The sequence below is a fragment of the Bombus affinis genome, chromosome 1 (assembly GCF_024516045.1).
Source record: "Bombus affinis isolate iyBomAffi1 chromosome 1, iyBomAffi1.2, whole genome shotgun sequence".
In the NCBI taxonomy this organism is placed as follows: domain Eukaryota; kingdom Metazoa; phylum Arthropoda; class Insecta; order Hymenoptera; family Apidae; genus Bombus; species Bombus affinis.
The window spans coordinates 4,723,508-4,927,452 of NC_066344.1; the positions used below are offsets into that span (position 1 = coordinate 4,723,508).

Consider the following 203,945-nt stretch of genomic DNA (forward strand, 5'->3'; position numbering starts at 1 on the left):
ATTGAATAATTAACTGAATTATGTTTTATAGCGTATCGAAGATAAGAGTTACAGTATATCGTATGTAATTTTATTTAAAGTTATCGCTCTATAATATCATTAATTACAGTTTATAACGCTAATCATTTGCGATAATGGATAGATAGGTACCAGGGATACAGTTCATTTAAAGAATCATTTGAAATACAAGAAGTTAAAGACTAAAGAAACGAGAAAATTAAATTTTGATTGATACTTTCATAAAACGCCGGATATCACATGTTTTGATTAAACCTGGAATTTTCTAATGAAAGAATAAATATTAAATAAAATATATTTTTTAATGTTTTACTATTTCTTATTTCAGATTAAACATTACTATAATACAAGTTTAAAGTGATAAAAAAGTTATTTATTTCAATAATACAATAATTCAAATATCATAAATCTATACATATGAAGTTACAAACCAGTCGTATGAAATAATAAAAGAAAAATGTTCTACGACTATTCCTCTATTTTTTAAAGTACCAATAGAATAGATAACTGTTATTACTATAGCAAAAAAATTTTTAGTCTAAACATCTTCAACTTTCTATACTATTAATTCTATTAATATAGATTAAAACGGGGCGTCATCATTATACCTAGAACTTTCAAATTAATTAATCCTAAAGTATAAACAAACCCCTATTGAAAAGAAAATACTTTTCCCACTCATGAAAAATTTGATTAATATCAATATCTATTACGAATTGAGGCCATCATTCCCATGACAATTCCTTCATCGGTAGTCGATAGCGATTAAATTTCAGAAATACCATAGTCCGGTGTACGTCGCGTTCGGGGGGATGATAGCTATTCGGCTGTTCCCGTGATCGCTCGGTTACGCTCGGCTTTAGCTACACCGCCCGGACCCGTCAGTCTCGCGCATGATTTCGTAGTGAGAGGAAGCGTTCCTTCGTTTCGTTGCTCATTCTTCGACGCGGAAAAAATCAATCATATTTTCATAAACGATCAACGCTAAAACGATTAGTTTACTATATTAAAAAAGACGTAAAAGGACCATCGGGTGATAAACAAATAGTGTGTCAAGACGATCGGTCAGTGATAAACGATTAGTGTTGAGTCGCTCGTGATCGATCCTTGTGTGTATCCTGTCAAGGTGTTTTCTACCGTTCTCTGGTCAGGATATTATGCTACCGATCGCGTGTGCTGTAAGATCGTTTTGACTCGAGGGGCAGTCGACTACAGATCACTGGCAAAATGTTACCACAGACCCCTGACATTATTCCTACGACTTTGAATCAGGTAAGCGAAAACGATTCGAATATTACTCTTGGTTTATTTTACTCGTTCCGCGTAGTGACCTTCAACCTGAAAGTCTCTGCCTGTTTCGATACGGTCAGTGTGTTTTTACTGACGATGGCGAAACGCGAACGTTCTGTTTCCGTGACACGCGAGACGTTGTATTTAAGCCTGTTCCAGGAAATTTCTTACGCGTGAAATACATTCGAATTTTTGCTCTACTACCTTTTTTCTGTCTCTTTCGTTTCGTAACGTAAACTTGTTTCGTCAGCAGGGAGAAATTTGTGAAACGCCTTTGACGTGACTCGTCAGTTTTTATCGAAAATTTCGCGTAGATGTGCATTAATATACCACAAACACGATACATAACCAATGTTCGATTATATCGATTTGCTAACATGCGAAGTCGAAAGTAGTGGCAACCGCCAAATACCGATTGCGAGATTCTGTGTTGAATAACCTTATGTATTCTTCGTTACGTGAAGACAGAAATATAATAATTATTAAGACTCGACGATTGGTCGAAATATTTGGGATATCGATTAAGCGAATGCAAACTGTCAGAAATGATCGATATTAATAGTGCTTATTTTAACGAATTCAAGTTCACAGTATAATTTCCACGATTATTCAAAATATAAAAATTTTCTTTCGGAAATCCATTGATCTATCGAAAATTGTTAGAAATTACCAATATCAATATACTGTTTGAGATAAAATTATACGATTACAGTACAATATTTTGCAATTATTTTAAGTATATGTATCTTTTTTGTAATATCGATTATTCGAAATACGTATATCAGTTTACATATCGATTAATCAAATGAAAATTATCGATATTAGTAGTGTTCAGTCTAACATTCATATTCACAATACAAATTATCCAAATTATTCCAATTCCCTTGACAATATCGATTAATCGAATGGAAAATGTTTGAAATGATCGGTAGTATTGGTGCTTATTATAACAGTACTATATCACAGGTTGGGGTAACGCGCCATTCCTGTCAAGATGGCGTGGAAAAGACAAATATTTGCGGTTCGTAGTTGCCGGTTCAAGAACATCGTCTTGTGAGAACAAAAAGTTCCTTATATCGCACATCACGTTGTGTCAATATTACACGTTCACGTCTATGGTCCTTCCCAATGTAATAAACGTCAGTGGTAATTAGCGCTGGACGACAGGTTAGTTCATCGATAATGTCTCGGGAACCGATTAATTGAATTCCATTGGATTATTTTAAACGTGCGAACCCGCTGTGTGTCGCTTATACGTAACTGGCGTATCGTAAACGGGTTTCAAGTTCCTTGCCTCGCGAGCCATCGTATTTATTTCATAGAATGTACTTAGAATTCCGTTTCTTGCAACTGGTTGCAATTTAAGCTAAGGTTAAGTTAAGCGGCATGTGATATTTAATTAAAATGGTTATTGACCTTGAAAGCTGCCAGCAGGTACATATAACGTTTCTTCATTTTCGTAGGAAGCTACGTATGTATAGTATGTAATAATAGCTGTATCTAGAAAATTATATTTCAGGTTTTATGCTCTTTGATATTTACGTTCAAGTTTTATATGTTATATACAGTTGAGGTTAGATTTTATCAACGATCTATATTCTATATCGATTTTAATTTCTAGTTTAATGAAAATTAGATCTTTCCTGATCTTTTTTTCTAAATAGAAATTATTATCTAATTTATAACATCAGAAAGTTTGATATATTATACATATTTGAGGTTATATACATATATACTCTACTGACATTCCGTATTTAATATATAACTTGACTCTACTCTTATTCCATTAAAAATTAGAGCTGTCTGGTCTTCTTTTAGAATAAAAATGAATATTTAATAATTCCATGATTTTAAATAATTTTTAACTAAGCAGTATGTTTTTAAATAGTAGTAAAAATATATATGTAGAAATCATGATAGCGAATTTATATGGCGGAGAATATGACTTAAATAAACGATTGGAATGATACTGCAAATTGGATAGCTTAAAAAAGCGAGTAGTACTAGTAGTTTTTAGTAGTACTTGTTCACAATGGTTATAAAAGCAAACGAGCGTTTTCAGGCGAATAGGTACAAGTAATATTTTGTAATCATAGGAAAAAGATAGAAAGATAAAGAATGACATTGACCATACAATAGCTTTGCCTGTGTAACGCTTTTTATTACTAATACACAGCAAAGAAACTCTCGGTTAAAGAATATTAAACAGAGGAAAGAGGAAGTTATCTCACCTTCCAGCCAACAAAATTATTTAAGGCGTCATTCTAGATAACAGATGTTTATTTGATTAAATAGTCTTTTTTTTTGTAGAAATCATTTATTTTTTATCATTTCGTGATGACCATGATGAGCGTGGCAAATTTTATTATTATATAAAAAGTTTTGATTATCTTCAGTAATTTCAATTTTGTTGATGATCTTTTTTTCCACGTATTAGTAATATTAACTCTTCTTTGGTAAACTGCGGTACTATACACTTATTTTTTTCTAAATTTTTATCTATATTTTATAAAGTTTCAAGTGATTAGTTATGCCGATAATGTACTGTTATACATATCTGTATACAATGTAGTAAACACATTGATGTGCAGTTCATTTGTAAGTTTAGAAAAATAAGAAGAATAGACTTAAACATAAACGATCCATGATTTGCCTATGGAGGGAGGGTTAATATTGTACTATTAATTTTATTTCGTATTTTTTTGTAATATTTTGATCCACTATTCTGTTACCTGCTTATTGGATATTATGTTTGTTATTTCAAACAATTGAGCTTCAGTCTATTAGCATAACAACCGTATAAGTGAACATTACAATTGTAACAATTATCGATGTTACCAGCACAATTAACATTAGGATCAATATAAGCTACGTGTGTTTCTCTTTTTCATCAAACACAAGATAAACACATAATGGCTAGGTCTATAATACATAATGGAAACATACATACGTATTGCGTTTGAAAATAACCATTTACATTTTTCGATTACATTAATCATTCGTAAAAAATGTTACAATTTCAAAGATTCTGCTGTGCTGGATAGTTAATATTAGCTACATCTGTTTGTCTCTCTTATCAAAATAATAGAATATTCTCAATTAATGGAAAATAATTCAGGTGTATTCCGGTCTAGCCGCAACCACGCTTACGTTACCATAAATTCCATCAACAGCATCATCGCATTCATAGCAAACGCCCCTCTTCGCGCGATTCCGCTCCAATTAGAAAAGCGTAATCACTGCAAACCGCGATCATTGGCTTTATTGGCATCGATTGCCCACATGGATCCACTTATTGGCGGTTCTAAATAGCTCGAAATAATAAAAACAGTTTTGTGATCCTCTGGTCAAAGTGGCAAACCAATTATAAAATATTACATTTTCCAATTTTCTTTTCGTAAGATAGACGAACCCAGAACAGAAATATTTTGTTTGGAATCATTGATGCATTTGATATATTGGTTCAATCTTTCGACTAAAATTATTAATTTCCTGGAAAGATGAAAGGATATAGAAAGAAATAATATACTAAATTCGTCGACTAATTTGAAATATTGATTAATCTAGAATATCCGCCCTTTTAGATTTTAGGCTTCGTGAAATCCTTCATTGCCTCGTTAATTAAAATCTTTATCGGCCTGAAATATCGACTTTTTGATTAATATCATTCAGTTTCACGTCGCGTAGAAGAATACAGGACAAAGTAATTCGTCAAAATTTCTGATCATCTTGAATATCAGAATATATTGGGTTGTCCGAAATGTTTCTTTCGTTTTATAAGCAAATAATAGATGCACAATGTTTTTTGTTTTATATTAGTTTATCGAATTATGCACGTATATAATAATAGAAATAGAACGAAATGGATCACGCCTAATTCAATAAAATAATATAAAACAGAAATTGTTGTTCATTTATTATCACCTTATGAAACGAAATAAACTTTTCGGACAACCTAATATATAATAAAGATAAAGTATAGGGCAAAATAATTGTAACAAACCTAGAGTATCAGTTATTTAACAAAAATATCCGTCAATTTAGAATACAAACATTCTAATTACAATTTTCGACTGGTATATTGTCAACTTAGAATGTAAATATTATGACTAAGATTCCCACGCATTGGAAATATAAATCCTGTGACAAAAATTTTCAGAATTCTATATTTGACTCATTGATTTTAATCTCGTCGGATTTCTGTAGCGGAGCGGAAGTGGTTCCGTTTGCCGATGTCATCCTATTTTCCGGGTACTCTGGATGACTGAAAACACGCCCACTACTGTCTCTCTCCTCGACAGGTTTCACTGTCGCGGATTTCGTCGAACTTGAACGGCACGCTCGTTTCAGGTTTATCGTTCGTGGAAAGGTGCGTGACGTACGTGGCCAGAGAATTCTTGAGGCAGACTCTTATCGATTGTTTCGAAAGTCGACACCGCGTTGCTCGCTCTGCATGGCTACGAACAGAATTCGTACTTTTCGAAATAAAATCGATAATACGATTTTATAAATTTGATCTCGTATAGTCGCATTAGTATTTCACATTTGTACTATGAAAGCGAGATTTTTGTTTTGTAGCTACGTCTCTGAAGAGTTAAACAGGTGTTGTTTTAATTATTTAACTTGTTTGGTACTTGTTACTGACGTTTTCTATGTAGAAAATTTGTTTGAGACAGAGGAGTTCCATTTTATAGCGTTTCAAATATTTTTGTTGAAGTAATTAGTACGCTGATAAGCTGACTTTAATTAAAAAATAAATTACATCTATATGTTTAAAAATTATATATTTATAATTATTATAACGGATGCGAATTTATTCTATGAATAAATTCTATTTAATTTTATTAAAAATAAGCTTAAATAGTGCAAACGAATACAGAATACATGAACAAAAGTTAGATACAGATGAATTTCATATCTTCTTTACTCGTTCTTTTATTCTAGGGATAAATCTTATCTACTTCTATTTTATCCTTATCTTAAATTTAAAAGATAGTTATTAATAACTTTTTATTTGTTAACTTCGAAGAAACTGGAGGGTACTTAGGATACACTAAAGAGCCATAAAAGTGTTTTAAACTGTTTATCATTCGGTCGTAAAAATGCTAATGATTCAGCCGTTTCGAAAAAATGAAACATAATTTTTGCCGTGTCATACTCGCCCATTGAAATCGTCTAAACGCGTCTGCCTTGTAGTCTTTATCTGCTAGAAAAATATTAAAAGATGACCTGTTTCCGATGAACACGCATAAGAAGGATATTTGAATGACATTGCAGTCCCTGTAAAACACGATCGTGATTTTCATAACAGATATTCTCGCAGAGTAATGTTTCGAATTAATGTTGTAATCACGGTATATATCGATCTATACTATCGATTTTGTAACTTTCAATTATTAGCAGTTTGACATGCTTCAGCAATTCCAACTACGAAATTACAAATTTCATAGTACAGTAGTATAGACTTTATTTGCATTTGTGAATATAAATGTGAATTTTTTACCCTATACTTTGTTAGGCTAATTTTCTGTTGAGAAATTCTTCAGAAAATTCTCGAGATAGCAAAATAAAATTACGAACTTGAAAAATGTTTATTTATATACTGTATATTTAAATAATTATAATTAAAATGCTATGACGAAGAGAAATAGCTATATTATAATTATGTTTTAATATTAATAAGAACTAAAATTAAATTTGCTAAAAGGACCTGGATATGTACTTCTCATGATTATAAAAATATAATAAATCTGAAAATCATATTGACAAGTTTGATAGTTCTGCTGTTAAGGATCCATTAAAACCTTGTTATTGATCACCAAAATTTTTGAAATTCCATATAATAAAACTAAGTCCAATAAAATACTTTTATCCGAACCTTTGGCACCGGAGACGACGACAAACTCGCGAGCACCAGCGGTGCCATTGAAACTTTCTCACGAAACTTGTTAGGAGACCTTTCCACTCTTTTCGGAGAACTGGTCGCGTAAATATAAGAATATTTTTACTAAATTACTTTATTAACTTTTGTTTTCGCATCTTCTAGATTGTATCTCGAAAGCATCAAAAGAACATTATTGAAAAGACTTTGTCTAGATAGCATTTTGTACTTACAAAAAAGTTTCATCGAGCGCAAGAATTAATATTTAAATAACCAGCCTGAATTTTGTATTAACCGGTGATGGCTTCGAAGGACGATAAGTTCAATCTTGTTATTAATGCAAACCGCGCCGAGTAGTTGAGGAATTATTTATCGAGATGTCTTCATTGTCAGAGTGAACCTTGAACTTCGAAATTCCATTCAGTAAAACTATTATTACATCGAGTACCAAACTCTCTACTCTCATCCTTGATATTTAAATAACTGTTTTAAATCTTCTTCTTACTTCCCATCAGCCGCAGAGAACAATGAGAAAGAGATCTTTTCACTGAATCAGCCTCCAGTTTTAGACCAACGTCTGGAGTCTGAAAGGAACTGGCTCTTAACTCAGCAACAAACTATTGCTGTTCTATTTGCGGCCTTGATATTAATTGCTATTTAAGATAACGGCGAAAGCGTACGTAGGAAAGATACATTGGCACACATTCGTTGCCATTTACGGAAACGTACGAGTATGTATAATGTATACGATTGGTTGCTCAATGATCCAGAGTATAATAAATACGTTGAAGTGATTCGCAGAAATTTCTTAATCATTCATATGTTTATTTGCGTATCGATTAAGCGTGCTTACACAACTACATATAGCGTCCGATATGATTATATATGTGTATGGCTATATTATTGCTAATTGATGGTTTTGTGTGGGTGGATACCGATATGCACGTACGTGGAAGGTTAATTATTATTATACGGAAACATCGAGTTAAACAAAATGGTAATGAAAACGTTACCTGGTATGAGATGCTTGGTCAGTATCTTTTGTTATGAGTCTAATGCGATGATAAATCCAACCGTACGCATAACCATAAAGAATAATTAGATAATTAAATAAACAATGACTAATTTTATAGGATGAAAAGATAACTATAAATTTCCGTTAGATATTTTTAAATCTAATACAAACATGAAATCTCTGTTTCTTTCCAAACCAAACCAAAAGTTTCTTTCTTTTTATACGGAATTAGTAAGTGCACAGCATGTTTTGTTTTATATTATTTTATTGAATTGTGATCCATTTTGAAGTAATTTTAAGTGGGTCATATACAATTCGATAAAATAATATAAAAGGAAAAATACCGTGCATCTATCATTTCTTGTAAAATGAGAACGATACGTTCGAACGGCAATGACACACAAAGAAAATTAAAAGAATTATAAATAAAAAAGAAATCTTTATATTCAATTATATAGGTGAAGAAATATGTACGTTATAACACGTAAAGTCAGTCGCGTTCGTGCCAATAGTTTAAGAGTTAAGATTATTTCTAAGGATTGATTAATTAATTTTTAATAAGATTATTTAAAGATTGTTTCTACTGTAAATTTCAAAAATTATTTCGTATGATTCTATTTCTTAGAAAAATATAATTTATATATGCGGAAGTTTAGTACTAGGTAATAATGTGATAAACAAATCTGATAAATAATGTGGCAAATAAAATCGCATATTATCGAATTATAGTTTGGTTACTACTATTGTTTTATCACGCTTGTTTCATGCAAATATCACGCAAAACGATCACAGCAGATTTCGCAAGAGTGGAAATGACGTGATCGCGGTGTAAAAAGGGAAGATTAAGATGGAACGTCGATAGTATGATAAATGAAGGAAAGTATTCGCAACGTTAAGACGTTAATGTCGCATGTCTGAGGCACGTTAAAGGGCCATGAGATCGCATTAAAAGGAGAATGGGGTCAGTTTGGTAATTTTGAGGAAGCTCGAATACAATCGGTCGATAATGGAATATATACGTATGTATATCTGACAAAATTTTTGAACTAAGTAAAATTAGTTTGATATTAAGAATAACTGCGTTATGAAAGATGAAGCGCAGCTTTGTTTCGAACACTAGATAATAATAATTTATAATAAATCTTTACCAATAATATAGATATTTAGTATAAGATTTCTCGATTAATCGTTTAATCAATCTTTTTAAATATAAAGCATAAACTTTGGTTTTAGCTATTAGTAGCTTTCATCTTTATTTTAAATAGAAATCGATATTAGATCTTATGAATTCGTTTTAATTTTAGACAACGTAACAAATAGAATAGCGTAAAATTTACGTAAGATTTAAGCGTGTATTTGTTTCAAATAAAACGTAATCGGCCGTGAAAATATTTTTCGCAGGTATTATTTCGATATTGAAAAATGTTATCCTTTCGTTGCAATTGAACAAACAAACTTTTCAATTCCACGATATTGACACAAAAGGAGCTGCACTTGTCGCTTTCAACGAGCGCAGATTTTTCAAAAAACAAGAAAGGGAAAATGTTGTTTTAGTATTTCATTTTTCTCGTATACTTCGATTTGTTCCAAAAATAAGAACGTCCCTCAGATGTGTCACAACACTAACTTGACTTACACCAACATGATTCACATATCAACGTATAGCTATTTGAATTTAGATCAAGTTTAGATTCTCCACGGTATTCGTTTAAATTTTAAATCTCAATCAAATATAATGTTCTCCAAAATACTATATGCTTCATCGATAGTTGTCTCAGCTGTGACTTCATCGAAACGAGCAAATCCGCGTTCCACGTTACGAAGAATTATAGAAATATAAAATTTAATAACGAATCATCTCGAAGAGCAGTTCTACGCAAAAGAAATGAACGCGATTATTTCTACGATGGAAAAGAACAGAGGACTTTAATGATGTAGATTTACTATTCTTCGAGCGCTTGCTTTGTGTTAACGATCACGTTATGTGTTAACGACGCCGCTCTCGACCTCCTCGTCACGAACACTGTGACTTCTGTGGCATCGAGCTTTGTGTGCCGGCTTTTGCGTTCTTTGACGACGAAAACGTATTACTAGCCGCTGCTCGACAGCTGAATATATGTACACTGTGATTTAAATTCCTCGTTCCTGCGCGTTTGTCCTAACAGAAATGCCTCTAATTGTTGGCGTATCAACCAGAGGAGAGGAATTATGGAATTCGAGATACTTCATTCGATTTGTGTTGAAACGATACTCAAACGTATAGTGGCTCGCGAAAGTACTCGTCAATTTACTATAAAAGACTTTCATACGTATATTGTGCGTATATCGTATAAAATTATATAAAATATGACATGACACAGTTTGAAATTTCGGTAACACTGTAATGAGACGCAAAATTGCTATGACTACGTATATTGACAAAATTTAAAATCAATCGGAAAATATAGTAGAAGTTACAAGATATTTGTTACAAGCTTATATTTAGTAAGAAAATTAGTATACGGTATGAATAGCCACCTTAAGTTTGTAATAATATCGAATGGTATCAAACGGAGTATGTATTGGGTTGGCAACTAAGCGATTGCGGGCTTTGTCAATACCATCTAATGACAAAATCCGCAATCACTTAGTTGCCTACCGAACAGTATTTTGGAACATATCATTTATTAGACTTCTTGGAGCATATATTTGATTAAGATTTAAATTTTAAACAAATATTGTAGAAACTGATGTTGTATGTATTACATGTACAGTGAGTTGTGATTCATGATTGTGTAAGTCAATTCACTGTTAATTTTTATAACATACTGTTATGTATTTATTATTATAAATGATTCAATATATTTCTAAAAACTGTAAGAACATGTTTTAATATAAATAGGACGTGCTTTTATCTGATCAAACTTGAATGGTCAAAGTGTTGATATTAATATTCAGCTCACGGTCAAATGTCTGTCTGATATTCTTTTCGTAATCTGTACTATTGGCGCCATAAACGCATTTTTCTCAAGATAAGATAAATAATAATTACTATGGATTTATCATCGACTTATGAAATAGACGGGAGAAACATAAAAAAGTGTCTAAGAAAGAGCTGGGTCAAAAACCTGACTCGAAACACGCACTTTTACAAATCTAAGTATATTAACCTCTTCCCGGTCTAATCTTTCACAAAAACTTGATATTTCCAATATGTAATTTCAAGAGAGTATTTTACAATAAAAATTAAGGTTGAATAAATACACAAAGAAATTATACAATTTTGAAAATTTCTCCTTTTATGATAAAATAAATTGGAAAGAATACTCATTAAGATTAATTCACGATATATAAAACTCGCATAATAAATACACGCAGCGATTAATTGTACATTTTTTACAAGTTTTAATAGAGTAAGTGTTATTGGTCGATTATGTTTGAAACGATGTTATGAACGAAAATACGGTTTTACGAATCGTAAAATTTCTCCAATTAATTTTGATAGATTCGACGTGTATGTTCGTGAATAAGCACCGGTGCTCGACCCACTTTCGGGTCAGTATTAATATTTCGTTCATTCGTCCCGCTTGTCCGAGTAATTTTGTGAAGAAGCCGATACTCGGGCTCTTTTACGGTGTAATCCGAAAAAATTGGAAATCCTCACGCGCTTCACGGATTCCTCATCGACTTTTTCCCCGTCTCGTTGTGGGAAGAAATTATAAACGACGTTCTTACGGGAAAATATAAGAAATAATCCATGGAGTCAGTTATCGCTCACGTTTACCTTTTGCTCTATACCTTTGTTCGTAAATTGTTTCTGCACAATGGGTTCGTTGGATTGGCTAGAATAATTAAGGAATTCCAATTGTATGCATTTGATTAATTATAAGTTACGTGCTAATTAACTGCAGCCTTTTGATCATCGCAATGAAGAAATCGGTCCTAACGAAGTGCTGGAAATAGAAGGTTTCATTTCTTATCAGATAATGTATATACATAGATCCTCTACTTTAAATGAAGATAGATCATTGGTAGATTAAAAGTCTGTTAATTATTGCTAGGATTATCTAATTAACTTAAAAGGATTATTCGATATAAAATTGAAAGACGCACGATAGAATGTAGTAATTTTCAATTTTTAATTAAGATCTTTATTAGAAAATTTTTTTAATTGCGTAATAGTGATGGATTTTTATGGTAGGTGAAAGTAATAGGGAATGAATTAAATATACGGTGGGTCACTCTATCATTATGTCAGCATAATATATTCGCCTTAGAATTAGAACGTCTAACTACTAATAGTTGATCGAATGATTAATAGTAATCCAGGTTGACATTGAAGAGTTGATTATAATCTAGGAAGATCTTCCCATACATTTTAAAGTACTTTAACGAACGATAATTATTTCGAGAGAAGAACTTGGTTGATCGATACAATGTTAGAATCTGACGTTTCGTTAAATTATTAAGTTGATGGGAAATCGGGCTTTATAAAAATATGTTTCTTTGATATGTTACTTTACTAACTTTTTTCTGCAATATTCTCGTTTTTACAAGTTTAAATTAATTTATGTAGATTTAAGGCTAACATGTACTCATTTCGAGACGCAGAATGGATTAATTCGTTAATTATTATATTATTTATTGCACAATTCCCTGTGTCTTATGTTTACACTAATATAGCATCGTAATAATTGTCCTCAATTCCAATATCGTTCAATTGAAACACTTTTTAGAAAAAATATTAAAAGTTACGTAATTCCAAAAATATCATTTTTTCAGTCAAGTTTCTAGCAATTTATGTTTCATTGTTTATTTGTATCGAATATACTATTCTATTTAACGTAGCTTCAAAAATAACTACCATTTACACAAAATTTTCGACAGGAAGAATTGCCTGAACCTTATGCCAGAAAATTATATAATCTCCACGGCCGTAAAATATATTGCAGACTTAATTTCTCATAGCTTCAAAGCGCAAAATCTGCCGGAGAAGTAATTTGCATACGCGACAGGGACGGAAAATTACGTTTCACGTAAGAAGTATTTCTTTTCGTCGAGTGTTCTCTTTCCTCGCGTTTATATGACATTTTTACTTTGCTCAACGACTATGTACCGGTGCTATAGTACCTTTACTCTTTCAACAACCACTTTTTAGTGACCTATATACCGTTCAACTCGTAAATGCTTCTTCCTTAACGTCCTCTACCATCTACTTTATCTTAACGTCGCACTATCGCCTTTATCACACCCGGTACGTAATATTTTATCGTTACCAGGTAAATCTTTTTTCTTAAAACTTAAATGGTTATCATTATCCAGTCGTTTCATCGAAAGAATTCCATTACGTTCTCATTAAGAGAGAGTATCGCGTTACAGTGAGACGGTCTAACGTTGCGAACACGACCGACCGATCTAGCTTCTAAAAGGCAAGGTCCACTTCCTAATGAGATTTCGCCAACGATAGCGTAATTAGGGGTGGTCGTGGCGTGCGATGGTTTTCAGCTCTAAACGCACCCTCGCCTTCTCTTCAGCCCCCGCTGAGTGTCTTAATCGCGTTGTCGTAATGTGTTTTAATTCACCGTTAGCTGCACTCCTGATTATCCACCGGCTACTCGTCCAGAGAATGGCCATTGCGAAATGCAAGGGGAACGAACTGCCCTTTCCTCGTTTTATGGACACACTACCGGTCACATGGAAGCATATGGCACGAAAACGTGGTTTCCGGGGCTTGGTGTGGCTTTCGATCCTGATAGGAGGATGTTCCATTAGATGTACGAGATTGCGGATGTTTTATGTAGATTTATATCTTTGTGAATATCAGTTAAAAAATGGAATATAAGCGGAGAATTGTTTTGCCTGCTAAATGTCGTGACGAGTGTTATACTTTCGATATTTTGTATGTTTCTTCATATTACGCGTTATCTATGCATTTTTTCATGAAAATCATCGAATTTTTCATAAAAATCCACAGTCCAGTTACCAGTGTTTTGGTAGTGTGATTTGAGGAATTGAGGATAAACGATTTAGGAAACAATTGTTTCTTTGTTCTTAAGAATTTCTGTATTTTTTATATTAAATGTTATAGGTATATACTTTCAGCTTTTTCTAGGAAACAAATACTAACAATCGCATTACGTATGATGACGTTTAGGATCTGAAATTTATGATAATTTTATTTAGATGGACGTTCGAGTTTCTCATAGTGTACTTTGTTCGAGGTTGTAACAGGAAATGAATTGCACTATTATAGAGTTTCTTTTCAGATATGCATAGTATTCAAATGTTATTAAGACGGAAGAACTATATTAGAAACTCATTCGTGTTGTGGAGTTAATCACGAAACACTGATGAAATTTTGTCGATACGATTAAAGTAGATATACTAATATAAAAAATGTTAATTCGAAATACGTTTTTAATTTAAAGATTCTAAAGAAAAACTTTAATATCTAAGGAACATTTGTAATATAAGCTTAATATAAGCCGTAACATAAGCTTTGGTATTTGGCGAATTGCATGAATCCTGTAGTAGTATAATTTGATTCGAGAACATTTCCATAGCACATGTTCACGAAATTATACGGTCAATTGGTATGATTATGGACCTTGATGCAAATCGCATAAATCATCAATTTAGAGTTGGAAAGTCTTGAATCGATTGAACGTCCGTCCTAGTTCTCGAAAGAATTGATCGAGGTAATTTGAATTTGTTGCGATTCAATTTAAGGCAGCTTCTATGTTTTCTCAGTAGAATTATTGGTCATCAGTTTGCAGAAATTAGATTGGTAACAATTTTCTCGAAACGTAAGTAGGATTTGTATAAATTTCGCTTATGTCGCAAACTTTAAAATGCTTTCTTATCTATTTCTTCTTCAATTCCAAGATCGAGAAAACTTCGTATAACTTTGTTTATCTCCAGGACAGTTCTTTCTTATTGACACCCGGTGTCTATTTTATTATTTGTTGTAACTTTCGTGTAAGTAGTATTTGTTAAAACCCAATACATAAAAAATTGTAGCATTACTGTTATTATTATTATTTTTCATATTTGAAATTCTTTAATAACGATATTATAATAAATTTAATATTATTATATATTAATAAAATTATAGTAAATTTTTATTGCCTAAACGTATTTCTTCGGACATTAGAAATAATATTAATAAAAATAAAATAAAATTTAAATAAATTTCTTAGTTTTAAGAGTCAGAGAATTATAAATTAGTCGAGTCAAATTTTATTTAAAAAATTTTAAAGCAATATTTAAATTGATAATAATATATTTCTATGTTTTAAGTAATTCTTGACATCTTGTAGTTTCATTGAAAAGAAAATTGGTGGCAAAAGGTACTTGATGGTGTATGAATGAAATGTATTTCGAAAGATTCTTGCAGAATAGCGTAACCTCGCTATTGGAGCAAAAGCGCGGGTGGATTTCTAATCTAACGTGACATTGACCAGGGTAGAAAGGACCCCCCAGGTTGGGGTGGCTGGAGAAGCCCGGAATCGATCGGTCTCCAGGCAGGCAACCCCTATATGCCACCACCGTAGACATCTTTCAAACGCACCCTTCGTTCTCCCCCTTTTTTAATTTCCAATCATGTTTCATACTTTCTGGGAAACATACTGAACCGGCAAATATTTACGCGTTGGTGCATAAAAACGCATAGGGCTGTATTCAGTTTAAACGAAAACAAAAATTTGTCTAAACACGAATATTTGTTATTTACGGTGTTCAATATTTTTACAAAATTTTTCGTACGATGTTACGTAAATGTAGTTATTTTTTAAACAGTACTGTGTTAAAAACCATAGTATTTGTTTTGAGCGGTAATTTTGAATCATTCAATGTGAATTACGAGACAAATTGTTGTCAGTATCAGATCTTTAAAACTCGAACACTGGATTTTTAGTGCATTAACCCTTCATAGATAAATATAGCTTTTGATACTTCGTAAGCACATTGAGTAGCTCGTATCGAAGTCTAATCCCTTTATTGTCCTACGCTTTCAAGAATTCTATGATACTTATCAACGTTTCTGCATCGTACAAAAGTTCATTGAATTGCTCATCTGAAACATTCTTCGATAGACATACAAATTCTTCCGAAAGAAAAAATGCAGGATTGAAAATTCTCTGTACAAAATGTAACAACCTAAAGAAGAGTAATTTCATGTGACTTGGAATGGAACTTCATTCTACATCACCTTACATCCTCAACTACATAATTACGATTCTATCAAGAATAATAAAACACTCTTCTCAACGTGTTTCCAATTACGTTCGAACTACCTTAAATTCTCTTGCCTACAAAATACAAGCTACGAAGAATTCGATAAAGCAAGGAGAGAGCAAAGAGGAAAAGACAATAATTCTTGCAATAAATTCTTGCGTGTGAAAACGCCGTAGCAAGACCGTGGCAGCAGTGGTTACCACCAAGACGGTGTCATTTCCCAAAGTCCGCAATTAATTCTTCTCCAGGGGGACACCGAAAGCTTCGGCTGCAATTAGAATCGCGTTGCTCCCCCGGCAGAAGTACAGACCGCTTTAAGCTCTTTTTATTTATCACCGGCATGCATTACCGTGTCACGGCGATAAGAGAACAAAGGTAACGTCGGTATCGCGGCGTATACGAGCTCTAGAACATAGGAAGGCTTGTTGCGCCATTGCTCCGCGAGAAATCTTTATGGCAGCGCGATTGTTTTCGCTCTCTCGGTCGAGCGTTTAGTTAGCAACAAGTAGTCACAGACCTACGTGCTCTGCTCCGTTTCAAGTATACACACGTAGCACACGGAACGACGAGACAGAAAGGCTGTGGCGAAAGCGAAACCGAGCACGCGAGATCGATGCATTGCTCGAAATTGCCGAATCTCGTGGCGTTCTCCGTGATGATTCTTCTCGATGCTCGTTCCTCTTCCCCATTACTTCCGGTCCAGGTACACCTATACGCGTGAAACTTGTTTTCGCCAACCGTGCCGCGGATGCATGAAAAAGTTTTAATAGAATTCCTCGTTCGCGAATCTTTCCCGGCGGAAGGAAGTTTCTTCGATTTAAAGGCGGACTCAAGAACCGCGTTTATCCAAACTTCGCGTGCAATCTAGCGAACTTTCGGTTGCTGTTAGTTTAATAGTTTGTTCGCCATCGTGGGTGTTAAATGCAAGATATGGCAGGTATATGCTGGATCAAGGGATGATCAGAGTTAGGTTGGCAGTCGCTTAAGCGATTGGAACTTCGTGAGATGTTTAACCACCTGCATCGCACTGATGTCGCGTTAGAAACGCTGTTATATACGACGATATATCGTGACTCATGTAGACTTCGAGTGCTTATCATAGAAGATGTTTAGAAATATACGTGCATAGTATGTATTGTACGTAATCTTTTGGAATTTTAATTGATACCGTACTGACGTACGTTTATCGAGATTATGTCACTAAAATTTTCTTTTCTAAATGGAGCCTTTTCTGCCATTGTACTACGTGTTAGAATAGATACGAAATCATACTAATCGTGAAAAATGTTATTATCAATTTTGCGTTATGCCTCAACCTTGTAACAACTGTCCTTGTTTCGACAATCGAACACTTTCGACACAGACTTGTGACGTACAAAGTGTGAAATATATTAATTACAACTAAACGAACTGTTTCTTCCCCTCTCAAATAAATCATAATACTTTAGAAAAATCATAGCTGCAGAATTATGTTTTAAATTTAGGTTTTATATTGTATCGGATTATGTATTGAATTTAGTTTTATTATGTTTCTATGTGAGTTATATTTCATAGAAGAGTTCTGTCTCTATTTCTCTTTCTGTCCCTTAAAAAGCTTGTGTAGACAAATAACCGGTTTATTCATCGTGAAAATGTACTATAGAAATCGATATGTACTTTTACGACGATTTAATATTTTATTTGTTTAACAACCCAGACACTTGGCACTCGCAGAAATTGATACTTTAGTGGTAGGTGTAACACGCAAGAGAGAGTTTAGAAAGTATATTGGATATATGCTTAATCTGTACCGATCATTACTATACGTATAACTACTGAAATTAATTTCTCGTTAATATGGAGTGGGTTTATAGGGGTTAGCAGGAAATTCGAGATGCTCGATAATTATCAATGCGATTCTGCGGGCACCCACTTGAAATTGACATATAAGAGCGGCACGTGATACGACTAAATCACGTTTAACTTTTTTCTTAGGATTTTATTTTAATTTATAAGTTCCTCTACTGACTGCCTTTCAATCTTAATTATTTTTCACTTCTACAACGTTTAGTAAGATTTATTAGGAAATTTTTCCTTGATAGAAGATTAAGAATAGATTTAATCTACTTAAGGAAAAGGATATATATAAAAAAAAGGAATATATTTCTTTCTTTTATACGTATGTGCTTACCTATATTAGGTGTATTTTCCATTGCTTACTATAATTGTTCGTTATCTCTCTACTAAGTTTCCCATTCTTCTTTTGTAAAACCTCTCTCATAATTAATTTCAGTATTTTAGATACTCAAAGTCGAGGAAAGCCGCATTACTCTTAAAGTTTAATATTCAATTAAATTAAATTGATTTAATATTAAATTACATTTAAATTGGCTATTGTAACATAGCTAAAGAATTTCTTTAAAACCTTGAACTTACATCGTTCGAACAATTTATTATTTTCCAAGCATGTATACTTTTTAAGTATACCAATACTGTAAATAATAGATGGAATTCCATGATCGTTGTGTACTAGATAAATGGAAAAGTACCGTAATTTCACGGCGCATAACTGAAATTGCTTCGAGTCTCATGGCTAAGCACAATTTTGCCTTACGAAGTGTAACACGAGTAACGATATTGTAAAGAACGATTGATGGATCTGGTAACTTTATACTTCACCAGGTAGTAATACTGTCCCTGGACAGATCGTATTATCCTGCCGCTTGAAAGCGGCAAAGCGTAATCGTAATTGATCGATCTTGAGTAACAAGATCATTTGAATGCCTCTGCTCGAAAAGAAATCGTGATACAGTTCGCTTCACGTCCAGAAAAGATTGCGTTACCTTTCATTGTTCTGACAACGAAGAATAGCCTGTCTAAATGAGCAATTTGTACAGCGAACAAGTCTACTTAGAATTGAATGGATTTAGCCAATAATCTTATACCTGCAATTTTATATTGATAGTAATTGAAAACAAGTTAGGATTTTCTAGATAAATTTATACGAGCTGCTAATTTAGAAATTTACAGTTCTTTACTATGTTATATAGATGCGTGTGATCTGTTCTTCAGAAACATTGATCCTTAGCTATGGAAATGTTGTTTCTCAAAGAATTTTATTTTATTGCAATCTAGTAGAGAATTTTAAAAGCCTCAGTGTTTGATTGTCTTTAATTGTGAAAATATTAGATTAATTCTTACAACATTCTAACAAATAAAATATATCAATTAATCTGAAGGATCATGCTTGTAATTTATAATATATCTGTAGTCCATAGTAACAATAAAAATACATCATGTTTCTTATATAATATTTTCCTACTTTTATATCTTTCGTTAAATATTATGGAATCGTCATTTTTCACATATTCTTCTATAATTTTGCTTTTTGAATCTGCTCTACACTTGCTTCAATTCAACCGAAGATCTTGCACAATTTGCTTTACGCTTGTTCTTACCGCTATCACTGAAGAAATTGAGAAGAGCTTCGCGTGTAGAAATATTCGACGTATCGTCACAATTGATTTCGGCATCTAGAAAGACAAACGCTATCAAGAAGAATAGAACGTAAAGTTTAGTCTGATTGCCTCGTGACGGCTCGCTTTATTTATTGACACTTAACCTCTGCGACAATTTCCTGCGTGCTTCCAGCGTTACGATCTATACCTATACAAGCTTGTCTTCTTCATGCGAACATTGGCGTAGTTGAGTCGTAAACGTCAGGAAGCTGTATTTTCCAGGAGGATTTAGCCATTAATTTTCCAACCGGAACATTACGATGATCATATAAGGCCGGCAAATTGAAAAATTTGTAATCTCGCGACTTCCTGCTTGACAGGTCGTAAATTTTATCGTTCAACTTTCGAATTGACACGAGATTTTTTGCTTGAAAAAATTAATGTTTTAAAAAACTCTAAGCGATGTGAATAAAAACCAAATGAAACGAACGGGAGCAATATGTTATTTGTCTAAATTAAAGTCATATAGAATAACAAATGTGACGCGCTTTTTGAATAATGAAATTTTAATACTTCGAAAGGATCTTTTCCGATAAAATTGGATATCGAGTAGAAAAATATTCTGATAAGATAGAAAGTAAAAATCGGCGTATGAATATCGTTTAGAGCAAATTATTAGTCATTTGTCAATTGATCGGAAGATTAGTTGAACGATAAAAAATGTAGTATTATGCAAGGAAAATTTTATGATTTTATTCCTGGGAAATTTTCTTAATTTCCCTCTTCTAGGCTTATTTTTTACAAATATTTCAATACTCTTCTCAGACTTCGGTTTCACCTAGATATACAGGAAGGTTAAAAAATGTGAATTCCGCTCCGATTATAGAACGCACGTTTACATTTAATGTAAGTAATCTGTTGCGAAAGCAAAAGTCATTCGTGGAATGAAATTTCAAGCAGCGCATAGCGAAGCATCGAGATGCGCTACTTGCACATACGTACGACATGACGTAAGTGCATCATCGTGTAGCATGGTCGATATTGAACATGTCGAAACGAAATGAAATTAAAAATGAATAAACAGCTCATTTTCCAATTGAAGTGGAAATTTATGATTTTTTATTTATTTATAATTGCTAATTATCTATGTAGCTTCTCTGGAATGGAAATTACGAAAGAAATTCTTCGAATAAAAACTGCAGTTAGACGGAGGAATAGAGTCGAGAAAATTTATCAAAACGTAAATATTTGTTTAATGCGCTCATTTTATATTGCGCGGTTCATAAATTTAGTGATAATTCGTTGATATTTTTTGCGACATATTCTTATCGGGATATATTAATATATCGTGCGCAATTATACAGGAAAAAAGAATACAACTTTTTGTAAGGTTTTTACCTTATTCGTATTTATAATTCATTACAGTTACATGACTTCGTGGATCATGATTTATGTTAGTAAAATAATCGCGTTAGGAAATGTTTGTACGTGTACCGAGCGCTTTAAATATGACCTACGAACACGAAAGGAAAGATTCGCGTATATAAAATCGCGCGGTACACTGCTAAAACGAAGAAATGCCAGATTAATATCGTGAGATTATTGTAAAACAGTTTTAGTAATCCGTCATTCGTTTTACTTCTAACTAACAAATATACAGATATTTTATTTCGAATAATTCAAATTTTGAAATAATCATACGTACAAATTGTTACAATTCTATGTAATTTTATTGTACTAAGTAGAACCATGATAGTCAAAATTAGAGACTGCCATTCCTCTTTACACCGTAACCATCTGCGTTTTTCTTTCATCCTCTTTCAATTAATTCCAATACGATACGAATTTCACTACTTAAATGGTCTGAAAGCTTCTTAACAGAAACGTGTTACTTCGATCATATCGTAATCTATAACATTTTTCCAACCACATTCAATACGACTCGTGGATAAAAACTAATTAATCATATAATCATGACAAGATAGTACACCTATAAAAACAGAAATATACTTTAATTCTTATCTTCCGTTAGTTTCCAAGAAATCCCATTTAGAGTTACTCATTGTACAATTGACAAATACGATAATTATTCTCCAAGAGATTTGTCTATTGTCTTTAATGCCATGAACGCGATATCATCTTATTTCCCGGAGAATCTCATCTATTCTTACGTGAAATCACGTTTCATGGTTCATGCGCTAGACTCGTGCAAGTCTCGATTGCGGCTAGATTGCAAAATAAAAATATCGCGATAACAAGCAAGTGACTGGTAAAAGTTATTAGCCCCGTGTGTACTGTCATTATCGTTGCCCTTCGTTTTGTCATTCATCGAGCGCAATACCGTGCTCGCAGCTAGTGTGGGTGAAGAAATGAATGATGCATGAAGGGGCACCGTGTGGGCACAAAGAAGCAAGACGAAAAGCAGATAAAGTGGTGCCGCGGAATTTAACATGTGATTATTATTATGAATGAGAGTCGAATGGAGTCACGCATACATCACGATTCTGATAATTCGTTTCGTTTCCTGTTATTACAGGTGTAATATTCCACGCACGCAGATGCGTGGACGTACGCTGTAAACATTTCTTGTACTCCAAAACGCGGAATACTTGGCGAGCCATCGCACGTTCGGATCAATTTGCCATATCTTGCGATTTAAGTTTCAGACGAATGGTAACTTTTCACAATTGCTTTTCAATTTGTTCAGAAATAATAAAGTAACGATCGAATAGCTTTGTACTGTAGGAAGAAATAGAAATTGATAATTGGTATAGATTATTCAATAAGAGGGCAATTTGCCACATTTTGCCACATTCTGCAATTTGGTCTTATTACAAAAAGTTATTTTAACGAGACTTTCTACGACTGAATCCTACAATTAAGTTGTTTACGACTAAAGGAACATCGATCATTCATGGTATTAGACAATTGGTATAAACTGTTCGATGACGGGATTAATAATAAATAAAATAATCAATAAATGCCTCAAATGTGCGATATCTTTATAGGGATTATCATTATAATGATAAGTAGCGATTAATGATTGGTACAGATAAATAGATTACTCGACAGTAGAACAATAGTGATATACTTGATGACCACAAGAGTATACGTAGCAATTAATTGGTTTTCGAGTTGTGTGGCATTTTTTTTTTGCATGTTTTTACTTATTGTAACGTTTGAAACATTGAAGCTGTCAGAAGTTATATGTCATTGTTAGAGTATACGATGCTTCGAAATTTGCATACCATGTTCTACAATGAATAATATTGCCAGTTTCCACACAAATCACCGTGTCTAAAGGGAATATAAAGAACGAATTTAAATTTCAAAGGGCCACGTAGGAAGCAGCTTTTCATTATTTCAGTCACATTCTATTACATCAACCGAGACGCAATCCTCGAAACGCTCGTATCGCAAAATTGCGGAACGAAAGGAAAACCACGAGTGTTATCAAATCACGAATGTGCTAGAACTAATATTAAATAATAACTTAGAGTGATTCGAGGAAAGGTTCGAAGGGGAGGACTGTATTGACACGGTGATTTAACTGTTAGCAGTAGAAATACCGATGTTTCTTTCCTCGAAGGAGGATATCGAGCAAGGTATACAAAAAATGTAGAACAGGAGGAAGGTGGAGGTAGGGCTTCTATCAATTTTATTGCGACATTAGCGATAAGCTGTGTGTTCGTTTGTGTTCGGTGAACACTCTAAGCCGCGCCGTATCAAACGCGTGAAACGAACGATTACTGGCATTGGAAGATATATTATCTGTCATCGTCGAGAGATATATCGATCGCAGTACGCGTATTTGACAGATACGCGACTTGCAACGTAGTTAGAAAATTTTTATACGTTTTTTTCCGGGCTCGTTTATGGCCGCGTAAACGCAGCTTGGATATCCGGATAGCAAACCCTTGCGTTGCGTCGTGAGCGATGAGATGAGTTGCTCGCTGTGCTTTTAAATCTTGCTACCTTGACGTGAGACTATATCCCGTGAAATTGATGCCTTTCCTGCTAACATATATATTTTTAGGAATTCGGAAGCGAGATTCGATTGTCGAAATAGAAACTTTGTATTAAGCTTGATATTATTTGAATATATTCAAATATATTGTAATAAAAACAATAATAAATTTATGATTCTTAATTGATACGTTTAAAAAGAACGAATCAGTTTCAATGAATTTGTCTAATGCAATAAACAGGTTGTAATCATAGTTTGCATAATTCTATACCTTGATAGTAATTGATGAATGTATAAACACGAGTATACATGCGCCTAGTTAACTATACATAAACTTTAGTGCCTCAATATGTGTTTCTTTTTTATACCAATCCATTTATCAAAATATTCATTAACCTAGGATACCAATTAAATTCTAACCGATAATAATTTCTTTATTTATGCATCCTATATTTGTTAATGTAATATTTCACCTCGATCGAAGTTGGATATCACATTTATATTTGAAAGAACCAAAATCGAGTTTGAAATTGATTTGTCTCTTCAAATCTTTAATCTTACGATTATAGAAATTTACACTTGTAGAATGATTCGGATGACAAGTTATATAACTAAACGTCACGAAATACCCTCGTTATTTATCATCGTCTATAAAACCACAGAGACGACAAAGATTCCTCTTCCAAAGTAAGCATATTTCCTCAAATCCCCAAACATCGATATAGATACTATACCTGTACGAAATACACCCACCTTATCGAGTGTTACACGCTTGAATCGTTGGTTCCCAGGCATTTGAAGCGGTGACATATAGAAATAGGTGCGATTCAGTAAAGAAAGTTACCCGTGAATCTTCGTCCCTTTCTCGGTTGACAAAAGCAGCTTCCTTTCTTTGTGGCAAGATCCTACACGACAGAATCTTCTTAAAGCGAGGCCACTGACCTGTCCATTGTGCCACCCCCTTGGCACCCCCGTATAAAATATTTGGACAGGACTTCCGGCCCGAGACACACCGCTGCCAAGAAGCAGTCGCTCCTTTTCCTGTCTCTTTCCTTTCCTATTTCTCCGTTTCGATCTCGATTACTCGAGCTTGCTCTCCTGCCCTTCTTCACCCATGCTCTTGTATCTTCTTTCCAAGTTTTTCGACGACGCGACGAACGAAGTTTCTTGGTCTCTCGACAGTTGCCAATCGATGCTTGTAACGGGCTTTACGGAAAGGTTGGAACAGTATGACGGGAACAAGTGTATTTTCTACGACATCGTCTATAAGCTGAATGTAAATAGACGAATTTCTCGAACGACTACGTTGGTAATTTTTAGGGAAATTCGAATTGTTGCGGGGAATACCACGAAAGAAAATTCAGATGATTTTGCATGTAAATTGTTGGTTCGCTTGCCAGGAATTTTAGGGTAGATACTTTGTGCGAAAGTTTTAAGAAGTTTGGTTGGTTGGCTTTCGGCGTGTCTTATAACAAAAGTTGGAATATTTTTCACATTGTGTAACAGATTTGTAGTAAGGGATTTATGCGTAGGAAATTTGTTTAGAAGAAAAATATACAAAATTTCATACAAGTATCTACCGCTATTTATTTCCGATTTTTATTACAGTCACATCTCTTATTTATTTAATTAGTCCGTATTTACATAAATGATAACAAAATTCTAGACCTCCATATTACGATATTAATTTCAAATATACGTAGAAAAATAAAGTTGAATAAAACTTTGATACGAATAGAGTTCGTTACACTCATCTAAGAAACCAAACGGTTGCAAATATTCAATTTCGATCGAATTCAATTGAAGCTCGAATTATGCTAGCTGAATTCAATAATTGAGATGCTTATATCGATATAAAGTCTTATACTTTCAAAATTAAGAGAATCTTCTAATTTAGACAAAATGTAAGTCGCCTTGAAACGATTAACTGTCTCAGAAAGCTCACAGAAATCATCTTGCACAGTGCAAGAACAATTATCAAGATCATTTAAGATCTTTGTTTCCATTTAAAGTCGTTTTCGCTGGCGGTAGGGCCGAGGGATAGATAGAGAACGTTGTAATTTAGAAGATCGAGGACATAGGATACGACGTAATCTTCGACGATGTTCCCACGGTCTTCAAGATTCTTCGTACACGCGAGTGTTCCTCTTCTCCACCTTCGGCTGACACGCTACGATTTCAAGGTGTTCAGGACTTGTCAGAGGATATACAGGGTGCGTCAGCCTGATACTTAAAAAGCATCTCGAGAGATGAATCTCGCTGAATCTGAATATTTCCTTTCTAAATTTTCCATTCTAAATATATTTTTCCAATTTTTCATCTTGAATCTCTGTTTTATTTTTCAATTTTTCATCCAGAATATTTTTGCGGAGAATCTTTCATTTCGAACGTTCCTTCTCGTTTACGCGATTCTCGGTCTCGTACGTTTCTTTTTTACAGTTTTCGATGAGAAATATCTTTCTTTTTCGCAATTATCCTTTTCATCCGAACGTTCATCGCTTTCAACGATTCGAATCGAAATTCGATGCTGGTTTTTTTTATTATAAATATTTTCCGCGATATGTAAATGTCGCTGGATGTTGGCAGCAGACGGTTCCCGTTGAATACACAGGCTTACAGTAAATTTAAATTACGATAAAATATTCCAAGAGGCACAAACACCGCTCTGATAAAAGCTGACAGCTGTCGGTACAGCTCGTGCACAATAGGATTATTCGACAAGTACCGTCGACGTACTGTGAAAAAGACATTTTGCGACGAGTATATCTGTGTGTCCAATTAAACATCAAATTAAAAATCGACCGGGTGCCGGGCTCGAATGCCGCGTGATATTCAGCTTCACAGAATGCTTCCTCTATTTTCGTTGATTTTATTTTATTCCCTGGTTCTCTTTCCAGCTGTAGTATTTTTACCATGATAGAGCTATTCGACAAACATATTTTGTTTGCAGAATGTTCTTTTCAAACGATACATTTTTATCCGTGGAAAATGTAGAATGTTTTTAAATACTTGAGAGATTACTATAGTATACTTGCTGTTGAGTTGGCAACTAAGTGATTGCAAATTTTGTCATTACCACCTAATGACAGAACTTAGTTGCCAACCAAATACATAATTTATATAGTAAATCATTATATATAAAATATAGAATACCAAATGTTAAGATAGATAGGTACATTATCAAAGCAGTACGTTGTTAAATAATTAAATAATTTTTTTCTATTTCCCCCTATTCTCCTTAGATGTTCATATATCATTACAGAAAATTATTATACACCAGTGGATGAATCATTGTAACGTTAATTATTAAGACACAAGATATATCGATCGTAAAAACACTTGTTCCTAGGTTTAGTCGCGAGAGGTATATCAAACGTCGCAGTTTCTCCGTCCACGCTCGGATTCCTTCAAATATTTAAACAGGATGCATCGTATCGTACGTGTAATCACGCAAGATGTAACCGATACGAAATCTGAACGCGTTGATTAATAAACTTCTTTATTCCGGTCTAGGGACTCAATGATTTTGCGTGTTACCATCCGCTACATGTAATCTGTTTCGCGTGATCAGCTCGAAAGTCGAGATTTCATCTCGAAGCTGACGCACCCTGCGTATATGGAGCAGGTGCACGGTTACCTGCCGTAGGCGGTCCTACTTTTTCATTCTTCTTCACTTTGCTGCCTCCAACGTCCTCCACCATCATCCCGCTGCCCTTTTCTTTCGTTTTCTGCCGCCGCTCTCGCTCTCTCTGCTTTCCTCTCTTTCTCACGTTTCCTTCTCCATATTCTCGATTCGTTCGACGCGAATTAGCGGCGCATATAAATAGAACGTTTACACGCGATGTCGTGAAGTCTCGTGATTACGATACGAGTTTTAGCTGCAGGCTGAAACAAGACAACCTTTTTCTCCATATCTCGGGTGTATCAGCTGGCACGATCATTGAATTCCGAAGATCTTTTCTAAATCGATGTACAGTGATCTTGTGAAAGTATTTAAAAACTCGTAGAAATCTTCCGTAAATATATATTACGTGTATAATGCGAAACATTATGACGTTTCATAGGCGCTGCAACCATCCACGACAGTCGTTGTTATGTTAGTAAATTCCGAACGAATCTGAAAATGTATTTAGAAGTTAGAAGATGTTTCTTGCGAGAGACATACATCTGGCAAATGTTATCAAAATATTTGAATACTTGTAGACAATTTGTATAAACGTATCAGGCGTACAACACGAAACACGTCGAAATTTTATTTGTAAGACAATCTCAGTTATTATATTCGTAGGATTTGAACGAGTCTGAAAACGTATCTAGACGCTGGAAAATATTTATTGGAAATGTACAAATGAAAGTATTTGATCGCAGTCAATTATTCGTTATATTAATAAGCTACGATATTTAGTAATATCATGTGTTGCATTAATTGTTTGCTATTTACGCTGAATACTAATCTTTCATTAATGTGTAGTTGCAATAAATGACGTCTACGTATGTTTCATTATAGCAACTGAATTTTCAAGAAGTTTCGTACAATGCATTTAATGTATGTATAAACAATTTCTTGTGATAATTTGTTCAGACACCTTTGTGAGCCACTGTGAACGTATCGCAAGACGTTGGCGTCTTCCACGACCAGTTTAGTTGGAGATTCTTTTACTTGTGTTATTATCTGTTTTATTGGCGAAACGTTGCGGTATTTCTTTTGTGAAAACACGATAAGCCGTGTGTGGGCATGGGCCGTGGTGAGAATGTTACGAACAGAACTGTTTGACAATCTAAAGATATTAAACAATAAAGGTAGTGCTTGAATATTTTGCCAGCAGTATATAGACGGTGTGTTATCGCATCCTGGTTCCATATATCGTTATCTCAATTTGGTATTAAAATAAAATACCCTTTCATTGAAATCAGTTTTCGTTTAAATCGAGATACGTGAAATTTCGGCGAAATTAATCGCAGGAAACGAAAATATTTTTAAACATTTGCGTTCGACTCGTACAAAGGTTGCCGATTAACGATTCCTTTGAAGAAATTATCAAATTAATGAGTTTTTCTTTATCTATTTTTATTTATAGTATAAGTAATGCAATAAAATAATATACATAATTATAATATACGTGGAAATAATTGAAATATTTATCTGAAGTGCGGGTCAGAATATAACGAAGTTGTAAATTAAATTATTGAGTTGATTAGGACTGATCATTATAATAATCATTAGGACTGATGTTTCGAACGAGGCTGCAGGCCCACTTGGGACTCACGTTCCATGCATTCCGTTGCGAAATCTCCTTGATGCAAAAAAGAATGACGACTTGTGACTAATACGTAAATTTTTAGAACATTGAAAAAAGGTAAATACGAATTTTTATTTCAGTACATTTACGTATTAGACACCGTACTAAGAATTTCTTCGTTCAGATTAATCGATATTAAATAAACATTAGGTTTCTAAAAAGTCGAGTATCAGAGAGTATACCTGTAATTCTGGCAGTAGAATTGAGAAATTTGTAAAAAGTGGGTCCGTGATAAATAGAGTCGTGAAACAAAGGCGGACAATAGTAGTTGACCCATTCTCGAACAGAAAGCAACACTTCCACGCACGAATAAAAATTATCTGGTGAAAATCTTAGCGGAGGTCACTGCACTTGAACTCGAGAAAAATGAGTTTCGCGTTTTCGATGTCTTTGAACTTGTTGAAAGCAGCGGAGCTAACGGCCTCTCCGCGCTTCCAGATAAAACAGTACCGCATTTGAGAATCCGAATTTATCCTCGATTCCGGGCCACCAATAGCGTGTCTGCCTCGAAAAAGGATTCTAACAGGAACATCTTTCTTGTTGAACATGCGCAGTCGGAAGAAATAAATCATGGACGGTTCGTACGCGTAACTCATATCTGTCTTAACCGAGGGTAGTCTCTGTTATTCTTAGGTCAATGATCCTGTCCCTGAAAAACTGATTCAATTTTTCTTGTCAAGCCTCACGCGTTTCTATCCTGCTCGACTCGGCGAATGTATAATTTATGTTAATGAGTTTTGATTCGATCGTAATGGGAAAAATTTGCGCTCGTCGCTTTAAAGCGGAGATAGTACAGGCTAATAGAATTAGTAGAATAAAAGGAGAAATTGAGGATAATTGGGAATAATTGAGAATTTTATTTACTTATGACCGGTAAATGGAATTTGTCTGGTGTTTCATGTTAAGCAATTAAGTTTTAATCGCTCTTGAACCATGCCATTTCTACGTGTTTTATCGTGTAGATACGATAAACGTGAACAATTCTTGACATTGTTGCATCCGAGTTTTCATATTAATAATTAAATATTGAATAATGGCTTGAAATATTGATCAGCGATAACTGTTATTCAGATCTACGATCAACTATAGAAGGATTGAAGATGAAAGAGATTTAGAAGAATGAAAATAATAAACATATACGAAACGCATGAAAAAGGTGTAGATAAGCTATCAAACACGTTGAAAGTAGTTATGAAAAAGTAAAGAAGTACAATTTTACATAAAACGCTCGATAAATTTTAAAATAACCTTGCTTCTATTTATTGAAGCTCCAATTTCCATGAAATACTATCTCCCGCCATTATCTCTCAGCAACTTGCCAATCAATTTTTCATTCGCAATTTCCTCGCCAGAAAATATGATTTTTAATCAGGTCTATCGTATCGAACGGTCGGGACTCACCCCACGGGCAACGTTTCAAAATGTTGGACTAATTGAACTCGAGAGAGCTTCCCTGACAAGCGCTTTCAATAACATGGCGCGCGGCCGATCGTAAGATAAATCTGCAAGCTACGGTATCGCTCGATGGCTTTTGGAGACCTTCGAGCGACACTCGCGGCCATGAACTTTGAAATGACCATAAACCAGTTTAATCGATTGAAGGACGATCGCTATGTGGAAGCTCGAATTCGAAAAAAGTCACGAAAGATATACGTGAATGGCAAGTGATCGTTAATGAGAGTCAAGTTTCTCTTTGTAGCAAATCTTCAACAGTCAAATCCTTTTTATTTTTTTTTTCTCTTTCGTGCTTCTTTTCTTTTTCTTTCTTTTGTAGAAGATCGGCGAGTTTCAGTCGCGGTCCTATCTCGAGGACATTTCAATTTCTCATCCTTTTACGTTGGCCCGCCATTCGATATGCTGTCCAAGCAGGTCAGGCAACTGGCCAGCACCTGCCTTTGTTCCTTTTTCCTACCACTTCGCGAGAGCATTGGGCCGAAAATACGACGTGGAAATTCGCCCCGCGTTTTATTAATTCCTTTTCTGTGTGCTCTGGGTGCTTTGAAATGATCACAAAGTCGGATACGATTCAGAGAATTTCGAACTCGCGAGTAGCTCTAAATTTTGCGTTTAGGGGAACGTTCTTCTACGTTAGGTTCTTAATTATACCGTGGTAAATCCACATTAGCATCGGAGCTTACTTTCTGTCTTTGATCATCAGTGGCGGAATCTTTTAATCTTGAACGCAGTGTTTTTCTCTTTAAATTCCTGCCTTTTAGTGAGATTCAATTGCCGCGATAAAGTTCTGCCTCGAGCACTGATTTTTATGTTATATATCGCTTAGAATTTAACAGTTTATCCGACTTTCGATAATGCGAATACATAAAAGCATAGTAGAGGCTCATGATAATGAGATGAATACATGAAAGCATAAACATGGTAATGAGAAATATAAAGGCCGAGGTATGAACCAATTTTTGACAATTTTTCGCGAATTATTTATAAACTGTCTTTTTAATTCTTTTCTTAATTAACCTTCATAGGTAAATTGATCTCGATTCTTTCTGGTTATAACAAAAATTCTTCTTTATCCATTATTAATAATAAAAATATATATATATAAACATACGGTTTTATAAAAAGAACATAATGCGCTAGAATTTGAGGCCAGTTTTATTGAGAATAGATAGCTTTATCGCGTTGAATAGTTAATCGCTTCCTATGCAACGTTCAGCATAAAAGGATTAACGATGTTCAAATAAATTTTTCTTCTTGGAAATTTACTTTCTTTTAGAAAATACAAAGAAAAGTAGTGATATCGTTTCATCTTTTTATCTCTTCCGTACGATGTATCTCAATTAAACAGTGCCATCCATTGTTATCGTACACTGGCCGTAACTATTTCAATAACATTAGTCGAAAAAAGTAAAAAATCCGGAACATTTATTTTCTAAATCATATAACGGGTTAACGTTGTAGATCCAGAAGATTGTTACAATAAACTCGATATGATACGCAAGCATCAACGATAAGATTAGATAAACGAACAAGAAACATTTATTCAGTTTCCAATCGATACTACGAAAACTTTGTAAGCTCGATACGAAATCGAGCCGATCATATTCAATCCATATTGCACATCGGTCATTATACAAAAGTTAGAAATTAATACACGGATTGTCCTATCAAATTTGTCCATCTACAATATATTATTTTTATATTATAACTTTTATTATATAATTTTTTTATTATATAATAAAATTTTATATTATAATTGCTATTTCAAGCAATACCTAAATAAAAATGTTACATATAAAATTTGTAGGATAGAAAGAAATGATACAATACTTTCTCTAGGCTTTTCTTTCTTTAAATATAATACTCGATTATTTACGCAGGATTACGATAGAATAGGGAATTCCGAGTATAAAAGTACCGAGGTAAATTTATCCTGAAACTTACCTTACATTCCTGAGAGATTTGACTTTGTTCGTGCTGTTACTATTTTATATAATATATCCAGCATACAAAAGATTTTATCGAACATCGTTCAATCTTTTGTCAACCTGTATATTAGGAGATCCTTTCGATTCTAAATATCACTCGAGTACTTTTTCGAGCAGAAAATCCTCACGTCCATGTTTCCTCGTGCGAGAAAGCGGCAGAAGAAAGACAGGTTAAATTCGCCCCATTTTTTCGTCCGATAGTTCAATTCCTCGTTTCCCAGATTAGCTCGTTCTCAAGCATGACAAACGTGTCTCACGGTCGTCGACCGAGAGCCAACGAGCTTCAGAGAAAAGAAGAAGCAGGAATAGATAAAAGAGAGAGAGAGAGAGGGTGGACAATCGTTTCACCAGCATCCCTGGAACCATTAACCCCTACGATGCTTCGCATTTAACCCGCACTGTTTCCTCCCATTTTTCCATCCCTTTTCTTCCTCTCTTCTCGTCCGTTTGATGTCCTCTCTACACGCTCCGATTCTCCTCTCTCTCATCAGCCGCTCTTTTCGACCTGCGCATATATACAGAGGGTGGAGAGAAAAAAGATGAAAAGAAGCAGGCATATGACAGAAGAGAAAACGAAACAAGGACATGATAACGCAACACGTATCAGCGAAAGCTTGCTGGACCTGAAGTACACGATATTTTTTTTCTCATTCTTTCATTATCATATTAACTCTTCCGGTGCTGAATCGTACGACGTTCAGCCTGTGCTGTGGACTGTAGATTTCTCACGACAGAGAATATACCGCATTGAATAAATTTGAAACTTTTACTCGAATATACTTTACTTGAATGTAGTCCAGAGTTTGGGTCTTTTTAGTATATTACATTTAAGTAAAAGTACGTATCAAAAGGGCATAGACGATAAGGTGAACCTATGAAGCGAAACTATATGTAAGCGAATTTATGCTATCTTTAAGAACTGTAATATCGGTCTTGGCACTTGACCGTCGTTAAAACTATGGTCTAACGGCTATCTCCGAACTGATTCGGTTCCTGCGTCCTCTCGGTATCCTTAAGCCAGCGCAATAAAGTGCAGGTGATCGAAGCGAGGGTCCTCCGCCCTCGCGTACCAAAAATACCGTGGCGAAAATGTTAAAGCTGAAAATTCAAATAATAATTATCGGATATTAAAATAGATCGTATCGAATGGTTTTGCGAGGACATACATATGCGTTCGTAGCTCATGATAAATGATTTTGTGAACACGACATATGTAGGTTAATAGCATTGAAAAAGTTGCTATCCTTTTATATACATCAGCGTATTCCAACGAAAATAATCGCGCGCGTGGAAAAATCGTGGAAAAATCGTGGAAAGGAGATGGCACAGCGATACTGGTCTTCTTTATACGTAATAAACTAGCTTCCTCGACGGTCCTCGAAAGTGTAACAGCAGGGCAAAACCGTGCAGCGAATTAAAGAGAAAAAAGTGTCCAGGTGAACGTGGAAGCAGAAAGAAAAAGACGAGGGGATCTAGGAGAAAGAAAGACCGAGATGAAAAGGAACGAGGTCGTCGCGAACATTCGCTGCAAGCACGTCACTCCAAGTGTGCTCCTCTCTGCGAAGTGCAGTTAGCCTCGATGGACTTGCCGGATCGCTGGAACACGCGGACCACCTTCGGCCAAGAGCGGAGCAACGACAGTACCACGGTTGAAAACGTTCCTAGTGCCCTCGTTTTTTAAATTAGCTGCACTGCCACGGTCAACGGGCCAGGAAAGAAAATTAACCTAGTACCGGTCGACGGGAGAATGGATGGAGCGGAGCCGCTCGACTTTGTCTAATTTACATTTGCTAATTTGGCTACCTCTATTGGACTTGGCACACGCGATGATTACATTTGCTAAGCGCATGAAAAATGTGGTATTGAGAGAAAAGGCAGAGAGAAAGACAGTGTAAAAGTACTCCATGTAAATCTGACATTTTCCAACATTTTTTTAATACGAATGCCTCGTTCTCGTATCTCGTTACGAGAAATTTTGTTTTATCATATAATATTTGCCTCACAGAGATTATAATGAATTTTGTTTTTGTATCTCGTGTTGCATATTAATTTTTATTACGTATATGGAATTCTCTGAGAATTTTTCCAATTTTAATCGAAGGTACGCGCATGAGTCGAGTATTCCAGTTGGTCAAATATTACGTCGTTCGCGAAAGTTTATAGCAAAATTTATGAAAAATTTAAAGCCGATGTGTTTTCATACAATTGGCATCTTATTGAGTTACGTATGTACCTTTTGTCATCCGCCGAATAGCTTCGCGAATCCTTTTCTGAAAAACTTTTGCTCTTCTCAGCAATAAGTTTTTTCGTGCAGATTTTTCAAGGTCCTGAACTATTCAATTTTTCATATAAATAATAGAATACGCAAATGAACGAAATTGACCTTTCTAGCAAGTAAAATCCGACAGTTTTTGCTTCTTTTCATTCACAAATAAGGGTCGCATTATTGAATTTGAATTTGAATTAGAATTTTGAATTTTAAAAGAATTAAACCCAAAAATAGTCGCGAGACAGAAAGTACTATGTTTTAATCTGTAGGGTAGAATCTACTGCGCAGAATTTTCTAGCGCCTTAACAATAAACGAGTTTAGAACTTTCCTGCTAGTAGCTTGCATGAAATTGAATTCCACTGTATCACGTCTGAGAAGCAGGAAGCATGCACACGCTGCGCATAAAATTTTAACGTAATCCCATACGAGGAAACTGAGGTTACTTCTCGCTAACGTACATCAGGGGAGATTTTGAGCTGTTTCGGTAGCGTGGCCGAGTATATCGGCTCAATTTTGTTACTGTAAGATTCCCGAGGAATTTTTGAATAATTCCATACGCATGTTTACGTAGAAGAAAGAGAAAACTCACGTCGCAATGCGGACAGGGATAAGCTGGTTCGAAATTCAAATTTGTATCTTCTTAAAGCGGAAGTTACCGCAAGCTTGTTGCTCAAAGCAACGCATTTATTTATCCGTATAGTCCGACTATTTTCTTAGGCACGCTGAAAGATTTCCTACTGTCTTCGCTATTCATTCACGCCTGCCTCGTTAATTCTTCAGCCGTGTGAGAAATAAAAACACACACTCCCTCCTTACGTGTTTCGATTTGGTGTCCCAGTCGGAACTGCTTAACGGTGTTTCCACCTGAATAATCCCGAAAAATTTACGATTTTCCCTGTCCGGATTTGGGGTAATTCCAGAAGAGATGAATCTCGTTTCTAAGGTTCTTCCAAGCTTCAACGTTTTAAGAATACGGGATATTCTATTTACCAGTCTGTGCAGGTGCTATCTTATTTAACATACACACACCTGTATATATATATATTGTAAGGCAAAATATTTTTATAAATAAGCGAAGCAAGGGAATAACATTTTGGTTTGTTTTTAACATACTGAGAAAGTATTGAACGTAGGATCAGACCAAGAAACGACGTACGTACACCTGTAACTGACTCTTTCCAACTTGATTCCTTCAACTGATTCTTTCTAACTTGAGGAATTCTTCGACGATGAAGAAACACGATTGTATCTGTCATTTTTCTTTTTTTAAATGGCCCAAAGAGTTTGGTAAGTTTAAATTCTTGGAAATCGTAGCTACCACGCGAGATTCGACAGGAAGAGCAGTCAAATAAACTGACGTTGTTTGCACGCCAGTTCCTCGAGTCTCTGCTTTCCCTTTTACGAAGTTTAAAAGTCTATATAAGAGGGTCGGGAGACATCCACCGCCCCTTGGCGTGACTGTCCTCCCTTCTCTGTGAAAGATTAGATTCTCTCAAGGGTGAGGTGCACGCAGTTCACCGATGGGTTCCATGTTGGTCTCTTCTGCTGGCATACGAACCGAGAAATATTGCCTTACTCCGCGCTACCCCATTTGACTCTAAGGAAAAATATCATTTCCCTTTGCTGCAATCTCGCGAACTTTCGAAACATTCGACACGCTCTATCGTCGTTTGGGTATCGTCTGTGAGCTGGCGAAATTGTTGGAGTCATCACGAGGTAATATTTAGGGGAGGATACGGCGCCAACCCTTAAACAGCGGTTAGAAACAGCGGTTAGGAACATCTGGTGTTTCTTGCGTCATTTTCTCGGCGTGATTATTTACTTTATTATAAGAAAGAGAAAATGAAAAGCGAAAAGAAATGTTTTTTCAAAGGATTAGTACACTGTCGATATTCATGCGAATTTAAATTTATAAAAACGTAATTAAAGAGGAGAAAGCTGAGTAGAGATTTGTTTCATCGCATAAATACTATAACGAGTATTTTACTGCGGCTGTTTTGCATATTTTTGCACGTTAACTATTATATTTTGAATATTTTTGAATAGTTAAATTTTAAGCAAAATACGTATGCATAAGCAGCTTAGCTTAGGAAATATGTAACTAACATTTTAATTTCTGATTATTTTAAAAAGGGAGGGGGTAATTAGAAGCTTCGAAGGTGCGGATATTGACGCATTTGTACGAATGAGTATTGTTTATCTAAACTTTCTACTTTCTCACGAATTTTTTAAATTACGGGTTTTGGGTAGAGAAACGAAGGCAGGGCAAGAAGAGAAACATAAAATCTTTGTCTTAGGATGATAATGAATGTTAACACAAAAGGTGTTAATATAACGTTCTTCCGAGTAAGTGTTTCCTACCTATATTTCTCTAGAAATCTGTATTTTCCTGAGAGTCGAGGTATTCGTTCTGTACGTACATTCGATATGTATACAATTATCTGCGATTTGTTAAATAAACAAATTAAAATTTGTATTACTCCGTTCAATGAGACGTAAAAGGTTCAAATTATTACTTACACAAGATAAAGTACGAAGAATTATCAAAATTGTAAATGATTCCTAGGATCAATTTAAACACTCGAAACATGGATGTAACAAAATTGATATTTTCTAAGAAAATGATCACGAGTTATAATAAGAAACAATATTATGAGCAAAAATTCGTGCTTTACATGCAAAAATAATTTCAATAATAAATATAAATCGTAAGATAAATCGTAAGATTTATGCTTTGAAGTTGATTACTTAATCGGTGAGTTAATTAACTGCTTTCTACGTCCAATCACTTCATCAAACAGCTGAAACGAATGAATCGTTCGAAGAAAACAGGAATTTCATGGGATTTTCATGGAGATCAGTTTCTCGACAAGGGTTAAGATGCATTGATCTTTCGTGATAGCTGACGAAGGTCAGATTCGTCTCACCCACATTTCCCAACGAATATTTCGGTATCGGACTTTACGACCTATCGTTCTTACGAAGCTTCACAGCCGTGGGATGATAACTAATTAAGAAATTTCATTCACTACTGTCAGGGATCGTCTAATTCTTCTCGTTTCGTTAACTCTGACAGATTTAATAAGAGAGAACCGTGTAAGTTGGTCACGTAGATGCGCTGCGTTAAATGTAATTAAGAATTCGTGATATTCGTATGAAGCATAGCAAAGAATTTTAACGCATATTTGTACGTAAAAATATTTTCAGGTTTGTTTTTGAATATTCTAGAATATCAAAATTATAAACGAGTAAATATCTTTTAAGAAAAGTTTAATTTTTATTATACGTAAGGTATAATCGAAGATATAAATGAAATATAAATCTCTAGAATTCTAAATTCCATTGCAATTGCCTGGTGTTTTTAAGTTACTAAATTTATTAATAAATGAAACAATAAATAAAGTTAGATTAATTAATTAAATTTAAATTTAAGCTACTGTCATTTCATTTGATCAAGCACAGCTGAATTTCAGGCTTATGAAATATTCTAGTATTTTTTGTATTTATCTTTCGGTTTCCTCGACTAAATTTTAAAGGTCGTTCTTGAAATCTGTATTCTATCTAAAATCTAGAAATTATAATCTAAGCGATACGAATCTCCTCTTATCGTAGCATGACGTACAAAATATATCATTCCTATTATGACATTACGGTATTACCAATATTAAAAAAGACTAATCGAATCGATTAGCCCAAATTGGTAAAAATAGTCGTCGTCGCTAATAAATATAATTACTTGTAATTCCTCGACTTTAAAGGACTACGAACATCTATGTAAAGTCTAAAACTGATGTACTAGGTACAGTATAAAAAGAAGTCCTCACACAGAAGAACCCGCTTCTCTCCCTCGAAAAAAAAGATTCTACCAAATATACTTTCAATATCAAAACTGCGAAATATATCAAATTGTTTCTCGAGATACAATTATAACGCTACATGATATCAAATTAAAATTCGAATCGAAACAACAAGTAGTTGAGATTGGAACCAGAGTCCGGAGCTGGTACCTCAAGAAGGAACATACACCGCTTTAATCAATTTTTATCTAATCCTGGCTGCATCACTTGCTACAGGGAGCTACGGAACCGATAAAATCACCGTGTCAACTTTAACATATACCCGCGGGATCGAAGAATCACGTCGATCATAAGGAATTTTGCTCTTGGGTCTCTTTTAAGAGAACGAGATAAAAAATACCGCCCTTCCCCCTCTTAGAAGTATTTAGAACTTCAAATTCAAAACAACAAATAAAAGCGACAAATTTTCCAATTGAATGAACATGTTTCGCCGACGTTATTCAACCGAACGTGAACGTTTTTCCATTCATTCTCGCCATTCGTCGCCAGCAATTCGTTTAATTGAACGGGTTTCGGGGTTACGCGAAACACGAACCGTGCGTGTAACAGTTGGCGAGTCGCGTTTGCAGTTCTATTTCGCGAAAGCACATAATTCCGAGAATGCTCGTCAGCAATGGGATGCAATTCAATTTGAGACGAGCAGCGAGCGCGCACTTATCGCTTGTCATTAGGTCGACTGGTATGGGTAGTCTCGACCTTTGGTTTTAGCTGGACGTCATTGCTCGTCCAATTAAGCCACGACAGGAAAGGAGAATAAATTACGAATGGTATTCCTGGGAATTGCTGCAGGATACCGATAGATAATTCACCTTATTGAAGCTTGAATGACGTTCAATTAAACGCAATTTAAATACATGAAGCACGTGGGCAGCGCGTACCATCTTTCTATTGGTTATTTGTCAGCATTCGTTTATTTCGCGTATCCCTTGTTCCAATCGTTTCGATTATTATCTATGTAATATTTTCTGTTTTCGGTAACGAGTTTCGCGAGATTAATCCATGACACGTGTACACGAGGCGTTGAGATTTTTCGTCCGTATATTTCCTGTCACATGGTTATCGAAACGTATTATATGTAGGTATGTTGTATTTATCAAGGGATTATAACTGATATGTAAAATTTAATACAGGGCTGAACATGAATTTGCTTTTGTTCTTATAATAAATCCGGAGTTTCAATAAATTTGAAAAAATATTGGACATTTTTGGTTGGATAAATGAACAAGATATTTTGGTGCACGGTAAATCTGACAGGTTTGAAATATTTTAATGGAACTTCGGGATGGTGGACATTCGCAAGTAATATCGACAGTAGAAGATAGAAACAAACCATTAGGAAGAATTTAATTTAGTTGCCGGTAGTTTGTATTATACAAGGTGCAGTTAAAAGTATTGTACAAACGAACAAGAAGATGACTTTAGTTTCCGAGAAAGTCGATTCTAAAAATTCACTGCATATATATGTACTTATACAGCTCACAATTAAATAAAATAAAATATTGTCGATAAAATTGTTCTTTGTGCTTCCTTGATTTCGATAATTTTTAAAAGTTGCGTAAGAATTATGTACAAAGGAAATGGATGTTATCTCGACGAATCGTAACTTAGTTACATACGCAGCAAATTTTCAAAGACTATTTTATGGAGAACTAGATCTCGACTGGAGATATTTTATTCTGCTCCCTTGATTTATATTATTTTTTGCCCCACTATGTATATATCATTCTTAACTTTGTCTCTATTTAAAAAAGGTTCCAATTTCTTGATCAAACGATTTTAAAGCCGTTACAATTTGTAAAAAATTTAATTAACTCCAATGATATAGGTCACTGTGTAAACAATAGAATTTAAATTACGAGAGCTGGATCTCATCACCAGTTGTCTCGAAAACAAAAAGGTTTCTCTCATAAACTTCTCGTGATACCGTTGTCGTCGATTAACGGCGCAATTACCATCATGCTGTAACTACAAATCGAAACGTCGAGCCGTGACAGAACAAATATCGAAGAAAGCATTTGTTCCATGTTCGCCAATCATGTTCGATCAGCTCGATCGGTAGGCAAGCGTTCGTTTCAAGCTATCGCCGATCGGGGCGAACGGTAAAATGGATGGGAATAATTCTGTTGGCTTGAACAATGAACCGCGCGTTCATGAAAAAAAGGGTGGAACACTCGAGGAAGCAGAAAACAGGACAATGAAGAGGGACAAGATATTGGGTTTAATAAGCGAATATTTGTGTTTTTACGGGTAAAACAAAAACACAAGATTTGTCTGCTGGTATACATTTGATTTATTTTATATTTTTATTAAATACAGGTGGAATCTCCTCTCCAAGTCCTGTTCGTTCTGCGATCATTTCTTTGAAATGTACGAAAATTTACTTGTGTAGGTGATATTTCACTATTTCGAGTAAATAGTTTGGTCACTTCAGCTAATTTTGCATCAAGAGTACTATCTAAACTGTAAGAGTTTGTTAGTATCAAATTTGTAGAAGAAAATGAGATACTTGTAGAAGAAATTTCATATTTACAACCACGTGTATCATTGAATAATTTATTCGAACGTTTAATTAGAAACATTTATGTTATACCTATCATACTTTCTAGAATTTGTAGAAATTACATTTTCTTAGAAACTAAACATTTAAATAACCCTATGACCAATCACTAAGTAAGTCATCCATGATCCATTCTAGTTACTGACTCGAAGTAACTAATTTAAAAACAATGTTTGTTATTAATACTATACAAAATTACAAAATTGGTACAAGTATCTTATCCTCCCATTTACCAAGTCAATAAAACTCGTTGTACGAAAATAGAGTTGAGAAGAAACTGAAACGATCGATAAGTAAATACGGGGAAGTAAAAAATTGTCAAAAAAGTTAAACGAGTGGAAAAAGAATGGCAGAAAAGTGAAAGGCAGAGTAACTGGAAAAATGAAGAAAGTAGAAAACCGAAGGGGTGGATTAAGCCACGCGTGTACGCACATATACAAGTCCGTGCCCGTTCGTTTCTGTTGATTCAGCCTGGCTTACCAGAGTGGTCGTTTCACGACGTGGAACAGCGAACACGAAACGACGTCGATATCGATTTTACGACTGACGGATTAGTTCTTTCGCTCTACCTCCCTTACCTCTCTTCTTTCCTTCTTTTTTTTTTCGAGACTTTGTCATTAGCTTGTTCCATTGTGGTCGCGGCTAAAGAGGCAACGACAAGAAGCGTTTCGTTCCTGAGCAGAGATTAAGAAAGACGAGGAGATGATGAAGCTGTGAAGGGAAGGGCTGAAGGGCTGTTTTAAACGTCGTTGGTAGGAACAAACTTATCGATCCTTGTGTCTGAGCCTCCGGTACGCGTTGCTACTTCGCTTTCGAAAGTTTTCCGCGCTTCAAGCCAGCAACATCTTTGATACTTGTGTCTAAGTTTTCGTGCGAAAGGAGAAGTTGGATCGATAAGGGATGAGGGAGAAGGTATTGGAAGCTAAACGATGTTCAGCGAGGTTATTTTTAAGAATTATGAGGAAGATATTTCGATAATGGAGGAAGGGATCCACCGTTGATTTTTATGTATCACTTGCAGAGGAAAAATTATTATTTTTAAGATTAATTAAAAAGATGGAACGCATTTTTAAATTTCTTTCAGCTACAAGGTACTGTAATACCAAATACCACGTTCTAAAAATTCATCATGTGAATTTTTGCACCTTTGAATTTCGATTCCATAAGTAATTGCATAAACATTCGCAGTTTAAATATGAAGAACTGTGTTCTCGGTTCTTGTAAAATCACTAGACTTCATACCATTTGTTAAACTCTTGGCAATGAGAATCTTTGGTAGAAGAACGTTATGGAATGACAGTTAATGCGGATACTCTGTCGTCTTGTGGAATTTCTCATTCATAGAAATTAATATTACGGAGACGAGGTAAAATGGAAACAAAATTTTCCTGAATACTTCGATAAGATAATACTTGAATACCTTAGAACGATAATTGAACATCTTAAAGCGTAGAAACTTGCAATTATGATAATTCTTTGATACTGATAATTCATGATTCAATTACGTAATATAACAAACTTACGTTGCAGCGAGTCTTCCTTTTATATTTCTTCTATCTCTATCAATCTTAATTTTATCCTCGTTCGTTCATCCTTAAAATACCTTCTATGCATCGTTAGTTTAGGTGACAGAAGTGCTGAGTTGTTCGTTGATCGTTTGTAGAACCAGTGAGATAAACGCGAAAATCCAATAAGTTGAATAACTCGAAGACGAAAAGATGCGACGTTTCCTGAGTTTCCAGAGAATCGAACTTACTGTTCGGAAGTTTCACGTAAATCTCTTACAATGGTTACGCTTGATGCCGGCAAGGAAGCGCGATATCCAGGAATGCACTTAACTCTGACGCTCCTCTAAACTTTGACTGTCGCTTTATAACTCCGATTTTACGTCCTCCGCGATGCAGTCGCACGAATTCGAACGATAAGATTGCCAAGACATTTTGTCTCGGACTAAACTTGCAACTGATCTTTTAAATCGCTCACAGTTTCGAATATTATAGCGCGTGCTTTTGATAACATTCATATCGTTAATGATATTAATAATTCTCTGATGTATTTCTAAAAGATGATCAAGATGTATAACTATATAACAAACTAACAATAATAAATAACACTTTCGACGATATTAATATCGTCAATATTAATGGTATCTATTTAATGTGTTCTCCAAAGCTAATCACGATGTATTAGGTTGTCCGGAAAGTGTCTTTCTTTCGCAAACATGTTTTTTACAACAACGAACCTTCGTACAAACGTGAAACCAAGTCTGTGAAATGTCGCGGAACAAAATGGATCGTACGTAATTCGACAAAATAATATAAAACAGAAATCGTTATGCGTCTATTATTTCCTCATAAAACGAAAGAAACTTTTCGGACAACCTAATATAATTCTATTTTTGCGATAATTAAATTGAATCAAATATTTAGAGTATCTTTCCAAAAGATACTCATTTCCAGTTATATCGCGTAATCGTAAATATTAAAGCTGTCGAAAATATTAAAGCAACGTTTATTTCGTTATGAATTAAATATCAGAATAAAATATGTTACATCGTGGATACATGCTAATGCTAGTGGCATCTGAAAATTGTAATAAAATTCGAACTCTGTCAAGATTATTGATATTCTGTTACTTAGAATTATTATTATTAACGTCTGATTAATTTATCTATTATAGAATTTGATACAATGCATATATTAGGTCATCCCATAAGTTGGTGCCGTTTTTCGAGCGGTTATATATGTTAAGATTGTTACATACCTTTCAGTTTCATGAAAAAATGTAATCCCCCTCTCGTTGCACAACTTCTTCGCATTTTTCATTATTCTGTCTCGATAAAAGTTCTCTTGTTTTTCTTTAAAATATGAAATGTATACACAAAGGTCGGCACGAACTTATGGGATGACCCAATATAATATAATTAAATAACATAATATTCTCCAATGATCTACAACAAAATAATATCCTTTTGAAAACTCCTACAATATACGTAGAAAACGTCCAAACGTTTTTCACGAGACGCGCAAGCCCCTTTCTGTTTCGCTCGAGAGAACTACATTATGCAAGGAAAGGCAACACTTGGTTTTTAAAGTTCACATGGCTGCCATACGATCCCCTAGACTTAATGATATTCGTCGAAGGCATTCCTCGTTTAGGTTAGGTCCAGTAGGCACCGCGATGTCGCGTTTCCAGCATAATTCCAGTGGGAAGATTACGTGGTCGATTTCACAGTGTCGCGTTCCTTTGCTTATCGATACAGATCTCATTGATATTCGATGGGGCTGCCGAAGGAGAAGAATTCGATCGATTGGATCGCGCGCGCGAGAACGCCGCGAGTGAGATGAATATTAATAAGCGGCCAGCGGGAGGGAAGGTTGTCTAGACGGGATAGGATTTTTGCGGAATTGATTTTTCTTTTTTTCTTTTTTTTTTGCACGCGAATAAAAACCTATCGCGAATGGAGCAGGCGTGATCGTCAGATTTATTTTTAGCTGTGATTATTTTAGACGAGAACATTATGCAATGAAGAAAAACCGGTGAATTAAGATTCTCGGATGTGTGTATGCTCCGGGATCGTGACTCATTCGATCGTACGTCTGGTATCGGTTTCTCTTTAGGGAAGAAAGTTGCGAAACAAATATTTGCTGTTTAATGAACTCATAAATTTCCGACTCTTTGGCGGTCTTGGGATTTCATATCGGGATTCGATTAATTAAAACCGACATTTTTTTCTTAACTTCTTAAGAAAGTTTTCGATGTTTAATTTCAGAAATTTTCTACGTTGATGTAGAGTAGAAAGTCGTACGGAAAGATATAGATTTCGGGTATTTTATAATTAGCGCGCATCCAGTTTTTTGAAATCGTTAAATAAATTTCGAGAAAGCTGGTAGTTTTATGTTTGTGTCCTTTTTAACTGGAACATTGTCGTCGATGAAATTAACTGTTCGATAATGAAAGTTATAGCGCAAATTACGTTCGTGCGAATCTAAACAAGATTTAGTTATCGTGTGAAACGGTAACATGAAAAACACAGTTTCACCTTAATTTACTTTCATTTGATTACATCGAATTTAATTCGAGTTAGCTGCCACTTAGCAAGAGATAAGTATTCTGCAGACAATCTCGTTTTACAGAGAGCAGTAGGACAGTTGCAATTAATTATTCTAACCTCTGCGAGCTCACTATTATCATCCTGGCTTCTTAACAAAATTAACATTTGACAGATATGATCGCTGAACGCGTATTTTATTTTAGATATTACTAATACGTATGGCTGCTTAACAGTTGTAGTAATTCAGCAATTGATCTTTATCAACTCAAACTACGATATTCTAATTGTAGTTGTTGTATTCAATTAATTGTCAATTAAAATGTATATATGATACGTACCTTATGAAAAACACATCATATTCGTTGTTTTTTTGTAACATAAAAAGATCTAATTATCTACAAATAGTGCCTCGAAGTTCACGTAAAAACAATATACTACATTGTATATGCGTTTGTTTATAGAGAAATTAATATATATACAATACTAGCTAATATAACATATAAAATATTAGCCACTGGAAATATTAATTACACGTTAGTATTCTATGTATCTAGGTACGTACATTTCTTATCCCGGCAACCAAAATTGTGATTATTCAACAAGTAACTAAAAATTGTTACATGAAATAAGTTTCAATATTCAAAATTTGTCCATATGCTTTGACGTAAAAATATCCAAGAAAGAAACTGGTGATCTGTAAGAAATAGCGAAATTGAGAAATTTCTTAGAAACCGAAATGCCCACGTTAAGGATATATGTATCTACAAATATATTATTTTATAGATGTACACGCGTGTATACATAGAAACCACGTAAACTTTATGCGCTTTCTAACTTAAACCTTCTCAAACATCAAGTAAAACATCATACTTCAAAAGTACAGACGTACAAAGAAAAATTAAATCAACGTACTTTCACACGACCCCGATGGGACAATGTTGGCGTAGATCCGAGTTTACACGTGTTCCCGTATCGATTCTAATTTCGAGTCGACTCAGGAACAAGCCTTTACACGATAGACGAAAGAAATTACGAGCTTGACTATGGTAATCGCCGCGGCGCACACACGCGTGCGGCTTGGAAGTTCGCGCGCGGCCAGCTCCGAACAAGTCGTAAAATCTTAACTCTTTCACCGACTTACAAGCTGGTCTCAGCCGACCAGCCGCCGCCGGACGTTTACCAGACCGCAATCTCTTTCCCTCTGCCGAAGCTCGAAAGAATTTATTGCCTCGCGCATAAGCAACGCGCGCTTGCTACTTTTCAAGGTGTAACCTGGATACTGGATCTTGCTCTCACTCGCGAACCGGCTGGTTGCTCTTATTTATGGACCCGCGAACGAAATCTGTGGGAACGCGGAATTCTTCTTTACGACGAATGTCGTTGCTGCTCAATGAATCTTGTTGTCGTTCTTGTTGATGTTGTTTAGATACCGTTTTCTTCGTGTTTCTGTCTGTTGGGTTAAACACAGAAAAGTAATGAGCTTTCTCGTAAGATTTGTTCTTTATGCTTGGCAATTATAATATGGTTTTAATGGTAGAATGGTTGAATTATAACGTGGCAATATTATGATTGGCTTTATGGCTGGCGGCAATTTCATCCAATTCTCGATGAAATTGTTATAGCTATGATATCGTGGATAGTAATTTGCACGGGCGTTTCACGAAGTATTATTTTTATTACACCTACGTGGTAACCGTAAAACTGTTCGAAATATTTTTTAACTGGTTAAAGATAGAGATGGATAGGTTTTTAAGCTTGCGTAGTTTCATAGTGTTCGTGGCATCGAATGATTCATCGGAACTATTAGCCATATATATGTTGCAAAAATCTTGAAATGGTAGAAGGGTGTGTTCGCACAGGAGGATAAAAGTCAAGTTGTCGATTATTCTCGCTTTCGAGGGGAACGGATTCTATCGAATTACCCGCTAGTACCCTTCGATTTCACGAGTCATCGGTCTCCTCGCCGGAAGCTAGAGGGCTCGGTTAACCGGAAGTCCTATCGAGGGAGATCCGGTTCGTCACACGGTGGATACCTGTTTCTGCGTTACCAGAAATGCCTGTGGTTCGCTTAATTCTGGCCTCGATAGCACCGTGAAATTCGCAATAATGATATTAATTTCGATGCGACCGCAATTGAAAATCACCGAACGTTTTACATGAGAACCTTGTTTAAAGTTTATTACAGGCCACGGAACACTATTAATGCGATGGCGTTAACTTTCGCCTCTGATAAATTACACGATATATTATATCGCAGAGGGCAAACAACTGGATCAGTAAATGTTTGTTTTATACTTCGTTATAAATGCAAAAAAAGAATTAGAATGTCTAGTATATCTCAAGTGTTTAATATGCAATACTTGCAGATCTTTAAATTTGAAAATTGCAGATGTAAAAGTTTGAAAGTTTAAAATATGAAAACTTGAAATTCCAATTATCATTAATATTATAAACATACTAAGTACAAATGACAATTAACAGATATCAAAAAGATTAACTAATATATGAAATAAAAATCAAAATATAATTATCTTACGTTCCAAACTAATTAGAGAAATCTGTCGCCATCTGAAATAATCTAAATCGACCCACAACCCACCGACATTGACGTATTAGCCCAATTAATGTCAACCTGTTTGCTATATGCGCACGTATAAAAAAAATCACGCAGCGTCTCAGTTTCGTTGTTCGGTCATTCGTGACCCCGCTTTTTTTAAGGGAAGAAACAGTGGTGCAACCCTCTACTTCGATTCCCATGAACACTTGTCCGCCAAGAAAAAAAAAAGAAAATGGGGGGAGAGAGTCACGGCAAGTGCATGAATGAAACCCAGTAGTACAGCCCCTTGTGTTTACACACGATTACGGCGCTGTTCCAAAATCAGAAAAACAACAACGAGTAAAACTCTCGCGTTGCTTTCGCTTTGAAATCGGAGATGTCTAGGCTTAGAAACACATTAGCTCGATTTAATGACGTTGAAGACCATGGTGTTTCGTTTTACGACGCCTGGAACCCCGATGGAGACCTGTAACAGAAATCTGGACAAACTGTTCATTTGTTTTTAGTTTCGAGGGTTTAAGGGAAAAGATCTTTCGTCGAACAAGACCATTAGACGTTTTCATCCATTAGTGTTAACAATATTCGAATTTAACCAGAGTGTACAAATTAACGACGCATTAATAATTATAAGCAGTACTTAATAGCTTGTCATCGAATCAACGGGCTGAACATTTAAATTATGTAATTATCAGAATATACAGGAATTATATCTGTAATAATCTACATATGTGTATTTTGCAATATTTATTGTATTATTATTGTATATGGTTTGAATATTTTAACATCGTAAATTTCTCTACTCGTTTTGTTCTTAGTCTGATTTGTAATTCAGAAATGAAAGAGATTAGAAGTTTATCAAATATCAGAATAGTTCTACTGGGTTTAGCTTTTAACGACCAATTCGGTCAATAATATTCCATTATACGTAACCTACGATTTTTATAAAGGCTAAAATCGTTACAGTTAGTTATCATAATTTTGTAATTAAAGCGCAGATTGTCCGCAAAAGCAAGTCCGCTTTACTCGTATTTATGAACGGTAGTATGAGAGGAGTTGTAGGACTTGCGTTTGTTTCTTGGAAAGTTTCAAGGGCTCGCTTCTCGGTAGCAGTTCCTTCTTTCTTTGTATATTTGGAATATACGTCTTTATTAGGCACATTTGCGTTTGATGCAAGGTAAATAAATATCTCAAGAGCTACGTAAGTTTGTGGCAGACCCATGTTTTGTCGTCGAGTAACGGGAATTAGTTACAACAGAGACAAGATTAATCACGTTAATCCTTCGAATAGCTAATATTTTAGGATTGCCAGTGTGGTTGTGACTAATTTTAAGTTATGAGTATTCAATGGTGAATTTATAGTTGAGCAGCGTTGAGTAAATGAAGTCGCTTTCACGAAGCTGCTTGGCAAGCCTCTTTTACTTTGAACCACTTAATCATTTCCATTCCTTACTCTTACTTTCCTCTGATAAGATGCTACGTTTGTAATATGATTAACGGAATGAAATTTAAGGTTTTGCTCCGATTAAAGACGGATGGAATATACGTTTCAATAATTGGTCTTGGTAACTCGACTTCCACAATTAGTTTAGGATTAGTAATCAGACTGAAAATTAAAAGGGAAGCATTTTCATAAAGCGAGTTACTTCAAAACGAGTAACTTATGTAAAATTCTAGTATATTATTTAATTTTCTCAAATTTTGTAAATTTTCTTAGCTTCAAAAGGCTTATGCACTTAGTGTTAGGTTGTCCGAAAAATTTCTTTCTTTCGCAATGTACCTTCGTACAAACGTGAAACCAAAAAACGTTTATTATATCCTCATAAAACGAAAGAAACTTTCCGGACAAACCTATTGGTATTTTCGCTTCGCTATTTAATAAATTTTCAAGTTAATTAAATATTGTTGTTAAAGGTTGAAATATTTTAAAACCATTCAAAAGAGAAATTTCGCTTCCGCTCACATAGATCCAAAATTATTTCGGAAGATTAAATTACTTTTACTAAATACATATCCTAAATCGTCGTATCAGCTGTTTAATAGAAACTCCATATACTTTTTTTCTCTATAAATTTATTTCCGCCTTCTCGTGCCTATTCTCTTCTGTTATATTTTTGTAACATTATACCTAACGCATCTTCCATTCTAAAAGAAATATAACAGTTAACAAATCCTATAGGAAACGAATGTTTCGTCAATATGTCGAAATACGTAGATACAATTCTAAAACCATGAAAATCGAAACGCTTGTTATCAATAGCATCGTGTAATTGTCCGAAAATCAAACGTATTTCAATTTTCAACATGCTTGAGCACATAATAAACGTGGTTCCATTAAAAAAATATTGTCCGGCTGACAGAAAGGTACACGATAGTTAGCAGTCAGCCGTCAAACCAAAAGAAGGGTAACGATTACATCGATACCATGCGTCGCGATAGAACCATTCGAACGTACATGCGTATACAGCAATGTTGCATCGCGAAGTATTGATTCCGAGTGGTTACCATCGACTTTTTATCATCGCGTGCATCTTCTCCCCTTTCATCGCTGTTTTTCTCTTATTCCTTTCCGGTGCATTCCTCCTTGTAACGTAATACTTTGCTACGCGCATCATGTACGCTGTCAGAATGCAACCCTTTTAACGCTGCGTAAGTGCCTGACGGATCCTTTAAAAACAGGAAAACGCCAATAAATATGTACGTAAATATAGCTTGTTTGTCTTTGTTCAAACATCTTTGCTCGTGCACCTGTTTTTATATCGATAATATCGCCTTTTCTTTTTGTGAATCATTTTATGCCTTTTGACGTGCTATTCCTTTGGTTTTCATTTAATATCAATTAAATTTGTTTTTGAATTGATTTATACAGTTTGAAAGCCTTGTGCATGAGACGTTTCGTAAGGGAAGCTTTTTCCCTCATATCTTTTTTTAGACAAATCCGATCGCTTATATATCCAGGTTTGATCTTTTGGCTATTTTGGGATTTCAAAAACTTTCGAGAAATTCTAAAAATTTATCTATACGTAGATATCATTTTTACTATATTATGCGATGGTTGGCAATGTCGAACTTTTTTCAAGAAAAATAGAAACACCGAGAAAGGATATTCAAGGATGAAAGTTTACTTGAGTTCTCAATGATCCAATGTTCTTATTGTGTTTCTATATGGATTTTTTCTTGTTTAAAATTTTTTGTAGTATTATTGCGTAGTTTCTCATCAGCCTAAATTTGGCAATACTTGAAATGATTGGTATTTATTTTGTACATCGTACACATTTGTGTAGATTACGTGTACGAAGGATGTCGTTGTAAACTTCGGTGTAAAAGCATGTCTTAAACCTTAATAAAAATCATTACCTTAATAAAATTAAAGTCGCTTTAAGTACTTAAAGTACAGGACAGCTATCCCTTGTCAGATAACCATTGCTGTATCCTCGTTAATTTCTTAAAGTGTTTTCACGGCTATCAAAAATATTTATTTTAACAGACTGTATACCGATATTATAACCTTGATATCTTATGCTTGAATTTCATATTTGATAATATGCTTACGTATTATCCTTTCGTAATAGTTACGAAAATATTCCAAGAAATACATTTTAAACGTCAACTTTAAGGTTTTGTTTCCGTCTTTCGATGTAAACGATTGTTGATAAAAAGATATATTTCTGGAACTATACATGTTCCATATCTTTTCTATACTTCTATGGTAAAATGTATTGGGTTGGCAACTAAGTGATTGCGGATTTTGTCATTAGGTGGTATTGACAAAATCCGCAATCACTTAGTTGCCAACCTAATATAATGACGTGCTCGAACGTTTCCAAGTAAGATCATTGATTTTACAAAAATATGGTAATTTATAACGAGATTATTTCTTTCGCGAAACAACAGAGCGCAGAAAATTCGAACATGAAACGAAACTGTATTTATTTGAAAAACTTTTACTTCGATCGTAATATACGCGAAGGGATTACGCAACAAAAAAATGAAAGAAAATACAAGCCACGCAATAAATTAAAATTCATTGGGTCTTGGCGTAACGAGTAAAAGATGGTACACAAAATATCCCTTTTCATGCATTGCCTCGATCTTCTTCTCATCTTCTTCTCGTCTCTTCTCGCTCTCTTTCCACATGAAAATCCATTTATCATCAGCCAGCTAATTAACGATCTCTTAAAAACTTCGTAGCCAAACAACTAGCCGAAACAAGTGATTTCATTCAATCGCTTGCCTTATCATCCGAACCACTTCAAATCTACTTCACCGTGGAATAAAAACCGCGGACAAAAAGCACACGCCTCTGAAACATTAAACCGAGCCTTTCTACCGCTGACGATATATATCGCTGCCGATCTTTTTCTGGAATCGACACGGTCGCTTTTATTTCTGTTGCGCCAACCGCGAATTAACAATCGAACAGCCACGAAAAGGCGTGGAAGAATGTAACCTGTATCTCTCTGGCGACCAGCAAATAAAGGGTTTTAAATTCTCTGCCGTGATTAGACGGTCTATAAATCGACGTGTCCAGGATTGATCACACGCCTCTACTGTAACGCGTTACAAATTGATATTATTGAAACGGCGCGGCCCAGAACCGACGGTGATACCCGATAATGGTGTGTGATTTTCGCGGTGAAATGACGGCGTGTAGTCGCGGCTTGGCCATTGTCACGATCTGTTACGGGGCTCGACGTTCCACCTATGCATTACGGGCCTCGCCAAGGATTCATATGCATTTTAACGACTGACGTAATGTTTATGCAGACGAATGTTTGCCCCGGTAATTTGAGAGAGCGACGAGCAGGAGCAAATAAAACATGAAACGCGTCTACCTACAGGGTGATACACCAGGGATGATTAAAAATTTATTAGTTGATTCGGCGTACGGTTATTATTATCAGCAATGCCGTGTAAACTCGCTGCTGAAATTTTAAATCGCGTAATGACAGATGATCATTTTTTGCCAATTTAGCGTACGTCGAGTGTGCGCGTGTATCGTGGGCGCTGTGTAATTTCGTTCAGGAAGATCTGGGTCTTTCGAGTAAATCTTTGCAGGTATAGGCAGCTGCCTTCATTATGCGGATGTTACAGATAAATCGATTTTCTGGATATGGCGTTTTCTGTTTGTTAAAATTCTTCCGTCACGTCGTTCAGAGAATGGAAATGAATTACGTTGCACGAAGGGCTGGTTTAGATCTACGCGTATCAATCTTTTTCGGACTGTTCATTGGGAAATGAACGTTGCAATAAATCGCTTTACACGTCTATTAAAATGATGGATCGGGGTTTATCCGAATTTTTAATTTTGTTCTTTCTATGCTGTAGAAAAGTTTGCCCTTTCATAAGAGGATCGTCTGACAGGTAAACCTTGTAATATGTGTAATTCTATAAATATCGATATGGTTGATCAAAATACGTGAAATATTTCATTAACAATCTCTCGCTAACTGTTTGGTTTTATAAAAATAAAAAAAATATCCTCAGAGTTATCGGCAGAGGAAAATTCTTGAAGATTTCTTAAGGCTATAAACTGCAAGTGATAAAAATCACGCTTGATTCTATTTTACGAGTATTTTTATTCTTGTCTGATGAATTTGATAAATAAAATTTTACCTCATTGCATTCGATAGCAGTTCCTTGTATTTTTTTAACGACCAGAATGTTTGTAAGTTACGTGATTTTCAACGCAACAGGGGGATATTTATATAATTTATATATTATTTATTTTCTTCTCACAATCATTTTAAACGACGAATTAAATTTTTATTCGCTCGTAAAGTAGCCTGCATCGTCCCTGAAATCTCGATTACCCGCGAACTTTTATCGACGAAGAAAAACCACGTGTCGATAACTCAGCAAGGGCTTGGCATTTTCCAGAAATATTTTCAAACTTTAGCGCGCTATCGAGACGTTGACGAGGAAGAAAGCATCGCTCTCGTCGTATATTTAGTACCGCGATAAAACGAATGGGAGATTTCTAGCAGGATCGAAGTAAAACCGGAAGAAAATGTTGGCTGGTGAAATCCTCGATTCGCTCTTCGACTATCGGTCCAATGCTTCATGGTTCGTATTTATGTGTGACTTACGGCCGTTCTTTATCGACAGATTTCCTCTTGAAGAATTCATCGTATGAATTTTTTAATCGCGTGTAATACACAGCTATTTACCGTGTTAGTTTCGTGTTTGAAAATAGTATTCGACATGACGTTGTGAATTATTTGATTTTTGAATATCACGATTCTTAGTTGAAAGGAGAAAGTAAATTTTGAATTTAACAGGTGCCTCTTATCCAGGGAAATATCGTACAAATTTTTCTTTATTATTTAATTTGTATTTTACAATTTGTCCAACTGGACGTTTGATAGATTTTTCTAGCTAAAATTGAAATTACGATATAAGCTTCACCTGATAATTCCTAGATTTAATCATTAGATTCAACTACATACATACAAACATACGATAATCATTTATTATTCACGTTATAGCACCACGCCAGAATAATTTACTTATAATTCTCAATGAGAATTCATTGTAAACTACTATCAAATAAAAAAAGAAAACCTGATAATCCCTAAAAGAACGGCAACACATCCAAACCAGCTGACTGCTGAAGCGAGCAAAACTCTCGTAGAAAAAAGACTAAAAAGAAAACACAGCACTGACCTCGCTAAAGAAATAAAATAGTCAAACTCAAAGATGGTATCCCGCTGGGAGTAGTCATTCACACGTTGTTTAGCAATTATTTACAAGTACTTTACAATCAATTCTCGCATTAAGAATTTTGAGTAAGTTTCTCTGACGTGGCGCAGTGACATGACTAATTATTTATAATAAGTCTATTTCTAGCTGAATCTAGTGCTTAGATATAAAGGATAATGTTTTCCTAGCCTGCGGATCTGGTCCGACGTATTAAGTAATTGAGTAACTAGGGGGTTTCGATGGTTGTTAACACTTATGATGTATCTATTACTACATTTTGTTATTTCTTCTTTGACTGTGGGTATCTTGAGGTCGCGATGTATTGTTCCGTTGGTAACATACCAGGGTGCATCGATTAGGTATCTTAGGGTTTTCGATTGAAAGCGTTAAAGCGTTTCAATGTTGGAATTACTATTTAGCAATTAAGTTAAAAAAATTTACCAAATGTCCAGCTGGACGAATTGTAAAGCATAAATTAAATAAGAAGAAAAAAGAAAAATATTCGTGACTTCTTGGAGTTGACGAAAAAGCGTTCAGTTTCACGGCGTGACTAAAGGGCGAGGTCTTGAAGAAATTCGCAGGCGTATTGTCCTTGGTCTTCGCAGGTATTGCGTCCCAACATTCTTTTTCTTTCTGGTCCGACCGAGTCACACGGCCGGCATAGACCAGGATAGGCCACAGAACCGTCGTCCTACGCCACAATACACGTAACACGATACGCGCGTAGGTGGTCTTCTGTCGCAGTGTTCTACAGAAGTCCTTAAAGGCGGTCCCTTAAACGCTCGGAGACCTTCCACGAAGAATAATGACGAATCGTACGCAATTACTGGGAAGTTGCTTCCCACGAGAGGTTTTAACTTGTTAAGCCCTTTCCTTCGTCCACCGACTGCTTGTTGCGTGGTCAAGGGCTCTTTTCTGGAGAGAGAGAGAGAGAGAGCGAGAGAGCTAGAGAGAGAAAGAGAGAGAGAGAGAGACAGGGTGCTTTCGTGAACTGGACCGCGTATTTTCACTTGATTTCAAAGAACGAACAAAATTACTGAAGTTGAAGGGTTGGTTAAAAGATTGTTCCTCCTTTTTTCTTAATTTTTCTGCTTCTACAGTTTGAGATTTGTGTGGAGATAAGGAGCAACTGTATAGTTTGTTTAGAGTTGTTAGAAGTTAATCGGGAAGTTAAATAATGGAAGAAATGAGTTGATTGGAAAAATGTCTATACAGAGGACTTTTGTATAATAATTTGTCAAGTATAGGAACTGTACGGACACAAGTGTCAAGTTGTAAGTTATAGACTTCCGTCGTGCAAATAACTGTACATCGAACAAGACAAAGATTAGTAATTTGTATAACGAACGATGACTACAATGCGTCGGAGTTTTAATTTACGTGAACGTTCAACCACTCGTTCCGAACGAAATTCATCGTTTTACGATACGATGTTTATAAATAGGATTACGTATATTTTCTATCCGTATCGTAAGAAGAAACACTATTTCTTGCGAATTAAAACCTAACATTCATTCACACTTTTCGAAACATTCACTGAAAAATATTTGTTAACTCTTCGACTTTCGATCGTCTTCTTATTGGCCTGGAATATTTACGAAACGTCGAAACACAGCACGACGCAGTACTGAAAACACGACCGAAACTCTAAGAATCGCAAACATGTCATCCAGCTATCCTGAAAGTTTAAAATCCGAAGTTCGCTAAACCAGTCACTAAAACTATGATAACTTTCACGTTTCTGCCAAATGTCCAGCTGGACAAATTGTAAAATACGAATTAAATAAAAAAAAATTTTTTTATTTGGTAGAATGTTTACAATCAATTCTCATTGAGAATTATAAGTAAATTAAAAAAAAATATAAAGAAATAAAAAAGATCTTTCACGTTGGTTTCCAAGCTGTAATATCAGTCGTACAGGCATATTGCTCGGTAACATTTCTTTTTTTTTTTTTTTTATTTGGAAGTATTTTAGAATCAATTCTCATTGAGAATTATAAGTAAATTATTCTGGCGTGGTACTATAACGTGAATAATAAGTGATTATCGTATGTTTGATTCTAGCTGAATCTAATGGCTCGGTAACATAAAATCATATATAGCGTCTGGTGCTCTTAATATCTTTCTAAGCACAGAGACGGAAACATTAGAAGGTAAAGCCTGAACACAACATTTGTGCTGCACGTGGTATCGGTTGCAAAAACTTTGAAGAACTTGGGTCCATTCAAGCCGGCTACTTATATACGCGCTATACTGGGTGCATTAAGTGTTCCGAGAACGGTTTTCTCTGCATTATTCTTCGTCCACCTTGTCGAAATTCACTCTGCAACACGTGCTGACCGTCCTAGAATTTCCCTGCGGCACGTATTTTCTTTTTTCCGGTTGTGGCTTCGATAGAATTAGGGATAACATCTGGAATCGATTTGGAGAAAGACTGGTTGTAACAGAGATGTGAGGATGAGTACCAAGCGAGACCAGGATGACGTCACGATCCGACCATTCTCAGAGTTGTTTTTCAACTGTGTGGGTGTTTGAGAAGGATCAGTCGAAGAACATTTGTTGACTGGAAAGCTTCGAGATTTATATTGAACGTTTCTGATACAAAGACAGCAATTGGGAAAAATCAATGGACTATTTCTGAAAGTGTACGTTTAATTTATATATTTAAATTTACCAAATGACCAGCTGGACAAATTGTAAAGTGCAAATTAAATAATAAAAAGAAAAAAGGAAATTTAATTTATTGCGAATTTTAGCGATTTTATTAATTACCGGTACAAATTGTTTCATTCCTCTGCTCGTTCATTATGGCAATATTTGTTAATGCATCAAATTCGAAGACAGTCTTTCGAAGTTTTGTCTTGTCGATTGATGTTGTTGATAATTTACGTATTTAGCGATTCTAGTATAGCTAATATTAGGTAGTTTGTCGTTCAATATCTTGCTATAAAAAGATGGAACAACAATTCTGAAAATCATTCTATTTATAAAAAATACGGTTTTTAAAGTTACAAAAAAAGTCATATCCAAAGATTTCTCACATATCCAGAATTCCATGCGTATGTAGGTAATTCTCATTCCGACCGCACAAAGACGCAAAAGGTAGAGCTCCGATTCAATGCTAATCACCCAAATTTTTTCTTCGTTCAGCAATTAGTACACGCTCACCTGTAAGCGATACGCATTTAAATATACCGAAAATAAGCTTACCTAACAGGAACAAAAAGTAAAAAAAAATAGCAAAATTGTTGGCAGAATAATAAAACGATAGTAAGACAATATATCGCGAATATCTATGCAAATTCGTATTTTCCCGAACGTAAGAAATATACGATAAGAAGATAAGAATGTAAATGAAGAATTATTTCACTAAATGTAACAATGTGTATTTTACATTTATTTTTATATATTACTTGTATTCGGTACTTTGTGCAATTGGAAAGAAGAACATCGATAGTACAATACAGGAAAAAAACATATCTTACATGAACGTCCACCGATCCATAGATGATCTAACAATTTGTAGATTTTTTTTATTATTATTATTTAATTTGTACTTTGCAATTTGTCCAGCTGGACATTTGGTAAATTCATTTGTAGACGTGGTCATTTCGACGAGTAACGAAAATACACGTGCCATATAGTGAAATAAAGTTAGAAAAATTTACCAAATGTCCATCTGGACAAATTGTAAAGCACAAATTAGACAAAAAAGACTAATATTTTTAAAATTGTCTCACAAAAGGTAATCTCACTACACTGTCGTTCCATCCATCCATTAGGCAATTTTCCAATCGCGAACGGTGTATTTTGACACTGCTAAACATCCTAAAGTAAATGCATCAACACACATAAACGGTCTAATGAAACTTGTCTTTTAAGAAAATCTTCGATCGTAAAAACAGGAATTAAGTAATCGTACGTTGGACGGAAAAGGAAAGCCAGGCAACGGATGAAAATAATTTATTAGGAGTGTCATTTATTGGTATTTATCGTGCGTGTATCTTTCACTGTATCGGTGGTTCGCGATCGGTCGTTCGGGAAAAGAAGCGACACACGTGGCTTCTGCAAATTGATTCGGGCCGCAGAAACTGGTCTGGTAAACTGGAGCCGCCGTTTCAGCGACCGGATGTTCTTAATGATCGGCAATTTCAACGCCGCGTTACGCGACAGAGCGAGTTTCGTACGTCGACGCGTGTGCATCTTCTTCCTTTTCTCTTCCTCCTTACATCCACCTTCTTCCGTTGCACTTCCTCTCGCGTCGACGTCTGAAAAACCTCAAAACCGTTGGACTGACGCTGGATATATCTTTTCCTCAATTAAATCCCTCGAATTTGTATGGTAATTACGAGCCACGGCTCGTAACTAAGAGGAATAATTAATGGCGCGCTGGATTGAACGAGAGGGGACCGAAAACGTCACGGTTGACTTTAATTAATAATGTTGCCGAGAACTTTTAACGGCTACATAAGTAGGAACGTCATTTTTCGCGTGATTCTAAAAATTCACGTAATTAGCCACTTTCTCTTGTATATATATAGTTCGTTTTTCTCCTCTCGTGTTTCCTTGCTCCGTGTGTTTCGACGAGAGACGTTTTTAACGTCCGGCATAACTTACGTTACCGTTTGAAAGATTCGGTTCGCTTTTCATATTCGCGCTTCTCAGACGAATTCCATGTACTTTGTAATATTTTGTTTTTCGTAAGCGGATTAGAAGATTTTCTTATTGCCTTGTCACATTTGATGTTTCTTCTCGCACATCGCGTCTCGAATGATTTCACAAATTTTGAGATTTTGTCTTGATATCTAAGGATACACGTGTATATGCGCTATAATTTGTATAATGCGCTTCATAGAATAATTAATTTTTCATAGTGTTCGTTTAATTATGCGTTTAATGAAACACCTTGATTATCATATTATACACAGTCGATGATCGTATCGATATCAAATATAATAACTAGACTTCTGTTGTTAAAGAAAATTTGGAAATAAAATAGACAAACTCGAAGATGGTATCCCTGGAGTAGCCATCCACATGTTATTTACCAATAACATTAGAAGAATTTATCAAACGTCCTGCTGGACAAATTGTAAAGTACAAATTAAATAAATAAAAAAAAAAAGGAATTTTGGAGATGGAACAATACTTAATGCATAGATACGATAAAAACGAATATAGAAAATGTCCAAAGTAAGGTACTCGTTAAAATATTTTTTTTTTTATTATTTAATTTGTACTTTACAATTTGTCCAGCTGGACGTTTGGTAAATTTTTCTAGCTAAAAATATTTACTGAGAAAATAAGTCCCTATTTAGGACCCATCTCTTTAGCCAAATATATTCGCTAAAAATGTGACATTACGTAAAGATCCGCAGTCTAGTAATACGTGTAATGGTAAACTGATAATTGTATATCATTCGTTACGTACTAATAAATTAAAATATTTATGTAAAAGCTTCACTTGTACGTAAAACCTCGCACAAAAATTCATTCGTACTTTCGTATCTTTAAAAAGATCCAAGATTCCTATCTTCGAGACAAATATCTCAATTGGAAACTTTTCAACGATAGCGTATACGTATGTACGTACACGAAATCATTACTGGAGGAACGTTTTCGTGACGAATCACGAAAATGTACGTATTTGCGTGCTATTGAAGCTGTTAAATATTTCATTAGGAGAGATCACTGTTTCTTCTCTCTCTCTCTCTTCTTTCATATTCGACGGTGGGGTACGCCCTCGTTTAAAAAGTGGGCACGAAAAGGTACTCTTAACAGGGAGGACCTCGGTCTTTTATTACTCGGCAGCGAGGGGATAGCACGCGGGAAGACTCCCGATTATCCATTCGTCCTGAAAGCCTTCACGTCCTCGACAACCCCTTTCCTGTTTCACAAGGGTCCTTAGTCCTTACAAGATGCGCATGCGAGCCTGCAGCACAATCCATCTTTATGGAGTATCGTTGGTCAGTTTGACAATCGTAGAAATTTATCGCCGTTTACGAGCGAACGATGCCCTAATTTCTCTGTCGTCACTCGTAATTCGATGATTTAAGGAGTATCAGGTTTTTTTTTTTTATTATTTAATTTGTACTTTACAATTTGTCCAGCTGAACGTTTGATAAATTTGTCTAACTTTATTGGTAAATAACGCGTGGATGGCTACCACCAATGGGATACCATCTTCGAGTTTGACTATTTTATTTCTTTGGTGATGTCAGTGGGGTGTTTTCTCTTTAGTTTTCTTTGTTGTTAGCATGTCAGTAATTCGTGTTTAATCCTTCGGGAACTGGGTAAAATGAATCGTTTATCCTTATGCTTAATTCTTTTACTGGAGGTTGCTTTGTTTATAGAGATTCGAACAATTTTTTACAAAATTCAAAGATATTTAAAATTGTATCGAATAGGGAAAAAAATTTGGAAGAAAAAGATTCAAACGTGTTGGATTGCAAACTCAGGTTGCCTACGAAGGATTACGATTCTTATAGTTATCAATATTCGTCACTGCTACCGATTTATATTGTATTTTATATATTTATGTATGTACCATATTTATCTCGTCAGAATCATTCGACTATTATCCCAATTATTTAGAATCAAACTTCACTGTCTACGTTAAATTAAACGAAAAACGTTTATTGTTAGCTAATTACGAGGATTTAGTAGCATCATAAAACACCAACACCAGCCGTCACTCTATATGCAAATAAGTGACAAATAATATACGTAGTTAAACGGCGATCATCATCATCGTACCTTTATTATGTTTCGGATTTACGACCAAGGGCATAACCGTTTGATATTTCTTTGCTCATTAACATACCCTTCGTATCAATTACGTCGCTGTTACTATGAGTTATATCCAGTTAACCCAACTTTTAAGCTATCGTTGAAATAGTTTCTCTATTATACTCTTGCACTTCGTATTAACGTTCGTTCAACCGATGAACTTAATAAGATATGGTCGCGTTTAATTCACGCTTTACTGTACGCACAATGCGTTTCAAACGAAAGTGGAACGATATTACACGCGCGAAAGAAACCGCCACCTATCTTCGTTGTTAACATATAAATTCTCGTTTATCGTTCAGATAGCGACTAGGCCATAATTGCGGTTAACGACGACACATTAGCGTCCCCGGTACGGGATCGTACGGTGATACTTCGTAAAAATAGAATATCCTAAGTTGAACTACTTGCACAGTCAATCCCGAAACTGGGTTGCGCACTTGTAATGTCAGAGAGCATGAATAAATTGGTCTCTTTCAGGTCGCGTTTATTTCAGAAACTCTTTCGTGGGCAAACTTTTGTTCTGGCTCGATCGCACCGACGACAAAATCCTGGGTGGCTGCTCCACTTTATTTTATTGGCCGAATTTATTTGGTTGACCGGGCATTTGCAATTCTGTTAGCCGATTATCTAACTGTGACAACGATATAGCCTTGAAAATTTTCTTTCACCCAGCGGTATCTTTGTTTCTTACATGGGAAGTCGAAGGAAATCGAAGGTGTATGGATTTCACGGGGACGGAAGTTTTCGTAATTCGAAAGAAACGAAGAGCGTACATTATGCTAAGAACTGAGGATTCTCTTTCTACTTTTGCGAAAATGAATTTTCTCAAATACCAGCAAGAGAAATTTTTTATCGTAATTCCAGGGAGGGAAAAACGAAGAGCGTATATTATGTCAGATGTTGGGAATCTTTTTCCTAGGTTTCTCGAAATTAAGAAATTTGCATGAACTGAGTGTATATTGTGGCAGAGGTTGGCAACTTTCGCTCTATCTTCGTTAAAAATTTAGGATTTCCATAAACTTGGGAAAGACGTATCTTGAAAAGTGAAAAAGATAAAATACGAACGAATTTTACTAAAGTTTGAAATTTGTACAATATTAAGGATTTTGTTATTAATTTCTTCGAGTTAGTAAAATGAATTTTTTTACGTATAATATCCAGAAGTAAAAAGAATAGATATTAACAGCAATATTTTTGCATTCTTTTTCTTTGAAAGGTAAAAAGGTTTCTTTATTAAATATAAAAAAAACCGGTTGAGTCAAAAAGTGCTTCTGTGATTTATTTATTGACTGCCTGAAAATTAGCGGATCCTAATTGTAGGTTGCACACAGAGGCAGTGCTATAAACTTATCGCATGACGTTTATAACGTGGCATTACGATAAGTATCTGAATGTAATTTACACATTGCGAGATTTTTTTTAGTCATCTTGATCATATATACGCATCATCTCTTGAAAGAAATATCGCTCGGCAAGATATCGCTTTGATTAAATGATCGTGTTCTCTCGATGTATTAAGTCGAATTGAGCAAAAGTAAGATTGCGAGTTTCTAGATTCCATGTGATATACGATTCCCATTGGATAAGAAACGAATTGTCGCCTCTGGAGATTTCAAGAAGTTGGCGGCTGAAGATTGCGAGTGGAATTACTTAAAGATTCGACTATGCTGCAATGCTTGAACGCTCTCAAGAAAATGAGATTACTTGCTTTTGTTATGAAATTTATCGTTTCCATTAATCATTTCATCGTTACTAGGCGATCACTTTAACAATTTATATTTGCTAAGATGAAAGAAACAGTAGTATGTTTAGTTGTGATATATATGGTAATATAAATAATGTATAATTCTACTATATTTGTCATTTTTAATTATGATATTGCAATGGCAAGTTTTGATATCTGATTAGATCATTTTCCATTATAATATCTCAACATCGATCAAAGTATTTTGGTCTTTGATTATGATGCTTGGATAACAGATTTACGATATTTTTGCTAGTTTTTAATTGCGATGTTTTTGGTACCAGATTTACAATTCTAATTTTCAGTTTCGATGTCTTATAGCATCAAGGACAATATTATAGCGTATAATTACGAAACTTTTATATCACAGATACACATATATATGTACAATTGTAAAATTTCCGTATCGATATCTCAATACATTTTTACGAAAGATACATCTGTTTATTCGTAAGTGCTAACGAGTTTAAGGCCAGGCAAGCCGATTATCAGCGATCGCAAGGAAAAGAGAAATTCTTACGTAACACGAATAATAATAAAAGTAGTAAAAACTTTCCAAATTCTAAACTTTAACTACAGAATCTTGTAGATTTCTTTAATTCGTTACGAATATATTACCATTCTAACGACGAAACACATTAACACTTTGACTGCCACGGTGGTCATTGGTGACTGGAGAGCCTGAACTTCTTACAATTGTAAAAATTGAATGAAAATTAACAGTTAGGGCATTTTGGATATAACCGATAAATAGAAGATGCTTTGAAATAAAAAATGTCCCATTGAACAATTAAACATTTTTATTAGAACGTCAATAAACAAAAAATGAGGACAAATCTCGCATCTAACGGTGCACTGTGTTTGCATTCATATCTTTGGGGGGTAATCTACGAATATTATTATAAACACACCTTAAAAATAATCGTAAATGCTGCTTTATAATCGTATAATTGAAGCTAGAAATGTGAACATACCTTACTATTATATATAGAATGAGCAAATACCGTTTACTAATATCTTCTACACGTTTCAACGATATATTCTGCACGTTTTGCTTACGACGAAATAACGAATGCGAATGGTTTGTTGAAATAAACGAAACCTTGTTATAATATGTCGCTATCAACTGTTAGCAAGGCACCACGATGGTCACCCGTGACCACCAATAAGATAAACGATCCATTGGGAAAGAATGTTGTCTTACATCATCAATTTATTATTATTTTGCCATTATATGCTTTGAATAATAAAAATACTTCCGTGGCGTCCTCAGCGAAACGTGTGATTTCGGCGTGGCAGTCAAAGTGTTAATTGACCTCCTACATGAATTATATTTGTCGTTATTTCTTTATTTAGAGGTAGGATCACAATAGTTATTATTTTATTCTTTGGATAAATCTATCACATCGTTCTGAGCCGAGAAACCTTTATTGCACTTTCTTACATGGACTAGGGATAAAAACGAAAGAATATCTTAAACCTATCGATTAAATCCATCGATTATATCTAGAATTATCTTCTAGCTACTGTTTATCGTAATTAGAGCATCTGCATATGAATGGCGAGCGTGAACTCACCTCGTCATTTTCAACAATATTGCTGTTTGATGAATAATGTTACATAAATGTCGCAGAGATGAAAATCGAAGACTCTTCAGAGTGTCCTTCAATTTTCATACTTATCGTCTCAACAAATTTATTTCAGATACAACAATTTGAAAAAATGGTTTCATTTTCCGAAAGCGTTTCCAGTAACGCAGGTCGTGTACTCGTGAAAAATGCTGTCCTATCAATAAAGTGTTCATATCGAACGTAAAATTCGAACCTTCACTTGCGCCAAACACTTACACATGCTTATCATAAACACAATTTGATCTTTAACCTGTGATTTCCACGAGATATCTAGGAGCATCGGCAACGATTAATTGTTTACCATGGATCAATTTATCACGCGTTTATGCGTTATTGCGCGCGAATGTTTGTCGACGGGAGGATCGGAAAATGACCGCAATTATTCTAGCGTGATGTCGAGAACGAGTCCGTAAAGTCATGCGTCGAAGCCCATTCTGATGCGAGCTTGGTTAACGGTAATAATTTAATGACACGATATGACCGGGGCCGTGTAACGAGCATGATAATTTCAATATCGATGCACCCAAAGCTCTGTAAACTATGTTTAGAAACGTAACGCCTCGATCTAATCACTGCATATTCAATTACCAGGCTGCGCTTGGACCGTTTTCACCGCTTTATGCTGCTTTGACTTGATCAATTTACCCTGAGAAATTGCAAGAGAAAGAGGGATGAATTCACGTGACTTTCTTTGATGTGCACCAATGCAATTAGCCACTGTAGCTAACATAATATTCGTGCCGCTTACTGAAAATCGTAAAAGGCATGAAAAAATTGACTTGGAGCTTTCCTCTTTAGAGAATTCTTATACGTCGATTAATTTGTTTTGATATCTCGAAGTGATTTTGATGAATTAGATTTGTCCATCTAATTATTTCGTACAAGGTAGTAGATATATGTTTGTTGTCGGTAGTTTTAATTAATTAGTCTTGATAGGAAATTTTATTGAATTATGTACGAGCAAGGGAAACGGTGTCTTGCGTTTAATGAACAATTATGTTAATTTATTGTGTTTAATATCAGAAATGGTTATTGCTAGATAAACGTAACTGCGAGTAAGTCGTGTAGATAATAGAAAAAACATAATAGAATAAAAATAATAATACGATAACTAACCCTACTTTGAATATTATTAAATCAGAATTTTTCGTTAGTTAATCAAGAATTGTCAGTTCTTAACTTATCGTTCTAAAATAGAATTATCTCTTACGCATACCGTCGACCTAGATTATAAAAGAAAGGGTGTACACAAAATTCTATTATATTAGGTTGTCCGAAATGTTTCTTTCGTTTTATAAGGATATTTTCTTATAAATAAATTTTCTGTATTATTATAGACGCACAATATTTTTTGTTTTATATTAATTTATTGAATTATGCACGAACGTAATAATAGAAATAGAACGAAATGGATGACACTTAATTCAATAAAATAATATAAAATAGAAATTGTTGTTCATCTATTATCACCTTATGAAACGAAATAAACTTTTTGGACAACCTAATGTACATGAGAATTATTCAATTAATCGATATTTGATTCAGCTACTTCGTTAAATATAATTATCAACGCCTTCTGTTCTTCAAACTTAAGGTTAAAAATCTTGTGTAATCAATTATACGCTTCATTATGGATCATTGATTTGATGTAAGAAGAAAATTAAGCTCGTTTAAAAATAGACGATGATGCATCCACGAGCATAAGGCGTGAAGGCATTATTATGGGATCGCTTGTTCACCCTCGCGATGTCATAAATTCAAATTAAGCGGCGATTTATGCGTGACGCAGTTGGCTATAGGAGTATTGATTCGAACTTCGATGTCTCGTTTCAGCAGACAACTGGCGAAGCTTTAATTATTCTCTGTTAGAGAAATTGTGATTCTCTCTGTTACTGCCAATAATGAATCCATTCTCTCATTATTAGCAAGAATTAATCGAATAATTTTTTATGCATGTTCGTTATAAACATCACATTCCTATACTTTCGATTCTCTAATATAACACGAAGCTACTTTATTTCTTGTAATTAAAATTCTCCCAACTTTCGACGTTTATAAAATTTATTTCCACTTTCTAAAAGATTTTCGTGGAGATAGATAATTTAGTACTTTAAATTTATATTAACGATCAATCAACATTCTACAGTCTTAACTATCTACTATAGATGAATCATAAGTAACCATCATAAATTAAGAAATTACTTAATCTTCTGGTAATACGTTCTATTTCGTATTTTACGTTTAACACGATAAAGGTTGTTAATGGTTTTTAGCATTTAAGTATAACATACAGAATAAAATGAAGCGTGTTAAACTAGACTACTGCAGTCATTCGTAACCCAATTGTTAAGAATTGTTTTATACTAATCGATTTAATATTTCGATTCAAGATTAAGTAGCTTCGAAACTTATCTGTGTAAACCTTATCTATATCAAATCCTATTATAATTAAGGCATTATTTTACATCAATTAATCCAATTCAGAAAGAAGAGATACATTTTTTTTATTGTGTAATTTGCACTTTACAATTTATTCAACTGGACATTTGGTAAATTTTCCTAACTTAATTGCCAAATAACATGTGGATGGCTACCCCCCAGCGAGATACCATGGGAAAAGATACATAATCCTATTTTTAACTCAGAAATCTTATTTCATCGTTCGTGAATCATCAGACGCCATAAAAAAAGAAATTAATCTCAATTTGCATGTAATCGGCGCGATTAGTATCGATGATTTTAAGCCCTAATTGTTGAGCCGGAAATATCAATTAAGATCCTCTACGTCTTTGTTCATTTTACTCATTTCACCCTTGTTGTATGGTCGTCACGACGCCGCTTTTACGACGGCATTCTCAGCGTCCATGATGACTCATCATCGATGCCTTTCTGATTCCTACGCGGCTAGATGCTCGTCTAATTTTCCGATTTACATAAAATTAGGGGACCCTGCACGGAATTAATTTCGAGGGAGGCACGATATTAGAATGCGTACGGCTAGATCGAAGCTGTTTAGATTTCCTATCGATCCAGGACGTTGTTTTCTTCTTTTATGAGAATCGTATGGTAAATGAATGGAAATTCTGGAGAAAATTCTAATATTGAAATTCTATATTGACTTTCAACGCATCACTATAGTTTTAATCTTGGTTAATTGCGATTTCTTGTAATTGATCACATTAAAAGGAGAAGCTAAGTCGTATTTTTCGTTTCCTATATGGTAGTCTTAAAATTCAGTATAATATTAATCAATTTTATATAAAAAAATTTATGTTTATATTTCATAGTGTGATGAAACATGCTAAAATTTGGTTTTTAACGTTAATAATAACTATAACTGTACTGTTGATTCTCCACAAAATTTTATGGGCCTGTCATCTATTATATTCTTATGTCTTTGCATCTGATAAGTCGTTGTTATTAAAATATTCCGTTTTATTCGCCTTAACGTTAAAGTTAAAACGAAAATCAATAAAAACGAATTTATATTCTTCTCGTATAGTCCTCAGTTATGAACAAATATGAAATTGTATAATTTCACATTAGAGTTAAATTATTGTACGATAAGGGAATCATTCAGGAAACATTACGTTCATTCATAGATTAAAGAAATTAGTTTTTATTCATATATATACTTATTACAGTAAGCGATAATAATACAAGATATACACGTATGTGCTGATAAGTTATCGAATAAATCATATATTTCGACCAGTTAGAATAACTGTATCATTAACGTCGTGTATATCTAGCTTAGCCCACGACAGACATGGTCGTTAGGGTTAAAGGGTTAATAATCTCTATTCATACCGGAGGCTACTTAGTTAGTATTGTAGAGGCTATTTTTAGAAAGTGGATTTCCACATAATATTCACATACATATACGTATATCATAAATGAGATCCAAAACTTCATTTGAGTTCATTCAAATCTGTTCGTGCTGCCGAAAATAAGTTCTTGCAATTTGCGTTACGAGAATCGTTATTTCTCTTTTCATAAAATTATAAGGAAGATTTAAAGAGGATATAAAAGGAATTTTACAAAGAGTCGGCAAGAATTTGTTGCCTTGTTAACAAAATTTGGTAGGTTTATGAATCGTGATTAAGTCAGAAATGCAGAAGACACAATCGTAGAATTGTATTTTTAATACACACATTAAATTCATTAGAGTTCATTAATTCATAGCACGATTTAAATCAATATTGGTACGTTTCATAATACTATATATATATATATAATATATTCATAATACCATTTCATTTTGTTCTGCTTCATAAACGTTACAAATATTATTTCACTGCACAATTTACTTTATCCCTGCTTTATAATCTTTGAAAAAATGCATTTTGCAAAATTTCATTCCAGTTCAAAGGACACGAATAAATAACATTCTGTCCTCTATTAGATACGTATTTTTCTAAAATCACCTCTCGCGTAGAAGCAGATATACTACAATTGTCATTAGTATAAATAGTGTTCGTTATCGAGGAAATTTTTGTAAGCGTGAAGGCTAGGAAATATTCCACGCTTAATCTCGACAGTCGTTAACCTTCGTGCACGGTGCTCCAAGAGTGACGAGAAGATGAACGGTACTCGGTGTACAACTCGCCTCAACATGCTTCTTGCGCGTGTGAACGGCTATGTATATCTGTTACGAAGTACCAGAACGAAACTGGAGATGTAAGTACTTTAACCGATGTCACACTCGGATGGCATATAAAGGATAGTACTTTTACTCTGCACGAGGCGGCCGCTATTTTTCTTGTATTTTATACAGCCATTTTAATTCCAGGCTGGGTCTTTCTATCTCATTGTTTCCTCCTTTCTATGTTATTTCCTTCTTTTCTTTTTCTCCCCTTGTTTCTTTTTCTGCCGCTGGACACCTGACTGCGCGTATACCAACCGTGTAACTTTATATTTTTTCCCGCACATTTCATAGAGTTTAATTTTTCTCTACCATTTCCCTCCTTTTGCTTCATCGTTTCGTCATTTCTCTGCGAAATTGTTAGACCATTTTATTTTTCGCTTAAATAAACCGTGTACGAGTGCTTGGACACCAGATAACGCGTGTGTAATGCCGCTGAATTTTCTGCTGGTTATTAATTGGTATCCTACGATCCTTTTCTCTCCTTTTTTCCATTTGGCAATACGAATCGTACAGAAATTAATAGGATATCAGGATCGAAATGTCTTAATAAGCCATGTACGAGTATAATTGAATAAAATATCAGTATCGAAATTTGTAAAACACTTAGCTCGAAACGCGTTTGTTTGAAAGTCCGTATACCGACCGAATGAATTGATCGTATTTTAATTAAACGTTTATCCAGGTATAGTTAATTAATTAATATTTAATCATAATTATAATATAACAAGCTTCTAAAAAAAATATATTTCCTTTTTCTTCTGGACAAAAGGTATTATTTTTTTCATTGAAAATTATTATTACATTTTACAGTTTTGCACGAATTTAATCATTTCAAACGATTTGTGCTTTGACTGACAATAAATTAAACGCATTTCCTACACCCATTTTTTCCCCTTCTGATTAAAGAGCGTCTCTTCGCGTTTCTGGGATAATTTCTCCTTAAGCGATAATATCTACGTTAGATTAGAGTAGGATGGCGACGTAGATATACCATGAAAGTTTGCATTTTATCTTGCGTGAGATATATTACCTACGATATGCTGACAGCTCCCTGTCCGTAATGTTTCCATTCTACATTTATCATACGACAATTGCACGATCCAATTCCTACCTGTTGTTATCTCGCGCGATTATCAATTTTTGGCCGTGTTGATTGTTCCATTTCTGAGCGTGAAAATTTGTGTAGAAATGTCAGGATAACAAATATATTTCGTATTAAATATTTGATAAAAGTAAACGAATGTAGAATTGTAATAAATGAGAAAGTGAAAGGCTCAAGGAAATAAGGATACAAATTTTTGATTTGAGAGAATTGCGGTTGCTAGAGTCTAAACTAGGAAACTACTTCGTATAATTTATTACCAAAGGAGTGTTTTAAAGGAGAACTCGCGAAGCTCACGATGGATAGTAAAATGTCACGACAGAAATGGCACATACATCATTCAATAAAATGCTAATTCTTTGAAAGTATAGATTGCTTTCAAACTTTTCTTGAATTTCGTTACGTACCGACTTTCCGGAAAACCCAATAGGATTTCTATGTAGATCGTAGAATAGGACAATCATTCCTCATTGAAAATCCATGCGATCATAATGAATTTCAAGGTAAGATTTACGTTGTTATTAGAAAAGTATACGAAATTTCGTATCCAGCTTTCAAATTTGAGAGTTCGGTACGTTTCTATTGGACTGGCAACTAAGTGATCGCGAATTTTGTCAATATCATCTAATGGCAAACTCCGCAATCACTTAGTTGCCAACCCAATACATTTCCTGACTAATTTTAATTTTGGAATATTGAACATTTATTTCATTGGTATCCGGTTATTGGCGCTTGTCTCGTGCTGACACCTGTACTCACGTACTTCTAATCTTCTTTCTGTTTTAACTGTCACGCTCTGATTATTTGGCTCGTGGCCACGCGGAGATCGGTAACGCACTGTATTGTATCGTGCACGAAATAAACTCCTTTATTGCACTTTATTACTTATCGTTCAACATGCATGGCATTGTTGGTCGCGCGAAAGGTAAAATTAGAAATAAGAAATTCCTGTCATTTTTATTTATTACATCTTTTATCTCCTGTTGAATAAATTCTTTTGATCGTTGTAGAAATAGCAGAGCAGAAGATACACTTCGTATAGAGATGTGCAAATAGCATAATTCGAAAATGAGTCTCTTATTATGATTAACCCTCGACGAACGTTCCAATCAAGCAATTTGTTGTACCATAATTTCATCCTACTTATCATATAATCGCACAATCGTTTTACCTTGTACCAGCTGGATTAATAAAATAAAATAAAACAATCTCAATCGTAAAAATTGATTATGCCGGTAATAAGAATATTATCAATTGTAAGATAACAAGATTTCAATAAAATGCAAATTAAGAATAAACGAAGAAAACGATATAACGTTGGTAACAAGAAAATTTCTTCTTTATTATTTGTTAGGAAAAAATCACGTAAGAAAAATTTTTATACAAATATTTAACTAGGTGTCTACATCGGATTTACTGGAATTTTTTTCTTTATTTTCATTCTTCAACGTTACAGGAACTATTTTTATAATTTCTTTAAGTTTTTAATGACTCAAGGGCAAAGTTTACAATTTGTTGTAAAGTTCGATGTTTCAGGTAGTGCAGCAGGTTTTGCATCGATTCATTGTTCTATAAATTGTCTCTCAAGGTCGTTCTTATGCTGAATTATCTATTTATCCATCTGTTATCTATTCATGATCTGTCTTCTGCGATCAACGATGATGCTCTCCTTTGTCAGGTGATTTTTCTTTGTTTCTATTATTCTTGAAATTACAACTTGGTCGTCGTGCCTTGATACGAACGACAATCTTCTTCAAAAAATCCTTTGTTATTGTTGTTAGTCGCGATATCGATGACGACTTTCATTTTCTATTTCAATGGAAATTTGATTTCTTCGAAGAAATTATACAACGTGATAGCTTCTAGTAAACAATTTCAGGTTCGTTGAAAATTACGCTGCCATAAGCCTGCACGTTAGTTTAACACGAGAAATCGGCTGGTTCGATAGACGAATAGATACATAATTCTTAGACAGCCACTTTAAGGCGAGCTTCGGCTGAGAAGCTACGCGATAAGATCGTCAATTCGAGCTTCCGTCGGATGGGAATTGAATTATGTAAATTCTAGTGAGCTACGTCCATTCCACCGGCCGAAATTCTCGATGATAGCATCCCTCTATTCCGTATAATCTCGGATTCTCCTCCTTCCGCGAACAGAAGGTGCAACTAGCTTCGAGTCCCGGCTGAATACCGTTTCACGTATTTAAATTATTCTCTGTCTGGTATTATACCAGACACGCCATTGTCCTGTGCCTGGGTTTCGCTACTACCGTCGTCCGGATTATAAGAAAACTTTGAGGAATACATTTCAAACGTAGACATCTCTCTGTGGCCAGTGCTTTCTATTAAAAAAATTTCTGTTTGTGGAATGGCATCTTCTTCCTGTCTCGCGGAACTTACGAATTAATATTAAATTTGTATCGATTATAAAGAACCATTATTTATGGTTTTAAATACAGGAGATGTGTGTTCCGCGTAACAGTTAGTTCTACCTCTGTATTTCTAATTTTACAGCAATTCTCTACGGCAAGTGAAACGTTTAAATCGCCAAATATTGAAATTTACTAATTCGTCTGCCGAGAGTAACAGATATTTCAAACATGCAACTGTACGAGTGAAGGGAAATTGAGCATAAATAGCTACTAGTGAAAGGACTGTCGATTTTGTTCATGAGGTTTTATTCTTTTCGATGGATTTTTGCGATCCTCGTATGCAGAGTTTCTATCGAAGATAATGTGCATAATTACGATTTAAAAATAGATCTGTACCTTTTGTTGTTTTCCCTTCGTATGATTTATAGTTACGCCGAGCTATAAACGTTTCTAATATCTCACGATAGAAATCTGACACGAAATTTACATAAATTACAGTCAAATCGATATTCAGTCAGCAATGTTTATTGCTATGGATACGGCTAATATTTATAGGTATATTGTAATACATACGATATAATTTTATCGAAGATAAACGCACGATACAAATTTTGTACTTGTTGATATTGGACCAATGCAAATTTTCAAAGCTTGGCATAAAAACCTATCGGATTTCATCGAAACATAATTTATTAGAACACCATCATCCATACGTCGCCAAGAAATTATAACATCTCTTTTCTTCGTTTCCTTCAATAGTTCCCATTTTCTTCGTCGATCGTAACAGCACAAAGAATTCACAACAATCTGGAATCCTAGAGATATTAAAACGTTACAAGGCTTATCTGCTTCGTCCAGAACGTCTTTAATTTCTTCCTCGTTATCATCTGAAAAATGAGGGCCGAATATTCACGTACTACGTGATAAAGCCACGGACGAATTTCCTATATTTTATACATTTTATCGACGATAAAAGAATCTGAAATCCATGCGTCATTGCAGAGAGTTTAAAAAATCGCAGCGAGCAGAGGAAGTCTCGTTTAGTCACGCGTGTTCATGAATGACAGGCCACCGTCGATGGATGCCAGTCTCACGATTATTTTCTCCTTGAAAAATGAGCGTGAGAGAGTTAAAAGATAGAAAAAGAGAGAGGAGAGAATACACACGCTCCTCCATTGACAATGAGGCGACGCGTGGGCAGTTTGTATCCCGAGTCGCATAATTGTCGTCGTTCTCTGCACGCACGTCTCTCATTAATCAGTCCTCTCCGATGGCTTGGGCTTTTGTTTCGTCGTGCTGCGACTGAAAAGCACCCCCCATGGTCGCTCGAACGTCCGCCACCCCCCGACCAGGAATTCCAATTCTGCCGCCTCCCTCTCTCTGCTTCTTTCGTTTTCGTTTACTACTTTTTATTTCCAAAGTACGCAGCGTGCGGTCCCGCTCTAATTAATTCTGTCAGAAACGCATCTTTACGTGAAATATAGCTTGCCCCCTGGTGTAGCTACATTTTGACGAACAGCCTTTCGACTTGCTACCTTCCATTCCCCTGTCATGTTCGACGTGCTCTTTCGTAACGTCTGTAATTATCAAAGTGAATCGTTGTTCGATTTCTGTGGAATTGAATTATCGCGTGCGCGCTCGTGAGCCTGTTGGCTGGAATTTATGGGAACGGAGGAGAAACGAGTGTATCAAAGTCTCTCTTTGTATCATTTGCTGCATTGTGTCTTTTAAATTAATGGAGATATTGATACGAAGATTTTAGAACATACGTACAAGGAAGCTCTGTTTATTATTTGTATGTTCTACTATTTACTCTACGTTATTCCGTGCTATTATTTTCCACGCACGTTCATTATACGTTACGCTTGCGCGTTGCAATGTGATTATCTTACATAGGATTTGCAATTGGTGTTAACGTTAATTGAAGAAAAGAAGTGTGAGGAAAGGTACGAGATAAAGGCGTAATGACTAGACGGTGAAAATCAAGTAAGAGGTAAATAGAATTTAGATATTTTTATGAAAAAGGTAGGACCTGAATTCTCTTGTATTTTACCTTTTACGGTTTATGGGAATAATACCACGTGCTATGCATCGTTTATTATTGATATCGAATAACAAGTATTCCAATAATATTTATCGTTTATGAAAATAATAATTCCCGATTTTAATAATCTGCTCGTGATTTTGAATATTTTATGAATTGACAAAGGGCCGGTCGTACATAAATTTACTAAAGAATGACGCGTATAGGAATTTATTTTCAAAATTATGCTTCTGGCCAGCGAATTACTGATATGACGAACGCACTCGTCTTTAACGGAACAATTCGCGCAAAACGTTCGACTGAAAAATACGCCTTTTAATTTCTCTCGCTAAAAACGAAAGGATCTTTGCAAATACAGAATATCTATCTTTATGCAACGATCGAAATGACATATCACGCGAATCAGAATGAAATCTTTTTCTCTAACGATCTGTTTGCTTGTTTTATACATATATCCAGTGTACGCGATTTAGTATAAAACGTGGATCAATTTTGCGGTATTTAAATTAATCGAGCGTACGCGTAATCCAGACGTTCGATTGATTTTCGCTGGATGGTGGATTTTACGGCGCTTGAATCACGAAAAAAATCGGCAAGCACGACAAATCCTCTCCGAACGACTTTACAAGTGATTAGTTCGATCCTATTATTCGTCGCCCCCTCTCCCTCTCTCTCTCTCTCTCTCTCTTTCTCTCTCATCCTATCGATGCGTTAGCTTCAGCGTTACGCGCAAACAGCACTTATACGATTCTCGGACTACACGGAGCAGCTTACGAGCCTGCTTGTAATTGGATTACAGACTTGCAGACACTCGTGTACACTCTTGTGCGAGAGTCCACTTGAAACTATCGCCGTAACGGGACTCGGCTCGAAGACGGATGCGAAGACGGTGAAATAAATTTATATATCTACAGGGTGTCCTTGTAGCTAATCTGTTTCCACAATATGATAGCAGTACTCTGTGAATGAGAATAAGAAACAAATTTCACATAAACGTAAGTTTGTGGTTTATTAGGAGGGGAATTGACGATCTTAACGATTCGTTGGAAAGTTATCGTAACAATGAAGTGAATATAAATTTCAATGGACTGGATGAATTTCTCGTTTGATACAGTGATTCGACTAACAGGAGAAAAGTTGAAAAATCAAATGCCAGAAGACGAATAAAATAGAAATATTAGGTTGTCCGAAAAGTTTCTTTCGTTTTATAAGGAAATAATAGACGCACAATGTTTTCTGTTTGTATATTAGTTTATTGAATTATGCACGAACATAATAGAAATAGAACGAAATGGATCATACCTAATTCAATAAAATAATATAATACAGAAATTGTTCTTCTTCTATTATCACCTTATGAAACGAAAGAAACAAGCTAATACAGAAGTAGGAAAAGGAACGATCAAGAGGAATAGGTAAAAGATAGAAATATATAATATTCTTTTGCTTTCGTTTCATTTATATCGTATGAAATATGGAAGAGTATACCTAGCCAAGAGATGCCTTCAGATATTTTTGTTCTTTTTTGCTTGTGGTAGAATTAATATTAACTTTTATTGGGACAAATGATTTCTACATTATTTATGTTCGTAGTATAGTTTGAATTATAACCGATGTGTTTAATATATTTAAATATACATTACAGGTTGATAGTTATAGCGTTAATATCAATGATACTGAAACAGGTGGGAAAGGCCATTAGATATCGCGCCATTTTATTTTCACTTGTAGAAAATTTTAGCGAAAAATCATCAGGATTTAGCCCCCGTCTGGTATCGTATTTTCAGAAAAACTTGAGACACCTTGTATATCGAACGTGTATCGGCGCCCGAGTAGCGGATGCAAAAGTAATAGTGACATAGTGACACTCGCGAATAGCGTTGTATAAACGTGTTTAAGTGTGTAGGATGAGATGCTAGAAAGTGCTATTTGAAGTGGCATAGTAATGTGCGTTTGCACGGTTCATTGGACACGCAGATTTTGTTCCTTTACGTGGTATTCCATCGAATAGTTTAAAGTTTATCGAAATCTTCGGGTTTATACATGGCGTAATTTATATCTTTGGACGCGATATGCGATTTTCGTTTTCCAAAGAAAGATCGAATATGCTTGCGATATTTCTGTATGATAAGTACAAAGTTCTTATATTTTTACGGTTTTAAGTATATTGTATCAAGGAGTTTCCATTAAAAGTTTCACAAAGAGTTACTTTCACGTAGCTATAAAATCGATATTTCAAACTTCAAGCTACAAGGGATGGAAATTGTGTAATATACGTTGATTAGATTTTACGTTACTCTCAAATATTCTCCTACATTTTTCTTATACGTATACAACACTTAAATAGCGGCAAAATTGAAGAATTAAAACCAAAGAAACAAATAAGATAGATATAAAACGAAAGCAGATAAATAAGAACAACACAGAGTACTTAAAAATAGTTTAATCCTTATCAGAAAAAGCATTCGACTCCACGAATTCGGAAAACCGATATAGCCAGCAAAATTTAACATCGATCTTCTTCTTAATCGTCTCTGGAAACCTTTCACCTCCCCGAACCCTTGGAAAAAGGAAACCAAAGTATATAACGACGAATAAATGCTAAAAAGTTTCCATCGTAAAGCGTCGAAAGTGGCTGGGCCGGGCTCTTATCAAAGAAAGGGGTGGAAAAGCTCTCGGGGCTCAATTTCTAATCAGTCTTCTATCCAAGGCTCTCTCATCGCGGAAGAGCGTAATTAGAGGTTGTCGGGAAGCTGAAGGAGGGATGGGAAAGGGGACGTTAATTACGGGAAGAACCGATCGCTCAGACGACGCACGATGACAACGAAAATGGTCGAACAGCCCGGTGCAGTCGAAGGCGAAAGGGGCTGTGTTTCGCGATGATGTTCTGCCCCGTGAACGGGCACGTGTCGCAAAGCGATTTTAACCCTCCCTGTAGTTAAACACGCCTCGACGAATCTGTATCGGTATGAGGCTACTTATCGCGAGCTGGCTGTGTGGCTTTTGTGGTATTACGATACCGGCGCGGTCTGCTTTGTGCGCAAAGTCTCTCAGGTCTTCGTCATCAGGCCACCTTTGTCGATGTCGATGTCGCTGTGGACCGAAAAGCAGATTAAAAGGGAAGATTTTTACGAGCTCACGCTCGGCTACCAGGAAAACGCGTCCCGTGCCGCTACCCTAGCGAGCACGGGGGTGACTCTGGGATGAGACGTCGTTTAAAGATCCCTCGATTGGCTCCTGGGATTGGCTGCAGCGAAGGGATCTTCTCGTTTTCCTTCTTTCCATATTGATACCGGGTATTCGATGAGATTATGGTGCTGTAACAGCGAGGATTTTTAACGATGTGACTTAGGGGTGGTTTTAGCATGGAATACGCGTATCAAAGTAGTTTGTTAGTTTATTTGTGGGGGCAGGGTAATTGTGTGTAGAAAAATTATTTAAAGTATGGTAAGTTAAAGATTGATTAAAGAATTTCTGGCTGATGTAGATGAAGATTGGTTTTCGACGATGTTAAATCGATTTGTCGGTTTTAATCGGTTGCTGATTTTCGCTTGTAAAGGAAAAGTAGCTGATGAATTTAAAGGAGGTTAAGGAAAATGAAATTTTGTTCAGCTCGTCCATGAATCTAAAAGATATCAAAAATGCAATGATCATATACGTATGTGTTACTCGATATTTCTTAGACGTTCAAAAATACTTTTTAACGTCACGTGTCTCGTTTAATAGCTACAGATATGTTTCAAATAATTACATTTGAAAGATAGAAGAAGAGAAACACGGTAAAAAAATTATCTCTCTCCGATCTCAATAACTTCATCCCTGAAAAAATTTAACTTTCTTTTTTGAATATTTCTATATTACGTATTTGAACGTGTTTAACAAATTTGTACACTTAATAGTCTCTTATAGAAATTGGAAAAACGTCACAACTGTTTATCTATCAACTAGATCAGCTTTACATAAATAAAAATATCAAACCGCAACAAGTATCCGTCATACGATATGAAAGTAAAATTTCCCCGACCCATCACACTCCTGTAAGTATCTCCTGCAAACGTTTTACATTTTAATTTCAAATCAAAGGCGGACCATTTCCAAATTCCACACTTGTCGCGTCTTCAAAGAAACCCACAAGAACCCACTGGGTGCATCAAACTCTCTAGCCCACGAATCGTTGTATTTCTTCCAATTGCTCGTCGAACTTTCCCAATTCTCACCACCCAATTTTTTATCCATCATCCTCACAGACGTTTCTTTAAGCCCGTTCCGTAATCCTAAAATTTTCGCACAGCTGACGAGAGACACGACTAAAACAGTGGCACGAGCGCGTCAATATTTACATGCCACAAATTTATTCAGGCTCCTTGTCGCGAAAACTCTTGCAGCCCCTTATGAAACCGCGCACGTGTATTTTGTACACGGGAAATTGCGCCTATTATAGGGAGGGTGAAATAACGCGTGTTCGTCGAGCTCGTGGACGATTTTGAACGAGTTTCTCGGTCGACACGGGAGCATTGTGCAGCCCCAGATCCGGCACGTGTGCCCTCTCGATCAAATACACTTCGGAAACTGAGTCACGACGAGCCTGCCTGGGCTACGAGCTGCCATGGGTCGAGCAAACGGCTCTAACAGCGGGGGACAACCGGCGTTTTGCATACAAAATCGAGCGGGAAAGCGGCGGTAAAATATTCGTCGCGTAATATCCAGCGTGTAATCCGCGCGCTTATCGCGCGCCGCCCTCGTGCGAACCCGCCTTATCGCCGGTGTGCCGCGCTCGAGAACCGCGCCGACGATGCGCTTTTCGCCGACAGCGTGAAATAATTAGCTTGCACTTGTTACGCTACTCGCGCGCTCGTTTTTCGCATCGTTGCGTTGTTGGTGTTTCTCGAGCATCCGTAAGTTCCTTTCATAAGTAGTTTCACTTGTCGAGGTTATTCGAGTGGACATCTTTGGAATTTATGTGTAACATACTCGAATAATTGCCTTCGTGCGTGGGCATTTCAAAATAAATATTCATGGAACGCTTGTAGAATCGTTTCTCGCAGCTTCTGTCAGCTTTGGTTTTCGAAACGATAGGACATTTTTGTTTGTAATATCGGGAGGTTTATGTGTTTCTTATTTGTGAGATAATTAGATAATTGCTTTAGAGTATTGATATTTCGATGTAGATATTTCTCGATCACCTGTACGATATTTTATTCTGATTTCTCGTTTCTGGAAATGAAGTTGTTGGTACTGTTAGAATTTACTTATTTATTGATTTGCACGATAATTGAATAATTATTCTCGTATATTGATATTTCAATACGAAAATTTACCGAGTCACCGTGAGACTTTTTATACTAGTTTCTGGGTTGTGTAGTATCTTGAAAGAAAATCTTAACGATATTATGTAACGATCTTTTTATTGGTTTCTTTTTTGCGATTGAAGAATAGGAATTCAATCAGGAAATAATTTAAAAATTTTAATCAAATTCTTTCATTCTGCTTTTATACGATGATAGTAACTGGATTGAGAATGTTTGTGCATTTAGGGCGAGTACGATTATGCAGTAACTTACAATAATAAAATATACGTAAGATGTTAAAAGCAAAGTACTTTTTTAAAAATTCGTATCCTTTTACATAAAAACATACTACTACATATACTCGTACGTAATAAAAAGCTGACAACGTAAAATTTGTAAATATGTATGCCAATGGACGATAAACAAATAAACCCGTTTCCCTGATGTTTTCACGGAAGCAAAAATCTTTCGGATAGCTGTACTATATTTCTTGAAATAGAGAGAAAAGATGATCCATAAAACGAGGGACAACGCGCGAAAGTAAAGCCTCGCGTGATTTACCATATAAAGCCAGCCGAACAAATAACAGGGGGCACGGTTGTTTGGTCTAGTTTTAGCTGAGTTTCCGTCTCGTATTTATGGTTCTCTATCCTCGTAAAGTCCCGAGATTTATTTTTCCGCGAGAAGGAAAACACAAAATCTGACGACCGTGCTGTAGGCACATTTGCATATGGAAGACAGTCGCTAAATAATTTCGCTGATAAAATCGAACCAAGATAAAAGTAAGAAAAACAAACGACAAACTCGTTTCTTAACGATATATATGGCATGTCGTGGAAATAACGAGATTTTGTTTCAATTTGTCTAAATAATTGAACCAATTCAATGCACAGAATGACTTGTGTCTAGCGGCAGGTAGATGCAATTGGGTTCCACTTGCGGAATAATTTACGATGATATTGGCAAATTGACAAGATACAAATTGTAGGTAATAGACTTCTCTTGTACAATTTTTCAATTTCATATCGAAGAACCGAATAGTTTTCTATTTATAAAATAACTTCTGAAATTCCATGTTCTTTATCGTCAGGCTTGTTATTCTTGTTCAAAGAAATTTACTATCTCTGATGATTTGTAAAATTTCACTAATAATTTTTCGTGGTTCAATCGTACAAGAGAATCCAGCAGGAGAATGATTCTACATGATGACGAAATAAATTGAAAATGTAGAATAGACATTTTTTGACTTCGACTTTGAATACTTGTTTCGTACTCATACATGTATTTAACTATGCTTAGATTTAAAGTCTATAGATGACTATCTTTGCTTATATTTATTGCATTGGATAAAACAGAATACACTGTAAAATAGCATATTGACAGCATACAGTGAAGTTTGTTAACTTATAAATTGTCGAAAATGTTTCTCATTCTGTTCTTTGTATCGATGACAATTTCTGCAATTTCACACTCTAGCGTATCCTGATAATCAGTTTCATTAAACACTAAATAAATCTTTGTTTTAAACATCATCCGATATTTCCCATTTCTTCGAAAGACGAATAAAAGTCGAACGAAATTAGATCGAACATGGCTGAACAAATTTAAAGCTATTTTGTGCATTTTGTGTAATTTTCTCGGAAAACAAAAGCTCGTAGGAAAAAATTCTTCTCTACGTCCTCAATTTATTTTATCACGTAGAATCATCCCGTTTCCGCTTCATTACTAGTTACAAGATATCCTGACTATACGTTGAGTTGTCATTAACGTGCATCCGTGTATCGACAGTATCGACATTATAACATATATCAAGATCATTGAAATCCATGACATATGTCATCTTCTACATAATATACAGTAGAACTCCATTTATCTGTATTCCATTTAATGGAACGAAATACCAATTAATACTCGATTATTTATCGATGAATTTTTACTGATCGAATTCACTTACCTCAACGAGAACTTCTCTTATACGAACGAAAAATAATAAGTACGTAGTAAGGAAAATCTACAAAGTCCAATTATACGTATAAATTGTTCGTCCCCTAACAAATTTAGTTAAACGAAGTTCTACTATAATTAGTCCAGACTGCGAATTTGTATGCAGATTCGCGTCGTTGAGAACATAACGAAGAAAATAGAACCTCGGTAGAAAATTGTTTTATTTACTACGTATTGGGTTGGCAACTAAGTGATTGCGGATTTTGTCAATACCGCCTAATGACAAAATCCGCAATTAGTTAGTTGCCAACCCAATATTACACAAAGCACTACACTTTATATATTGTATATATTTCTTTTTTTTTGTATCATATGCATTTTGTGTAATTTTACGCTTTCATATTTTATATTATATTTTTTTTCTATCAATACCACCTAATGACAAAATCCACAATCACTTAGTTGCCAACCCAATAGTACACGAAGCACTACACTTTGTATATTTCATATATATTAGTATCATGTGCATTTTGTGTAATTTTACTCTTTCATATCTTCTCATAAAGGCATAAAAATCCTCAGTCCAGTAATTATCCAAAACGTTATTATTCAACTTACTCAGTTAGCACTCCGTTATCCCCTTTTCTCATGTCACGTGTATGTCGTTCGATATATACACTCTACTTATGTTAATGTCATAAACCGCGAGATGACTGAATTCTAGTCAGTGTACAAGCTCTCGAAGAAAAGATGACGGTGGTCCCGTGTCAAAATATTGGCTTAGGATCGACCCACGCTTTAGATTCGAGATATACGAGAGTACGTAACGTTAGGAGCGGACCTAAGAGCCGCCGAAACACCTTTTCCACCAGTAGACGCGTATCGTACGGTCTATATACGTATTCTGGTCGCGTAAATATTTGTTCAGAAAGCGATCGGAATGTAGATCAATTCGAAAATATGGCCGTTCTCATCGATCTGGAATTTCAGTGGCTGCCTCCTCGCGGATATTAAATTCCATCGATGTTGGACGTTTTGCATAGACTTAGTCAGGTGCGTAGTCCATTAAATGGATCGGTTTATTAAACCTTTCGATCCTAATATTTAGTTCGTCAGCCGTGCAACGTTCTATGGACAGCGGTGTACTCTGTGAAACGTTTTCAGTCGCTTTGAATATATTTCCGGCTCGTGCATAGATGATACTTTGGCTCGTGAAATATTTGAACAGTTATTATAGAAAACTTTGATGTGCATATCGTATGCGCTATATGAAACATTTGGACATTTTTTTCACGCTGTAATGAAACTCGATTGTTACGATCATCGTAAAATTTGCAATCAATGTGAAAATCAATCTATGTAGAAATTATAAGATATTCGTTGCGAATATATACGTATTTAATAAAAAGTTAGTATACAGCATATCTTAGGCATATAATAAGCGTTGAATTACGGTCCTGCTATATATTGGAGTTTATTAAAACGTAATGAAGTACGTAATGCAAGAACTATCGATGCGGTACACACGTCTTGTATATTTTATTCTATCAAAAATGTTTGCCTGGATTTTAAGAGCTGTTTATATCCCATATGTCTGTCTGGTTAATTTTACCTTTAAATTATAATTTTGTGTATCTTTTAGTAATTTAGATTTAATATACTCACTAAGTAACAACGATTAAATAAACTTTGAATTAAAAGGGTGCATCGAATGTTTGTTACTAAATACTGAATAAGATCTATTATTAATCACAGCTAAATACACGAACAGTGAAGTAGAACACGAGTAGTCCAAATGTAAATAGGCTGTAATAAAGTACCAAAGTTTAATTATTTGTTCGAATCGTTTGTTGTGAGACTTCCATTCTGTTAATAAAATAGAGCTATTTGAAGAAAACGTCTGGTATCTCTCAGATGACCTCGTTCGTCTAATTTTATAGAGTTCTATAAATCGCTAATGTTGGTTCTTTTGATAAGAACGCGTTAAATTAACACTCAGATACGAGAGTGTCTATTTTCAAAATTTATATTAAAATAGCATAGTTAGAATAGCGAAGGCATCATTGCCTTATTTTTCCAATTAAAAAGAATTCTTTGCAAATATACTCGAGACCTAATAAATCAAAATTCAGGACATGGAGTAAAAAAGAAGACTACCCTTCAAACCCATTTCGCTTAATTCGTTAATATTCATATTTTTAATTCTGCCCATGGAATAATTTATACTGTTCGTCGTAATTTTCAAGAACAGCCTAATATTTCTACAATATTCTGCTTCCATTTATTACAAAAATTGTACTATCGTTTTCTGCCTTTCCTACCCATTTACATTCGTTTCAACGTTTAATTAAATTTCCTCGATTGAATTCCGGTGCAGTTCAACTCGCAACTATAACTCGCAGCTATATCTATAGACTATAGCGAAAATTTTAACGAAAAGTATGAAATAAAATAAGAAGAGAGAGATAATGCATGGATGAATCCAAGTTGATGAAGAGTTCTACTTGTAAATTGACTTTAGAATATTCATTTACGAACTAGAATATCATTTAACGTCCCTTTTAATATATTATCCGAAATTGGTAACATTCTGAAGGCTAGACATATTGAGCTGGCAAGAACTGCAAGGGGTTCAGGAAACATTGATGCAATATGCTGCTGTCAATACAAGTTTCATTATACTCCTACATCATGTACCGTATAACAAGCTTCTTTGACATAGATAAATTAATTTTAATACACGAGAGACACCAATTTAAACTTCGTAACATTGGCAAAACTATTATCTCTGCAATTTAAATTACACATTGTAAAGAGACAAATGATTAACATATCTACCTAAATATTCGCAATTTACTTACTACCGTAAAAAAGAAAACATGGCCTATTTTTGTCTCTGTTCTTTATCTAACAACTTCGTTTAATTTTCCCAGAATCAAACAACTTCATTAAAACTTCATTTATCAAGCGAAATTAGCGAAACGAACGTAAAGAATGACGACTTTCTTGCATACTTAACCCACACGACTCAACGTCTAAAGACACAGAAAATTCCAGCTAGCAGGATTTTTCGAAGCACTGTGTGTTTGCTCACACGACCCTCCGAGGGGTTAAACCATTTTCCTGGACGCATACCAGCCGCCATGGAGCAGCGAATAATTTCATCCTTCGCATGGAGATTGTCCAGGAGCCATCGCACAATGGTCGTTGGGAGGACGTGGCCGTGGTCCCCCTAATGGGAATGTTAGGGAAGACGACCTCGTGTTTGGAATAACACGTTGCAATCTACAACGGTTAGAATAGCGGTTAGCAATAATACAAGCGAACGATACATCGTCATGTGCACGTTCATCCGTATATACCTGTATGCCGATGGTTATAAGCATTAGGATTTTAGGATACCTTTTGGATATTTAGCATAAATCGAATGGTCATTGAATAGCTGTGCGGAACGCAGTGCGAGGCTTTTTGGTAGAAGACGTGTCCAATTGAAATTTCTTCCCGACGTTTCGTTAGCGTCGCAGGTAGCTTCTTCAAGGTCTGAAAAAAAGTTTTCATTGCGTGTTCTTAGACCCCGAAGAAACTAGCTGCAAAACGTGGGAAAGAAATTCCGTTTGGATACAGCTTCTACCTGAAAGCCTTGAACAACCTTGTGACGATTAATATTATTAGGCGTGACAACCCGGCTTGTGGAAGTCTTAAAATATTATCGTTATCGTATAGTATTAAATATTTTGTCTTTTTTATTATTTAATTTGTACTTTACAATTTGTCAGCTGGACACTTGGTAAATTTTTTTAACTTTATTGCTAAATAACGCGTGGATGGCTACCACCAATGGGATACCATTTTCGAGTTTGATTATTTTATTTCTTTAGTGAGGTCAGTGGAGTGTTTTCTCTTTAGTCTTCGTATTAAATGTTATCGTTGATTTTATTTTCCATTGATTATTAGTTTCTTCAATCTCAATACACCGACGTATTAACTACATCAGTTACTTGACTCGGCATGTTATTGCTAATTGGTCAAGTTCATAATCATGATCGTTGACCTTATAATTAGCTAATTCAACAAGATAGCAGACATACCTTTTACTCATTAACTTATTATCAACTCACATACTACATTTTAGTAACGTTTCCCTATTTGTTACTATATAAATTGGTGAAATTATTTTGCTCGATTTTTGATTGATTTGATTTGATCGTAAACATTAGTATGCATAAGAGCATGCGTTTGAAACACAAGAGCACGGACTCAGTCGTGGATGCTATCACGAGGACTCGCGTGAAAATGTTTGCGCAGGTGCATCCGTGTCGGTACAGGTATGCTCGCTAACAAAGGCTGCATTATGAAGATACAATGATGCTGCATAGGGGGCCGCTCGCTGTGGGGCGGATTTTAATCGAATTACATCGTCCGATCGACGTGATTCGCTGGGATTATTTCGGGTTAATGCTCCGTCAACGCCGGAACACGCGCCACGCCGTTAATGGAACTGACGAACTTTCGTCTGTCGCGTCCACTGCCTCTATGTAGTTTGTGCAGAACCTGAAGTTGATTGAAGCTTGCAGTTTCTGATTGTAATTCTTTGTGCGTGTAAAATGGGATGTTGCTGTAGATTCTTGTTTTTTTTTTTTTTTTTTTTTTTTCTTTACGTGTCATCTGAATCGAAGATAACGTATTTATTATAGTCTTTAATTTTTATTGTTAACTAAGTTAAGTTAAGGGATTAGTAAGTTACAGTTATTAAAAATAACGTGTTTATTGTAGGAATATATGTTTTTTAAATCTTGTTTTATTCGTCTGTTCGAAATCAAATTCTGAAATCTTGTGAAATTCATATTTTTATAAACAAATAAAGAAGTGGAGTCTCTGCTAAAGATAAGCAGAGATTTGTCTGGGTCTCTGAATGTTATAACAAAAATTGTACTTTGGAAATTTTATATATTTTTACGTATTTAGTTCTTTTATAAATACATATAGTTGACCAGTCTGTCTGCTACTATTATACTACTGCGTTTCACTGCTATATCATCGTATTGATACGAAGCAATCTGTCCATCGCGATTATTGATTTCTGTATTCCATATCAAAGCGAGGAGTTCCAAAAGTCACAAATAAAATTCCACCTATAGAGCGACAGAACTCGATATTTTTTCTCTTTTCACTTGCTTGTGCGCGTTTCTGCAAGTTTAAAGAATTATTTTAAAAATTGGATTCTTTTGCATGTTACTTGCGTGTACAGCTATTTTCCAATTTTCTCATACGTATGTATTCTCGTTTGTTAGCTTCTCACACGTGCAAAACTTGACCATTGTAAAGTATTTGTAACGCAAAAATATATCCATGCGTTTTAAAATCGTAATTTGTTCTTTTTATTAAAAAAGAACGAACGACACAGAATATATTGAGATTGTTAATTAACCGAATATCACGTTAAATCGTATTAATTGATAAGATACTTTCAAACAATACTTAACAACTTTTTATCACGTGATTCTCTTCATTCCTTTCTCGCAATTCCCAAACGATGTCAATGAACCACCAAAGATGTTGCCAAGATAATATCTTGTTTTTAATTAACGTAAACGTAGCAATCACGGGGGGCCTCGTTGAAAGCATAGCCACAAACTGACCTGGCATAACAAAGGAGAGAAACGTTTTAAGCGTGCACCTTAAATTACACCAATTACACTTATCTCCGTCAAGTTAGAGTCCCACTTACCAAGGGGTTTAACGTGAATCCCCGTAAGGAATATTCCATTGCAATGATGTCATAAGCGCACTATGGTTCACGGCACAAAGATCTCAAATGTAATTACACGAAACCATTAATTTCACGCTACCGCTCGAACAATCAAATAACATTAACAATTCCATCAACTCCATTTCCGTTTCCAACAATGCTAATTTCCAGATGTAACAAATAGCTCGAATGATGTTGCAGTCGACCAACAGTTCATTTTAAAATGTCTTTATATTTTAAAATGTTTTAAAAATGTCTTTATATTTTCGAATAAAAACTGTTCATACAATTATTGGCGAATTTATCTCGAATATTTTATACCCATTTTTGTTTGTTTTTAATCAAAAGAGTAATCATATTATTTGACATTTTGTTTTCTGTACAGGGAAATACAGCTTGAAACGAAAGCCCGTATGATCGAGGGGTTGAAATATCGAAGAATGTGATAAACAGAATCGACAATGAAATTTCAAAACCTATAGAATTTTCACACATAATGGAAAATTTATTCTCCAAACATTTGGAATATCTGGAATAGTATTTACTAGATGGAAAAACGATAAAGGGCTTTCAATTATTTTGAGGATGAAGTATATTTTGCTCGCAAAATTAATAGAAAACTGACGATGGTATATATATAAAGAAAACTTTTCAAAGAAAATTAAACACAAAGAAAATAACGGCGTGCTTAAGTGGAGGAAAAACCTTCAAAAGTATTTAGAAGCGATTCAATTAGAAAGTATTTGTTAATCCCTTTTCCTCAATTATTAACTCGTAACTTGCAAGATTATAAAAATTATTTGTAAAATAGAATTCTAAATTTATTACGCGAAAATACCTCTAATGCATAATTATGCTCGCTCGTCGCATATAATTATTCGTATTGCGGAAATCGCTCGATGACCCGGTTTGTATCGTTTTAACCGTTGAGAACCGAAAGCTGTCAGTTCGAAAGGTCGTAAGTACCTGCGTGTACCTGCCAGACTAGCCTGACATGCGTTGGCATCCCAGCATCCTTTTATGGGACTAAACTGCATTCTTCGACGACTTAACGTCGGGTTCGCCACGGCTCGATCCTCCTTAAAATAGGATCGATGTGTGGATCATACGCCGGCTACAGTGAACTTGAAATATTCGCCAGGATATTAATTAACAGAGAAAGTTTTAGAGTATGTGAGAGTGGAATTTCAATTACTTGCACGTCATATGTCACTTGTTGCGTTGTACATTGATAATGTAGGGGAGAGTTGATGAAATTGAGTCATTGAATCGTTAGCCTGGTTTTAGATGATGTATGTAGGAGAATATTAATATCATTATCGGTTGATGTATGGAAAGTACTTAGTGACTGAGTATATTTGTTTTTCGTAACGCTTAATGATTCTGGGACATTGAAGAAAGATTTAAAGATCAGCTCTTAATGCGATAGCGTAATATATTTGTGCACGATTTGAAATAAAATTTACTTGTCTTTAATTTCATGGATAAATGAAATACACTAGCGAAATTAGTATTTTTTTGACGATGAGATTTACCGAAGCAATTATGTCTCATTTAAAAATTCAAAATTGAGATTTTTTTATTACATACTTCCTTGCTGGCTCCCTTATAGCGAGTTACTAGTGTTTCAGTTTCCTTAAAATATTTAGTAGATTTTAAAACGAGTTTTAAAAAGTGTTAGCAAACTCATAGCTAATCTCTATATTATGTTAGTGTAGATATATCTTCTATCTATAGTAAGATATATCCTCGCCAATGAAATTTATTTCAGCTAAAATAATAATTTCAATTGTATCTAAAGATAAATTTAAAAGAATCACATGTACGTATATAAGGTGTCGAATAATTCAACAAACTCGAGATGATTTTGAAATATAGTTATATCACAATAAAGCAATAAATATGATAGCGACATCCGATATATTAATTTCGGTGTAAATCTTAGAGTTTCGTAATTGAATGTCAAAGTGGCCGATCAAGAGACATTTAAAGCTGAATTAGAAGGGAAATTAATTTCTCTAATTCGAGATTAATTTCCAATCACGTTTGATCACTCGTGCATGGCAGTTACTCACGTAGCGGTTTCTACTAATTACTTCTTGATTAAAACCTTTGGCTACGCTTTCGATCGTCTTCGTGGCTCGCACGATCTACATTGCGGAAATGTCATCGTTTAATTCATGATTAATCGAGGTGACGAAACTGCGGGCTAATTATCGGCATACCTCTAAGAGTACGCTGTAGACTGCAGTAATTAAGAACGGGCAATAATTAATGGATTTTACTTTTACTTCTCTTGTTGAAGATAAAAGGCAGCGTCTTGAAGAATTGGCGAATTACAGTCGAATGATTGCATTGTTGTTTCATAATGAAATTCTCTGAATTAAATTCCTTCGAGCAAATTATTCGTTGGTAAAGAGGAAGAGATAGAAATTTAACTGTAAATAATGGAAAATAGTTTTTATATGTCGTAGCTGCATGCATTTTTATTTCATTTTGTCCCATTTTATTTCTAAAAATTTGATTTACATTATATGGAAATAAATACTCGAATCTTTATTATTTCAATGATGAAAAATTAAAATCTTTTTCTTCAATTCTATATAGTCAGAAAAGCATTGAATTATTTGAACACTAAAATGTCATAGGTTGCTTTCTGAACTTCAACCGAGAATGCTTCAAGGTAATTGAGGATTAAGCTTTGAAAACGTTCCAACGGTTTCCGTTAATTCAGTTGAAAGGGACTTTGATCATTCCGACAAACTGTCATTCAGCTTTCATTATTCAATCGCTGTTTCAAAAGTTGTCAAAGGCAAACGTAGATAATCGTAAAAAGTTGAAGCTTTTAATGCTCATTTTTCCTTATAACATATCGTTATCGTATCATTAATTTATCTGCCACACGATAATATCCAATTACTTTGTAGAAACAGCAAATTGTAGATCCCAGCTTTTACCGTATAATTAGCAGTTTATTAAATTCTCCATTGAATCGTAATAAAGATACGTTATACAATTTTCTGTGATAGCAATTACTCGTTACTCGCATCACTGGCAATAAATTGTTTCTTAATATTTAACCGACTAATTATAATCACTTGGGGTTACCAGTGATTTTTCACGTACGTTGAGCAACAAAACGTAGAATAAATAAAAGCAGAAAATAAAGTAAATGGCAGAAAATGGTCCAAAAAAGGAATTTTTATAATATGTGTATGATCGAAACGTTCACGCTCTATGGAAAATAGAGAATATAATTACATAAGGCAAGAAATTTCATTGCATGTGTAACTGAAGTATTCTCATTTGTTTGAAAGTTTTTTGCACTTTCTCATTCATCTGTATGTAAAAATGTCGATAGATTTGCATATCTGGGACAAAATTTCGTGATATGATCGAGCAACTCTATTCCATTCTAAATTTTGTAATTTTACAAAACCAACTTTTCTACCGATAAAAATAGCGTTCTATATTCGAAGCCAAAAAATTTCGAAATACAGTTGAACAATTTTTACCTGTTTTAACTTGTTCCCGTTTTACAAAATCTATCGTCCAATGGCAAGCGCATAAATAAAGACAAGTTTTTATACGAAAAATACAATTTATTTTAATTTACAGTTACTGTTGGAAGTAAAAATCTGCAGGCTATTCTGAAACTTTTAATTAAAAATCGTTTCGTAATATACGTAGCTGAATCCCACGAACAAATGTTTCCTTATTCCTATTTGCATAAAATTATAAAGCTCTTTACATATCGCGAATGAGCTATACACAATGTGTTGGACGAAGAAGAATAAACATTTGATAGAACACACGGTACGCACAAAACGTATTTTTTTCATTGATGAGGAAACGGGGTCGTTCACGGTTCAACCACATCGATAGTGTGACGCGCTCGTTAATTTAGGCTAAGATCATCAAGGCGCCACGTTTCCTCGGCGACATTCGTCAAAGTCGCCGCATGACATCATTGTTTGCCCTGAAAAATGGATGGCGAGGATCCCGTTGTCATAGCACGGAGGCACTTTAATTGAACTCACTTGAAGCCTCAGTGAAACACGAGGCGACGGTTTTCCTCGTAAGCGAGCCACGTTCATTGTTTGCCTTCGTTTCGTTTGAAACGTTCGTTTTATCTCGTAGCGACATTTTGCTTCCCGAAATAGCCGCTCGAGTTGCAGAAACGGCTAGGATTTTATGGGATTCAATTGATTAGAAGGACGAGCTCGCTTTGTACGTGCCTGCAATCTCTGAGAGGAAACGTGGCTTGTTGGTCGCTAATTCTCTGAATGTTGATAGGCAAGTTTGCGTCGCTTTTATTCTTTCAAAGAAAATCAAATCGATCGTTTTGTCTGAAATTTGTATCAATCAATCTCTAATTTATTATTATATATTTCTGATTATCTTCTATATATTTGGCATATTTCTTTTTTTTGTCACTCTTGAATGTTCCACTGTTGCCATTAATTCTTTCAGCACCGATGATTATTTGAACTCTGTAGAAATTCCTTTTTGATCTGTTATTAACGATAGAAACGTAGTTCTTCTAACGCTTTAGCGAAAAATATGTAGTGCATTAAAATCAGGATTAAAATGAAAACGTTTATTATGTGGAGGATTAGTCGTGAATAGGTATTATGAAATAACGAAAGCGAAATATTGCTGTCGCAGTCCGTCAAGTATATTTGAAATAAATAAATATACGTACAGAGAGTCTTTGATACAATAAAAATCTCGGAGATACTCGTTAATACTCGTTGATACTTCATACGAACTGTTCGATACTGTCTCGCTCGCGATCGTGTCTGCTTATTTATACTGGTCGGGGGAGAGTAGGAAAATTCAAATTCGTCTTCGTTCGATGGTTGCCTGTAGACATTGTTTTGCCCGGAGTTTATTTGTTCTTACATTGCTTATAATCTAACGGTCTTGATACTCCGAGAAAGAACAACAACATGATTCGAAATGTCTTCTGACTCATGTGCCGCTACAATTACTTAATTAGTTGGTAATTTGTTAAAGTACAGTATTGCGTATGTACAACATCGTACGTGAAAGGTTAAGATATTCTTCCAGTGCTTCTATATACAGCCTCATTCGAAGGAACAAGCATTTTTATCGTCAGAGTTCAGCAAAAATCTATACAATTTACGTATCACGTCTTTAAGGGAAGATGCGAAACCTGTCTTCGTTACAAACTTTACATGAAACTCATATAAAATATGCTTTAATGTGGAACAACTAACCGATCAAATGTTCGACAACAAACAATTCCTCTAGTAGAATTACATCATCTTTTTATAGGCCACGATTTGAAGATTCAAATATGCATACATTCCTTGCTCAAAGGTCTCAGAACAACTATGTGTATTTGCTTCAGGACTGAGAAAACTGAAGTTACTTGATTTAACTTAACTTGATGTTCGAAATGAATTAAATCCCAATTTATCAAAATTTATCCTGTTAAATACATAGAATTTCAAGTTCATGATTTACATTAAACCACACTAAAAATAAATTTTAAAAAAATAAATCTCAATACTTTTTAGCGGGAGTGTATATGTTTCAATTATCTGGCGATGAAATTTTTCGATCAACCCGATATAAGTAACATAATAATAATAATAATAATAACTCTCGACTATGAAGATTTACGGTATGAACGGTAGCGCATAAATTTTGTATTTCTGTTGCAGCAAAAATGTGTGAAAGCGCGTGCCCTGTACGACAATATCGCGGAAGCTCCGGACGAGCTTGCTTTTCGAAAGGGCGATGTTCTTACTGTCCTGGAACAAAACACCGCTGGCCTCGAGGGATGGTGGCTGTGCGCTCTGCGAGGTAGACAGGTAATTACCTTCTTTAACGGAACTTTCCATCTTTTTTACTTTTCAACAAGAAGCTGATTATATTTTACTCGGCTACAGTATTTCACGTAAAAATATACGGCGGGACTGGTCTTACAGTCGAGTCTCGTTGCGTAAATAACTTCGTGTTATTAATTAATTAACCGTGTAATTACCTCGTATAACGTGAAATTCCTTAGAGAAATGCAAGTTCATTAAGATTTTGGATAAATGTTTAAATATTATACGTAGACGTTACGGTTCGATTATAGAAGAAGAATTCTTGCGAGGGTGTGTTGGATCTTTGATGGTATTAGGTTGTCCGGAAAGTGTTTTTCTTTCGCAAACGTGTTTTTTATAGCAAATTTTGATAACAAATCTCAACAGAACAAAATGGATCGTACGTAATTTGACAAAATAATGTAAAACAAAAAATGTGCGTCCATTATTTCGTCATAAAACGAAAGAAACTTTTCGGACAGCCTAATACAAACGAAGGTATTTCTAGGTTGGATTAATTATTAGAATATTGAATATTTTGTCTTGTAGAAGCCGTTGTGATCAACTCTGTGAAATTGTAAAGTAGAGAAAAATCGTGTAATAATATTGGAAACATATTTTTTTATTACCTTGCAGTTTATAATTTTTTATATCATCTACAAGTTAGTGCGATAAATAAATTCGAAGAAATTTATTAGTTTTTTGAAAAGATCAATGTATGCAATATGATACAAACAAAACATGCGGTTGATCAGTTTGGTTTTTCAGAGTTCGATACATAGCTGTAGGATATTTTTTGAAGATTTCTTAAATTCTTAGATAAGAAGAAGAAATCACAAAAGATGACTCTCTATAAGTTTCAAGCCATTCTTTTTAATGGTTTTTAACCTTCAATTTAGAACCAAGAACAGAGATGTATCGCGAAATTATCAAAGCTAATTTGAAAGATATAGAAAGAAATTGCAATGTATAAAACAGTCTTTCACACATCGATTTTCAGAATCGAACGTTTCACTCGTAAACAATTCCCACGCGTCTCTTGAAATCTTCAGGTTAATTATCATTTCATCTTTAATTAATCTTCGATTATCATTTTGCCTACGAGCTTCCCAGCAAGCTATTCGGTAAAACAACTCTTTGTCAATCGATCCAGCATCAAAGTTCCACATTTGCCTAGGTCTCTATCTGCATACAATAGCAGCATACATTTTCATATAGCTAAATAGAAAGCTTCAACCATCGTCCATCATCGAAGCTCTCTTTAACCAGCTTCCCACTCTGATCCTTAAAAGATTTCGCAATTGCCCTAGTTGACGATCGAACAGCCACTTACGTAAACGTCCGCGTTCATCGAGATCACATGTGTTCGCTCGTGAAAGCCTCTCGGTGGCTCTATCAATGTCCGACAGACTTTATCAGCTGTTCTAGACAAGAAACACACAAGCCAGCGTATGGGCGCCATCAGAATATTATTTATTCTCTTTGCATTCACCGATGATATATCAGGCGACGCAACGTCATTCACGATACGTTGTGGATACTTAATTTCCAGGCGATATCTAATTTTAAATGTATACACTCCACGATAATAAAATATATATATCGTTTATAAAGGATATGTATAATTTATGAGCTTTGCCAAGTGTCCAGCTGGACAATTTGTAAAGTACAAATTAAATAATAAAAAAAATTGTAAAATCTTTAGAACACTTAACAAAAGTTAGGTGAGTGTTAATAGGGAATAGGTTGTTAGGAAATTATTAGAATCTTTGGGAATTATCGTGCATCTCATTTCGAATGTTTCGCTACAAAGGAATTGTATATTCAATAACAGTGATCTGGTTGATTACGTATATGTAAATTGAATTTCTGTTTTATCTATTTAGTTATTAAATGTTTCAACGAATTGTAAATCTAATACAGATAGTGAACAGACTTCTCGCATTAAGTTTGATATTAAATTTTTCAATTCTGATCAGGATTTTATAGCAACGCGTAATCATCAATTGATTACTTTTCTATAACTTTACAAACAGCTATTACTAATTTTTATCTTGTACTTTAGATCGATATCCCGAATAAACCCAATATACTGGTCCTTTCAATATTTTCTCAGATCTAGATCGATCATGGTGTTTTATAGTTCCAAGGCGCATATATAATTCTTAATAGCAAATAAATCTGTTAAAAGTGTGATATATATTTCATTTAGTATCGTTCACTTCGGCTTGCGGCTTGTATCCTGTCAAAAGCTTTCACACAATCACAGAGTTAAATATCACAGTTTCAGTCCCCACAAACTTGCATATAGTACAATTTATTTTCAAGACGAAAACGATATAGCACGTAAAGAACGGGATATTTCTAAATAAAAACGTCAGTACATTCAAGAGATGGACAATTCAATCGACGAGTCAACTCGTCCTCCCCTTAATAATTGAAGATTAACAGGTTAAACGAGCAGATTAATAACTTGACTACCACGATGGTCATCGGTGACTCACATTTTTCTTAGTAAATTCTCCAAAACGATTAAAATAAGATAAATTAAAAACTGCTCAAGAATGTAAATGACAGATAACATTGGCAGAAGAAGGCGCGCAAATACGATGTAATAATTTAATAGTTAAATACTATGGTGTAACATACTCCAATTTAATGCCCCCCCTCTCTCCATATCAAGACAAAATGCATATAAAATTAGCTTAGCAGTCAATGTATTGACAATGCAAGTGTCGCATAAACGACGTCGCATCTCGAATGAAAGATCTATGCAGCTCGATGCGACTAGACTCGTTTATCTGGACAAAGACGTTGTTCCTTTCTTTCTCTCCTTTTCTCTTAGCACATGACACGGCATTATTATCGCGGAAATAGGACGTTAGGCCGCACCGTTACAGCCTCTGATCTAAGATCTTCATCTACAACTTTAGGAGAAGAGAGAGAAAGAGAGACAGAGAGAGGAGAGCTGTAGGAACGAGCTCGAAAGTGCGATCCAACTAGAATCGTTTCCGCGTTCGACATCTGTTCGAAAAATTTCGAAACGATGCGATGTCTGGCGGTTCCACGACCTACGGCAATCTTCTTGCCATGCTTATCTATGATATTCTGAAACCTATCCCTACATCGTAGCAGCAGTACACGTCATGTCTGTTCGGACAACACGCTGGATGCTCTTGGAATGCGGAGAAACGATGATGGTTAAGCGAGGTCGGTTCTTACCGGTCGTAACTTGTCACAAGATGGATTTATCGGAACATTGTTAGAAGCAAGGAAGTTCGACTGGAATTTTTTGTGCGCCGAGTCAAACCGTATTCTTTTTCGTGAAAGAGTTAGATCAGGTTCGAGGGTGATTTTTTTCGTGGAAGCTTTTCAGGTTAGTTTTTCATGGAAATTCGTTCGGTCACTTTTCAAGGCTTTGCGATTTATTTCGTTCATTAGAATAAGTAGTACAATGTAATTTATCGATAATTTGTGTTATACGAACTTTGTCTTGCGTTATTGTCTCTATGTGTTGGTATATGAACTGTTTTAAATTTGGAGATAAATTCGTTTATTTCGTAAGTAGGTAGAGGTAGATAGATAGATGGATTTACTTATTTTTAGAGACAAATTTATTAATTGTATTATTTTCGAAAAAAGAAAATTGAGTTTCTATGACTGATAATAGGAATGTTTTATTGTAGTAATATTTCTTTTATACAATTTTTCGTAAAAAGTTTCTTCATATAACGTTTCATAAATGAAGCGTAATGTGATTAATACTATAATAACAGCAGCATAACTATGAGTAAAACGATTGATATATTGGTATATCGCAGTACAATTTATGTTCGACTGACAGCTGTGGTGTTTTCAAACATTGACTTTAAAAGCTTGTCGATTCGTTATACTCACATTCTTCGCTTTTAAAACGCATTGGTCATCCTTGGAAGTGCTCTTACGTTTCACTGCACATAAACGCAGGTATAGTAAGTACATTCCTTGCTGACGTTTAGCTTGTTTGACGAAGACGCATTCTTAGGATGGCTTTCTGATTATTGGAATCATATTTGTCTTTGAATAATAACGCTTTATACGTACGATGAGCGTTTTCTGATTTTTCTTTTTATGACACAATATCGCATATTTTATTTTCGGCTAATAGTCCCGCGTGTTATTTAGTCAATAGTCTATATCGACCAAATTGATCAAACATATCTAATTCAAATAAAGGCTTAGTTAGTCGTAAGAATTCATCATCCAAAAATACAGTATAAAGGTTATGAACTTTTGTATTCTACGATTAAATAAAAAAATGAATCGTATATACATTTTACTGTATAAATTTTTAATCGAAAAATTGTATATTTATATATTTTTTTTATTTTCTGGCTGACAGCTGTGGTGTTTTCAAATTTAGAAATTAATTCGTTATACTTCATATTCCGTACTTGTACTTTATTTGTACTTTACAATTTGTCCAGCTGGACGTTTGGTAAATTGTTCGCCAAACGTGTAAAATTTATCTCCCACATTATTTCTAAAATTTATTTCATCTAACTCGATTCACGAAAAACAAGTTTTTCTCCAAAACATATTAGTAGATGGTTTTTGCGAAGATTCATACTTTTGAAAATATAATTAAAAAAGTACAGACACGGTAAAAAATTGTTTTGCATATCAAATACCATACAATATTATACAAAGCTTATACTACACTTTGGATATCTCACATATTTCTCTCATACTGTGTGCATTCTGTGCTATTTTCCACTTTACAAATTAACTCTAAATACATAAAAATTCATAATAGTCTACTTATTAATACGCATCTCCGTATCCAGTTGCATTTCTTCTAGCGGAGATTCTGTTTCGCAGCGTCTTGCTCGTGGAATCTATCATTCGCCATATCAGTCCCTTCAACGTAGACAGAAGGCACGGTATAACGCATATGGTGCTCATTGAAAAGGAACTGTTGGGGGTGGTTCGAATTGGAAATTGGAAAACAGGGGTACGCCGATGTACTACAAGTTTACGAGGAAATTACTCGCGTTCGCGTTACGGGTAACTGCAGCTGCGACCCGATGCACGACTGCCTCATCCTTTATTTACAAGCCACTGCGTTACACGATAAATGCATCAACGTGGAGCAGTTATAAAATTTCAACTTTCACTTGCCTGAATTATCAACTTTCTGCGTAAAGCGTAATTCGTACGTTTAGTTTCGAAGTTGTACGTTAATCTCGTTCGTTGTGTTTTACCCCGTCGCAACTTTTATATTTAACAATAACGAAGCTTTTTTTCTATGATTAACTTTTAAACGATGTTGGAACCAAAAATAGGTTGTTCAATCACGTGAACGCGTTGTTCGATCGATTAAAAGCTTCGACGTATTAAATTGTGAACGATGTTGAAAAGTATCGTTGTCGAAGATACTGATTTTTGTTTACCAATATTTCTTTTGTTTAAACATTGTATACATCTTAAACAATGAGACATGAAATCGTTTTTGGCGTTACTTCTCCTTTTTCTGTTTGAGAATTTTATAAAATGTTGCTGTGGCCTGCAAACTTCGTGTAGTAATTAGCACAGGAAACTGAGAGCCAATTAAGACCGTTGTCTTTAACTTAAAGAACCGAAACTATTAAGTTTAACGATGTCTTAATAAGAGCCGACTAAATAGCGACTAAAGAGCAAAAATAAGGATAAATTACATGGAACTCGTTCAAAAATAAATATAACACTGTAGCAAAGATGATCTGAATTACGCTTCAATCTTCCACAAACTGCATCTTCCGTTGAATTTTCCTGTCAGAAACACAATAATTGCTTCAGCATCTTTTTCGAATTATTTGAAATCTAACAGATAAAATGATTGAAGATATTTTCAAAATATTTACTACAAACAATCACCGTTTTATTTTATGCTTCTTCAATATCAATTGATCATCAGTATTGTTTGAATTACCTTAACATATTATCACCTCAAGCCTCAAAATATACATATGTACAAAATGACAAAATCATCGCAAAGTAGCAAATTATCGTTAAACAATGTATCAGGTTGTCCGGAAAGTTTCTTTCGTTTTATAAGAAAATAATAGACGCACAATGTTGTTTGTTTAATATTAATTTATAGAATTATGCACGAACATAATAATAATTCCTAATTCAATAAAATAATATAAAACAAATTGTTGTTCGTCTATTATCACTTTACGAAACGAAAGAAACTTTCCGGACAACCTAATATTACTTAAATCTCAATATATATCACGTCTGTTAAACTTCAGACCATTGGAACAATTGGATTTATTTGGTTTCCGCTGATATACGATACGATTTACGAGTCCTCGAGTTTCATTTGATGAGACGAAACCAGGCCACGATCATTCGCACCGAAAATTGCCTACAAAAGTGGTTTCGGTTATCTTAACACCGGACACGTCATTGACTTCAAAGTCGATTTGTCTCGCACGTCCGCACGAAAATTAACGGCAGATGCGCCCCTTCGACATAACGGGTGTACGAACAGTTTCTGGCCGGAATAGGCTGTTTTCTATTTTATCCGTTGATAGAGAGTCAATAGAATCCGTAATGGAGCAAGTTTCTGTCCCTGCACATTGTCGTTTTCGGCCTCCTACTCCTATGCCACGGCAAATGAACAGTTTTGTAGAGTTAGGTACACAGACTGACTTGGTGTTTCGAAAATGAATGCGCTGTTGTTCGTCACCGGTACACGCGAACTTGCTGCATATGCGTTCGCTTGCTCCTGTTTGTGCCCTGAACCGTTTAAACCGTTTGTTTGGAACAAGCGAATATTTCACGTATTAGGTCGTGAAATTGGTCAACTCCATTTTGCATGAAATGCTGAATTTCAGTAGTCAGGTATACAATTAATATTCAACGTTTCGGAAAACAAAGGACTTTTCACGATTGTATTTATTACAGGCAGATAGTACGCGTAAACAATGTTTGTGTTTCTCATTTTTCTTCATATTTCCATCTACGGAGTTTCAACCAACGTGATTTCTCAGCGTTTCACATATGAAAAGAGACGCGTGTTTTCTTTAAATGACAAATACTTTAGGGGCGTAATTTTGATGATGTATGTGCCACAAGCGAGGATTTCCAAGAGAAATATCTTTGTTAATATTGATATTTGTATCGTCTATCACTTGAACGATCAGGGTTTTCAGAGTTTAGTATCTTTATAGATTTATTTAGATTTAAAGGAAGAATAAAAGATATAATGAAAAGACTTTTTCATCGTATTCCACACGGAATTTACATCTTCTAAGAAAGTCTTTTCTTAATTTACAATTCTTCGGTCGTTACAATCTCTGTCTATGTCAATCATCTAAGTGAAAAGTTTCTCTGTGCGAGCACATATTTAAACGAATCAAGTCGTATTTATCAAATAGAAGCTTGCAACTTTACAATTAACTATTATGAAAGAGATAAAAGAATCGTAATAAATATCACCTCTGAAAGACGGTAATTACTGTTTCCTTTTTCAAACAAACCTAACCCATTTCCTGTGAACCCACCAGACATCATTCTCAACGAATGAAATCATATTTATACGACTAAAACCTGTTTTACCTGCTCGAATATAGGGCAAGAAAACATAGCCGGCCTAAACGAGCAAATATCCTTATGACAATTAAGCAAATCCACGACTTAACATAGTCACACCGCTAAATGACCAAACCAATCCATTAGCATAAACTTTACCAGTCAACAACATTCATTTACTCAGCTAATCCCCTACTCACTGAACCCGGTATATTTCCATTTTCAGTAAACACCTCCACCCACTTGCGACCATATTTCCCGTTACCCACCAAATCCCCCAACAGCCCTCAGATTTCACGATCCCATTTTCCACTGTCGCCAAGCTACGATTACGTTACGTTTCACCTTTCTCGTATATATTCGAATATGAAACTCTCAGATAGGCAGACATTCGACAGCTGCCGCTGTCACGAGACCTCGAAAACGTGTCGTTTGCTCCACGAGAGAGAAATATCACGGATTCGGGTTGAAGTACGCTAAAGGTACGTTCAGAACAAGCGAACGAATGCTCTTTCCGCGTTTTAGTAGAATTTAGCAAATCGAAAGCGTGAACGAGCATTCGTTGGTCGTTTGGCGATTGCTCGTCGAATTGCAGATCAAACGTCCGAGCGATCTAAAGGTGTTCCAAAAATGCTGCAAAAATCCTCGTCCCGCTCTTCTAGATACTCGATTTAATCTTTACGAACGGTGGCTACAAGTTTTTATGAGAAACGTGAAATTTTTATGAGAAGCAGTTGAGAGATCTGGATGAAAATCTTTGTGACCTCAGTTTAAAATATTTTTCAACAATACAAAGAGATAGATTTCAGTGTTTTAAGGTAACAGAAAGAAGGTTAGTGGAAGATGTATACCATAAAATTAAACCTACTAGATGGAACGAGTCTGCTTACTTTGTATTTCTTTCATTGCATTCTGTTCTCTTTTGCATTTAATTTCTTCATCTGCATGTTCAGAAACATCGATCAACTTCATAAATTGGAAAGCAAAGTAAAATGGTAATTTTACAAATATTGTTTTTTAAATGTATCTTCATCAAAGAGAATCGTATCAACGAGATTGAATAATTAATAAAAAGATAGCCTTGATCAATTTGACTAAGCCTGTTCAATTGCGTTCATAGAGATATAAATTTGCATAAATATAAATATCCATATTATTTAGTTGGCAATTAAGTGATTGCGGCTTTTGTCAATACCACTTAATGACAAAATCCGCAATCACTTAGTTGCAAACCAATATAATTGTTACTATTGGTCCAATAACACCGAACAAGTACTAACGATACAAACACATACACAATGAGGCTATAACAATAAACGAACTTCGACCAATATAGAACCCTTATCTAAGCTGAATACGACCTCAGGGGGCTAAAATCCAGCAGTTCGCCGTGACGAAGGCAAGATCCTTCCGTAATACGATGGAAAGCTGCAAGGCTAACACGTTTATTTTCGTTCTGATTTCACGGAATCGTCACCGGCCGTACACGCTGCTAATTGAAATCTCCTTTCGTTTCCTGGCGACGATTCGACAAGTATTTCTGGTACGCTTTGAACGTTGAGTAAAGTGGTGAAATCGTCAACAACGAGGCAATGTTCCTGTCTACGTTTCCTCTTGCTTCGTGTTTAAGCAGGGCTCGTGGAACATCGTTGGCAAATACACGAAATCGATTTCACGGACCGTCGCTTTATCACGCGAATGCGCTTTTCAAAAGATAATGGGTTCGTCAAATGGAAGAAAATGTAATTTACTGCGCTTGATAAGTTGACTCGTTGCCCCGATAAATTGGGATGTTTAGAATCGTTCGTTAGAGCGAATTAACGAAAGGATTGTATAGAATTTCAGGGTGTAATAGAGTCAGGAATCAGTCAGACATTACTCAAGTGATATTCGAACGTTTATTATATCACGAATAATAGGATTTTTATTTTCAAATTGTTATTTTCATGGTACATACTTCTAGACGTCCGATCTTATAAATTGCACGAGTCTTATTCTTTGATTATTATTTTGATTTTACGTGCCTCAGCACTGTTTCAATAACCTATCGTGTAAATATCTTCCACGATCATTGGCACGTGAAGGGTTAAAGTTAGTAAAAGAGAATTATCGATTAAAGAATGGATCAAAGCAACGTTAAAAAGAAGTTTCGTTGAAGATCGTGTTAGTTCCAACGCAGATCAAATATAAAGAGAAAGCAACTAACGATAAATACGTACGACGGAACGACGATGAAATAGCCGCTCTGCTAAGAGAAAGCAATTCCTTACAAAGAATTCCAAAGAAAATAGCCCTGAATAGACCTGTCACCTAAATAGTCGGGTGATTTAAAGTAACACACCAACTGTCAGAGATAAAAATTTAATTCGCCGCGTACACTGAACGTTTCATAGAACGATAAATTCCCTCTAACAACTGATGTTTCAGTTGTATGGAGCAATGTATCTTCTTGAAACGAGGATGTACGCCGCAACAAAGTTTGGCGAGTCCGACGATATTACTTTAAACCGTTGTTACTCCCGCCGGTTGTACGATGTTATTGCTATACGTCTCTTTTTTCCTTTTGCTGCTCAGGGCATCTGTCCAGGAAATCGATTGAGACTCCTGGTCGGCCAATATGATACAGGGGGCTGTTTGGTTGGCAGCAGACCTGACCTAACCATTTCTGAAGACGGCATACAGAGGCATGGAAAACGGCGTAGCTGGCACGTTCAACCGAACAGGGTAAGTTACTTGCTATACGATACCATTATTAAATTCATGGGGCACAGAAAATTTCTGTAGTATGCGCGTGTGCGTATATTTATGCGCGAGCACTCGAGATTTTATGAAAATTCTCCTCTGCGAAATCGCCAGCGTCGTATAATAAATCAAACGGTAGAAATTCGAGTTCACAGGGTATAGAATTAATTGGAAATTAACGCTCGAGATCGGATCTAATCGAATGAGTATGAATTTTTGAGTAAATAGTGATTTGTGACGTTTAGAAGTTCGATTGAACAATAGCAATGCTTGATATTTAATTTTGTGATAATTGTTATTGCGTATTATACATACACGTTAATAATAATAACTATTTCGTTTGATACTTAATATTGCATTTGTTTTATTATCGACGTACGAATTTTTTTTTATTAAATTTTATGTGATAGAATATAGCCAGAAATTTCTGCCCGGAGACTATATTATTAATTATCCCATGAATAATATTAACCAAACTCAATCGAAAAACAAGTCGTTTTCTTATCAGGGAAATTAACGCTTAACTGTATAAAGCCACATTGCTACGAAAACACAGTCAGCTGAATAATCATTTAGCACAAAAGACAGTCACATAGCGTAACGATGACACATACAAAAAGTATCTTCCTCCATTTCTTCCCACGAATTACTTCCTTTTCAAGAAATCGGGAATCTAATCGCTTCGATATTATCATGCAAAGTCGATCAACTTGGTTCATTCAAAAGTAAAAGTTCATCCCTCGACCAATCAGCAATCAAGTCGTAAAAAGCTCATCGAAGCATCGGAAATACGTTCTAAAAGTAATCTAGATATCTGTCCACGCGATTTCTTCGATTGTTCATTTAAATACTTGATCGAGCCAACTCGTTCAGTCTCGATCGGCGCAACGGTTCGACCCGTCGTTCCCCTCGACCGCGTGCTTTATCGTCGCGCAGCTGCCATCTTGCATTAATTTGCTCTCGATCTGAAAAGACGTAGAAATTTATAAAGTCCACCCCTACACTGCGCCCTAGTCCCATCGATCGACCTTCTACGTGAAACGTAGCATACAATGGCGGCGATTCCATTGTGTTTCGCCGCAGACCCCCATCGTGCCCCCTTATGTCGTCTCTGGTACGCGCTAGAGACGGGGATCTGTCAGAATCAGCTGACTACCAATTCGTTTGCTCCGGTGTCTGCCATTGGCATCGTTTAGCATCTGTCAACCGGCGCCAATTTACCGAAATGAATATAGCCGATCGATCGGTCTCGTCGAATCTGCTTCGATTTGCCTTGTCGGCTGAAACCTCGTCGCGACGTTATAGAAAATGAATTCTTTGTTTTCCATGGTTTTTTCGATACACCGTGTGGAGGGTGTGGTTTCAAGTGGGTATAGGTACGCGTAAGTGGGTGGCGCGTACAGGTTCGAGGTTTGATCTCGATTGACTCGGTCGATGGTTGGGACGGTTATAGAAGGGTAGAAGTGCAGTCGCAAGGGTTGATAGGCAAATGAAATAAGAAGAGAAAGAAAGTTCCCATTGTCCGCGTCGGCATATGACGCTTTGGTAGAAATATGTTTCGATTTCAGGAGCGAAGAGTTTATTTGTCACCATTTCTGACGTGCATCTTTTTTTCGTTTGGTTTATTAATAGAACACGAAGTGAAGAGGCTTTGTGTATCCCGAAGGCAATAGGCGTTTAATAATTATCTAATTATTTGCCAATTAAGTTGGTAAGGTAACTGTACGAGATTAAGCACGTACATAGATACTATTTAAATATTTACATATTTGTAGAATATATGTGGTTGTGGTCATTAATATTTTACTAGGGGAAAAATCTCTAAAAGTAATAAAAAATAATTGAGAATGATAATTGGTAATTTTCTAGTTTATTTCCTCTTTTGTTCTATTTGCTATTCTTTCTTTCTGTTTCTTTTTGTTTTTTTGAAGTATATCTTCGTTTTAGCGATCTAAATCATTCTAAAATAATAATTGAACATTTATTCTCCCTTTCTTTTCTTACGAAATGTACGTCAAATTTAATATTCTATAAATTAATAACAGACAGTGATTTAGATTTTGAAATATCAACGTGATCCTGGAATTTTACGCTAATTATAATCAATGCTAATATAAATTCAATATTCACTTTATTGTGGTCCATACATGTAACATTTATCAATTTCTGTCTTAATATATTTCATATATTAAGTCAATTAAAGTGTAGTACTAGAGTAAAATACATTAAACTATCGATATATTAAATTAACCGAATTATACGTCAATTGACAGTCAATTGGCAAGTCAATTGAATGTAAATTACAATTAGAAGATGCTTTGTCATTGTTGCATAATTCCTGTAATGACGCAACGTTTGTTAGTGTTCACTTTTCGTACGTAACGCATGAAAATCTTAATTGGGAATTTTCTTCGCGGAACATAAATTCACAGTTTAGTGTAATTTGTTGAAACGAATGTAAAGCAGGACGCGTTAAATATGCAACAATTGTCGCGATTAACGGTCCATATTTTCATTCTACTTGTTGGTTAACATCCGTCGTTTGTTACGTAATAAAAATCATTGAAATGTGCGCTGAAAGCAAATGTTGGTTTACACTGGACGTGCTTAGATCACGAGTTAATGGCATCTAGTTGTTTTCAGTTCTATCCACGTTAAACATGTTCCTATTTCTTTAAGGAATTGTCATATTTTTAAAGTTGACAAACATTCCCTTTTTTTTAAATTTTAGTCATCGACTATCTTTCTCATTGCTTCTAACTTATTTTATTGATTAACATTTTTATGAAAGAAACTAACGTCTCAAGTTTTATTAGACCGAAATAAACCCGGGGACCCGATGCAAAAAAGAATGAATATGTTGATAATAATATACACAAGACAATGATACGTATTGTAACAATAAATATATACATAATAAAATGAATTGATACGAAGAGATAGAAGATTACTTTAAAGGTTTACATGGAAGAATAAGTTAAAGCGTACAAATGTATTTCATTGCTCAACCATCATCGTTTTGAATATTTTAATTAATAAATAAATTAATTAAAACTTTTAGAAATATTAAAAGAAACGCTTTGGGAATACAAAATAGAGAAGCGCTTAAAAAATTATTTTCTGTTATACAATTATCAACGTGTACAAATGATTCGAGTAGCTCCAATTTTATAGCATAAAGTGCTAAAACTAATTAACTTTTTCCAATTGTTCCATACATTTATAAATACTGCAGTGTTTTCGATTTATTAAAGTTATTCGAAATATTCACCTCGGTTTTTATTTTCATTTATTTTTCATTCCTAGAATTTCATACATCATTGTTTACATAATTCGCCAAATATTTCTTTTATTTTCAATTTACAACGACGTATGTTATCCGTTTTATCTGCACATTTTACCTCTTGCATTCCAGGTTATTAATATCTACAGCATACGATGGACGAACTGTTTACAGTTATACCATTGTCGGTGTTGTTTTTCTGGCTATTGAATTTCCGGTCGAGTATCCATCATACCATTAGCCATAATTCACTTTATCCTCTCATACCAGACGCATTTAGACACGAGGGAGGGTCGCGACTCTTAATATTTCGCTACTCTTAACTTTCTTAATCATTCATTATTATAGCACGTACGTTTCATAATTTGCCATGCATTGGCGCAAAAACTAGTTTCATTGCGATCATTTTTATCACACCGGATAATTGGAAAAATTATTTCTTCGGGCTCGTGCAAGTACTCATCTCATCGTTTTGAACGGAACGAGTCTGATTTTAGTAAATCAAAAATTAAGTTATTATCAGTAAAGTTTCGTTTCACGGAGAATAACACACGATCGTTAATTTTCTACAGAATTTTTATACCACTAAATGCAATTTTATATTAGTATAATTACTTACTTCGTAGCATTAATAATCCAGGAATTTTTTGAACCTATCGACTTCCAAAATTTCGATAATTTATTTCTCGATTAATTCACCTTCTCTGTTAAATATAATTTTTCTGGAAGGCTTTTTTTGTGAAAAATGAAAACATTTTTCCCCATATTTCGCGCTTTTGAACGCGAGAATCATTCGGTTTCGTCTTTTTTCGAGCATCTCGCACAGGACATTATTAATCCTTGTGAAATGCAAATATTTCAACTAACTCTCCAGCGAGCCGCTACTGAAAAAACGTCAAAGGGATTTTTAGTTTTGATTACACTCATAGAACATAACAGCGTACATAGTATGAATTGTAAATAACATGGTGAAAAATATTTATTTTGTACTGTTACAGAAAAGAAATTTATTTGAATTACTTTAAGGATCAGTCTAAAGGCTTTTCTCCTTATTTTCCAATCAGAAACTGTTATTAACATACCTAGCTAATTGAAAGATATTTCTAATTAAAAATCTTAAATCGTAACTGGGAAATGTTGGTGATTTAAAATTTTAAATAAAATTCAGCGACTAAATTCAGTACTATCGGAATATTTAATTCAATGTGTCATTTAATTCTGCTACTCTCGTTAAAAAATTTCTAAAACTTCGAAGAAAATATAAAACAAATACTTATTGACACGCCTCGTTTTATTTTTATACCAAAGTTGTCCTTGAAACATTGAAATTCCTTTTCATCGTCGAAACAAGAGTAAAAACGAAACATAGAAATAGAAATTCAAGAACAAGTGGCTGAGTTAAAAGAGGAAACTTATCGCAACGTTTACACCGTCTAGAGTGTAGACTATAGAATCTCACCATACCAGTTTAAAGATTAAAACGATATTTCAGCGTAAAACGTCACTGACTGAAGCCGCATCACGGTGTTTCACAACATAAAATAATTTATGTCACGGTTTGCCGAATCAACAGAAATTTCCTTCTCCTGATTCCAAAACGATTCTGAATAAGGTATCCTTAACGTTTCATTCAACGAAGCATAGTTGTTGTCCTTTTTCTCGCGGTTACGTCATCCTTTAACGTTTATTCGCGTTTTTCGACCAGCTGAATTTTCGATTGTAATCCCTGAAGGCTCTATCCGCGGGACCGACAGCCATAACTCAGCCCTGTTCTTTTATGCGGCGTATATTTCGGTAGGAAAGGGAGTGGAAGGACCGAAGAATGAAACAAAAGGGACGCCTCCACCGACAAACATTTGTTATTCAAATACCGATACAAATAGCTACACAGCGAATGTCAAAAGCTGTATGCAACATCGACGTTTGGAATCGCTGAAGGGCAAAAGGATTTACGTAGCTTGTTGTGTCTGGACTCAATTTAGGTGATACTCGTTTGATAAAGTAAAAAGGTTCGCGTAACATAAACACGAAACGTGCAATTCCTTTATTCTTATCGGTTGTATTTTATTTGATATAAAAATCCGTTCCCCGTTTGATAAATTAATAAAATTTAAGAAGATAATTATTACTAATGTTTCGTAGAGATTTTTATCTAATTTTATATACAGTACAATACAAATATCGATGAAATTTCAAGTAAGTAGATATAAAATAAATATCGTTCGAATTTATATACGTAGCAATTTTTAAGAGAAGCATTGATAGTTAATTTGCGCGAATTATGGAATCATTAATATCTACAGTGGCGTATTAAGTTTGATTATGGTTAAATAGAAATGATAATACAGATAATCGTGGAAATAATAATTCAAAACTTAGTGCTTATTTCAGATTTAAGCAATTGTAATAAAGATGGTGAAATATTAAAGTAGATGTTAACATAAATACTAAAGACTAGCGAGGACTAATAGTAACGTTGAACAAACGAAGAACATTGAAATTGTTCATATCCTTCGATTACGTATCAATTAGCAAATTAAAAGTAAATAAAAATAAATGTCAAATTAATAATAAAGAAAACTAATACTTGAACAAAATTAATAATAAACCCTTGCAAGAACCAAACAGATCGCTAATATCAACCATCGAGCACAAACGATCAAACAACATCATACGCAAGTCAACATCGAAGCCAGCCAACAGAAAATCCATTCTCTAGCCAAAAATTCGGCAACATTCGATCCGCGGTTGCATTCTCAGTTTCTCAAAAGCGTAACTAAAGAGAAAAGGGTGGGTAGGACAGGAAGAAACTTTCTTTCTTCTCATCCCCATTGCCTCTCTGAGGCGCAAAAACCGCAAAGCAGAGATATAGATTCGCGATTCCGAGTTTCTTGCCGGAGTTGGCGTTTCCTCGACTCTTCCTTTGCCTCCTCTCCTTGTCCTTCTTCTTCTTCTTCTTCTTCTTCTTCTTCTTCTTCTTTCTGCGTTTGGTTGGGCTTTTTGCCGGCAAAGATCCGGACGGACGCGTCCGGCCCGAGCCCGCATGTGCGTCGACAGAAATACGAGCGGCGCGTCAGCTAAGGGTCAACGTTACGCGGTCCAGCTTCCTCGAAATTGCCCTGTCACGACGGAATTACCAGTCAGGTACCGGTGAGGCGCAGGTGCTCAGGGTCGAACCGCGTGAAACGCTTCTAGCGGTATCTTTTACTTTTTTTATTTTTTATTTTTTAGTTTTATTATTCAGCAGGCCGCGTGGCCACTCCGCGCGCGTGTGCGCCGCTCTTTTGGTATCGCGCGCGAAATCTACTCCTCCTGAGGACCACCGTTCTCTCTCTCTCTCTCTCTCCTTCTCTCGAAACCTCACTCCTCGAGATTAAGACGTTCCACGAGTCGTTTCGGGATTGTTGTTTGTACGAGGGTATAGTATCGCGCATAAATGAATCGTTGAGAAGTTGGATCGAAGCTAAATTGAGACACGGAATAGCGATGATTGAAAGAGACTGTGACTGTTTGTGTGTATTTGTGGGAAATTCAAGGATACACAGGGTATATGGAATATTCTCAAATATCGAAAGGACAGTTTTCTATTTATTTAGCATTATTCTGTATATGACTATATATTATTTATGCATTCATTGGCCGGTTATCAGCGTTGTTTTACATTCGTTGCAATATGCGACGCATGCAACATATTTCTACCGAGATTCTATTTCTGCTGTATTAGCCATGTTCGTAAAAGCATGAGTTTGTATAAACGTAATCTAGCGATAATGTTAGAAATATTACTTTTTAAAGACTATCGTGGAATTTACCGCTCTTGCATTCTATCTGGGAAATAACGAAGCAAATAAGTTACTTTGTACAAACGATGTCATAAATACACGTTATTACTTCGAAGCACGAATGTATTCGTTAAAGGAAGTAAACGGCGCTGCACATTATGGATAACGTAATTTCAAAGTTTAACGCCGTGTTCCAAGCAACGAAATGGGAAGAAACGTTTCAATAACTTGCACTGGAACTAGGAAAAATATACACACCGAACGTTTTTCAATCTTCTTTGAACTTGAAGACCATCATATGTAGTCTACGTCTGCACAACATTTTTCTACTTGTTTCCAATCGATAGATCCAATCTTTGGAATATGAGCATGCACATGCTATACTGATATATATGTTAATAAATAATGGTTTTGTATTATCGTTATTTTATTATTACAACGTGATAACATCTTAAAAAGACTATGAAATATTGGTATATCCAAGAATGACACAAGTTATGCCACATTCATGTCAAACTATTTTGAAAAAGTCTGTCTAATTTCTAAAATACAAATCACATAACACAGGTTCTAAACTCATCGTCGGTAGTTTGAACAGTGATGTTTACAAAATTTTAATAAAAACTTCTTATCAAAAAATACAATGTCGATCGATATTGAAACAAATAATTAAAGTTTATTATTTGGTGATTTTGTAAGAAAACAATAAATGTCGTTCTTATCATATTTTACTAATATCCAAGTGACATTGCCACAAGTTGACTAAAGTGTCCGTATATTTATGAACGGTAATATACTTCATTCTTTTTGTACGTCGAATACCTGAGGGACGCGTTTGAAAATGTCCAGGCAAAAATAGAGCCCGAACATTTTTCCAGTAGTTGCTTTTTTCACGGTAGCATACCGTTGCACCCTGGAACGATTTACGAGAAGTCGATCCTACAGGATACCCTACATGGAGCTTCCCTTGTCTCGCTCAGCGTGCAAAGACCACCAGTATCCTTATATGTCCGTAAGTCCAGACAATATCCAGTCCCCGACGCCACTTGTATACCTGCTCTTTCTTTCATTTCTATTTCCATCTCGTTCTTATTCCATTGGAAAAGAGCGGTTCTGTGTTCGATCCGACGCTCGATTAGAAATAAACTATTCAACGTAGCCAATTCTAATTTGAACGTCGATTCAGGCTCGAACATCGGCCTTTTAGTTCATCGCAGACCATTGAAACCACGGCTAGGGATCGATAATGTTAAGGGGAAACCTATCGAAGCTGTAATTTGAAGGAATGAAGGTAAACCTTCGTTTCATGTTTTACATGCTATTTAATTCCTTGTTTTGTAACGTGTTTAAAATCTATTCGACTTTGAAACTTGAACGTTTGACATTTCGCAAATCACAGATCTTTAATTTCATATTCTGAGATTTCAAGATAGCACGATTTCCGATTTTAACGTGACGAAATTAGAAATTCTAAAATAGCAGTATTGCAAACTTCGAAATGCTAAAAATTGCAACAGTTCAAGTTCTAAATTATCAGAATTGCGAGTTTCTTAGTTTTTCCATCGCAGGATTCCAAATTGAAACATAGCGCAATCGTAAGACGTCCAATTGCAAAATTTACAAAATTACCAATTTTGAGATTTCAGTCATAAAATTTCCAATTCTGAAACAGACAGAGTGGCGAACTCTCAAATTCCAGAATTTAGAGAATCGCCGACTCTGAAATTCCGAAACAACAGAATCACGAGATTTCCAAATCCAAAATCGCGAAAGTGTAAATTATAAGTAAAATGGCAAATTTGAACATCCATAAAATTATAAAACTTCTAACTCCGATTCTGATGCTGAAGAAACTTCAAATTCTACGATTTCAGAATTTCAAGTCGCGTAATCTAATTTCTAAAAAATGTTCAACCTCATAAATTACGAAGGTTTCGCTCTAAATTTCAAAGCTAGAAAGTTTTAAGATAATTGCCAGCATGATATCGCGATTAATTATTCCACGCGTCGCTTGTACCAAACCTCACGTACATTACGTCAATTCATCGTGTCCTATCGATCTAAAAATCTCCACGATCTCTTGCTGCAACCAATCTCGATACATATAACCCCATCTAAGGCTGAATGCACACGAGCGACATTTTACCGTGCGATTCGCCTGCGACCGTGTACGCCTTTCTTTCTTTTCCTATTTAAGAACAACAAAGACAGACATACGATCGCAGCGATATCGCATGGTAAAATGTCGCTGGTGAAGTTCCCGCGTAAGTGGTCACTCGTTAAAAAAAAGAAAAAAGAAACTTACAGTTACCGATCCAAAGTACCTGTTCAAAGTTCGTTTATTACCTACGACCTATGCTGTGCCAACCACTCTGCGGAGTCACTTTTGGTGTTGGTTGATAATCGCACGGAGAAACACCCGCACACGTTCCATCGTGCGGGGAACACAAAGTGGGGTCCCTGGAGTCATCTCGATGGAATGCGCAGGGCGGTTTAGCTCAAAGAAGGGCGGACGCGTTTCATCACGTGTACATATCCATGGTCAGACTCGGCCTCTGTCTCCGTCTCACGCTTTTTCTCTTCGTTCCCCCTATGTATCTGTCTTTATTGACTTCCTTCCTTCTTGGAAAATCTTGATGTCTCTTCTTTTATCACTGTCTCAAAATGTTGCCGTCTTCTCCTCTTTTCCATTTCTTGCGCGTTCATCCGGCACAGCTTTATTTCTTTCACTGGTTCGTCTCTCGCGTTTTCTATTAGGTATCTTCAAACAACCTTTCTTTGCTTCTTCTTCGAACCTTCTCTTTTTTTCGACGTTAGTCTTCTTCTTTTTCTTGGTTATCTTCTTCTTCTTCTTCTTCCTGATTTTCTTCGCATGAAACGCGGAAGATCGTAATGAATCATTCGAAACTTGCTTATCTGGTTTGAGAGTAGGATTTTGTCTCCTCGTTTTTTTCGTCTTGGGTGAATAAACTTTGCGAAGGCAATTCGGAGCAGCGTGTTAAGCGGGTACCAGTATGCGATTGCTTTTAAAGTGATATTTACTCTGTGTAACTCTATTTTAAATCGTTTGAAGGAAGTGGATTTTATGAGATTTTACTGAACCGGATATTACTCAGCGAAGATAAGCGAATAATTCAGTGATAAAGTTTCTGCTAAATTTGGAAGAGAGGTTTTATAACGCTTGGATGCTTATACAAAGTAATAAGATCGAAAGAGATTTTCTTGCTATTTCTGAAATTATTCATTTGTATATGATCAAATTTCGAAAGAAAGTGAGGTTTGTCTAAATTTCGTTCGATTCGCTCGCTTATTCTTTTTTCTTCAAACTATTATTTCAATTTTATACAGCGTTTTCGATTCTACTTTAATTCTGATATTCGATCAACCCCTACAATGAACCCTTAATGAACATTTTTATAAATATCCCAATAATTTTCAATGAGAAATTTCCACATTGTAAACATACAATACGTCATTTAAGGTCCCTAATTCTGTTTGATTTAATTATTCTTTAAAAGTAATTATTTTTTTTTTTTTTTTTTCAAAGAACAGATTCCAAAGGATTTTCGATAAACAATGTTGTTCGAAATATTTGGTAAAATGGAAAAGCGTGGAATTATTTTGATGCACCTGCGCATCGAAATTATTTTTCTCGAAAGAAAGCTTCTCTTTCAACCTTCCACTTGCGTATAGGGTTTTGTTTTTTGTATTTTTTCTTCCTACTTGGGTTTCTTTTCTATTCATTTCTTCGTATTCTCGTAAAAATAGATGCAAAACTTGCGCGCGTATCCGTCTGGCCGTCTTCTTTATTCTTTTCCTCCTGTTTCACGGTCTCTTATTTCTTTTATCCCAACACTTTCCTTTTCACTTTCGCTCGATCTTTTCCTTCCCCTCTATTTTCCTCTTCAGTTTTTTTCCCTCTCCATTTTGCCTGTTGATTCTCCTACGTGTCCCCTATGCTTCGTCCCCTTTCTCTTCTCGTATCACGAGGTAAAACGAAAGGACAATATTTAGAGCTTAAAGTGCTTCAATTAGGTGGAATTAAAGGGTGCATTAATTGCACAATTACAGGGCTTGTAACTCGTGTAGGGTGTAGCCAAAGGACCAAATTGTTAATCGTGTGTACGATAATCCATGAACGAGACACGTATATAACAATTTCAGATATACATCTGTTATATATACATATACACATGTAATAGAAATTGTTCCTTTGGTTAAACAATATCCTGGGCAGAAAAAGAAGACAAGGTAAAATGGTATTATTATTTGAAAATTACCGGAGAAGTATGTGATTTCTTATCTTTCGCAAACTTTATGAATCATCTTTAGAAGAATTGTTTGCCCTGACAAATATCGTTGCTTTAATTTCTACTTCAACTTCTTCAAACATGTCTTCGAGTCTAACAGACTCTTTCCATTCTTGGACACTTTATACTAAAACGTTCATCGTAGCCATAAAGCTGCAATAAAATAAAAACACCAACGAAGAAGGACTAACTGTACGTTCGAATTAAAGTCTCGTCCCAATTAAAACGGATGAATTGAAAGAGCAAAATTAAAAAATGAATATGGTCTGTACGATAAGAATCGGGTAGAAACAAGAAGAGAAATAATCAAGCAGAGATCTCGTTGTGTCGGACAGATATCGTGGCTGGTTGAGTGTAACCATGGGGAAGCAAGAGGAGAAACAGGAGTATTCACGACGTAGGCGAAAGTGGCTTCGTGCTCCGGCGACGTTAAATAGAATAACCAGATCGTGGCTGGTTCGGCTCCCTCGGTCAGTAACGACCAGTAACGTACGCTAACTTCGCGCATTAAATTCACTTTCGAACAACAACGCGGCCGTTGACGTTCCTCCGTTGGGCGGTTTCCATCGCGAGCTGCAGCTTCTGTTGCAAACGAACACACAAGCGTTACCGGGGCCAAAAGCCTCGCGAAATTACATCGCTCGACGGTTAACAACCGGTATCACGTTGTTCGGTGGAAATTGCCAGGGAAATAAATTGCTAATGAGAATATTAAACGAATGCAAAAATCCGTCATTATCGTTGATTTTCTTTCGAAACGATGGTTACGGTTCTTTTTTACATACGCAATTTTGGGGGATTTTCTTCTTCAGAGATAATTAGGGAAAAAATTGTGGTACACGTGAGAAAATGTTTGGTATCAGGAAATAATGAGCATAGAGTTCAACTTTTAATAGGAAGATCCGTATTATAAAAATTATGTTGCTGCGTGGAAGGGACGAGAAAACTGAATTGCTAATGAGAACATCAAACGAATGCAAACATTCTTCGTTATCGTTCACTCTATCCCGGAACGATGGTTATGGCTTTTAGTGTGTAATTTCTGGGATTCCTCAATGGGAGGTGGATATTACCAGGCCACTCGTTACGAATAATTAAAGGACTCGTTGTTGGAGAAAATGTATAAATGTTTAATATAGGAAAACTGTGTTAATCTTTGTTAGAGAAATTTATATACTTCGTAGTATTTATTCACGAAAGTACCATGATCTTTTTCGGAAATAATTCGTTAGAGGAGCTTCGAGGAAGGGAAATTAGTACGCGTGACAGAATTTTGTAACGTGACGGAATTGTGAACAAAATGAAATTTTAATAGAAAAGTCTGTGTGCTTTCTAACACTTATTCGCGAAATTACGGTGTCCAACGATTAACGATGAGAATCACGTTGCTGCATGGAAACGACGGGTAAAATAAATTGCTAATGAGGATATTACAAGAATGCAAAGACCTTCGGTAATTTGACGGAGATCGTAATCGTTGTTCTTAGCGTGCAATTTTTGGGGAATAATCGTAAATGGAAGGTGGGGAAGGTGATGCTTTTTTTCAGAAATGGTTGGAGAACATAGAGCAAACGTTACAAACATATTTGTGGTAAATTTTAATAGAAAAGTTTGTACTAGCCATTGAAGCTTGAAAATTTATAACGAAATATTTATATGTCATTGTAAAGATTCGTTATGGATTTAATAATAAATCAACGGTAATAAACAATACATTTATATTACAACAATGAGTGGAAAGTGTAGTTATGCGAGACATTGTAAAACAAAGCAGAAATACATATTTGTATAAAGCAAAATTGTTTACCTGTTATGGTCCTGATTCGTGCATTTTCAAGCTGACTTTCTTATTTCCATTTTTTCCTATTGTCTCAAAATCCATATTATATTATCTACAAATAATTAGTAAAAAAATTGATTGTAGATATTATATTATGAACTAGACGTTTCACGCTTCTCTCACAGATCGCTGCATGTCTGTAAACTTAAAGATTTGTTTAAGCTTTGCAGCTAGTAGAACTGTAGCAAAGAAACTAGTTTGGCAATTAGTAAAAGTTCCATCTTACTAAAAGCATATCTCTTTCCAAGGGAAAAATCTTACAAAATCTTTTAAAGGGAAACATTCGTACACATATCTGCAGCAAAATCAAAATAAGCGAAACATCCGCGAATCCTCTGCCATACATCTTACACTTTATCCGGCCATGAATTTTCCAAATATTCCACGAAACCCCGCCATAAATCATCCATCTTCTCCGCGGAACTTTATCTCCATGAACCATTTCTCTACAATCTCTTCCAACAAACATTCAGCTTCTAAACGTGCGTGAGACGCGTCTCACCGTAGCATCCACCCTCGAAACCCTCGCCCTTATCCTCGTAATTATTCCGTCCCTGCTCTCGGGAATATTCAGCGAAAAAATCAGAAAAAAGAAACGAAAGAGAGGAGGAAAGCGGATTCATCGAGAAAATTCTGCCTTTTCCCGAAGCTAAGATCCGACAGAACTAAAGGAAAAAGAAAAAACAGAGGAAGAATAGGAAGGAAAAAGAGTCGTTGAAAAAGAGAGCGACAACTGTGCCTCGATCGCCGGAAGTGGGAGCGTGTGCCGGATGAGACACGTTTCACGATTCCAGTCGCGACGTTCGGCTGAGATTTAACGAAGGATGCTGCGTGCAGGAACCGATTCGTCGCCCGGGGTGACAAGATCTTAAAACCGTCACTGCCGTCGCCGAGCGAGCGTGCAAACTGTCGTTGCACCGGCTGAAAATGGCATGGAAAAAGGAACAGAAAGGGGAAAATCCGTGGACGGATGGAAAGAAGGAGAGGTGTTAGGGAGAAAGAAAGAGGAAGAAAGAGCTGAGAGCAAGGGGATAGAGGAGCTGTCTGGGCGTGGGCCGAGGTCTTTAACGGGGCAGTATCAATGAACTGCGAAACTTGTTCGCGTGGGATTATCTACTCGCTCGGTAGTAGCACGATGTTCGACGCGGAGGATAGATCGGAATGAATTGACTGCTGGTGCTGTAAGACCGATGCCGGGAGAGAAACGGTGCTGCAGAGGCGACTGGAACCGGTGATTAGATCGACGCTGCTCGATATTCCCTACTTTTGCCGTAATTTAGAAAGTACACGGTGTTCTCGTGTTTGGTTAGGGTTGATGCTTGTGGGATTAGCTCCTTACATTTAGAAGCGTTTGTTGAATGATTTTACACTTCGTTCTTTTTGGTGAATGTATCTGTTATATTTTTGTCATAATTTAGAAAGTACACGGTATTCTCGCGTTTGGTTGAGGTTGATGCTTGTGGGATATGTTTCTTACGTCTGGAACGATTTTATGCCTGCTTTTTTTGGTGAATTCATCTGTTCGTAGTTTTCACGTAATTTAGAAGGAGCACGATGCTATTCGTGTTTGGCGAGGATCGACGCTTGTGCGACAAGTTTCTTCCACTTGGAACGTCTTTTTGAGTGATTTTATATTTCATTCTGTTGACGAATAATTTGTCTGTTCATACTTTTGCCGTAATCTATAAAGAACACGTGTTTTATTCGTGTTTGGTCAGATTTGTTGCTCGTGGATCAAGTTTCTTTCACTTCGAAGGATTTTCCGAATAATTTTGTATTTCATTATTGCTATGAAGTGTATCTTTTCGTATGGAAAACTTGTCTGAAATTTTTAATGATCATGCAACGAAACTATCGTGGCTCTGATTATCGTTACAAGAGATATTTTCCGTTATACTTACGAAGTGAGTCTTAACTTCAGTTCTCCTATTATCGAAGAAAATTGGTATCGAAGAATATTACTCTAGAGGAGTATCAGAAGCCTTGAAACTTTGAAATAATTAAACTTCGATTGAAATTATCCTATTACAAGATCACATAATCTCAGTAGATACATTTTAGAGCATACGTTAGAGCAATTGAAGATAATGAAGTATGTAGCTTAGAAAGTAGATTTTCTAAACCACTCAATATCGTTGGATCTTAGGTGATCTATAAGAGTTTGAGGTCAGTTACGTAATTTTAGTTATATTAATTATACGCTAACGAATTATCTTACTTAGTTGTACAATATTCATTTCAATTTGTCACCGATAAATATTATACCTAGATTAAAATGAAATGATCTAATTCAAATCTAATTCGATCTATTATGGATTAAGATTATTCTAACTATTTTACGAACCAATCTAAATCAATCTAGACCTGTCCAATACGCTTGAAGCGAGGATAGTGTAAAATCTTGAAACGTACTTTGCGTTTTCTTCGATCGTTCACGCACACATCGTGCACATGCCTGTTCGCAAAAATTCTAAGACTTTCATACGTAGGTGAGTAGATTCCGGAAATGCGTAGGATCGATCGCAGGTGAGGTTCATCGAACGCGTAGCGATCGCGTACCGATCCCTGTCGAGCTATCTCGAGTCATTACGTCATTCGGCGTATTAAAATCGTCGGCCAGATCAACAAGAACGATTGTAACGTAACAGGTAGCTTTCATGAACAACGCGACTTTCCCCTTCGCTGTAATGATACATCCGAACAAAATTTGAAATAAATTCTCTCTCTAGACACGTTCCTTGCGTCATTTTGCCTAGGAAATTATTGGACAGCCACTATCTTCCGATCTGGAGTAGTTGCTTTCGCTTACAATATGATCTTATTGAATTTCGTAATTTAGAAGCAAACGGAATCTTGCCGGTAGTAACATTTTGCATTTACAATCGAGAATCGTTATCTAAATTTATGTTACAGTGCTGTGCAAAAGTTTCTGACCAGATAGGCTTTTTTTTTTTTAATTTACACAGGCTTATATGATGATATTGTAACATCTTGAAATTTCATTAATAGATTCATTGCGTATGTTGGTTTAATAGCGGAAAAAGGATAACAAGATTAAGAAATCATTTAATAATTACTTTAGTGAAAGTTGGTTGATAGTCACAAGTTTCTATACGATAGAAATGATTTTCTTGTAATTGAAAAATGGGAAAATTATTATATGGGTTAATGGTTTAAATAGAATATTGAAAGTGGATGTTTTCTATTAGGATGTTTATTATATTGACTTTTAAAAAGACTAAAATACAAGAGCGTTCAGGGGCATTGATATATGTACATGTAAATTGCAGAATGTTAATGAAGTTATTTGCAATGCTAACGAAATATTGAAACGGTCATCTGTGCAAACGCGACTTGCGCAAGTTATTGCTGTTACACAGTAACGGCGCTGATAACTGGAAATAATATAAATGACGCGCCGAAGTATTAAATTTTCGTACGAAAACAGTTACGAGTTTTATGATTTTGTTTCCTTATTGCTAGGTGTATAAATTAATTTGCTGGCTCTGTAAATAAAATTCAAATCATACTTATGGATGAAAATAATTTTATTATCCACCAAATGGCGTTTCTTTCAAAGTGTCAGAAAATTTGAAAATATCTGAAATTTAAATAATTACTTATTAAAAATCGACATCGAAGTCAATACATTTATTACGCCTTTAATCACTTATTGCAATTATTTAATATTGCACATTGCAAAATATACACAAATTCTGTTCTTTTTGTTCTATAACCCGATCTATTCGCACATACGTACATATAAAAATAAAATCAAAAACACGGAAACGACATATAAAAACAATCGTATGAACGTAAAAACAATAATATGTTTAATGCCTCTTTTATCCGAATAGTATTTAACTAGTAGCCTGTGATTATAAAACAAGAACAGTGCATACGTAATATTTTACATTACAATGAACAATGCTGAGATATTCTCTTTCTTTTCGTTTGAAAAATCGAAAGAAAATCATTCACGTACGACAAATTTTCTAATATCAGATAACTTCTATTGACAATTCTCTTGTCAAAAAATCGTATGGGTGTTCCGTTTAACATTTTTCTCACGACTGGAGCAAGTCAACCGCATTAGTCAGACACTTTCTCCACCCTAGCTTTTCTCCATTCTAATTTCCTGAATCTTTCGATGCGATTGCACGCTGACACGTGACGATTCGAAATCGATATTCCATGTTTTCCGGTTGCTGGCAAGGAAAACCGACAGAGGAGCACGCTGTACAGGATAAAAGTCCCTCGTCGCCGAGACGGTATAATATATCCTATCCATATACGTTTCGTTGTAAGCGATAATTCCATAAAGCAGTTAAGAAGCGTGACAGCGTGTACAACGTTTACGTAATATCTCTGATAACTATAGCTCGCTTCAAGAAAGATGTATTATCTTCTCCCTCGTGTATAATTCTTATTTGAATGCAGTTTCTACTATATATATATATTGGGTTGGCAATTAAGTGATTGCGGATTTTGTCATTACCACAATTGAGATATGTATAATTTTGTGTGCTGGACTAGATTGGCCGCGTAGTAGTGACACACGTATGTGAATATGAGTGTGTGGAAGTATATGTTTGCGTGGCGTCTCGAAAAACAGATGAATGTAACTGTTCCATTGGCAGTCTGGTGTGGAAGATGGTGAGACAAAGAAAGTGTTGAGACGCGTGCAAATGTATATCGACGAAGATCCTGGAGATCGTTTATTAAATAAATCTAAAATTATTTTAATATGAATTCTAAGTGTAACCTTAGTGTTCCTTTAATTTTATTTCGGCAATTAAGGTGCACAGTTCTCAACAACCACCTAATGACAAAATCTGCAATCACTTAGTTGCCAACACAATATATGTGTATATGTGGTTGCTCAGAAGTTTAGGATATTAAGATGAGTTATAAGGTTTTAATAGTTGTGATTGATATGCGTAAGAGGAAGTAAAATAAAATATAGACTAATTATACGGTTGTTTATCTGTTTCCTGTAGTAGATTTCTTTGAGGCTTTTCCCATTACATCGCCATGTACGTTTTTCATAGTTGAAAACACGTTTCGTTACTATCTTATCTAATTTGTACTTGAACGATGATTTCGCGAATTATAAGATTCTGCTATAGTATTCGAATTCATACGTGTATTCCACTTTGGCTCTCGTTTCAACGAATGAAATAATTTTGAATTGGAAGAATGGTTAGTACGATATCGAAAGGAAAATTGACACGTGTCAATAACGATTCTTTAATATTGACTTAAAATCTAATAGAAAATTTGTTAACAACGGAAACACGATTGGAAGGATTCAAGGATTCAACCTTATTAATAGATATTTAATATAATAATATAATAGAAATTATAGTAATATAAATATTCGAAATAGTCCTTTTGCTGGAATTGTGTGTATTAATTTTAAAATAGTTGAATATTTAAATATTCATTCGCACCTTTTCCATTAGCCGCCCGACCAATTTTCTGTTTAAACAAAGAAACATAATTAGTCTAATTCATTGTATTCGAGCGAACCAAATTTAAAGCTATTTCCACTTTCAGTCTAATAGCTAACGAGAGTATAATGGGTACAGCCCTCTACGTTTTTACGATTACTTTTTACGATCGTGTTGCCTCAAAGGTGTTTGCGTGATTGACAACTCTTATCATATCGACTATCGAAATATATCGAATATGAAAAGTCAGTTCATCGTTGTTGCCTCGTCTAAAGACATACAAACTACGAAGAAGCATAAACAAAGTTAAATTGAAAGCAAGAAAAGTATCTGAAACTTCCGAGAATAAAATACTATTATTTAATCTAGATATTTCTATTATCCTTCCTGAGATAGGAAAGATACTTGTATTTATTTTGCAATTTCTAGCAACGTTATTCCTTTTATCTAATTACCTAATTATCTCTCACCTAGTCAGAATAATAAATAAATAATCTATTTACAAACGATATAAAATTTTGTATAAAAATTTTAATTACTATGTTCGATATAAAGTCTCAATAAAGAACGACGTTATTTTGTAAAATACTGAAAAGCAAAAATTTACGATATCTCGGTTAAATTCACTTCGTCGAAAGATGAACGATACGAAAGCTTTTTCTTCTTTCGAAACAAGTAAATTCTATCTGAAACGACATTATCCACCATCTCGTATTCCCCATAACCAAGAAGCACAAGCATCCTCAAGTTCATTGCACCGAAATCGCTCCTCGGAATCGACTTTACGAAAACATCGAACGCGAGTTTACGAAATAGCCTGGACCCGTTATTAAAGCGATAACAAACGATATTATCCGTGGAAACGAAGGTGGCAGGGATTCGGTGACCCGCGTTGAAGATCTTATTATCCAGCGAGGCAATTTACATGGAGAATCGAATTTTCTTATCTGAGGCCGGTGGTCGGTGCTCTTATCGACGCATTCCCATTCGAATCCATCGCGAGATCTCCCTCCCTCTCTCTCTCTCTTTCTCTCTGTGTTCTTCTTTCTTTTCCTTCCTTTTCGTCTTTTTTTTTGCACGAAGACTCGAGAGATCGACTCGTCGAGGCGCATAAATTGCTCACCGGTTGGAAAAGTAATAATTAAACGGCTGAGATAATCGACGAAGATCAACGAACCAGACTCACGGATGTCCTCGACTCGTATAACATCACGATGGATGGCGAACGATCGAGATTCTCGTTCGAGATAGATGTTCACGGGATGAAGAGAAGAGCTGGTACTTCGTAGCCGAGGAGATTTTTGCTGTTGCATTCATGGCCGCCGACCGCGCGATAATTACGGCACCGCGAAAATATGGCGTTCCCAGTTTATGATGAACCGTGCTTCCTTCCTATCGATCGGCCAGGAAAATGATTAAACTGCGGCCGGGGATGGAAAATGTTCCGCGAGACGGCCCGCCGATGGACGTGATAATGGCGCAACAAATTGCTTCCAGGGGTGAAAATATTTGAGGAGGGAATTTTGGTGGGATAGGGTTTAGGGCTGAGCTTAGCGGGCATTTCGTAATTTGACGGTTGATGGAATTATCCGGATGTTTGTGATATCGTATAGTCTGAAGGTTTATCTCCGTTTCAATGATACATAGTGCAGATGGATATTAACGTGCAGAACTCCCGCAATAAAATATTTCAGCAGCGAGTTTAGATGGATTAGGGTTTAGTTAGGGGCTGAGGATAATTTTGCAATTTGACGGTTACTGGAATTAACTGGACATTTGTAATGTCGCTTACAGTTACGTATGGTTTGCAGGTTTAGCTTCGCTTGAACGATGAATAATGGAAAGGAAATTAATGTGTAAAATTAGAAAGTGAAAATGAAATTTTGTAATTTGACGGTTGATGGAATTATCTGGATGTTTGTGATATCGTGCGGTTCTTCTCCGTTTCAATGATAAATACGTGGACATGGGATCAATGCGTACGGTGTTAGATTTTGTACAAAATTGCAGTGACAATGAATTGCTTAGATTGAATAGGATTTAGGAGGTGAGCGGGTGATTTCGTAATTTGACGGATGATAAAATGTTTGCGATGCTTGTGACATTATATACGCGATTCGTAAGTTATAGCTTCGTTTGAACGATAAACGATGGAAATAGGACTAATGTATAACGTGTTAGATTTTGTGCGAAGTCGTTACAACGAGTTGCTGCAGAGAATGAAAATAATGGAAAGTAATGTCGTATGATTAATTGAAAAATATCTTTCTCGATCGAATGGAATTTTATATTTTAATAATTAATCAGATTCCGAGATTCGCGGAACGTATTGAATGGTACTCTGGCAATCCAAAATGTATTTTACGATTCATAGTAGCATTTCTTCGTTATCTTGTCCCACTTGTGAGTTTTCAATATCTTTGAAATTTTCAATATCTGTTTTAAAAATTAAAGAAATATCTTGGTAAGAATCGAAGCTTTCCGTGACTCATCCACTTCCTTATATTATTAACTCCTTTCTACTACTTGCGTAGCCGAACATTATCTTCAAATTTAATACGTAAAAATGCCTCACGAATGCCTTTAAACGTTCGAAGTGCATCTCGAAGAAGAATAAGTATGCGTCGACTGGCGGACTAGGAAAAGTGTCGTTTAAATTCTTTTATTTTCAAAGGGTACTATGGTATCTCAAGTTTCTCATTTACGGTAAACTGAACTTAAACGTTCCTTCTGCATAATTCTTCAACGCTCTTCCTTGCGACAGCTACTTCGCAAAAGTAGCTTCTCTTTCTTTCTTTGTTAGATGTATCCTTATCGCGCCTCGCGACAAGTTTTTAAGATAGGAATTAACGCTCGGCAGTCTTGGTAATTCCTTTGTCGTTGGTCGTGTAAAATCTTGGTTAATTTACATTTTACGAGAACTAAATTAGCGAGCCAGAGGAAAGTGTCTTTTTGCAGGGGAGAAGCGGTTCCAGAACTTTTGGACTTTCGAGTCTCGCGCAAGGAGTTTAGTAAGCAGCCGATTTAACGTGCCCACGATTTTCCTAGCATTTAGATTTCGCAGAAAAACGTGCAACTTGGACGCGATTGGATGCTATGAACTTGTTGAGTAACGTGAAACCTGTCATTATCGATATACGCTTCAGAAATGTGGGTGAAATAATAGTTATTTGTGAAATCTTCATCACATCGCGAAGAATAGGGCCTTTGTCTCGTATAAAGTAACTTTTTAAATAGTCGAAGAATGTGTCATTGTCGTTTCTGTAATTTCACAAAAATATTTAAGAAAAATTTGCGTGTTCGTTCAACGTAGTTTAATAAGTTTCGATGAATATCATTAGAAATATAGGTATATGAAGTAGTGGGAAATATTTACGAATATTATTGTACATAACGAATTGTATCAACATTTTATGAGTAATATACATTTTGATTAATATCGTTAAATATACTGATACATTTAGCCTTCGTTTTAATAATCGAGCATCCGGGTGTCAAATTATCAATTCTCAATATCTACCTCAATATTGGCGTTAAAAATATACTTATTCCTACTATAATATTTTTAAATCGCTCTAGATCTTCGTTAAACATTTTTAAGCTTTTATTCAGCTCTAATAAAAGATTTCCGCCAAACGATATCAATCCTCGTTTAATTTCACAGAACTGCAATTCTCTTTTAAATACGTAGATGTGGATGTTCGTGTAGTTTCAATATCTTTATGGACGCAGCTAAAGAGACAGAACCTGAATAAGGCGACTGTTTTTCTGTAAATATTTCACATATTTTTCTACATTATACATTATGTTTTATATATTTTTATATTTTGATGTTTCCCATCAATGCACAAACATCTACTAATCTACTTGCAAATCTATCATAAACAAAGTTACGTCTAACACTTACTATCCTAGCCTTATCCTGCATACGGTACCATACGAAAACAATTCTATTCCAAGCCAAATCTGCTCCACCGTAATCTGCATACCTCTATCATACATTTACATACGATATCGTCTCCAAACAAAGACTCGTGCAGTTTCCTCCTAAAACCCAATTCCACACCCAAACATCCCCGCCGTCCAGCAAAGCGTATCACCGCCTCCTAACGAACAGAAGCAAGTGGCACTCATGCCCTAAACAATACCTAGTGTTAAATTCGCGTTTCATTCACTCCATACAGGCTGCAGAACCCTCTAACCGCACATAGGGCGGAATAGAAAAATCCTTATCACTAGCTGAGACAGGCCTGAAGGTCCTGCTCGTGCAGGAAGTTAGAGAGGCTCCTTTCGCGTTTCCATGGAGACCGTCTTTCTATCTCCTCTGCTTCTCATACCCGTTTCTCTCTCTTTCTCTCCCTCTCTCTCCCTCTCTCTCTCTCCACCTACACAAACCCCTCTGCATTTCTCTTCTCCTTCACCTCTCTGGCTCTCTCCTTTCTCCATCCATCTGTTCCATTCCTCTCCCTCTTTCACCTCTATCCTTCCAACCTTCCCTTCTCCTCTATCCAACCCTCATTTTTCCCTCCCCCCTCCCCTCCCCCTGTGCTCTCTCTCTTTCTCTCGCGTGCATGGGGTAATACGAGCTTTCACAGTTAGCGCCGCGACGCTGGTATCGACCGACGCATCCCTCCCTCCATGCACACTCGTGCCAGGCCAACCGTCCACCCTCTTTTTCACTTGGAGACCAACCCCCTTCCCTTCGCACCACCTCGACTATCGCCCTTCGTCCTCCCTACTACGAGTCCACTACCATAGTACTATTCGATTCATGCCGGCAAGCAGAGTAATAGCGGAATCGCGTGCTGCTTTAATTCAGCAAAGCAGAAACCGTATCATGACCATAGACCACACTTCCATCTTTTGGACATCGGATCAGCCCGTGTCAATGTCACTCGCGGCCTCTCTGCTACGCCTACAGCAGCGTATATTCGTCGGTGAACCACGCTCTTTCACGCTACTCGCGGCCCTGCAAATCGACGAATCAACCTGTTAGAGGTCGCGTGTGCTGCGATTTTGTAACCAGAGGGGCGTGGGCGAGGGGATCACACGAAAGTTGGGTATCAAACGACAGGTTTTGGGGCTAGAAGAGGCTAATTGTTTGTGGTCTGGGTCGTGTTGCGTCGGATATTCGGTTTCGTCGTTTCTTGGTCCTCTTTTTTTTTTAACAATTTCACGATCGAACGTTTCTTGGACCGTGTAGAAAGCGTTTTTTCTTTCACGATTGTTAGGACGACTTTTCTTTATAATTTTCAAAGAGGATAGAATAGGTCAAAATTAGGATCGACTTTAGCGAATACGTAGAAATTTGTATGTTGCACTGTGTGTTATGGCTCGTGTAAGTTTCTTGGGTTTTTTAATCCTTTCATGGTCGAGTTGTCTTGCATTGTGGTGAAAACATCTTTTTGTTTTCGATTATCCTTAGTAGAAATACGTTCTACCTTTTGCAAGACACGCGTAATCTATTGAGAATAGGACTATTTTCAGTCATAATGTATATGTTTATCGTTTAATTAAAAACAGATTTGTACTGAAGTTCCATTTTCTTTGATTATATGTACGAGAAGATGATTTTACGGTAATAACATTTCAAAGTACACAGTGTTGTTTCTAGGCAACGTCAAATGTAAAGAAAGTAATTCTGTCATCATGGAAAGTCGTGATTTGGCACATTTACCACACGATGAAAGTTGTGCAATTTTTCTTAATGCATCGGTATACGTATGCGATGAGATGAATTCTTTCGCTCTATGCTCTATACGAACATATGTACTCTGTGTTGATTTTGTATATTTTAGAAGCTGCGCAAATTTTTCAAGATTTCGATAACTTTCAAATTACATTTCTTCCAATTCCTAATAAAATATAACTTAACTAGACATAATTTGAAAACCTAATTTTATACTAAAATATTTCTAGAAATATAACACCAAATATGATATTACAAAAATTATGTTTCTGAAGGTAGCTGAATGAATATTTGATCGGTTCATATAGAACTACCAGTATGATGTGATAAAGAGCCAGAGACCTGGTTAGAAAGCGAAAGAACGTTATTGGAAGTTTGGGTTCGTCGTTAAAGATTCGACGGGTAAATTCTTTCCGACACTTTTTCTCTTCTCTTTAAATTTGATTTTCCCTGTTATTTCGGAGTTTGACGTTTCTGGCATGGCCCAGAACGTTTATCAAGCTATCGAAACAGTAAATGACAGCTACGTTCTGAAAAAAAAATTATCTGCCGTCGACTTCAATTGCCCAACGGGATTTATTTGACAAATAAAAATCCTATTTTGGAAACTTTAAGCCAATAAATCCTGATTCACGCGAAAACAATTTTTCCTCGTTTTCTCTCCTTATAATTTCTGCAAATAGATTCCTCTCGTCTGCCTTTACATTGACTTCTCACTGCATTTCGCAAGTAGAAAAAGGAGGTTTCATAACGTTCACGCCTAACAATTGTTGTTAAAAAGCCACGACATTTGACGCATCGTCTTAAAAGGCGGAGAATAAATTTTACTTTAAGAAATTTAGAAAAATATATCTGGAAGTTCTTGGGATTGAAAAAGTGGGAACTTCAACGCCTCGTCACGAATAACACATAGGAATTCCCGATGAGAAACTTGTAATTGGGAAACATTATTATTCGCGTCAGCCACTTTTATAAGGTTGGTGCTGATTAATCTCGGAAGAAGATGAAATTGCTATTCGTATTTCAAGGTGAAAGATCGTATCAACTTAAAATTATTGTACGCGTATCGAAATAATTCACGTACACCGCGGTTTATAATAAAATCATTTTACCAAAGTGACGCTCGCTATTTATATAACACTCGTCCGAATTTCCAAGTTGGTCCACAGACCCAACAGTTTTACCAGTTAAATATGGAACACGATAGAATTTGTTTCTGGACAATTATTATTAGAATTTATTATTATTAAAAGGGTGCAATTTATTATTATTTTTATTTATTATTTATTTTTATTTTTTATTTATTATTTATTTTATTTATTATTATTAAAAAGCGCAATTACTGTAAATTTCTTTCGCTCTCGCTACTCGTCAAACGTAACATCGTGAAAAGAAATATCGCCTTTTTCAACCACTATACAGTTATTATAAATAAATGAAATAAATGTAATAAGCAACACGAACGTATCGCTTGAAATCGAATATTATTAGGTTGTCCGAAAAGTTTCTTTCGTTTCATAAGATGATAATAGATGAACGACAATTTCTGTTTTATATTATTTTATTGATTTAGGTATGATCCGTTTCGTTATATTTCTATTATTATATTCGCGCGTAATTCAATAAACTGATATAAAACAAAAAACATTGTGCGTCTATTATTTCCTTACAAAACGAAAGAAACTTTTCGGACAAGCTACCACATACGGTACTTTCTTTAGTTAGAAAGATGTCAGAAAGAAATTTTGCGCGTCGAAGCAACGAACGTTAATTACTTAAATAAAACAGTGATATCGTAGTAAGTTGATTTTCTTCTATATTCAATACAACGCAATACAATACCTTCTTTTCATTTGTCAAACACTTCCAATCATTTTCTCCCGATAGCAAGACAAATGAAACCTTCGTTGCCTTTTCCAGTCTACTTCCCACTCCGTTTGCCATCTGAAACTTCTTTCTGTCCTTGGTTTTATCGTTCGTAATCCAGTTCGAACCTATCGGACCTATTCAACCGATTCCATAAAACGGATCGCGAAAGTATTATCTTCTTAAGAAGAAGAGAGGACGTTGCACAGAGAAGTTCCCTTTGGTGTTGCTTTCCTTCCAAATCGATCTATCGGCTGTTATCAGTTTCAGCAAATGCAAACAGTCTTCCATAAACTTCCAGCTTAGATATTTTCTTCTGAATGAGACACGGGAAAAGACAACTGCTTTTCTTTAGCGTTTGCCCTGTTTCCTTGAAAAAGCTTCGCACTAGGCCAGGATTTAAATTTAGTGGCTCGTGATTTCCATAGGTTGAAATATAATTGAAGGTTTTGCGTTAATGAATCTGAATGTGCTCAAAATAAGTTGGAAAATGGAAAATATTTTAGTTTTCAGTTACTGCGATAAATTTTAGTAACATGGGAAGTAATATTTTTCTCTCTCTTTTTTTTTAAATAGTACAAAAGTAACTAAACTGTGAAATGTCCAACTTTAAAGTTCTATCGTTACGTTATATTGTCACTTAAATCATTAAAATTTCTTGGGAAATAGTTTTCGAGTAGAGTGTTACGATATCGCCGATCCTGTGGAATATTCACATAACTGCAGAAAAGGGATTTCTCAGCGAACGAAGACAACTAATCTGATTTAATAAAACTTGTAATTTAGTAATTGAATAATTGTATTGTAGTATCGGAAAAGGATGGGATTAGGATAATTTAGATTTGTAGAATTCTCCTAATACTATTTATTAAGATAAATAAAAATAACAAGGATTAATTGGACAGAGAACGATAAATGTTCAACTTGAACTAAAACACAAAAGTCTTATTCCGCTCAAATCACTCTCTATAACTCTCGTCTTCGGCATCCGCACTCGCACGCTCTCGATTCTCAACCCATACTGCGCGCCTTTTGCGTTCGTTCTCGCCTGCGTCTTAACTGACATTGTCTTTAGCGTCTCTTTTGTTTTTTTCCCCGCCCTATAGCGCACGTGTCCCGAAAACGCTACGTGGCCAGGGTCACGTAGGCCTTTTAGACGAAACTGTTCAGTTGAAAAGATCGACGATACATTGCTGTACCCAACGACACCGCGGTTCTCGCAACATTGTATACGGTTCGGCCGATATCTTAGGCCTTTTGTCCATGATACTACACTCGGCCATTCCTGACAAATCACATCTGCCCTCAGATGTGCTCATCACTGTTCTCACTATCATCACTAACACCAACGTTCCACCACTTCATGTGGTCGGCTGCAGTGGAAGTCGTGCGCGGTCCCTCGTGTTCGCCTTCTCGTTGCACTACGTAGCGGTCATTTCGCAGGACTTTCACCACACGGTACGGCCCAAGGAACTTTGAATGCAGCTTTAACCCAGGACCGCCTTGCGTCCTCTCGATCGCCACCAGATCTCCTGTTTTGTAGATTGTCGCCTTCTTGCGTCTCTTGTTGAACGCCCTTCGCCGACAAGAGGTCGCGTTGATAGCTCGTCTTCGCACTACCTCAAATTCTCTTGCAGCCGCCTTATTCTTGCTTTTGTTTCGCTTCGTAGAATTCGCGACAGAATTTGTTTGTACAACTCTACAATTCGCGCGATGCTCGATGCATCCTACAAAAACTTGATCGCAACCGTCCGTATCGTTTCCACCCGACGCTACTGCGGTTATGTTCGCCGCAACCGATTCATCTAACGAAATTTTGTTCATTACGACGGTATCCTTGAGACAAGCACTCGTGGGAACTGCAACTGCCTGCTTATGTTGCACGTTCTCAACACGAGATAGATCCACTTCACGCGTTTCTGTCTCTATGTCTACTTTAAGGACCTCTGGAAACCCATCGGAATTCTCATTTTTTATTCTATGAATGGAGATATCTCCCCTCTTCATGCTTATCTCGACGGTATCCAAGAAGTCTGTACCTATCAACAACGAGTGTTGCATCGCAGTGTTCGGAACTACGTGTATCGTTATATGATACAATTCACCGTCTATGATGTACTCTACTTTGACTTCTTCCTCTATATCGGCATGACTGGCTATTTCCAGCATGCGATACATGTAGGCCAAGCACGCCTCGTCGCTTTTCTTTCTCGTCCCACTAAGCTTTTGGTGTACTTGCCTACTGTTGGACTTTCTGGAGAACTCTCTGATTAGTCCCTTCTTCAGCTCATGCCAAGTCCTGGCATGGCACTCGAAGCTTGCGAATATTTTCGCCGATCCCCTCAGCAGCTTCCTCGCGTAGACTGCCTTCTGACCGTCGGACCACATACACGTGTCCGCGACTTCTTCGAATGATTCGAACCATCGCTCCACGTTTTCACCTTTGTCACCGCTAAACAATTCTAGTGCGTCTTCGACATCTTTAAAGCTTAATACCGAGACGGTGCATGCCTTTTGGCGATATTCATCGCGGTCCGAGCACATCGCTCGCGTACCTCTCTTATGTTTTATTACCTCTTTCCTATCTTCTTCATCGTCACTTTCGTCGTCGCTTTCTTCTTCCGACGATACGTTGTCTCCTTCCAGGGCCGCCTGTAGCCGTGCGCGTAGTTCAGATTTTCTCCCTGTGACCTTTAACCCCAAGCTAGCGAGGCGCGCTCTCAACTCCTTCGTCCTCAGCTTCTCGAGGTCTTCGTCTCCATCCTGATCGCGCTCAGCTCTCTGCCCACTCCTTAGGTTTCGCTGATTTACCGATTCCTCATCGCGCTTCGATTCCTTCGAAGTTGATTGACCAGCCTTATACGCTCGGTTCAGCCTGGCCATCAGCACTGACTTCGAGCCTGATATCGGCAGATTCAGACTTGCGAGCTTATTTCTTAGCTCCTCCAGCGTCGAAACCTCTTCAGTCGAAAACTGTTCCTCTTCACAATTTGCCATTTTCAACTCTTTTTTTTTTTTCAGCACAATTAGTTCCGTTAAACGTGTCGTTCTCTGTCTGGTTTCAATCCCGGCTCGAGCCCCCAATTTGTAGTATCGGAAAAGGATGGGATTAGGATAATTTAGATTTGTAGAATTCTCCTAATACTATTTATTAAGATAAATAAAAATAACAAGGATTAATTGGACAGAGAACGATAAATGTTCAACTTGAACTAAAACACAAAAGTCTTATTCCGCTCAAATCACTCTCTATAACTCTCGTCTTCGGCATCCGCACTCGCACGCTCTCGATTCTCAACCCATACTGCGCGCCTTTTGCGTTCGTTCTCGCCTGCGTCTTAACTGACATTGTCTTTAGCGTCTCTTTTGTTTTTTTCCCCGCCCTATAGCGCACGTGTCCCGAAAACGCTACGTGGCCAGGGTCACGTAGGCCTTTTAGACGAAACTGTTCAGTTGAAAAGATCGACGATACATTGCTGTACCCAACGACACCGCGGTTCTCGCAACATTGTATACGGTTCGGCCGATATCTTAGGCCTTTTGTCCATGATACTACAGTATGAAACGTTTTAGAACGTTGGGATTGAAGCAATTGTTAACATTCTCGACTTACCTTTAAAACTGAATTGGTCGAAAATGATATTGTCGAATTTTATATGCAAATAAAAATTTTTGTGTAATCAAACGTTTGAAGAGTAGACTCGACGAAATATTAATAAAATTCCAGCACAACAGCACATGAATTTGACATTTACACCGACAAAGTAAAATAAATCTCCGAATTAGCCACACAACTGACTTTTACATCATCGTTCGAAAAATTATGAAATTCTTATAATCGAGCGATCGAGTGCTTTGTATTTTTCATATATTTGGTATATTTAATCTGCAAGTTTGCAGTCGTTTCATTGTTCCAGCGGATCGCAGCTATGTTGTTGTGCGTCCACGCTCGCACTTCTATTTTTTAAGTTACAAAATCTAAATTAAAATTCGTTTACGTTTCGCTGAGCGTTCGCGAGTTTCAGGGATGAAACGGCGGTTTAGTCGCCAGGAAACGAGTTTCTCGTCGAGAAATAACTCGATACGAGCCTCGTCCTTGGTCTTTCGTTCGATTCGCACTGTTTCTCCTGACGATCGAATGGAGACAGTGTTTCGAAATCGTATCCAACGAGTCGCCGCGGAAACACGCGATAATTAAAGGTTGGGCTGGATTAATTAACAGGCGAAAACTCGAACGATGACATCGATATCGAGTCACGATCCTTAAGATTCAACAAATTAGCAGATGGAGAAAAGTGGCGTGTCAAAAACTATGAAAAGTGAGCTGAGATAATTATGGGGACAGTTGTATTAATCGGTTGTCACTGGGACAAGTTGATCAAGTATTTAAACGTAGATAATTTTTTAATTGCTATAGGGACTGTGGTTATGAATTATTCGACTTGAATTAATCTTTGGTATTCGAACTATTACGCGAGATTTAATTCGACGTAAATCGGTATACATATGATATTGACTAAAAGCTTCCGATCGCTGTATGTGCGAAGAAGCGTGTGTGAGGATTTTTTAAATAATTATTAAATATTTCAAGGTAATTCGAAGGATACTTTTATATCTGAGTAGATTGAAATGAAACAAATTGTTATCGATATAGCAACTACATCAACAGAATACGCAAGAATGAAAGGAGAAAATTAATTGAACCTACACTATCCTTCAAAAGTGTCCTGATACTTATTTATCTTTGACAGGGTATAATTCAATGACAAAATTATAAATGGAGGGATCTGCAATAATTTTATACTTTGTAAATTCAAGTTATATATAATAAAACATTATGACGATAGAATTAATTCCTAGCTACTGATATAGAATTACAACATTAGTACCTGGCAATTGTCAAAGATTATAGAAATCTAATTTCTAAGCTACGAGTCAGACGAAGAAAGTTGTCCTAAACTGACAGAAAGATTACCAACATTATTTCAAATTGTCATATCTGACATACGACAAGTACGTTAACATGATCATATATTTTATTGAAAAAAAAAGAAGATGAGCTATCGTTGAGCTTTTTAATGGATCATCTGAATATGTAATTTGTTACTTTTATAAGAAGGTAGTAAGTATAGCTTTCAATCGACCATTAATTCGTGTATTTCGATAAAATTCACGTATCATAGTCGTTAGTTTGTATATTCTAGTGAAATTCGTTTATTATACAGGGTGGTTGGTAACTGGTGGTACAAGCGAAAATTGGCTTTTATTTATGGAGCCATATTAAATCAATTGTCTATTCTGAAGAAATCGCAAGTTGCGAGCAATTGAAAGAAAAGATTATCGTAGCCTTTCATACTTTAAAACAATCGAATAGGTTAGAAAGTGTTCATAGAAATTTAATTAGAGGAGCAGAAGTATGTGTTCGGCAGAATGAGCAACATTTTCAGCAATTTTTGTAATAATAAACTTTATGATTACTTCATATTATTTCATTATATATTCCTAATTTTCCGTTACGGCAAAAACAAACTTAAACTGCGATAATATCCATCGAGACAACGATTTACAGTAAGATCCGTTATAACGAGACGTGATAAAGTGCGCGCGTACCGAACCAAAATTCAAAGTCGATTTTCTCGAAAACAAAGCCTCAAACGAAAAATTTTTATTCTATATTTTCGACTTCTTTTTTCGCGTAGAATCACCCCCTTTCCGCTTGTACCACCAGTTACCAACCACCCTGTATATAGTACTTGATAGGTTAAATTATTGATCTGCCATAAAGTCTCGAAAGTTTTTAGTAATAAACGTTAACTTGATAAAGGCACGTTTAAAAATGATGGAAGTGAAATGTCGTTGAAAGAAGCATCTATTTACGTACCTTAATTTGTTGTAATTAATTCGGAAGGCGGGATAAAAGTTCTTAGATAGCTGCTTGGAAAAAGCACTTCACTTGAAACGACGTATCTAATATTAATATGTACAGAGAGCAAACTTTGGAATTTCCGATAGAACTTCGTAACTGGGTCAAGAAGTTCTATATTATGGTATTCAATTATAACGAAACCGACAGGCGCCGCGTTGTTGCGATAAATTCTTCACGGTTTCATCTCATTTCTCAGCTATGAGTTATTCGCCAGGCACTTTCACTGTAATATTAAAATGACCAATAGATTTAGTAATTCGTGAAAAGTTTTGCCTTTAGAAAAGCGTTCAACTATCGATGGTTCTTCTATCACAGTTCGAAATTGTTCCATGTCAAATCTTTAAATACTTGAAATATAATTTTTCGTTGTTCCAGACATCTTTATGATATTTTACATCTATCACATAAAATGTCTTCTTCTTTTCTCGAAATTTATTTTAATATCTAATATTCTGATATCTATAGGAACGTTCAGTTTATTTATTTCCTATTAATTTATCTTATTGATATCGTATAATTTCAATTGAGCAAAACGAATCGCATAAGATCATCGAAGAATGCAATTGACGATGATATTATAATTCTAAAAATTTACGCAGCCATTTCATTTTTATTTTGCTTTTTTGAGTAAATCTGAGAAATGGCTTTTCTTATGGAAAACATCTATCTCTTCGTTGTAATTACAAAATATTTTATCCTAGAACTTTCTGTCTTTGCAATTAGAAGCCCTTACCTTGACGCTTTAACGAGTTATTAATTAACTAAACGACAAATATTTTTATTTCCAACCTTCTTAAATTTTAGAACGCTGTATTATCTTTCGAGAAAAACAGCAGCAGAAACGTGCCTCTATTATCAACGATTAATAAAAATAATTGCCCTTCAATTCAATCGAATGCAATTCAACCCTGAAAAGGTCGACGATTAAAAAAAGTGCCCGCCGTTACAATTAAAAAATATTCCCCACCGAAAACGCTCCCTTTTTGCTATAAAAAAAAAGAACTCAGTATCGTTCCAATTAAAACGTACCCAATTTCCCCAAAAGCTATCTGTCATATGAAATAAATAAAAAAAAAAAAATACACGCTGCATTATGTCTGTCGGAGTCGAACTTTTTATCCTGCGAAAAAGATTTTTTCCCATTAATTACGAATAACGGAAGCACGTTTTTCGGATGATTTGGCAAAGAAGATGCAATGTACTAAAACGCGAGATCAGACAAAACACATTTATCGTTTAGTTAATTAGCAAAGTATCGATTTAAAGCAAGAGGCCAACTATTAGGTTGTCCGAAAAGTTTCTTTCGTTTCATAAGGTGATAATAGATGAACAACAATTTCTGTTTCATATTATTTTATTGAATTAGGTATGATCCGTTTCGTTATATTTCTATTATTACGTTCGTGCATAATTCGTGTAATAAACTAATATTAAAATTAAAATAATATTGTGCGTCTATGATTTTCTTATAAAGCGAAAGAAACTTCTCGGACAACCTGATAATTTATCAAGCTGCAATGTAGCGTGTAAGCAACGTGGAGCGTGAAACGCTTAAAATTATCCGTAGAATTTGCGCATCCTGTCTATCATCGTGTCAACCCTATGAAATCACATCGTTTCCCAGAAGAAGCTTTCGAAACGATCCCCGAAAACAGGCTACTTCCGATCATCGCACGAACACGATCGCATCGTCGCATTCGGCGGAACAATAGGCATTCTGTCGCGTCTGTCGTTCGCGTCGCCGCGTCAAAGAACGAAATTGAACATGCAAATAGATAAAGTGGCACTCGAGGGCCCCCGGTTTGCTTGGCTCGTCAGAAGCTCGGCGTACAATGGAAGCTGAAAAGCCTTTCGCGGCTGCCGCCTCTCTTCTACGTCACCGGGGAGTTACTAATCCAACGATGTCGTTGATCCTGCTCGATAAATGACGAGCAACGCCCATGAGACCACGGCCCTACCCTAACCAAGATTTACGACGCTTATGCACGCGCGTACGCGTGTGTACGTAAACGCATCAAGACGAATAAATATCCGGAACGTGTATTGTAACGAATGAGCGCATCCGACTTTGCTAGCGATTCCGACTGAAACACGGTTCATTTGATTCATGCTAATGCTAATCGTTCTTTATCGAGAATTACAAGTCTTCCTTTTCGGAGACAATTCCCATTCGTCGTCATTCGTTAAATCATTAATTATTTAGAAGCTAAAAGGTTCGTGGTAATTCATTTAATTTCTAGCATCGCCAGTATACACGAGACATACATTACATTCTTGGTTAACGAAATTAAGTTAAATGTGCCAATGGACACTTGCCATTACCATTTTATGTTTCTAACTACCTATACGGTGGCTACAAAAAGCCACGTCATTATATCCGTTACAGTGTACATTCGCGCACTGCTACAGTCATTGCAGTACTCACACGCTAATTAAATCCAAATGTATGAAAAATGTCGAATCATTTAACAGCACTTCCGCGCGGCTACAAAATTTTGATACTACGAAAATGAAATGTCGAGCGTGGTGGAAAAAGCTCTTCGTTGAAAAATAAAGGTGCGTGCCAATACCGTGTAACCGTTGTACCTTTCTTCGTCATGTTTCATACAGAATTTCCATAATAATAAATTTGTCCTTTTTTTGCTACCAGCATCGTTTGCTACACATCTTAATTCCTCAATTATCATCAACGTCCTCGATCACATGTATAATCGTTTCTAAACAAGACGCAAACGAACGACGATCCAATCTACCCTCGCATCCGACGCATCTCTTCCGCTTTTCCACTTGACATTGCATCTCCCGGACATTGATCTTCCCCCACGATGCATTCTGTCGCCTAATTCCGCGTCGTAAATTAGCTCGTCGCATGGATCCGCCTGCGGACGCAGTCGAAAATCAGAGATAATCTGGTTTCGTTCGCTTTGTTCGCACGCACCCTCTCGGAAAGCTGCGCTCCATTTTCGTCTGGAGATTCTCGTGTAAACCGGTTGTAATCAGATTGGCTAAGGCTCTGAGTCACGGTGTATCGAGCCACGAGGCATGATCGAATTTGCAATCGGCCAGGAAAATCGTACGTACGTCGGATGAGTCTATTCCACTCTGTATACGCTCGAATATTCGTTCCTCTTGATGCGCTTATGCACACGAACGTATCCTCTATGTTCAGAGAAATATCTTTTAGTTTATATTTTTTAAGCGTTAAATGCGAACGAATCCTCCTTGGAACTTAGGAACAAATTTCAATTAGTATTTTAGTGCTGATGTTTCGCCGAAGAAGAGTCAAGCGCGCAACTCTTTGATCATCTCGCAGATGTGTTTCGAAAGTACAGCGGTTGCGAAAAGTATTGGCACGCTAATTGTATTTATTGTAACGTTTACACGCGGATTATTCGAGTCCTGGAATATTACACTTCGTATGGTTTAGTTGTACTTTCATATGATCAGAAATATTCGATTGGACGCTATGGAAATGACATGCAGAGAAGCTGGAAAAAGATTCGTTGAAGAAAAAAGAGTACGTGCGAATATTTTTCGTAGTTAGTATGATACAGTTCAAACGCGTTGTTCGGGAAAAGCAAGAAGTTATTTGAAAGCTTACAAAGAAGTTGTTTATTAAACAAGAGCCGAATATTTGTATTATTTTACTTTCTTATTGTTAGCCCAAGAATTTGATGTTTCTTTAACACAGGATGGAATTGTTTTGTGTTGTTAGATTTTCGAAAGAATGTGGCAGATAATTTGGTGATGGATAATTTCGTTTATTAATTGATCTCGATACAAATGTAATAATTCGAAAGATGAAAGAACGAATTGAATAGAGAGAATTGAGTTCAGGTAGTTTTCACGAAGAATAAAATACAAGAAGATAAATTCATCAGTGATATTACGGACATATAAATATCAAGCCATGGTAGAATTTAATATTAAATTTATCGGGAGAAAATACAATCAAATAGTCATTAATATTTGATTAAACTTGTTTCCGAGAGTTTCATACGTTTCCTGTTTTATTTAATGCCAGCAGCATTTCCACTTAACGAAACCGTCGAGTCGAATATCATTAGTAATTCGACATCGCACGTAACCAAGCAGCTGTGTATTTGAAAAATACACTCGTGAAAGTAATTAAATGCTATGTAAAACGCCAATCGAATATTAAATACTAGGCAGTGAATGAAATATCAGAAGCGGTAGAGATATTTACAGACTTTTTACGAAACATTTATATGTAAAATAATGAAGCGCATATATTATCGACGTATAATACATCGAAAAATTTTGCTTATCTCAAGAATTTGTTGAAACCAACAATGAAAAAGATAATGAGAAGATGTATCTCAAATAATATGGAAAATTTATGACATTCGTACAAACTACATGTTAACAAGTATATTCTAAAACCAAGAGAAACCAAACGATCAACAAATTCAGCGTAATGAGAATTAGCGATAAGAATAGCAGTAATTAACGATAGGAGCAATCAAACGAAAGATTCTTGAACGGATTGCAGGTTGGAAGAACGTAACATGAGCGAGATAAAGAGCAATGTAGCCAAGTTCGTTCGAAGGCCGACCAGCTGAAATTAATAAATATACTACTATCACTTACATATTTTACTTCTTAAAGATAATTTAAGGTAATATTTCTTGTGACATTTCAATGTTAAGTTATTCGCTAATAATCTTACAATATGTTCCTTATATACGTGCATGCGATAATTGTGGAAAAAATTCCTCAAAGAGGAAAACCATCGACACACAATATAGCAAATTCATATGAAACGTTAGAACAGTCATTAGAAGTGAATACGAACCTCGTACTCTATCTCATTTGTATAATTTTCCACTTGTAAGTTAGTTTCCATGTCACAAAGCCGACTCATTGTAAGTAGAAAATTCGTGTTAAATCCAAACTACAATTTCTTTCGCACAAAACCAATATCCGAAAAAGAGAATGGATTTTAATCTGCTCGCCAAAAAAATTCTAGAGCCAAACGTGCATCAAACAATTTCAAACTTCACGGAAAAAGCCACCGACTGCACTCAACATAGCGCACGAAACATATCCTCTTACACTTTGCCTTTCAACCGAAATATCCGCTGAAAAGATCAAAATACAAAGCTGTTGGCGCATGAAACAATGATAAAAAAAAAGGAAAGAAAAAGGATAGGAACAGAGAAAAAACGTTCTCTCCGATGTATGAAATGAATTCGAAACGCAAACTCTACAGGCGTTTTTTTGCCAGTCTTTTTTCAGTCGGTTTGGAGAAACGTCGGAACGTATCGCCATAGCAACCGATCAGGCATGATCGGTGAATGAAATGGGGCCGAAATGATTTGCGGTCGAGGTTCGATCACGGTTTATCGATGACGAGTCCTCCCTAGGGAGAGTTAACCGAGCTACGTTCCGGGCGAAAGGGGTGTGGCATTCTGTTATTTCGAGGGTTGGCACGCCGACGCAACGATAAGGACTGACCCACATTCTCGTGGATACTTCTGACAGGATATTAGGCCTCCTGCAACCGACTCTCGCCTGTTGTTGTCCTCCTTTTCCACTGATCGAAGAGTCTCAGGCTACCTCTTGATGGAAGAGAGGTCGCTTTACTTGAAACAATGGGGTCGGGCGGCTGGAAAATCGCTAATTGCCAGTTCGTCGCGTCTACGAGCTTCGATAGATTTTGATATCTCGTTGAGACAGCCGCTGCAATAATTCGATCGAACGAGAATAAAGAAGTAGTATTTATTTATTTATTTATTAATGGACGTTAATCCTATTGTACGATAGTAAAAGCTAAGTTACGTAAGTTACAAGAGAACGGGAATCCATAAATAGATACAAAAAGATATTACATTAAGCGTTAAATATGGGAAACACGGAACGTTGAAAGTCGTGAAAGGATATAGAAAAGACATCAACTAGACCAGAGTATTGCATACTATGGTAATCAGGTCGCTGTTTCTAGTATCGCTCGGGAAGAATACAATGCGGGAAACTATAGTATCACGCGGAAGAACACGAACATACGTTATAAGCCGAAGAAACCGAGGGGCAATCGACGAGATTATTTATAAGCTTGAATAAAAAAAGAATATCGGCAATCTCTCTCCTGTTCTTCAAAGTGATACCGTTCAATTTATGAAATGTAGGATCACAATTGAAATGTTATTCCGTTTGCTGATGTTCAGTTTTAGAGGAATAAAATGGGAATAATGGTTGAAGGTAACGTTTCGAATATTCTAGGGGATGTTTGGACTTGTTTCCTTTTAGAATTTACAATTAGAAAGTATTTTGTGAATTTGATCAAAGGCCTTTGTGTAAAGTTCTTGGACGGAAACTGTGCTCTGCTGTTGATAATTATTTAATTGGCTGGAAAATAATACAGTTGATCGCAGGTATCATTTTCCAATCAATTGAACAAATAGGAGAAGGTGTGACTTACGAGTACTTGAACAGTGATTTTTATATTGCATATTACGTAATATTGATTTTTCTTGTAAACAATTTAATACGATGGCGTTGTAGAAACTGGAACGTATCGTTGATTCTATCTAAGTAAATGTTTTCCCAGACATTCTAGTGCAATTTTAATGATTCATTTTTTAAACGTAAGGTGAATACACAAGAACTAAATCTGTTTCGCAAGATCCTATCTGTAACTGCTAAATGAAAAGTTGAAAGAGTTAGAAGGAAGAAAAATAGATACTGACACGTTCGTGTTAAAGCTACTGTAATTTTGTGCCCGTAATGCCACGTTCATTACAGCTTTCGTTAGATGTTTTACCTTTGAGTTTTTGTGCAGCCTTGCCAATCGATGCTAGAACGATAAAAAGACTTGCAAGCATGCCCGAGGTCAGCTAAAAATATTGCTGACTTTCTTTCGCTATTACGTTATTCACTGTGATTCTTATCAACTGAATCTAATACTACTTCTAACTATAGAGTCCTAAATTGACAGGATAAATATGTTCAATAATTTCATTTCATTTGGTCAGGAATTTCATTTATCTACACCTACGAAGTCCAATAAAATTCCAAGTTAACAAGCAGAAACAAAGCTTCGACACTCGAAAGATGAAACGAAGAATCTTAAAAGATCTACCTCTGTAAATAATTGTAGAAATGTAGAAAATCGAAGCTATTAAAAATATAGAAACTTATTATTAATTACAGGATCATCAGAATATAATATAAAGCCGACGATATAAAAGTTTAAGAAACCCGATCCTTTTTAGCAACTTGCAAGAACTACAGCTTTGATGTATAAAGTAGCACCTCTCTTTTGTCCACAAAGTTTCCACAGCATTACCCGCCAACTGTACCGTCTTTTGTTCCACTTTCTATCGCATCTACGACAAAGAACGCTACTACCATTTTGCTTTCGCGCGCTGTCTTATCGACTATCTTCGATCGAACACACTGCGAACCAGAAACAGTAAGAAAAGGCATCGTTCTTCTTTCGTATAATATATTGTGTCTAGTATACCTTCATAAGTTTAATAATCCATGGTATATACGTATTTCAACCAGGACAAGTCTTAGTCGTCGCGTGGACCATGAGCCGCTATAGAAGAAAGAATAAAGATTGTAGCACGCTTACGTATAACGCAAGAATTGAAGAGCCTCTATTATTGTAAAGCAGCGAACGATGAGCTCGGAGATTGCGCTCCAGAGAGATGCATCCCTCTACTATCTCACCCCCTACCCTCTGTGTCTCTCTAAAACATACTCTCTCCTCTCGTTTCATCCTCTCTCCTCTCGTTTCATCCTCTTTTCCGCTCGCGTTTTGTCGACGAAATTGCATTTTCTCTTGGTTCAGCATCGCGGTTCACCGGTCGAAACGAACGCAGGCGTGTGTCCGCGTATCCAGTCGTACACACGTAGCACACAGATACAAACTAACGCAACTGTCATACAGAACGTTTCACGTAATTGGGACAGGCTACGCCTTTAAATTATTGCGAGGGAGGACACCAAACACGTTGAGGTTGAATCAAAATGTTTCGATACGTCATAGGATTTGTAAGTAGTTTGTTTAAGTAGTTTCGTTTAAAGAGTTTCGAGGGTTTCTTTCTTTCTTTTTTGTTCTTCTTTAAGGAAGTTGAAGATTTTTGTTGATACTGTGAATTTAATGTAGACTTTCATTGTTTGTGTGTGCCTGAGTTTTAATTAGAATTATCATAATTGTGCTTGATTTTAGATTGGAATATAGACGTATCTTAAGTTTAATTGTGGAATATTTGGATCTACCGTTTTGAGCGTCTCTCGTACGTTTTTACATGTTTCGTGAATTTTTGCACGAATAATTGCATTTATTGGTTAAAATATCTTCTTATCTAATTATTATATTTTTCGTAGAAAAAATTGGAATTTCTGCGATTGTTTAATTATCTCTCTCCTTTTCTTTAAAACAGAAATGAAGATGAGGAAAGAAGGAGGAAACGTTTTTTAATTTCTGCAAGGTTTCGCGCTACTTCTTTCCTTATCGCAATTAACTGCACGAAAGACAACGCGACACAAAGTCGTGATTTTTATCGGAAGTAAAATCGTTACGTGAATCGCAAGGCGCAAATCGAATTTCGTTCTCTCCAGATCGAACTAGATTTTAATCGTACACTACCGACCGTTTCAATTAACGTTTCATTCGGCCTCTGTACATTTAAAAGGATTTCACGGTGCACGGGTTTATAGGTTGCGCAGATTAATGTCGACAACTTTACAAATGCAGCTTTATGGATCGACAGCCCGTAAAAATTTAGGCTTACGAATATATTCCACCCACAGCTCTTTAATTTATTAGGTTTTATCGATGCTTCCAACGATCTATAAAAATCGTATGTAAATACATCGTAAAATGAAAAAATACTACGACATAAATCTATATTCAGTTCCGTGCATTTTACTAAGAGTAAATTTTGCTAACAGTAAATATTTCGTTCTCTTACTTGGATAATCCCATCAATCCACCTGCTAAATATTTTTCCAATGGCAATTTTTCAAATTTTACCATTATTTTTATGCGTTAGATTGTCCGGAAAGTTTCTTTCGTTCTATAGGCAAATAACAAATGCACAACGTTTTTTTGTTTTCTATTATTTTATCGAATTAATATGTATGTTCTGTTGCGACAAAATGGATCATAATTTAATAAAATAACATGAAACAAAAAATGTTGTGCTTTTATTATTTCCTCATGGAACGAAAGAAACTTTTCGAACAACCTAATGTCTAGACTATATCTAGACAATCAAGAGAAAAAAGAATCTGTTCCTAATTCACCGATTCGACACAACTCTACATATATAGACACAATGGCAAAGTTCTATTTCTTACGAATTTTATTAGATCGTTACGTGTGAAATATTTCTTTGATTAAGTCTGTATCCGGACTTAATTTCGTCAATATATCATACAGGATGAAATAAAGTTCAAAATTGACACACTATAAATTTTAGTAACCTTTGCACTAGAAATTCTTTATCATATTGGTTAACAGTCTTCTATTGGATATAAATCGATTTTGTAAAATTATGGTGTCTTATACTTCTCATTTTATAAACCTTCTTTCGTCTGTCGCTGTACATTTAATTAAAATAATATACGAGTCATATAAATTACTTCCTTGCTTTCTGTTTCCTGTTTTACCTTATTGTTTACATTTCCAATTTCTTCGCTTAATTTTCCGCAACGTTTCATGAAAACCTGGTGGAGGATTGTTGTATTTCGAAGGAGATCGAAGTGTCGAAGGGGTCCGTTCATTGCTGCGAGGAAACTCAATTAACAGGGTATTGCAATTAAGCTTTCGACGCGGAGAAAAAGTTGAAGAAGTTCCTCGGGGCCTACTTTGCGAAATCGAGAAACGGAGCAGCGGCTGATTGGCACTCGCCTTGATAAATTCATTAACAACGCGCTACAGACGTCTACCGTTTAAATTGACGAAGATAATCCGCGTATTCTCGCGACAGATCTCGATTTAAACTTCTTGAAAATACTTTCCCTGCCAGACTTTCCTCTTCCTTGCTGCGCCCTGATCCCGTCCAACAATTTTCTCTCGAACGACTTTACATTTTCTTGGGATAATATCGTCTTCAATTTTTGAAGCAAATCTCCGTCACCTTGATTCGTTTTGGATTTTATGTGATTTTATGAGATTGCATAAATATTGAATCTTTTTCTCATTCAGCGTGACACAGAAAATGAGAAGAGAAATTTAATCTTGAACAACAATTTTTCATTTTATTTATGGTAAACACGTGAAACCTGTAAAAATTAGCGGGATTTTTATTTTTTAGCGAATAGATATATTTTCGACGTTATTAATTAACGTATTAACAATCAGCAACATAATGGCGTATTTCATAAACTAGCATAATTATCGATGAAACTGAGCGCAAGAAGAGTTCCTTGTATTCCTGTAAATTAGCAATAATAATAGGCAGATTGAAAGGAATTTTTCCAAATTCTAATCTTTTCTTAATTGCAAAAATCTTCTAATTTTCTTTATTCTTCTAATTTTAGGCTTTTCGTAAATTTGACCACTCAAGCAATCTATTAAAAAAAGCTTAATAAATCATTGCCGTTGATGAAAAATGTATATCTTTTTATCGCTATAATATATGCACACGTAGTTTTTCCATTTTTCCGTTGATAATATAATTATACAATTCAATTTACTACGTTTTCCAGATATTGATGAAAGATATACATTCTGAAATAAATCGTCAGTATGAATTCATATAATTTAGACATCATTTATCAATCTGTCATGCATAGTTCATTGCTTAATTAAGCGAATGGTTTAATGGACTAGTAACGAATCGATTTGGAAGATATACAGCATTTTCGTAACGTTCAGCAAAACATTTTCATTCTGATAATCAGTATACATTCATGTACTCCCCGAGGTTATATTTCCATTTAGGATTATTAGAGCGGATTTACGTTCCGCTTTTATCTATACCAGTTGGATTCGCGAAATATGTAACACTAATTCTATAATAAACGTTTCGTTAAACAGCATCTTCACAAATTATTATTAACAACGTCGCAAGTATTAAACTGAAGAGAAATAAAGGAGCAGTCGATTGAAATGTGTTTTGTATTCAGCGCGTAATTATAAATATCTGAATATATTAACCAGAATTTCGATAGAAAATCTTAATTTTCCTGCTGCTTTTTGACCTTCTATTTTCCTAAGACCAAGATAAAATCCTATGTTAATAGATATTAAATTATATACATTAGATATTTTATAGAAATGTTATATTTTAAATGTAGGTTTGCAAAGTATTCAGAAAATAAGAGAAAATGGCAAACGGGCGCCTAATTATTCGTAATGAAGAAATTCGCATAGATTTAAACAAAGGTATCGACGTGTCAAGGAAATAGCCAAGGTACATGTCGATAATCTTTTGATCTTTGAACGATTATTAACGAGCGTTTGATGATTTTTTGCGCAGGTGGTAACGCCACAGAAATGCGGCGACGTGTACCTTTACGATCTCCCAGCGAGCCGAGGAAGTCCTGCTCCACCCTCCAGGCACGATTCACCCTTGAATTCGAATAACGAGCATTTACACAACTCAGGTGCGTAGCAACCCTTCGTTTCATTCTCCAACGATTCGTTCGCGACGTAGCAACTTCAATAGTTTCATAGAGCGTACGCTGAAAATTGCGTGGAAACGTGCTTCTCAAATGAAACGTTCTTACGTATATATTTGCATGCAGCCATGCTATTTAATCTTTAATTCATGACGTGGCTTTTTAATAAATGTAATCTGAATAAATAAAAAGCTGGATAGAAACAGATAATTTCACTTGCTGAAGAGTAACTTTGATTTAAATTATTCAAATTGCATTGTTTAATTTTTCATCCGAATAATGTATACGTGTATATTGTTTATGGCTAATATAAAAGTTGATATAAAAATTAACCTTATTCGAGTGTGAGAAATTTGTACGGAATATAAATTGATACTTTAACGAGGCATTACAAAATTTCCAGCAAATAATACTTTGCATTCGAATAAAATTATTTCTTCAATACGTACGCGAAAATCGTATCGATATTTTAGTGTAATCGTCGTTTTATTCATACAGTGATTACTCTGCTATTTTATATTCTGATCGTTAACGTGAATTCCAACTGAAACGTTTTAGTTAAACAGAACTAAACTGGAGATACAGTGCGATTGCATACTTTTCAATTAACATCGCTCCGCGAGTAAATGTACGGACAAATATTGATTTTAGTATCATGAAATAATTAAAGTTGCATAGAGAATAATATTAATTATCTCGTTTCGAATAAACATTATTCGTAATTTTCGTAATAGATTTCCATATATTTGTATTCTTCCTGTTCCATACAGAATCTCGTTCACGGTCGCGTACGTTTTATTAAAATAGCGCACCGGATGTTGTTTTGGCACGCGTGTGCAACAGGAAGTATCGAACGATTTCAACGAATGGAATAATTGTTCATCTATCTATTATGCTATTCGTACGAATCTCGTTTCATACTTAGAGATACGTTAAATAGAACACAGAAACTACAAAGAGAATATAAAATTATGCCAAATATAGGAGATCTATTTTTCAATTAGTATTTCAATTTCATCTCCGATCGAAAAAATTATAAAAAAGATAGAGCAGTTTATCGCGTGTTTTTTGTCATTAACAGAACAATCAGAATTATTACGTTTATTCTGCAATATTATACTTATATTTCGATACTGCGTCAGAAAGTAACTGTACAAAGGAGTGGAAAAGTGGCGAAAAATTGTTTCAAAGGCATTTTTCTTCGAAAACGATATAGATATAAAAGCGAATGTTTCTTTGCCGTTATTTAACGTTTATTGTAAAAGCATATACGCGTTTCTCCATTGAAGTTCAAAGTTCATCGTAGTTTTCACTTTATCGCGCTTTCTTTCAGCCCTTCGTACGTAACGTACGTAAAATAAAAATATATTTACAATTTCGCGACAATTCAAAGCTCCAGCATCTCGAAATTGAGAAATAATCTTCCGTGTATCTGTGAAATTGCAAATTTCGAGAAAGAAATAAAAAAGAAACACAAAGTGTTTGGTCTAAAATGCCGGGAAACGATCCAAGTATTTGATAAAGAAGCGAACGCCTTGTAATTTGCATCGAACAAATAGAGTGGCATATCGTAAGTTCAGATCCTAACATCGTCTTACAATGTCATCATCCTCTTGGTGTCTAAGGTCATCCGAAGCTCATGGTTCAGGCATATTCAAATGTACTTTCTCGTTCGTGACACGATACAACAGGAACCTATATAACCTTTCCTATATTAAAGTACGACAATGACCTTGAAAAAAAAATTAGGAAAAAAGAAAGGAGCCAATCGAAAACTTTTTCTCACCTGGAAATTGGAAATCGTTCAAATCGTCTTACAAACATTTTTCATGACATTAGCAACAGCAAAAGGAGCAAAGGAGATATTTAAGTGGTTTCCTTCAGCTGGCTCATCATCCTGTATATCGAGAAGGTTTAGATACGTACGGATATCACGACAAAGCGATTTTTTTAATCCGTTTAATCGTCCATTATACTTTTGTTGCTGGGTATTCGGTTGAAAACAAGATATTTCCATAGAGAGCGTTTATTGAGAATCGATAGCGCGTCGATGTTATTCGCCGATTTCTTTCATTAAACGGCGCTATTGCGAACACGATTTCCATCTCCATTCGAAAAACCACATATCGACTCGTGAATGTACGTATAGGTAGTGTTGCGATATTTACGATAAAAACTTTCAGCTTGTATCATCGGTGTTATATCGAGAGATCAATAATGTAGAAATACTTGGAAAAATTTTTACTCCACCGATACGGAACACACACACAGACAGCATACGCTCGGTTACAAAGCAAAAGAGCTTTGAAGAAATTGTATGGAAATTGTAGTTAAAGAGAGGAAAACGTTATGGAAACTCTAGAAAATTCATGTTTCGATACGTTTACTTCCTTAAATGGAAACGAGTTTATGAAGTCGTAGAAACGTGTAGAAGTTTATTTATTTATTGTTTGTAGATGGATGTTCTCATGTCTCGTATTTTTGCCAGAAATTGTCTGTTCGTACTAAATAATTGATTGTTACGTTGCATTTTCTAATATTTACTGAAGGCTGTAATTATTTTCATTTATTTATTGTATGGAAATTGTAGTTAAAAAGAGGAAAACGCTACAGAAACTCTAGGAAATTCATGTTTCGATACGTTTACTTCCTTAAATGGAAACGAGTTTATGAAGTCGTAGAAACGTGTAGAAGTTTATTTATTTATTGTTTGTAGATGGATGTTCTCATGTTTCGTATTTTTGCCAGAAATTGTCTGTTCGTACTAAATAATTGATTGTTACGTTGCATTTTCTAATATTTACTGAAGGCTGCAATTATTTTAATTTATTTATTGTATGGAAATTGTAGTTAAAAAGAGGAAAACGCTACAGAAACTCTAGGAAATTCATGTTTCGATACGTTTACTTCCTTAAATGGAAACGAGTTTATGAAGTCGTAGAAACGTGTAGAAGTTTATTTATTTATTGTTTGTAAATGGACGTTTTCATGTGTCGTATACTTTTTGCCAGAAATTCTCTGTTCGTACTAATTAATTGACTATTACTTTGCATTTTCTAATATTTACTGAAGAGTGTCACAGGATATTCATAAATATAACAGTCATTTTTTCACATAGTTGTCGTGTAACAATAATAAATAAAACGATTAGCGATCGTTTTATTTATTAGAATATTATTCAAAGCTGAGATAAATTGAAGATCGCCAGCTTTTCTGTTATTTGGTAGTCTGTCAACTTCAAAAACGAGGATATTTTAGGAACGGATAATGAATCCAGCAAGTATCGTAAAAATCGAATTTATACGAAAATGATAGAAGCAAAAAAAAAAAAAAGAAGAAAAATGTTTTGACGATACGTGATTGGTTCGTAGCCTACTGAATTTTAAAACTGCTGGCCCATAAAAGAAAAAAACAGAAAATATGACTTTCGAATTTTTCAATAAATCGATAAATCCATACGAGTCCACTTTACGTTATCAATATTTAACAGATATTTTACAAAATCGTAAAAATTCTCTACGTTACGTTGAGAGAAGTAATTTTTGAGAAATAAAGTCGTTGAAATAAAGTATTGAGGAAAAAAATAAAAAGAAAATTGCGTTCCTTACGCGACGAACTATTTCGATCTTCGAATAATTTTCATGCTACGAGCAAAACGAAGTCAACAACCAAGTCAGTTTTGTCGAGATAAGACCAAAAACTGTCCCGTAATTGTATTCGAACGGTACAAGAAAATTGCTACAATCGCTGAAAGGAATCACAGCTATTGTATTCTATTTGTTACGGACGATGAAGAAGAAGATGTACCGTGTGCTATCTTATTTGTGCGTATTCGCGTGTCCGGTACCGGGTCTATTTATCTCGGATGATCGAAGAAAAATAGTCTGCTGGTTCCTTTCACGAATCAACGTATCCGGGACGTTCCGCGATCGTGGGCCATTAACGTAGGAAATTACAAAGCTATCTCGCGGAACCTTAACCAATCTGTGGAGTGAAAGATCGCTGATCCTGTCACGGTTCTCCTATCGACCGACTAACCTCGTTCGTCCGCAACGAGTCGCTCGAAAAATTCGCCTACCGAGAACAATGGTATCTCGATTGTTCGGATATTTAGTAAATAAATTAACGATATCGTATCTGTTTCTAATAGGCAATAAATTTTGCAGCGAATAGATTATGTTGCATTGAGAAAGTAATAATTATTATACGTTATTAGTCGTGCTATAATATTAGTTATTTAATATTATTTTTATCGTTATTGGTATTAGTATTGGTTATTTAATGCAGTTTAGATCAGATAATCGGAAGTTTGGATATCTGTGACGTTTTTTGAGTTTCTCTTTCGTCTTGCAAGAGGTTTGGCAATACGCACATTGATCTTTTCAGGTCACCGTTAATTATGCAGGTGTATACTTGCTATTGGAGGTAATTTCGTCGTGTGAAATATAAGAAAACTAATATAGCGACGCGTAAGAAAATAAATTTCCTTGTACCATTTGTATAAGAAAATAAGTCGATTGTAGAGAGGATATACACGCGTGTGAGTGAAAACGTGCATTAATCTCTGAAAACTGAAAATCCTTTCTTTTCTCGAGCGTCGTTAAGTTTGAAAGGTCGTCAAGTATACGTGAACTTGGCTAACTTCTTGCACAGAAATGAACAATTAGCCAAAGATCGCTGTACACGCAGTAAGAAATTGTATATATAGAATAACATTCCTTCACTTTTGAAGCCACGTTTTCGAGAAAAATGAATTCCAAAATTTATGAATTCGCTGTAAGAACTTCCCCTATTTATAAACACACCGCTGTATACAAAAGTTACAAATGTACAACAATAAGAATAGACCGACGAGTATGGAGCAACACTGCTTCGCGATCTTTCGTCACAAACATCTGATCTGAAGGGAAGGGATTTCCTATAAACGTCAGACTCGAAATACGAATTTCTACTGACAGATGGAAATCTCGTTTGGAAGCTGTAATACGAAAATCTGAAACTGAAACGAGTATGGGAAACGTCTGCGTTGAACGTTACATCGAACCGAAATCGTTCAGGCTTAGACATAAATGCGTTACGATCACAAAACCAAATTCTCAACATCTCACTATTTGTTTTGTCTTGAAATTAATTTTCTGTCGAATATGCGTGTGCAGGACGATACACAACTGGCAGCAGAAGTTCCGTGGACAACGGTGGCGACGCGAGCGAATGTTACGACGTGCCACCACGAGCTGTCCCCGTGATTCCATCGCCAGCGAGCAGTCCAAGTCCGGCACCCTCGTGCTACGACATCCCCAGGCCACCTACCTCCTGCACACCGAATTCGAACTGCTCTGGAGGATCCGGCGTGACGCCTCTCGATTGCTACGACGTGCCCAGACCATTGCAACCCCTTACCCCTAGCAGCTCGGCCTCCAGCCTCACCAACGATGGATCCCTCAGCGGATCGAATCGGTACGTGATCTCTAGAGGATATACGATGGCTAGACAAGCGGATCTTTTATTTTATCGCTGTCTAACAGGATTAGCGTCTGATAGATAGTATAGGGCGATCGTTTGGTAAATGATGATTCGGTTAACTCCTCAGGAAGGAATTTCTCTTCTGGTTATCAGTGAGGATCGCTCCATTGAGGTGTGATCGTTTTAATTTTTTTTTTTTTTTTTTTATAGTAAAAGCTTAGCGATAGTAGTGAAAGTAGACGCGCGATGTCTTTTGCAAGATGTTTTGTTTCGTTGTTGTTCAATGGGATGTACGTCTGATCGGAGATTTAGAAGGATCGTTTGTTAAGGTGACGTTTCGGTGAATCCGTTGACACGTAAATTTTTCATCTATTTGTGGATAGGAAAAAATAATCGAAGTTTTCCTATAGTAGAAATCTAGCGAGAACGAAGACAGATGCATAATAATGTCTTTTGTAAGATAATGTCGTACATGATATCGTAATCGTAACTGGAATCCATGAAGTTTCTCCATTGGATAAAATAATCAGCTAAATTAAAAAGAATCTGTATCTATTTGGGTTGACTTTTCAATTTTTTCTTTTTTTTTTTATCAATTCTGAGTAATAGTAATGCGTGTATTTCTACGTATTTGCAAGGGAAACATAATGCACTAAAGCTTAAAGTTAGTTTTATTAAAAATAAATACACATTTGCAGATTAATCGGTTAATAAGTTATTAGATTACAATGGCTTGCATCTTTGAAAGACAAGGACTATTTTACTACATGGTGACATATATATAAAATGTTAGATTCTGGTTATTTTAATATTCTTCTTTTTATTCTTCTCCTGTCTCTTTTATAAAAGAGAATAATAAGCCTTTTTGAGCTCGTAGAAGATTAAAAGATATCTAATTAAATTCTGCTGCTATTAATTCTCCGCGAGAAAATGAAAAAACATTTAATCAACGTAGTCTAGCTTAATATAACAGTAAATTAACGTGATATTTATTATTAGAAAATCCCTCGGAAAAGTGTTCTTTAATACGAAATTGGCCCTATTTCCTCTCTTTTCACCGTTATTTATCATTAAAATCACTGTTTCCGCCAATAATTGCAGGAAAATTTGCATTTAAATAAAACTAAAATCAATGGGGATTATTCGCTTCGTTGTTTAAAACAAATTAAACGCATAATTGTGTAATTCAGCGGAGGGGAATAATTATAACGCGCTAACGTTGGAAAATACGAAGTTACAAAGGTTAAAATAATTTTTAATTAAAACATAATGTTTTAACGAACTTGAGATTCGTCTCTGCATAAATTTCTGCCATTTTTTGGAATGCAGAGATTTCTTTGAACTCTAAATCCGTTTGTTTCTATATCGCAGAATGAAGGAGAAATTGGCAGGAAAAAAAAACCTCTTGCTCAGAAAGGAAATCAAATTTCCAATATGTTCCCTTCGCTTGGAAAAAATGTCGTTGTTTAATAAGCGTGGATTTTAATTTGTATGCTCTGTCGATTAAAATTCTGTTTAGTTTTCGTAGCGTATGTTATTCGATACACGAACTCGAATGAAAAGAATTCACTGAAATATTTCAAAAATCTCACTCTACCTGGAATTCTTTGACCGATTCTAGATAAAAAAATAACGTTTTTCTGCAAACTGAATAGAAACAAAAATCAAGTTTCGTGTTCCTTCAACGTATATGATAATAATATAATTTATATGCCAGAAAAACTTATCAATATATCAAAAATAAATAAATAATCCAAACAGAATCGTTTATCTTCAAACAAAAACACGATTTTTCTTCGTTATAAATATAAAAATATCAAAATGTCGAGAATATGAAATATTATCGTTAAGTATAATTTATAAATAACGGAGAATCATCGTTGGATTACGAATATCATCAGAAATTGTGCAAACATAAACATTCGCTACAAGTCTAAATAAAGAAAACTTATGTACATTGTACAGGTTTCAACAGTGAGTAGCAGACACGAGCCATTATCTTTATATTTAGCATTTTACTTCTTCGCATAACCGTGAACAACGTTCAGAAACCCTAAAATTCTTTACTCGTAGCTAATCCATTCTAATGGAACGTGCACCTTAAATTAAACCGTATCCCTTTCGAGCTTTTGAAGTTTTAGTATTTCGTTAAACCAGGTTTTAGCATTTCCTTTTCGTTACGACAGCTATCTGATGACTATGCCGAGGCATCAACATCGAGTACGTTGAACTTTATACGTTCGCTAGCGTAACGAGACATACAGCTGCTAGGAAGTGATTTATTTCGAGAAGCTCGAGCTTAAATACCGGACCGGTGCCAACAGCGGTCATTCCTACTGCAGTTTCGGAGAAATCGGTTCCATTTACGGTTCGGAAAAAAGAATAGAATGACGCTCGTCATAGTCTCCTTTACGATTTTCAGTTAGAATGTACTTATTTTTTTTTCTTTCTTTTTTCTTTTAGTCGAAAAAGTTTTACTTTACACGCTTTGGCACCTGTACAGAATGGAAAGAAAAATGACATCGATCATTTTCAAGCGATATGTTTATGCATTTATGGGAAACTGAAATGTGTAAAAATATGCAGAACGTATATAGCGTGCGAGGAAATATGTGAAATATTCGAAGTAAAAGACCTAGACGTTATATTTAGAGGGAATGGAAATAAAAATAAAATTTTGTTAATCGTTCAGTTGATATACGTGTCATATAATATGTTAATGATTTATAAAAATTTATCAGTATATTGAAAATATTTAAATAAATATTGCGAAATACGCCTGTATTACGCGTTCCTTTTATGTACATAAATGGTTTGCACTAATATCGTTTTTGATATTGGGTCCAATACGCAATACTTTTTGACGACTCACGTACTGTTTCTCAATTTTTTCGCTGATTTCAAACTTTTTTTTACTTTCTTTATCAGTAGAAAATTACCTTTTCAATAAATTCAGCGAGATTTTAACTGGTCTACGACTTGGATTCTATTATGAAAATTATTTCTTTCGTAATAGATCATATAACAAATAAACCATGTCTTTAAGGAACTACTTTGCCAACACTGAAATTTGTCTTACTAAAAAGATCAAATTTAAGACGATTAATCCTTTTTCAGCCACCATTGGATTCTAGAAATATAGAACGAAATTTTACAAATTTCCCTTTGTTAAAAACAATGCCAGATTGTTTAAACAGATATAATTATAATTTCTGGCTGTAAACTGTCAGCAATAAATATTGCTCTTAAATAATAGCATCTAGTAATAAAAGAAGTCAGAAAAGATCAAACTCTATGACCTAAAATTAATATTCGAGCAGAAACAACTTTTTCGTTACCTTTTTCTGTTTTTCACGTAACTGCGGTTCTGTCATTATTCCATGAAAAAATGTTACTTTTCAATGTCTTCCAACTTTCGTAATCGTTCGACTTTACTGATAACATCAATCGTATTTAATCACTTAATAGCACGAAGTACTTAGGATAACAGGCTTCTTACTTCTGGAACTATTCCTTTGGAACCATTATTTCTATTCTACATTCCTTTCGTTGCCACTGATTAATAGTACTCCATGGGAGTGTAGCCCCTAATGGCTAAATGAATAGGAAACTGAAACGAGTTGAAACCAAATGGAAATACGCTTTAGATGGCTCTCGAAATGGCTAGGTTTTCAGCGATAAAATTCAGACTAGTTCATTTTCTTTGTTTCTGTGAGAAATTAGAACAGCGGCCGACAAAACAGGGACAAGAAATTTTACGCTCGAATGAATACACACGGTGTTGCACTAGCTTAAAATGTTTTACGAGGAATTTATCGTGCAACGGTTGGTTAAGAATTGAAAACGATCCTAAAATCTGAAATTTTATCGTAGGTATAAATTCTTTCCGCGCAAACGTATCAAATATAACGATTTTAAAAACGTTTTCCTTTGTCTCCGCAAATGATAGAAACTACGCTCAATGAAAAGTTGTGGAAACTCGCTACGCTAATGGAAAATCTACGCGTCAAGTTAAAACTCGGGGAACTTTGCTGAAATTTGATTCGATAAACTTTCAATAACGAGTTGAAGTTAATTACAGCGAAACGAAACTAATAACAAGCCTGTTTCCTCCGACGTTTCAATTCGAATCTTCGAACACTTGCGCCTGGATATGTTTGTAAATCAAATTCACGAACGTAATATGTATATTTACAGCAAAGGTTGGATATGCTCTTGAAAAATCGTTAGAAACCTATTAGGAACTTTCATTTCTCCCGTGGAAGGTTAATTACGCTGGAACTTCGATTATCCGAGCCAATTATAACACTCGCTGTTCCGATAATCGAATAACTCTGTTTTCATACAAGAAACATCATTTATTCCGAATTATTTTATAAATATCGATATCATAAACGGATTCACTGTATTAATATTAAACAGAACAGAAAATCCTCGATCACAATGTGGCAATTTCTTTCGCTTTACGATATTTTTTAAAGAGAAGGACCAATCCATTGATCGTTTCATTAATTCACATCCTGTTAATCGAGATTCTAATGTATCACGTTTTGTCCAAGATCTATAAAAGATCTATCGTTGTTGAGAATCGTGCACCTTAATTGCCGAAATAAAAGTAAAGGAACACTATGGTTACACTTAGAATTCGTATTAAAATAATTTTAAATTTATTTAATAAATGATGTACGGGATCTTCGTCGATATACATTTGCACGCGTCTCAGCACTTTCTTTGTCTCGCCATCTTCCACGCCACACTGCCAACGGAACAGTTACATTCGTACGTTTTTCAAGACGTCGCGCACACACATACTCCCACACATTCATAGTCACATACGTGTGTCACTACTACGCGGCCAATCTAGCCTAGCACACAAAATTATACATATCTCAATAATCGTAATGTCCAAGTTCTAATTAGCGAACGAATCATAATTCATACTGGTAAATCGTATTTACGACCGGAGACTGTATACACAGATTACACTGACAAAACGTTTGCCTCGTTTCAGATCCAGCCTGGCTGCACAGGATTACGATGTACCTCGATCGCGTCTTCCAGCATCCTCTTTACCGTCCCGACACAACACGCCCGTGCCGAAAACGCCGACACCTCCACCTCCGCCGCAAACGCAGCAGATCTACGACGTTCCAGTTAGCAAGGAGCTTCCCCTGGAGTTGGACTCCGCTTTGGAAGGTCTACAAAGGCTGCAGAGCGAGGCATCCGCAGCGATAGCCAGGTTACTCGGTTTCGTGAGCCCCACATGGAGAACGCCTCAACGATTAGACGCCACCCTAATGGATCTTAGGCTTGCTGCGCTCAGGCTGAGAACGTCTTTGCACGATCTGGCTGAATTTGCCGAAGGTAATTCTCACTTTGCTGAAGTATAGACATACTGTACGGAATTTTCATAAATTCGTTATTATTCGTTTGATACGACGAGGATATATTCGGTTTCCCTTCGACGTAAATTGAAAATCTGATGATCGGAGAAGAGAAATATCTGGTCGTTGTTTTAATTCTTAATCAGATCCATTCATTCGTTAGGTCTTTCACGGGAGTTTGTTTTCAATACGTACGTTCCATTGTATATACACGTATCAATTTTGAATTTTCATGTTATTATCAGAATCTAAGGAAGAATAGGAGAACTGTACTTCTATTAATTTCAATTTTCTATTAATTTCTTTTTAACCAAATGGTTTAGTAAATTAGATTAACAAATGGTTCGAAGAATACAGTCTCCTGTATAATGGACATAAGATACGAATATGAAACATGCATGTACCTTTGAAGAAATATACAAAGTATACAAAATATATGAAACACACGAAGCGAGTAGTTGAAACATTCTACCTAGAGTTTGTCAATTGTTCAAGGTATGTTTAAACGTTTGAGACAGCGCAGGTTAACAGGATATTTTTAATCGACTGAAAACAAACACGTACGACGCGTAGGAAGTGATAACGCTTCGATAGCCTTCAGTTCTGAAATAGTAGGTTTTATTTTTAAGTAAGGAAATCGCATTATGTGCAACTACTGTAGTACCAGTCTGCGATCTTAACGTCGCCTCAACATCATCATCGCCCACGCAACAATCGCAATTACGATCAACATCCATGAAAAAGAAAACGCTGGCCATTTCTAATTACGCTTGCAAACCCATCGACCGCCGCAAATCCATGATGCACGCATTGTCGACGACAGAAAATTCCTCTCCCCATGCTCGAATTAGTTTCACGAAGAGCGGAGCGAATCTCGAGGCGGAGTGGCTGTCGACGTGGAACAATTGGTCCGCGTCGAATCAACGAAGCCACGCCGGAAAGGATTGTCCCAGGAGACTTGCCATGATTTCTCTACACACATAATTTTTGCGTTCTTGCGCAGGCACGCTGGGGAATGCGGGAAAAGCACCGGACAAAGGGTTGGCCTCGAAGCTACGACCCCTGGTCAAGGCTCTCCGCGACTCTGACAAGCTCGTGCAGGAAGCCGCGTCCGAACTGGACGCGATGGAATGGGACGCGGGTAAACTGTGTCGCGGGGGTGGCGATACCCCGACACCTACAAACGGGCCACCTTCCTCCCTGCTGCCGTCGGTGCAACCGGATCCACTCGATCAGCTGATCGCGTGCGCTCAGGCACTCACGGAAGACGTTCGTCAGGTCGCCAGTTTCATTCAGGTGAGCATCGAGTAGAAACGAAATTACCATCTCTCTGATTGGTGGAATCGGGAAAAAAGAAGACACTCGCGAAAAAGCACGTAGGATTAGCCATTTGAGCGTTTAATTGGTTAACTGGTATAATTGGTTCGATACGTCGTACACAGGGTGTTTCAGTTTTGTCTCGTCAAACGATGTCGGTGTATATTGTATGATTGAAAGTAAGAAAATGAGGTTGTAAATGTTTTATTACAAACTTCTAACAAGAATAACGAAATTATAAACGACTGGATCATCGTTCGATCGATTGGTCATGTTTACCGAGGTTCTTGTCCCAGCGTCGTCCGTTCTCGTGAATACAACATTCACATCGTTTCCATGTAGAATCAAACGAGGAACCAGTCGTTTATGATTCGCGTATATTTCTTACAAGGCGTTTACGAACTTTGCTTATGTAACATCATTCTCTTGTTTTTAATCGTACGATACGCCGACACCGTTCTCATCTTTTCATAGACGCGTGTGAAAATTCAAGAGCTTTAGTACCATGGAGGAAAATATGGCGAAGACTGAGGATCGTAGTGGTGTATGACGGTCCATTGATATTTTTCGTAATATAGCGTCTATTATTATTACAATATTTATTATATTTTGCTAAGTCATAAAAAATATCGCGGAGAAAGTGACGCTTGTAACTTGATTCGAAATCTGAAGGAATGACATTTTTAAGAGTTGAACTACGTTGTATCTAAATTCTCAAAATTTTGACTTACACTTTCTCGGGCCCCTAGAAACTTGAATTCGTACGATCTTTCGCTTGATGGATGAGACCAAGTCTTAATAGAATATTCTGTATTTTTCTAAACATAAAAACTTTAAAAACTGAAAAAAAATTTTTCAAATCTTACGAGTTCTATCTGGTAGCTGCAAAAATTTCAATCATTTGTCAATTATCAGATCACTCTTCCCACTTCTTATCAATTTGTTATTCTATTTTTATAATAAACTTACTAATTTACTTGGTGGAAAACATATCATCATCAAATATTACTTTCCACAAACACATACGCTAAAAATTTACTAATTGACATTCCACAGAAATGTCCAGTAACCAAATTCCTTCCCCTTTTCTTCTAACAGCCTCTTCTCCGATTTCAATTTCATCGCAACGACAATTATTTTTCCCATCATATTGCAATCTAGAATCCTACGTTTCATCGTACAAGATAATTCCAACTACTTTTAAATCACACGTACAGTCTTATCATCCTTAAAATAATCCTAATTATCGAATTCCTTAAAATAATCGAACCTGTAAAATTTGTCTAAAACAGGGCAACTCGACCCTGCTCTTCAAACGGTCGTCGATCATTTCAACCGGTAGCAGCAACAACAGCGGCGCCGGCGAGGATTACGATTACGTAAATCTTGACTCGAGGGAGGTAGTCGCGAAGCAACGCGAGGAAGTGAGGGCAACGCTGCCACAGGAACTACGTAGTAATTACGATCTCCTGGTGTCCGAGTCGGACAATGCCACGATTCAAATGCCACCCACGACACCGACACCCATGGATCCCAACGACAAACAATTGCTGGCTTTCTATGCCGCCCAGGTGATCACACATGGCAATCACCTGACTCACGCCATTGACGCCTTCATGCAGACAGTCGAGCATAACCAACCACCAAAGGCGAGTACCGTAAACCTGGAAATCTAAATGGCCATTGTCCTTCGGATGAACCATGGGCCGAGAAAATATGCCATGGAAAAATAAAGCCTCGTGGAGTATTATTACTGAGATGACTTTACAATATTCGGAGTATTTTGATTAAGGGTACCTCGAGTTAGAGTTTAAAATTCGAAGACAGAGATTGTGGAGCGAGAGATGAATGAAAAGTCAGATTTAAGAGTATGGTAAAATAAAAGAATTTTTGTAGTAGGAAAAGTAGAATTTCTTTCTATTATAAAGTATTGTAGTTTTAATTGAGGGTATATTTCAATTTGAAATCGATAAAATAGGAAATTAGGTTCAAGAGAGTACGAGAAAATAAATAGCGATGAAACAACAGATAAAAATATGTTACACGTTTGTTTACAGATATGTAGGCTCCGGTTGGATCTTACATACATAAATATCTTTTAGAAATTTCAACCTAGCTCATCACCTTGTCTTATCTTTTAACTATTAATTGATTACTATTTATATGTAGAAAGAATGCAATACAGTAGAGTTCTTTAATAATTACATATTATAAAGAGGATAAATATTTTACCAACATACGCTATTCGCTAATTCTTTGGGTAGCATTGCTTCATTGATATTAAACGAGACAAGGGAAAAGAAAACCTATGATTTAAAAAATCAAGAAACGTTATGACCGAGAAAAGAAGTCAAGTGATAAAATGAAATTAACAGAAACGTTTTCTATCTTTTAAAAGCAGGTGTTCCTAGCGCATGGAAAGTTCGTGGTGCTGAGTGCTCATAGACTGGTGCACATCGGTGACACGGTGCACAGAAACGTGACGAGGAACGACGTGAGAACACGCGTTCTACAGTGTGCGAACGCTCTAAACGAGGCTCTGGGTCAGACCGTGTCGAAGACAAAACAGGCGGCACAATTCTTCCCAAGCGTATCCGCCGTTCAGGAAATGGTCGACAGCGTGGTGGACGTCTCTCACTTGGCCAAGGACTTGAAGGTCGCCATGATTCACGCTGCGCAACAGCCTTGAGCATCCAAAGATCAGATCCTAATCTCTGACACGAAAGAGGGTAAAGAAGAAAAAGAAGAGATATCTTGGATACACGCGAGCTGAGAACTATTTGTTATTTTTCTTTCAAGGAAAAAGTCACGTTACGTGAAATTCACGACACCTCCATCAAGTTCCTTGGATTGTTTTCGACAATCCTAATGATCAAACAGTTTCTGTTCGCTAGAAACGTAATACGACAGTAGGATCGTTTGGAAGAAGCAAAATAAAAATGTATGTCGTAGCGTGTATACACTGCCGATTTAATAGAAAAAAGCGGCTCACCTGTTAGAATATCGCGATGCTTAATCGTCCAGTCAAACGTAGAGATTTTAAGGATGAAGAGAAATTCGAAGTAAATTAAACAAATGATGGTAAAAATGATATGATTATTGATTGATAGATTTGTTTTAACGAACAGCTATAAACAAAAGAAATCCGTCTTTTGGCTCGGATGATAGCAAAGTAGATCGTAGATACGCGAATTTCTGATTGTTTAATCGACGAGAAAATGAATTTGGACCAGAGAGGAAACGCCAACTTGCTTTTTCGCCCGACTAGAAACGACATCCTTCCCTCTTGAACGCAATAAAGAATTCTCGAGGCCTATCGTTACTTAGAGATACGCAACTGCCAAAGCCACAGGTATATAGAACGTAAGGGAGAAGCTCCTTCGAGACGAGCGTATATTTGTAATGTACTCGAGAATATAGAGAACGTAGACTTTTCTAGGAAACCATGTAACCGTGTCGTTCATTAGCTAGAGGTGTGGAATCAATTAAGCGACGTGTAGAACGTGTTCGAAATAATTCTCGAAATGTCGATGTATTGTTTGCTTGAAAACGAGGATCATTTCGAACTTGATACGCAGTTGTCGTTGCCAGCGTATTAATTATCGTCCTAGGTGTGTATCATGTGAAAAGAAAACTCTATTAAAATATGAAACATTTTCATTTGGACGCATATTTACAATAGATTATGCTGCGATGAAAATATTAATTGGATTGAAATGAAAGCAGATTAAAAATATTGAGAAAATGAAACAAGCGCAACAGCCTAATATATACTGCGAGAAAGAGCCACTGATGCAAGAAACGAATTTTCTCTAATCGAGAATACTTTATAACAGCTACATTTATGGCATTAACGTTTATACATGAAATTCGAAGAAGGCAAGGAACGCTATCTTTTTAGAGGCCAATTTTGAACGAATTTTATACCATTTTACCGCCATGTCACGACTTTTTCGTGTCAGGCCTTTTTACGGGCTCTTCCAGCAGCATTATTCGATCAATCGTAAACGCACACTGATGATAACAAAAAGAAAATGCCTCGAATTTGCAGACTGTTTATAATCATTCCAATAACCTAATTCGATTACAAAGCGTGTTCCCTTTACAGGAGCGATGCAGAAACAATAACTTGGAAACAGTACGAAACGATACGCCTTATACATGGTCATTTTATCGATTATCATCGGCCGACGACGCTCCTACCGATTATAAAACTTTCATAGCAATCGAATCGTTCCCTTATCGTAGAAATTAGTTTTAGAGGGATAGAGCGTAGGGATTAACAAATTTTTATAATCGGCAGGACTGCTTCTTTTGTTAAAAGATAATATAGATTTATGAAAAATATGAGCAACGTCTATATCCGATTTTGCTGAATTTGTTTTTAAATTTAATAAATTGTACAAATTATTTTCTCCGATTAACAGTGAAAAACTATATTCTTAGGTATTACGAAAGGTAATCGACAACCGCACATTTGTGTCGCAGCTTTAAGATCGATTGTATCATTCAAAACATGTATTTACTTTCCGCCTTTCGAGACGCAGCCTTTTTGTCTTTCTCCTTTTGTACAGGAGGAAAAGAAAACGGAAGATCCGTTCGAGCGAGAAGTCGAAATGTCAAAAAAGAGAAAAGAAATTAAAGCGATCATCCGGCACTTACGGTTAGGGGGTATTCACCACGATATAGCTTATAGTTTATTTTTTAGAGATTATATAATCGGAGCATATCGCGTGAACATGAACCTCGTTTACGAGACTTGTATTATAATTTATTGGTGGAACGTTTTTGTAAGATAAAACGCATTTTTCAGGCAATTAGAGTTTACTGTATATTTAGAATTTATACATAGACGATATATCAATAGGTGCTTGTCACATTCTCATTGAAAATCGTATTCCGATTGATTGTGACGTACTATTAAGTGAAATGAATTTTTTTTTTCTCTTTACATCGAACAGAAAAAAAGAATGTGAAACGCACAGATTACACAATTGCCTTTATCGTTTCGCGTCATTTCGTTTGATCGTACATCGTACCTGGAATTTTCTTTACACCGAAACAATATTACAATCGGAAACTGTTCTTAAGATTGTGGAAGGTTTTATCAATGGAGTCTTTATCGGCGAAGACTTTCGGTTAAATATTAAATATTGATGATTCATTGATTACCGTTACGTTAAATTTAATCTTACATAAATTATATATATATATGTAATCGATCGATTATGAAATTGGAAAATTAATCGACGTATCGGATTAGCATGTCCTTCGAACTGAATCAATTATGTTACTTTAAGGACATTTACTGTGTACATAAGTATATTTATATATATATATATACATATATATGTATATTATAATTATTCCTATTACAATGTATACACAAATACAATAATGTACCAACGCAGCAGTGACAAAGAAAGGAACAAAATATTTAAAAATCTTGCAATTGTCAAACATTAATTTTTAAGCATAAAATCATACTCGTGGAAGTGCATCAAGTATTTACAAATAGCAGGGATAATTAAAATCGTTTCACGTAACGCAGATATAAAGATGGAATGACGAGTATAAATATTTAAAAAGTGTTCTCCTTTAAAAAGTTGGTATCATCTTGCACTTAATTTGCTTGGTGAAATCTGGGTGATAATTTTGTATACTGGCGCGTTACTTGTATATTATAGTTTCAATGGTTCAATAAAGATTAATTGAATACACAGGTAGAAAGTGATAAAACCTTCATTGTCATCTCTGCTTATCATCTTTATTATTATATTAAGAGTCGCATGTTTTAAATAACATAATATATTGATCAACTACACGCAATGATACATTTGTTAGAAACTTTTTAACTCAATCCGCATTAAACATACGTTACATACATTAGTTTCATCTCTCTCCTATCCGCTGTATAATTATTAACAAGTACACCCCCTTTTTAGTGGTATATAAAACATTTCATATGTCTCAAGTAAGGCTCGAATGAACACTAATATTCTAAGTATTTGCAAAATTTTCATAATGATAATATGTTAAACATTCAAGCCATGATGCTTGACTCGTGATTATTTCGTGCACTTCTTATGGAAATCTATTTATGAAAAATATTATATGTGTTCATATCTATGATACTGATTTGAATTCAAACAGTATTGAATCAATGACATGTGAAGTCAGTTGTGACTTATAGGTAAACATCCCAATTTGACTATGAACGATCACAGCATCTGCCAGTATGTATGTGCGTATTACCATCTTTGTTTGTTTTTTCTTTTGTTGCATTCTTTTCCAAATAAAAGCTACTAAGATCGCGTTTCATAGCATAAGCATCTTCTCCGTCAGCATAATATTTTGGTTCAACTTCTGATACTTCAAATTGCAAACTGCTTGTGTATAAATTCAAAGCTGCCCGATTACTTCTACGAACATGTAGGGAAACATATTTTGCTCCAAAACATTCAACCATTGCCCTGGAAGCTTGATTCATAAGCTTTTGTGCAATACCAAGTCTTCTATGTGACCTTTTTACTGCCAAACTAGTAATGTGTCCATGTGGATTATCTTCGCAATCTTCTTCCATTTTAGCAAGGACATAGCCTACTATCCTGCCTTTTTCATCTTCTGCCACATAACTCAACTGTGGCCATGAAAGAGCATGGTATAAGTAATATTTCATTTGATAATTTTCTGGCAAGCATTGTAAATTGCAATGCTGTATATTTAATAAATCATCTGTCGTAGCACAGCGTATATTTATAGACATTTTGATAAATTAAAATATTGTAGATATATAAATGAAAGATAATTTTGCTTTGGTCAATTTTCTTCTTTTGATAGTCTTTCTCTTTCTAATAATCTTCTTGTCTCAAATATAAAAATGTGTCCTTAATCTTTGCGAATTTTTTTCATGCGAGATCTACCATTCTTTAAATCATTTACAGGAGAGGATTCACTCATTCCACCCAATAATTCCCGAACAAACCTGAACCTTGAAAGGAAAAACTTCCAAACTAAATACCAACCTAAAAAAGACAGACAAAAGATGCATGTAAAGACGCGATCCTACAAAAATCACAAGTCAAATTTGAATACACTATATAAATACATAACATGATGAAAATATAATCCACACAACAATGTACGACATAACTATAGTAAATACCTTGTCAAACAAAACAAAAGAAATTTTAACTGTTCGAAACCTAGAATAGCCGTCGAAATTACACATACACGTGACGATAAAGGTTAAGTATATAGTCAAACTCTCTTACTATACTTTTGACTTTGGGACTATACGACTATTCGACAGGCCGGATAACAATGTTTCGAAACACTCTGTAGCGCAGCAATAACGAAACATTGCTATCTATCGTTCTTACCCAGCAGCACCAGGCCAAATACTATGAGTAGACTCGATATCACGGAGAAGGCTGCTAGAACGATTTCCTGCATTATTAATTCTGTACCCCGATTATGAATATACTAACGGACTTCCTAGAACGACACACACGGGAACTGTGTCATAGCCTCTTCCTTTCTTGCTCTCTTAGCAAGAATATTAAATTCACCAAATATAAAAACACGAACGACGGATTTAGCACCATGAAATAAAGATTTTATCTACGTTTTTTCGTTTAATGATAACACGCCATTTTGAATCGATGACGGAATAGTATATGTACAGGTTATGAATTCTTCCCCCTCCAATTGTATACATAAATTATTCGCCATTATTTAGCGAAACGTGTAATCTTTCGAGGATATATTACATCACTTACCAAAGTCCAATAGATTGTATTTTGTGCATTAGTCGGCATCACACGCGTGAAAATCGTAAATAGTCGCAATTGACTTGCGACTTTTGAATAGCCTACGACTAATGCCGATAGGAAACAGTCGAAACCCGCGATGGTTAGTGCGCAATCGCATCGTTCCCGGAAGAATCTATCAGACCGGTTTCGTTCCCACCTTTCAAAATTAGGAGCCTGTTCTGATCATTATAACATGTTAACATAGGAAAACAAAATTAAAACCTTATAGAATATGGAATGTTTTATACCTAAGAAGATGTGCAGTATGTTTATTACTCCTATATTCAAAATACATTAACTGATAAAATATATGAAATAGTCACATTATACAGAGAACTTGAAAACTATAATTAAATTTGCAATATTAATATTAGATATACATATACATATACATATATATACATATACATATATATATTCAATTTTCCTCTTCATCAGGTTCTTGTAAATGATCTAATTTAAGTTGTTTTGTTCTATCTATTTTCACAAGATGTATTTCTCTATTATTCTTTTTCTTCTTTTTCTGGCCAACAACATATTCTGGCATAATAATTTTACTGCTCCTAAAGATTGGCTTATCGTCATTTTCAATGATAACTGGTGTATTGTCTGTTTCATTTGTGTTACTTTCAGGTTTCTTAAATTCAACTTCTGCCATTGATATTTTTTGTTTTTTGGATTTAAACATTATTTTGGGTTGACTCCTCTTAACCAAATCAGATTCATCTGCACCCTTTCTCTCTGATTCTTCTATTTTTTCCACTGATCTTCTTGCCTTCAATTCTTTTAAAAACGATAATGCAGCCCTTGTATTACTTTCCTCAGTCATATCATCATTGGACACATCATCCAGACTGTATTTCTTCCACTTATGAGGATTTTTGTGAAAGTCTGGTATGTTTCTACTGATAGCACGTGGTGCTGGGCCCTCTGGCCGTTTAAAGATACTCTCTTTACCACGAAATCTTCTTGTTTGACTTTTACGGCCAGCTCTCAGGATTTGAGAATAGTTTGATTCGCTGTCAATATCCTGTGTAGATTCTGTAGATTCAGTGACCATTTTATTTTTACTACATTCTTGTTCTGCATCTGACAATTTATCAAACAATAATTTTTGTCTGTTTGCAAATTCTGCACTACCACCGTGCAAAACAAAATCTCCAGTTGTATGCATTTTTTTTGCACAGGTTTATATTGTCTGAATAGAAACGTCAAACATGGATATCACGAATATGAGATATATGTATGATGCACTGACACACTGAGATAGGTTAGAACACTCAACAGTCATTTGCTTAAATATTAAAAATGGATAAGATCTTTATAGGTCTTCGACAATTTGCTTATAGGTTTATCGTCCCTTTATTAATTTCTAATATTTAATCACTAAAAGAACGCAATAACAATATTGACGTTAAGTAGTTAAACTGCGTTGTATGTACGACGCCATTATATCTCGAAAATGGGTATCGAATTTAAAATCGTATACTGAATATATAAACTTTTAGAACAATAAACAAAGTAATATTTATTTAAAAAATTCAAGATATAGTATGAATGGAGACGGAGATTATGATATAATTATTTAATAATAAAATATTTGCGAAATTCATTTTGTAATATTAACAACTTTGTAGTAAATTTTACTTTTTATACTCTATGTGCAACTGCTGTAAAACATGATCTTTAACAAGTACTATATTTTAAATTTTTGTACTTCTTATATTTAGAGAAAAAAAGTAAAGCATCGAAAATTGAAAAAATAAGAAAGTAAATGTCTTTTTTTGTAAAAGAAGTAAAGTTAACATTTTAAGCAATTTTATACATATACCAAGCTGTGCTTAAGCTGTTGTTCAGTATCCATTATCAAGAAAAAATATGATTTATTAAATTTTACACATACTATAATATTAAAAAATATTGTGTCTTTTCATTCAATATTTAGATTTTCTTAACGATTTCCTTTACAAATTTATTCTAATTTATCTATGTTATATAATGTTGTATAATTTATCTATGTTATCTATGTTATATAATATATAATTCATAAACTTTATCTCCTCAAATTGTTCCATACTTTTAACCAATTTGAAATTTATCCTAATTTTTCAACTTGTTGCAAGAAAAGGACTAATATAATGGTAGTAAAGTACTTATGTTTATTTTATTTTTACTAAATTTATCATTACACTTGCAAGCTTTATTTGCAGCTTTTAATACTTCTTGTTTGGCATTCACAGAGACTTTATATAGGAAACGCACAAAATAAATTGAAAGATTTACCATGCGTATATTCGAAGAAGCAATTACGAATAGTGGTTCAAAATTAAATTAGTCGTTCCTACAACCAATTTGACGCAATCAATCCAAACAAGTAATCAAGTTGCAATATTCCATCGATTTCTAAATAATCATTAACACACAATAGACTCAGCGACACTCGTTAGAGTAACAATTGATCTTACTGTAATTTGAGTACAACGAGTCGCGGCGAATAAAATTTAACCGATCAAATAGCAACACGAAATTTAATGACTAACGTATAATGGTAACGATAGAACACACCTAAGCGGCCACTTATGACATTAGCTCGCGAAAGGTATTAGCCGGTAGTAATCGTTAAACGAATATGACAATTACTATGAAAACGACGAACATCGTTTTAATAATGTCATCTTTCTCGTGTTTTTTTATAACGACACGACATTGCCTTTATTAATAAAATTCGATGTTAACAATGGTATATTATATACAATTTAAATCTAGGCACTTGGTATAACTATAATAATAAGAAATTAATTGACTTAATTACCAATAGACAAATATACGTTGAATGGTCACTTGTTAAAATATGTCATGTAACATCAATTTTGTGAATTAATAAAGAAATTATTTAAGCGTTCAGGTATGTATGTAAGATGTGTATATGTACATATAAAGAAAGATAAAAACAGTATTTCTAGATATTTCTGAACTTCTTCATTGTATTGTCTTTTTCGATAAAGTATCATTTCTTCTCCATTCTTCAGAACATATTTAACGCTCTCTGTAATTTATCTACTAGTGCATAATAGTCCTCTAAATCTTTTTATAAATAGTTAAGATATTTAGAATGAAAAGAATCGATATCATTCGTAGAGATTAACCAAGTGTCTAGATTTGAACCGGACATGTTAAACGCACCAACTCCAAATTGATTTCCCCCTTTAAGTAAGCTCCAAAATTCTTCGTTGTTAAAGGGACAATTCGGAGTTGTTGATTTCGAACCACGTAATGGTTCACTCGAAGTCAGTAATTTCAAAGGTAATGACGATCATGAAAAATGCATCGCTGTTATTGTTTATAAAAATTTGGTATAAAGCATAGAAAAATTGTTGCAAAAACGAAGCTTGCGTTATTGAACGTCGTATTTACACGGACCAGCCATGGTTCCACGCTCTAACTCACAATTTGAACACTATATACTCTGAATAGCAATTATGAACACAACGAACGTAGCCGTTAACGTATAACAGGATACAGATAATAGCGACGATGGAAAACTAAAAATGCTAAACAGGTTGACTACCATTTGTACGAAAAATATCTGGTATCTTCTATCTTTATTATTCTAGAAGATACCAGTATATGAATTAATGTAGAAGAAAAATGAGAAATTATAGCAGAAATAGTAGCTCAGCCTGTATAAAATTTTTAGTCTCCGTTATGATAAAATTACAAATACTCTTTAAACATTTTTAGAGAACTTATTTGTAAAGGGCGCGTAAAATTTTGTATCAAAGATAACAAAGGATGTTTAAAAATATATAAGATCAATCTCCTTTCAATGTTCTTTAAATTGATTGATTCTAAAATGGTACTTGCCAAAGCCATTGCTAGGAGTTTTAAGTTAGTTTCTTTCTTTGCTTTGCTTTACGTCAATTACTTTTACAATTTTGCCAAAAGGTTTATAAATACTTTTTTAAAAAATAATAATATAATTATTATTATTTTATAAGAAAGAGTAGATACAAATAATCAATAAAAATGTTCCAATGTACAAAATTCATTACAATATTTTCTCAAAATTAAAATTTACTGTGATTAGACAACAAGTAAATATCTTTATAAAAAAAATGTGAAGACAATAAAATATGTAAACTTCAAAACGATTATTTAAAATTGAAAAATATTTGAATCGTTTAAAATCCAGTTTTCTATCCTCAGAAAATATCACTTCGCGAGGAGGAACGTTATATCCGAAAGTATCTATAAACTAGCGGAAAGGGACATTAACAAACGTATAATAATTAGACTTCAGCCTCTTTCAGCTTTCTTGCCATCGTATAGCATCCATTGTTTGCGAAACTAAAATAAAGTAAAAGATACTTCACGAAAACCAGAGGAAACCTGTAGAATAAACTATATTTTTCAGCAGTATGTAGCGGACGAATATCGACTAAACGCAAAACATTGTTATCCTTAGTACCTAAATCAGTATCATAACTCAGTGTCATATCATAACACTATTGAAACTTCGACAAATTTTAACGCAAAAGTTTCACGTAATGCTGCAAAGATACGAAAAACGGTAGGAAAGAAATCAGCTTTCGGTGAGAGATTCAAGAATCTGTCAATGTCATCGATTCCTCTTCGTCTTGGCCTCGTATTCAATGTCGTTCAGTCGAAAATACAGGCGAGAACTCGTACGAGACAATTACCGATTCTCGCACAGGTCTTCTGTCCCTGATTCGCACATTCCTTTCTCCTGTTCTTCCGATTGTCTTGGCATTCTTTCTTCCCTGGTTTCGATATTTTGTAACTTTGGTCCTCGCACATTCTCGTACCCATCCTTGGAGTACTGATCAGCTTGGGTAATGTTCCAGTTACGGAATTTCGGAGCTATGGACAAAGAATATAATAAACCTTTTATAATTATTATAAACACTATATTTATAATTAATTATAAATTAATTCTATACCTGTTATATATTTTTCAATTGAATTCCAATTCCAAAGAATAGATTAAAATTACACAACAGAAAGTTTAACAGAAAGTTAGTCGAATCTTCATTTTAAATCTTATCAATGAAACTTTTATTTTACTTTTATTATTGAAAGTAAAATTGTATGCATTTTTAGAAAAATAAAACTTTTTGTGTCTATTTATTTAAATATAAATTGATTGAAATGGAATATTATATGTACCAAGATGCTTCAAAGTAAACGTGATATTTTTATGATGTGAAGTATTGTATAAAGTAGCGTTCAGATGATCAATATTATTATCAATACTATTTCCAATATTTAAAGTTCTTAACATTGTATTGACAATATATATTGATCGCCTGGAGAGTTTCTTACATATGACGACATTGAGAATCTTAAACATATTAACAATATGTAATGTTGGTCGTCTGAACGCTCCTTTATGATCGCTACGTTTGTTTATCATTTTATCGGATGATAGGAAGTGATATAAATATAACCCAAATAAATCCTGAAATTCATATCTTTGTAAATAAAATTATTAGAATTTATTGGAAATCATATTTGAATATTGCTGGCACTAATTATTATTATCCAAACTGTTTAAAAAAATGATGGTATAAATTTATGTAGAAAATATAAACCTATTTACCGTTCTTCTACGTCTCTCATATCTGCTATTATGTTTCGTATCTTCAAATTTGTTACTTATCCTATATTTTCTAATCGTCATTTTGCACTTTGCGAATAGATACGTTAATACACCAGAAAAATGAAACTTATTATCGAATATTTCGTATTTATTAAATTTTATGATACACGAAGATCTTTATTTTATCTTCTTCGACTTTTAGTTGAACATCGCACAAAGAGATAAGAAAATATTCACATAAAACCACACTTAGATGTCAGTATATTACACGAAAGATAGTCGAAAACTAAAGTGGGTGATTTGATAAATGAATATGGTATAAATGCGATTTGGGCACTGTTAAATCAATAAACCATGGTCAGATAAAAGAGTACTGTCTGATAATGATCGTGGACATCGTTTTCAGCAACGAGATAAGTACTAACGTCTGATAAAGAAGGTGTGTTTCACTTTCACCTCGAGCGATACAGTCCTTATCCAATCGCAGAAAATTAACGATATACACGTATAACGTGGAAAAACGAGCAGAAATAGTTCTATCAAGTTTGGACAAGAAATATTAATTACTTCTTATCAAACGTGATTATTACATAGATTACATCCTTAATGATTGTAAAAATAACTTAGAATTGAAATAAGATATGTATCACTGGTGGTGTAGGAAAAGGGAGTATTTTATAAAATTAAGAAATACTCGAAAATAAAAGTGACATTAAGATAATCGCAGTAAACAATTCTACTATATAAAACTTCAGTAATACAGTAATATATTATACATGTATAAATATTGACAATTTTTTAAATTCTAATTAATTTTACTTAAATCACATATTTCCTATTATATTTTACTCATTACTCTGTTTAAGTATCATATTCCATATTATAACAATAAAATTTCTTTCTAGTACCAGATATAATATGTACAATCAGTTATCGTTTAATATATCACCAAAAATGAAACTGTTGAGATTTAAAACAGAAAAGAAGGAAAGAAGAATTTTAATCTTCTCAACAGGTACTGTTGGATCATAAATAATCAAAAATAGATTAGATCAGAGTATATAATGTTCAAATATGTAATATTATTTTATATGTGTAATATTTACTTAAACATGCTATAGACAGACAATTAAGAAGTAAAGTGTTAATTTTTGAAATTTAGAAAAGAAGGGGGAGAAAAAATGATTAATCTTCTTAAGAGATATTATCGAATCCCAAATACTGGAAAACAGTTTGGACTAGAATAATTAATTTCTAAGTATCTAAATATGGTGAAAATAAATACCAATTATATATGTATGATCTTATTTCTATCTTTCAAAAAATCAAAACACCTTTTCCCAAAACCACTTTGATCAAAAATTGTTATCACATGAAAATGTAACCCAAACAATTATATATCGTTTGATCCAATCATATATACCAGTTCAGTGCGAAAAAGTGTGAACGTACCTTCTCTTCCTCGTGTTTTACCGTATGTCCCAAAATCCTGGCAACGATATAAGCCGACTCTTCGCTAAAAAAGATACCGCTCGCCATAGGGCCCTCGATGAACTCTCTGTCAGTCATAAGAAGATATCGGACGCTGTACCAAACATCGTCCGAGAGCGCGGCTCTCTTATTGCTAGCGGTTGGTTTGACTCCGTTTCTTCTACACTCGAACATGGCCCATCTGTCTAAAGCTTCGAACAGTATCGATTCTTTGGTCAACCTCAGGGTGTCTCGAGACACCAATTCTTTCACTTCGGTAGAGCTCAACTCTTGGAAGTATTCCTGGCAGAAAACCGTCTCCGGATCCGAGTCGATCACGTCCAAACAAGCGAGAAGAAGTCGCGTACAGACTGCGGCTAAGATTTCAACGAGGTTTTAGTTATCGAGGTTCTAATCCTGGGGGAAGGAGAAATGGTAGGAGAAATTAGTAGATGTTAGAATTGGTTAAATAGTATGCTCTCTATGGGCTAATTTTTCTCATCTTGCTGGACAACTTGAGAATTTACTAATGTTTTCTGGAATTATGTTTTGTGGTGAACTAGTGTTGTGCGCAATATATTTTAGGATGAATTGGCGTTCGTGGAATTTTTTAAGATAAGTTGATTACAAGGAGTGGCAATAGCGGTAATGTTTACTTTGTGGGTGTGATAGGTCGGTTGTGTTTTAGTAATGTGGCTTCATGGTTAATTCAATTAGTGGCACTAATGTCACTCGTTTAGCAATATACTTGATGGCGTTGAAAGTTCTATTCGTGGAACCATTGTTTGAAAGATTTGTCGCCTTTTTTACAAATTCTCAACATACGTATTACGGTTACCAAACTGTTAAAAAATATGACGAATTTCAGCGTTAAAAGTTGATGGTTTAATTGGTTGCTCTAGTTATTTAAACAATTATTAACGTAGAATAATGAATAGAATAATAAAATATCGACTAAAGCATTATCTAACAATCGTAGAAATTTCCATACGATTCGAAATAAAAAATTTAAAGATAGCTTGAAATTTTATCGTGTTATGCCAATTGTTATTTTCACCATGTAATTTCCGTTGTAATTTTTCTCGTGCGATTCGAGCGTGTTATTCGAGAAATATTAATTAAGGATTGTCCAAATTCTAAAAAGGCAATTTAGCGACAATACCTATTTCAGCAGCATCGTCGCCGGGAGCCGGAGGAGCTGTAGGTGAGTTGGATGACCAGTTGGGATCCCAGCTTATGTGGTTCGCGTAAAGAGCGAGGCCTTCGTAGATCTCAAGCGCGGTAATCGGGGTTAGGTTCCTTTCGAGAAACTCAACGATCAATCGTACTAATCCTGGACAAAGATACTGATGAGCAGCATGAAGTGTTGATTTAGCCATAGTCACAGTATGGAAATTGATCGTCTCGTCGAGAAGATATCTGCACAAAGATCAACGTATTTCGAGTTGGTGTGAAAGAAAACAGTTGCCTGAAGATTTGTATCGTTGAATTACAGATTTTAACCATATTTTTCAGCCGTGTTTGTTCAGATTTATACCAACTCCTCTTCTTTTATCCAATAAGAATTTTTAAAATATTAAGGTCTCCTAAACTGCCCTAATCTGTAATTAATCGTAGGCACTGTTAGGTGAGAAATTATTTTATCAAATACCTTTCGCTTAGATTTGGGCTAATTTGGATCTGACAAGTTCTAAGAGAATTTTTTCCGAAATTTACATCTACTACATCTTTTCCTCGGATGTCGAGCTGTGATCATTCTTCGTTTGCAACTGACTATTAATGGGAATGTAATTAAAATAAGAATCCAAAAGTAAGCGATGGTACCAAGTATCGTCAATGTGTACAGGGACGTTGCCATAATAGCATCGCGATTCTCTCTAAAAATATTCGATTCTCTAATAAAAAGAATTCTTATTTTTACTTATAAAAGAGAGTTAGGATGTTGAACGACCAGAGATATTATCTACCAAATTCTTCTTACTACGTTTCTATGATTTTGATTAAAACGTCGTAAATGTTATCCTTCTCTAAACCATGTTTTTATAATGATTGATTTCTCTTTGGAAGATCATCACTTTTGTCCCCCTCTCCTATTGTAAGTTACACAAAATAACTATGCTATGAAAGAAATGATACAGTTTTGTTATTTACTCCTACGCGTGTTTCTGCTTTTATTACGTTTATAAAGTTACAAAGAATTTCAAACAATACAAAAGAAAAAGTTGAATTTATCAATTAATTGATACAGCTAACGCTTGTTTAAACTCCAATGTATATCGTGTAATATTATTTCGCCTAAATTCAGATGCGCTTGTCCTCTATGCGCTAGATCTATTCTTTATCCTTATCGAGCAGCTAGAAAATATTCCTGTGGGAGCTTCCTTTCTGCTAGCATTACAATGCAAATCCCCGATTTATTGTAATTTAGGCGAGCTCTACTATAGTCGAACTAATCGTATCTCCACAAACTTCCAATTTTAATATAACTATCGATACTGTGTTTACCTGAGTAAATGATCGAAAGCCCTTTTGTCCACGTGTTGTAATCTCAACACAGGTGGAGGGTCGCTTGGTGCAGGCGCTAAAGGACCGAGGAGCATAGTACGGAAACATTGCGACTTCTCGGCAAGTCGTTGCCTTCCTACGCAGTATGTCCACGTGTCTCCGGGTCGACCAACCTAAATGCAATATGCACATACAGTACCAGACATTAAAAAGAAGAGAAGAAACTTTTCTCATTGTGTTTCAGGATCACGCGAACCAATATAAATTTCGTAAATGGAAGAAATGAATTTAGGAGATGCGTGATAAGCAGAATGCGTATATTTATGTGAATTCATATTTTTACGAATAGAACGTAAAAGATGAAACCTGGACAGAAATTTGTTTTACCTACTAAATATCATAATATTTCATAATATTTATTACATAGTGATAAGCGTTCGATTTTTCTGACCAGTTCCGTTTCTTTCGTAATGATTTCTGCCGCTTGTTATGGTTTTCTTAACAGCGTTCTTTATCTTTCAGATACGATAAATCTTTTATTTGGGAAATGTGAAATTTCTGTGTTAAATTCTCATATCCGATTCTCTATTCAAATCAAAGAACGAGAAGATTAAGTGTTTAGCAGAAATCGTGACTTTGTAGATCTTTTCAATTATTGTGTAATGTATATGATTCAATGGAAGTGTGGTGCAAATGATAAAATTCTGTAATACGAGAAAAATGAATGAAATTTTACGATATGAGGCTTTGGATGTTTTCAAACAATAAAACAGGTTATTATACACGCATATACACATTAAACAGCCAGAACATTTTTAGATACAAAATTCTGTACAATTTTAATATAGACAAAATCCTTTAGATAAAGGTATAATACTTACGCCACGCGTAATCTGTTTCTCGAATGTAACGTAATTTCTAAAAGGAATAGAAAATAGAATCTTAAACAAGCTATAACGTTATAGAAATCATTTAGTGCAACAGTTATCGAATCAACTTCTTCGATACCCTTTTTTCTACTGATTGACGAACATCAACGGATAGTATCGTACACGCGCAAACAAAATGTCTTTTTTTCTGTTTAAAGCCGATATAAGGAAAATGTATTACACTGAGGTTACCGCAGTTTATGCAATTCAAATCAAAATGCCATTTGATAGACGATTAGAAAAGTAGATCGATAAAATGTTGATAAAAGGATACGTAAGCGTAGAAAATGTGAATACGCGCTATTCATACGTCATTCAATTCACACAATTCATGAAACCGTGAAAGGTATGGGGAACTTTTTCCTTTTATTCTTTTTTTTTTTTTTTATTTTTTTTACCTCAAGAATCACCATGTTACGAATCGAAGATTCCGTCGATCCGTTTTCCTCGGTCCCGATAAGAGGAACTTGAGCCATGTCTTCCGTCGAGTTTCGTAGGATCGTAAGTTCTTTCAACGAATCCCAGGCGATTACGGGTAGGATTATGATCCTGGAGTAGATTCGAGTCCTAACACCCTCCTGAATCTTTTGTCGTGTCCTTTCAGACTCGGTGCGAGCGCATCGTGAGCTGTCGTCTGCAACAAAACACACAAGAAACTCGATACTCCAGGGGTCAGGTTGCAAAACCTGAATTAAAATTTCTAATTTCCTTGTTTTGAAATATTTGAAAGTATAGCAGCGAATTACGTTGCGAAGATTATATCGGTAGTAAAGTACAATTGGTCTTTAGATGTTCTTTTAATACAAAGCAAGCTATGACTTTGTTCGACTAATGTTTATTCTTTGTTAGGAAAATGTTACGTAACATTTTTTAAAACTAGTACAGCATTGTTATTTAAAGTAGTAATCTTTCAATTGTTTTTCGAAAATAAAAAATGTGTTATAGAATTTATGTACATTAAATATTGTGTAATTTTAGTATTTATTTTATAGATATTTCGTTCAAGATTCTAATTAAATTTTATCGTTAAATTTATTATTTATTCTTTGCCAGTTTGGATCAACATCTTTTTATGCAACATTATAAGATAATAGTAATGTAATATATAGTATGCAGTATATTATAAATACTATATAGTATATAATTGTAATATTGTGTCGTGCAGTTAAATATTATAAAACTAGATGTCAAACAGTTTAATTTTATACACGCTATTATTTCCTTAACCATCGGAAATACGAACAATCATCTTTTGGATTTTTATTTATAGAAATTTCAACAGCGATATATATATTTTTTTTAAATGATATTACGTATTTCTATTATTACCGCTTATTATTGACACGTTTAAAGACACGTGAGTGCGGAGTGTGTATTTAAACAATAACAATTAGAGTACAATTCCAACATAAATTCATAGACGTAACATTTTACGACAGCAAACCGTGGCATAGAAATTTCGAAATATTACGAGTTTTCAAGTTTTTCCTTCTTGATTTTATTCAATTCGGGATGCAAAAGCTACAATTTTGTCAAGGTACGAATTTCAATAAAACGATAATATGCGATAAACAGATAATAGTTATATTTATTTTTACGATATCTTCGATGAATCGTTTTTTCGGATATCACATATTTCGCGAAATAGACCAAGAATCAATGAGTGCTATTTTTATTTTTTCACGCTTTTATCGAGCAGCTCGATGATGTTTTGCTATGTAGACAGGAAAAAATCCAGCAATATCTAAACCGTACAAGAGTTTGGCAACGTTCACCATAGATAGCATTTTCTGTTTGATTACCTCTTGATTCTTTTTCATTGAGACAATGAACAGTACTTATATTGCTGATTGAAATAGCGAGGAAGAAAATTATATCCTATGATGTATAAAAATGAAAAATCAAGTTCTCAACAATGCTTAAGTGATTTTCATATTACACGTTTAAAAATGAGAATTGGCGAAGCATAAAAAGAAGGATATGCGAAATTTGTTACATTTTAAGTAAAGAAGAGTTACATTATGCTGTGAGTTTGGTAGCCTGCTATGTCGAAAGCTGCCAAAACGTTTCTTTTACGCGTGTTCTTCATACGTTAGACGAAATTATCTCTTTAGACGTAATATTTTGTCTCAGAGCCAGAAGAGCATCCTGTTCTTATCATGAAAGTGCAATGGCAAACAAATTCATGAACCGATAATGTCTTTACATGAAATTTCTACTGTACGAGATTTGTGCCGTTAAATTTCTCTGTAATAGACATTATAATTATACCAATTGGCTTAGCGACAGGATTTCTTAATATTAATTCATTAGGATTTAATATTGTTGGAAACAAACGTGAAAACTAAGTTAAGTAACTTTTTGCGATAGTGAAGATACGTTTACGATGTTAACTTTCTACGTATCTATTGACCGCAATTCTTATATTTTAGTTCTTCGTGAAAAGAAGCGTTGCTTAGGAACAATTGGTGCCTATTTATCGATGTAACAAGCATAGAATTTTGATGGCCGAGTAACCCAAAGATAAAAATTCTATGTTACATTCGTTAAACGAGCGTCAGAAAAACGTGCCTCTTACCATCGTTGCATACGACTGTCATGTTGATGACGCTGTTCACAAAGTTGTTTTCTTTTGTCAGGTTCAATTTTTAAGAATGTAAGGAGCAACTCTTAAAAAGTATTAACACTCAACAACTATTCTTCACTGTTTACTTTATGAAATTACGTTATCCTTTACTGTTTGTCTTAATAATTTTACCAATGGAATTTATCGTCTGAAATAACAATAAAAGGAAGAATATTGTCGAAGTATTTAAATAACGAGCTCGTTCGATAAAAAAATATTACTTTCACCACACTATTTATCTATTTATTTTATATTGCTTTTACATTTGAACGATACTCCGGGAAAAACACACGCTGTATGAAATTCTTACTTTTCACTATTTTTACTCTCCGATCCACTAATCGTCTATTATCCGCGTGTTATGCTATCCAAACGAAAGAAATTTCTCAATTAACGCAACGAGTCTCTAAAATTCCAAAAATCCTATACCTTCACGATAAGAACAATATTCGATTGCGATTCATATTTTCACGCATCTTCACACAAGGAACCACCAAACAAACTTTCTTCGAAGAAACTTCACTGTCACGCTTTTATCTTTTAAGTTAAGATCTGTTTTCTCGTTCTACCGACAAATCGATGCGATCGAAACAGAGTGGACACGGCAACCCTTTCAGAGCGAACAACCTCGCTCGACTGACAGATCGATCAGACTCGTGCGGCTGCAATGAATGAGTCAGTGTACGGGGGGGATTCGTTTTAAAATGCAAATGTATGCGGTTACGTTTTATCGACTGCAACGACAATTACTTATAAACAACGGATAAAGGTCTCAGGCACCGTGGAATGTCTCGAGTCTGTGACACCGTCTTATCGATACGTCGAACATAGAAAAGAAAGCCGATTGGTTTGCTTCGTACCGTTGCAAAGGATGCTACTGCTATGGGAATTTTATTTGGCTTGCGAGATAACCGGACCATGGATTTTCATGTGTTTAGAGGAAATGTGGAAGTGCAGAAAGGCATAGATATGCAGATCATATGCAAAAATTATACCAGATATTCAAAGTATAGCGCTTATAATGTTCAATGGATGAAATAAATTTCTATTCGGATTCCCTTTGCTCGATTAACTCTTTGCACTCCGAATTTTATTTCAATTTCGTTAGCAGCAGCTCCCAATGCTTTTAAGTGTTTTATTTGAAATTTACTTTAATTAAAAAATAGGACAATTTAAATAAATAAAGGAAGAAACAAATTCACTTAAATACCAGTTTTATTCACACTATTGTTGTATTTTGTAATTTTTAAGTGCATGATATATCTTGAAACAATCTCCAGGATGCAATCCTGGTTTTCTTTCACAAAAAAGGCGGGTCTCGACAAAGGAGCTTCTGAGATAAAAAGTGATGTTGAGTCACACTCGACATAAGAGTGCAAAGAGTTAAGCTTGCCAAAATACGAATTTGCATAAAAAGTAACTAGTAACAAGCTAAGTAGATTCGAACTTTTAATTCTTTCTCTATGGCATCGGAGATACGACACTGAAGGTAATTTTGAAAGCTGCAGATGAGGATAGTTTTTATTTATAGATATGTAAATATTTTTTATAATTATTCGTATATTGTGATAACTATTTTTATGATTATTATTTTATGATATAAAACGAATCTTTTACGTTTTTAGCAAATAATTTTGGTCGATATTTGTGGCCGAATAAAGAGATGTTCTCATGATCTTGAAGAAAATGAAGTTTGAGAAATCTTTTTATAAGTAATTAGAAAATGAAAAGTTTGGATTTTCTCGGATGATGTTGATGTAATTTCTAGTGTTACTTTTCAATATTTTTAAAAGCAAAAAAATTACAAAATTGATCGCCATTCCCAAAAATTAAGACATTTGAAATAAAAAATCATTTTTATATCTTTACCAAATACAAATACATCTTATTTCTTTTTCATATAATTTCATAAGTATTGTATATTTGTGTAATTATTTTGGATTGATTGAATTATATAAATTTCTCGTGAATACTTTTTCGTGAATAAGTAGTTGCCATTAGCTAAGATACTATCACTGATAGAAAGTATCTCATGAACAGACTCGTGGAATGCATTTTTATTGTGTCTTAAAGAAACACTTTATCGATACTTCGAAGCACTGAAAACTGCTTTAGTCAGCAATTTGATGCATACATTTATACTATACTTATATTGCCATAGAACTCACAAGTTATAAATTGACAAATTTATTTACAAATAATAGTTAAAAATTATTTACTATCTAAGTTTTACATTGTTCAATATTTAACGTCGTACTCGTCTACTTACAATTATCGATTAAAACGTAAAAAAGTGATTCAGTCAACAATATTAGTTTTGATGTAATAGAATTTGCAACTGAAGAAAGTGCTGGGCGAAATATTTACGATTTAACAGTGATACGTTTGGTTTAAAAAATAACGCGTTCATATTATTTCAGTATTATAGTATTTTCAGTAGGAAATATTTCCATGCCATTTTTTATCGCTTTCTTTTTACATATTTCGTTAAAAAGGAAAGAATAAAATACACAGTATTGCCAAAAATACAATCGGATTATTGTTCAATTTTGACATGGTCAGAGGTCTCACTACACTTTTATGTTCCATTCCGTTCCATTTTTTCTTCTCTCATTTTTCCCTTTCTTTTGTTGTATGTCGAACAAAACACAATTGACAGAAATCTTAAGGCGGTGTTAATATAGTTTTGCATTTGAAACGGATAATTAGCACGCGTTAATTGATTGCAATTCCCGAGACGTGCACGAGTAATTTCATTTTGAAGGCCGGCACCAAGGTTACACCATAGTTATACAAGTAGAATGAAACTTGGAGGACGATACTAATTTATCTACAAAATGACTTTTTACGATTTTGACTTTTATTTGAGTAAAATACTATTTTGGTTAATTATAATTAGAATTATTAAGTACAACAGATCAATCAGAGTGATATTGATATTAGTATTTATTTTTCTTATTAATTGATAAAGGAAAGGAACTTATTAAAAATGAAATATAGGAATTCACATTTTGATTGCAATTAAAAGATAGTTAGATTTGTCATGTATTAAAGAAAATTACCATTCTTCGTGTCTTGAAAAAGATCTCTGACCATTTCAATGTCATTGTCATGTCAATTTTTCTTCGTAATAATCATAATGATGAAAGATAAAGAAGCTTGAGACACGAGAGATTCACGAAGAATTCAGATAGTGTGCGAACGCTTGTAAAATTCTTCGTTGCTTGTGAATCACGGTTTCGTTAAAATTAGAGCTAGCAGAGGCAAGAACCCAGAGGGACGTTGGCCACCGGGGTCAAATAATTTTAGTAAAAATCTGTCTTGCCCCAAAAATATCATTCACATGGCGGTAAGCCTAACCTTGAGAATCCGGGCGCCAATGAACCCTTAAATTATTCAGGCTAATCTTAATTCGAGAGCATAAACACACAGCTACGATAGCGTGTTTCTTTCTGAATTAAAACAATAGAGATATTATGTTACTAAAAATTTTATCATTATTTTCTTTTCTTTTTGTAATTTCAAAATATATCCGAAGAAATAATTTATTATTTATTTATTTACTTGATATAAATTACATAGAATGATATATTTATGAATAATTTTAGACGTGTTTATCGATTATAAAATATGATTCTAAAAAGATTTTAAACAATGGAAGGAGAAATACGTATGTATACGTATTGGATAGAAACTACTTGTATCAGATTATGTATACACGTTCCGCTGCAACCGATGTACACGTAGTGAATTTGTTGAATAAAATTTTGCGCAACAACGCTGTTGAATCTAACACGATCCATGTGTAAACGGATAATTAAGCTAAACGAGCTCCAACGCGACCTTTTAATTCAATTGAGATTAATTTCTTTGTTTCATACGCGTCTATATTACCATAAGATACACGAATGTAGTGCAAAATTAATTGTGTCGAAAATAACGTGGCAAAATTATGTAAAATGGACAATTTGTTTTTCGATTCTCACTTACATTATTTACATAACAGTAACTATATGAAATATTAAAAAAAAATTATAGTATTTTATAATTATAATCCTTATAAGTTATAAGTTCCTGTATGATTTGATATACTGAGCAAATAATATAATTATAATAGTTAGAATTAATATGCGAACATATCCGATAAATTATAATTTTTATAAATTATAAATTCACTATTTTCTAATCGTTTCAAACTATGCGTCAGATGATATAGTATCGAGTAAGTGTTAGAGACGGGTGTAAAAAGAAAAATCTCAGTTCATGTTTCTAATCCGATGCACGTATTAATTTCTCACGGTTGCATTAACTAGATTCACGCATGTCGATCAGCATATATTGTGAATAATAATGAGTACTGTCTGTGTTTTCAAAGACGTAATTCATTTTTATATCGGTCGTATGTATCACCTTCTGCGACTATCGATTCCACCACTTCATTGATGTTGACTCGTCGACAATATAATTACTTGCGATATTATACGCGCGTGCATCAATCGGTCGTATCATTTATATTCGTGTTAGTTTTAACCAAAGAATAAACGAATTCAATTTTAGAGAAGAAGTTGTGAAGTATTTAAAAATTACATTTAATTTATTCCAATATATCTGCTTAATATATTTTATTAGATTAAATAATTGTATATTTCATATCCAAAGCGACATTGAATTTTTCCTGTTATGATTTATATGTATTTCATAACTTTCCCATTTATTTTAATTAGTAATATACAAAACAAAAAAAGAAGATAAAATTTATTTGGAATTAAAAGCTTTTAAATATGGTATTCAACATTTTCTATTAGAAAGAGACTGTCCGAAATAAACGTATATAGTTTCAATAATCATGAAATTTATTTTGATAATATTGTTTATACATCTACCGTTGTAGTATCGTCACTCGAATGATCAGTCAATAATAGATATAACAGTCAATAATAGCGATTGAGACTCCACTGATAGTATTTGCTCAATTAAGAACAAATGTAAACTTATCACTTCTCATAATGAAAAGAATAATTGAACTACTTAAGTTGAAAATATAGAAGGAAGCGACTTCTAAAATACTTGATAATTCTTTGATAATAGAATTCACACTTCTCATAATGAAAAGAATAATTGAACTACTTAAGTTAAAAATATAAAAGGAAGCGACTTTTAAAATACTTGATAATTCTTTGATAATAGAATTAATTTAATGAGACAATTCTAAATAATAAATTTCTTAAGTATAGAAAAATATTTTGGAAGGTTCACTCGTCTAATAAATCTTTATGTCAGCATAAGGAAACAATTTTTCTTATTATTAATATATCTTTCTTATGAAATACACATTTTTGTATACCCTCTTTTTTTTCTTAGATACCAGCGAAAAAAGGAAGCGAATAATCAAACCTGAAATTCATGCTGGCTAATTATGAATCTGAGGCGAAAAAGCAGAACCGTAAATATAATTAATGTGGTGTTTTACAAGAAATATTTCGACATTTCTCTTCGTAGGCGTATGCAACGAATGTGGCCTCGAAGTCTGCGGTATACAATATACATATTGTCTCTCGTTATTACGTGTCCTATACTCTCGTCGAGCGATCTATCACAGTAAATGACAAAAAGTGGTGCGTGAATTTGTATGATAAAAACCATACGTTGCAACATCTCGTATGGCGAACAGAATGGCAGAAAAAATGGTAAAAAGTAGATGGAATAATTGGACTCTGAAAGAAGAAAACAACCTGAAACGTGCGAATGCTGACTATTGTTATTTGGAGGTAAAAGTTCCTGATTTTATGACTGCAAAAAGGGCTTGTTTCTTACTTCAGAAATGTTTTACAAGCATCATGAGCTAACAAAAGAAATGTCATATGTTGTTTAGCCATATGAAATCAAAAATTTATATCTACGTATCTCTGATAAAAAAAAATATGTAATAAACGTGATACTATAGAATATTTAAGTATAATTAATAAAATAAACATTTTTCATCCATAAAATTTCTTGTATATAGAAAGGCATATTACACTATTCAGTTATCAAACGAACAAGAGCCATACGTCGTGTTAGAAAAATTAACATATTTTCTTCTTTATAATGCAATAAAATATAATTTTGAACAGAATACCCATGAACTTTTAATATTTCTGACAAATTATTTCTTGTTATATAAGATATGTAAAACTTACAAAAAGAATATTTCTAGTAGCATTAAACATTAGAAATGAATGCTATAATATTCATAAATATTGTATATTGCATATTTTATTCCAAGTAGATTTAGCGAATGGGGATGTTAAAAAGAGGAAAATGGACTTCATGTTGGATTTTTATTTCAAATTTTTGTCGCCTATTTACTCTTCCTCTGCTATCTCGTTCTGTCAATGACCGTTCAGTTACAAAGAGAAAAAGAAGCATGTCGCAATTTTTATAGCTATAATTGCCATAGTTTCCTTGAATTCTGGCCTGGTTTTCAGATCAAAAGATCGTTCAATAAGTGTTTCTCGTATTTACGCTAATCAGGATATCAAACGTTTTGTAAAAACTTTATTTTTAAAATGGAATTCGATTTTACTTTCGTCAAAATTTACATATTAATACTTACACGGATATCGATACTATAGGAAAAATATGAATTTTGTTTCAAACATAATTTGCAATTAAATATCTTCTTATTATTTATTTATAATATCTTTTACTTATTTTCATCGAACAACATCTTGGGTAATCGTGCGTTACAACATAGTTTTTCGTTCTGTTATGTTTCTAACGTTTGCAGAAAGTAAGAATAAAAAAGTAACGATGACAGTACGTAGGTACGTAGCTTTAAAACAAAATGCCAATGTCAATCATGGTCGCGGCACATATTTACAAGTTTACAGAGAAAATTAGCGACAACGAACGATAAATCCGACGAAGAGTAGTTAGAGTAATAGTCTATTTACTTATGTAACATCATGTGGAACAATAAGAGGTGAATCTTCGATATTATCTTGAAATTTATCGTAATAAGGAATAGAATGAGATGAAATAATCTTTTAGTGATGTAATGTTATTGAAGAATTTCTTGTATCCATTGAAATTGACGTGTTATTTTAGTATAATGTCATCATAGTTGAAAAATATAATTTCGATCTAAACATTATCGATGTTTAGAAGAAATAGAAAATAAGAAATACAAGAAAGAGTAATACAATATTTATAATGAGATATTTTTTGAGCTTAAAGACAGAAAAATTGTAATGAAATAATAATGATGTTAATAATAGATGCTGATATTAATAGCAATATTAGGAACAAAAAATATTAGGACAAAATATTTTGCATTGATTAAGATCCTATTATTTATATTAGATTTCTAAATTAATTTTATATTTTCGTTAAAACAGTTACACTGAATATCGAGTAATTTCGAGGTATAAAGTAATAAAACTTAAATTTCGACTTCTGTCTAAAAAAGGTGTATCTTTACTAAAAAAGAAAAAGACAAAACTTCCAGAAACGTATCTTTTATTAAAGGGTTTGTACTGAAAGAAGGACAATTAAATCAAACGTGGGAATTTTTGATATATAATCTTTTTAAAGAGGAGAATACGTCGACTTTGTCATTCACAATTGAATCAATTAGATCAAAAGTACTCGAAGGGCTTTAATTGATTTTCGCCCGCATACAATTCCCTTTCCTTACGTCCAGAGGCAATCTATGACCCACATAACACTGCAGAAATTAACGATCGCAAATACATTCTAATTTTGCCTAATCGCCGTCAACTCCTATTACTATTCAATCCTAGTATCGATAATTATTACACGACAAAGACGCGTCACGTTTATAACAAAGCTTAATTTCAATTTCAAGCTTAGCTTCGATTCTTCGACAAAAATCAGTAAATACAAACTTCCCATACTTTTGCATCTGACAGAGTGTTACGACAGTGAAAAGCCAAGCTTTATTTAACTCTCCAACGTTCTTTGAGTCGCACTCGACTCGAATCTTCTACCTTTAATAAGCTAAAGTTTCCGGGAAAAATAACATGATTCTTACTGCTATTTAATTTTCTGCTACGCATCCTATGAGAATATTATACGTCCTTTTGTTTATTAAAACAAGAACGCGATTTAGATATAAAAATTTAAAGATCGCAACAGGACTAAGTAATCGTTAAAAAAAAATTGCAAAGTTAGGGGTCAACATTTTCCTTTTGCGCTTAACGAAAGAAAAACGGCGTGTCTTTAACTCGAAAGGTGTGCTTAAAGAAGGTTAAAAAGAACTTGAAGGGAAAAAACCTAACGACAGGTATTTAGTTCTAGAAACATAATTCTCGTTGAAGAGTGGGAAGAAATAATAAAAATTCCAAGCTGTTCATTGGTTCCGGACGTTCCAGTGTATCAACGCGAAAAAGTGGAACTTAACAATGAATTATACTATGATCTCGAGTGTCACGCAGCTTTCGGGATCACCTTTTTGTCTGTGCTCATTCGTCATGCTCTACTAGCGTCGATGGTAAAAGCCGAACGCGATGACAGTATCGCATGAAAGCGAAAAATGTAGGTAAGAAACGAAGAAAAGGATGAATGGAAAAAAACGGCGCGGCGGATCGAAATAAGAACGTGCGAGTGGTCGACTCGTAGAGCCTTGAAACCATAATCAACGTCTCGTACGCAGAATGGTTTTCGTCAAGACTTGGGGATCGCGCTTTAGTTGTACACGCGTCACTTCCTTTTTTTAACGTGAAAAAAGAGACGGAAGTTTATACGTGGTATTCGTCACTCATGCACATACGAATTTATTTGTTACGGATAGCTTCCGCATATGTATGCGAATTAATATACTTTTATAAAAAGATTTAAACGCGACCTACGTAGATTTGATTAGATTCAAATATTTTGATTCAGCTTTGAATATTTTTACATATTGTGTTCGTTCGTTTAAATTGTAAACGTATAAAAATCCACAGCCATAATTACAAATAATGAGTTTCATGATATCGTAACTTATTTGGTTGGCAACTAAGTGATTGCGGATTTTCTCATTACCGCCTAATGACAAAATCCGTAATCACTTAATTGCCAACACAATAGGATAAAGATGGTAAAGTAAGAAAATTGTAAGTGTTTCGAGAATTAATTAAAAATGATCTAATCTATGATTAATTAAGAATTAATCTTTTGGTGCAATTGATAATAAACGTAAAGGATAATGATATGTTTTCACGTGACACTGTAATAGTTATACGTGCACCATTTTTGTTTTCTTTATTTACTTTATTTTAGTAGAAATATCATTTTGTACACTTTTTCTGGGAAACGTAATACTTTAGATGTTTAGATTACTTTGTTTGTCTACTGAAAAAGTATTCAAATTTTAACAACTTTTATTTATATTCCTATATGAGTCTCTTTTTTAGAAGCAGAGTTGATTAATTTCACATATGGTAGGTTTTTACGAATAGATTGTTCCACATAATCGACAGAAGAGCAAAAAAGCGCAAGATCAACGAAAGAAATTTTACAAGTAAATTTTACAAATTACAAATCATCTGATTATCCTAATAACATTTCTCAAATAACGAATGACTAAATAAACTTCCACGAGTTTGCTTATAAAAGATACCGTTTATAACACCATCGTCTTATGAGCAACTTGTGCTCAACAAATTTTCGAATCTGATTTAATTTATTCTAATGTAATTTAAAAGAAATTAATTTCTTTCTTGATACTATATACATGTATTTCATCGGTTGAAACAACATAATTAAGTAATCAATACAACTTTATTTATACCGTATGGACCACGTAAAATGTAGCTACATACATGAAAAAGTATAATTTTAATTGTACGTTAGAGAAAACAACGCAAGAGAAACTCTTTGATTGCATTGTAGTTATTTTCTTGTACCCAGGTCGCGTCATACCGCTCGGAGAAGAATATGTTACATATTATTGGATTCTTTCGAAACAATGGACGAGCATTAGCTGTCAAAGAAGAATGTGAAGAGGGTAAGAGCTGGAACATGTAACGAGAGCATAACTTACGACAGGGTGAAGCGGAATTATCTGTTTCGTATTTCCTCGACCGTATTGACGATGACCAAAGTCTAAACTAGTCGAAGATTGTCGATAACGAGACAAAGTCAATGACATACAGACTTTCTTTGGTCCTTTAGGAACAACGCGAAGAAAATCTCGCGTGCCTAAGAGAATTCTAAATTTAACGAAATAAGACAATTGGATAACAACGTTCGAGACACTTTGGAGCAAGAAAGATAATGGAACGAGGTTTTGAATATAAATAAAATAAAACAAATTAATAAATTATATTATCCTTTGTATAATATATCTTCAAAAGCGTTGTATAAAGCGAATAAATATTATTCAATCGAAATATTCAATATAGAGTAAATATTACTCCTTTGCAGATTAAAGTTTCTATTGATACAATCGACTGGCAATTTCAACGCACTTTTGAGATGAAATTTTGTGAAATTAAATTAACACACGTTGCAAAAAAAAAAAAAAGAAAAACGTTGCATGAAAACATTACAGATTGCCTAATCATTTTATATGTAGGGTGTCCCAAATTTTTCTACCAAACGTTATCACTATATTCTATGGAGCGAGATAAGGAAAAAAGTCATATAAATGTATGTCATTGAAAGCATTGTCAAAAAGTTATAACACAAAGCGACGAAAAGAGCGGCAACGAACGTGCATATACAAAGAATAAATAGATCAGGATTATTTACATCTAACAGTAATCAGAGGTATACTTAACACAATACTTTTGCATGATACTTCTGTAATTCCAGCTACAATTCCATTTAAAAATATTTTCTATTCCTGTCAATACGAGATTGGCAGCGGCAAAAAATTGAATTTATTACTCTTTGTAACATTAAGTTCTCTATGTTACATTAAGTCCTCGTGCAATACTCGTTGAAGCTGAAGTCATAAAAGTATTACGATACCTTCGATGATTACTACTAGACGTAAATATTTCTGATTTATTCATACTTTATTCTTATAATGATGTGTGTGTAATAACGCATGTTCCTTATCGTGCATTTCATGTATCGTCTCTCTGTTAGAATTCTTTAATGATTTTAGATTTTAAGTTTCTTTTTTTATTTTTCTGGGTGATTATTGTTGTATACTCTGTTTTCTACTTCTATAATAAATATAGACTGTAAAATGTAATATTCGGTGACATACGTTCGTACGATACTCTTTTCTATCTTTACCTACACAATATACTGACAATGCTTGACCGGAAAAATATTGGAACACACTGTACATAAGATAAGTTTTATAATTACAGAGATTATACATATCTTAATGAGGATATTACATATCTTTGGATATTTAGAATGTAAATATAAAATATAACACAAGAGTAACGTAGAAACGAAATCAAATAAAAATTTCCACGTTATCAATGTCGCGGTAGCGGCGCAAAATTTCACATACAGTGCAAATATTAGATCTAAATATCAAATATAAAGCAAACATTCGTCCTATGTATTCGATCTAATTATACAGCCTTGGATTAAATACAGATGAACTATAAATATACAACAGATATTCGATTCAGACATTAAGATACAGAATGTATAAAGTTGGAAATTATCGTTCTGGACAGATATAAATGAACTAAAGAAACCTATGAATTAGAGATTCACGAAGAAAACATGTTCTGGTAATTAAACGAAGAATTCATCTAACGACGATAAGTAGCGTACTTCGATAACTACCATAAAGTGGTACATTCAAGAAACGATAAAAGCTGTACATTCATAACATCGTTGAAAACACATTGTGAATTGAATCGTCGCATGAGAAGACTGAGGGTTTACAATGGCAAAATGCGCGAGAACCACTTGTTAATAGGATTGCAGTGTATCGGTAAATCCTTGAAGAAACCATGTCTTTTTCCAAGGTTCCTAATATCGGATCAAACGAACTAGGATATTCAGTACCTGATGGAACAATGTCGTTTTTGTTCTCTGACTTGGGGAAGACTTATATGCTTGTTACAGTTAGGTGTATAATTGTATTTTCACAAAAGGACAGAGTTATTATTCGATTTATACATTTCGTTATCGTAAAATTGTTACGAACTGTACGTGTCGCGTTATTATTATCTCTTTAATATGATTTACGGTTAACGTTTCACAGCTATGATTAAGAAAATCGATTTATAACAAAAGTGTATTAAGAGTTAATTATATTAGATTTGTATATATAGGAAAAAATTAGTGATAGTAATGATGGTAAAAATTAGGTACTCTAGCGTTCCTAGAGAACGTTAGATCAGATATCATCGTCTTTAATATTCATTTCATATTGGAGTTTCCAAAATATAATATAGAATTTTAAGCTATAATTTATAAATTATATCAAGTATTCAAATTGTTATTCAAGAACATGTATATCAAATATTCAAACATTAAATTTTTCTCCACAAGTTACTTTGCGGGCTATAAATTATTCAGAAATTAATTTATAAATCAGGCATAAATTGCTAACTTAAATTAGAATTAAATATTTTTAATCAAATGATAGGAAATGAAATAAACAATACTGTTTACAAAAATGTATACACATTTATCAACGTTTGAACAAAATTAAAAAGAAAATTATAATATTTTTTTCCTCAGTTTCTTCATACTTTGTGTATACAAAATTTGTTGCCATAACTATTATCATCATATCAATATACAACACACGGTATTACAAAGTGCAAAATATATTTTCTATACCGTGTAACACCTCCATAATCTTTATTTTGATGTTGCATATATAAATTTATTACATAATTATTATATAATTATCTGAAAACGAAACGAACTTTCTTCAACCCTGATTCTTAATTTCTATAATTTCCTGGACTCCATCCTCACCTTCTCCATTCGCTTCCTCGCCCGATTGTTTATTCCCAAATCCAAATAATCTCATGTTTATCGGATCAGCATCGATTCCTTTTACGTGATTTCTGTAGAACGCGAACGTAAGGGAAACGATCCATTCGCTGACAAACCACAGCACACTACACGCGAAACAGTCGACAAGTTCCGATGTCATCAAGTCGCGACACGATAACGGTCCATATATCATTAATAACTCGCGAACGTAGTTTAAATTTGGCCACAACCAGAAAATGTCTTAGAAATAGGGGATTTTTCAAACCTTCAGCTGCAGCTAAAATTAATCATACATATATCTCAAAATGGAGATCGAAAAAAGTCTTTTGTTTAAATTTTTCAAAGACAAGGCTCAATTATTAATAGTCAACTTCTATCGAGATCTTTACTAAACTCATTTATTTAATTTGCATACATAAACAATTATTTTGTTCATGCATGATTGCTCAATATTTGTATTAGTGGTTCTTTATGTACCAAGAAATCTCGAATATGAAAAATATTTATATAATATAGCAAATAGAGGACGCCATATTTAATCTTAATTATCAGTTTTTGTTAAATTTATTATTAACTTCGATTATTTATTTCATTTCCATGTATAAATGTTTCTTCCTTGCTTATGTACAATGTTACGTGTAACTATCGAAACTGGGGTTAAAGATTCTTCAGCGCAAACTTCGAAACACAAAACAGATTTACATAACAAAGAAGGCTATAAATTTAACAATACACTTAACAAATTATCAGGTAATTTTACTAAATTCCCACCATAGAACGTTTACGATTGATAAATACATAACTGACAATTAAAGATCGACAACATAGCGTACCACACACTGCTATCTTGTGACAATAACAACGATGTCTCACAGTTTATCAAACACAAGTTCCAACTTCAATCAAAGAATTAAATACGAAACGACTACAGCCCACTGATTTCTTTGTAGAACAACAAATGTATCAGACTTTTTCTTCAGAACAATAAAACTATCAGACTTTTTTCGGAAATAGAAGAAATATCGAACTCTGTAACTGTCAAAGATCATACGATTAATAGAACCGATACTAGCGTCGCTGTTAAAACACGTGCCGCGCGAAATACACTCGAAGAATGAACCGACTGGCAGTAAGTCGATGCGCTTTTGTGGTTTCAAAAGCGACCACCAGCATCCTGTCTACAAGGAATCACGTGATTAATCTTTTGTACATGCACACGTAGTGGTATGTGTATAATGTGTCATACACGTGTGACGTCTCATTGTAAGAGGTTAGAATGGAATAAACCTCATTGACCGATATTCCTTTTTCCTACTGTTCGATCATTAAAAGACGAAGCATCATTAATGGGAATCCTGGAAAAAATCGCGCCACGTAATAGGAAAGAGAGAGACGGAGAAGGAAGTTAAGGAGAAGCTGAAGAGAGACAGAAAGTGGTAGAAACCCAGTTTCGAAGGGAAGTTCTTGTACTATTATTCATAAAAGTGGTTAGAAAGTAGGGGAAGTTTCATTCTAGTGGAAATATTTTACTGGATTTAATTCTAGGACAAACGGATTTCCTTATGCATTTGGGACTCTATAGTCGAAGATATTAATTTCTTTGTTATAAACTCGTGACTTTTAATCGATTAGAACAATCGACCTATAATATACAACGTAAAATATATTACATGTAAGCGATTATAATTAAAGTAATAAATGAAAAGAAATGAATATACGGTTATGTTTCCCTCTAAATATAAGTCAATATAGAAGAGTCTTTTTGTAGCAAAGAAAATGGACGTATAATCTAAATATAATTCATAATTGCCATGTTTCGTCAAATCTCTTTGGTCAAGTTGCAAAAACACAAGGAATATGAAACTTGTCATTTTGATAATTGTTTGATAATTGAAAATAGGAAATATTCTATATTACACAGAAAAATACTGTATGTTTTTCTTAAACGATTTGTTATATACAATGTACACTACAGCTTATAAACATTAGGGCGCTCGGTATAAATGAAATATTCCTCGCTCCTTTTATTTTCTAATCTATTTTATTACAAATTTGTGATTTCATTTGCGTCATATGCCTTTTATAATATAAAATGTTAAATGAAGTAAAATCTGCTAGAGTTTTCCAACAGATGTAATCACTAAATTGCTTATGTTATACTGAGCTTGTATTATTTTAATTCGCCATACAAGTATTACGTTATATTATATTATAATCTATGCACAATATACTTATAGATATTACAGCATAATTAATCAATTCATTGAGAATATCAATCGTTCGAAAGAAAAATTTAATGTTCCTTCGATTTTTCTTTCATGGATAAAGGTACGATTTATATTTTAGTGTATGCGAGTTATAATCTTTTAAGGAAGGAAATATTGATAGAGGGCAATAAATCCGATAACTGATACATTGTATTATTTTAGTGTTAAAAATGCACCGTATTATCTACCTATGACGATAAAGCGATGAGGTCACGAACAATTGCATTTGTTTCCATGGAAAACTAATAAATATTACTGTTCAAACATTTACAAAGTGTCATATGACAGCTGCAATTAGCTATATATTTGATGGCTGGCGTGTCCTCATTATCTATTTATAAAGCGATGGTTAAAAAGTTTCTAGTGACGTAGAAAATGATGATATCCGTAATGATACTCACCTTTAAATGTCCTAAAATTTTTTAAATACCATTTATGTCCGATTGAAAGATCATAAAAATATCTTCTACTTAGAAGGAAATGGTTTCTATACTGATCAAAAGAAAAAAAATTGAAAATAAGCGTTTTTTAATAAACTCTTAAATAAATTCAAATCATACTCTTTGGGTATTGTCCAATTTCTCAAATTTCATTAAATGTAATTTCGGTCAACCTGCAGAAAAGCTATCGCATAATCTAATTGGACATTTTCCAACTTTTTTATTGATATGTATAAATCACAAGCTACTTTAAATAACAACAATGGCAACAACAATAATAGGAGAAAAAAGTAGTCAAGATCTGATGATTAGAAGGAAGAAGAAGAAAACGAAGAGATAAAAAAATAATTGTTTATAGAAACACGTTGTACTTTTAATATAAATTGCTCATCAAGGTATCTGGATGTAATATGAAAGTGACGATTATTATCGTCTCATCTTACCATATTTGATATTTCGAGCTTACATTTGAAGCAGATTTTGTAATACAACCTAATTAATACATTCGCATTGTTTGAACGTTAGTAGACACGACATCCCTAGCTTATATCACTATGAAACCTCAATGATGCGAGAACATAAACAGTTTGCAATGTATCGACATTAAACGTGCCGCAGAAAGGCACACGTATTGATGAGTAACGCAACATTGCTGAAAACCAGATTACGTGGCAACGAACTGATGTAAATTAAATCGTCGCATCAACCACGAACTCGCAACATTAGTTATATTCTCGCTCGATGAAACCGTGTTTCCAGTAAGATGACAAGGAGTAGGATTACACAACTGTTCCGTCTATTATGATACATTTGTAACAACCTTGATACTAATATGCAATTCGTTTAAAATATCCTATTTCACCAATACGAACGCAGAAGGTTGTACGACAGACGAATATCTTCTAGTGACGATCGCTCGATCGTAAACTGGTAAGACACATTATTAATTACTAGGTGTACGTATTTAAAAATTTTTGCCTACATGATCTTGGCTTGAAAATGTTTCGATTATTTTAATTAAAATACCTATATCGATAATAATGACCTGGGCTAACGATTTAGGAAGGTAAAGAATTCGATTTTTATTGTTGTACAAAGGTGTTTAGTTATTTTTATGTACGATAGAACTCTGTTGATATGTATGAACCTGTCGGGGGGCAAGTATAACGCGAGTTCATTTATTCCTCTCCACTACCTGATGATGTTTCGTTCAGTAAATGGGAGTTCATGTTCACGTAGGAGGATTCCATGAAACATTCGCTGTCAAATACATAATAATATTGCAAACTTGTATCAATTACAGAACATAAGAATGTGTCACGTAACGCGTGCCCCTACTGTTTATATCTTGTTGTTAGACGTTAAGTGAATCAAGGCTCGATGGTAGTTCAGATAATAATAAGAACTCAAGTTGAAATTCAGATAATCAGATACTATTACAGTTTCGTGTATATAAGCTAAGTTCCACTGTATATACATTTTGGTTGATAAGATATACCGATAACAATGATTTGACGTAGCTAAAGACTATAATTAATGGTTATCTCTCAAGAGTTTCGAATATTCAATAAAAAAAAAAAGGCAGACACGGTAAGGATAAAGCGTGACCCGGAATGCAAATGTGTTTAACGCGATCGATGTAATCGCACCTAAGCAGATTCGTTTCGATCTCGACGTCGGGCACGTTGCTGTCTGATATTTCCGCAATTTCGCGTCAGTGAGTCATAAGACAAAATTGCACGTGATACGACGGGAAAATACACCTCATTTGCGAACGTGCGTGTTGGCCTATTGCTCGAACATATCTTGCAAATGATCGACTCTTTCACATGTGACACACGCCTGGTAATTTCACGTTTTTACCTGAGAACAGCGCGCCTAACATGCGTAAACCGCGAAGCGTTTGTTGTTATTCACGCTACACCTGTCGAGTCGCACACGCATCGCGTGTGAAAGCCGCTTTGCTTCGAGGAAAGCAAGTCTCGATCGATGGAATTCAAATGTAACGAGAACTCTCGTTTACTTTTCGCCATTTCACGCTTGCGTTTCATTGCTCGCTTATCCGTTGTCGTTTTAATTCTCGAAACGACTAGTATCAAAGAAAATTACGTTGATCCCGTCATGGGTTTCCAGCTACTATTTACCAAATTCCAGCTACTTCATAGTGTTTTAAATTTCAGACATGAATAACAAAATTTATTATTAATTGTACTTAGGATCATGTGTAGAAATTTCGCTTCTCTAAGTAGAATAAGTCTTCTAATTCGCTTCTCTAAGTCATATATACATGCACTATGTCGGACAAATTTTCTTTGCTTGTCTAAATTGTTGCTAAATACGTATACGATCATGTATACATGTGTAGCTGTTGTTTAATTCTGTTAATGTATTATTATACCATGTATGATCATCGTATACGATCGTATACGTATGGCCATCATTTAATGTATTTAACGTATTACTACACCATATGGTGAAATATCCCTGTAATCCCAATAGTCAAACAAATCACCCGATTAGAATATCATTGAAAATGTTAGAAGCCTGATCGCATCATCTGCGTATTTATTTTTAATCACTGTATTATTCGATTTGACAACGAAAATTTAGGATGTTTAACAAAGTAACGAGGACACAAAAGTATTGCATATGTCAAACAGGATATAAGTTGTAACAGAGGCACAGGAAAGAACACAAGTTATTGATATGCTACTATTTGTAGAACTTCGTAGCAACTAATAAGCTTTGTTATTAAAATTGCCTCAATTTTATTCACACGATAGCTTTACTTGTCACGCGTAGATTTAAATCTACATGATTCATGCGAACCCTCTGCTTGTGATTGATTGCTATTGTTGGCAATGGTGCTTTATTCGGCACTTGGGGTGGCTTAGTATTAACTCTGAATTAGAATCATTGGGTTACAGGTTACTACGACAATTTAGTTCGAATTAAAGTAAATTACGATAAAACTCTGTTTATTTGAATCCATTGAAGGACAAACAATCCACGTAACGAGGGTTCATAAATAGTTCCACATTACGTTTTACATTAAAAGTATTGATCTTCTAAAGTCTATTGATTAAATATCTTTTATCCTTTTTCGTGAAAACTAGAAGCCCTCGAAATCTTAGTCATTTTATAATCTACACAAGTCAGATTTCTTAATGCAGAAACAAATGTCGACTTATTGACAATCATGTTTCAAATGTTTATCTTTAAAAGTCTTGGACTCGTTATTTCTCAACGTTGCATACGTATACTTCCTTTTGGGAATTACAAAAATCAGGATTTTTAATAGTTTAATGAACCAATGTCCGTTCATTCTCAATTACATTTCAAAAGATCTCAAGCAGGAGGATTTTTTCCATGGGAATACAAGTTGGAGGAATATTGAATTTTCATTTGAAATCTCTGAGGCAACCTCTTTAAAGTTTACCGTTGCTACCATCGCGTGATCAATACTCTCTGCTTGGTGTACAGTTTGCTACGGAGGTCTACATTCTCTGCCAATCCCTCACCCTCAGCCGGAGAAGGAGGAAAAGAGGGTGTACGCTCCGGTGCGCAAAATCCGCCACTGATACACCACAGTAACGATTTTATCGTTTTCGAGATATGTCTCTTCGTCATTTTCCAAGAACCTGTTCAATTCCTCCCTATGATCGGTGAACAAAAATAGATTTCCTCAATGTATGTTCCTCAGTGATTACGATAGAATTGATCATTAATTCAATATTTATAGTTATTTCGATATTAACGTTTGTCGTAGCATTCGTAACCAATCGTACGATTCGATGATTACATGAAAGATAAATTTATTTCAATCCATGCGTTACAAGCAGATTACGGATGTTCGTGCAAAGTTTATAGTTTCATAAACGTAATTATAGGAATGAAACGAAAGCAAAAATTTATTTTCTCCAATATGAAATATTATAGTACTTTCGTGTACTATATGTAATTTATGTATTTTCGCACCTTAAAGTTCTTCGTGCACGCATAAATATCTGTAATCGAATTATAAATAAATGATCTACGTGTTATTTAAATGCTAAGTTGTTTCAGAGAGAGTATTAAAGAGTAGAAGAAAGAATAATATATATTTTTTTTCATTTATGATATTATATTTTATAACGTAACTATTATTACGTTGATGAATTTTAATCTTTTTTTTTTCACGTTCCAGAAATACAAACTCTAATCGTTTGAAAGATATGAAATAAAACATGTTGATATCTAAGTATTTATAAACCTGTCGTTTCTGGTTCTTGCAATCTATTCGAGTAGGTAGGAAAACATTGAGTAGTTTAAGTGGTACACGCCTACGGTGATCAGACAACTGTTCGTAAAAATTATACCTCGTAATTATACCGTCATCGTAGGGGAACGGCCGGGTTACATTTTGCGATAGACTATCAATTACCACAGACAGAAATCGATGGCAACAAATAGAACAATTTATAACTTGTAAAATTTTAAGATACGAAAAAATACGAAGTACCTTTTAAATTTATAAGAAATAATATATAATTTGTAAAATAATAAAGTCAAATCTGTCTAAAATTTTTCTGGTAATCTGTCATGATTTTACGTTATAAAATTATGTCGATTAATTTAATTCTTAAAAAGTATCGTAATATTAAATATTAACTTTCCTCAAATATTTCTAACATTAAGTATTAATTCTTTGAAAGCAATAACATATGACAAAAACCCTTCAAGTTCTCAAATCTTTTCCTACGTAAGGAATTCCAGTTTGATACGGTTGTTCTGTGAATGGAATTTTAGACACAAGAAGCCACTGTGTTTCCATGATAGTTCCTCAGTATTTGAAAACATGTATCGATTATTCCCGTGATTCTAAGTATTTGCATTCGATATATCTTGTTTCTTTCACGTCATCAATCTTACGAATCCGTGACTTAACCCGTAAAAGAGGAATTCAAGCTGAAATAATAATGTGTGCTTTCATGCTAACAGAACCGTAAAAGTACGTTATGTTTTGCTCTCTAGGAATTATTTACAATTGCTAATCTATCAAAAATGTTAGAAAATCCTGATATTATATTGAGAGTAGTATCTTATTATTCAAAATTACATGAAAGATTCTTAATGAAAATAATTCTATTTATTAATTCACCTGGTTCCTATAATTTCCATTTATAGAAATTTATCAAAAAAAAAAAAAAAAAAAGAAAAAATAAGAAAGAAAGAAAGAAAAAGAGTAAAAAATGTTAGAATTTTTTAACGACAATTCGATCGTATCTCACATTGTTAATTAAGTTCGTTTAACATTTGTACGTATTTGCTAGTGAATTTATAGCCTCCGTACCGCCTAACAAAGAACTTGTTTAACGAGCGTCCCAAATACAGAAAGTAAACCTGTGGAAGCGCAGCAATTTGCTGTGCTAATCTTCGGAAGTAACGTCTAACCCAAAAGAAAACATCGTGGATGCGATTAAAATAATCGGAAGAATAATTATTGACAATTAAATCATGCTTGATAATAATTGCTAAACGAGCTTAGACGATAATTTCGAGGAAATCGAATGTTTATTCTCGCAATCAGATATTTTCATTGTCGTTGTTCATGGAACGTGTAAAAAATTGAAATTTATATTGGTATTATTTTAAGTACCGCCATTATTTTTCAAAAGTAATTAAAAATATAATTCCTATTTTCTTAAAATTTTAATTAAATCGTCGAAGAGGAGTTGCATCGTTAATTAAAAGCCAAAAAGCACGGTGTTTACCAGCCCTTTTAAGAACTATAACAAGCTTAAAACAGTAACTAGAGTATAACGAGATTAAAGTTGAAAGAAGTGGTTAGCTGGGTTCAGTATATGGATGTATTAAAAAGCTCTACTCGTTTCATATGGTAAGTACAATTACGTGCATAAATAGAAGTTAGAATTTTAACGTTGATTTCACCAGAATTTCAATAGATATTACATCCCAAATATCTGTTTTATAAAGAACGATTTATGAAAAATGACTAATAGATACGTTCAATAATAAAACGATCACGGATAGACCAATAATTTCTATGGAATAAGAAAGAAAAGAAGTTAATATAGATGCTCCTAATTTATTTCCCGCGTAAATTAATTTCATGCTACTTCACTCGCTATCACAGACCTATCTAGAATTTTTATCACGTTGCATCAATATTCTACGAACTCTGTAAAAGTTGTTGTCTAAAGTAAATTCAGTTTGTTTAAACAAGCGTATCGATATTTATCTGCCGATCACGTGCCATTCGAAAGGACACTGGAATCCATTCACTTTTGCGATTAACGTTCCACCCTATGCACCATGACTGCACCAGATCATTAATCTACCATAACAATGGCACGTGACGCACTAGAGATTCATTTTTACGAAAACATTCGCTTCCTCGTTCTCATTAAACGACCGTTTCTCAAGAAGAATACGTTTCAATGAAAAAAGACAATGGCCACTTGAAAGTTTGTTTAAGAAAGAAAAGGACGACACTGGGCACATTTCACAATTAATTACCTTCTTGTGTAAACAGCAACTGCGACACGCACACGCTCTTATCGGTACAAATTCCAGCGGGAAGAATATTCCTTGCAAGCACAGACGAAGAACATGCACCTTCGATTGCGTCTTCAAGATCGCGCGCTTCAAATTCGCATTCTTTCTGCCGCGTCTCTAATCCATCTGTCTCTGATCCACTGACTCTAAATGATATCAACCGAGTTATCTACATTGAAAAAGTTCCCTCGTACGTTTCTGTTTTACGGGAGAAAATGTTGCTCGGGAAAAAGAAAAATGAAACTGTGAACACCGTCGCGGATTTTAAAGGGTTCGTTTGCTCATGGCGACCGATTCGACGAGACGAGAAACAAGGAGTAAAAGCTGGATGCGCACCTTCGAGTTTTCAGGCCGATGAATCGTTCAATGTGCTGCAAGCTCGTTTTTTCGTGGTGCGAACATAATACCGTACGTCTTGGCCGATGACCAAGCCTGCAATGAACATATAATTCGCACTGAGGAACCGATGCCCCGGCCACCAGACGTATCATTGGCTATACATAGCACGCGTCGCGACGCGCAGACGCCGGGCATCTCTGCCCTTTTGCTATAGTTCGATAAACAATTTCACTGTTTCGTATTCGCCGACTTTCCGATGGAAAAATGCAAAAAGGAAGTATTAATACGAGGGGATGACTCGCTGTACGATTAGGAAGCAATGAATGAGTTTAATCGACGGAGATTTGGCTCTGCGTCAATGAACAGATCTTCTTCTTCTTATTTAACCCTTTCGAGATTCAATGGACGACGTGTGTCAACTTTTCATTTTGATTTAAGGTAACTTTGCTTCTACAGACTGCTAGATTGTTATAAATTTTTCTTATTAATAACGTAGTAATATAACAGTGAATGCTATTTTGTGGAAAGTAACGATAC

General features: G+C 34.9%; 4 protein-coding genes across 7 annotated transcripts; 1 reads left to right on the top strand and 3 right to left on the bottom strand.

The window, feature by feature from the left end:
* The first annotated feature begins 874 nt into the window (after positions 1-874).
* On the top strand, positions 875-165,648 carry LOC126915250 (breast cancer anti-estrogen resistance protein 1). Its single transcript, XM_050719741.1, has 9 exons — positions 875-1,290; positions 93,566-93,715; positions 103,847-103,996; positions 147,623-147,749; positions 152,921-153,221; positions 158,239-158,591; positions 159,615-159,907; positions 161,221-161,577; positions 162,330-165,648. Exons 1-9 carry the CDS (start codon positions 1,246-1,248, stop codon positions 162,615-162,617), a joined length of 2,064 nt encoding a protein of 687 aa, XP_050575698.1. The 5' UTR covers positions 875-1,245; the 3' UTR covers positions 162,618-165,648.
* Positions 165,649-165,673: 25 nt separating this feature from the next.
* LOC126915409 (N-alpha-acetyltransferase 11) lies at positions 165,674-166,817 on the bottom strand. Its single transcript, XM_050720074.1, has one exon. The coding sequence runs from the start codon at positions 166,692-166,694 to the stop codon at positions 166,140-166,142; it is 555 nt and encodes a 184-aa protein (XP_050576031.1). The 5' UTR covers positions 166,695-166,817; the 3' UTR covers positions 165,674-166,139.
* LOC126915377 (protein TSSC4) lies at positions 166,752-169,241 on the bottom strand. Of its 2 annotated transcripts, none has more exons than XM_050719993.1 (3): positions 167,991-169,241; positions 167,710-167,916; positions 166,752-166,953 (listed from the first exon to the last, which is right to left on the bottom strand). In XM_050719993.1, exon 1 carries the CDS (start codon positions 168,914-168,916, stop codon positions 168,161-168,163), a length of 756 nt encoding a protein of 251 aa, XP_050575950.1. In that variant the 5' UTR covers positions 168,917-169,241; the 3' UTR covers positions 166,752-166,953; positions 167,710-167,916; positions 167,991-168,160. The 2 variants fall into 2 exon arrangements, with proteins under 2 accessions (XP_050575950.1, XP_050575940.1); XM_050719983.1 differs by having other exon boundaries at positions 167,710-167,921.
* Positions 169,242-169,878: 637 nt separating this feature from the next.
* Positions 169,879-203,575, bottom strand: LOC126915282 (BTB/POZ domain-containing protein 6-B). 3 transcript variants are annotated; one of them, XM_050719835.1, is made up of 7 exons: positions 203,406-203,575; positions 203,031-203,215; positions 178,665-178,900; positions 177,338-177,510; positions 175,995-176,251; positions 174,815-175,209; positions 169,879-172,623 (listed from the first exon to the last, which is right to left on the bottom strand). In XM_050719835.1, the coding sequence occupies exons 1-7, from the start codon at positions 203,558-203,560 to the stop codon at positions 172,402-172,404; spliced, it is 1,623 nt and encodes a 540-aa protein (XP_050575792.1). In that variant the 5' UTR covers positions 203,561-203,575; the 3' UTR covers positions 169,879-172,401. The 3 variants fall into 3 exon arrangements, with proteins under 3 accessions (XP_050575792.1, XP_050575802.1, XP_050575810.1); XM_050719845.1 differs by lacking the exons at positions 203,031-203,215; positions 203,406-203,575 and adding an exon at positions 193,784-194,094; XM_050719853.1 differs by lacking the exons at positions 203,031-203,215; positions 203,406-203,575 and adding an exon at positions 180,845-181,535.
* Between the last annotated feature and the right edge of the window lie 370 nt (positions 203,576-203,945).

What these genes read in the sequence shown, in the direction of transcription:
- LOC126915282 (XM_050719835.1), bottom strand. Translation starts at nt 203,560, where the DNA reads ATGATACGTCTGGTGGCCGGGGCATCGGTTCCTCAGTGCGAATTATAT. An exon ending in GTAACATGGTGATTCTTGAG is followed by an intron (nt 177,511 to 178,664) that starts GTAAAAAAAATA and finishes TATTGCATTTAG; the next exon opens with GTTGGTCGACCCGGAGACAC. An exon ending in CGACGATGCTGCTGAAATAG is followed by an intron (nt 175,210 to 175,994) that starts GTATTGTCGCTA and finishes TTGAAATCTTAG; the next exon opens with CCGCAGTCTGTACGCGACTT.
- LOC126915409 (XM_050720074.1), bottom strand. Translation starts at nt 166,694, where the DNA reads ATGTCTATAAATATACGCTGTGCTACGACAGATGATTTATTAAATATA.
- LOC126915250 (XM_050719741.1), top strand. Translation starts at nt 1,246, where the DNA reads ATGTTACCACAGACCCCTGACATTATTCCTACGACTTTGAATCAG. An exon ending in TTCCTACGACTTTGAATCAG is followed by an intron (nt 1,291 to 93,565) that starts GTAAGCGAAAAC and finishes TTTCTGTTGCAG; the next exon opens with CAAAAATGTGTGAAAGCGCG. An exon ending in AGGTCGCCAGTTTCATTCAG is followed by an intron (nt 159,908 to 161,220) that starts GTGAGCATCGAG and finishes TGTCTAAAACAG; the next exon opens with GGCAACTCGACCCTGCTCTT.
- LOC126915377 (XM_050719993.1), bottom strand. Translation starts at nt 168,916, where the DNA reads ATGCATACAACTGGAGATTTTGTTTTGCACGGTGGTAGTGCAGAATTT.